The sequence below is a fragment of the Carassius carassius genome, chromosome 9, assembly GCF_963082965.1.
Source record: "Carassius carassius chromosome 9, fCarCar2.1, whole genome shotgun sequence".
Lineage (NCBI taxonomy): Eukaryota > Metazoa > Chordata > Actinopteri > Cypriniformes > Cyprinidae > Carassius > Carassius carassius.
Genome location: NC_081763.1, coordinates 16,936,457 through 17,224,814, shown reverse-complemented (window position 1 = coordinate 17,224,814; position 288,358 = coordinate 16,936,457). Strand labels below are relative to the sequence as shown.

The 288,358-nt window shown below is 38.2% G+C and overlaps 6 protein-coding genes and 1 long non-coding RNA gene across 10 annotated transcripts; 2 read left to right on the top strand and 5 right to left on the bottom strand.

The window, feature by feature from the left end:
• Window positions 1-34,483: 34,483 nt before the first annotated feature.
• On the bottom strand, window positions 34,484-50,728 carry LOC132148586 (somatostatin receptor type 5-like). Of its 2 annotated transcripts, XM_059557285.1 has the most exons (3): window positions 50,286-50,728; window positions 36,406-36,519; window positions 34,484-36,129 (listed from the first exon to the last, which is right to left on the bottom strand). In XM_059557285.1, the coding sequence occupies exon 3, from the start codon at window positions 36,084-36,086 to the stop codon at window positions 34,647-34,649; it is 1,440 nt and encodes a 479-aa protein (XP_059413268.1). In that variant the 5' UTR covers window positions 36,087-36,129; window positions 36,406-36,519; window positions 50,286-50,728; the 3' UTR covers window positions 34,484-34,646. The 2 variants fall into 2 exon arrangements, with proteins under 2 accessions (XP_059413268.1, XP_059413269.1); XM_059557286.1 differs by lacking the exon at window positions 36,406-36,519.
• Window positions 50,729-56,736: 6,008 nt separating this feature from the next.
• On the top strand, window positions 56,737-57,174 carry LOC132149102 (uncharacterized). The gene is made up of 2 exons (XR_009434998.1): window positions 56,737-56,879; window positions 56,957-57,174. It is a non-coding gene; the product is annotated as an uncharacterized LOC132149102 (long non-coding RNA).
• On the bottom strand, window positions 56,982-78,033 carry LOC132149101 (ras-related C3 botulinum toxin substrate 2). Its single transcript, XM_059558044.1, has 7 exons — window positions 77,875-78,033; window positions 72,760-72,831; window positions 72,534-72,651; window positions 71,846-71,908; window positions 60,128-60,287; window positions 57,891-58,030; window positions 56,982-57,413 (listed from the first exon to the last, which is right to left on the bottom strand). The coding sequence occupies exons 1-6, from the start codon at window positions 77,907-77,909 to the stop codon at window positions 57,900-57,902; spliced, it is 579 nt and encodes a 192-aa protein (XP_059414027.1). The 5' UTR covers window positions 77,910-78,033; the 3' UTR covers window positions 56,982-57,413; window positions 57,891-57,899.
• A 636-nt stretch (window positions 78,034-78,669) lies between these two features.
• On the top strand, window positions 78,670-86,164 carry LOC132149100 (cytohesin-3-like). The gene is made up of 14 exons (XM_059558043.1): window positions 78,670-78,808; window positions 79,270-79,330; window positions 79,900-79,973; window positions 80,136-80,200; window positions 80,965-81,031; window positions 81,504-81,622; window positions 81,711-81,791; window positions 81,880-81,992; window positions 82,301-82,449; window positions 82,900-83,011; window positions 83,894-83,970; window positions 84,101-84,172; window positions 84,487-84,641; window positions 85,471-86,164. Exons 1-14 carry the CDS (start codon window positions 78,803-78,805, stop codon window positions 85,553-85,555), a joined length of 1,236 nt encoding a protein of 411 aa, XP_059414026.1. The 5' UTR covers window positions 78,670-78,802; the 3' UTR covers window positions 85,556-86,164.
• A 3,231-nt stretch (window positions 86,165-89,395) lies between these two features.
• LOC132149097 (protein FAM83F-like) lies at window positions 89,396-98,071 on the bottom strand. The gene is made up of 5 exons (XM_059558040.1): window positions 97,263-98,071; window positions 94,132-94,299; window positions 91,918-92,039; window positions 90,930-91,810; window positions 89,396-90,244 (listed from the first exon to the last, which is right to left on the bottom strand). The coding sequence occupies exons 1-5, from the start codon at window positions 97,722-97,724 to the stop codon at window positions 90,195-90,197; spliced, it is 1,683 nt and encodes a 560-aa protein (XP_059414023.1). The 5' UTR covers window positions 97,725-98,071; the 3' UTR covers window positions 89,396-90,194.
• Window positions 98,072-98,219: 148 nt separating this feature from the next.
• Window positions 98,220-108,106, bottom strand: LOC132149099 (GRB2-related adapter protein-like). 2 transcript variants are annotated; one of them, XM_059558041.1, is made up of 9 exons: window positions 107,932-108,106; window positions 103,148-103,222; window positions 102,647-102,763; window positions 101,945-102,036; window positions 101,651-101,770; window positions 100,581-100,764; window positions 100,133-100,237; window positions 99,679-99,777; window positions 98,220-99,005 (listed from the first exon to the last, which is right to left on the bottom strand). In XM_059558041.1, exons 3-9 carry the CDS (start codon window positions 102,722-102,724, stop codon window positions 98,829-98,831), a joined length of 855 nt encoding a protein of 284 aa, XP_059414024.1. In that variant the 5' UTR covers window positions 102,725-102,763; window positions 103,148-103,222; window positions 107,932-108,106; the 3' UTR covers window positions 98,220-98,828. The 2 variants fall into 2 exon arrangements, with proteins under 2 accessions (XP_059414024.1, XP_059414025.1); XM_059558042.1 differs by having other exon boundaries at window positions 108,031-108,092.
• A 34,193-nt stretch (window positions 108,107-142,299) lies between these two features.
• LOC132149096 (voltage-dependent T-type calcium channel subunit alpha-1I-like) lies at window positions 142,300-261,680 on the bottom strand. Of its 2 annotated transcripts, none has more exons than XM_059558039.1 (35): window positions 261,551-261,680; window positions 254,661-254,794; window positions 240,746-240,843; window positions 227,332-227,491; window positions 219,691-220,033; window positions 218,891-218,983; window positions 210,945-211,293; window positions 209,984-210,384; window positions 206,399-206,550; window positions 205,512-205,697; window positions 201,564-201,681; window positions 200,527-200,682; window positions 199,653-199,740; window positions 197,647-197,807; window positions 196,126-196,602; window positions 192,135-192,235; window positions 189,160-189,283; window positions 188,900-188,968; window positions 185,179-185,357; window positions 184,948-185,074; window positions 183,983-184,108; window positions 183,596-183,685; window positions 181,592-181,784; window positions 180,581-180,732; window positions 179,890-179,999; window positions 178,799-178,932; window positions 177,111-177,181; window positions 173,020-173,098; window positions 172,670-172,791; window positions 164,868-165,242; window positions 148,782-148,928; window positions 147,716-147,853; window positions 146,941-147,109; window positions 146,371-146,600; window positions 142,300-146,288 (listed from the first exon to the last, which is right to left on the bottom strand). In XM_059558039.1, the coding sequence occupies exons 1-35, from the start codon at window positions 261,638-261,640 to the stop codon at window positions 145,707-145,709; spliced, it is 6,324 nt and encodes a 2,107-aa protein (XP_059414022.1). In that variant the 5' UTR covers window positions 261,641-261,680; the 3' UTR covers window positions 142,300-145,706. The 2 variants fall into 2 exon arrangements, with proteins under 2 accessions (XP_059414022.1, XP_059414021.1); XM_059558038.1 differs by having other exon boundaries at window positions 147,716-147,850; window positions 261,551-261,657.
• Window positions 261,681-288,358: the final 26,678 nt, after the last annotated feature.

Here is a 288,358-nt window from a genome sequence, read left to right as displayed (position 1 = left end):
CGATTCGAGCAGTGCACGTACCGGGCAGTTTGAATTGCGGCGCCGACATGCTGTCCAGGGACGGCATTGTACACGGAGAATGGAGGCTCCATCCGTAAACGATAAATATGATCTGGAATCTGTTTGGCAAAGCGGAGATCGACCTCTTTGCGTCGCAAGAGAACGCCCACTGCCCTCTGTACTTCTTGCTGACAGCATCCCCCCTGGGGGGAGACGCGCTGTCGAGCTGCTGGCCCAAGGGACGGAAGTATGGTTTTCCCCCAGTCAAGTTAATGCCGCTGGTGCTGCAAAAGATCAGGGAGGAGAGATGTGCGTTGATCCTGGTAGCACCCAAATGGCCCAACCAGCCGTGGTTCCCGGAACTGGTGAACATGTCGCGGCTTCCCCCGTGGCGGATCCCGCCGAGAAGGGACCTCTTGTCCCAGGCGAGGGGCACCATATGGCACCCCAACCCAGAGCTTTGGGACCTGCATGTGTGGCAGATCAGCGTGGAGTATATCAGCGAGTGCTGCAGACAATAGCAGAGGCTAGAGCCCCTTCCACGAGTCGTTTATACACTCTGAAGTGGAAAGTATTTGCTAACTGGTGTGTAACTGGGACAGTAATTCAGTGTCTCAGAAGTGCGCTTTGTGCCCCGTGCGTGCCCTACGTGCTTATGTGAACAGAACTAGCCAGTTTCGAACTTCAGACCAGCTTTTCGTCTGCTACGCGGGTGCCAAGAAGGGCAGCGCGCTGTCGAAGCAGAGGCTATCACACTGGATAGTGGAGGCTGTGCGACTAGCTTATGCTTCCCGGGGAACCGCCTGCCCAATCGGAGTGCACGCCCACTCCACAAGGAGTTTGGCGTCGTCATGGAGTTGGGCGAAAGGCATGTCTATTCAGGACATTTGTTTCGCAGCGGGCTGGTCGTCTCGCAACACGTTTGCGAGATTCTATAAATTGGACATTCCCTCGTTCGCATCACATGTGCTGTCAGTGCAGGAGGAGGGAGTTGAGCAGTCATTGGACTAGGTTATGGCACGCCTTGCCTGGCGCGTGCACTAGCCATGGCTTCGACCAGGTCATATAGACAGCATCAGTTGTTTTTAGCAATAGCTGCGGTTAAGGTATTCATTCACTATTTAGTGTGGCACCTTTATTATGCCCGCATTATAAGCCGGCAGTGTATTCCCAAGCACCAACATATTGCTGCATTTTCCCCATATCACACCAGTGTTGCTTATCTGGGTGCACTGGGTTACGATGGTGTAAGAGCTGATTTGGCTCTGTGCCAAAAGGGGTTTCAACCAGATCCGGTACCCGATCTAGAGCTAATGCGCTGTAAGAACTAGTGTATGCTCTTCTGTGGCTCGATGTGAGCTGGGCCGGACAGTATTTCCCACGTGGCGGGGGTTTTATTGTTCCCCATACGTAATGTCGAGAGACCGACTCGATAAGGGAACATCTCCGGTTACTCATGTAACCTTAGTTCCCTGAGAGGAGGGAACGAGACATTATGTAACCTGCCGTGTGGAAAACCTTCCAGCCTCATAACTCTCGTTCAGTCGAAGATTCTGTGGTTTTTGGCGTCCGTCGTCACCTATATTGATGGCTGTCAGCCAATCAGGTGAGGGCGAGGGTGCCATTGGCTATTTGCAAGCAAAAGAGTTATTCAATCCGACTTCATAATTTCGAGGAAATGGATTTCCCCCCATACGTAATGTCTCGTTCCCTCCTCTCAGGGAACTAAGGTTACGTGAGTAACCGGAGACGTTTTCACAGCATAAATTCATGTTTTTACAAGTTGGTCCCATGGACTTTTATTGTATTTTTCGATAGCTTCCAAGTGCCTGACAACTGTGAGGGGGGTGATTTTTTTTTCTAACTCGTTAGTTTAGATCGCATTTAGATATAAAATATATGACAATAAGGGTGTGGTTAACTTTGAGTGACAGCTTGATTGACAGCTGACAAGGCAGCGCCACGGAGAATGACAACAAGAAGCGCCATTTTTTAATACAGTTGACATATAATACTACTGTTTCTGTATCATGAAATGTAGTTTTAAGAGGTTTTCAGGCGAGAATGTAGTTGTTTAAAGCTCAAATCTGTGGTTTATTTAAAGATTTATGAAAATTTTATCCAGTTGATCCAGTGATGACCGGGCGCTCGGTGTTCATGTACCCCGCCTGAAGCAGTCTTTCCTCGGCTAGACCTTCTAAAGTTTGCCGCCAATGCCGCGGACTCTGGCGTCTCTGTAGTGGTTAAACATGAGATATAATTCATCTTGTGTATATCTAATGGACGATTTTGGGTCTCGTAAATCTATAATTTTTTCCCTGGGCAATCGTTTTGGCTGAGGGGAAGTTTCATAACTTTATAAGCTATTTAACTTTACCGATGTATGGTTAGACTAGAGCGCTGACTTTGTATGTTTAACTGAATTGTTTGCTTTATTTGTATAGCTTCTTATACCTTTTACTTATACTTTTATAATGGCTAATATTGATAAAACTGAAATTTAACAAAAAGAGACTGGGTTGAGTTTTGTCATTTTAAATTTTAATACAACGAAGATGATCTGTAATGTTGTTTACTGCAAAATCTGTTGGTTAGTACAAATGCACATATTGCCTGGACCATAAAATGTTTAATATTTTTATATTATATTTAAAATGAAAAGAGGCAGGTTTGTGTTTTATATTTTGTTTTTTCATAAATAGGCAAACGTTATGTGTAGTTGAATATAATCAATATGCGTTGCCTGAACCACATTTGTGTGGCTATAATGTTTAAGATTTCTTTTAATGAAAACGAAAATAGTTAGTATGGTGTTTTATAACATATTTCGTTGCCTAAAATATACACAGAGATAACCGAATTTGCAGAGCGAGCTGAGTGAAGCGCGCTGCGTCAGAAGGTGGGCGGGGTTAGGATTTTCCAAGATGGCGCAGCCCATATCCCCCATAAACGGCTTCAAACCCGTTCTTCAGAAAGTCTATGGGTGACGTCACAGAGGCTTTGTCCATATTTTTTACAGTCTATGGTTAGACCCGAACCCATACGGGTCCTGGGTCGATGGGTCTCGGGTGCACTGTGAAGACCTCTACTCTCAGTCCCTCCATTGAAACTGTGTGCACGGTATACTGTCCAGAAAGGTAAGAAAAACATCATCAAAGTAGTCCATGTGACATCAGAGGGTCAGTTAGAATTTTTTGAAGCATCGAAAATACATTTTGGTCCAAAAATAGCAAAAACTACGACTTTTTTCATCATTGTCTTCTCTTCCGGGTCTGTTCTGAGCGAGTTCAAAACACTTATTGATATCCGGTATGTGAACGAATCACTCGATGTAACCGGATCTTCTTGAACCAGTTCACCAAATCGAACTGAATCATTTTAAACGGTTCGCATCTCCAATACGCATTAATCCACAAATGACTTAAGCTGTTAACTTTTTTAATGTGGCTGACACTACCTCTGAGTTAAAACAAACCAATATCCCGGAGTAATACATTTACTCAAACAGTACACTGACTGAACTGCTGTGAAGAGAGAACTGAAGATGAACACCGAGCCGAGCCAGATAACGAACGAAAGATAGACTCGTTCAGTTTATCACTAAACTGCAGTGTTTTGAACTCTCTGACAACAGACACTGAAGAGAAGACAACTATTTTTGGACCAAAATGTATTTGCGATGCTTCAAAATATTCTAACTGACCCTCTGATGTCACATGGACTACTTTGATGATGTTTTTCTTACCTTTCTGGATATGGACAGTATACCGTACATACAGTTTCAATGGAGGGACTGAAAGCTCTCTGACTAAATCTAAAATATCTTAAACTGTGTCCTGAAGATGAACGGAGGTTTTACGGGTTTGGAACGACATGAGGGTGAGTTATTAATGACATAATTTTGATTTTTGTGTGAACCTTTAATCCCAGTGTGTCCTTGTGTTTTTTTCTTGCCAAAACATGAATATCAGTAAATTTGCAAATCTTGGTGTTTTTGTAGTGTGTGAAAATAATAAAGTAAGTACCGTAAATACAGTACGATTTTCTTGTCACATTAACTTATTCAGCCTCTACAGTGTGACTGCTTTTCAACTCTGACCTGCTTTTCCAGTATTTTTTTTTATAGTTGATTAACTGTTTTTTGTTCTTAGGTAATTAATACTTTAGGTAGAAAGTGATTGCTCTGGAGAGCATCAAAACCCACTCAACTCCATTCATGTGCATGTCAACAAGGCATGTGTTAAGTTGAGTTAAACGCAGTGTAGGCGGCACAGTTTGAGGATATGTTTGGGCCAAGTTCCCGGCCTCCTGGAGATAAACACTATCACACACACACAAAAAAAAGTCCCAAAAGAAGGCATCATGCAAAATAATAAATAAGTGTTTGTTGAAAATACTTCAATGCCATCTATTAATTTGCATTGTGTTTGCACTTGTATATATCTTTTTTGTTATCCCTCACTATTCCAAAAACCTCCACTGGATTAAGGCTATTCATTTTTTTAAGTATGTAAATTGTAAATGTGTTATCTTCACTACTAGACCCATTGAAATATTTTCCTTCAGTCTATACTACACACACAGTGATAAAAGGCTAAATACCAGGCTGAGTTTATGCATTTCAGATCTCAGACTCTGCCGAGAGCCCTTGTAGTGTGAAAAGCTTCATGCATTTATTCATGGGGAAGATGCTATGATCCAAGATGATGTATAAAAAAGCGATGCTGAGCACTCATTTGAGTGCACTACTCAGCAAATGGGGCTAGAATCAGCGTAGTCTGACACAAACACACAAAGGTCCTATGGGACACACTGGCATTTCAGTAAAAATTGCGCTGTCTTTCTGTTCATTCAACGTGAAACTAATGAAGGCATTCATGTACAGACCCTGTCAAAGTTATAGACTGATGGCATTGTGTAACTTGACAGCTTTGATGGGATACTTGCTGAGACATTCAGTGTAAATTCTACTGAAGAAACTGCAGATTTGGACTGATATAACAATCCCGAGAATGATATACTGTATGCCTTGAGGCACTGAAAAGGTTTCTCTTTCCTGGAAATACTGCTTCTTCACTGGGTTTAGTTTGATTTGGGCCTCACAAATCCAATTGCTTCCCTAAATATCCCAGATCAACTGGTGGCGTGGTTCTGGGGCTCCCTGATGTTGTTTCCACTACAGCTTCCTGTACACATCTTAGAGAGTATGTGTGCTGTCTCTCATGTCATCAAACTATTTTAGGGATTCTCTCTACTGGTATTTTTCATCTCTTCCGTTTTATCTTTGGCTCAATAGAGATGAAACAGTTCACGTCTGTCAATTAGGTAAGAGACCATGTTCTACACTTTCAATTATCTGGCAAAGTGGCAATATTTTCGGGGTAATATTGCAACAAATCAGACATGACATGGCAAAATAAATATCAGTTCACAAGCTCAAATAGTTAAATTGTACCAATATAAATGTCTAAAATAACTCATTAGAAGGTTTTTGACCTCTGTGGATGTTTAATATTATGTCCATTTTCATTGGACACACAAGCCATATTGCATACTTAGTCTATACCAACAGTAGTTCAGAGGGTAGCACTTTATTTTACAGTCCTGTTCCTCATGTACATACTATGTACTTATTATAGTAATTACCTGTAGATCCCATAATCTTACCTAATACCTAAATTAAACAACTATTTATAAGCAGCAAATTATGAATTAATGAAGTCTGAAGTCAAAGTTAATAGTGAGAATGGGTCCCCAATCTAAAGTGTGACCATACTAAACCTGCTGGCATGTGGAATCTTCACATTTTATAGCGATAAATCAAAGCTGGCGGCTGGTGAAGTGTAAGATCAGAGCTCTGACCCATGAGGTCATCACTGTGCACAGTTGGTTGCAGGGAGATAATAGGTGCAGAGAACCAATCAGACATCAACTGATTATGAGTAATGGAAGTGTCTTGAGCTGAAATAGTGAGGAAAGGTCAATGGATAATACAAACACACAAACCAGAATTAAATGCAATTGTTTCCTCCTCAAGGTGTATGTATTACAAAACATTTTTATTTCAAATAAATACCACTCTTTTGAGCATTCTATTTATCAAAGCATTTTTTTTAAATGAATGAATCATTTTAGTAATCAGTTGCTCAAAACCAGTATAAACATTTCTAATGTTACAAAAGATTTATATTTCAAAGAAATCCTGTTTTTGTTGTATTCATCAAATAACCCTATATACAGTGGTGTGAAAAAGTGTTTTGCATGTTTTTCACACTTTAATGTTTCAGATTATCATACATATTTAAATATTAGTCAAAGATAACCAAAGATAACACAAGTAAATTGGATTTTGTTTTCCCTTGACAATAAAAACCTTAATTTAAAAACGGCATGTTGTGTACACACACACACACACACACACACACACACACACACACATATATATATATTCATATGACACTGAAGATGAAAATATTACTTTTACAATTGATTATATTTATAATTTATAGAAAAATTTACATATCAAAATATTTAAAAAGAAAACAGTTATTTTAAATTGCCTTGGTTGGCATAAGAGGCATCTTTCAAACACTATAATAATAATAATTAATAATAAAAAAAAATTATCATGTCATTTTAAGGTTTTAATGGTGCCACTGTCAACTAATTATTACTTTAGTGTAGGTGAACAGTGTAAAGTAAAAACAAGGTATGCAAAACTGATATCCTATTAATTTAATAACATTATCACTTGTTATTATTGATATTACATTACATAACTTCACTTTCTTTTCTTCTTCCAGTTTCTCAACTACTTTGTTTCTCCAACCACCTACTTACCTGCCACTCTATCTAATATCACCACATGAAACTTTCTTTCTTTGCTATTGTCTTCAGCCTGTTGGTCTCTTAGCAACGTGAATCATTTCCTCTGAGGCTAGAGTGAAGTTACGAAATGTATGTGAATTACAGTTCGGATTTCTCTCTTTCAGCTTCCATTTCATTGCACATGTAAAAGTTGTTATTTTTGTTTCTGTTTATTCAGGGCGTTAAACTGAAACAAAACTTTTCAGAACAGCCTTTGCAGACAAGGAATGACTTTGTATTTTTTTTCTTTTATTATGTGTTTTTTGTTCAGTTGCTGTCATTCTGTTGCACTGCTGAGCTTCTGTCACGAAAACAAATTCCTCGTATGTGTAAACATACTTGGCAATAAAGCTTATTCTGATTCTGATTCTGACTTTGGAGTTAAAATGAACATATAAGGGTGCACGTGAGAACTAAAAGTAATCAGAATCTCTGGGACGGCAGAAGAGATCCTCACTTTTCTCAGAGACTTCAGCACACTGCAATACAACAACAGTCTTTCCATAAAAGCCACTAGCCTCTGGGGTTCTCAAGAAGGAGAAATCAATCAATCCTCGCTGCGCAAAGGTTGCTGCACTCTGCAAATACTCGAGTCGCTGAGAGACAAGATACCTCGAGTGTTCTCTCAGTATGTGATACTAAGAGGCAGCAAATTAGAGGTGGTGACATTTCATTTGGCTCCTTTGGTGAAGCATTCTCCAGCACTCATGAAGGATTGCAATTAGGGCAGATGAGCTGTTTTACATCTTGGCCTGTCATTCATTTCCAGGTCATCCACCAGCTGCACAGCAGTATGCTGTACCTCACTGCAGAGCCTGTTATTACCATCCCTGACAGGATGAGGATTAAAAAAAAATCACATTAAAAATGTATAACTATGTAATGAGAATGATATTTAGAGCGAGAGGTAAACATATTTTTGCCTTTGAATACATGTTTGCTTCTGCACCTGTTTCACCAAAAGCAAATCAATAACAAAACAAAAATATTGTGTGCAGAAATGCAGCATAATGGCAGAATTTGGCTTGCAAGGAAAGATGTCTTGCATGCACCTGCAAAGGTAGATGGAAATTTTTTATTAATGAAGCCTCAGTTTTCAAAGTGTTTTTGAGGAGCTGCTGCCTCAGAGAGAAACCCAAATAGCCTTTAAAATAATTGTGAAGAAAAAAACGAAGGATCTGAGATTTACACTTTGACGTAATGTCCTCTCAGGGCTCTCCATCCTGCAACTATTAGAGTACATCTGCTTTAGCATAAATGTAAGAATTTATACTCAATTGGAAAGATAACTGAGTTGTTGGCATCTCTCCAGTGTTCAGGGAGTGAAATGATCAACAGCTGCTATGTATTAAAGGCCTCCATGAAACATTTCTTCCTGTAGCATACCTGCTCCTTCTTCATTGAGTGTTATGCTGCAGTCATACACCTATAGAACAGGACCACTAAAGGACATTTGTTTTTGTGCATTGTTTTGCAGAAGCGAGGAAGCATGACAATCTGGCATCCATTCATTTCTGATACCAATTTATCCTCTCCCAGTGTCACGATCATTAGCTGTACTGCCCATGAACTTAATAGAGGGCACTCCACCCAGGACCATTCCACCCATCAACCACCAGATGTTACCATATCATTTGGACACTAGCACCTCTCATACTGTTGCACCACACCCGAACTACATCTCCCATCAGTCACTGCATCACTATCACCTTGCCACACCTGCACCTCATTCATCAGCTAATCTCCTTGCCACCCCTGCACCTCATTTACACACACATATAAGCAGCACTCACACACAGACACTTTGCGAAGTCTTGCTTAGTTCTGTCTGACATTTCTGAGCGGTTATCCCTGTGTCTGTTCCTTCCATGTCTGACCTCTGGATTGTTTATCCCGACTCTGATTCTCTGCTGCCTGCCCTGATCTCTGCTTGTTACTGTTTATGATTCTGGATATCCCTGACATACCTGACGCCGTTCCTGATTTCTGCTTGTCTGACCATCCTTATAATAAAGCTTTGCATATGGATCCGAAAGTCTCTGGCTCATCGTTACACCCAGCATCTCAGGCCACCCTGAACAGATGGCCAGTCCATCATAGGGTTCACACACACCTCCAGGCACTATATAGTGTCCACTTCACCTATGCTGCATGTCTTTGGATTGACCCTTTTCACAAGACTGGGATGAAGCATTTCAAGTGTCACCAGCATAGTAAATTGTCACTCTCAATTTTTTTCTTTTTCAAAGTCATGAAAACACTATCATGGAATTTTTCTTTTGCTATTTGAGCAAATGGGAATGCAAAAATATATATATTTGTGGTAGTCTCCCATTCACTGCTATAGAAGTTTGATGACTTCTGCTGCTGAGAACCTGGAAATGTGAAAAAGGTAAATTGTGAGGGAAACCAGAGCGGCATGTAGATATGTGGAGAACATGTAAACACCACACAGAAAGACACCCAGGTTAAGCCAGGACATGAACCAGGGACAGTAGGAAGCCACTGTGCTCTTCAGCAAGAAAAACAAATACTAGAAGCTGTTAATAATGTAAATGTATATATAAAAATACATTTGACATGATTAGTCAGTCTCTAAGTGAAATTATACAGCTTTATTCAGTTAAGATGCAGAACCACTGGACAAAAATAGCCCTTGTCTATATTGTCAACAGTGTGTTGTATAAAGCAAACCAAACAGCTTTCTGTTGGTCAGTGAAGGGAATTCGCACGACCCACTTAAATTGGTGTCAAAATCTGCATGGGAAATATTTCACCCTTAACCAAAATTCCCCACTGGTTGGATTTCTATTAAAATGACTGGATTTTACCAGCAAAATCTGGCAGAACAACAGTAAATGTGGCAGCACCTTTAAAGCAGATTTCAATGTATTTAGATTGCTTGCTACAGCTCAATATCCTGTCTTTAACTACAAAGATTGAATAGTGATGAAAAATAATAAAACTGAAATAAAAATAAAAATATTAAATGTTACATAATTAATATTATTTGTTTTATTATCAGAGATCGTTTTGTTGATGGAGCACGTTAAGTGTATACAATTTGATTAATGTTTTGGTAGCAGTGACCCTGCCGAGAGATGCAGATGTGAACCGTCAAGCTTGTATTTAAACCCATTCAGATCCACATAATACACTTCTGAGCTTACAGTACAGGTGCTTGACCTCCAGCTCTGCTGTTTTCCTCTTTACTCCTCCGCTTTCTGTCTTTGTCAATCTTTCATGTCATAATACCGCTTCAGGAAGTTTGTGTACACTTGGTTTCCATGAATCCTACAACATACTTTTTTATTTTCTTTTCATCTGTGATGCCTGTGTCCCAAACACCAGCATAATGAACACCATTACACGAGAGTGGAAATTAAAGAGAAGAGGTTCAGGGAGTTTGTGAGCATTTAATTGAAAGAGAAATTACTAGACCTTTCCTTCTGGCTGATGAAGCAGCCCACATTTTCTATTTTAACAACATCCTAACTATAATTGGCCAGTGAGTCACTCCACTGAAAAATGGCTAGATAGATACATTAATGACAGACATGTCATTAGGAACAATGATCAACCCTAATAGAGTATTGACAACAGAAACTTTTTCAAAATAATCTCCTTGGGACCTCAAAATAATACCATGAGACTGGATGTGGAATTGTAGATGTGTGTGTGTGTGTTGTTGTTTATTTTTTTTTGGTCTGACACACTACATTCAGCTTATAAGTTCATTTAGAGCACTAATGTCCTTAAATGGCTGTATCAAATAAGGAAGGCTTCCAAAATGGGCTTCCATCACTCAGACATTGCTGAAAGCAGCCTGACCGTATCACTAAGCCATATTCACCATCAACAACTTGTCAAGATGTCAAGGACAATAGTTTGGTTGAGGTGCTGCAACACTTTGGCATATTTATTATTGGGTTTAAAAGAAAACAGCAATACATCAGCAGTTATTGACTGCTTTTGTAGTCTTAAGCCTATGATGGGAAGCACTATTGATCTCACTTTCCTCTGACATCATCACTTCAGCCTTAAGGACTGAATTTTCTTCAAAACAGTCCTTGGTTTGCGTTGTTGTGCAATCACTGGCTTGCTCATGCTCAACCATCAAAAAAAAAAAAAAAAAACGGAAACAAGTGCAAGGCAACATAATGTTCCACTCTGGTTGTAGGGATGCAGATGGAATTTAGAAGTCTGTTTCTGACGCGTGCTTTGCCTTAAATAAATCAAGTCATTGTCCAAAAATAAAGTCGGATATGCCAATCCATTTATTGTCCATCTGGCATTGCAAATAACAAAATAAAACAAAGGAAAAATATAACTTAAACGTAACTTCGTTTCTACATTAATAAACAAATATTTCATTTAAACAAACTGTTAAGAGGTACGACCATAATTTCCTCTACCTTCATCACAGCACGCACAGCTCGGTCAAAAAAGTTTGTTTGACCTTCCATTGCACACCTGTAACTCATCAGCGGTTGGCTTAAATGTACTCAAAAATACTGATATGCCCTCTAGTGTCACAAACACAAATTACAGTGAGATGGCTCAAACATACTGACCCCTAATTGTTAATGATGTAGGGCATAAACAATTCAATCCATATATTTACATAAGGAGCCAATCAACAGTTCATTTTACATAAGTGAATTACCTTTTTTCTTTCCTTTTTTAAGAGCAAACCTTTTGCACGTGAACCTTTTTTCACATTTCCAATAAAAGGCAAAGCTTTGTTACTGGTCTAACTATTGTGTTAGTTTTGGTTTGAATTCGTACTGATCTTACCAAACCCCTTTTGTCTGGGAAAATCTCTAGTACTCTTCCAAGAATTGCGTGGGGCTGTAGAATCTGCAATGAGTACAATATCACCAGGCATAAGATTACATCTCTCTTTATTCCATTTTTGCCTTTCTTGTAACAAAGATAAGTACTCTTTTATCCATCTTTTCCAAAAAAGATCTGCAAGGTATTGAGCTTGTTTCCACCTTCTTCGTACATACTGATCTGATTTTTCAAAAAGACCAGGAGGATAGACTGGTTTTCTCTTCATTGTAAGAAGATGATTGAGGGTAAGTGCCTCAAGGTCATTTGGATCTTCAGACATACTGGTGATGGGTCGGTCATTGAGAATTGCCTCCGCTTCACACAAAACAGTGTGCAATCCTTCCTCATCTAGTGTTTGTTGATTCAGAACAGAGGACAACACTTTTTTGACCATTCTGATGATGCGCTCCTATGCACCACCATGATGTGAAGCTGCAGGTGGATTAAAGGTCCATTTAATTCCTTTGTGAGCCAAAACCTTTGTGATTTTATTTTGATTCAACTCTGCAAGTGCTCTTTTTAATTCTTTCTCTGTGCTAGTAAAATTTGTTCCATTGTCGGACCTCAAATGACATACTTGTCCTCTTCTGCATATGAATCGTCGCAAAGCATTTATGCAAGAATCAGTGTCCAATGAGTATGCCATCTCTAAATGAACTGCCCTACTGGCCATGCATGTAAAGATTACGCCATAGCGTTTCACACAAGTGCGACCTCTTTTTACATCAATTGGGCCAAAATAATCTACTCCTCCATTAGAAAATGGAGGTAGATCTGCAGTTACTCTTTCTGCGGGCAAGTCAGACATTTTTTGCTCCCCCAGCTTACCTTTGTGTCGTTTGCAGAAGGTACAGCTTGAAATAATTTTTCTGGCTGTTGCATTGGCGTGGGTAATCCTACATTTTTCTCTTAATTTAGAGAGCACGTAGTTTCTCCCACTATGGCCACTTTGCACACGAATATGCCTAAGAATCCGTTTGGAAATATGCTGATCTTTAGATAAAATAACAAGATGTTTCCTTTCTTCAGGCATAGCAGTTTTGCATAACCTCCCACCGATTCTCAGAAATCCATCTTGTAGAATTGGACCTAACTTGTGAATAGAACGGTCTTTTCTGACTCCAGATCGTCCAAATTTCAGTGATGAAATCTCCATGCTAAACTTTTCCCATTGACAGAACTGAATAATAGCATTTTCTGCCTCAGAAAGGTCATCTGAAAACAAGCACTGTCCAACAAACAAAGCTTTGGTTTGTTGCAACCTTTGTTCCAAGTCATTGGAATCATTTAAAGTGATCAATTGTTTTCTTTGGCGACTTACTTCAAGTAGAACTTTCTTTACTTTCAAGATCCATTCTACTGCTGTCTTGAGTCTTTTCCAATCAGAAAAGTAATTGATCAGCTTATGGGTTGCATTGTTGGTGTCCTCAACACTCAGAACATTTGTTGAGAGCTCTTTCTTGAGTTCTGGATCATCATCAACAATGTATGATTCAATGTTTTCATTTGACCACTTAAGAACAGGTTCTCTTAAAAACTCCATTTAACCATCTCTTGTTGGTTTTGAGCTGTTGTACAGTCATTCCCCTGGATGCATCATCTGCAGGGTTTTGTGAAGTATGAATATACCTCCACTGTGTCACATCTGAAGCTTCTCTGATCGCAGAGATCCTTTTCGCTACAAAGGTACGGAATCTCTTGTTTTCATTCCTTATGTACTTCAGGACAGAGGTGCTATCAGTCCAAAAACAAGAATTTTCCAGTTGAAGCTGAAGTTGTTCTCTGAGCATTTTGTCAATGCGAATTGCTAGGACTGCAGTCATCAACTCTAAACGAGGAATGGTAACTGGTTTTAGAGGTGCCACTTTGGCTTTGCCAAGCAGAAAGGAAATGTGAACAACATTTTTACAATTCTGTAGCCTCAAGTAGGTCACAGATCCATATCCACTTCCACTGGCATCTGAAAAATGGTGTAGTTGGGAACTAACGGGTTGTCCAAAATCCCCTGGCTTCAGACATCTTTCAATATTAAAAGTACTTAACTGATCCAAGTCAGCAATCCACTTAACCCACCTTTGTTCAAGAACTTTGGGAATCTCATCATCCCAGTTATGGTTTGTTCTGCACAACTCCTGGAGGATAAGTTTGACTGGAAGTGTCAGTGGTGCAAGATATCCTAAAGGATCACTGAACTAATCACTGACAATATGCCACGTCTAGTTGGAATTCTTTCTTTGCAAACATTTTTGAAATGAAGGTGTCAGTCTGAACACACCATTGAAGTCCTGAGGCCCTTTCCACTAGTAGTTGGTCTCGATCCAAGTTGAGTTCATTAAGGTTCTTGGATCTGTCTTGTTCTGCAATGGACTGCAAGACCTCACGGCTGTTACTGACCCACTGAGTTAGTTGGAAGCCTCCTTTGTGACAAAGAATGGTCAGGTCTTTGACCATCTGAATTGCCTCATACTCTGTAGGTAAGCTTTTTAGGCAATAATCCATGTAGAAGTTTGAATGCACAGTTTCAATTACGTCTTCATTAAAGCAGTGCTGATTGTCTTTTGCAGTTCTCCTCAGAGCGAAACATGCACAACTTGGGGATGAAACTGCTCCAAATAAATGAACAGTCATTCTGAAGACAACAACATCTTGTGTTACATCTCCGCCTGGCCACCATAGGAAACGAAGAAAGTCTTTGTCTTCCTCTGCCACTCTGACCTAGTAAAACATTGCTCTGATGTCAGTCATGAAAGCCACACGTTCTTGTCTGAACCTCAGAAGAACACCAATTAAAGAGCTTGTCAGGTTTGGGCCCTGTAGAAGTTGACTGTTTAATGATGTGCCTTGGCATTCTGCTCCACAATCAAATACTACTCATAATTTTCCTTTACGAGGGTGGTACACACCATGATGTGGAATGTACCAAACCTTACCGTCACATCGATCCAATTGATGTTCTGGCACTTTCTCAGCATAGCCTTGGATAATCATAGAGAAAGTCTGCATATTCTCGTTGAGATTTTAAATTCCTTTCAAACTTTCTCTTTATCCCAACAAGACGCTGTTTGGCAATGTTAAGATTGTTGGACACAAACAATATCTTTGTTTTTGAAAGGCAGCTTTACACTGTAATGTCCATCTTTAAAGCTCACAGATTTCTCCATGATTTCCATGAACTTTGCATCCTCTCTGGACATTTCCTCTTTGTCCTCTGACATCTTCTCATTGAAATCATGCTGGTATTGCTTTTCCAATAACAACTCCAAGGTTTCAACAGAGATCCTATTTACTCTAGCAATATGTTCATTTTGATAACTGCCTAGAGAACCATTAACGACCCACCCCAATAGGGTTCGTATGGCATAGGGACCATATCCTGACTATTTACTACTTCCCACGGCTCAAGTAATTTGGAGGCATTGGTACCTATCAACAACTCTACTTCAGCTTGAATCTGTGGAATGTGTATACCATCAAGATATGGCCATTTAGCTAGGTTTTCTTGATTGACCATGTTAGCTTGGTTTACAGGCATTTGCTTCTGTGTGTAAACTTCTGGTAACCCATAAAAATCTTTTCCAGAAAGACTTGAAATCTCCAAGTTGTTTACCACATAGCTTGAGACCGTTGTTTTGGGACTCATTGTAAGCAAGCAAATTTTTGTCTTTCTTCCATTCAGGTGAAGCTTCTTCATCAAACTTTCAGAACAGAAAGTAGAGGTACTGCCTGTGTCCAAAAATGCATAGGTCTGAACAATTTTGTTGCCCATTGCAGACTTTACTTGGATTGGAAGGATAGGTAATATACCACTGCTACCCCCGGCCTCTATATGACCACATGTTTGGGCAGATACAAGCGTGTTGTTGATAGTTGGTCCTACATACTGCTCATTGGTTGTGTTGACAGCTTTATCAACTTTGAACTCTTTAAAATAAATGTGAAGAACACTGGGATGTTTTTGGTTGCACACTTTGCAAGTCAAGCGCCTTTTACACTCTTTGCTCAGGTGTCCTACATGTAAGCAACCAAAACAGACAGCTTTTTCCTTTATAAAGTTGACCTTTTCCCTATGTTTCTTCTCTTCAAACGCTTTACATTGCTCCAAAGAATGATTTTGTGAACAGAACAAGCAGGTGGTGGAGATAGACTTGAACCGGCTGATTGACTGTTCAGCATTTGCCTTTTTGATTTCACCAACAAGGGTTTTGTCAATGTTGGTGACACTGGTAGCAAAACTGTCCCCTTTCAACTTAGGCTTTGACTGGGATTGTGATTTCCATTTGTAGACATCTTTGGGTTTACCAATTGTTCTCATCTCTACATTTTGAATGGACCCAAATATTGGATCTGAAATGATTTTAACTTGATATTCAATGAAGTTGACAACATCACTAAATTTGGCTCTTCGTTTCTGTCTTTCCATTATATCACAAGCAGTTGTTCTCCATTTTTCTCTGAGTTTAAATGGAAGCTTTAAAATTACTGCTCTCATATTTGTTGGCATGTCTAGTTCTTGCATGCACTGTAGATCTGCCATTGCATTGCAACAACCACGTAAAAAGAGTGCATAATCTTGAAGAGCTGTAATATCTTCGTACCTGATCATAGGCCATCCAAGCACCTTTTCCATATATGCAGCAGAAACAAAATAATCCTCCCCAAACTGCTGTTTAAGCATAGCTTTAGCTGTATCATAACCTCTTTCAGGTGCCATATTCATACAGCTTCGAACAATTTCTCTTGGGTGCCCTCTTGTATACCTTTCAAGAAAGTACAAGCAGTCACCCTTGTTATTAGTTTTTTTCCTCCACACAATTTTTAAAAGCTTTGGTAAACAAACTGAATTGCAATGGATCCCCTTCAAACACTGGAATCTCACGTGGTGCTGTATAAGCAGTTCTGTTATTTCTTGATGTTTTTGAAGCATATTCTGTGTGAAACCAAACCTTCCACCATCTACTGAAGCAGTTGATCTAGGTCTTGAAGATGCATGTTGCTGTACATGATGAGATGAAGCAGGTTGTGAGGTTACATCTCTGCTGCTTTGAATTGTAGTCCTTGGCTTTGTCTCAGCTTCTGGATGAAGAGATGCAGTTGCTGATCTTGCTTGTCTGCTGACATAGGATTCCATTCCATCCACTGTGATGCTGTCTGCTCGCTGCTCAAAAGTCTTAAGCACAGATAGCTTTGCATTGGAGGCTGCTATTTTTGCATCGATATCCATTTGTTCCTTACGTTTCTTTAACATTTCCAACTGTTGCTCAATATCATACTTCGCTTTTAAAGACTTTGCTTGAGTGACAAGAGCAGCCTTTTCTGCTTCAAGCTGAATGCGTGCAAGTTGCACAGAGGCATTGGATTTGCTGGAGCGAGAACTGTGGTGGCTACTTTTGTGGTTTGAAGTGCGACTGCTGACCCTTGTTTCTACATTTGAAACGCTATCATTGGGTTCAATTTCACTGGCAGCATGATCACATTCCTCCTGTAGTTTATCCAACCATTTATTTACCACAGTCCTGAATTCCGCAACCCATGACATTTTTGCTTTAAACCAGGTTTCATGCCTGTCTTTCTTTTCATCAGGCAATAAAAAAATCAGAGACTCGTGTGCTTCTTTTGCTTCTTTGCATTATGTTGTAAACTTTTCAAACATACTTTTGACCTCATTTTCATTTTCTCTGTTACCCATAAACCCTTGTATAGTCTTTTTCAATTGGGATGCTTTGTCAAATTTGGACTTTCTTTGTTTTTGTAACATATCTAGTTTTGCCATTAACCCCTTTGCAGTAAGCTTAACCTCTCTTTTTCTTATGGATGATTCAACATTTTCACACACTGCATTCTGAGTTTGAGCCTCTTTTCCTTTGGATGATTCAACATTATCCCCCTCTGCATTCTGGGTTTGAGCCTCATCATGCTCGATTTCAGAACTATGAAACTCCTTTTCATCTGCCATTTTTAAACCTTTAAATACTCACTGCATATATATATATATATTTGACATTAAACATCACCTCAGACATAAACATGGGTAAATAATTATTTCAAGAAACAGTTTATGGTTTCACCAACACCCTTTTTCAACACACCAATGCATTGGATTTTGTTTGTTTGTTTTGTGTGCACACTTTTTTTATGGCTATTTAAATGAAGTTCAAGTACAAGCGCTTTTCATACCTCAGTTCCCGAAATGCTGAAGGCTGCAAACTTTGGCGTTCGTGTGCGCTGAATCCTCTTTGTTTACGTGTGCGGGTTTGTAGTCCTTTGAAGTCCGCGGAAAATCAAAACAATAATCCACAGCAGGGGCGGATCTAGAAAAATATTGATGCGATGGCGAGAAGGGGGCAGGAATTTTTGAGGGGTGGCAACATATGGCAGAGGTATATATACTGAATTTAGTCACAGTTACCACAGTTTGGTGATAAATAGTATATGTGCACACTACAAAAGGGCACAGGGTATCATTTACAAACTTAATCTCGTGCAATCAATGTCTTGCATTTGAAACAGTTCATATAAGGAATAAGTGACCATACCCCATAAGCACCACCACACTCACTAATGCATACAGTATGAATCGACATGTAATTAAGAGCATTATAAAAAGGTTCAGTGTTATCAATATGTCAATTTATTATAAGAAACACAAGACTTTAATAGCCAAAGACATTTACAGATGGGGAGACTCAACTGATTTTTTACTGTTTAGTGTTAATCACCATCTAACTCAACCAGTCAAGAGCTACATTTAGCCTTAGATGTTATATAAATATGGTCCCTGAGGCATAGGTTTTATTAGCTGAAAATAATAAGAAATAAATAAACATTATAGGCACAAATACAAATGTACTTTTAGAAATTGTTTTTGAAAAATTTGGTGTTATTGTTTTGGCAAGTTTAAATTAAAACTCTATCTATGAAAACTTGTGTAATATTCCTTTAAAATAAAGTTTTAGTTTATCTTTTTTCTTAAGTATATTTTACTGTGCAATTTCTTACATAATTTCTTTAAATTAGACCAAACTTTTATTTTGGTGAGTTGTAGACAGAGTTTCTGTGTTTTTTTAATAAACTATTATGATTAGCTAATAGGCCTACTTGACGTATAGCATACTCTACTGTGCAATAGTACTATATTTCTGTTCAAATTTCTTCAAAGTTATACCGAAATTTTATTTTGACAGGTTGTCATAAAGACATTTTTGTTTTTGTCAGTCTGTGTATATGATACGAATGAATGACGATAGTTTTATCAAATGAAATAGTGAAATCCTCTCATAGCGCGCTGGAGTGCACATGTGTAGCCTACATCATGTGTCAATATAGTGAAGAGCTGAAAACACTTCAGTGTGTGTGTGTGTGTAGTAGAGCACACATTCCCAGAGATGTGCATAACAACACCTTCAGGGCTGCTGCTGGCCAAATGGGTGCCCTAAGCAGGACTGTATTGTTGTACCCACCTTCCTCAAATATGATGAAAAAAAAACACCTACTATAGGGGTGAAAAAAGAACTTTAATCAAATAAAAAACTAAATGAATAAATTGTATTATTTACAAATTACAATTTACCTATGGCTATAACTTTATTATGACTCTAATTAATGTTATAGTCTCAAGCATAAAAAAATCATGCAAAAGGAAATTAAGCAGTTTTACTATGATAAAAAACCATGGTTTATTTTTGTAAGGGTTGTGATATGCACATTTTTTGTTGAAGAAATTATAAAGGCTGTGTCATCTATAGTAACAAGGTGGCCAAAAATGAAAGATTAAGTGAATATTTGAATTAAATGTTTGGTCAGTAGCCTAAACAAGGATTAAGTGTAAGTGTAACAGCAGCAATTACATGGCATTTTGCTCCTTTTGCAGGCATTTGTAATAACGTACATAAATTGATTATTTTCTATTTGCCTACATTATGTATTTTAACAGTGTTATTATTAACCAATAATTATTGCCTCATTGTTTTTTATATAATGCATTTTAAGTCATTTTGATGACCAAGGCCTGCTTTTATAGCAACAACAACATCAAAAAAATATTTAAGGATGATTTGTGTTGTTATTGTTAAAACCATGGGTAATTTTCGTAAGGGAACCTGAAAAAAAAAAAAAAAAACCTTTCACAGGAATGTGTCTGAAAGTGATAAACGGACCTTGTTTTTACCTAAATGATTTATAATTCATTTTAATATATATTAAAAATGTATAAAATGTGCATTATAGCTGACACCTAAATGAACACATTACAATTGTTTTATGACTGCAAGTATTTCTCCTCAAATGCTATTGAGCTTCAAATTTGCGTTTGAGCCCATGTGAAAAAGTAGCATAATTTACATATGATTTACAGTTTATTTTTATAAATATCAAGCATTCAATTCAATTGTGCATTATATCTGACACCTAAATGAACAATTACAGTTGTTTTTATGACTGTAAGTCATTCTCCTCAAATGCTACTGACATTAGAAAAGTGTATACCAATATCGCATGTAACTAGATGTTCATCCATCAATTATGAACATTCAGCCGAAAACATGAGGTGCGAGCGGTCGCGAGCGCGGATGGGAGAATGGCGGAAGGTTTTTTTTTTTTTTGAGCAACTGGGATGGTGACCATAGACAGTAGATGTTGCCCCCTCTGGGAGTTGGTGCCCTACGCAGACTGCATACTCTGCGTGTAGGGAGCGACGGTACTGAACACCTTTAATATTCACAGACATTAGTCCATATCGAGATTTGATTAAATGTACGTACAGTTCTACTTTTGATTTATTCATTCAAAAATGGCAGAATTCTGTGACGTTCTGCTTTATAAAGCAAGTTCCATTTGTGACTGAATTCCGCGATTCAATCCGCTTTGCAAACACAGACGGGATGAATTTATGAATGAAAGTGTGAAAGTTCCATAGACAGTAAAAGAAATGGACACAGCGACCCCATTGGAACTCAATTAAGGCAAGTGAAGCCCATTATTAGCATTTTTTAACCCTTCTGTTTCTGACGCGCAGACTCAAACTAAGCTTGATGACGTCAGCAACCTGTCTGACAGATTTAAATCTTCTAGTAGCTGTTCGTGCAAACTGCCATCGTTAATCTTGCAGAGACGGCAGCTTGAGCAGGGAGTTCTTTGGCGTGAGTGAGCAGGAGTAAGTATTCTGATTAATTATTTTGTATAGTATTTTAAAATGTAACGCCAGGGCTTGTATCTATGGGCTTCTCTCTTGACGTCTCCCTGATTGCCTGCGAGCTTCTCCTCCTGTCTGTACTGTAATTTCTCTACTGTGCGACAGAGAGTCGAGTGGTTATGACGCAATCGTTAGCCTATTTTTACAAAAACTGTTTCTATGGGGCCATAATGTAACATAGAAGGTAATGGAGCCCTTTATACATTGTCGTGTATCTTTAGAAATAAATAATGGACAAATGGATTCTTTAAACGCCTCAGATGTAAAGTTATTCCCTGTCAAAGTGACGCCAAAATTAATGGGAGTCAATGGGATCCTAACGCAAGTGAAGTTCTGCTACAAGATGGCGGCACACGGCCGACTTCAACTTCCGGTCGACTTCCTTCCTGCCTGGAAAGTTCTGACACAAAACAAAGTTGTTACTTATCCTCACGCAAGGTATCACGTAGTAGACTACACCACTGTAACGTTAGTTATTTATCATCTCAAAGTCTGTGCTTTCGTTTTCAAGCTTCATTTCTTGATAGATAGATAATCAATTTTTACCTCTTTCCTCCTGTGTCTCATTGTTCCCTCGCTTCGCGTGCACTGAGAAACTTTTTCAAACAAATCAGTCTCTTGCATACTGTCATTAGTCTCTTACTGCTCTGTCCTTTCGTGCTGCTGCATTCACTGCAGTCGGACATTGGAGATTCGCGCTCGTAAATTTTCAAATTGGCCATAACTTTTAATTCGTTGCTGCCAAGTGGGGTGGCAGCAGGTAGTGATGGCAAAATCGAGGCCTCGTGAACCAATGAAACAGTTGAACCAAATGTGCCATATTGTTTCGAGGCTTCGAATCAATCCGACACCCGTTTCAACGGTGACACCTAGTGGTCACTTGCAGGTGTTGATCTCAAACAACCTTGACGAGCCATTAAAAAAATGTGTTTTTTTATTATTATAATGTTCTAATATGTGAAGCTTGTAACCTATAGGCTCCTCACTGTGCATAATGTTATTTTGGTCATGAAAAATGAATATTAATAAAAGAAATCAAGCCACAATGTCTCACTTTTTTAGAGATTTTTATTCAAAAATATTAATTTATCTGCTGTGGAAGGACTTAGCCTACTTCTTTTTTTACAGATAATTTCTCCAGCCTTTGAAAAAATCCTCTCACAAGGGACACTTGTTGCTGGCATACAAAGATATTTTTTTGCAAGGATATACAAATGAGGAAAGATTACTGCTCTCTCTTTCCAGTAAGTTAGTGGATCATGAGTTCTGGGCAAATACGCATCGTTGATGTATTTTTTCACTTCCACTGTGGCATCAGCTGTAGCATTGTGTATCATCTTGGTTTGATGGATGCGAGTATCAAAAAGTTCCCATAAACTGTCCTGTGTTTCTACTGGTGTTGATGTTGATGGTGATGATGATGATGATGGGTGTGATGTTGACATTTCTGGGTCTGAATAAAAATGAAAACAGCAATTAGTAACAAATCCTAAACTGACGGCATATATGAAGGATATATTATATTACATGATTCAGATTACATAACATAACACAGACTGAAACTGCTCACCAGGATTTGTGTTTGAACGCATCAGTGAAGCACACTCCAGTGTGATATGCTTTTCAGCTTCCTGGGCTTTGGCAGCATTTCCAAATGCCACATTTTTGAACCTTGGGTCCAGCAGTGTAGCCAGTGCCAAGGCTCTAAAACTCTCATAACCTCCACATCTGGAGTGCAGACCTTCTTGCAGATGTGAGCCTATGAGCCAAAACAGGAGAAACACATATTTATAATAATGACAATAATATGACAGTTATGGCCAATCACATGGGTAGTATGGTCATTGTGGCCTACCTAATTGAACAGTTGATTCCTGCGTTGCATTTCCTTTTTTCTGTGCAAGCTTGTGCTGCAACATCCTGTACAGTGGTATAAGCTTTGAGGCAGACACTCTCTTTTCCTCTGACATCTCTGTTGTTGCGAGTTTGAATGGTTGCAGTATTGACAATGATTGTTCAATAATGTCATAATCAATACTTGTCAGGGGAGCAGTATCATTGTTTAAGTTGGAAAGTGCAGCAGCCACTGGTTCACGTTGGTCATACAAGCGCTGTAGCATGTCAAATGTGCTGTTCCATCTCGTATCAACCTCCTGTATCAGTTTCAGAGTTGGTCTTCCCATCAAGCTCTGCATCTCCACAAGCTTGTCCTTTGCTTTGCAGCTGGATCTGAACAACCCCACTATCTTTCTGGCCTTCTGGCGTATTTCATTGATGACTGGGGTTTGATCTAGTGCCTTTTTCACAATCAAATTTAAAGTATGAGCAAAACATGGGACATGGCGAAGGTGGAGTAGCTGGGCACTTAGGATCATGTTAGATGCATTGTCAGTCACCATGCACTGAACTTTGGAGGTTATTCCCCACTCAGCCATTAGCAAGGCTTTAGCCTCCATGAGATGCTGGGCTGTGTGGGTTTGGTAAAACCTCCTTACACCCAGTACAACAGTTGCCACTTTTTGCCTCTGGTGTTATGTAATGGCAAGTCACGCCAAGATATCCATCCATATTAATGGAGGACCACATGTCAGCTGTAAGGCTAACAAATTCGGCCTTTTGTAGGTCCTCCATTGTCTTCTCCTTGGCTTTGTTGTACTTTTCGCTGACCATTATTTTAAGCACCTTCTGGGATGGGAGGACATAGCTTGGATCAAGCTTGTTCACAAATGCCCTGAATCCCTCATCGTCCACGATGGTGAAGGGCTGCAGATCCTTCACCACCATGTTTATAAGAGCCTCATCCAATTCCCTCTGTCTGACTTTTAAAAGAGAAGACAAAACATACTTTCTTTTTTGAGTACAAATGCAAACAACCAAAATATCCAGCTGCTATGATTAAAATGGGAAAAAAGAAAGAAAAATCATATTAAATAGTCTATCTGGGCCTTTAGTCCAAAATATAATTCTAGTTTGAAGAAATTAAATAATAATAATAATAATAATAACAACATGAAACACAATCACAGAGACAAAATATTTATTTATATATAAATCTCGAATTTGGTAAATTTCAGACTACATACACAGTGGTTTTTTTATATGAAAGGACAAAATGCACCCTTCATCATTAGCAAAGCTTTTTAAAGAGAACATTTAAGCTAATATGCAAGTACGTGAATGCAGACAAGAGCAAAATTATTTTGAGGTAAGGATGTATATATATATATATATATATATATATATATATAGTATATGTATATATATATATTTTATATATATTATATATATATATTTTTTTTTTTTTACAAAACTATATTTTGTATAGTACTTAAACTATTGCTGATAAAACTGTTTTACTTACAGGTGCATCTCAAAAAATAATAATAATTTTTTTTTCTTATATTCTAATACTTTCTTATATTCTAGATTCATAATACACACAAACTTAAATATTTCAAGTATATAACATTTCTTTGTTTTAATTCTGATGGTTACGACTTACAGCTTAGGGAAATTAAGAATTCAGTATGTCAAAAAAATAGAATATTCCAGTTTTAGCTTGATTAGTTTGATTAATTTTGAGTATAAATACTGGGTACCTCTTGGGCTAGTTTAGAAGACTGACTTGACAGTTGTCCAGAAGACAATCATTAACACCATCCACAAAGAGGATAAGCCACAGAAGGTCATTTCTGAAGAGCTTCACAAAAAGTGGACTGAAACTTGAGTCAGCACATCAAGAGTCACTACACTCAGACGTCTTCAAAAGGGCTACAGCTGTCACATTCCTAGAACCAAGCCACTCCTGAACCAGAAAAAAAATGTCAGAAGCATCTCAACTGGGGTAAGGAGAAAAAGAACTGGACTGTTGCTCAGGTTAATTTATAATTTTATTTGGAAATCAAGGTCTGGAGTCTGCAAGTGGTTTGCTGACAATGATATTACTGTGCTTGATTGGCCAGCCAAACTCACCTGACCTGATCCTGACAGAGAATCTATGGGGTATTCTATGGGGAGAATATATGGGGTATGAAGAGGAAGATAAGTAACATCTGACAGGCAATACAAAAGAGCTGAAGGCCACTATCAAAGCAACCTGGGCTTCAATAGCACCTCAACAGTGACACAAGCTGATTGCCTCCATGCCACGGTGCACTGAAGCAGTAATTCATGCAAAAGGAGCACCAACCAAGTATTGAGTATATTAAACCTGCTTTGGAGATCTTGAACATTTCTGTTTTGTAAATCTTTTTTTGATTGATCTTTGAGAAAATATAATTATTATTAATAATATTTTTATTAATATTGTTAATTTTCATAAGATGTAAGTCATAACCATCAGAATTAAAACAAAAAACTCTTGAAATATTTCAGTTTGTGTGCAATGAATCTAGAATATAAGAATGTTTGCTTTTTTATTAAATAACAAAAAATAAAGAACTTTTCCATAATATTCAAATTTCATGAGATGCACCTATAGATTATATTAAATTGTCATTTTTTTAGGCAAAATGTGATCCATTTTTCACCTGCTAATTTCAAATCATTATGCTAAAAAGGCTAGCTAAACAATGACTGAGGGGTGGGGTGGGTTGGGTTGTATAACACATCTTTAAAAAGTGTTACAACCATCCCCTTATATGAAACTAAGATTTTTTTCTTTTTTGTAATTTTACAGAATGCCTAGAAAGTGAAATAAAAAGACAGAGCGAGGTGTGCCTCCCAGTGTTTAAAAAAAGTGTCTGATGAGGTCACAAAGAATGGAAGGTCAGCTAGATCAGTTGCAAAGGAACATGGGATCTGCCATGTAACACTGAACAGATATGGCAAAAGACTGCAGAAGCTGAGAGACTAGGGCTCCAGTGATCTTCCCAGAGTAAGTTTTCTCTGAGGAGCAGGAGAAAGTGTTAGCTGATTATTTGAGTCAGGCGGCAGACCTTTATTATGGATTGACTCCACGTGAGGTGATCATATGACAGGTTAGTCACTAAAGACCAATGTAATGACATCCGATGAGAGAGTTGTGCTTGTGTCGGTAGCATGTACTGTGCAAGCATTGGGAAATGCGACAACCCCCCCCCCCCTCCCATATTCATATTCCCTTGTAAGCGTTACAAAGAATACTTTATTCAGAATGGTCCAATAGGGAGAGCCAGAAATTGTAAAGCCTCAGGATAAATGCAAGAGGACGCTTTCCTCTTATTCCTTGATCATTTTGCGAAACACACAAGGGTCAGCCCAAAGAAGGTTTTGCTTTTGCTAGACAACCACCACTCACATTTATCTGGGAAAGCTATTTAATTTTGCAAAGAAAAGGGAATTGTGCTGCTTACTTTCCCTCCCCACTGCAGCCATAAACTTAAGCCATTGGCTAAAAAGTAAAAAAAAAAGGTAAACACTGCAAGTGATGACAACCTCCTCTCCTCCAGCTCACCAATCCATGGCCTACTCTCCTCCAGCTCACCAGTCGACAACCTCCTCTCCTCCAGCTCACCAATCCATGGCCTCCTCTCCTCCAGCTCCTTAGTCAATAACCTCCTCTCCTCCAGCTTACCAGTCCATGGCCTACTCTACTTCAGCTCACCAGTCGACAACCTCCTCTCCTCCAGCTCACCAGTCCATGGTCTTCTCTCCTCCAGCTCAACAGTCCATGGTCTTCTCTCCTCCAGCTCACCAGTCCATGGCCTACTCTCCTTCAGCTCACCAGTCGAAAACCTCCTCTCCTCCAGCTCACCAGTCCATGGCCTACTCTCCTCCAGCTCACCAGTCGACAACCTCCTCTCCTCCAGCTCACCAATCCATGGCCTCCTCTCCTCCAGCTCCTTAGTCAAGGACCTCCTCTCCTCCAGCTCACCAGTCCATGGCCTCCTCTCCTCCAGCTCAACAGTCGACAACCTCCTCTCCTCCAGCTCACCAGTCCATGGCCTCCTATCCTCCAGCTCCTTAGTCAATAACCTCCTATCCTCCAGCTCACCAATCCATGGCCTACTCTCCTTCAGCTCACCAGTCGAAAACCTCCTCTCCTCCAGCTCACCAATCCATGGCCTACTCTACTTCAGCTCACCAGTCGACAACCTCCTCTCCTCCAGCTCACCAGTCCATGGTCTTCTCTCCTCCAGCTCAACAGTCCATGGTCTTTTCTCCTCCAGCTCACCAGTCCATGGCCTACTCTCCTTCAGCTCACCAGTCGACAAACTCCTCTCCTCCAGCTCACCAGTCCATGGCCTACTCTCCTCCAGCTCACCAGTCGACAACCTCCTCTCCTCCAGCTCACCAATCCATGGCCTCCTCTCCTCCAGCTCCTTAGTCAAGGACCTCCTCTCCTCCAGCTCACCAGACCATGGCCTCCTCTCCTCCAGCTCACCAGTCGACAACCTCCTCTCCTCCAGCTCACCAATCCATGGCCTCCTCTCCTCCAGCTCCTTAGTCAAGGACCTCCTCTCCTCCAGCTCACCAGACCATGGCCTCCTCTCCTCCAGCTCACCAGTCGACAACCTCCTCTCCTCCAGCTCACCAATCCATGGCCTACTCTCCTCCTGCTCACCAGTCGAAAACCTCCTCTCCTCCAGCTCACCAATCCATGGCCTACTCTCCTTCAGCTCACCAGTCGACAACCTCTTCTCCTCCAGCTCACCAGTCCATGGTCTTCTCTCCTCCAGCTCAACAGTCCATGGTATTCTCTCCTTCAGCTCACCAGTTCATGGTATTCTCTCCTTCAGCTCACCAGTCCATGGTCTTCTCTCCTTCAGCTCACAAGTCGACAACCTCCTCTCCTCCAGCTCACCAGTCGACAACCTCCTCTCCTCCAGCTCACCAGTCCATGGCCTACTTTCCTCCAGCTCACCAATCCATGGCCTCCTCTCCTCCAGCTCCTTAGTCAAGGACCTCCTCTCCTCCAGCTCACCAGACCATGGCCTCCTCTCCTCCAGCTCACCAGTCCATGGCCTCCTCTCCTCCAGCTCACCAGTCGACAACCTCCTCTCCTCCAGCTCACCAGTCCATGGCCTCCTATCCTCCAGCTCCTTAATCAATAACCTCCTCTCCTCCAGCTCACCAATCCATGGCCTACTCTCCTCCTGCTCACCAGTCGAAAACCTCCTCTCCTCCAGCTCACCAATCCATGGCCTACTCTCCTTCAGCTCACCAGTCGACAACCTCTTCTCCTCCAGCTCACCAGTCCATGGTCTTCTCTCCTCCAGCTCAACAGTCCATGGTATTCTCTCCTTCAGCTCACCAGTTCATGGTATTCTCTCCTTCAGCTCACCAGTCCATGGTCTTCTCTCCTCCAGCTCACCAGTCCATGGTCTTCTCTCCTCCAGCTCACCAGTCCATGGTCTTCTCTCCTCCAGCTCACCAGCCCATGGCCTACTCTCCTTCAGCTCACCAGTCCATGGTCTTCTCTCCATCAGCTCACCAGTCCATGGTCTTCTCTCCTCCAGCTCACCAGTCCATGGCCTACTCTCCTCCAGCTCACCAGTCGACAACCTCCTCTCCTCCAGCTCACCAGTCCATGGCCTCCTCTCCTCCAACCTACTTTACTACTTCTGGCTTCACTGCAGTTCATTCTGTCACCATGTCTGGTGCTGCTGATGAGCTAGGCACTTCTGGGTTGTCTCCAGGTCAGTGCCTAAGTCCTTTAGCTATCCAGCCATTTCCAAAAGCAGGGCCAAGAAAAACAACTGTCCAGATCAAGAAAAAGAGGCAGTCTGAATTACTCACTGATACACCAGTGAAGCAAGCATTGATGCAAGATGAACAGAGACGAGGAACCAAATATGTAAGGAACAGTATTTTAGGAAAGAACAAAGGCAAGCAAAAGAAAAAGCAGAGAAAACATGGAAAGAAATAGTTGGAAGCCAAAGTTGGGGATTCTGAGACCTCTGACGACAAAAACATTTGTGTTGTCTGTATGGAGCCATTTTCTAACTCAAAGTCAAAGAAAGTGTGGGTAAAATGTTCTCTGTGCAGTCTCTGGGCCCACCAAGCCTGCACTCCAGGATTAACAACATTCATTCGTCACCATTGACTCTGATTGAGAATTCAGACATAGATATACAAACATGCAAACATTGATGTTTTGTTTTTTTGTTAGACTTACATGTTTAGTTACATGAGTGTTAATTTAAAATAAATGCAGTTAAGCAAGTTTGTTCTAGTAGAGCAATTTACACACACATGCTCACATTTGTGGAGCTGAGTTATGGTCATGTATTGGTTTCTTCTTTTTGGAATTTTTCAGTAAACCTGTTTTGTAGCATATTGCATGGTGTGGCTTGTTTTTTTTTTTTTTTTTTTTTTTTTTACTAATTGTGACAATATACCCCAGTATGTGTTACATCCAGTAGTGGGGTAGATTGTAACAAAGGCCCTTCATGTATTTGACATCAACTTATAAGGGGTGTGATTTTCTTGAAGAGGTTTCAATGGATGCATTTTGTAGTACACAATTGTGGGTACTTTGTATAAAAGTTTGATTACTTTAGCATGAAAACTCTGTGAGCTACAGATGCTTAAAAAAAGTGTTACAACCATAACCAGTCTCCATACCCATAACCTACTGGTCCTAGCAGAAATTGGCTTGGTTTTAAAGTGACTTCTGTGCTTCTTATGTCACTACACTAATTGGCAATAGACAACTGATAGATTTGTTTTGCCCACAAAATTTAGCTGACTTTAACAATTGACCTAAAAATGAAAAATGACCTCAAAAGAAAACATTGCAACTAAACTAATGGTGCGTTCAAGTTGTATTTACAAGTTAAACATCACCACAAAGCTACATTTACAAGTGGGAAATTCTGAAGTATTCGAAAGTCATGTCAAGTCAAAAATGCCACAGTATTGTACAATTCCGTTCTTTATATAGCACATTCTTTATTCATCATTTTGCAAATGTAGAGTTAAAAAATCATCTTCTGACCAAAGTTATTTGAACCCACGTGACGCCGTAATGATGTAAATACAAACTTCTCAACAGGACTTGTATGCACCATTCCTGCTATTGCACCTTTTGCTGCAACACTGAGAATGCAACATTTACTGAGCTATAGCAAGCTACATCTGCGTTCACGTACTAACATTGTTCAAACATTTACACAACTTAAAATTAATAACCCTTCAGCCTAGAATTCATGTTTTATACAATTTAAGCAGCAGCAACTAACTAAAGATTATATACATTTGTTGTTAAAGAAAAAAAAACTCTCTTCACTTATAAAAATTCCAAAGTAAGGACACATGGGCAGCTATGTAATTCTTAACCTTGAGCTAAAGGCTTTGTTTGCACAAGAACTCTATAAAAGTCTGTGCCAAGAAATGAATAATATTGGAGCGTTCACACTCTTTGTGCATCCATAGTGTATGTGGGTGGGCCCTGGTGGGTGTCAAGCGTCCAGTGAATCACAGAGATTCATTTAGATACGGAGAGCTGTCCTATCATAAGGTCACAGGATGGGTGCCTCTCTTCCCACAGCCACAAATGGCAGCTTCTCTGAGTGGGTCGATAGTAAACACAGTGTGCACATAGTCACATACCTATACCACAACAAATAAAAATAACCCTAGTAAATGGCTGAATAACATTTTCGCATAGCTTTTTACACATTCTTTTTTAATATTTAAACAATCATTTATGAACGAAAGCTGTGAAATCCACAGTCATTATGGAAATGGTCTCTCTCTCTCTCTATAATGCGTCTGCGATGACTTTCTATACGCCTCCAAACCTATCTGAGTGAGCCTGTGTGTAGGAGGAGATGGCATGGGGCAGTGGGGAGTGTATTTGATATGATAAAGCTTGCTATGATCTCAGTAGTTAACGTTTATTTATAAAACTCAGAAAAAGGTTCCTGAATGTCACATAAGCATAATACAGTTCTGGGAAGGGACACTGTGGAATTTGGATGCATGTGTAGCTTATAGTGTCTGTCTGTGGAATTAGAGCATAAATGACATTATTGGAGGCACTTAAACCTATTTAGCTGGTGTCAGATAAACCCAGTGGTCCTAAGGTCAGACTCAAAGTCCTTGCTCTTAATTATGTGAAATAATGCCCCCCCCCCCCTCTCATTATGCATTCACCCTCATGTTGTTTTTTATATTTTATTTTGTTTTTATATTACCATATTCGTAAGGAGTAATGGCTCTTTTCTATGCAAAGTTTCAACAATGTCTAAATACACACACAAAAAAAAAATGTTAAAAACAAGTCTATATGACATGCTCTGTATTTCATGCCAAAGCAAAGTCATATGATAACTTTGTGTGAAGAGCATTTATCAATAATTATTAATAAAATTTTGGTCTATCCCTCAACTTGTTGAATGGATTCAGATACTTGTACTTGTACTCTAGCCTTGTGGGGCCTGTACCATAATGGTAGCTGAACAAATTCAGAGTTACAGGATTAGTTTTGAGTTGACAAAACCAAACCTCTCCAATCCGGCTTTGTTGGTACCATGATGCTGATCATCAACTTTCTTTGTCAATTCAGGCTTTGATCCAGAGATTGTGGAGCATCTGCACAAATGTGTGACATCACTGGTGAACAGCCAATCATGAGCCTTGCAAAACAAAGCAAGTTTAATTTACTTCTCACGAGAGACCCAGCAAGATTCAAAACGGTTAAAGTTTTTGCTAAAGGTTAAGAGATTGAAGAATATGGCAAATTTAAACGTCATATGAAAAAATAATAATATCCTTGCTCTATCAGTGCAGTGACAAGTGATACTTGTTAACTTAGTTTATACATTTGAAAATATATAGTGATAGAGACTCGAACATGTAAGGTCAGATTTTTTATGTTTTAAATAGTGCAATCCTACAGCTTTTTTATATAACATGATCTGTATACATTAATTTATTTAAAATAAACGATTTATAATAACTGTTAATCTAAAATTGATTGTGTGTAATAGATAAATAATAATAATAATAATAATGTGAATCATAATTATATTTATCATACAACCCGAATTCCGGAAAAGTTGGGACGTTTTTTTAAATTTTAATAAAATGAAAACTAAAAGACTTTCAAATTACATGAGCCAATATTTTATTCACAATAGAACATAGATAACATAGCAAATGTTTAAACTGAGAAAGTTTACAATTTTATGCACAAAATGAGCTCATTTCAATTTTGATTTCTGCTACAGGTCTCAAAATAGTTGGGACGGGGCATGTTTACCATGGTGTAGCATCTCCTTTTCTTTTCAAAACAGTTTGAAGACGTCTGGGCATTGAGGCTATGAGTTGCTGGAGTTTTGCTGTTGGAATTTGGTCCCATTCTTGCCTTATATAGATTTCCAGCTGCTGAAGAGTTCGTGGTCGTCTTTGACGTATTTTTCGTTTAATGATGCGCCAAATGTTCTCTATAGGTGAAAAATCTGGACTGCAGGCAGGCCAGGTTAGCACCCGGACTCTTCTACGACGAAGCCATGCTGTTGTTATAGCTGCAGTATGTGGTTTTGCATTGTCCTGCTGAAATAAACAAGGCCTTCCCTGAAATAGACGTTGTTTGGAGGGAAGCATATGTTGCTCTAAAACCTTTATATACCTTTCAGCATTCACAGAGCCTTCCAAAACATGCAAGCTGCCCATACCGTATGCACTTATGCACCCCCATACCATCAGAGATGCTGGCTTTTGAACTGAACGCTGATAACATGCTGGAAGGTCTCCCTCCTCTTTAGCTCGGAGGACACGCCGTCCGTGATTTCCAACAAGAATGTCAAATTTGGACTCGTCTGACCATAAAACACTATTCCACTTTGAAATAGTCCATTTTAAATGAGCCTTGACCCACAGGACACGACGGCGCTTCTGGACCATGTTCACATATGGCTTCCTTTTTGCATGATAGAGCTTTAGTTGGCATCTGCTGATGGCACGGCGGATTGTGTTTACCGACAGTGGTTTCTGAAAGTATTCCTGGGCCTATTTAGTAATGTCATTGACACAATCATGCCGATGAGTGATGCAGTGTCGTCTGAGAGCCCGAAGACCACGGGCATCCAATAAAGGTCTCCGGCCTTGTCCCTTACGCACAGAGATTTCTCCAGTTTCTCTGAATCTTTTGATGATGTTATGCACTGTAGACGATGAGATTTGCAAAGCCTTTGCAATTTGATGTTGAGGAACATTGTTTTTAAAGTTTTCCACAATTTTTTTACGCAGTCTTTCACAAATTGGATAGCCTCTGCCCATCTTTACTTCTAAGAGACTCTGCTTCTCTAAGACAAAGCTTTTATAGCTAATCATGTTACAGACCTGATATCAATTAACTTAATTAATCACTAGATGTTCTCCCAGCTGAATCTTTTCAAAACTGCTTGCTTTTTTAGCCATTTGTTGCCCCCGTGCCAACTTTTTTGAGACCTGTAGCAGGCATTAAATTTTAAATGAGCTAATTAAGTGGATAAAAGTGTAAAATTTCTCCGTTTTAACATTTGCTACGTTATCTATGTTCTATTGTGAATAAAATATTGGCTCATGTGATTTGAAATTCCTTTAGTTTTCATTTTATTAAAATTTAAAAAACGTCCCAACTTTTCCGGAATTCGGGTTGTAAAATGACTCAGTAATTACCATTAAAGCCAGTGTTTTTTTTTTTTTTTTTTTAGCATTAGTGACCTTTAATTTGGCGCAAGATGCAATGGGGGAGTGACTTTGTGTCAGACGTGTGTCACTTATCTCACATCTGATTGGTCCACCTTCAGTTTGAGATCTCTAACCCAGAACATAACCTGCCCTGAAGCAGGTTAGCCTTGGAGTGTAAGTTACTATGGCAGTGAATGCCAGGATTGGTGCAAAATCACCTGAAACCTTCCTGGCTAGCCGGCTAATCCAACTTCATGGTACAGGCCTGTGGACATAGTCACTATAAATTGTTATTGTATACATGAGGGCTACATGAAGAGTCTATAAAATTCATCTTTTGTGTTCCTCAGAAAAAAAGAAAGCCATACATATTTTGTAATGATATAAGAGTGAATAAATAATGACAAGTCAATTTTGTGTATGTAGAGTGTGAAGACCTGTTAGTAACAGACACAATTAGTGTACAATACTTTTACAAACAAAGTAAGGCAAAAAGCACATATAAATATATTTAGAGAAAGCTACAAGCTGAAAACTACAAGGACACCTGTTCACTTATACAAAATATTGTCCAATTATTATTATTATTTTTTTTAGCCATGGATTCATTGCATTACTTAAATCTCCTAAACAAATTTAGAAAAAGGCACATAGATGCTTCACATATTGTGATGCTGGTCCCATATAGGTACTGATACCATTGAATGCTGTGGATGACCCTTGTTTTGATTTGCCAAGTCCTATAAGTAAGGCAAAATTCATTGTGACTTTTCAAACTGTTTCCAGAGTGTATACTACCATACTAAACAAATCGAATCACTAGGAGGAAATTTCATTAGGGGTGCACGATAAATATCGGCCGATAATTAATGTGCATCTCGTCAGTAAAGCCGGTTCTCTCATCAGTGGTAAATTCCATCAGGTGCGTGATTTCACATAGAGCAGCTGTTACTACACAGAGCTGTTATTAACTGACAAGCTGCGCAAATCCACGTTCATTATAAGCTATATTTACCGTGCACCCCTAAATTTCATAGTAAATTCAGACATGAGGACGAGTTTATAAATTTCAGGAGAGGCAGTAACTACAAAACGCATAGAGTTCAAGGAGGCATGTACAATAATACAGATTTTCCAGCTGACACAAATCACAAGTTTACAAGTAGCTGATCTCCAGTGAGGCGTTCTTTTCCACCGGTTCCTCTGGCAGAGTTTTCACATTCCCATTTTTAGCCCCATTCAGCAGGGTTGCAGCAGGTCCAAAGCTTGGTCCTTTACCAAGAACATCCACCTCCATGCCTCTCCTGTCTGGGGAACATGTCTCAGAAACCCCTGTACAAGAGGGTCTCTCTAAGAAAAGCGCTCGTGTACTTTCAGGTTGGCCGTTTCCATTTGCATTCTGAGTAATCCTGCAGATTTCTGTCATCTCCGTCACTTCCTCCCTGCACTCTTCCTCTTCCTCATCCTCCTCATCTCTCACTGTTCTTCTAAGGCTTTCCCTGGGCATCAGCACTCTTCTTCCTTCCTCTTGATTCTGCTGCTCGGTGGGTTCGTGGTTCTCGACCCTTCGCGTTGAACGGCACAGAGCCTTTCGAAATCCCCGTTTGAAGTTGTCCGAAAGGAAGCCATACACAATAGGGTTAGCGCAGCTGTTAGCGTAAGACAATACCACCACAAAAAGATGCAGACCTTGGGGCTCATCACGCAGCGATTCCACCAGGTTTATGATGTTGAGGGCGTAAAACGGCATCCAGCAGAAAACAAACACAGCCACTACTATCACCACCATTCGCGTGACTTTGCGCTCCGATTTGCGCCGTTTGGTTGAAGTGGCATGAACCTTTTTTCCTGAGCTGCGAATTTTGATCACAATAAGGAGATAGCACATGCAGATGACTAGCAAGGGAAAGAAAAAGCCAACTGTGGAGGTGTAGATTATAAATGCTGCTCCCCAGATGTTGGCTGGCTCTGGCCATATGATGTTGCAGATGCCTCCTTCCCTTTGCACATTTGCAAAAATCACCACAGGCAAGACTACCAAAAAGGAGACCGCCCAGATTGTTCCATTCACTGCCTTGGCCACCTGTGGCCGCCTCCATTTAGAGGACCGAATAGGATGAACCACGGCCAGGTAGCGATCAATGCTCATCACAGTGAGGCAGAAAATGCTGGTGAACTGGTTAATGCCGTCAACGGTCATGACTAATCTGCACGTGAATGAGCCGAAGGGCCAGGAGTGCATGGCGTTCTGCACAGCGAGGAACGGCAGGCCCAGCATGAAAAGTTCATCAGCTATAGCCAGATTCAGGATGTAGATGTTGGTCACTGACTCTGTCTTGGAGTAGTGCAGGACTATGTGAATGACCAGTGAGTTTCCTCCCAGGCCAACGATGCAGACAATGATGTAAATAAGAGGAATGAGGATTCCTGCCATGCTTGTTCCTGCTCGGTTCGCTGCATCTCTCCCATTAGTGCAGTTTGAAGTATTGAGGAAGCAAGTGTCATTGAGAATGCTCTCATTAAGGAGGAAACCAGGTATGGAGCCACTGCCCCATATGCCCAGCACAGCAGAGGCGTCTACTGAGGTCAGCTCCATCTCAGTCTCTTTCCGTCACTGCCTTCAGCTGGGGACCATTGTCCTGCACAGAAAACAACAACAAACTATCATTGCTCTCTCAATGCACTCTCACATTCAATAAACACATAATCTACAGACAAAAGCACCATTGTTAGGAAGTTTGTTTTACAATGTTTTTGCAAATCTGAATCTAGCTTACCAAGTGAAAACATACAATAGACTAGACCAGTGGTCTACCTTTCTGACTCCAACAGACAAGACAATAAAAACATTAATTAAAGTAAAATTAAAAACAATAAAGTACATACAAGTACACACAGTATTGCTGAAACAATACCTAAAAAAATAGAATTCACTGTGAGCAGGGAGCCTGTGTACTGCGCCGCAGGACGGGGCAGGTGTTGAATGAAACTTGGAGTAGTGGAAAAATTGGTCCCCAAAGACCTCTGTGCTGCAGTGGAAAATGATTGAGAGCTCAGTGCATGGTGCATTTTCATCAGAAAGAGAAATATGTTCAGATCTTGTTTTTTTACATTAAATTAAAGCAGACATTTTAATTACAAAATAATATATATATATATTTTTTTAAATATATATATTTTTTTATTTTCATTTTTCTATTTGCCACCTTTGAAATTTATTTTCCAGAGGTACCCTGGTTGGGAACCACTTATAAAATGACATAAAATGAGATAGCAGAGAGCAGTTCAACGTAAAAACACTCACATGGCTCACAGAGTTTTGGATGGTGTTATTTTTGTTCCTTAGACAATCAGGCATGCAAATTATCCTGCATATTTGAGATGCTCACTAAAGAAAACTCTGCATCAGCAGTACTTTGCTAAACTATTAGAATGGCAGCGTTTCAAAACATTAGCACTGCATATATTTGAAATATGCCAATTAAAATCATAATAGAACAGAAGAGAGGCTTGCTATACTGGGAATAGCAATATAAAATACATACTAACATAATTAATGGTCCATATGTCTTTGTTGAAATGGAAAAGATTTGTATGTAAGATATTCACACCTGCCTCTCTCTATTTCTCTTTCTCAATCTTTCTGTCTCCTTCCCAATTACATCCAGACGCAGAGAATATGGAAAATAAAATAACTCTAGAGCACTGTGGAAGTCAAACCAAGAGGCAGGTGAAAACATGCGGAGAGGAACTGCCATCATCATGTTCTATTTAGGTTTAATGAAATCTAGGCTCAGATATGACCATAAATGAATTAAGTTTAATTAAAGTTGTGGATAAAATGGAAGACATTGCACACCAGCAATTTTTTTAATTAAAAAATGTCATTGACTTTTACTCTAATTCATTATTTAAAGCTCGCTGCTGTTGAACAGAGAAGACAATGTTTGGAAACATTTAAGAATGGAGGCAGCTAATGAGGTTACATGAAGGAAAGCCAATTCATTAAATATATATATATATATATATATATATATATAGAGAGAGAGAGAGAGAGAGAGTTACAATGATTTGTCCCCTAAAAACAGATGAAAGTAGTATTCATTGTCAGTGCAATGTTGAAATGGGGGAAAAATTTATGCAGAATAGAATAAAAGTTTAAGTCGAACAAAGAGAACAATAAGTGAAAAGAGATAAAAGCAAGAGAAGAAAGGCTGTGATCTTTTAAATCTATGACATTCATATGGCCCCACACTCCACACTCGTAACCTTCATGATTAAATAGCCATCCAAACCATCAAAAACATTTTTCTGGCTCCAGTTTTGCCTCAAAAAAATTATCAGATGATCAAATGATTGAATTCGCTATGACTAAGTGTGCAACCAATGCTTTTTGCAGTATTTTAAAGTTAATTGGTTCTTTTAAAGGAACATAAATCAGAGGAGAAAACCTCTGTCTTTTTAAGCTTAAATTTCACTACATGCTGATTTTGTAGTATAATACAGACACTATTACTAGTAGATAGTGCTAACAGTATATTTTGAAGCTTTAATGCCCACCATTTACATGATCTCTGTATTATGAGTTTGACAGCCCATTATGCCATACATGGTGTGATTTTTGCTGTTCTATGCACACACAAGCAGATTTTTTTCTCCGTTACGAGAAATCTCATGTCAAGCATTGATGCTTGTATGATCGCGGCTCACAACATGAGGGGAATTACAAGCCAAACCAAGTACACACTGGTTTCCATGTTTTATGGGGACGTAATGATTAACTTTGTACAAACTGTATTTTCTATTCCCTTACCCTTACCCTTACTAAACCTTAAATCCTTGTGGGGACATTTGGTCCCAATAATGTAGGGAATACTAGGTACACACACAAAATCAAATAGACAAATTTTGTTCTCCGGTCTTCACCAAATCATTTCCACAGTTGAGTTTTTCTTTTCTTTTTCCATCTAAAGTAATAGGAGCATCATTGAAAACTCTGACCTTTAGTGCAAAATCTCACACAATTGCCACCTTGCAGTACAAATTGCTTTGACACAATTATCAGGTTAATGTGTGCAAGGGCTCACAACCTCCCGATAATCTGAACTCGAACAGTGTACGCCTGGCTTTAGACTCAGAAGTCATTTTAAAATCACTTAACATGAGCTTAATATATAAATAGATATTTTTTTCAAAACTGAGAAAGATACTTTAAAAAAATATATATTTGGACAATGGTGAGAGCAATGGATAATTCATCATTCTACACTGGACCCATCTCCCTGTACTTTTCTTCTCTCCTTCCAACTAATTACTTTGTAGACAGAGGCTGGTGGAGGTCAGTATTGTTTGAGCGGATGCTCACTTTAATCTGTCTTCTCTCACCCACCGACCTATGGGAGCCATTCATGCATTGAGTGGTTCATCTGATTATATGGTATTGTTCCTGGGAATCAGTGCTAGATAAGAACAATGATGTCTGTATACTACAGCCAACAAAACCATCAATTAATGAAAGACACAATTTGATTTAATATATCGGTTTTGAGAGATGCTTGACTCAATGCACTAGGGCTGGACAATTAATATAATTTTCACAATTAGCTAATTGCTAAAAATGTCAATTACAGCATTCCATTTATATCTATTCTCATCATTCCAAAATGTTAACAGCATGTTTATATACAGTGCTAACCAATCACAGACATCTTTGTTGTATAAGGATGAATGCGATGGCCCATCAAAAGGCTTTTAAATGAGTCTTTAAGCCTGTCAATAATGACAACCGGTCCTAATGAATGTGTCTTAAGCAGTCTGATCCATAGAAGCATGTTTAATGTTTTAAGATATTTCCTTTTTATAAATTTAGAGATGAACATTATCAGAGAAGCCCCAAAAATATTCTAGTTCCTTCACTGATTAGAGTAGGAGAATACGTCATATAACAAACTTAAAAATAACTTTAATGACTGTTAAAGCATTGATTTGGAGTGAAATTGTCATGATCACATAAAGGACAGGAAGCAAGTTGCAAGTAAATGATCCTTTATTAGAGAAGTATGGCCAGGCTGGGTTGATGGTGGGTGACGCAGGGACCTCGATGGCAGCACAGACTGGTGAGAAGGTGATTGAGTGCGCAGGTGGGTGATGATGAGGGATCCGTGAGATGACTGGTAATCCAACAACGACCGAACAGGAACAAGACACAAGGAGTAGCTGAGCAGATGGGACACAAACAAGAATCACGGAGGACCTCAAACAACGATCTGACAAACAAGAGACGAAGTCAGGGCATTAAGTAGGCTGGTGGAATGAGCTGCAGCTGCACATGAAACAATCAACATGACGTAACAAGAGACGAGCAGGAAACAGTGCATTCATGATCCGTGACAGAAATGACCTCAGACAGTTTGCTGCATCTGCTGTTTTTAGCAAAGGTGAAGAGAGATTATCTAATAGCAAATTTCAAGGGTACTGAAGTTAATTGCAAATTTTTATAGGGGCTGAGATGAAAGACAAGGGGTCCAGCAATGCCATTGCCTGACACTTTTGGACCAAAGTGAAAAGCATTGGCAGTAATCTGATTTGATACATGTTGTACCGCTCGCTTTTAAAGTAGATGACGTAACACCATTCAAACTACAAGTGTTCCTGAGACTGCAGAATGTGGTACATGTACTGTCATCTCAAATGGTCACATGCAGCTTTACTGATTTAATCAAAGCGGGCATATTGGTCCTCTAAAGGTAGTACCTAAATGTTACATATAAGTGCCTCTTAAGGGTTCCACCCCAGTGAGAGCTTTTGTTTTTAAGAGAGTGTAACTCTTAAAAACAAAAGCTCTCACTGGGGTGGTACCCTTAAAAGGCACTTACAGGTCTTTCTCAAAAAATTTGCATATTGTGATAAAGTTCATTATTTTCCATAATGTAATGATAAAAATTTAACTTTCATATATTTTAGATTCATTGCACACCAACTGAAATATTTCAGGTCTTTTATTGTTTTAATACTGATGATTTTGGCATACAGCTCATGAAAACCCAAAATTCCTATCTCAAAAAATTAGCATATCATGAAAAGGTTCTCTAAACGAGCTATTAACCTAATCATCTGACTCAACTAATTAACTTTAAACACCTGCAAAAGATTCCTGAGGCTTTTAAAAACTCCCAGCCTGGTTCATTACTCAAAACCGCAATCATGGGTAAGACTGCCGACCTGACTGCTGTCCAGAAGGCCATCATTGACACCCTCAAGCGAGAGGGTAAGACACAAAGAAATTTCTGAACGAATAGGCTGTTCCCAGAGTGCTGTATCAAGGCACCTCAGTGGGAAGTCTGTGGGAAGGAAAAAGTATGGCAAAAAACGCTGCACAACGAGAAGAGGTGACCGGACCCTGAGGAAAATTGTGGAGAAGGACCGATTCCAGACCTTAGGGAACTGCGGAAGCAGTGGACTGAGTCTGGAGTAGAAACATCCAGAGCCACCCTGCACAGGCGTGTGCAGGAAATGGGCTACAGAGAAGCAGCACTGGACTGTTGCTCAGTGGCCCAAAGTACTTTTTTCGGATGAAAGCAAATTTTGCATGTCATTCAGAAATCAAGGTGCCAGAGTCTGGAGGAAGACTGGGGAGAAGGAAATGCCAAATTGCCTGAAGTCCAGTGTCAAGTACCCACAGTCAGTGATGGTCTGGGGTGCCATGTCAGCTGCTGGTGTTGGTCCACTGTGTTTTATCAAGGGCAGGGTCAATGCAGTTAGCTATCAGGAGATTTGGGAGCACTTCAGCACGACCTGGCACCTGCTCACAGTGCCAAAACCACTGGTAAATGGTTTACTGACCATGGTATTACTGTGCTCAATTGGCCTGCCAACTCTCCTGACCTGAACCCCATAGAGAATCTGTGGGATATTGTGAAGAGAAAGTTGAGAGACGCAAGACCCAACACTCTGGATGAGCTTAAGGCTGCTATCGAAGCATCCTGGGCCTCCATAACACCTCAGCAGTGCCACAGGCTGATTGCCTCCATGCCACGCCGCATTGAAGCAGTCACTTCTGCAAAAGGATTCCCGACCAAGTATTGAGTGCATAACTGAATATAATTATTTGAAGGTTGACTTTTTTTGTATTAAAAACACTTTTCTTTTATTGGTCGGATGAAATATGCTAATTTTTTGAGATAGGAATTTTGGGTTTTCATGAGCTGTATGCCAAAATCATCAGTATTAAAACAATAAAAGACCTGAAATATTTCAGTTGGTGTGCAATGAACTTTTTATCACAATATGCTAATTTTTTGAGAAGGACCTGTATATGTAACATTTATGTAATACCTTTAGAGGACCAATATGCCCGCTTTAGTAGTAAATAAGGTACAAAAGTGCATATTTTAAAGGGATAATATTTATGTAATCATGCAGCTTCCATGTTCTTAATGATTTATGATCTTCATTAGCCTGACGGACTTCAAATGGACACTCTCTATATGCTCTAATTGTATTTGATAACAGCATGCTCCTCATCAGGATAGAAATCCAATCACCACTTTTTTGCCACCAGATTCTGTGAGGGCTAGCATGAGTTGCTCTTAGCCTCTTTGATATGTCAGAGTTTTTCCTGTATTTGCTCTGAAAGATTAATCATCTAAGTTATGCTGTGGTCCTTTTTTTGCTAAATAAAGTCACCATGCACAGTATGACTTTGTATTTTGCATCAATCATTAATTCAGACTCATCTTGGATAGATGACTAAATATCTAGAATAGAAGAATAGAATAGAAGTGCAAAAGAGAAACATTAAATCACATTTATTACAGTGTGAATGAAGGTGAAAGCAATAACTTCTGTTGTGAACTTTTCTGTTGCCATTTTCAGGTCAGACATAATCACTTCTATGATTAAATATGCTCTAAGCAACTTAACGCAAATATGCAAGACACACAATTACAGTCAACGTAACTTAGTATAAAAAAGAATGCTGTTGAATTACCTAACCTCTGTATTACAAATGATCATTTTTATAGTTCATTGCACTCCATTTGTGAGGATTTGATTGCTTTACCCGAATAAATGGAGATTAATTCACCTATAGACCTAGAACAACAGATACAGTGTGACTCATTTATGTGGGTCTGAATTTATCACAGATGAATAAGCAGGTATTTATCAGTTGAAAAGCAGAACAAAAACAAAATAACTACTTGGACATTAAGTTTCATTTTGTTAAGTACATACATTTGCACATCTGCAGTGATTATAACTGTCTGTTAAAATACTGAATATGAAATTTAGTTGATGTTAGTTTATGACAATCATTACTGTCTAGTAATACTTTAACTAGACTCACTTCTTCAGCATTAAAGGGGTCAAATGATACGATTAAAATTTTTCCTTTCTCTCTGGAGTGTTACAAGCTCTTGGTGTATAAAGAAGATCTGTAAAGTTGAAAAGACTAAAGTCTCAAATCCAAAGAGATATTCTTTATCAAAGTAAAGACTTTGCCACACCCTCCTAAACCAGCTTTTTCAAACACGCCCCCAAATATCTACATCACTATGTGGAAATATTTGAATAATGCCGCCCAAATGTTCAAGCAAAAGACAGAAGGCGTGGTTTCAGTAACCGCAGTTAGTGTTGAAGCAGCCATGTCAGGGAGATGCTGTGTGTATCTAGGTGAAAGCAAAAGGTCACCAAAATGTCGGTCAGAAAAGGACTGCAAGGGATGCTTTTGGGATGGAGCCAATATGTTTTTCTTCTTGTAAAGAAGTGACACTGTCAAATAGCAGAACATACTACTGATCTGAGAATGGAAACTTTGACATGGAAACATGCTGCATCAGTGTAAAAATGATTAGTTCACACTGACGTATTTCCTAATTGCGCATGTATGCACAACGTGACATCATTACAATATTTACAAAAAATTCTGTTTGCATGTTTTCCTAGAAGCAAAAGCCCTGCTTGATATTGCCTCATTAATAAAGAACATTTCAGTTCCCGAACAGATACACAAGCATTATACAGACAATGACAGACCAACACATCTTGTGATTAGTTTTTGAAAATCACTTATTTGTCACTTGATTATCACTTTGATAAGTGTTCATCACTTATCACTTGGTGTCATTATTCATAAATATTATAAAATTGCACTAATCAACATTTAAATGAGCCAAATTATAGCACACAGGGGTTTTTTTATAGTTGCCATTTTATTTAAATATGGTTGGAGCCTATGTGTTATGCAACACCAACTGAAGAAAGAAATAATGACTAAAATGTTAATGTAATAATTAATTTAATTTAAAATGGTTCATTTAAAATACCCATGACTTCAGTTAGATGAATGAGATCTGACTTCTAGAGATTAAAATTAATTTGATGGCAACAACAGCAACAAAAAATAATTACATGAAAAGAATGGTAATGGGAAACGGACACAGTTACAGACAGGCAATTTCTCTACTCTGCAAAAACAAAACTGCTCAGAAACATCAGATGAATATTACTCAAGCTCGCCTATGAATGTTTTATAAACACCTGCTATGTGGTGTCACCTTTGCATTCTGTTTTAAATATTCTTCTCCATGTCCAAATCAGCTAATCAGATCATTGGCCCTTGCTGCTCATATTAGCAGTAAATCTGCTCTCTGGTGAGTTTTGCCAGATTCAGTCATATTCAGGCACATGCACAGGTAGGGCTCAACCTGTGTGGAGCACATGCCCTTTTTGTCCTTATGCTCCGAAGTGCCCCTTTTTTTGATTGTGGTGTTTTTTTATGTTAATGAGCTCTGTTTGCCCCACCCCTCTCTTTGAGCCACTCTCTGAGAGACGGTAAACTTTAGCCACATTCATCGTAAAACTCTCAAATTAGCACATTAGGGAAGGTGATTTACGAAGACTTCTTCTGGAGGTGAAGGTGGATCAAGAATGATTTGGCACACATAGACACATTTAAGTAGATCGGGGGTGCAATCCCTTCAGAAACAAAAGTCTTCAGTGGCTCAGATGTCAGGAGTAAATGACGACTGCTGTGTTCAATATTAAATCCAACACCAAAACAACTCAATCGCTTAGGAGTCATTCTTGTCTACTTCAGCTCACTCAGGGCGGGTCTAAGGTAAGACACCAGTCCAGTTTGTGCTGAAACGCTACGGTCAATCAAATAATCATGGGAGGGGCCTGTCTGTGTGACGACACAAAGACGGGCATCTGAGATCAGCTTGATTTGAGAGAGTGTTAATCTATGCAGTGTCTTCGTTGACAAGAATAGATGGGACTATAATGTTATTTGAGGACTACCGGAAATTCTAAATACATCCTATAGGCTACTGTCTTGTCCTTCAAAATGTGTGTCCCTGTCATTGGATTTGCAATCAGATAAGGGGCTTTCGCATATCTAGTTCATAGATTGTGATCTAGTCTCAGTATGGCAGCCAAAGTGGATGGATAGACTACCAAAATGCGAACTAGCGATCTGAAACCATGGCCTTAAGCACCCGAAGGGGAAGGGATGAGGTGACCAGACGTACTGTTTTTCCAAGGTGTCACAATTCATTGTCGATTAACTTAAAGTTAGTGAAGGTGGGATAGGCAGAATCCTGCTGATAGAAGTGCTCTCTCTCGCACACGCTCTACTTCTTCAGTTCTCATGTACAGTCGTGGCCAAAAGTTTTGAGAATTACATAAATATTGGAAATTGGGAAAGTTGCTGCTTAAGTTTTTATAATAGCAATTTGCATATACTCCAGAATGTTATGAAGAGTGATCAGATGAATTGCATAGTCCTTCTTTGCCTTTTTTTCCCTTTCCAAACCTTTCCACTGCATTTCATTGCTGTCATTAAAGGACCTGCTGAGATCATTTCAGTAATCGTCTTGTTAACTCAGGTGAGAATGCTGATGAGCACAAGGCTGGAGATCATTATGTCAGGCTGATTGGGTTAGAATGGCAGACTTGACATGTTAAAAGGAGGGTGATGCTTGAAATCATTGTTCTTCCATTGTTAACCATGGTGACCTGCAAAGAAACGCGTGCAGCCATCATTGCGTTGCATAAAAATGGCTTCACAGGCAAGGATATTGTGGCTACTAAGATTGCACCTAAATCAACAATTTATAGTATCATCAAGTACTTTGGGGCATATGGAAAAAGGCTTGTCCGGAGAAGAAAGGTGAGCGCTACCATCAGTCCTGTGTCATGCCAACAGTAAAGCATCCTGACACCATTCATGTGTGGGGTTGCTTCTCATCCAAGGGAGTGGGCTCACTCACAATTCTGCCCAAAAACACAGCCATGAATAAAGAATGGTACCAAAACACCCTCCAACAGCAACTTCTTCCAACAATCCAACAACAGTTTGGTGAAGAACAATGCATTTTCCAGCAGGATGGAGCACCGTGCCATAAGGCAAAAGTGATAACTACGTGGCTCGGGGACCAGAATGTTGAAATTTTGGGTCCATGGCCTGGAAACTCCCCAGATCTTAATCCCAATGAGAACTTGTGGTCAATCCTCAAGAGGCGGGTGGACAAACAAAACCCCACTAATTCTGACAAACTCCAAGAAGTGATTATGAAAGAATGGGTTGCTATCAGTCAGGATTTGGCCCAGAAGTTGATTGAGAGCATGCCCAGTCGAATTGCAGAGGTCCTGAAAAAGAAGGGCCAACACTGCAAATACTGACTCTTGCATAAATGTCATGTTATTGTTGATAAAAGCCTTTGAAACGTATGAAGTGCTTGTAATTATATTTCAGTACATCACAGAAACAACTGAAACAAAGATCTAAAAGCAGTTTAGCAGCAAACTTTTTGAAAACTAATATTTATGTAATTCTCAAAACTTTTGGCCACGACTGTACAGTGTGCAATCAGTTCTCAGCGCTCAAATACACACACAGCAGTCCAAATGTCTATCGAATATCTCACTTAAATACAGTTATGGATTAAAGGAACGTGAACAGGTGGGTGAAAACTGAACATGTGTCAGGTTCCATTGACACTCCTAACTGCGATTGTAGATAGAGTGTCAATGGTCCAATGGAGATAGGTGGCAGTAATGCACTTATAAGTCTGCAATCCACCATAATGCAAGAAGAAGTTTTAACAGTTCAGACATTGTGTGAATCAGAGGTAAAAAAAAAAAAAAAACCTATATAAATACTATTCAGTTTCTACCACAGACTAATCATTTTGTGTCTTTACATAGCAGTGTATTGTCACGAGCCGCAGGGTTTAATTTGGATTTGTCTGTGCATGTTTTTTTTTTAACTCTCATAGATTCTCTTACCATTTGCCATGAATTGTACGATTGAGAGACTGCAATGACTGAAGCTAAAAATCATAATTTGTGTTCTACTGAAGAAACAAAGTCACCTACATCTTGGATGGTCTGGGGGTAAGCAGATAAACATCAAATTAATTATTTAACGTAAACCATTAATGTAAATCAACAAAAGATGTTAAATATTTTAAGTAAACCTATTGTATATGAAAAATTAGTTTAATTTGTATATCTTTCGTATTTGTCTTATTCTGCTTCTTTATTCATGATCTGTTAAAATAATCAGTGTTACTGGGTACTGGCATTGTTATTGCACAGATGCAAGTAAATCTACAATCTGTGTCACTGCCACAGGCATGAATACATTCATATTAAAGTAGATCACATAACACGTGTTAAAGGTTTGCGCATTTACAGCTAAAATCTATGTTTGTGCTGATGAGCAGCAAGGACATTCCATCTGGGAACTATCCCATCATCCTTTGCAACTCTAACCAAACAGATGGCCCTGAATTGCTCAAATCCATGATTCCTTAAAGGAATAGTTTACTCAAAGATAAAAATTCTGTCATTATTTACTCACCTTCATGTAATTCCAAGCCTTAATTTCTTTCTGGGACTGTTGAAAAAGCTTGTGTGACCAAACAGTTCAAACTTTAGGCTGTTATTCACTGATATATATATATATATATATATATATATATATATATATATATATATATATATATATAATGTATGGTGTATGTTGCCCACAATTCTTGTTAGTGCTCAGAGAACCTTGTTTAAAATGGTTTTTTGAGAAGCACTGTTATAATTATTATTTTTTTAATTACTAACCCAAAGCTGTGGTTACCGATTTTTACCAGTCCTGAGAGAGATTATGTCACTCTCCGCAAGCTGGTTCAGAATCAGCTATTGTGAAACGAGTTAGGTCTTATGGGCCACACATTTGCCGTTTATGCCTGCCAGACAGTTTCTAAACAGAGGGGCTTCTGATCTCTCAAAAATTTGCAATCTTCACTCAGAGCTTAGTAGCACCAACAACACCCTTATCACCCCTGAAATGCTGCAGACTTAAAACACAAACTTAAAGACCGCAGAAGTCACACAGCAGGAGACCTTCTCAAACAAAAATCCCTCCATATCACCAGATAAAACTCACCTGCTTTCTTTGCCACCCTAAGCTGATCTACTTAGTTCCTACCCTGATAACATCAAATATCTCAGACCTGTCTGAAACAATTCCAGCCTACATTCAAGCTTTACCTTGAAGACATAGACAGACATTCAATCACCTGGGCACAGTTATGCTCTTTCAACGTCAAGAGCTGATTACCTTGCCATTATTTCTCCCTCTCTGAGAATAAGCAAGTCTTTAAATAGCAGCTCTGCATTTAACTCACTGAGACTGAGGCTGCAGCAATTTGATCTATGCATCACTACTGCATTGATCTGAATGTGCATTATTTTACTATGGAGTTGCCCATCATCATTTTTTTAACTGAATCATATATTAAAATATCATATATATCATACATAAAATGTGTGATTCATCAAGTTTATATTACTGAACAATAATATATAATATTTTTCTTACATATTACTTTTAAATATAATTATATATAAATATAATTTCAATATAATTGATTAAACTACATCAATGCTATCATGTTAAATTGAAAGCCCTACTCTTCACATTTTGGAAGCAACTTAAAAAAAAAAAATCTCTACCACAGAAAAATGTGTTTATTGTGCTAACTTCCTATATGATGGACGGTAAAGTGTGTGCTGCATGTGGGTGGAACAGTTGGGATGGAGAGAGGCATGTGATGAGACAACGCAGCCCCACTGTTACTCACACAGTCACACTCTCACTGAGAAAAGTCGAAAGGCTACTGACAGGGGTGCTGACATGTTCTGTGGGTAAAAATAAAACATAATAAACTAAAACACTCGATGCACCCAGGCATGTTTGTGAGAGTCTTGCAAACACAGCAGGTGTGATGTGTATTGCATTGCATTATCAGACCAAATGCAACATACAACGTGAAAATCTCATGATACAAAACATTAATACAAAACATTGTGCTCCACAGACTTGTGGAATGAAGAGGCATATCTGGAGACCATTTGGGTTTGGTTTGAAGAGACAGGTTGTCAGGACTGTCAGCTAAGATGGAACAGGACTAGTGAGGAGCTGTTAATTAGACAGTGGATGGGGGCACATATTTATCAATCTTGCCCTTCCACTCTCATTCGGTCTCTCTCTACCCCTATATTCCTTTTCAGTCGGTCTCTCTCGGTTTAATTCGTTGTAGAAGACCGACTATGGATACCTGCTAGTCAGGCTAAACCATAACTTTGCTCCATAATTAACTACTTAACACAGAAAGACTATACAAACGGCACATTAAAATTAAACAGCAACAAATATTTCCAATGCTAAGGGTTTGAAGGTGTAGTCAAATGGCTCAATAGCAGAGCCAGTTCTCCAGTTACACTATGTATCCTGTCAAAACTGACACATCTTGCTTGAGAGTTGAACAGACTGGGACTTTTGGCTCAATGTATGCCTGCATTCTTGGCCGGCTGCTTCTTCTCTTTGAACAGCACTGGCTCTCATAGTCATGAGATCAATTTTCTCCAAGAGCTACGTGAGATCTCTGCTCACACACAGGGGGTTTTGAGTCAGGGCTTCTGTTACTTTATTAGTAGTTTTGCAGTTCAATGCAAGTCTATAACCTCATTTTCTACAGCATGGAGTGAGGAAAGAAAATTAAATGATATTATTTATATTTCTTTTTACTTGAATAGCAAATACAACTATCCATAACTACAGACCAAATGTTGGTCATAAACCAGCTACAGCTGAATGACAGCTTATTATTATTATTTTTTTTAATTGCATGGCTGTTTCTCTCGCTCTCTGTCTCTCTTTTTTAAATTATTAAACCTTATTTTGTATGATATTCTTGGAAAAGGTACAATTAATCTACAAACATGTTTCTAAACCCACTACTAACAACTAAATTGTAAGTCTGGATAAGTAAACTGGATTGAGAATTACCATGTTGTTCACACCATTTAGGACCAATGATAAACCAGTAAGAATATTTAAAAACATTAAGTAGCTATATTTACATAGTCTCTTTGAAACCACCTTTGTCTACAAGCCGGTTGCTACAATATAGAATGAAGACTTTACTAGGATGTTACCAAGTAACAACTACGTTCTAATAACACGAAGTAATAAGTGAAAATAGCACCTGCGGTTCACCCGTTTACATGAGAAGCAGTGGTGTTTACTGCAGTCACGAATGAGCCCGGAATAGCCTTGAATCTGACATCACAAACAGCACTTATCTACATAAATCTTATCCTGTTATTTATTATTAGATATTGTTCGGACAGTTTAAACACAATGAATATCCATAACTGTTTATACAGTGGCCGAAGACTAATCTGCTGCGGACAGAGCCCCCCAAAAATTGCGCTTTGCAAAGTTTCCTACCTTACACCAATATTTGTCGACCAACTTGCTTCTGCTAACTGGGAATATGCCAAACTGGAGACTGTCCGTGGTGATATTTGTAACTTAAGAGGTTAATCAGCTTTTCCTGGACGAGCTGTTTGTCGCGCGCTCCGGAGATGCTGCTGGCTTTGACTCGGTGAGCGCGAGAGAAACTCTCATATCTGTGGAGTCCTGAAGATTGCATTACTCAGTGCTCCATCACTCCCCTGTAACCAGGTAACGGCTCTTCCGCAATCACACGCTAAAGGAAGGTAGGCGTGATATAAATCAATTCGGTACCCGTCAGCCTGTGTGTGTGTGCGTGCTTGAGCGTGGAGGTTTGTTGTCGATTAAAAAGGGTTAGTTTACCCAAAAATGAAAATTAGCCCATAAATGACTCACCCTAGTCAACCTAGGTCAGGGGTTGGCAAGTTCGGTCATAAAGAGCCACGGTCCTTCAGAGATCAGCTTCAACCTTAATCGAACACACCTGAACAAGTTCATCGATGTATGTCTTCAGGATTACTAAGGCTAAAGGCATGTGAGGGGTTTTTTTCAGTGGTGGAGCTGAACCCTGAAGGACTGCGGCTCTCTAGGACCGAACTTGACCTAGGTGTATATGACTTTCTTCTTTCAGACGAATCCAGTCGAGTTATATAAAGAATTGTCTTTGCAGTGCTTTTTTTTTTTTTTTTTTTGCAGTGCATCAGTTCAAAATAAGTGAAATAAAAAGCGCCTATCTTTAATAAAAAGCATTTCAGGCCATATCCACATGTCCATGGGTAATTTTATAAACAGAGTTTTTCCTTTTTCCATTTAAAAAAAATCTACATCCACATGAGAAAGCAAACGCCTATGATGCACTGTCAAGAGCATGCCAAGCCAACAGGTGGCCATATAATCTCAAACATAAAGCCATGTTGGCCAATCAGAAGCCTGAAAAAGTTTCCAGTAGTTGTAGATAACAGCTCACAATCACAACATCACAAGCCTAAAAACGCTGGTTTCACGGTCTACACGATAACACTGCAACCAGAGTTTTTGAAAATCTTCACCTGGCAGGTGTTTTCAAAAATGTTCAGTTTCAGTGACCTGGCACTGCATTTGTGTGTGGATGACAGGCCAAACCGCATAGAAAAAGCTGCGGTTTTAAAAATAACCACGTTTGTGTGGACGGCCTCAGATAGCTCCAGGTGGTGAACAAAGTCCTTCTGTAGTGAATTGATGCATTTTTGTAAGAAAAATAACCATATTCAAAATGTAATAATCACGTTAATGTAGTTTGCACTCACTGTTGTACATGGAAGCAGCTCCGGGCGGATGACATATGAGGTCGGTGTTGCGAATGCTTCTTTACAAATCCTCGTTTTGTACTTCTAATTAGTGACCTTTGTTTTGTTTTGATCTCTCCCCTGAGCTTCAGCATAAGTCGCTTCTGAGCGGCGCATGCACAAAGCCAAACTTAGGTGTCCTGCTGAGTGGCATGAAACAGCTTGAAAGATCAAAGACAATTTTTTATATTACTCTGAATGGAATCGTCTGAAAGAAGAAAGTCATATACACCTAGGATGACTTGAGGGCGAGTAATGTATGGGCTAATTTTTGGGTGAACTAATCCTTTAAAGATTCAGAAGTTTTGTTTAGCAACCCAAGTGAATGCATGAGAAGACTACTTCTTTTCCTGTTGATGACTAAACAGCAAATCCCAGAGGTATTCTCTGAGAATCCATCAAACCCTGGGCAACTATAAACAACCATCCATGCCAATTTAACCATACTCTCTCTGCCATAAAAAATGAGATCCATTAGTGGCTTGTCCAAGTGTTAGTTCAGAGGTAGACTGACCATCTTTTGTATCTGAACGGCTGAGTTTGTGGGTCCATTCTCACAGTGTGCTAAAGGTCATTTCTTAGGTGCACTGGCTGCTTCTGTGCCTGCATCATTAATCCAGCATGGGGCTTGTAAATGTCAACAAGTGTAAATCCCCAAGTGCTCTGCCATGCTTCAGAACATCATCATATGTGTTAAACCGACCCTACTGTAATCACAGAGTTGGTTTGCTGGCTTGCAAACATTGAAGATGGGCTGATTTCCAATTAAACCAGGACTGATAATTAATTTGTATAACTGGTTGTCCAAAATCAAAAATTAAATTGATTGGTCAAGATGATAAAAAAAATTTTTTTTTAGGAGAAATACTCTTAAGGTTACTGTTTGTTAGTGTAACTTACGTCTCCATTATATCAGATCTTTCAGCCTGCATTAAGGCTATGTGATGATTTCTGACACAATTACAGCAGATATGACTGTTGAATGCCTCCTAAGTAAGTTGATTGTCAATGGGGTCACAGTCTAAACTGCCCACAGCAACATTCTAATGTATATGGTGTGGAAAGTACTTATTGCTTTTGGCCAGAAATAGTAATTTTCAGTTATTTTTTATGGTGTTATAGAGGCTGCAGTGTGGCTATTGAATTGTTCTAGCTACACATGGCTGTTGGGTTCATGCCCACATTGTGAAATTCCTTTTGGCTTAAGTATGGATAATTTATTAAACCTTATTTGGATTTATGACTTGCTCTGAATGCAGAATAAAAGTTTATTCAGAATAAACCTTTAGAAACAAGTATGCCTTAAAATGTGTTAAGATAAATCCATAATATTGCATAAAACAAATGTGCTTTCATGTTATAAATGTCTTTGGTGATTAGTAATTTCCCTTTTTCCTCACACATTACACACACACAAACACAGAGAGAGAGAGAAAAAAGAAAGTGGTCATGGAAATAATCAGATTTCAAAGAGAATGTTTTCCTCTTCACTTGTTTGATCAGCCCATATAACACAATTGACTGAGAAAGAGAGTCTGAGAAAATGTAGTTCAAAGAACTTCCAAATAACACATACACTCTTAAAAATAATGGTGCCTTAAGATGCCATGGAACAGTAATCCTCAAATCTTGCTCACGAGATCCACTTTCTTTTAGAGTTTAGCTCTAACCCTAATCAAACAAACCTATCTGTGATTTTCTAATGATCCTGAAGACATTGATTAGCAAACTCAGGTGTGTTTGATTAGGGTTAGAGCTAAACTCTGCAGTAAAGTGGATCTCGCAAGCCAGATTTGAGGATCACTGACAACCTTTTTGACTCACAAAAGACACCTTTCTGTTACACAAAAGGTTCTTTGTGGTGAAAGAAGGTTCTTCAGATTATAAAAAAGGTAATAAAGAGATGGTTCTATAAATAACCTTTGACTGAATGGTTCTTCTGTGGCATCGCTTGAAGAACCTTTTGAATGGCCATTCGTGCCATTTTCCCAGGACACATCCTGGCCAGGATTTCTATATTGCCTAAAATATCCAGGTTTTGGCTTTGGTTTCCTGTTTACATACTTAATGATGGTAATGATCATTTGACCAATAACCTGCAGACTTTGTACGTAAATCGACCAATCGTGGTGTGTGAGAAGGTGGGATCTACAGAGAACGGTCAAAGCGATGCAAATACGTGTACATTTTAGTGTCGGACTGGAAAGCAGCATTGAGCTGACTGATCGATGTATGACATCAAAGTAATGTGAGAGCGATTCAAAAGCACAAGAAGCCATTGGTCTGTGCAGCACAAACAAAGGCAAAACGTGGATATTTTAGGCAATATAGAAATCCTGGCCAGGACGTGTTTTGCGAAAATGGCACGAATGGCCACCCTAACCAGGTTCATATACACAAACGCAATGGATTGATCTCACCAGTGTTGTTTATGTCCTGAGTGATACATAATCCATTTCCCACATAGACTCTCTTGAGGACTGGACTCTTCAGATGGAGTGTGTTGGAGACATGCTCACTGCATATACAAACCTCTTGTTTACATTGTAGTTTGGTTGTGGGCTGAAAATGTCACATGGCAGGAAGTCCCCTTGTCATGTGACAGGAAGTATTAGTACATATATAGATGTATAAAATATATATTTGGTGTCATTGGCAGCCTGCTGGTTGATTGCAGGTAGAGTGAAATTCTCATTTTAGAAAGCATTTGATTGTGTTGTATAATATTAGTCATCAATAGTTTTCCACAGAAGAGAAAAATGTGACATTTTCATCACTGTCTGCTAAAAGATCAGTCAGAATCAGCATAAACACTTAAAAAACATAAGCCAAAAACCTCAAACTTTTATGTCATGGGGTCTTCTCTGTGCAACTGTCAAGGCTTATGTATTATATAATATTATATGCATCTACTGTGTATCTGAATACACAATGTTTGATCAGTGTTTGATCAAATAGTCCATACAAAATATATTGTCATTATACACAACCTTTCAGAAATGTATCTAAATGTTTTTGAGGCTGCATTTACTTGATCAAAAACACAGTCAAAATATTTGACAATTTATTTAGAAATATTATTACGATTTAAAATAACTGTTTTCTATTTGAATATATTTATATATATATAACCCCCACATAATTAGGTACAGTGCACATGAGCTGATTAAGACAGTATTGTATTGGATAGAATGTGTTGGTGTGGACCATGATGGTTAAAAATAAAAAAGGCGGCAGTGATTGTATTGAAAGCAGTGAGCAAACAGACACATCTGACCTCACTACCTCAACAGCAGGTTCTCAACACTTTTTCCAACGCATTCAATTAAGATTTTCACGATGAACAAATCCATGGACAGAGTAGCAGGCATTCTGACCCTTTGATATTTATGAATACATTCTTTAGAAGTCTACTTTTAAATTAAACAGTAAAAATTACATTTTAACAACACTTCATTCAAGCACTGACATGCAATTTGATGCTGATGGATTGCCCTTGTATCAAAACTGATTCTTTCGTTCACTGCAGTAAAAAACGAGAGTGGGAGCAAGAAATGAGAGATGAGTCACACATCATCAGACTCCGTCGATTTATGTAGCCTATGTATCCATCTAACTTTCTGCCCAGAAGCTCTCTCATTTGTTCCTTTCTGTGCAAGACAATCACACAGATTGATATTCCGGTGGCTTCTTCCTGGGATTGCTCTCTCGTCTTGTCTTATTGTGAATGACCGGGAGGTTTCTGAAGATCATGTGATACCTCACGAGAGATCTCAGAGTGCAGCTCGGCCTCTGAAGCCTGTTTACGTCCACACACGTCGGCACATAATTTATAAGCCCTTGGTAGCTGAACACTCTTGACTCCACTTGATTGGGTTTATGTTTCTCTCTTTCTTTCTCATCTCAACTCTGTATTTATTTATTTTGCATCTGATTCGATTCCTTGCACTGACCCCAGCGCTGCCTCTTGGAGAGCTTTATTTGTAAGTCACTGTGATATGTGAGTCATACAGATTTCTTTGTGAGTCACTGAAATAAATACCTTGCCGCATGAGGAAAAACAGAAAAATATAATACTTTCCACTTCATGGTGTCCTGGCTTATCCCTCTTATTACCAGAACTTTCTGTCATGGTAATCGATCTTGAGTTACTATCAGTTGGTTTATCGGGAGACTGGTTCATTAACAAAATTTGAAAACACCATAAGGCTAGTTTCACACTGCATGCATGAACAGTGCATTTTATGTGTTCACACTGCTGTGGCTGTGTGCAGAAAATACAGTTATTTCTGGATCACTAAATTTAGTATTTCTTTTAATAAGCCATAAATTGTAAAATGGCTACCAGGATTGGGCCATTGATAAATGTAACAAACTTGACCATGGGGAAATCTAATTTACATAAGACGGGGCCACATTTATGCATCTGTACATGGAACCCCAAAATGTTGCTTTAAATTACTTAATCACCTGGGTTCAGTCAGATTTACTGAATGGTTAAAAAAAGGTTCAAGGGAGTGGAAGAGGGTCATTGTGATATAAATTAAATAAGTAATGTAGTTACACTGCGAGATATAAAATTGGGCACAATACAGGCACAATTGCAGAAATGGTTTTTATCGCCAAATAAAGTCAAAATGAAGTCATAGTCACAACTGTAGATTATAAAGTCACACCGCAAGATCTGTAGATTATAAAGTCACACCGCAAGATCTGTAGATTATAAAGTCCCTTTGTGTCATAAAAAAACTTGAGAAACGAAAAAAATATGAGAAACTATATATCTTATGATTATGTAAGAGGAGGCATGTGCGTTTTTTAACTTGTACATGGATTCTGTTATTCTTGTTTGCTTGATGGAAAGTAGAAACTGATAAGTAAACTTAAGTAAAATGGTAATTGTAACCATATTATTTGAATTTACTATCGTAATCATAAGCATAATGGTTTTTTAGCGTGAATATTTTTTCCACTTAGTTATTTTCTATTTATTTACCTATTATGACTCATGAATTGGATGTCTTGCACATTCACTGGAAATAGCTTACTTCAGCGAAGAAATATGTTGAATAAAGTCACAATTTGAGATGATTGCATCTGCTTTTTACTCATTTTAGCAAATTCTTGCGCTGACTTTAGCATGCCACACATGGCAAAAACAGACTCAGAACCTAAACTCTGCAGTTTGAAAAAGACCTGACACTGCTTTACTTCTTAACTTCTTAACCTACGAGATCTAGAGGGTGCCACATCAAGACTTGCTGTAAATGGCAAAACTTTGATGTGAGCTCACGACAGTCCGACAGAAGTCAATGTTTGACGTGTTGTTTTGTCACAAAGTCAAAAAACAAAACAAAAAAACAACTGTCTGGAAACAAGTTTATTTTTGCCATTGTTGCCTAAAATAGCTATATAAGTATTCCGTGGATGTGATTCATAGGTCAAAAAAATCCCTCTGAGTTCAACTCTGAGTAGCAAGTACTTGTGCTTTTTTTGATTTTGGGCCCAGAAATGAAGATCACTTGTATTATACTGTCTTAAGAAGACAATGCACAACAGCGTACCAAACAAAAATACTCCAACTCAACCAGTCACAATATAACACAATACATCAGTTAAAACATGATTAAATATTTTCTCAACAACAATATTATTTCATTGTCATCAGTTGTGACATATTCAAGAATTATATTCAGTTAAAAAGAGAAGAAAGGCTTTCTTAATGTAAATGCATCCCTTGTTGGTTTGTGGGAGAAAACCAGTGGGTTTCTCTGGTACCTGGTGTACAGTGAAGAATCTGGAAACAGAAAGAACAAAAGGTCAGTGGATGTTCTACTTTTTGCATCTCCTCACATCCTCTTTTTAAAGAATAGCCTTTGACATGAATCAGAATTACTGTCTTTAACATCCACCTGGAGCGTTTTTGTAAGTCGCAACTACTGCAAAGCAGCAATAGAAAAAAAGCTGTTCGCTGTAATTGATTGGCATCTCAAATCTTACATTTACATTTATTCATTTAGCTGACGCTTTTATCCAAAGCCACTTACAATTGCTATAAATGTCAGAGGTCGCATGCCTCTGGAGCAACTAGGGATTAAGTGTCTTGCTCAGGGACACACTGGTGTCTTACAGTGGATTCGAACCCGGGTCTCTCACACCAAAGGCATGTGCCTTATCCACTGCGCCAACACCACCCTGACAATCTTATGCATGCACTTCTCCCTCTCTGACTTACGTCTTGACAGAAAAAAAACAACACACATATAAAATGTACCATGTATCCTTAGAGCAGTACACAGCCCTTCTTCTTGACCTTGGTGGGCTGTGGGCAGAGAACAGCACGAATGGCCTCATCGAACACTGTCTTTAGACCTCTCTGTGTCAGAGCAGAGCACTCCAGGTATTTTACTGCATCTGTACACACACACACAGATCAGGTTTGTTAATAACACCTCCTTTCTCTCTATATATATATTATAAACATAGTTTGTATGCATACTGAAGCATCTCTGATCCACTCTGAGTGGGATACTTGCAATGCAAGTGGATGGGAATCATGGCTAAAACATACATAAAAAAAAAAAAATTAAATCCTGTGGCTTGTGATGATACATTGATGTATGACACAAAACGATCAGTCTGTGCAAGAAACTGAACAGAATTTATATAGTTTTTAACCTCTGATGCACTGCAATGCCTGAACTGTATGAGCGCCTACTCAAAACTCTAGGTGTTTCTCAATGTCAAGGATACTTGCTTGGCAGGACTGGTCCTTCCAAGTCACTTCCTTCAGAGGCTAGGCGAGACTCCTCTTTAGCATTCGGAGAACAAGTAAATGGAACAGGCTATCAAGTGCACATAATTGCATCAGTGAAAAGGTCCGTTTGAATAACACTGTGAATGGTATCGTTAAATTATTATGGACAACTTAATTAGTTATTTATAAAAGAAATGCCGATGACGCAACCAGGCTAACAATTGTTAAATGACAGGTCCGGTTCAGTTAGCCATTTGTATTTGTATAATTTACAGCATCAATATGGTAGTAATTTGTACTGCATTTAAACGTTAAACTTTACTTATGTTTACTACAGTTATAACAAATGTTTGGTAACGTAAATAAAAACCGTTAATGCGCCGACTCCGATAACGTTCGACATTTTTGAATTTTTGAACAAGATAGCAAAGCTGCGCACATAGGATTGTGGGTGATTTGAGAGCGCGAAGGATACACATATGCATCCTTTCCTGTGTATGGGATATTTTTCGAATGAAGGACCCAGTCCTTGGTTGAAATTCCGAGGATCCTCAACATTGGAACAGTCCTTCAACGGATGTCGATGACGTAGCATCTTCGAAATTCTGGCTTCCGAGGATCCTTCCTTGACATTGAGAAAGCCTACAGCCTGCACATAAGGCTTCTTCTTCTTGATTTACACTGGATCACATACTCATAAGTGCATTACTGCCACCTATCTGTTCAGTTTCTTGCACAGACCGATCGTTTTGTGTCTTTACACATCCATGTATCATCATGAGCCGTAGGGTTTAATAAGGTTTTGTATGTGTATGTTTTTTTTTGTTTAGTTTTTTTTAATATGTTTTAGCCATGATTCCCATTCACATCCATTATAAGACTGACAGACTTCAACGGTCTGAGTTAAAAATCTCTGTTTGTGGTCTACTGAAGAAACAAAGTAACCTACATCTTGGATGCTCTGGGGGTAAGCAGATAAACATCAAATTTTCATTTTTGGGTGAACTATCCCTTTAAGCCTTATTCTTTCTTTCTATGAACAGATTTCCAACACAAATGTTGCAGCTAGTTAAAAAAGTGGAAAACAAATAATTTTTGGTTGTTGTTGGCTTATTTCAGAAATATATAACTCAAGTACAGAACTGTTCAAAACTGAAAGGTTAGTATTGTTGAATGCTATTGGAAATCTCTTATGCTCATGAAGGCTGTATTTATTTGATCAAAAATACAGTAAAAACAGTAATACTGTTAAAAATAATTACAATTTGAAATAACTTATCTATTTTAATATATTTTAAAAACAGTATTTTCAGCAAACATTACTCTCTTTAGTCTTTAGTGTCACATGATTCACATTTTAATATGCTGATTTGGGGCTCAATAAATATTTCTTATTATTATTAATTATCAATGTTGAAAATGCTGCTTAATATTTTTGTGGAGATAATTTTTCATGATTCTTTGATGAATAGAAAGTTCAGAAGAACATGTATTAAAAAAAAAAAAAAAAAAAAAAAAAAAAAAAATATATATATATATATATATATATATATATACATATATATATATATATATATATATATATAATATAAACATTACAAATGTGTTTACTGTCACTATGATACATTTAATGCATCCTTGGTGAATGAAAGTATTAATTTCTAAAAAACAACAAAAAAATCTTGATGCCAAACTTTTGAACTGTACTGTCATCCACTGATCTAAAATGGACAAATCCACCTCTGCCACCTTACCTATTTCTTTGGCCAATGCGAGACCCTGTGGGTAAGTGATTGGTGCCAGTTTTTTCTCCTTCAGCTTCTCAATGGTCTCCTTCTCATCTCTCAAATCGAGCTTGGTGCCAACCAGAATAATTGGAGTGGAAGGGCAGTGGTGCCTCACCTCTGGGTACCACTAGAGGGAGCAGAGGAGCATGTCAAAACAGTTACAGGGCTAGTTGACACATTAACAGTAGTAGTTACTAGGGGTTGCAGGAGTACTGATTTCTACTAGTCGATTTTTTAATTAAAAAAATACTCGAGTTACTCGACTTCTCGTGGTTCATGCTACTGTAAATGAAAAGACATTTAATAGATTTTTTTTATTCTCAATAAACGCTTATTAATTCATAGCCTTATGCAACAATTACATATATAAATTGTCAAAACTATTATGACATTACATATTTACATTTTCATGTAACAGCCAGTATTTGTATTTGTGTCTGTAACAATCACAACATTTTTTTGTGTATCTACATTCAGATACAACGTCATGCAGTACTTGATAAGCCCATATTTTTTTCATAGTTATCACTGAACAAGTATGCCATGTTAAACTAAAATAATGATTAATTTCTAAAATAATATTTATCATGCAAGCAGAGAGATGTTATGACAAATGTTTAGTGATCATTTGAACATGACTGAATCAATTCAATGCACACATTTTCATTACATTAACTCTTTAAGCAAGTTTTAATGTTTAGTGAACTTCACTAAACAAATGTGTGTGTGCCGCGCAAACCAGCAAAAGATAAAGATGCAAACATGTAGGACAAGTAGAAAATTTATCTGTATTTAAGTTGATTATTAGCCTGTTAGAGAACTGTTTTTTAAGAGACTGACGCACAGCGCGGCTGTTTAATTTGTGAGCGTGCTGTGCTTAATCCATTCATTTGTATCATATCGTAGCCTAAGCTTTAAAGCATTGCCTTTTAAATATATACAATACAACGTGTATGATGTATTATTATAGGTGATTATCTGATTTCTGAGAGATGCACGGAGAGACAACAGCAAAGTTGTGTTTGATTTGCGCTCTTTTCACTCATAAAGTTTACATTGATTTACTTCACACTCATGACTTTAGAGGTGTGTTGTATAATATTGCGCTGATCCCCTGGCTCACCTGTTACTAGCAAACACCGGACTGTGCCAGCTTCAGCCGAGTATTCAGGCAGAATTATTCCTTGTCTGTTATTCATTTTTGAAGCCATTATCCGTGCCATTCGGAATAAGATATTCGTCTTCAGACACACCCCTATTTACATATTTTAATTTTACATGCAACATAGATAAGGTCATAGAAAGTAACAGCTACACGCAATATTGTAATCCTAAAATTCACGTCGTACTTGCAAACTCTTTGTACGCATTATTTTTAATGCATGCTCGAGTAGTCGATTGTTTCCAACAGCGCCAACTAGTGGTTGAAGTAGTCGATCACTCGACTACTCGACTATTCTATAAAAGCCCTTGTAGTTACTGTAATTTAAGTTACTGTAACAAACTTAGTTACTATAATAATATTATTTTTACAGTAACTAACCGTGTAAATAATTTAAGTTTCATTTTATTAAAGTTTAATTAAGTATTAAATTTAATAACTTTACCGATGTCCCTGCTATGTTTCTGGACCTTGATCGTGGTAGTAACCTTGCTGTCTATGGGAGGGTCAGAGAGAACTGTCAAATTCCATCAAAAATATCTTCATTTGTGTTCCGAAGATGAACTGGAGGTCTTACGGGTTTGGAACAACATGAGGGTGAGTAATTAATGACAGAATTTTCATTATCAGTCCATCTCTAGATTCTGTGGTATTTTTCTTTGTCTGTCTATTGTCAAATACATGGGCTACAAAGTTGTTCATCTGCATAAAGTTGAGCTTTCACTCCTTGCTACTTTCCACTACCAATCTCTACGCAAGTCTGTTCTTCAGTTCCAATGCACATTACAATACACTCTAAATCAGGGGTCACCAATCTCGGTCCTGGAGGACCGCTGTCCTTCAGAGTTTAGCTCCAACACCAATTAAACACACCTGAACCAGATAATCAAGATCTCACTAGGCATACTGACTTTCAAACAGGGGTGTTGGAGCTGGTTGGAGCTAAACTCTGCAGGACATCTGCCCTCCAGGACCGAGATTGGTGACCACTGCTCTAAATGGACATGTTCAGTTTGATCCACTTTTTGCCTGTCATTTTGTGCCAAGGCCTTTTTATTGAAAAGATTGTCTTCAGAAAATCACTGACTGAATCATTGGTTAATGCTCAGTACATAAGCAATGTCAGTGGTATCTCAGAAAGTGTGCAGACTATGTGAAAAATGCAGCAAAAACCATTTCTAACTTGGTCACTGCAAAGCAGATGAAAAGGCTTTATGAACATTGATGATGCACTTCTCAAGGCCTGGCCTCTGAATGTTGTCTTTTAATCTGACATGCACAACACCATAGATTTCTTGCACAAAACAACCCATGCAGTCATGTTGAGCAGACCTTGAGTGGTCAGTAGGTGTTCTTGTCATGCCAACAGACACACGTTTTAAATCGGCGAACACAGTCTAAAATACCAAAGCAGTTATCCATTTATAAGTTAATATTGTAGATGCTGTTACTCCCATGTTTTGATCTCTGAAGTCAAAGAAATCTGAACCAATTTAGCACTATGTAGCAGATGATAACAAAAAAAAAAACTGACTCTGCACTGCAAGCTAAACTGCAAACAATTTCACTTAAAAAAGAGCAGTAAACAAACATTTCCTTCTATGACTCAGATTCTAAATTGAGCACTAACCTACATCCATTTCCTTTTCAGATCCTCAGAGGCTCGATTATTAGGGCTTTTCTATGCAACTTAAAGGTGTCTTGGTTTCTTCTCTTCAAGCTTTTTAATAAGAGACTTCAAATGGGTTTAAAAACACAAAACGGTGGCCTTCGTTATAAATCGGCACATCTGCAGTGGCATTTATGATTGGCAGGTGGGTGGGTAGCTACTCAGCTTTCTAAGCCCCACTTTCTAATCCAGTCAAAGCGAACGATTATTGCAGCAATACATTTTCAAGTACTATCAGCTCACATCAGTAATGAGAAATGATCTCTTCACACTTAACATCTACAGTACATGACAGGTGATTGCTGCCGAATAGATGTGAAAGAACAGGCCATGTGAAGTCTTACGACCCCCAGTGCATCTACTGTATGCGCTTTCCTCCAAACTTTAAATAGATTTTAATTTGTCTCCTCAACCTTGCACAATCTATCAAGACTACATTTGCATATGGCCAGTGTTACCATGGTTACTACTCAGGAATATACTGTAGAAATAATAAAGGGAACGACCGGGAGGCTAGAAAAAGAAAAGCCTGGAAGAAGCTTCTGAAGGTCTTTGATTGGGAGTGAAAGCAAAAAGCATTAAGGAACCGGCAAGATGAGATTGCCATTGTTTGAACTTAATAAGAATTCAAAGGGCTTTTTGCGTGCTTGTTTATGCAAACGCAGATTTTAAGCAATGTAAATTGGACCAGATTAAGCCTCGAGTGGTTCTGGAATTATTGATATCACAAACAATTTGCTTTCCGTTCCATCTCAGGCACCTTAGACATGCTGCAGAGGCCTTGATAAGGTCTGGCATATGAACAACAACAACTCAGCAGAAAATAATCTTTCTTCCTCTTTGCTCGTTCATTTAAACTTTATTAATGAAAAGAAATCTAGAACAGTACAATATTACAAACCTATCTTTCTATTTGATCATCATGATTCCTTTTATCCAAGTCAATCTCTTTTAGGTTTTTGTCAATTCTCTTTGTACGTTCGCTTCTGCAGTGCTGTTCTAGTGCTCTCACTAATGCTATATTTATTTATTTATTTTTTTACCAAGCTCGATTCAGCCAATATTCACAATACAAAGATCACCCAGTATAGGTAACACTTTGAACAATGGATGTTAAAACTGTAGTAAAAACTGGTTAGTTAATGCAAAAGCCAAAGAACAACAATGAACAACACTCTTACAGCATTTCTTCGTCAATTTCTATAGACGGTTTCATCGGACGCACGCGCCTGGACCTAAGTTAACTTCCGGTCTGTGTTGTGTATATCGGTCTGGCTGCAGTGCCTTCTACAAACGCAGTTAAAGTCAAGGTGATGAGTAGAATGAAGTTGGGGTCAGGTGGTTGTGCTGCGGGATGTGTTTCCCATACATTTATTTATTTTTGGAGACTCGCCACAATTTTAAAACTGATCGATTTTCAAAAAGGCTTCGTTGAATAAGCATGAGTAACGTTACGTAATGCACGTTTAATAATAATTCCATACATTTATATGTTTAAATATCAAAACGAGGCACAGGTGTTTTTATATCACTGTATTTCTGAAGGAAGACTTGCATGTGCCTGATAAAGCAGCGTGTGAGCATACCAGCTCTGCTTTGTTTACAGCTGTTACTGGGGAAACCTCTATTTCTCCCGCTTTATGTCTATGCTTTAAAACATCTCCTGCTGGCAAAGAATGAATCTGCATTTTCATTAAGTCCGCCTGACCCACGCGGCAAACATATTTTGTTTGTTATCAAAAAATATCTACTCTAGAGGTACTTGGCTGTTGTTATTGATTCTATTTGGAAGTCTACCGGAAGTTAAGTTAGGCCCACAAAAGCGCACATGCGCAGTAACGTTTGTTTATGTTGTTACCGTTGAAACCGTCTATATACTAATACATTTTTTACATTTAAGTTTTATAAAATAATATGTTAATCTATTTTGTTTTATATATTAAAAAAACACAATTTAACAATGAACAATAATGTATTTATAAATTAGCATTAATATACATTAAAAATGCTGAAAAATTGTTTGTTAATTCATTATAATGCATTAACTAATGTTAACTTATTGTAAAGTTTTATATTTTAAATAAGCATGCATATTAATACGTGTGCAAATCTTTACAACTTTTACCCCCTGCAGAACACAAAGGGACATATTTTTAACAATGAACAACACACGACCCTACAACCTTTCATTTAATTGAAAAAATATAGAAACCATATTTGTTTTCAAAATGTTCTTTTATCTTTTACAGAACAAAGTCATAAACGTTTGGAACGTCATGCTGGTGTGAAATTCATGACAGAACTTTTTACTATGCCTTTAAGTTTAAGATAATTTTCTTCAGTCAAACTACACTTTGAAGTAAACACAGATCCTGCGATCAATAAACCTTTCCAACAGAGAATGATGTCTATGTTTATCGCAACAATACTCTGATTGAATGGAGAGAACAGGATGTTTAAAAAAAACAAAAAACTTTTAGCTTTCTAAAGAGAACATGTCCCTGACATTAAATACTTTGTCAGGGACATGTTCTCTTTAGAAACAATTATATATATATATATATATATATATATATATATATATATATATATATATATATATATATATATATATATATATATATATATATATATATACACTTATATAAGCCACTGCTGATCCACAGCATGCCAGTGTCCCAGGCAAGACTTTCTTGGTTAATCAATGCCATCAAAGCTGATTAAACAGGTAAGAAATGTGTTGTTTATTCTGGTTTAGCAGCTAGACTTTTTTCAGCAGGATAATCTACATTGCTTTGTTAGAATCCTTATGGCTTAAGGGAGTAAAGAGCAAGTACAGTAGTAATACAAGATATCATCCCAGAATCACAATCCAGTGTCAAAGTTGACCTAACCATCCTTCCTGAGCCTTTCTACATCACCTGAACCCTTGACGACAATACAATCACTTTTTGCCCCTAGGACACTGGATCTCTACACACTTAGCAGTGAACCATCATTTTGATTTATAAAACAGTTTTCCCTTTTGGGATCACTCTTGAAAACGCTCTCTGTCAGGCTGAAATAGAGGCAGGTAAACACGCTAACTGTAGCAGGACACTAAGTGGTGTGTATCTGTCAGACATCTACAGTTACATTATTGGAGAACACATCAAGGACAGCCGAGCTGCTAGCACTGTTATTATACTCCCTTCGCTTGGGTTTGTGAGTGTGAGGTAGATAAATAACTTACTAAATAGAGTCTCTAGTGAATTAACCTTTTGGCTGGCTTAAAAACATACAGGTAAAGATGATGCTGTGTGTGATAAATGCATCCTGAGCACCAACCACTTTCTTTTTCAAAACAGCTGAATACCACTGATGGAACTAAGCGTCTCAGGTTACGAATGTAACCATGGTTCCCTGAGAGGGAACGAGACACTGCGTCCTCTGAGGGGACACTATGGGGAACACCTCGTCGTGACCCGTGTCTGAAGCATACTTTGAAAAACGCCAACGTGTTGGCCGGCGACAGCCTCTGACGTCACTACCAGCGCGACTATAAATACGCGCCCGTAGGACCCGTCAATATCTTCTTCGTGAAGCTTGCGTCCGAAGCATGGCAGGGAGCTAGAGGACGCAGTGTCTCGTTCCCTCTCAGGGAACCATGGTTACATTCGTAACCTGAGACGTTCCCTTTCAAGGGAACTTCGAACTGCGTCCTCTGAGGGGACACTATGGGGAACAGTATACCCACGCCGCGATGCTGAGGGGAGTGCAGACCAGAATCATGGCAAACACTAAGTACCAACTCTACCGCTTTTCTCTTCACCGGGAGTCGCCCCTGGGACGGTCTGACGGCTGCCTTATGACATTATCCCTTACGGCCAAAGGCCTAAGCTACATACCCAACTTATCCTGTAGGGCCCTGGCCCGGGGTAGAGCTAAAGGCATGGAATCACAGAGATTCCTTTAAAGGGATACGGCTAAAAGCCTGGCACTTTCCTCTACCAAGTCTTTGCCTGTCACACAGGGGGCTACTGCTAGCTTTCGCAAAAACCTGCCGAAAGGGCTGTCCCCACAGCACTCTAGTAGCGGCGCCCTGTTCTAGATAGGTATCCGAGGATACCTAGGTGGAGTGGTGCCCAAGATGAACGGGGCTTAAACCAACTCAAGAAAGGGCACGAAGCAGCAGCGCGAAGCCCTTACCATCTAGGGATTTTAGAAAGAACGCAGAGACTAGCGTGCGAACTTACCACAATGTGGATTTTAGAAAGTGCGCAAAGACTCCCGTGCACACTTACCATAACATGGATTTAAAATACTGTTCTAAGGAGGGGTTCTCGTGGGACTCTGTCAGAGCAGCTCGTAGAAGAATGGCCCGGGAGCAGAGCAATTGGAGGCCTCAGCCCCTGCCTCAGCAGGATGCCTGCTCTCACAGAGCGTCTCAAACAGTATGTGGTACTGGAGCGCTCTGAAGAACCGGGAATCAGTCTCCCAAGAGAGGAAGACTCCGAGCTCCGAGCAGCATGCTCATAGGTGACCCTTTCAGAAAAGGGGAGCGCTGCTGAACTACCCGAGAATTGCCCACACAGCCCCCCCAAGTTCAGGGGGCTTGGGGTGTACAATAAGTACACACCGGTTGGATGAAGCCCAAGGAACACCGGGGCGAATCATCCCGAGAAAGGGAACGAAGCGGAGCGCGTAACCCTTACCATACAGGATTTTAGAAAGTGCGCAGAGTCTTGCGTGCACACTTACCACTTTACGTGAATTTTAGACAGTGCGCAAAGTGTTAACGTGCACACTGACCACCATGTGGATTTGAGAAAGTACACAGGCAAGCGTGTGTACTGAAAGGTTACCTGACAACCACAGTATGTGGGAGCTCACATTCAGAGAGGCCTGTGAAGCCTGCTACCTGATAACCACAAAATGTGGGAGTTCACCTACAGAGAGGCCTAGAGAGGCCTACTATCTGTTACCAGATAACCACCTCAGTGGAAACTGAAAGCAATATGGAACTCGACTCCAGGGAGGCCTGGTGAGGCCTACTACCTGACAACCACAAATCGCGGGAGCTCGCTTTTTAGGAAACGCACAGTATGTGGGAGCTAAATCTCCAGGGAGGCCTGGTGAGGCCTACTACCTGGCAACCACAGTATGTGGGAGCTCACCATCAGGGAGGCCTGATGAAGCCTACCACCTGACAACCACAATATGTGGGAGTCCACCCAGCCCCTCATGTTAAGGGAAGCGATGCTTGAGGTGTATAACAAATACACACTGGTTGGATGAAGCCTAAGGAACACCGGGGCGAATCATCCCAAGAAAGGGAACGAAGCGGAGCGCGTAACCCTTACCATACAGGATTTTAGAAAGTGCGCAGAGTCTTGCGTGCACACTTACCACTTTACGTGGATTTCAGAAAGTGCGCAGAGTCTTGCGTGCACACTTACCACTTTACGTGGATTTCAGACAGTGCACAAAGCGTTAACGTGCACACTGACCACCATGTGGATTTGAGAAAGTACACAGGCAAGCGTGTGTACTGAAAGGTTACCTGACAACCACAGTATGTGGGAGCTCACATTCAGAGAGGCCTGTGAAGCCTGCTACCTGATAACCACAATATGTGGGAGTTCACCTACAGAGAGGCCTAGAGAGGCCTACTATCTGTTACCAGATAACCACCTCAGTGGAAACTGAAAGCAATATGGAACTCAACTCCAGGGAGGCCTGGTGAGGCCTACTATCTGAAAACCACAATATGCTATTTAGTGGAGACGCACCGTATGTGGGAGCCAAATCTCCAGGGAGGCCTGGTGAGGCCTACTACCTGGCAACCACAGTATGTGGGAGCTCACCATCAGGGAGGCCTGATGAAGCATACCACCTGATAACCACAATATGTGGGAGTCCACCCAGCCCCTCATGTTAAGGGAAGCGATGCTTGAGGTGTATAACAAATACACACTGGTTGAATGAAGCCCATGGAACCCCGGGCTAATCATCACAAGAAAGGGAACGAAGCGAAGCGCGTAACCCCTACCATACAGGATTTTAGAAAGTGCGCAAAGTCATGCGTGCACACTTACCACTTTATGTGGATTTCAGAAAGTGCGCAGAGTCTTGCGTGCACACTTACCACTTTACGTGGATTTCAGACAGTGCGCAAAGCGTTAACGTGCACACTGACCACTATGTGGCTTTGAGAAAGTACACAGGCAAGCGTGTGTACAGAGAGGTTCCCAAGCATCGCAGAGGCGCTGGATCGCACGGGAGCGGTGAGCTCCAACCCTCTTTTCTAGGCGAGGGGAGCATCACCTGAGGCAGTAAATACAGAGCTTCTTGCCGTAACCACCACCTCCCCGGATGCGCCAGGCGGCCCCTCAGGGTGACCTGGCCGGACATCTATGGAATTCCCTGCAGTGCTGTGCCAATTCTTTGGCCACCTAGCTACTGTAAAGGAAACTCACAGAGATTGTTAGTAGACATATAACCACCAGCAACATAACGTCCATAAACAGGTAGAGCAAGGGTTACCTACTCACCCACCCTCCTGTACTGGAGTCCCGCTGCGGGGCGCCCCCTTCTGGTCCGGACCGTCAGTAAGGCGGTTGCTATGAACATAGAACCAACCAAAACATCATAGGTCCAGAAAGGAGACTGTTATGTGAGAGACCGTCCACCTAACCTCGATCAGGTGGAAAGCTGGTGGCTACAGGGGAATTAGGCAGGGGAGGACAAAAAACAGAGGTTAAAAACATCCGGAGCTACTAGGTCATCCTACCGCTCTGACCCGGGCGAGGACGCTGCCTCGTCCGAATCACGTCCCTCAGACCCTGCTTACCGCTCCGTGACCCGCGGTTCCTCTTGCCCCTGCCCTTAGGCGGGGGAGGAGCGCGAGCCGCAACACTAGCCTTCTGCGCCCTTCTACGACCCTCAGATCGAGATGGGCCAGGACCCCTGAGTTGCTCGGGCTCGGACCTGGACCTTCGTGGAATGAAGGATTTAAAGGCCGCTGAGCGCGCCCTTGCCTCCCTGAACTTCCCGACCACCATCTCGACGGAGGTACCAAAAAGCTCAGAAGGCGAGACCGGAGCATCGAGAAGAAACCCCCTTTCTTCCTTCCCGATGTCAGCCAGGTTCACCCACAGATGTCTCTCCGTCACCACCATGGCCGCCATAGACCTGCCCATGGCGGAGGCGGCCTGCTGGGTAGCTCGGAGAGAGAGGTCTGTGGTGCGGCGCAGCTCGGCTACCTGGTCAGGTGAAAGGCCCTCACCTGTATCCAGGTCCTTCAGCAGGTCAGCCTGGTAGGCCTGGAGCACCGCCATCGTGTGCAGTGAAGCCACAGCCTGACCGGCTGCCGCGTATGACCTGCCATTTAAGCGGGATGTATCTTGGAGGGGCTTAGATGGCAAAGCGGGAGATTTAAGAGAGGATGTTTGCCCCACAGAGAGATAGCAAGCCAGCGTCTCTTCTACAGGGGGCATCCTCTCATAGCCGTTCTCATGCAAGCCCTCGATATTAGCATAGCTCGTATGCTGAAACCGGTGGATGCGAGAGGAAAACGGCCTCTTCCATTCCTTTTCGACTTCTGCATGTAAGTCAGGCAAGAATGGAAGGCTCACCTGGGCTGGAGGGCTATGGTCAGACAAGTACCGCTCAGCGAGGCGACCTCGTGGCGCCACCTTGCTGGCACGCTTCCATGGCAAATCTAATTTTGCCGTGGCGCGATCCATAACCTCTAACAGCTCCTCATACGCGGGACAGGAGGATTGAGAAGGCTCAGCCTCAGCTTCTTCACCACTCTCAGACATCTCCTGCTCTTCCTGGGTAGAACCCAGCAGAGCACTAACTTCAGTGTCAGAATGGGTTAATGATACCACATCTGCCTCCCGAAGTTCGCTCTCGTTCGCCGCCGGAGAGTGTGAAAAGGAAGGTCCCTCTCTACACCCCTCAGCGAGATCCATTTGTGATCCCCACGAGCTCATTCTCCTCCGTGCCTTGGCAACGGCGGGACCTGAGCCGCGGGATCCAGATGGCTGTCCCTCTTTCCTCGAAAAGAGAGACAAACGAGAGTGGAGCTTTCTCAGAGAGAAACGCTCGCAGTGCACGCAGACCGCCCCCTCAAGTACATCGCACGCGTGCTCTTCGCCCAAACAAGAGACGCAAAGAGTGTACGTGTCATCGGGTGTCAGATAACGCTGACACGGATGCACACACTGTCTAAACGCCTTGCTAGTGGAAGCCATGATGAAAACAGTAATAGATCGCTCTTACCGTTTTGGTCGTTTCTCAGATGCACGCTTCAAACAAAACAGTCAACTGAAGACGAAGAAGATCTTGACGGGTCCTACGGGCGCGTATTTATAGTCGCGCTGGTAGTGACGTCAGAGGCTGTCGCCGGCCAACACGTTGGCGTTTTTCAAAGTATGCTTCAGACACGGGTCACGACGAGGTGTTCCCCATAGTGTCCCCTCAGAGGACGCAGTTCGAAGTTCCCTTGAAAGGGAACCTTCATTTGTGAATGTCTGAATGTTTTTTTTTTATAGCAGCTGACGTCGACATCACTTTATCTCCATATGAATATGGTTGTTGCACCCAATGAAGGTTTGTAATTAATGTCAGCAAATGCATAGCGGATTAATGCATCTAGTGGCATCTAGTGTCCAGTCCAATGCAGAGCATGTGTTTATGGGCATGGAGGTATGTGCATGTGGGAATGTTATTATTAAGCATGCAAAGAATGGCAGCGGGTGACTGTGCATGTGGATGTTATTGATTGCTGCTAATTATTAATTGCATGCTGGTGTGACTGTGCTTGTATTCCGTTAAGACCCAGACTAAACCACCCGTAAGGACTCACCTTGGCTCTGACGTTTTCAAATGATGCTGGGCTCACCAGAGAGAAACAGATGAGAAACACATCCTGCAAAATACCATCAGAGGACATGACATTAGATGAATGAACTGAAGAAATATTACTGTTTAAAAGTTTGTGGTCAGATATATACATATATATTTAAGAAATTAATACTTTTTTGAGCAAGGAAGCATTTAAATTGACTACAAGTGACAGTTAAGACATTTACAATGCTACAAAATATTTCAAATAAATGCTGTTCTTTTGAACTTTCTATTCATTGATGTATCATGGTTGCCATGGTTCTTGAGCAGCAAATCAGCATATTGAAATGATTTCAGAAGGATCATGCGACACTGAAGACTGGAGTAATGATGCTGATAATTCAGTTTTACCACCACAGAAATAAATTACATTTTGAAAATATATTAAAATGGAAAAGTATAAATTGTATATATATATATATATATATATATATATATATAATTTTTTTTTTTTTTTTTTTTTTTACTATTTTCCTTTAATTTTGATGAAAAAATTTACTCTTGGTTAGCATAAGAGAGTTCTTTTAAAAATGTTTTACATTTTTACTGTACACAAAGTTTAAAATCTGTCACTGAAAAAAAAAGCAAAAACAGTGATGGATCACGGTTTGGGATGTGTCCCACTAAAAGTTTATGGTGGAGTGTACCGTCTGAGGGTAGGACAGTGGCCGCAGTCTGTCATAGTCTTCCTGTCCAGCTGTATCCCAAAGGCCCAGATTGACTGGTTTGCTATCCACCATAACATTTGCTGAGTAGTTATCAAACCTGAGGGAAAGTAGGAAAGTACCCAACCCACACAATCTCTCAATATTTGGACATGAATGTAAAGTTCAACATAAAAATACAAACGTTTCAAATTGTTGTGGTACTCACACTGTGGGAATGTACTCCCCAGGGAAAGCATTGGTAGTGTAGCTGATGAGAAGACAGGTCTTTCCCACAGCACTGAAAAATAAAAGAACAAAGAAGAAAAAAGACATTAAGTTATCCTTCAGATTGCTAAAAAACAAACAACATAATGTACTCTCGGTAAAACCCATGCTGCTAAAATTACTTCAAAGAATGCTAGGTATCTGTAACCATCTTCCAATGAGAAGAACAGGTGTAGGTTACTGTACTTCTATGGTGAATTCACACATTTGTTCTCGAACACAAAGCATATTATATATGGTCATATTTCAAGAACAAGGTATTGAATGTTTAAATCCTAACCACATACAGCAATAACCATATATGAAAGGTGAACTCAAAGCCGAGGCTCGGGTTCAAGCAGATGGCAACGTTGTCAAAACAATCCCCATTCACGTGGATCTGCAAAAAGGCTTGCTGTATTATGCATGCCAGATCCATAGTTTGGGATGTCACAGGTTTCACAAATTCACGTTTTCGTAGTTTACAGAGGAATGATAACAGTATCATTTCACAAAACTTGTGCTTTGAAACCTGTTTTCAAAAGTTAGCATTTTCAGTCCCATGCGTTTTGCAGTCCTGACGTAGAATAAGGGCGGCATAACAGGTTGAAAGTCTATTGTCTAGAGCTGCAATATAAGTGTGAAATACGTTTTTACTGTAAATGACATCTGTGATGACAATCGCAAAAAAAAAACAGCAAGCTAAAGACTTTCAAAGTTTTGTAGCATAAGGGCGGCATTAGCTATTGCCCAGATGATAATTATTTAATTTATGCATTTTTATCTTTTAGTAGCCTTCATTTCTGTTGCTCAACTATTTTTGTTATTTTTATTTCATTGTCTCATAAAATTCCTTGGTTTGCTTTTTACCATTCCTCAGCTCTCCTGATTTTAAACGGCCTCTTACTGATATATTTCACTCCTGTAATTCACTGTTTGTGCATCCCTTTTTACGGGTCATATTGTATTACCAACGGAACAGTGGAATTGTATATACTCAGAAATTCGTTTTACTCGAAAAAATTAAACAAAAAAACTGCTGTCACAATCAGATCCAGTGATAGTTACAACACATCCAGTGCTGAGACAGCAGACTGGAGAGCAACACAAACTACCTCAAAACAGTTGTGCATGCTTACATTTACTCAAAAAGAGATGACATTCAGTATGAAAACAGGTCACCCGAAGCAACAAATAGATAGATGGGCTGAAAGAAGAATGTATGAGTGTACACATTTCAGTAGAGCGCATGTTGATGCTTGCAGGCAGCGAGAGAGAGGAATGCTGGTATTCAGGAGCCTGTGGCTACGTTTCTCTCACATCAAGAAACACTGGAGCTACTCAAGGGCAAGGCCAAAATCACACACCTCATGCTACACCCGTTCAGTCACATCTGAAATATGTGCTTTCTTTATTACACTCACTGCTTGATTTCTCTCTCTTGCTCTCATTCGAATAAAAAAAAAATACACATTGAAAACATACATAGACACACTGTAATAACCACATGTCGTTTGAGTTATCCAAACTTGTGTGCACTTGAGTGAAAGGCTGGGCTCTGATGTATTGTGCACTATAAGCCATGATTCAACCGCAAAAACAGAAAAAGTCCACATGAAATCTCTGTAATCCACTTTGACAAGCCATGACGAAATAATGCAATATTAACAGAACCGAGTCTGTGAGTAGACCCACTGTGAAAAAAAAAGAAAATGCCTTCAGCACTAAGCATACACTGGAGGCAGTGTGCTGTAAACATAATTAGAAAACAGTGGGAGATCACTGTTAAGAGGTGCGCTCTGAAGCTCTTTGAAGTTTTGAATCAGATATAGATAGATACAGGGACAGAGATAGATTCAGAAAGAAAAAGGGCAAGAGAAAACTCAGTATGGGGCCTGGCATTGTCATGACAGGATGACAGGAAGTTGGGCGGTGTCAGCCAGGAAGAGAGACAGCAAGACTCTTTTTGAACTGTCTTTGAAAATGTGCCCTTGGCCGCTTCAACTTCTTCATGCTCTTTTTCTCTCTTTCATTAAACATGAGCAAAAAACAATGTGATAGCTATTCGTATGTAAATATTTTATTCTTGAGCTGATCGTATAAAACTGCAGGGCCTCGTGTTTTAGCAGTGCTGGTTTCTGCAGAAAGCAAGAGTTCATACAGAAACTGATACTCAGAAGATATTCATTTGTGTCAGGAACAGTATAAAATGTCCACCTGGAAGTCATGACAGTTCAGAGAACTCAGTGTGTAATAGCATCAGGGTTAAAAACGAAACAAAAAAGGAAGAAATAAATCAAAGCGCTACAGGATTAGTGTTGACACATGCATGAACAAATATGAACAAAAAAAAAAATACAATTGGGGGTCACATTTCACTGAATGGGAAAATTAATTGTTGAAGTACTGCCCTGACATACTGTGATTTGTTCACTCAGTTATCTGAAACTGATTTACAGTTGTAAAGTTCTAAACACATGATGCACCATTATGTGAATATTTTATATAACAGGACTGATTCTAAGACACACTGGATTTCCACTGTGCATGCAATATTTATTTAGAAACTGTGGGTTGTGATATGATGTCACACTATGACATCCTTCTCAAAGACGTACAATCATCATATAACAAATAATATTAAATACAAAATGTTAAAAATACAATCTACTCCACATTACTGCAGCTTTTACATTTAAGTACTTGTAATTCAGCTAAGGGGTCACACCGTGGTCCGTGACACATCGATCTTCTATCAGTCACACATCTTCACGTGACAGTTCACAGATCAGCATTCACCAAAATCTGGTACGCAGCAAATTCACACAAACTGCATTTCCAAAAGCTGCATTTGCATGCATATGAATGGAAGTCAGTGGATTCAAAAGTATGGTGTGACCATTTATGATGTACATAACCATTTAGTAAGTTTGAGTTCTAGAGGTTTTAATATTTATCAGTAGTTGAGCATGACTAGTAAAGAAGTGGAACACACACAAAATAGTGTAAGAATCTTCGCATAAATCCTTTCCATACAATGACAGCTCACAGTGACCACGGGCTGTCTATTAAAGCATTACTGTATATTACATTATACATTATAGATGTAAAGCATTCAGAAGGCATACCATAGATTTGTGTGAGGAATAAGTCAGATTGTAGTTGTTGTCTCTGATAATATTCACCTTTGTTCTCCAGTGTCATAACCAATGACAGCAAACCTAGCGTACTATTTATGTGGACTAAATTATTGTGGTTTTAAATTATGCTTTTTTTAGTCCTTGCTGCAGCTGGATAGGTTGTGGTCACGTTGTGAACTATTTAAAATTAAAAAAATATATTTTTAAATTTAATTAGTGGGTGAATGAGTAAATGATAAGAGAATTTATTTATTTATTGGTCAATTTGTTCTATCAATGTGTAAAGGGAGGTATATTCACCCCATTAATATTTGAGCAATATAAGGAACTTAAGAAGCTGGGTCACGGCATCAAATGCAAGAGGAAGTTAGCAGCTTCAAAATGGAGAAGTGTGCACAGGGTTTTAACAGGATATCCTCAAAGCGAAAGCATCTCTCCCCAGCTGCCAGTCGCCATGTTAGATGTTGCACTTAACTTTGCCAAAAAATAATGCATAAACAATGCATTTTGATACATGTCAATCATGAATTACATCATGTCACCACTTTAAACCTTCAGCCTTTGTCCCCTCTGCTTCCAGATCTGTAGTTTATCAGAATCACTTTTTCCAGTTCTGTCTCACTGCATTAAATAAAGCAGATGAGATAAAGTGATGTTGCAAATCAAAACCTTATATGCTCCTATCCAAATTTCCCCTCCCCTTCTGAAAAGCAGATTCAGACTCACATGTTTCAGAGCCATCGCATCCTCCATCTTGAATCATCACTGTCTGCAGGTCAGCATAGACTCTAGAAACACCTCAAAAGTTTGCTTGTGTTTATGGTTACAAACTTTAACAGAAAGCAAGCTAGTCTTGATATATTTGGGTCTAAAGCAATAAAGGACTAAATAATAAACCAGACTAAAAGATGCCATTTTGACTGCATGACTAGACTCTGTATGGCCGTACTGTCACAATGAAAGATACTTCTTGCACCGCTGTGATGCATCAATCATGGGAAACACGCTTTGTTCACTAGTAACAGGCAAAATTTTTACACCCTAATGAAGTGCCCAGTTGTCTAAGCCAATGTTTCCAAACTAATTTTTGACTTCTGTACCACAACAGGCCCATCAGTAAAGTTTAAATAACGGCTTCATCAACATCAGACCCAGAAATGAGTCTAAATACTAAATTATATATATATATATATATATATACAAATACTATTTATCTACTAAACAAGTGATTATTTTAATATATTAACAAAGCCAATACTAAATCCTTTCCTGGAAGTATATATTAATATCTGGTTTCACAACATACTCATCACGATTTTGTTGCTCACAGAATAAAACTACCTTCATAAGAATGTGACCCATGTGCAACTACTGTTTCCTTTTTTGATGAAAATCAGTTGACATGTATTATGTGTGGCACACTTCCTGCACACTGTCAGAGGAATTGTAAAAGCCAAGAGATGCTCTTCCTTCTGTGTATTAACTTGCTCATGAAAGTCTCTGTGACCCCCAATCTGTCAACTCAACACTGCACATCTCTTCTAGCCAAACACATCTGTAGTAGAAGTTAAATCACCTAACCTGTAGGTAGGGTATGTTATGTCCCAAAAGAGAAAGATATATGAAGAGAAATTGTATTCAGGCATGGCATTTTAGATATAGCAACCAACCTGCCCCTTAGGCTATAAAAACTAAAATACAAAGTATCTCACGTGACAAAGAGGAAATTAAAACTAACCAACAGACGAAGTAGATACAATTAAGCGCTTTTAAGAAATTAGCAGTGCGTTTGAAAACTGTATAACTGCTATAAATCCAGTTTCAAATGAATATTTAAAAATACACGAAAATATAACCCAATGTGTTACAAACACCTCTAACTGGAGAAAAAAAAACCTGATAAATAAATCAGTCTAAAGATTAAACTCTTCACTCACCCATCTCCGACCACCACACACTTTATTGCTTGCATTTTCTAATACTTTTGACAAACTTTGCCGGCTGCAGCTATAAAACAACTGTTAACGAACCAAGTTGTAATACAGGAAACAGATTTGCTTCTTCAGTCTCTCTCTCTCTCTCGCTCTCTCTAATCTCGCTCATGTGGTTGTGACAGTTTTAGACGTGTCTGTGTAGTGTCGATCTATATGAGGAAGTATTTACTTTTAAGTTGAAGACACGAACAGCGCGTTACATGCATTACAGTCCACAAGAGGGCAATGTCGAATCATCAGTGAGAGTGCACTTTTAAAGTAACCCTCAAAGAAAAAAAGTTTTGGCACTAAAGAACTCACTATGCTTTTGTCAAACTAATGTGCACTAACATGTAATGAAGTTTCCAGTCATATCAGTAACCGAATGTAAACCATTTAACATATCGTATTCGTTTTTCTTTTCTGTAATGGAATTGTTAACTGAAAACCTGCTTTGTGTAATTCATGCTTAAACTGCTAAGGCTATAGAATGACTACGAAACGTGAAACATACAGATAAAACAAAGAAAGATTGGAACTTTGTAATTTATTAATTAGAATTTATCATAATTGACTATTTATCAGCCTACCAAACTATGTTGTAGTTTTTTTTTTTTTTTACTGTGGGCAGGAAGATTCTCTTGTTCAGTGCATTTTCTGAATTGAAATGTGATTTAAAAAAAAAAAACTAATTGACATTTGTGAAAGAATAAAATCGTGAAATGGAGAGGAAACGCTAAGGACAGCAGTTCTGAAAGCTCAGCTGTCTATCAAGCCGTGACGTCACCACCCTCCTCGCGCAAGAACACAGCGCGTCTTCATCAATCAAAGCGCAGTTCACGTTTACATTCGTACTGTACGACTCCGAGTACCTGCTCACTGAGTTACACATATGAAGGTATGCGTTTCCACCACTTTCCATTGCTTTGAAAAAACTTTTTTGCCTGCATTTGTATCGTTTCTTATTGTAAGAAATAAGTTTTACACCTACAACCTCTCACCAGTCAAAGTAATCGCTTTTAAGATGTTTATTATGTTACTTATGTCTTATTTTCCGTCAGTTAGGTTGATGCAGGGATTACTATTATTTTTTTAGCACATTAAAAATTATTTAAGAATATAAGCCTATATATATATATATATATATATATATATATATATATATATATATATATATATATATATATATATATATATATATATACCTGTATGCTGAAAAACGGACTTCATCAAGACATTGTCATAATATTTTAATAATTTTAATACAGTCTGTTATATGATATGAACACTTTTCTTGGTATATGCACTGATCTGTGTCTGTGCACTGACTCTGAGGCTGATCTTCCTGTTTTAATGCAGTCTCCCTGCAGCACAACCAGCATGGGAACCCAAAGAAAGGACAGCTTCCTCTGGGGGAAAGGTATGTTCTTCCTTAATCAGTTTCTTAAGGTCTGTGTCTGCTGTAGTACTTCTGGCTCTGAGCTCAACAGTGAATAAGGGATTTTTAAAGCAAAACATCCTATTGCTCCTGTAGTGGGACTCCTGTGATATAACCTTTAACCAAACTTCCTCGCTGGACTTTTTTGTAAAGGCTTATGTGTGATATTAAATCAACAAAAATTAGTAGAAAATAAATAATAATAATAATAATAATAATGCAAGATTTGGATAGCTTTTAAACTGTAAATGCTAACTGAGACTTAATGATAGTTTACAATATAATCATATGCTCTTACCTAGCATCCAGAGAAATTTCAGTGTTGAGTAAATGCAACAACCAATAGACCAAAATACATCTTATGTGGGGCGGTTCTCCAAAACTGAAGTAGCAGAGATATATTTAGCTGAGAAATATGGACTGTGTTTGCACTTTAGTTTTTCCTTCTTCTCTATTTTGCTTTTCCCTGTTCTGCATGGGTGTGAGATTACGGATCTGATGTGAGACTGTTGCTAACTGCTGATCTATTTGTGCTCCCATGTCATCCCCAGCACCTTTAGCTTTCAATTCAAATGACAAGAGGCAGACTGACGTCCATAAGCATGTGATTCTAGATGATATTCAGGTATATGGTTTTATAGTATCATTCTGCATATAGTATAGAAAAAGGGTTTTAATCAAATAAATAACATTTTCTGCCTGAAAAATGTCTTGCAAAACGTTTTGTAAACTATATGTCATCAAGTTAAGAAAGAGCTTTGGCTGATCAATGTCTTCACTCTTGCAGAAACTCAGGCTGGAGATCGAAAACATGATGACAGAAATTCAAACGATGGAGGCCGATGATGAGAAGTGAGTATTCACCGATATCACGAGTCACCTCTGAATTACCATAGCAACTAGAAAAAGGATCGATAAACCCAGCATTTGGACATTTCCTACATATTAATTTCACTGTGTAGTTTCTTTCTGTATTGCACTGCTTTTAATGGCAGCGTTTAATAATTGTGGTCATTTTCATATCCACTTTCATAATGTTCACATATGTTATAGTATATGTTGTTTAGATTAAGGTTAGTATGTCTAAAAATATAAAATAACCTCTTTCTCATAGCAATCTGAATCCATGTTTCAGCGAAACAGAACACACAAAATGTGAATTCCTAGAGCCAAGCATGTAACAGTAGATTAGGATTTCAAACTTAATGCGCATTCCATAATCACTAGTCAGAAAAAGGTGCTAATTTAATTTAGTATTTTATTTAACATTACATGCCTGTGTGTACATACATAATACTTTCATGTGCATTAGAAGCTGCAGTATCTTCCTTGAAACGAATTCTGCCACAAATGCACGGTTCACATTCACAGGTTTATTTGCACCTTTAAGCATGGGCTTGTATCTGTTTCCTGTTTCTTGGTATCGGTTTTTACGAGAAGAGCTTCAACTCTTCATGTGACATCGCTAATTTTGTATGTGGACATGCTCGCCACAGAAAATAATGAGATCACATCATGATTTAGCTGAATCAACACTATATTGTCATGGCATGCGGGAAATGTTTTCTGAAGCATTTCATTCCTGTCATAATGTAAATTTTGTACTTTTCCTCTAGTAAAAATGTTATGAAGAACAAGAGAATCCAGTGTGGAAAAAAGAAGTTTAACATGGACCCAAAAAAGGTATGAACCATGAATCATTTGAGTTGCATGCAACATAACAACGTAATGCATGTTGGGCAACAGCTTTACAGCTATAAGGAGATTCAGCTAAACTAGGTTAGAGGAAGAGGGGGTGGAAGGAGACAGAGAAAGATAGAACCACATCCTGTGTTTTCTGTAGAACAAGTAAGCAGAAGCTGCACTGCATTTTCCGAGTAGCTCGGTATAAATGGTCAGTAAAAAAACAACTGCTTTACTAGTCCAGTTTTGAACTAGTAAAAAACTTCCCCATGACTGATATGAAATCTGTATATAAAAGATAATGTTTGCGCATTTCACTGATAAAAATTGCAATTGATGTAGCTGTTAAACCAACAGCAAATCATGCGTCATGATCTGTATCTTATTTCCTGTTTGGTAATTTATTTTTGCTTACAGTGCTGCCAATGGTCTGTGGTGATTTCATTCAGTAATTGTGGGCATTTATTTCCAGGGTATCCAGTACCTTGTGGATAATGAGCTTTTGGAGTGGAAACCAGAGGCTGTGGCCGAGTTCCTCTATAAAGAGGAAGGCCTCAATAAAACGGCTATTGGCAACTTTTTAGGAGAAAGGTATGATGATGAGGATGTTTGTGGCGCATACTGCTTATGGCTTTGATATAGAAAAAAAAGATTTCATAGGGATTTTTTGTATCCATAGGGAGGAGATCCACCTTCAGACCCTGCAGGCTTTTGTTCACCTTCATGAGTTCTCAAATCTTAATCTGGTTCAGGCTTTGAGGTGAATAGAGAGTCTCTTCTTCCTGTTTCACTCCCATACATAATCCCATATACATATTCAGATAATAACCAATTTTGGGGGAACATAGGCAGTTCCTGTGGAGTTTCCGTCTACCTGGTGAGGCTCAGAAGATCGACCGCATGATGGAGGCCTTTGCTTTGCGCTACTGCACCTGTAACGCTGGGGTTTTTCAGTCCACAGGTAGATTGCCATTATATTTGGAAGATAGGATTTGTATTTGACTGCCAAAAGAAAGAAAACATCCAAATTCAAGAGACATTTTAGAAACCAAATTGGTTATGTTTCCCTATCCAGCCTATGTCTTGTTAATAATTGTTGGGCCTAAAATGTTGTCGGGCCTTTTTGTAATTCTTGCAAATATCACTACATTTCAGTGTTTGACTTTAAAGGCATTAATATCTAGTTCCTGAAGTAAATCTAATTGAGAACCATTGTTATAGATTACTTACATGTAGACATTTGGAAACATGTGAATTTGTGTGTTGCAGACACCTGTTACATCCTTTCCTTCGCTATCATCATGCTCAACACGAGCTTACACAACCCCAATGTGAAAGACAAGACTACACTAGAACGTTTCATCAGCATGAACAGAGGAATCAACCATGGAGAAGATCTTCCTGATGAACTACTCGAGGTGAGAGAGGTTTTCAACGCAAGTTTACCAGACCAAACACTCACATATAGAGTATATGTGATAATATGAAAGGTTTTTTTCATTCATATACATTATTGTTCAAAAGTTTGAGTTTGAATGCTTTTATTCAGCAAGGTTTACATAAAAATATTAAGCAGCACAACTTATTTTGACATGAATAATAACAAGAAATGTTACTTGAGCAGCATATCAGCATATTAGAATGATTTAAGAAGAATCATAAGACACTGAAGACTGGAGTAATGACTGCTTAAAATTCAGCTTTGTCATACAGGGATAAATTACATTTTGAACAGTCATGTACATTTCCAAGGAAAAAATAATTGTATTTTTATTTTTAGTTATTTTATAGCACTTTTTTTCCCAATCAGTTTTGTCTTATACAATGATAAAGTGTTAATAGTTTCTCTTTATTGAAACATCCTGTAGAAACTTTATGAGAGCATTAAGAATGAACCCTTTAAGATCCCAGAAGATGACGGCAATGATCTGACTCACACCTTCTTTAATCCTGACCGAGAGGGCTGGCTTCTAAAAGAAGGTTTGTTACACTTGTGCACTGTTCATACTCACGAATTGTTGTATGTATTTATAATAGCATAGGAACCATTACCCAGATTAAAAACATATTCTTGGAACATTTTTTCCTAGCATTTCCATTAAGTCATGAAAACATTCTCTTAACATTCACATCTTTCTTAAAATGTTTTATTTATTTTTTATAATTTTGAAAAGATTAGTATCATTATAAATGTCTCAGGGAAAAAAAAGTTCCATGACAGATGCACAAATAGTGTTTTTAAGAACTTTATTAGAGACCAGATAACTTTAAATGAGCGTTCTATTAACATGAAAAACATTTGTTCATGACCTCGGAGTGAAGCTTGTGGCAGCTTCATCGCTATTATAAACTACTCCCAAGGCCTGTTCACACCAAGGACCTTAACTAGAAAGACAACCATAAAGACATAGTTCTAAAAATCGTTCTCAATAATTATAAAATAGCAGAGCCCACACAACAGCAATAACGTTAACTGTAAGTGCTCAGAGAAATGTTATCGTTGGAATCACTTTCAGAGCGATTTTTTTCCAGTTGATGAATGGTAAAACATTGAGAGCCAATCAGAATCAACCCTGCTATAATGAGCTTGAGAATGTAAAGCAGCAGAGCAGTGTGCGCTTGGAATAAACGGAAGATATCGTCCGCTGGTGTGGAGGCTAATATAGCTATCTTTATAGTTTTCGTTCTTAGTGCCTTTAATATGCATTTTAAATAAGCATTTTACATCAGTTCTGTTGGTATAATTTGATTGGTCCAGCTCAGGCAATCAGGTTAGAGGACTGGAACTAATTGTTATGTGACTGTTCTTTTCTGCCATCTTTGTTTTTCTAAATGTTACTAATAATTCTGGTTAATCCATAGGTGGCAGAATAAAGACCTGGAAGCGGAGGTGGTTCATTTTGACTGACAGCTGTCTCTACTATTTCCAATATACCACTGTTAGTATACCTTTACAAAAATGTCAAGTTCGCTTAGACAAAACAAATCCATTTAAAATGACTGTTTATCCAACTGTTTACAATAATATTAAAAATGAAATCATTCAAAGGCAATCTTTCCCCTCTCTAGGACAAAGAACCAAAAGGAATCATTCCGCTAGAGAACTTAAGTATTAGAGAAGTGGAGGATACAAACAAACAGGTATTTTCCCCATGTTTTTTTCCCCCATTCCACCTCATATGTTATCACAGATCCATATAGATAGTGTTTCTCTAGACTCTATTACACCTGCTGCTTTATGCTTCTTTTAGTCAGCTCTGAGTGATAACTGTACCTCTGCGAGCACATTCTAGATTTGCTCAGATCTTGATTTCTGTTTTTCTTTCATAGTCAGCATCTTGTAATACCGAGTGACATTTACATTTTTGTGATATGACATGGTATTATATCCACGGAACTTAACCTTTTGAAAATGACAGCATATGCATTTTGTCTTGTAAAATGTGTGCGTTCAGTTCTGTTTGGAGTTGTTCAGCCCTCATCGTAAAGGAGAGACGATAAAGGCATGTAAAACAGAAACAGACGGGAGAGTTGTGATGGGCAAACATCACTCCTACAGACTCCGTGCTGCTTTTGAAGAGGAGCGTGCTGACTGGATCCAGGCCATCAGGTACTAGACAACACTTCATTCAGCTGAACAAATTAGAAATAAACAGGCTTGATTTGGATATCATTTGCAATCTTTGAATGGCACACAACTCTAGTTTGAACCCCCCAAAAAACATGACATCCAGTGTTTACAGATTCAAACCACATCGATAATAAAGTATTAATAAAAAATTATATTACTAAAAGTTCATACACAGTGGTGAATTAAAAGCACTTTACACATAAATGATTTAAACCTTGTTCTGTGCTTTTTACCTAATTTTGGTGTCAAAAATGACCAGCCTTTTAACAATTTATTGTAAATCTCTCTTTATGCTATATTATCACTATTACTATTATCACTTTAGGAAGTGATAGTTTGTAGACCTCATTAATCTGAAAAAATAAAAAAAAAATATTGGGAAGTTGTTATATCATGTGTGATCAAAGTCAGTAAGTTTTAGTCTAATATCTAATTTGTAGTCGAATTTAGTCTAATTAACTTGTATTTATTTTTAGGAATAAGAATCCTCTCTGGGTCCTTTTGAATTCTCTCAAAATGACCAGAACACAACATGACGATTAAAAAAAAAAGAAAGAAAATAAAATCAAGAAAATATTACAGACAAATATGATGCAGACGCTAAGATGTAACAATTGACTTTTCATGAGTTTAGCCATGTGTTTTTGTAGGTCATGTGAAAGAGGATGTCAAGTATGTTAGAAATGTGCACACATTTAGTCAAACAATACAATTACAATTCTACAGTATATATATGTTAGTATTGACAGGGGAACTGAGAATAAAAAACTGGGCATCTGAGTCTAACCGTTTCCTCTTTTGTTATTAGAGCTTGTATCACAAAAGACCCTTTCTATGACCTGGCATCTGCACGCAAGAAGAAGATCATCAGCCACACTGAACAACATGACTGAAGCTGATCGATGATCTTTCTAAACTGTTGCACACAGACTGAAGTACCAACAGTAGCCAAAGGGACGTTGAGGGTTACAGTGGACTGAATGAGCTGGAAATGATGAATGAGGTTCTCAGGGTGCTAATTCTCAGCCCTCCCTCTCACCACTCGGAGGTCACCTACACAGGTCTGTGTGTGCAGCCTCAGGGTTCGCTTACACGCGGGTGTTGTGGTCCGGCGTTCTGTAAAAAAAGGTTTTCCTATTTATTTAACGCTTACGAGAAATGTTGCAGTAAAAAGCCTGGCAAAGATTTTACCTGTATATCTAAACATGAAACAGTTTGTATTGTGTTCTTGGTAACTGTAGGATTTTTCTGCTCCTGTTTAAGTGAGAGTTCCATTTTATTTTCAATGAAAAACATTTCAAGTAAGCTACATTTCAAAGCATTTTTTCTTTTTGTATCATTCCATTTGACTAACACACATTTGTCATCTTTGGAACTGTAGGATTTAAAAAATATATAATTAATATGTATATCTTGTAAATATTGTGATGCCAGTTAGCATTAAGATTTATCAGGTTGAAGTTGTCCATGTTATGTACATAATAAATTACTTATTTAATGAATGTACCATTATTTGATATTAAGCTATTGTCATTTCAGATTTGTCCCGAACGTGTTATTAAAATGTATATGTTCTTCAGCCTCGTTTTCACTAAGTAATGGGCACATTTTCCCAGCAGAGGGCACCGATGGTCAAGCTTCATAATATCCGCCATGTACAAATGTACGTGAGTGTACATACACTGCAGGGATTATGAAGATTGACTATAATATCAATTATATAAGGTGAAATTGGGATATTTTAGCCCTATTATACCCTTTCCCCCATCATTTAAATGGAAGAAAGTATGCCTAGTTTACTTGAATACGTTATATTTGGACAAGCTTTTTCAAGCCTGACTGTTTCAAAAACATTTGAAATTATGCTCTAGTCTATTGAAAAAAAAAAAAAAAGACATTTGAACTCTGAAGGACTTTACACTTGCTTCCTTTGCAATATCTGTACTGCACTTGTGGTCTACAAAAGCACACTCCCTTCTTCCTGTGTATCATTTCCTTTATCTCTGCCAATTCATCCATCACCATCTCTTCAACTCTTTCTGTCATTTCTCTTGCAAGACTGAAAACTCCCTCTTCCAAAATGTCAAAAGAACTGTATTTACATTGAGTGCAAACTCTGCAGTTGTGCACTATTTGGTGATCAATTGTCTGGCACAAGGTCATGTAGGTCACTGGTTTAACATACATGCTTTAGCAACACATTGTAATACTCTTAACAAACAAGGGAAGGCAAATGTCACACCCATGTTAGCCTAAGATATCTGGTGACGCATCTCTGATGATGTCAGCATGGTCAGGTACTGTGGATGTTATCTTAAGAACAGCTTAGTTTTGGCTGTTTTATATTGTCTTGTATTGCTACAATTCAACAGTAAATACAAACCACTGTACAGGTACATCTCAATAAGTTAGAATGTCGTGGAAAAGTTCATTTATTTCTGTAATTCAACTCAAATTGTGAAACTTGTGTATTAAATGTAATGCACACAGACTGAAGTAGTTTTAAGACTTTAATTCTTTTCATTGTGATGATTTTGGTTCACATTTAACAACAACAAAAAAAAAACACTAATTCAAAACAAATCTCAACAAATTAGAACACTTCATAAGACCCCCCCCCCCAAAAAAAAAACATTTGTGAATTGTTGGCCTTCTGGAAAGTATGTTTACTGTATATGTATCCAATATTTGATAGGGGCTCATTTTGCTTTAATTACGGCCTCAATTTGGTGTGGCATAGAGGTGATCAGTTTGTGGGCACTGCTGAGGTGGTATGGAAGCCCAGGTCATTTTTTTTAGAGTCTCTGAGGTTCAGGTCTGGTGAGTTTGCTGGCCAGTCAAGCACACCAACACCAAGGTCATTTAACCAACTTTTGGTGCTTTTTGCAGTGTGGGCAGGTGCCAAATCCTGCTGGAAAATGAAATCACAAATCAGCATCTTCAAAAAGCTGGTCAGCAGAAGGAAGCATTAAATGCTCCAAAATTTCTTGGTAAATGGGTGCAGTGACTTTGGTTTTCAAAAAACACAATGGACCAACACCAGCAGATGACATTGCACCCCAAATCATTACAGACTCTAAGACCTTGATTTCCAAATGAAATACAAAACTTGCTCTCATCTGAAAAGAGGACTTTGGACCACTGGGTAACAGTCCAGTTCTTCTTCTCCTTAGCCCACAGGTAAGACATCTGTGACATTGTCTGTGGTTAAGGAGTTGCTTAACAAGAGGAATATGACAACTGTAGACAAATTCCTTGACACATCTGAATGCCTTAACCTCAGCCTCAGTCCATTCCTTGTGAAGTTCACTCACATTCTTTAATCAATTTTGCTTGACAATCCTCTCGGTTGGTTGTGCATCTTTTTCTTCCACACTTTTTCCTTCCACTCAACTTTCTGTTAACATGCTTGGATACAGCACTCCGTGAACAGCCAGCTTCTCTGACAATGAATGTATGTAGTTTACCCACCGTGTGAAGGGTGTCGATGGTTGTCTTCTGGACAACTGTCAGATCAGCAGTCTTCGCCATGATTATGTAGCCTAGTGAACAAAATTGAGAGACCATTCTGAAGGCTCAGGAAACCTTTGCAGGTGTTTTGAGTTGATTAGCTGATTGGCATGTCACCATATTATAATTTTGTTAGTGAATTGGTGGGTTTTTGTTAAATGTGAGCCAAAATCATCACAATTAAAAGAACCAAAGACTTAAACTAATTCAGTCTGTGTGCACTGAATTGATTCAATACACGAGTTTCACAATTTGAGTTGAATTACTGAAATAAATGAAATTTTCCATCATATTCTAATTTATTGAGATGCACCTGTATAAACTGAACATTCAGTCGATCCATGAATCACCTGAGAGGTGTTCAGATAATGCCAGTAGTGTTTTCAGTAGTCTGACCGGTCTTTTGAACTGAATAGAGAGAGAAGAAAAAAAAAAAAAAATTATATATATATATATATATATATTTAAATAATAATCCCCTAACAGCAGGGTGAATTAAGGTAATCTGGGCCACTTAAGATAGAATTTATGTAACTTGGGCAACACTGAGATGACTGTCAAAAGGTGGCCCAATTTACCAGAATAACTCTAAACTAAGTGTTCATCATTTTTCAAAGGACTAACCCAAAATTTTGTCTGGGGGAAAAATGCCAGCAGTATACCCACAAATGTTCAGTACATTAACTAGCAGATATTTTTTCCTATATTTCATGTTCTAGTGCCTAAGAAGTTGCTGCATTAATCAAAAAATGAGATATTACTAATAATTAATGAGATACTAGTTTTTCAATAGTTGTCATTTTCGAAGCATACGAACCCCATATATTTATTTATTGATCTAAAAAACAAAACAAAACAAACATTGCATTACATCTATCGTTTCACATAGAACACATTTCTTTGCCTTCTACTGTGCTGCGTTGTAATTGTTTTTTGTTCAGTTCAGTTCAGTTACATTTTATTAATATAACATTTAAAAACAACCATGGTTAACCAAAGTGCTTAACAATTTCTGGAAAAAAAAGTAAACATGCAAAACAGATGTCTGCTTTTTTATTAAAAAAAAAAACCCTTATCAAGACGTTCTTAAACATTCCGCTGTGTTCTTTTTGAATCTTTAAAGTCAAGAATGTGTTGTGTGTGAATTCTTAGGGGAACAGTACAGAAATTTATACTGATAAAATAAGTGTACAAATCATTCCATGCAAACATAAAGCCACACGTTTTACATTGCTGGACTGTATTTTTATTTATATTTTGTACAAACTGATATAATTAAGATGACATCACAGTAACAACATTTCAGCAAAATCTCAAGGGCAAAAAAGTTTCTAATTCACTTTCAAACACCAATGCAGCGATTTCAGGTGAACTAATTAAACCTGCATGGGGAACCTTTTCACCCTCAAGCAAAACTCCCAATCTTACAGATTCCTATTGAAATGGCTGAATTTCACCTGCAAAATTTTGCTGACCCATGGTAAAAGAGACTGCACCTTTAATGGTAACTGATCAGTCATGTTTTTATTTGTAATCGCTCAGCTTTGCTGTGGAGCTTTTCCCAGACTTGAGGATTGGGTGAGTGCAACTGATTAGGACTGGGTAAATATGCAGGGCAGAGATCTGCTAAACAGGAAATATGTGTAACATGCTACATTTTCAGAGTCTTACATTCATACAGTAGATCTCTGCAGTCCACCTATGAGCTCTGTAACTGGCAGGAGGTCACATGATCATTGTATGCTCACTTTAGTTCAGTCTTTTTTTTTTCCTGACACAAGCTCCTCGCAGTGTCAGCAGCACTTCCATTTAAACACACAGCACTAATACTTAGTTTTTCAGCTGACAGCTGAATCAATATTATTGTAGGGAGAATCACTACCTACATCTTGTCCAAACAAAATTTTCTCTCTTTGTTTTTTAACAGTATATACAGTTAATATTCTCATTGAAACCTGTCCTAGTATCCAAAGTCCTGATCTATAAGCACATGTTCTTGTTGATTCCTCTGGCAGAAATGCCTCAGGACTGAATACAGGCCTTCTTCTGGTTCCGCCTCCGCCCTCTCGGGCCTGAAAAGAAACAAAAGATGTCAAACAAATCTTAAATATTTAATTATGGCTGTATGAATAATCTAAATAGAACTGATATGCCTTAAATCATAAAGGCTGCAATTGAAATAATTAAATAGATGCATGTTTCAGAGTGAAGCGTGGCACTGCGTTCTTATACTTTGCCGCATCTCAGTGTCGCTTCAGTTGAGCACTTTAATGTTCATTTGGGAACACGACATCATCTTCTCATACTTTTATGGTAAAAATGTTGAAAAATTAAGAAATTATATTATTTAGTAGATATTAGATTTGTGATTTTATAGTTTATAATTACATTATAGTAATGTAATAAAATTTAATATTTTATATATTATTTCTCAAATACTTTTCCTCAAATAATACTACAAGAGTAATATATATATATATTTTTTTTTTTTTAAAGTAATAATAGATAAATAGCAATAAATGATTGTTATTGTTATTATTAAAGATATTGATGTATTATCACACAATCTGGGCCAAATTGTGTAACCTTACAAACAAGCAAACCTAGAATGTTTTTAAATCCCATTTTAAATTGCAATCGCAATTTTTATCCAAAAACCAGCATACAATTTTTTATTTTCTCCAAAATGTGCAGCCCTAAAATTAAAACATCGCACTTCTTGAAAATGCTGTACATGAGTATAGTCAGGATACATACCGTCCTCGCCATCTGTGGCAATAGTCTGAAGAGAAACACTCCTTGGACCCATTTTGTTCTTCTTGAGTTTAAACTTCACCTGTGGTGGATTCTCTATGAACTCAAATGTGTCTTCAACTTCACCAGTGCTGTCAGTCTCGGAGATCTTGCGAGGAGCAGGAGTAACATGTTTGGATGTGTCTTCTTGCTCATTAACATGATTGGCCAACCAAGATGCTTCCTTGGAGTTGCTGGTAACCTTAACATCTGTATGACTGATCTGTTTTGCACCTGTGATGGGTTGTTTTGTGCTTTGATGGGTTGTTTTAGAGAGAGGGTCTGGACTCTGGTTGTTTGCTCTGCCTTTCAAGAAATGCCGAAAGGAAGAGCGCTGCTTTTTAGAACCAAACTGCAAAAGCTTCTTCCCATCGCCCTTATTATCCTCTGTCCCATCTGGGGATGTAGGGGACTGTGGACGTACATGATCCCCATTGGTGTAGATTAATTTTTCCATGTTATTCACAGGGGCATGGTCAACATAGTCTCTCAGCTTAGTAAGATCCTGCAGGGAGCCAGTCACACCTAGACTGTTTCCAACGACTAAAGAGTACTTCGGATTATGGTATTTATGTGCAGGCACCTTTAGGTTGGCCTCTTTGGAGTCCTCTACAGAGATCTGGAAGCGTGACATGGATACAGGAACTGTGAGTTTGTTGGGTTCCACTGGCGTTTTCAGCACAGGAACTGACAGGGCCGGCTTACAGATGTGAAACTCACGATACAGGTCCACCTTATCAGACACAGCATACAGCTCTCTGAAGTCATTGTCGAAGAAGTCAACAACTTGTCCTGACATCACAGTGATTGTGTTGCGGTTCATCCTAGAGGAACTCCACGTAAAACTATAATGATGGGAATAATACAGAAAATGTAATGACAAAAAGAGTGAACAAACGTACAACAATGATGGACAAAACTGCAAGACTTAGTGTTTGCTCTATATACGAACCTGTATGATCCAAACATCACTTTCTCGCCATCAACCAACATGTACTTTGAGCACAGTGATCCTGGCAGACGACCAAAGGACAGTGGCATGCCTGAGCCCCTCACGGTTCGCACACGCAGGTTCTGAAAGAGCAGAAAGAGAGAAAATATGTACACACTGCATCATTTTTGGTCTCACACAATTGTGTTCAATAAAATCATGTTCAATTACCAAAAGATTGCTCTAAAAGAATAAAGAAAGATCTGTTTTATCCAGCCACAACTGACTCCAGAGTTTTTAATCGAAATATATTGCCAACATTAGCACAAAGCTTGCTTTGTGTAGAATTTCAATTATGTGTGTAAATGAGGATGTCGGAATAGACACGAACCCGTTAAAACACTCAGTCATTTGTGACCAAAGTCTTAGCTAAGATCAATATTATACTGTCTGACTTACAGCAAAAGAGACACAGTATGATTTGATTTTTATCCAAGATCTTATTGGATGAAAAAAGGTTGTTAAAAGGTAATTAATGATCATAACTATATCTTTGACTAATGTTTTTAATAATTGTTCTAGCGTCCAAAAGTCAGCTCTAACAATAACATTCAGGTGGACCTTTTCCAGCTGATGAATGCTAAAACATTGACAGCCAGTCAGAATCTACCTTTAAACTTTAAAGACTTTAAAGAGCTTTCACATTAAAAGCAGCAGAAAACAAAACCACAATGCTTATAATAAATGCAATGTTATCATCTGTTGTTGTGGTTGATATAGATACGGTTATTTTTATAGTTATTCTTGGTGTGAGCAGATTCTTGGTATAAGGAAATGAGGAATGAGGCGTCAGAGCAACACACCTGACATGGGCAAATATCCAAGGTGAAGTCGATAGCGACAGGTTAATAAAAAGAAATCCTTGCACACAGAGGTGTAGCGATTTCATTTGCACACTGAGGACTCGAAAGAAAGGAATACTGTAGCGACAAAGGGACTTTAAGTACAAGGCTGGCATGGATGAGGAAAAAGCAGAAGCGTGAGAGATGAGAGCACTCTACAACTCTCCTAAATGAGATCAAGTTGCCTTTTCCTTAGTTCTGTTCAAATCTGCAGATCCTCTTTCAGGAAATAACAATGCTGAATTATCCAACTCTATTGCTCAGTGTAAAGCGTTAGCTAAAAGCCCTAGTGTCCCATCTAAAACAATCCACATAGATAAGGCTTGTTGGCAGTATTTGGGGCAGAAAGTGCTGGGTTTCATTCGACAGCGCTGTTATGTGTGTGCACAGCAGACCAGGAAGTCTGTTGAAACCTGTGGCAACAGCTCCAGAATCTTCCTGAGTTTCAAGTTGACACAGATCCTTTAAAGGTCAGCTGACAATCTGTTAATGTGCGTCTGGGTGAGATATGGTAAGTCACGTGTTCAAAGTTTGACGACTTTTCCAGCAAAGCTTGATAAGGCACGTCTGACACTCTGAATATTGCTAACATACACACATTATGATGTTTTGATAACACGTGTCTTCCCTCTAACTGGCATTGTGTAATCAAATAAAAGGGCAACAGGGATCATGTTGGTTTACTGATGGCTAATGTTAAGAAATAAAAATCGAATGGGGTCGAAGAACAGACACTGTTTTTTATACTGTAATAGTTAAAAGTTTACATAGTCTTGTTAAAGATTTCAAATGTTTATCTTTAAACTCCATGGACTTAACAGTCACATTTATTTTATTATTAAAAAATAATAATAAAATTGCACCTATAAAATGTGTTAAATAAATAAATAAGATTATATAATACAATAAAACATTTCAAAACCTTTTTAAATATAGAATTTGATTATTTTGGAATTTGGTGTAAAATATGATCCTGACATTATTGTCAGATTCAGTGGTATATTATCTACATCATTAAAATTACATTTCAGTTTCAATTGAAATCAAAATGAAGTAATTGTTCCCAAAATATTTTGTATTGTGACATTATTTAAGGGGAACTCCAATGTGCATCATCACAATGCATCCCGATGTTTCACTTTTACTATTCACATTATTATTATTCACATTATATTTTTCATTAAGGTAGTAAGAATAGAAGACTGTTTTTTTTTGTGATTAATTTTATTAATAATTTGTGCTTAACTATCAAACATAATGCCACAAAATAATTGCCCTAAAATTGGCTTCATTTTTGTTTAATGCAGATAGAACTTCAATTGTTATCCCTCACCCTCAGGTGCTGCGCAGAAATCTGCAGTCTGCTGCTCATGTCCAGGAAGTGCGGCAAGCCGTTCTCCTCCAGCAGCAAGTACACAGCCACCCCTCTCTTACTCGCGGCGTCTAACAGATCCTGCAGGATCAGCAGGTCCGTCAACAGGTCCATGACCACTGCAACCAACTGAAAACCAAGTGAAACCAGACAGTGGTTAGAGCTTAGCTTATACAATTAGTTTATCATTACATCTGCTTTGAGGCAAGTACAAGCCACATTGGGCATTTCTGATGATGACTCTTTCTGCAGACAATCTGTTTGAAAATTAGTTTGAATGAACATGTGAAATCTCATACAGATGGAGGGATAACGCTGAGCAGACACTCTCCAGCATACAAAGTTCAAACACAATATGAATTACAAGCTATTTATGAAAAAAGCACCACACACCACAGTGTTTTAACAAATAAAATGCAAACTAGGTCAGCATAAAACTCATCATGACTTGGAAAAACAAGTTTAAATTTATTGAGTCAATTCAAAGCCCATTTAAAGCTCTAAATGTTTAAAGGTTAGGCCTCATTTTTTTCTTTATTCTCACCGACTTGCAGAGCAAATGTATGTAAATAAGAACGAAACAATTTGCATTAAAGAGAAAACACAGATAACAGCTGAACAGGAGCGTCGGTTGAGTCACATTACAAGGAAATGTTATTTTTAAGATTTTCAGTCAAGCATGTTTCTATCGGTTTCTCAAGAGGACACCGTCTGCTTCACATGACTTCACATGACTTCAGAAATATGTCTTTTGAGAGCGTCAGGATCGACCTGAATAATGTGTAAATACAATGTCCTGTGGACACAGTCTAAGGCTAACATTGACACCTGATTTCCTGAAACTAAAATGAAACTAGTCAGCAATCGGCTGTAAACTTTTTAAAACACATCTAAATATCACCCAGTTAAAGATTACTGGACAGTAACTCAATAAATATACCCAGAATGTGAACATTATACAATACGATTCTTCCGTTTTTCTAATAGATGAATAGTAAAGTAACAATTTAACACAGTTTAGTTACACAAAAAATATATACCGTCTGAGTTGCTGTATAAAAGGTGTAACTACAAAACAACAAAACAAGGGCAGCACTCGTCAGAACATCATTAACTCGATTTGACAAGTGCATTTGAATATGTTTCATCGCAACCCACCAACAAAAAAGTATCTACAATAAAATTAACCAGCTATATTTCTTACTGTATTCATTTTACTGCTACAAACAGAGATGGCCTATTAAAATCAGGTCCAAAAATCGTAAGGATCTAAGCATTATCTCAGGATGTATGACAGATTGATGATTATGAGAGGAAACAGAACTAAATTAGGAGTTGCAATGAAATGTAGTTGCTCTTGAGTTAACATTTTTCATGAACATTTATTACAGCTTTTGTATTAATTGAGGAATAGAGTACAGTGCATGGAGGTGAACTGAAGGCAGCTGAAATGCTTTGTATCTGAGGTGTGTCATTATAACTTAGCACTATTTAAGGAAGTCACAGTGTGTGTGTAAATGACTTTTGACTTGAGGCCTCTGGCAGTGTGATTGACAAGGCACTCAAGGCTACACGAGGGTGATTTCCTGACTGATTATTACTTCACTCTTATGACTGAAACTCATTCACAATGGCACACATCATACTGCTCAAAAGGTTAGAGATATTTCTATACATACTACCTGATCTAACTAATGGCAAGATACCTCTGTCCTCTGTTTTTTGGGGAAACTGGTCTTTCTGAGAACAGATTTTATTTCAATAGTTACTTATGTATTATTCTAATAACGATTCCATCATTAGAATTAATAAATACTTTATATCAACATTTGTTTACATCAAATTAAATGAATGTATTTGCTAATTCTCAGTTTTGCAACATACAATATGTATGTACTGTATACTTTTTAGATTTCATTTAAAGTTCAAATTAACGTTTCTGTTTCATATTGATTTGTAGGACTAAAGGCCAATGTTTATTCAGGCTGATTTCCAAATAAGATCTCAGAGCTATATCGCAATTAAACGGCACTCCAGCGAAATACCCACCGCCCCGGGGGCCAGGCCTCAGCAGTTTCTGAAGAAATGTGCCTTCTTCAGAAAAAAAACTTCTGCTGAACTGAATTCTTAAGATTTGTACTTAACTTTATCTGATTATTCCGTATTCCCACAACTTTAGTTGTTTTAAAACAGTCAGGTCAGAGTTAAATGTTCATTATTTTATTGAAAGATGATCTTATGCTCAGTGAAAGGAACACGACCACATGACTGACAATTAACTTCAGAATATGTCATAATGACAGCCCCGTATAAACTTACAGTAAAGCTGTAAGTCAAATCATGCGAATCATACAATTAAAACAAATAAATCTATAAAACATCTTAAATATGACTTCGCATAAGCAGGACACATAACTTATTTCCTTAAAATGAACTATTTAGGTTACTACTTTATTTGTTAGTATTTATCCTGTACTCCAATAGTGAATAGTACAGTATATATTTTTTTAATTTCACTAACTATTTGATTTCAGAGTGAGGATCTATGGTTCAAATATCAACTATTCACTTCCAACTAGTAACCAGTTTTACTATTAAGGTTTCTGTAACTTCTAGTAACTATTCCAAAAGATACTAGCATCCATTTCAATACACATACATTTTTATTGGATACAGCACTACAGCACGTATAAAGCACTATAAATAAAGGTGACTTGACTAGTAACTAAGTACTTACAGTATACCTCAAGAATAGTTACTAGTAAATAGCTACAAGCAACACACAAGTTAGAAATATTGTAATTTTTTGACCCACAAGTTAGAAATATTGTAATTTTTTGACCCGTGCAAATAGCAACCAGTAACAATGGGATAATTACTTGAGGATACTACTGTACTAGTATAATGCATACGTATGATGACTAATTGAACAGATATAGGTCACTAAGTAGTCTACTAATGACTAATGAATAGCTATTAATCACTTAATTAGGCTATTATTGGAATAGTTTGTTCCACTAGTAATAAAAAAATATATTTAAAAAATACAATTTTGTAGTAGGAATAATTGGTAGACGGCTATGGTCGCTTACCTTCGTGGATTCTTGAATGAGTCTGCGGACCACCTCTTTAATATGCGGATTGTTGTTTTTGGATGGGTGGGTGTAAACCGACACCCGAGTTACCCCTTTGTAATGACCGTTGCTAGGCCAACCGATGTCTAGCGGAGGGATCTCCGTATCTGACATGGTCGGCCAGTAGGTTGAGTGAACACCTGAGTCTTCACTTGTATCGTGGGGCGACCGTGAGCAGCAGATGTCCGAGTCACTGTCATATTCCTGGAAGGTGTCCCGCATCCATTTGATTTCCCTTGCAGAGAGAAAGTCTTTAATATTATCCTCTTTGAGGCGCATCTTGAACGCGCCATCCCCGTCCTTCAAGAGCTGCTCGAGCGCGGCCCGCTGCTCCTCGCTATAGTAAAACTCCGGCTTGGACTCCGGTATTTTCACGTTGACATGTTCGTCGTCCAAGCATACTAGCTGAGACTCAGCCATGGCAGCTGTACTCCCGGAAACAACGGTTCACCTGCGTGACTCCAGGCGGAACGCTCAGCACACCTTTACCTGTTTGAGTGGTTGGCTGAGGTGTTTCTCAACGAGATTGAAAAGAACGGTTGGGCGGAGCTTCGGTAGAGCGGTAGGCGGGGCTTGTGAGTTGACATGATGATGACACTTGTTTAACTTCAAATAAGTACGGATGAAACGGTCACGTTAGTTTCCTTGACTGACGCCAACTTTTGTGTTTCTTTACCAAAAAAGTAAATAAAGGAATACAACTACAACCAAGAAAACAAACAAACAAATAACAATAATAAATAACAATTAAAAGTTTATTTTTAATGTTCTGTTATAGTTTAGCTGTAACTTTATTTCCTCCGTGGAACACGGAAAATACAAATTAAGTCCTTCAGGTTGGAAACAACATGACAGTGATTAAATTATGACACAATGAGGTTGAACTATCCCTTTGAAAATATCACTTGACTTAGGTTTGAAAGCAGAACGATTTATTCAAGCTATTTACCGCTGTTATTATCATATTTGGCATCCGTATTTTCCATCTTGTATAACAAAACAATAATCATACCTCTTCTGCCTGTGCCATGGGTCTATTTTGACAACTGACACTTGTTAAAAACGTCTCTTTTTAATACAAAAATTGGTACAATAACAAAATCTTTGCTTACTGTAACACTGTGACTTAGTGTGTCCTACTGAAGATCTTAACATATAAACATGAAACGAAAGGTCACTGTATGAGCTATACACTATATAATTCAGTAGATCATATAAGAGACATGTCTAGTCATTATGAGAATCTGACACATAAGGGAAATGGTTTGGTTTACTCTTCGTACCATATTTGTGAAACTGAAAAAAAAAATGGTTATGTATATGAAAAAGAGAAGCAAAAAGAGAAGCAACAAAGAGCTTCAGGAGTCTTTTTCTCACTTCTCCTCAACAGTTCTGCAGCCAGTTTTATAAAAAGTAATTTGAAAATAATCATCCAGTCCATGCATTACTGAAAGGATTTGGTAAGAGAATGATGGATTTGACCCTTAACATACTGATTCCACACCTCTGAGCAGTCAGAAGACTTCAGATCGGTTCTGTGTAGTTGGCAGGGAAAAGACCAGTCCTGCCGCGCAATCGACCTTTCCACCACGATGCATCAGAACGTTCCAGTACGTCTATGACGTCACCTGCATTGAAGCCCAACTCGTCATCTTCCTCTGCTGTGAAGTCATACAGTGCTATCACCTGTATGGTTGACCTCTACAACACACACACACACACACAATAAATGGTCAGTATAATAAAAAATAAAAAGTACCAATATCCTTCTGAATTTAGTTCCTTAATGTCCCTAAATGGCTGGTTCCTATATTATTCTTTTTTTAATACTTGGGACATGAAAATAAAATCTAATAAAAAATAACCATGTATAGCCATTTAAAGGTGCAGTGTGTAATTTCTGTACATCATGAAAAAAAAAAAAAAAAAAAAACCTTTCTGAACACCCTCACATTCTATAGGCTGTACAAACCGTTAGTTCAGCCTCCATACTCATGCCATTGGTTAGTTGTCTCACCATATAAATGGTGTGTTCAAGTCCTCTTGGGAAGTTCATATTTATGAGTTTTATTTAGTTATATTTTCTGTTTTTATACATGCAACTTAAATTCAGAAAATTCAGGTTCCCTTTCGGAATTCTGACTTTGTGGGGGCACTCATGTGTGAGCAACTTGTAAATACGATCTTTCCCGACTTGACTTGAATGCACCATAACATAGGATAGTAGAAGTAGAAGTATTTTAAACTTGCAAAATATTACGCACATTGCCTTTTATAAAAAACAAAACAAAAAGAAGACGTTCACACAAGACCTAAATAGAGTTTTGTGTGATGATACTCTTGACAGCTCATGAGAGAGTTTCTGGTGTCATACCGGAGCAGGCAAAGTTTCAGAGGTTCGCCGAGGGGCTGGGCTGTTCCTCCCTTGGTGTCCCAGAGTGTTAGCTTTTTCCTCAACACTTCCTCTCTTACTCTGAGAAAAGAACACAGTTGTATTTATCAATAAGTCCCTTTTTCTTGCCATACAATTACAATAATTACAATTACGATATTTGCAATTTTCTTATATATATATATATATATATAATTAAATGCAATACATATTTTTTCATATTTTACACAATATTTTATATTTAAAATAATAAGATTTAATGCGTTTTCATAATCCGTTTTTGCAAGACTGTAGGAACAGCTGGTTAGTTGAATGGAATAAAGACTACGGTACTTCAATATGAATGACAGCTTTTCAATAATTCAGCAAGGTTTTCCAGTTTTAAATGCATGCACAGATGGGCTTGAATATGACTGTTGACATGCTTGTACTGTACCTTCTGGTTGTGAGTCTGATCTGTTGTGTTGCGGTTTTGTGATAAGGTTGGGGGACCGCCATAACCACCAGCTGGAGAAGGCCGAACTTCGGGTGGACTCCTTAACTGAAAATGAGGACCATTTATAGATTTTATGAATATTATTGATCTCCTGTACAACATACTCTCAGCTTCATTCACATTTAAAAGCCATGTTTGGCAGAATTGGCTCATATTGCATTGAACAAATCTTAAATTTGAAATAAACATTTTCACAACAGAGCCTTTCTGTTTTCATTTCATCAGCTGTCTCTTGAAAAACAAGTGAAATCAGCAGATAAATGCGTTCAGAGACAGCAAAAAGAAAGTTTAATGATTAGGTATGTCTTCACGGAGTTCAGTTTAAACAGTAGACTAGAAGATTAAGAGCAAACTGTATTTATGGATTTCAAATCTAGATATTATTTACAGGAGGTGCTGCTCGTGGCTCATTTCCACTTCCGTCCCTAAGGAAGATCTCCCTCTGCTTGGATATGGAGGTGGTCTTGTAGAACTCCACAAGCTTGTTTAGAGAGGTAAACTTCTCCGTCCACAGGTAGTACTGGCACGATTTATCCTTCATAACTTTGAAATGCTGTACATCACACTCGTGTCTGTGAGCCGTGAAAAAAAACAAAGCGAGATAAATGAATGTGAGAAAAACGAAACCTAACCGTTCACACTTATTTCAGTGTCATATGGCAGGCTCATATATAAAAAATACTTTCACTTACAAAAAGCTATGCAATCATTTAACAGAAGCTTCTAACTTATTCAAGTTTGATTACCAGCCCTCAGGACATATTATGGTCCATGAATTTTCATAAACAGAAGCTTGCACAACCCACTTTCTGCACTAGAGGGAACCCTCGCTCATTCTCTCTCTCTTTCTCTCTCAGTCTTACATGGAGCATTCAGTTTGGACCCACTGTATAGGTGATTTATGAGAGTATGGCTGAAACAAATAGACTGTCTGACTGCTGTAATAAGATGGATGTTATTGATGCATTATTGATGGAGTGTTTCCATAGGGCAGACTCAGTGTGTGTGTGTGTGTGTGTGTGTGTGGTCTATGAGGATCTTTCAGCCTCATGGCTTAAAGAGACCGACATGACAATTTGTGGGATTACAGATTCACAGCATTTTAAGGGTGACCTTCATGGGACAGCTGAAATACTAACACTAGCCTAACAAGACTGTGACCTTATCTCATTTTGTGTTTTTAGATTTTTTCTTCTGCAGAAAACAAAAGAAGATATGTTGTAAAATATAGATAACCAAGCATTTTTGGTTACCATTGACTTCAATTATATTGACAAACAATGTTGTACAGAACTAAGAAAGTCATACAGGTTTGGAAGGACACAATGATGGTGTGTAAATAATGACAGAATTTTCAATTTTGGGTGAACTATGCCTTTAAGCAGTCACAAAGGCAAAATCAAAACCTGCAATCCTAATATAAATCCACTCATTCCATTCTCTCCTCATTTTTGTTACCTGACTGAGATGGAGAAGTCTCCAGGGGAACTCTGGCTGCCACGGATCAGGAAAGCGCCCACTTCTCGGGACTTGAGAATCTCCTCAGCCGAGCCACGACTGGCGTTCTCTTTGTACCAGCTGTAGAACATTTGGAATCCAAATACAGTTGTGTGCTTATTAAGTCCTTTAACTCTCTCTTGCTCTGTCTTTATCTACTTACAATAGCCCAAATTTTAACTACTACATGCTCAAGAGTTTTTTGCATGTGATAAAAAAAACATACAAACATAAATATCACAAGCATGAGCTCACCTCGGCGTTTGCATGTCAACATAGTTTTTAGGTATGAAGCCCTCATGACCATGTAGCTCTGCTTTGAACCATTCGTCTTGAGTTCCCAGGATCTGTTTAAAGTAATATTTGTTAAAAAGAAAATAATCCCAAAGAATAAAATCCCATTTCTTAAACCCTCATAAAAAGGTAAATTATAATTATGAGATTAGAAGTCATAATTGTGACATAAACACATAATTATGACATAAAAATTTAAATTTTGATGCAAGTGAAAATGATTAGATAAAACTTAAATGACTTAAAAAACTGAAATTATAAAATGAGACATAAATCATAATTATGAAAATGTAAAACAATCACGATACATTATCTTTGCCCAATGCACTGACAGTAGCTATAGTGTAACCCCACTGACTTGATAGCTTTGCACCTTCATTTGTGTTTAAAAATCTCTCAAACGTGTCAAAATCTCAAATGCCTAATTTTCTTATCAGTCATGGAGCTTCCCAAGAAATGTATAAACCCATATTCAGCAAACACATTTTTTTCTTTCTGCGATATTTCCAAGAAATATAGCTGAAGTCGTCTTATAAGCACAAATACTTGTTTTCACTGTTTCCTCTGTATACTTAATTTTTTTTAGCTAGCATCTGTAGCATTTTTCATTTGGTGGTCAATTCAAAACTAAGTGGTTGTGCATTCGAGTATTCCATCACTCACCTTCAGAATGTCTCCTTTGCGGAAGCTGAGCTCATCTTCTGCTGTGCCATTGAAGTCATACTTTCCTCTGGCCTCCATGGTGAAATACGGAGAGGTTGAACGAAGGGAAGTGTCAAGCTGCCATAAATGGGAAGAGATAGAAAAAGGTTTGAGAAACCAGGGTGAGAAAATGAAGAAAATAAAGAGTAAACGTGTAAACCTCAGGCTTGTGAGAAACCAGTGAGGTCAAAACCCTGCTAATGTTCTAGTGAAGCAAAAACAGGCAGCTGTGGTTAGCTTGCTAGTGACAATTGTATGCATTGCAAATGTGAGCTTTTACTAAAGTGGAGCAAGTTGGTTCAAAAAAAGCTACTCAGTACTTTTAAGTACTGTCAAGTTTTGACCACTCACAAAAAAAAGAAAGAATAAAAGGTTTTAATAGGGAAGAAATATAGAAATAAATGAAGCAGGCAATTAATGTATTATTAACCCATAATTGGGAAAGAAGAGGTCACATCTTACTATAATACACTGTCTGTGATCTGAGGATGTTGAGACACTTGTTTAATTCGTTTCAAGAGTCCATCACACCTCCACCTAAAGAAAACACATAAACAGGCCAAAATTAACAAACTGAAATGAATGGAAGACCATAGATGTAGTCCACATGAATGTGTCCTAGGTCTTGTGTTCCAGGTCTTGTGAAGTCGGATGATTCCTTTTGAGTGGGAAACAGATATATTTTAAGTCATTATTTACTGATTTTTATTTAAGCTTTTTAATCTTTTCTTGGCGAGAACCCCATCCCCCCGTTATCTTTGCACAGAAGTTGTTCTAAGAGAACGTTTTCAACCAAGTTGGTTGATGATCATTTTAACCAGATTGGTTGAGAAGTTTAAAGGTCCTCTCTGTTCTCCTTTGAATTGGGCTTTTCAGAGTGAAGAGGAAAGAAAGGGATGCTGGTAATCAGGATCATTTCCATTAGGATCGGGGGAAAGAGAGCTGCACAAACAGCAGAGGAGGAAATGCAGATTAAATTATATTTAATTACTACAGTATGATGCATGTCCTTGCCCATCCTCCATTTGAGATGGTGACTGTACAAGGAGAAAACACATGCGTAAACAACAAATGTGGCTTTGGCTCGCTATAAGAGGAACTTTGCAGAAGTAAACAACCTTTTAACCCTTCATTAATGCATATTATTTAACAAAGGGGTAACCTCTGTAAACAGCAGTCAAGGGGACATATAACACTTGTATTTTTTCCCTCTGAAGTCTTGTAAGTAAATAACTGAAATTTGACTGTTTTTGTTTTTACTGTCACTGGCCAGTACCCTAACATACAAAATCTGAAAGGGACTTGATTTGTACCCTATTTGCCCCTAAATTAGTACCAGGAGACAGTTTTGTACCTTTTTTTCTAGGAGTGTAGCATTTCACTGCCTTTTATTTTTCAATATGATTTGATCTCTTTCATAAAGAAAATGTTTTGCTTCATTGTCATTCAGTACGTCAGGCTCAAGCTCTTTGATTCCTCATAATACATAGGTTATTTTCTTACAGAACTGCTAATGATAATGATCTGCAGCTAGGGTTGGGTGCTATACTGGTATGAAAGTGACTACCGGTATTATTTTGTATGCTGCTTGTAACTACTTTCACCGTGAGTTTCATTAAAAATAATCGCACGCCTCAGAACTTTCGTCAGCCAATCAGATTCGCTCGGCCCGTAGTATAAATAATTTAGACGTCATATTGCTTTCTGGAATATTCCAGAACATTGTGGGACTAAGTCATAAAAGATAAAATGCATGAGTAATAAAAGATTAGCTTGTATAAACTGTCAACTAGGGCTGGGACAACGCGTCGAGGTCATCGATGACGTCGACGCAAAAAATACGTCGACGCAAAATATGTGCATCGATTCGTCGACCTGTTTTTATTTCTCTAAAAAACGTTTGCAAAACGTTTACCTTATGTGCGCTGAATATACGCGATGGCCGGATCAACATTCTGTCCAACGTTATATAACCAATCCAGGGGTTTTTCTGCATTGATCTTTTTTGTTGGCGGCTGTCAAAGCCTTATTTGATCGGTGAGTGACAGTGACAGGGCACGTACGAGAGAGAGCCCCGGCTGCACGCGCACTCACAGTCTTCAAACAACACGAGCGATTCTTGCTCTCTCCCTCCCTTGTGCATATTAATCAAAATCATTAAACACGATAGAAAAAGGGCGCAACACCAAAGTTTCACGCGCGCTCGCGCACTCACAGTCTTCAAACTACACGAGCGCTTCTTGCTCTCTCCCTCCCTTGTGCATATTAACCAAAATATTAGACACGATAGAAAAAGGGCGGAACGCCAAAGTTTCACGTGTAGCATGCAGAGATTTTTTTTTCTACATGACAGGCTGCTGGCTCCCACTGTTAATTTTTTTTTTTTTTTTTTGTAAAAGCACTCTCTGTATTAACTTAAAGCCCTCAAGTTTACATTTACATACTGTATTCTTTCAATTGCTCTAAACAAGTATTTTGGGTGAACTTTTTTATTGAATACTAGACATCAAGTTGTTGTTATTTTCATCTGAAAGAACTTCTTTTTTTCAGTAAGCTAGGCCCTATGTGTTCAGTAAGCTTGTTTCAGTAAGCTATGTGTTTTCAAGGTTTCAAGGTTTTATTGAATGCTGTCTCTATACAAGTAATGCATTCTTAGTCAGTCTTTTATTTTGTAATTTTAAGAGCAATAAACATATTGCAATGTTAAGGAATTGATGTTTTTTCCATTCAGATATGTAAATCAACATGTATAAATTGTTAGTAGTCAATTAATGGGGAGATAATCGAAATCAAATCGGTCTGAAAAATTAATCGCTAGATTAATCGTTTAAAAAATAATCGTTGATCCCAGCCCTACTGTCAACATATTTTTTATTTTTCAGCACTGTTAATGATATGTGAGTTTCGTATTAGGTATGTCAAACTCCATAATGAAACATTAAAAATAGAAGCAGAACTAAACTTTTATGAATATTTGTTTAAACAGCGTAATTCTGTCAGTTAAATCTCCTGTGATGTTTTTGGCCTTATATTGAAGATGGTGTGCTGGTTTTCAATGTCCTACTCCGACATAGTTTTCGATGTCACCTATTTTCAATTTGTCAAGATTACACTGAGACACACTGACATGGATTTGAAGTCGTTCGTCCCTCCCTCCCTCTCCCCTCTGGCCTTGTGAAAAACCATTTCTCAGATGAGCAGCGATTAGATGTGAGAGCTGATCTGTCAGTCATGATAATGTGCTCTGTCACTTCCACAGTGCTCAGTTATCTTTGCCTAAACTGAGCTCTTGTCGTACTGCAGACGGGGACAGAGGAGACCCGATGATGCATGTTCTAAAAGCAACAAATTAACATGAAATAAAGTGCAAATTGGGCCACATATGCTAATTGGAAACATAATTTATTCCCTGACTGTAAGTGTTACAGAAACACTGTCTGTTCTCTTTTTTTAATATGATGTATAATTAGTGAAGTTTGTGAAGAGGAGAGCTGTTTTGTTTTGGTTTTGTGGATTAAACAGACTTAATTTGACTATGAAAGAGAAAGAGATTGAATATAATGAGTGAGACAAAGAGACACAGAATACATTAGAGCAAATTAGATCCGTTCTTTGCATAGAGATACTTCAATTTAAGAGAGCTAATATTTTTAAAGTTTATCAGAAAGCAAAAACTTTTTATATTCAGGGTCTAAAGGTTCACACTGAAAATAAGATATCCAAAATCCAATTCAAACTTACAAAACAAAAACGTTATTATTTAAAATGAGGTATGACATATTCCAGGCTCTACTAGGTCATTAATCAAAAAAGTAGATTTGTGACACTGATCATGTGAGTCTGTACACATGGTCAGAGGTTTTCCCTTCAATCCAAGCTCAGGATTGTCTTTGGATTGGTCTCAAATCATTTTGGAGAACATGATCATCAGTTTTATTTAATTCATGCTGCTGTCATTAAAGCAAAAGAGGAACAAACCAAACACTAAGAAATTATGAAATTCATTGGCATTAATAGTGAAATTCAAATTTGCAGTTTTTTTTCTGATAGGAATTGTTATGATTATGATTCTGATAGCAACGATTAAATAATCCTTTACACACTCAGTACTGTTGAACACGTCACATTTCATCTGCCCTCCACTCCCTATCATACTCTGTCAAACAGCTTCTGTGATATCAAGATAACAAGGCTAAACCCACGTGAAGAAATAAACCTATATGCAAATGAAAACACAGCATTTTGCAAATATTTGTTGGAAACCGATTTTCCTGTTTTTCCCCTAACCTTGAAGCACAGACCTCAGGGTTCATGCAAACATGGCGAGATCAGAACAGGCATTACCAGGAAGGAAGGCAAAAAAAAAAACAAATAGCAATTTAAAGACTGAAAGCTGATTTGTCTGTTGTGACAGAGGGTAGTTGTTTTATGGATAAACACTGAGCTTTAGTCTCATTCCCACGATAGATGGTCTCTTTGTGTTAGTGCTGCTATGCCGTGGCCCAGTGCTTTTATACTTTACGAATATACTGTATGGTCACAGAGTATGTACAAGTAAAACAAAATGAAACAATTTGCACAATTTAGTATGCAAATTAAGAGTTGATCATAAGATACATTTTTACTTTTAGAAATAGGGAAATTAGACCAGCTTCTGTTGTAGGCTATATATTCCAAATGAGTTCTACATTCCCTTGTTTGGATGATAGCCTATGTGTGTGTGTGTGTGTGTGTTTGGACAACAACCACTTCTTTAATATTACTGATTTACAGTAGTCAATACTACTCAAAACTACAGTATAAAACCACATACTTGGAATTATGGGGATTACGTAACGACCAAACGTCTTGTAAACCTTGAATTCTACATAATATATTTTAGCTATTTTTAAAAGGTATTGGAGTTTCCAATTCTTCCAGTGTTGGACATTGTCTGCTCTTCTTTCATTATCCTGGCCAACATTAATATTTAAAGTTAATTTCATACAGTATCTACGTACGCACACTTGCCTACAAAACTAATTTGGCGCATTTATGACGTCATTAAATCAACAGTTTTTCACGTCTTTAAAAAAACACGTTAGTATCAATTGAAACATAAATGCGCCAACCTTTAAGACCAGTAGTGAACAGTTTAAACGAGCATATTGTGTCAGCGCGCCCGCAGAGTGCTGCAACTGTCAAACTTCACACATCTGGTAACTGCAACTTTGAAATAAAACTAGAGGCAAACCAAATTACTTTACCGTAGTCTCGCTGTTTCACTGTCCGACAACGAGGAAAAGACGAACCACCTGGAGCGGAATTGTCACCAAAACGTCTCAAATCACCAGTGGCTACTTAACTGTTAATCCGCTACCTGCACGCGCATACCCGTGTGGCCGCGTCTCGAGGCTCTGCTTGGAACACCACGCACTCACGAGAACGAGCGGAACCGTTGTCTCCGCCCCCTTGAAAAAGGCAATGTAACAGAACTCTGAACTCTAACCGGGCGAAATATTCACTTTCACTTGGGTTGAACGTTTTTTTTTTTTTTTTTTTAATAAAATACTGTCACTCATTTTTATTTTATTTTTTTGGAGATCGTCTTGCACAACCCGATATTGTATTTTTGGTAGCCTACCACCTTAGCTAAATGACTATCTAAAAGACGTTTTAAACAATAAATTAAGTTTTTGTATCATATATTTCTAAATATACGAATATCTTTTAATGTAGATTTGGTGGTTATTTTTAAAACGTATAACTCAATGTAAAGGGAACACCCAAAGCTATTTATTTTGATATATAACTTTTTAAAACATCTGACTGGTGTGTTTATATAGTTAGCCTGATGCGCAAATTCCTATTTTTTTTTTTTTTTAATTTCTGGTAAAATGTTAAATAACTGTGTCTTCATGAGTAACATCTGCACTTAGAGAGAAGGATCACACAAATTCTGCACTTTTGCTAGAGTGGCAAAGCATGCGGCAGGAAACCCAGCTGAGATCAACTTGCTGGAAATGTGTGGTTTCTCTCGCTCTCTTTCTCTCTCTAACACACCATATAAGAATGCTCGTTTCTATCTAAGCAGTTTGCAGACATTTTTATCAAGCACATACAATTTGATTGAGCTGGTTCCTGCTCAAGTTCATGGATGTTCAAGCTTTGATAATAAGGTCCAGGTTAGGAAGAAATGTGCTCAGAGCATATGTGCTTATGGTAGTTCGGTGGGGTTCCCCCTGCGCAAACCTTTTATGCACCTGCAGGAATCAGGTCAACACCTCAAGCCATATAAAATGCGTCTGCATGACACAAAAAAACAGGTTTAGTTTGAACAAAATGGCAAAAAAGTACAGAGAGGTAGACAAGAAAAATGTGACCCCTTTTCCAAGAGCCCTCTGAAATGGCTGTTGTTTAATGTCCAGGTGGATCTTAGCTGTGGTAACTCTGGGCTAACTCCTATTCTAACTCTCTTTCTGACAAATATCCTTCCTTGTCTGTCAATTATTAAGTTACGCTTCCTGACAGAACACAGAACATGACCTCAGACAGGTCAGAATGCAGAAGTAAATGGAATTCCACTGCTGTATCCGGACCGTTTGTTATATAATGATTGTCCAGTACTGTCGCATGCCATTATGTGTTGGTCACTCAGCTGGTCATGCTTGGCTTGATGTAAAGTAAATGTCCTAAAAGGTATCAATTTAGCAAGGTTAAGATAGAGAGTCAGATAAGATAGAAATATCTCCTATAAATTTTACAGTACTTTTTTTACAGTGTGCATGTGCTGGAGAATTAAATACCAAAGATGCATATAGTACACTCCTGTGAAATGGAGTTTGTAGGTTTGAGTATGAAGTTAAGAACTTTTATCAGCACATGATGTGCTTCTTGACTGTAAGATTGCTCTGATAAAACTAGTCAGAACATGTTTTTTTTCTTTCTGCACATAATGAGGCGAAGATGGTGGGGAACTGTTAACATTCTCTTCTGGGGGGGGGGGTCTTTTTGTTTAGTTTCAGCAATAAATTGAGTTACAGAAATGGCATTTATAGTGAGGTGATTTTATAATTGCGTTTCATTAGTTGGCGAATAATTCTACGTTCCTTCAGGAATAAAATGAGCACTCGTGCTATTGATATTCACAAATTTAAACAGCAGGTCTGAAAGCAATTTCAACACCACATAAATGACCTTGCTTTGAAAGAAAGGTGATTATTTCCATTTTATGCATATTGAAATGAATGCTTCACTATACAATCAGCAGTGTATGAGAAAAGACTAAGAAGTAGTTTTGAGTCCTGGTTGAGATGTTATCTCATTAACACATCTAATATATCTGGCAGAAGGCATCTACAACAGCATCCTGCTTCCTTTCTTCAGTGGGAACCACAAGATACAAGTTCACACCTGGGAGAGAACACACATCTGTATCAGTAATACTGTAGTTATAGTTGAGGACTAAGAGTTTGTGCAAGGGACGATGATTACGGTGATTTTGTGCCATTTCTGTGCATTTTTGAGCCACACCACAGACAAATATCCCCACACATACACAGTCACAAATTGTTATCAAGTGTGCTCATACATGAGAATAATCTCAGTTTTGCTCAGTTTTGTTTTTTGTTGGACGTTTGATGTCATTTCAGAACTTTCAGTTTTTCAAAGAACAACTGAACACACAATTAAAGCAAGAGACCATCTTAAAATGTAACAGCATTACGTTTCATTATAAGTAGATGATTTATTGACTAGATGTCTTTTGACTACAGTACATACGTAATGACTGTTACAGAAATCACTATTTTATCCCAAATGAATGAATTAAATCACATAACTTAATCAGTGTATATGTAGTCTGTTTGCACTTCAGAGTATATTTCTGTTTGCAATCCTTCGTGCTCTAAGACACACATGGACAAGTTATCTGACACGTTATGTGCATCTAAATGCTTTCCAAAAGACTGACCTGGTAAGAGGTAAGATAAAAATTTGATTGAATTAACAAATCAATATTTATTTATTTTCCACTATAAGAACATTCCGCGTACACATACACAGCAATTTAAAAGTTTGTGGTCATTAGTCTTTTTTTTATTATTTATTTTTCATTCAGCAGTGATTAAGTAAATGCATCAAAAGTGAAAATAAAGACTTTTACATTGTACATAAAAAAGTGTTATTTTTGAACTTTCTATTAATAAAAAAATCCTGATTCCCGATGGTCTTATTAAGCAGCATACCTGCTGTCAACACTGATAAAAATAATAATTATTACTTGAAGACCAAATCCTTTTATTAGAATGATTTCTGAAGCATCATGGGAGACTGGAGTAATGACTGCTTGAAATTCAGCTTTGCCATCACAAAAAAGAAAGTACTTTATATTTGAATATATTGGAAAAAAATTCAATAATATTTCACAATATTACAATTTTTACTGTATTTTTGTTAAAATAAATGCAGCCATGGAGGACACATGAGACTTCTTGTCAAAAAAAAAATCTTACTGACACAATATCTATGCGTTCTTAGACGGAAGGTATTAGGTAATTTCCTGGTTATATATGCAATACAGTTCCTGGTGTGAAATGTTTTATGGCAAGTGAGTGAGACACGTCTTTTTCTCTGTTTGAAATCATGTCTGCTTTCTCCTGTTGGCACTTTTTATTCTTGAGCTCTGTAAAATGACATTTCCTCTTCTTCCTCTCAGCAAGGAAGAGCATATTCTCTGGAGTCACACTACATGAAACGTGTGTTAAATCCAGCTGAGGCTTCTCTCTTACTGAGATACAATCACTCACATTATCCGTATGTGTGTGAGTTGTTCTGGAATAACTTTATTGCTGACAATGGTGTTTTGTTTCCATGGCAACTGCTCGGACCCATTCCATTTGCCACTGAGGAGATGAGGTATCCCACATGCACCCCGCATGCAGCAGATGGTCAGGAAGAGGAAACTGATAAAGAGCCAAGAATACTGACCAGAGAGAGAGAGAGAGAGAGAGAGAGAGAGAGAGAGAGAGAGAGAGAGAGAGAGAGAGAGAGAGAGAGAGAGAGAGAGCAATTATCAATGGATGAAAATTATGTGCTGATCCCATGAATGAGTGAGAGAAGTGTAGTTGTCTTCAAAAAGAAAGTGGGCCAAACAATCTTAGACCACTGAAGAAGATATGAGGGTGATATGTCCTCCACAGTATTCAGAGTAGTGGTCAACTGGTATAGGTTTGTCATTGGTCGATTTCTAACACTCTGTTGTGTTTTTTCATTGAGGTTATGTTTAAAGGTGCACAAGGCAAGATTTTTGGTGGGTAAAAATGAACAAAACATAAATGACACAAAAATTCCTGAAATAATTATGAAAATGTAATTTATTTTTATGTCATGACCATAAACAGAAAAAGAAGGTCCGGCTATCTATTCACACAAACAAGCTTTCGTATTTCACTGCACTCCTTCACAAAACGTATTTCACAAAACTCTTCTTGAGGCATAATAACTTAACAAGTAACCCTGGGTATCAATAAGCTGATATTTCACACTGTTCCTAACCCCTGGGTTACTCTTCTTATTTGCACATTTTTGGTGTCAGTGTCATTGATTGAACAAATGTACTGTAGCAAGCTATCTATTTACATAGACCTTCTAGCACTGCACATCCATACATTGCTTTGTAGCTACTGTGAGGTTCGAGGACTTTTCAGTAGACTATGAAGGTAAAAATAAAACGAGCTGAAATGACTGTTTAATGACCACGCTTTGCATTTTTAAACATAAAAAAACATGGTTGTGGCTAGAAGGAATACAGCAAAAACCACAAGCTAACAATAAATTACATTTTCCACCTATTAGATTGTGTTTTATTAATGTCTACACCTACCCCTTACATTAATGCAAAAATAGTAATTATTGTTGTACAGTGTGAGAAAAATTACACTATATTGATGTGTGCATGCCCAGTAGTTTTTGTTGTAGGCCATCTAGCCTTAACCATAAAACTGTCCTTTGTGAATCGGTGACAGAAAAGCTACTTCCGTTCTCAGACAACATTTTCACCACAGATGTTGATAGAGAGGACAAAGATCCTTAGTACATTTGGAATATCTCATTTAAAAGTATTCAGAGTGGATGGTTAAAGCATGCCATGAATTTGAAATGATATTTCTAAGATGTCGAAATCCTGAATACTGTATGTTGTTATATCCTTGCTGAAAGGATTTGCAGTGTATAAGTGACCATGACACTATTACCCCATCTGTGTCTTAAGAAAGAGGGTGCAATAGAGAGAAAAGCAAGATGAAGAGGGAACTTAATGGTTATAGCTACTCTGGCTGAATGCCACCTCATATCATGTGAAATCATTTCTGTGTCTTTGTGGCGACCTCACCAACCCTCATTCAGGCCGCCACAGAGCATGCTCAGTCAGAACTCATCACTCGAGGTGTAATTAATAGCCTCCGGGTCAATGTACAGACTGTGTTTAAGGAAGCTCCTTGGGGCTTTCCTGCTCTATATGGCTGGCTCTGGTCAAGCCAGGTCAAATACAGAAACACATAGACAGTCAAATGCTTGAAAAGAGCAGGAGAGATACATTACAGTCTGGGTCTTTCTGCTCTTTATCATCACTTAAGGATCCACTAAAGGAATGTGAGACGGAATGCAGGGAACATATAATGGAATTCAATTGTTTCATTATTCTACATGTTCTATTCTTCTGTCCTCCAAGCTAAAACTGATTTCAATATCATCATATTTTGCTACAAGCTCTTAGGGTAAACAAGTGAACACAATAAAATGAAATTTATTTCAACAACGTTCGGGAGGAATAGCTTAGAAAATTCAACCATTCGACAAAGGAAACCCATATATAACCTTCTCTTACCTCCCGTCTCTCCCTTGAAACCACCATTGCTTTGAATAAAAATGCCTGCAAAATGCATAAATGTATGTGACATGAATAGATGAAGCTCCTCTTTTAGATTGTGCCAAATATAAACCTGTTCCTGCTTTAATGCAAGGTGTAGGTGGGGGGAGTTCAGACTGACCGCAGCTGTCATGTGACACTCGGCTCATCTCCATCCTCCTCTCTGACCCCATGAGTACACGTCTGTCTCCATGGAGAGGTGAGGGCTCCCACCGGAATCTACTCTCTTTCTCTGAAAGAATTGATTACTAGATCGACACTCTGCAAAAATAGGAACAGTCTTTATGTTGCTAGTTTAGAGACTCAACGGTACCTCACATCTGGGGTGAGGATTTGAGAGACATTTATAAATAGCTTGATGGCAGAAGGTGTTATTTATACTTGTAGGGTCTGATAAATGCAAGACGTTTCCTGCTTCCACCCACACTAACTTCTCCTTTTTGGGCTTGATGTGTTAGATCATTAGCTCTCTAAAGCAGTTACTACTCACTATTTCTGCCATACTGTATGGTAGTGTGCTAGTTCCAGTTTACACTATTTCAATCTCCAATCTCTATCTCTAATTTGCAATGTCCAATTTCAATCTCTGTTGTTTCTAGTAGTTTAACTGGTGGAGCACAACACTAGCAACAGCAAGGTTATATGTTTGATTCCCATGAAATGAGCATACCCTTGAAACTGATAACTTGAATAAACTTTAAGTCATATACTTTTTTTTTTTAAAGGTAAATGTATATTTGTTTTGCATGCCTGTTGACAGCATGTAAAACAACAACAACAACAACAACCTCTTAAACGTCAACAGGGGGCAGTGTTTAGCTTTTATATAAAAAAAAAGAAACTGTTTCTATGTGTGCACGTGAATAAAATATTAAATGAAAGAATAGGACAGCAAATGGCCATTACAATTATTATTATTATTATTATTGTTATTATTATTATTATTTATTTTTAATGCAGACAAACTCATAAAAAATATGAGACCCTGTTAAAAGAGATTTTATTTTTATTTTTATTTTTATTTTAAAGTAACCACATTTAACTGCATCCAAAGCTCAGTCCATCCTATATTTCTCTGTCGTTGAGCAGATGGCCCATCCATAGGGTTGTGGCCCTCATGCTGACATCTCTGTATCCCCTCTCTGACTCCCACCAGTCACTCTACTCATCTTTTTTCTGGATTTATTCATATTTGTTGTTACTCTCTCCACTCTCTGCTTCCATTTTAATACCTTTAAGCATTAGACTGCTTTGTGCTGTGCTTGCATTATTAGGTCTTGCCCCTGTCGCTCTCCCTGGAAGTGGATGGAGATATGAATGCAGTACAGACAGTGAGTGCTCACTGCTCTGCATTTCTGGTCAAATCACTGGTAATGTGATTCACAATCTATTTGACTTCAGCAGAGCAGAGGCAAGCAGGTGAGCTAAACCAAAGGAGACGTGAAATTACTCACTCCCCTCTCCATGGCAACGCTTCAAACCAGACCTCCTATAATCTGCATTGTAATAACCACTGGATAAAAAAATAAAAATAAATAAAAAATAGTCAAAGCACAATTGCACTCACTCACAGACAAAATAAGTGGTTTGAAATCCCCTGAAATACTCCTCATTTCAATCTCTTTATCTGTTAGTGACCTTTAGAAGACAGGCCATGATGGATTGTGACCAGACACCGTGTTTGATCATGGTGTAGAATGACTTTTCTATGCAGTGCTAACATTTTATATGCCACATCTGGTTCAAAACAGTTTTCAATACACATAACATCTATCTAAAAAGCACAATAACATAATTATTAACAACACTCCAAAGATTCAAAAGGGTGTTTCTAGCAATCCATCTTAGGTTCCTCCAAGAACCTTTTAGTAAACAGTTCTTAAAAGAATAATTTATATTAGTGTGAAGAACACTTTTTCCACTATCAAGAACCTTTGGTAGCACTTTATTTTACAGTCCTGTTTCTCATGTACATACTATGTATTTATTATAGTAATTACAATAACTATGTATTTACTAGGTACTAACCCTGAACCTACCCCTAAACCTAACCCTATCCCATGTAGTTACCTTGTATTACCAGAACTTTCTTAGATAAATTCACTGTAAGTACACTATAAGTACATGTAAGTACACATACTGTAAAATAAAGTGCAACCGAACCTTTTGTGGAATGAAAATGTTTCATGAAAATTGAAAGTTTTTCATGGAATCATCGATGCTATTAATATATATATATATATATATATATATATATATATATCAATGACAACAAATTTGTATTTATTTATTAACTGATTTAATCTGTGTGTCTCTCTGTGTGTGCAAGCATGTTCCTGTTAGTAATGGCAATTGAAGTTGAACACTTGACATTGTTTGTGAGCATGTTTGTTACTGTAAGTTATAATTCAAAATGCTGAGAGACATCATCAGTTCGTCTTTCTCTTGCAAGACCTGAGGAATAAGGACCAAATTAGGCATGAGTGAAGTGAATCAGGTAATTAGTAACTAGTCCCTGATTGAAAAAATTGTAAGTGTTACAACTGATCTGTGTAACAACCATACCCGGTCTCCTAAGTGCATCGCATTATGTTTTCATCAATTACAGGTACTGGGAGCTTAGATTTTCTTCTTGTTTAATATATTTAGCCAAATCCTCATGATATAAAAGATGAACTGCTATGCACGGGATATAAACATACAAAAGTATATTGGCTACAACTAGACGGCAAATGTTAACTCTTCTCTGCTCTTCATACACATAAGTGATTTAAGTTAAGTGAGTTAAGGCATCGTCTGACCAATAAGATAAAAATAAACATTTTGAAGCCATAAACCAATTTGTACACTATAAAGAAAAATAGAAATCAAGCCCAATTCTCATTTTCTTTTTTCTTTTTTTTTATAGTGGGGATATTTTAAATCTTGATTATTGTGACTGACAAATTATGTAAATTTGGCAATTTTTCTGAAAATAAGCAGTTTAATTTGCACATTGCAAAACAAAAGTGGTATCAAACAAGAACATTTAATATCCATTAAATATTTCCATTGCACAAAACAATAAAATAAAAAAGTTCTTTATAGTGGAAAAAGGGTTTGTTGGATTATTAAAATGTTCATCACAGTTCTTTTTAGCACTGTTCATAAAATATATTTTCACATTTTGAAGATCAGATCTGAAAATCTGACCAGTGGTTAACTGAGTCAAATGTCACATAAATTAAGCTTTTTTAATTATTAGTTTTCATTTTCAGGTAATGAGAATCCAATGGCTGTTCAAAAATGCAATGTTGTGCAGTTTCAGAACACAAGTTTCATCAGACCAGAGTTACTCAAGATTATGTGCTTTGTCTCCAGCCAGGAGAAAACAGACGGTTTATCATCTGACTCACTGCACACGCTCAACACATGCATTACTGAACATGATAATTATTTTGACCATCATAATGATTGCAGGCTGCTCATCACTCGCAACACACAACCATACGCACAAATCCAAGTCAGATGTAAGAGAGGCGACAAAGCAGAGAAGCACTGGCAAAGAACAGCAAGGGGAAAGAATAGCAACAGGAAATAGGAGGAGATGCGTAATGAGAATGTAGAATATGACAGGGGGAGATTCATGGGATTTTTGCACAGGCTTCTGCATGGAGCAACAGATTTTTCCTGCACCCACACAGTGACTGATGACTTTTACAGTAACACAGTCTGCTGTGTCACCACGGCTAGCCTCTAACAAGACCCCCTGGGTGGAGAGGATAAGAGCTTTCACTCTGTGTCGATGTGTCTGCGTATATGTGTCTCCTTCACACACACACACCTGCTTTACCAGCATTAACCTTGGTATCTGTATCTCTGTGGAAACCAGAGGAAAGGGCCTCAATAAATCATCCTGCATGACAATAGATAGATAGATAGGAATATCCTACCAGGGTTAAAAGGCACATTTTTAAAGCTTCTCTGTGTATCTCTTTATGGCATTTCATTTTCACGAGGCTTCTTTAGAGGAGAAATATGCCACAGGCTCCATTTGTACAATAAAGCCCAAAGTCCAGCATGTGATGTATAGCACATTCTGGCATGTTATTGTTTCGCCTAACAAAATCCACAGAGGGGCTGGAAATGACTGCATTGCGATAAACAGTGTAGCTGTAACGACCCTGGTTTGTAGTCTTCTGTTCGATCGCCACCAGAGTTTGCCTTTGCTTTGCATTGACTCTTGCACCACACAGACTGTCACCGATCACACTGGACTACAGTTCCCACAATGCATCTCACTGATTACATGCACATCTGAGGCCAATACACATGCTCTACAAAAGGCTCTCTCTCTTGCTCATCTGGGCCGAGTGTTGTTAGCATTTAGCGCTTGAGAACGTTAGCTACTTTGCAGAGCCATTTACTTTTCTGAGTTTCATTCTGTTTCCTAGCTTTAGTTCTATCATTCTAGATCCTGACTTAGTTCTTAGTTCCTATTCTTAGTTCTACTATTCTAGTTATCTCTTGTCTAAGCTTTAGTTTAATCATTCCAGTTTCATCCCGTGCCTCGACCTTCTGCCTGTCTTAGTTTTACCTCCTTAGTTTTGACCCTATTAGAGATTGTCTGCCCCTTGATTGATCATCACCCATGGATGGCCCCATTGGACTACCCAATTGGATATTGTTCGCAGATTGCAGATCCACGCCTTCCTATGCATCACTCTTCGTCTTGTATCCTCTGTTCCTGTTTTCCAGTGACTGATCTTAGCTTGTATTACCATGTGGTCTAATAAAGCGTTGCATTTGGATCCGCACGTTTCCTGTTCTGTTGGCGCCGTAACAGTAGCACTCCGGAGCACAGAAGCTTAGATAGACCTAATGCCTAGTAATGCAGTATTGTTTCTTGAACTGAAACATATTAAAGGCAATATTTTCCTTTTTGTGTCCACACACCTGCTGAAGCCCTTTCTACAGTTATCAGAGTGTGACACTCCTGCAAGATACAAGCTAAAAACAACACTGTCTCCATCCACATAGTGAGAGCTATATGTTTATGTTTATATATACAGTTTTTTTGTGTGCTGCATGTTTTCACACCATATGAGTTAAGATGACACAATAGAAACCTTCCACGAAACAGCCCATTTAGGTTTTTAACAAATAAAACAAAACAAATATCATGTAATTTAAGATTAAACAAAACAGAGTGCAAAATTATCAAACATATTTTGATCAAATATTGTAATTGAAAAGCGGAATGTGTTTTAAATATTTATGTTATATGTTTGTTATACATGCATGTTATAAATTTACTGGCCCTGACCTATAACATTTATTGGAAATACCAGTTATTACCATTTATTGAAAATAGACAGTTACTATATATATAGTAATACACTTAAACCACAACTCTAACCCCCAGTTTCACAGACGAGGCTTAAGCCTAGTCCCAGACTAAAGTGTAAATCTGAGCTGTTTTACTGAAAGAATCCTGCACTGACTGATCTTGAAATATATCAGTGCCTTTGTTTTGTCTTAAGATGCACACAAGTACTGTTTTTTTCTAAGGCATATTAATGAAAATTACTTTAATGTCCTTATTGAAATATGGCTTAATCCTGGCTTAGTCTAAGCCCTGTTTGTGAAACCGGGCCTAAGTCTTTTAAATCACTCAAAGTGGATGGTGAAATCTTCTAAAGTAATAGGGCATAGGGTCGATAAATCTGAATAGAACACAGCCCAAGTGCAAACTTGCCAACACAGCAAACTAACAGTGAACTATGCCTCTAACCACAGGTGGAGCTGTCGTTCCAACGACACAAGTTTTAGAATGTTCGTTTGAACTATGGTTTTGGGAAACACCGAATCGTTGAACTACGTTGGTAACGACAGAACTTGCAACCATAGTTGCCTATGACTCATCATCATCTTTGATCCGACCTACCATCGTGGTGTCATCTGCGAATTTGATTATGGTGTTTGTCAAATGTTTTGTTTAACTGTGCGCTTTCCCACACTTGAAGAAGATAGGTCTCACTATTTAAAGAATTAAACTGGATCCCACTCAATGATTAGGCCTTGTGAATTTCTTTCATCCATTTAATTGTTATAGCATTAGGCTATGTAGGTGTCACGGCTTACGCTGCTGGAAGGAACACGGAGCCGAGGGATAAACGAAACAAGGATTTATTAAATTATACATAGGCAAGGTAAGTAACAAATAACAGGTGGCAAGTGGCAAGTAACAAGTGGACAAGTGGACAGGTTGACAAGTAGACACGACAAAACAGAACTGAAAGGACAAGGCTTTTATAGAAGGGATAATTGGGGAAACACAGGTGGATGGCATGACTAAATTAACAGGGACATGGAACACATGGGGAAATGACTAGACACACCTGGGAACTAATCAAAACCACACACGGAAGACAGAAACTGGGTCACAGGGGAAAAAACACACAAAATAAGTCCAGGTGTGTGACAGTACTCCCCCCTCCCGGTAGGTGCGTCCTCGCACCGTAGAAACAACAAAGGGAGGCGTGGGTGGGAACTTGGGAGGAGGTTCCGGTGGAGGACAGCCTCCCAGGAGGGGGCCAGCAGACAGGGACCACAGAGGAAGAAGCCAGGGAGGAGATGACGGAGGGAGGAGCCAGGAAGGATCTGAAGCAGGAGGTACCCAGCAGCAGGACCCAGGCCACAGCCATAACGGCCCAAGGTGGGGCCGACGGAGGAAGGAGCCATGGAGGAGGAATGGTCACCGACTCCAGGGACTCGACCCACGGCAACGGAGCAAGTGGAGGAGGAGCCCGAGGCGGAGACGGAGAGCCGAAGAGCCAGGGTGACGGGGAGGAGCCGGAGGTCCTAGGCGGAACTGATGGCTCTGGTGACTGACGCGGCGATGTGGATCCGGAAGGCCGCGGTGAGGCCAGAGTGACCGAGGACTGAGGTGTAGCCGAGGGGATTAAGGAGCCTGACGGAGCCGGAGGGACGGAGGGATGAGGCGAAGCCGGAGGAGTGGAGTCCCGAGGCATAGGATGGACGACGCCAGACCAAGGCGGAGCCGGAGGGACGAGGGAGCCAGGCAGAGCCTGCGGACTGCCGGGCCACGGCGGAGGGGAAGGAGCTAGGAGCCATGGTGGAGCCGACGGGTCAACGGGCCGAGGCGGAGTCCAGGCCTCAGAGGCTGGAGGCGGAGGTGAGGGAGACGCCGACCAAGGCGTCGCTGGAGGATGGCGGTCCCGCTGAGCTCGCACCACAATGATGGTAGGCTGAGGGCGAGCAGAGGGGCAGCCAGACGACAGCGGAGGAGGAGGCAGGAGTGGGTGGGAGGGTGGGAATTTTGGAGGAGCAGGCATAGGAGTAAGCTCTGGGGCTGGAACCCTTCCTGGGCTTAACGGAGGATCAGGAGCCCGTCCTGGGCTTAACGGAGGATCAGGAGCCCGTCCTGGGCTTAACGGGGGTTCAGGAGCCCGTCCTGGGCTTAACGGGGGTTCAGGAGCCCGTCCTGGGCTTAACGGGGGTTCAGGAGCCCGTCCTGGGCTTAACGGGGGTTCAGGAGCCCGTCCTGGGCTTAACGGGGAATCAGGAGCCCGTCCTGGGCTTAACAGAGGATCAGGAGCCCGTCCTGGGCTTAACGGAAGATCAGGAGCCCGTCCTGGGCTTAACGGAAGATCAGGAGCCCGTCCTGGGCTTAACAGAGGATCAGGAGCCCGTCCTGGGCTTAACGGGGAATCAGGAGCCCGTCCTGGGCTTAACGGGGAATCAGGAGCCCGTCCTGGGCTTAAAGGAGGATCAGGAGCCCGTCCTGGGCTTAAAGGAGGATCAGGAGCCTGTCCTGGGCTTACAGGAGGATCAGGAGCCCTTCCTGGGCTTAACGGAAGATCAGGAGCCCTTCCTGGGCTTAACGGAAGATCAGGAGCCCTTCCTGGGCTTAACGGAAGATCAGGAGCCCGTCCTGGGCTTACAGGAGGATCAGGAGCCCGTCCTGGGCTTAAAGGAGGATCAGGAGCCCGTCCTGGGCTTACAGGAGGATCAGGAGCCCGTCCTGGGCTTACAGGAGGATCAGGAGCCCGTCCTGGGCTTAACGGAAGATCAGGAGCCCTTCCTGGGCTTAACAGAGGATCAGGAGCCCGTCCTGGGCTTAACGGAAGATCAGGAGCCCGTCCTGGGCTTAACTGAGAAACTGACATAGGTGAATAGGAAACCCCCTCATTTTGACCCATTTGGCGCTCCACATTATGCTCCCTCGTGGTGGGCAGTGTCGCCGGCTCTCGCACCTGGTCTGACGGGTTGCTCTCTGGCTCTCCGTCATCGGTGGGCTCGGGCTTATGCCTCGTACCGTGGGGATATTGTAGGCTGGGCTCTGGGTCCAGAGTGGACCTGGCGAGATCCTCCATTGGGCCGACCGTGAGAGGTGACCCATTTCTCACCAGATTCCACTCTATAAATGCGGCGAAATCCTCCCGAGGACCATCTTCGGGCGACAACGCTCTGCACCTGGAGTTCAGGCTGGCGTGATAAAAGGTGCAGAGCGCGTGGTCCGGGTAGCTGGTGGCATTAGCTATCCAGAGAAACCGTCTGGTATGGTCCTCGAGAGACAGTCCCTCCTGCTCCAGCAGGAGGAGGAGGTATTCGGGGCGATAGAGGGGATCCATGACACACTGCGGAAAGAAAAAGACTGAAAAAACGGAAAACAAAACGGAGGGAAAACACACAGTTTTTAACTTTTTAGGTCGGGTCTTCTGTCACGGCTTACGCTGCTGGAAGGAACACGGAGCCGAGGGATAAACGAAACAAGGATTTATTAAATTATACATAGGCAAGGTAAGTAACAAATAACAGGTGGCAAGTGGCAAGTAACAAGTGGACAAGTGGACAAGTAGACGAGTAACGAGTTGACGAGTAGACCCGACAAAATAGAACTGAAAGGACAAGGCTTTTATAGAAGGGATAATTGGGGAAACACAGGTGGATGGCATGACTAAATTAACAGGGACATGGAACACATGGGGAAATGACTAGACACACCTGGGAACTAATCAAAACCACACACGGAAGACAGAAACTGGGTCACAGGGGAAAAAACACACAAAATAAGTCCAGGTGTGTGACAGTAGGTGAAAAACCAGTAGCTTAAGTTATCAAACCATTTAAAACATGAATATTTTACCAGGCCTACTATATTGCACATAGAAGTTGTTAAATATCTAAATTATCTATATTATAGAATAAATAAATTTTAATAACTTTAACACATTTGTATAGTTTAATTTACTAGATTCTAACTACAAAAACTATAAAATAACCTGTGCTTTTAACCATATTTACCAATTAATTGGCATTTAATATTCAAACAATTTATATGTAATCATAGTCAGATTATTTAAGTCTTTAATATACACATCAGATAATTTAAGCAATATTTTATAGTATTTAAAGTATTTAAACTATCCAAATCATGAATAACCAAATTAAACCAGGCAAAATCAAATTTAGATAAATAATTATCAAACCCTAATTGTTAAACAAAATATGAACATATACCAAGACATATTAACTCACTATACGAATTGAAGATATGCTACTCAAACCAATAGCACGATCTACAGAGCACCACTGAATGCTGCATTCATTCACTCTGGTATCTATTATAGCACACATAAAAAACAGGCTGGCTGTCACTTCAGAGTTATTTGGTGAGTACCCGCTCCCGCACAGTGTTTGATATCAAGCTCTAATACGAATTTTTCTTTGAGTGAGCATTGCTCTTTGCCATAGCATCAATTCCCGGTGCATACCAATAATTTCAACAGTGCGCTGCCTTATCCAGCCCAGGCATGCTCAAAGGATTACAGATTTGTTTCACCTGGTACTAATGAGGGAAGGCGGGGTAACGGCGGTTTGCCGCAACAGTGTTGGAGCCATAAACAGGAACACAGTCATGGGTGAATAAGGAGAGAAGAGGGCTCAGTACGCAGCCTTGTGGAACACCAGTGTTCAGGGTGATGGTGGAGGAGGAGAGGTTATCTAACTTAACAGACTGAGGTCTGTTAGTCAGAAAATCTAGAATCAATTTGCAAATGGATGTGCTGATTCCAGGCTGGCTGAGCTTGGAGATCAGCTTGGAGGGGATAACCAGATTAAATGAACAGCATTCTCATGTGTAGTTTGACTGTCCAGGTGGGTGAGGGCAGAGTGAAGTGCCTTGGAGATGGCATGACTTTTATATATGTAAAATAATTAAAGACTTTATGGAGATATGAAGGATACAGTACTCCTTTATAGGTACTCAAGATTAAATTGATTTTGGGTGAAACTGTGTGTATTATGCCCCCTTTAAGGTAAAGATTCTCAAAATAATAAACTAAACTGCTAGTAGGTGGTGGTAAATGTCTTGATGTTTAAATCATCGATTCATTTATTCACTCATTTGATTAATTCAAATGGCTGATTCATTCAGGAGTGAAATAAATTGTTCTTTATGAATAGTTCAATGAATCATTAGGCTTGTTTGACTTGAAGCAGATCATCACCATCAGACTGATTAGTGTGTCACATCAAAGTACCGCGATTACTTTGTACTTTGATGTCACACACCGATCGATCTGTACAGCGCCACTTCAAATCCAACGCTCCTATGGCCAATGGTTCAATGCGCAAAATGGTTCACCCAATTCGTTCAAAACATGTGATATTGCAATTATTGCTTGTGATATTGCTAACTACTCTGATGTAAATAAATATGAGACAAAAACTCAAATGGCCATTTTTGCCCCATCTTGAATTTTAGGGACATTCGAACTATGTTCTCTAGACTCCATCACACAGTTAGTTGTTGCCCTGCCTCATATTTGTCATCAATAAGCTGTATGAAATGTCAGAAGACTTGGGTCTGGGGTGGGGCAAATGCTTTAATAATTTGACCGTTATTTTTCACTGTAATTAATTAAATTAATGTGTTAAATTACCAGCCCTAATATATATATATATATATATATATACAGTACAGACCAAGAGTTTGGACACACCTTCTCATTCAAAGAGTTTTCTTTATTTTCATGACTATGAAAATTGTAGAGTCACACTGAAGGCATCGAGGGCTATTTGACCAAGAAGGAGAGTGATGGGGTGCTGCGCCAGATGACCTGGCCTCCACAGTCACCGGACCTGAACCCAATCGAGATGGTTTAGGGGTGAGCTGGACTGCAGGGTGAATGCAAAAGGGCCAAGAAGTGCTAAGCATCTCTCGGGGAACTCCTTCAAGACTGTTGGAAGACCATTTCAGGTGACTACCTCTTGAAGCTCATCAAGAGAATGCCAAGAGTGTGCAAAGCAGTAATCAAAGCAAAAGGTGGCTACTTTGAAGAACCTAGAATATGACATATTTTCAGTTGTTTCACACTTTTTTGTTATGTATATAATTCCATATATAATTCCACATGTGTTAATTCATAGTTTTGATGCCTTCAGTGTGAATCTACAATTTTCATAGTCATGAAAATAAAGAAAACTCTTTGAATGAGAAGGTGTGTCCAAACTTTTGGTCTGTACTGTATATATATATATATATACACACACACACACACAAAATTAATTTTGTAAGTTAAATTTTACTTATTTTACACTTATAATGGTAATACAAATGTGCAATTGTTCTTGTGCCAAATCAGCACACTAAACTAAAGCTACGAGAGAGAAGCAGAGCAGCATCGGTATGGCACATGGAGTGGAAGATTGTTTTGGACAAAAAGCACAGTGGAGGAGGGGAGGGATGAAATAACAGTGAAAGAGGTATAACAGAAAGATGGTGGAGTGTGAGGTGAGGTCACAGCCCTCTGTCGTGAGGAGGTGGGTATGTGTGCTGATTGCACTTCAGGCTGCTATCTCGGGCCTGCAAGGTCACACACAATAGGTTACTGTCAGACACGTGGAAGTAATGAGCATGGATGTGTATGTGTACTTGTGAGAGAGAAATAGAAATTTTCACAGAGAAGCCTGTGAAAATGTAATAATGTAAGATGCTCATCGGGGTAGTGGATTAGGGAGGTGAGGGGGTGAGAGTCTAATATTCAGAGTCTGTCTGAATCAACATCTCAAACTCAGCCATTAATTATAATACTGACAGACACAGCAACTGCGAGAGCAAAAGAAGAAAAAAAAGGAAAGAAAAATAAATAAGAGCTGATTTTTTTTAAATGCCACATTCAGCCACTGACAAAGCAAATTTACTCTGCTAAATAATTTGACACTTTTGTAGGAGGTGTTAATTGGGAAATAATCTGGGAAATAAGATCAGTTATGGTTTGCAGTGTGAAAGTGTCACTGTCCTTCTAACTGCTTGGTATACGACTGCTTCACAAACTCAATCAATGGCACCATCCATGAGTGGGTTAAAGGTCAGTCTGCACAGGTACAGTAGACTCTAAATTCATCACCTCTTGCTGTCATAGAGCCAGTGCCACAATGTAAAGAGCATAGATGTAACATGCAATAAAGATATTCATAGACAATTCCTACGCAAAGGCAATGCTGACTATAGCTGGTCTAAGATGTTCCCTCACCTCAAAAAGTTAATAATAAACCTTAAACTAGCTCACAGAGAAAATCAAAATTTATATCAGGCAACTTTATCTTACATTGTTTGGGGGCATGCACAGAGTAAAATAATTTAACATGTTAAAACACTATGTAATGTTGTTAAGAATAAGTAATGTGGCATGTAACTTGTAGATTACTGTAGAACATGTCTATTATATGTGGGGTTTGAAAGACCTTGGAAATAAAAACTAGGGGTGTCTAGCAAGATGTGCTATTAAAAGTAAGATGTAATAAAACTGGGATGCTTATGCTGTAGAAAGGCCTTTTTTAAATCAATGCTACATATCTAGAGAAATCTCAGAAAGGTTTCCTTTAGCTAAAAGGTAGGGAAACTTTAACACCCATAATGCACTGAACTCAATCTGACTGTCCATCAGCGGGGATTTAAAATGTGGAAGTACAAATAGTTTTCACAAAAGCTTTGGACAAATAAACAGGGATATCTGGTTTCAGGTAAGGTGGTGAAAGAGTATACATTGTTCATTTACAGTACATATATTACATTGTAACAGTAAAAAGCTGGTTGAAAATCTGAAGTATAGGTTTAAAGAATTATGACTTTTTTTCTGTTATAATCTCATGAAAAATGATTCATAAATACATGGGTTCTCAGACACCTCAGATATAAAACATGAATAAATGCAATAAATTTACATACTGTATGCTGATATTCTCAGACTGGTGTATTATTATGTTTCAATTGTTTTCTTTGGGAACCCAAAACAAAACACAGGAAAGTCAATCTAATCAGGACATAAGTTCATTTGTCTTATGTACTGTATGAAAGATGTTTCTGAATCTAAAATATGCACATTCAAATCAATATGTGAGCAGCCTCTCAATAAAACTCAAGACTAACATGAACCTTCAGAAGAGGGAAACAAAAGGGTTGGAGGAAATAAAACAGAAGGGGGAGGAAGGTAATGAATGAAAGAAAGTGAGGTGTGGGTGTGCAGTCCATCACAAGTCTCTAAGATCTGACCTAGGGTCAGCGCATTAACTGTCTTGAGGGACAGAAGTCATCATTGTGACCTTTGAGAAGATGTGATAATTGAGATGCCAGGAAGACTAATGGACCCTGCTGCTTCCATCAGGTTCTCCTCCATTCTCTTTTAAACTCACTGAGTTCTCTATATGGAATAGAATCACCTGGTTTTCACATAATATCACTATAGAACAACATAAATTTATTGGAGAGATGGTCTCTTGTAAAAAGTCTAGGGTTAAGTGTCATGCTCAAGGGCAAGATAGTGATGGCTCATGTCTTCCTCCTTATGAGGGTCAAACCAGCAATCTTCTGGTTACCACATACACCATACACTGATGCAGGGTTTAAAAGCCTGATTGAAAACCTGGAAATAAATAGGACATATTTAAGATCCTGCACATTTCATTTGCTTTTATTTGTACTGTTATTCATTTACTTTTATTTACTTATTTTACACTGCTTGAGCAATACAATTGTACAATTTTTGTTGGGAAAATGAAGCACTAATTTGAAATTGTGAAAGGGGGACATACCAACTATTAATACATTTTGAAATTTTTGTTAATTATTAAATCCAACATTTACTCAAATATATTCAGACCATATGGTTTGTAATAAAATAAATGCACAACAGAAGCATTTTTATTCTGGTCCCAGATTTTAGGACCCCGATGTGTCATCATATACAAGTATTTTATGTTATGTCTTTTTCAGATTTGGGAAAATGTGTTACAAATTAAATGAATACACGCTACTGTTTTATAATTGCTTTATGCAATAACACAGTAGTGTATTGCATTACAATTTAAATGCAAACTGATTACCTTTATAACACTACTAGCGTTATAAATTTATTATTAGGAAAATAATATTAAATCAAATGCATTTTTAAAATCATGTTCTGAATAACTGTGTCAGTTAATGAGCTTTGAGCATGTTCTTTAATAAATCACTGAAGAGAAGGCACACTAAAATCGATGCAGAAGAGTGTGGTGGTTGTTTCTCCAAATGGAAAAACAGACATTATTTTGATTTTATTGTGCATAAATTCAGGGCCGGTTTTAGACATTTGGAGGCCTATATGCAAAATATATGTTGGAAGCCCCCCTGCCACAACCTCCTCCCCTCCACCTTTTAGAATTCACGAGTTCACACTTACACATCAAATTAAATAGAGTTAAGATTATGCGTATTTGGTGAGCTGTCCGGGGGAGGGCTCCGGGGCTCTGAATTTTGGCCCGAACCAAGTATTAAATCCTGTTCGTGATAGAAATAATCTAGAACTAGACTGCATTGTATTTTGGATTGTGTTGTTTACATCCAATAAGAGATTATTAAAATCAAAGTGAGGAGATGAAGTGGTGGAGGGATACTGATAAACTGGCAGTGAGCAGAGGTAAGTCTGCAGTATATACCTCTCATCTCGTTGATTGGGTTGATTAACTGAATGTGCTCCACTCGCATTTAATAAGGTTTAATTATCTGAACATGCTCCTCCCGAACTTTGTTAATAAAACATCATTAAATAAAAAGCACTTGAAACAAATATGATTCCTAACAGTTTTATTTATACAAAACCTGTTATAAGTATTTTTATATTTTTACTTAAATATGCATATTAATAACTTTAAGTTAAACACACCAAAAAAAAAAAAAAAAAAAATCTGGAAAGTAATCTGGACCAGATGTTTTTTTTTCATTGCTTAATGTTCATTTAATGACAGTTTTTCTTTTATTATTCAGGATTATTTTAAATTTTTTCAGTAATATGTTCAGTAATTTCTTTATAGTAACACACTAACCCCTTATTTGGGGTAATGAACAGTTTTGTTTTTGATAGACTAAATATGTCATATTATGTTTTGTAGAGAAATACATTTAATATGAATATACACAAATCAGCTGCTAGTGGAAGTGATAGAAATAAACTAATAAATAAAAAGTCTACTTCGTTTCTTCAACTGTAATCGGGTGTGCTTGTTCATATGCTTAAAATTATTTTCAATAAATATGGCAACAGTATTTATGATTAGAAAACGAAACAAATGAAGTAGGTGTATTATGATCGAGCAGTAAATGTAGGCTAAACATCTGTGTTTAAGAAGACATACAGACAGTTGAGGTAGATGTTTTGAAACATAATAAAAAATTCTCTAGTATAGTGTGCTTGCTCTTTGACTGACAAACTTTAACTTAGTATTTTGACAGTCAGCGCCTGAATAGGGCTGGAAATTCCTTGATTCAGAGGCGTAAGGAATCAAGATTTGATTCCACAGGTTGTAATCGATTCCATCGAGGAGAACCGACTCCTTTGTAAGATTCAGATCAACAGTTCGTCATGAATTCGCCTCAGTGAAACAGTGACTGGAATTACGATTCATTTCCGAGAACAGATTCTTTCGGACGGTTCGTAATGTATCCATTTTTGAACAAAAATCTGCATTGTACGCTCAGATTCAAAGTGTCAGAAGCAAATAGTCCATCAACGGTGATCGTGCTCTTTTGAACTCAGAATAACCGTCAAATGATCTATCCCAAAACGACACTGATCGTCGGGCTCAGTTTATTTATATTTTTACAATACATTATAATCACTCCAAAATAGAGCAGGCCGGTGCCGAAAGTAAAAATTCAATACAATTTCTGCATTGACAGTTGGGGTATAAGCCATAAAAACGTAACCATACATGGTAGACTTAAAACCAGCTATGGCTGTACTAAGCGATAGTATATGCTCATATAAACGCCAAAGGTTCAAGGGGCACTAACCTTGTTTTGAAATAAATGCCTTTTATTCGCGATGTCTTGGATAAGTACTTCATTACCCACAATCCTGAACAATCCCAGAATCCCACAGTGATGCATCTGATTGGTGGAGCTCGTGTAACCGTCTGGTTAAACCCCGCGAAGGTCCTTGAAGACTGAAGATCATTAATAAAAACATAAAATAAAATGAAAACCTGTGTTGCGTTTTTGCACGGTAGACTTATCAGTGCAATCATGATCTCCTTGGCTGCCATGATGCCTTTTTTTTTCAAGGAAGAAAACAAAAGTGTTCAAAGGGGTGAAAACCACTTCAGATAGGGTCATGTAACGTTAGTTGAGTGTAGCGTGTCCGAGGATCAGCATGAGGGACAAGACCTACAAAGTTTTGGTGAGTTTTGCAGGGAGATTGATAATGTTAGTTAGCATTATCGTCCACTTTAGCTAGGCTACTGTAGCCTTCATATGGTATGAGTCATATCAAGCATTTTATAATGCCACTGTCAAAACAATATTTAGCCTAGGCATACCTTTTTGTGCATTTACTGAACATTTGTGTAATGGCAACGACATGTGTTGATGACTGATTGGTGAATGCAGTCAGGTACAAAGCACTGCACCATGTTGCTGACGTTATCGTTAACCGCTTTCACACACGCACACAATATATAAAATACACGATGATAAATATAAAAATCAATACACAATACCTATATAAAACACTATTTATTTACACGATTAATACTGAAAGAACTGCTATTACTGCACATTCACTATATAAAATAAAATTCACTGGAGGAAAAAGTTTGTGCGGCCGTCATCAGATTTGGAAGTCGCTCAAAAGGCTCGTTCTCCTCCTTGAGGCGCGGTGGTTTATGGGATGAGTAGTTCCTTTGCTCGAAATGAAAATATGTACACAGTCTTGTACCTTTGACTTTTTTTGGATTTTCTCTTAATTTTTTCACTCGAAATGATATGTTATATGCTTATGAGTTCAGCCGTAGCTGGTTATCCTAACACATGCTCTAAAACTCTTTAGATACGGATTTTTCCAAACGTCAATGGGAGAAATGAATGGGAAATTTACTTCCGGCTCCAAAGCTCTCTCGGGCTGTGGGCAGGACTGTGATGCTCTATAGGTAGCGCCGGCCCTGCATAAAATTAAAAATACTATAAAAACTGTGCAAACTTAACTTGACCTTCCAAACCACTTCAACACAAAACATTCTACAACAAAATTCATTGCACAGTATAGAGACTGGTTCAACCTTACCAGCTAGATAGGAGTTTTGTTCAGGATTGAGAGTGAAGGTAATTTAAGAACAGATGAAAAGAGTTGAAGCAGTATATGGAGGACATGCTGTGTCAGGGTTGGTAAACCGTGATCTCTGGGTTTTGCACTTTGTGGGTGAAATCTGTGTGTTACGCGTCAGCACTGATTAGTTTGTGGGCGCCTCCGTTAATTGTCATCAGCAACAGCTGTCACTCATTACTTATCCCTATATATTGGCTTGTCTAGCGTCTTGTGTTCGTGAGAGCGTTGTTTCATGTTTGTGACCTATGCTTTGCTTTCTTGTGTGTTTCTGCGTTGGATGTCCGTGTCTCCCCGGAACCCCGTCCACTCTACGCAACCCACCATCAAGCAACACCACTTACCTTCGGCTCGCTTCCCCGCAGTTCCTGTGTCACCCTCTCCTGCTGCCAACTCACCTCTGCCTTCCGGATTCGTCACTCAACACCACCATCTTGGACTGTGCATTCCTCCCTATTTGTGTCTCAGTATTGTCTTGTATCATTGTCTTCATTAAATATCATTAATCTCGCACTTACTTCCTGCCACTCCTTAACCCAGTCGTTACAGAACACTCTCACCAAGCATGGAAGCAGCGAGCAACACTTCACTGTCTGAATTCATTCATCACAGCGTCAACCGCATGGATCAGCAGCAGAGCATCGTAAACACCGGACGCGCGATCCAAGCACTGGTGACACAGGTGTCCGAGCTCACCCAGCAGATTCATCAACTCTCCCACTGCGCCCACCGCACCGCCTGTGCCGCCCGTCCCCCGGTAGACCTCCCAGGACCACTTCCGGCCTGAGCCGCGACTTCCGGCGCCAGGGAGTTACTCCGGTGAGCCAAACTTTTGCAAGACTTTCCTTAACAAATGTTCCAATGCTTTTTGCTCTGCAGCCCCGCACCTTCGCGACAGAGGATTCCAAGGTTGCGTTTGCTCTTACCCTACTCTCAACATTACCTCTACTCTACATTTTCAAGTACGCTATCCAGTCTGTGATATTTTATGTCTTTCCTGGTTTCTTGGCTATGGTTGAACGTTGTGCTGGTGAGGAGTAAACTAGAGAGAGATAAACGGATACATATGGATTATGGCCTGTGGAGTAAAACGGAAGGAAGAAACATAGTTGGACATCTAAATATGTAGGATAGAGAATGTGTGCACTTGTGTGTCTGCTTGTCTCTAAGCAAGCAGCTTTAATGACACTCGTCTCGCTACACAACACCAATCAGACTTCAATTTAATGGAGATCCTCCAATCAACACACATTACCTAAGGGGGCCGAGAATCATGAGAAGCAGGAGTCAAGCAGATGACAATGGCTTGGGGAGAAAACACAAGTCAGAAAACTAATGGTGCACAGTCAAGCATACATGTGCAGATCTCAAATTTAAATTAAAACAAATGAGGTTCCAGCTGGAAAGAATCTGATGCACACTGACAGATGATCTGGCTGCAGGTCCATGCGCTGTTCCAGCAGAAAGAGGGATCAGATGTTCCTGTTTGGGACTAAATGGAGCACTGCTGTGCTGACTCACACTGATCAGGGATTATGGATTTAACACTGTGACATTGCACAGGAATCACACACCTGTAGCCCAGACAATACTGATATCACAGACATAGTGCACTTGAAGGTGTACATTTGCCAGTGCGAAGAAAGAGGTTTTGCCCAGAAGTTATTACGTTCATTCCCATTCCAGGATGAGACTGCAAATAATGAACCCTTCTCATCACTTTAAGCAAATAATATTTGAATCAACTAAAGCAGTGGTTCTCGGCATTACTAAAGCAATTAATAAAATGCAGCTAACCATGCACCCATGTATAACAAGGACAGGAAATTAAATAAGATTAACTATATTGTGCATCCAAACAAAAATCTATTCAATTTGTGCAAATTGTGACAAGGAAATACAGCTAATACAATATTTGGCCTAGTGCAAATTTTAAATGTTTGGTAGATTAATCATATATCCGTGGTTGTTTATACATTTACATAAGCGTGAATTCTCCTATTAAACATGTCATGTTAATAATTTTATATAATGGGTAAATAATAGTACATTGAAATTAATTTAACATTAAAATGTTCAAAACAGTAAAATATTTAAACTATAATATAAATATATAGCAATATTTGTATTAAAATGTTAAGTTTTTCTAATACACACACACACACACACATATATATATATATATATATATATATATTTGTTGACATGCTGTATGGTATGAGTCAACTATTTGGTCGCCACCTGAAGCAGAGCCATATGAGAACCTCTGAATGAAAGCTTTTTCTGGCGTCCACAACAAAAGGAAAAAAAAACTGAAGATAAAATAAACTATAAATAACTTATTTCTTCCTGGTGAGAGACTTACAAGGGAGCTACAGCTCTGACAAACATGTAAGAGGCATTTCAGATGGAAAACAACAATGGTAAGAAATGGTAAAGGACCAGGAAAATGCCAGCTACACAAGCCTGCAGCACCTCTCCTCAAACTATAATGCCTGATGGCTTTTTAAAGTCTTGTTTCACACCAATGCAGCTGAAAGTAATTTGCAGTATCAATTGCAAAGGAGCTCATATTGGAGAATGAGGCAAGGGTGTGCTTCAGGCAACTATAGTATTATCAGTTCCTTAATTAGTCTTCCAAAAATACTCTTCTTTTGGATGAGCAGAACTTCTATACTCTGTTTATTGGCAATCCTCTCTTGCACAGCTTTGACATGTTGTCCACCACCACACATACTCTAAATATATAGAGACATTCAGTTATGAAATCTCACATGGCTTGTAAAATATCCTTGTTGTCATCCTGACGTTCCTCATCCTTGTGGTTGTATGGTGTACATTTACATAAACCTCCATGAAATCTTTGAAGCATTTGCCCTCAGGGGACAATCATTAGCTGTTAAAATGAGGCAGAGATATGAAACATGATGTGGGTAGAATATGCAAGTTACCGTTTGTATTTATTTGCTCATCTGCCTGATTCTGGATGCTAAAATGTGCATATTACACAATTACATGGTAGAGATGGCATTTGAAGCCTTGTTTACATAATTTTAGCTCCAGTGGATAAAACAGATTTATTAATTCATACATTTAGCAGATGCTTTTATCCAAAGTGACTTGAAATGCATTCAGGGTATAAACTTGGGAGTTGAACTTTGTTTTTGGTGTTGCTAGTAGTGCCGCTGCTTATTGCTGTGACATTTCATTGTGAGTGTACTGATGCTGACTGATGTAAAGGTGCAAAGCAATTGACTTTTACTTACTGTTTGCCTGGAAAAGTCCTGTGGTGCATTGGAGTGTTAAGAATGTACGCGTGTTTCTGCCTCTTTACATCAGTGTGAAATGCAAAAGTTCACAATGTCATATGCATGTTTCTACAAACCTATAAAAATACCATATGCACATATAAAAAGCGAATCAGTTACCCTAACAGAGTCTTAAAAAATACTTTTGTTAAATATTTACATATTTTTGGCTGAAACCAGCACATTGATTTCTGACAAAATATTTATTTACAGTAAACACATGCTCATATTTCCGCATATTTTCTCATATTAATATAATTAATGCCCAATTATTTTGTATTTCAAAGCCATTAAGACCAAAATTAGGCTTGAAGCACAAGCAATATCATCTTTGTTAACATTTAAAGATAAAAGTCTTATTTAGAAAGCAGAATACTCTCTGTTGCTTTGACCCTTGAAATTTGACATCAGATTTACAGTGACATTCCTAAAATTTTATTATTAAAAGACATTGGGAAGTCGAGCGTGTCTGAGATATTATTTTACTCCTGAGACTAAAACTCAATAGCATGATGGGTAAAAGGGGTGTTCAACAATTTAGCTTTGGGCAAATATTGTAGGAGTTGATCTGGCATGTACACAAACGAACAGAAAATTTATTAAAAGTGATGCCATCTCATCATAAACACCCCCTACTCACAAAGAAAGAAAAAAGTCTCATTGTGCATTAATAAGGCCTTCAGATTCTATTAGATAAAGGAAATTAACTATTGCATGTCAACAAGAGACCTAAAAACATCATTACAAACAGAGCAACATCAAATGCATAAAAATATTTTTTTTTTCAAATAATAATAATAATAATACATGACCCAATGTTTTTCATAAAGTCTCAATATCTTAAATTTTATTTAATACAATACATTTTACAATGAAATCTTAAGCAGGACCGGCGGCGAATGTACAAAGGTGAGAGACGACACCCCAGTCTCCATTCTCAGTCAAATCTTTTTGGAAGTCACACCTCTTTATTGCCACCAGGCTGAATATATACACTAAATTACAAGGTATATTTTTTCTTCATTGTTCATTATTGCACAACTTTTTGTTTGGTTTTTATATGAACAGAATCAACAAAATAAAGCAATCAATCCATTTTGACAATATAGTACAAAGAAAGCAAAAATAAAGTGTTATGTATACATATATTAATATATATTTATATATATTCATAGTCTTTCATATAAACAGCCTCTCAACATGATAAAATCAGTCAAACTGCAGCAGAAAGCCAGAGAAGTCGTGGTGAGAAATGCCCCGCCCCAAGTGATTTCGAGTGCCAGCTCTGCTGATTGGGCTTGTTCATAGGAAGTGCCTCCCACTCATGAAAGCTTGATCATTTGTGAAGTTTAAGCTCCCTTAAATATCATAACACCCTTGTCCTCAAATTATTTTGCACAAATTTACGTCTTCCATTATATTCTGTGCTCTCAATCCAAACACTATGCTTTACAAACACAAGACACCTTCTAGATTTTCTATTCCACAGACCCATAAGACATGGCACACATCACATGACCATAATAAGCTTAAAATATTTCCCCCATTGCCCCTCTCCTTTCCACTGAAGACCTCTTTTCATCTGAGGCATCGGTTTCTGTGATGCTCAAACCAATCTACCATAGTCCTGTTTCTCACTCTCATCCAGCTCACACCATCTGAAATCTGTTAGACTTGCCACTCCATCGGCAGCTGTGTAAACACACTGTGAAGAATCTAATGGTCTTTATGTGCTACCAAGTCCAGATAGAGTATGATGGCCCCTCTTTCTTATATTCCCCAGAGGATGTCATATGAGTCAATCACTGCATCGGACTGCTGGGATAAAGTTGTATGATAACAAATGTGGAATCATGACAGAATGCTGTGCTACTGTTCAAACAACTGATAATGAGACCATTCATCTCTCTCTGCTGCTGCTCCTCAAATAAACGAAATGGCCTTAAATACTAAGTCATTTCAACACCACACACATTTAAGAATTAATTCATCCCAAAATGAAAAATCATTTACTAATGACTGACCTTATTCCGTAGAGCACAAAAAGGGAAATTCTGAATGTACTGGTCATGTTTTTCTTCATGCAATTAAACTAAATGGGGACTAGAGCTTTATGCTTTGAAGCAAAAGTACCATAAAAAGCACCATCAAAGTGGTCCATTTAGCTCATGTGCAATGCAGTATGACTGATTTGGGTGAGAAACAGACTGAAAATGTAGGTTGTCAAAGAACCGCTGCCACTGAATCAGTGAGTGAACACATCATTTAGACTAGTTTGTGGACCAGATAAAGAATAGTAAAAAGTGGGGTGTCACATACTTTTGGCCATGTGTACAGTACATGCATTTTTACCTAGACATTTAGTAATAATCTGATCTTTTTAAGATAATCTTGGTGGATCATTATATAAAACAAAACATGCAACAGACATGCCCAAAAGAGCTTTTTCCCACTTCCACTTTCTATGCCATGATTAATTTCAAAAACAATGCAACATAAAACCCATGCAAAGACAAATGTGAAAATCCCAGATGATCCATTTTCCTCTCTCTTCCTTCAGCATTGGCTTTCATCCTGCTCTCTCATCCTCTGCCATCTCTTTCTCCTTTCCCCCTTCTTTCTGTCCATCCTTCCAAACATCAAAGTGTGGGAGACATCAGAGGACTGATGTGAGAAGATGCTAATGCAGCTATCCATTCATTCATGCAATGCTGGGACCATTCGACTGTGAGTGTGGAACAGGAGCCCAGAATCTACCCATCCGCCCACCCTTTGGGCCTCCAAACAAGTCCCACATCTCCTCCTATATAGCATTCAGCAATTTGTAGCTGATTGCTATATCAGAACAGGAGCTTTTCAGCTTTGCAGAACACATCCTCTTATTTCTCTCTCGGCGAGCAGCTATTTTCTATGAAAGCAGAGTGGTACAGTGAAAGGGAGTGGCAGAGCCCTTGTTGGGGCCGTATAGTGCCGAGATGGAGGCTGTAATGGAGAGTTTGAGCATCTCTCGTGTACACACAAAAGCCACAGCCATTGATAATCGCCTTTGAGAACGAGCAGCGAGCACAGACTGCATCAGGGGCATTTTCGTTTTAATGGCTCTTAGTGCACAAGACTCCTAAATGAAATGATAAATATGTAATACAGTCCCAAGGAACGTTGCCTAGGGTGAACTTATAGTTGCTTGCCATGCACACACCGAATCTTCTAAATTCATGGCGAAGCACATGCAGCTCAACGTTTACAAGGTTGTGAGAAAGAGAAAAAAAAAGATAAGGAGAGCAAAGGGTGAGAGAGCATTTTGTTGTGACAGATCAGTAGTTGTGCTCGGGGTTGATGGAAAACGGCAAATGCTATCTTTGCAACTCCTTTATTCTTCACAAAATAGGCCGGCATCATAATTGCTATAGAGAACATGCCACATCAGGAATAAATTGCTGGTGATTTTTTGTCTCTCAGCACCTGTCTGCAACACTGCTGCCGCTGTATTAATGTCAACCCGGGCAAAACAGTCTTTGAGTAATCTCTTTCCAATATAAGCACTTCACATTCTAATAGAAAAACGGATGAGGTTTTTATATAGTTAATATACTGCATTAACGCAAACAAATAGCAACTTAAATGAAGTGGAATGAAGACGGAGAGGGACAACAGTGGCTTTACCTGCTTTGCACATACCATGCTTCATATTAAACTGACATAACATTCAACTAGACAAAAGAATGGCCTTTCAGTCCGTCGCGATGAACTGAAAATCAAATCTAATCATGAATGCAGCCTCGCGTGGCAATACTGATGCGTTTGCGTCATGCCATTAGGACACAATTAGCAGTGAACACTTCCATTTTGGGACTGTATAACCACCAGTGTTGGGGAGGAGCAACACTAAAAGCAGCGACGCAACTCATTTAAATGCATTTTTTTATTTTAATAGTGGCCCGAAACAACAGCTGTTTCAAATTAGTTTTTGCTCTCCAGCAAACTAACTACTTATAAACTACCAAACGCCACATCACGGTTTTTAATGTATGAGTTGGGGAATAAAGAAATGTAATTACATCCTTTCCTTTCTATATGTTACATATATGTTCATATGGAGAGTCTGATTAATTCGAATGAATCAATTCATTCAGATGTAAAACAAATAAATAAAGCTGATTTGCTCTATACTATTGTTTTTGATTCGCTTATGTAAATCTGTGTGCTTTTGTTGTATTTTATTTACCTGTTCAAGACTGATAATGCCACCCTAACTGAGATATTAATTAAAAACTCCTCATTTGTGCCAGCAACAATATGGAAATGTGTGTGTGTGTGTCTTACAGAGTAGTTTTTTCCCCCTCCAAAATAGTAACTTGACTACTTTAGTTTAAACTACTTAAAATAATGATTAGCTTGCAGCTTGGCAAGCGATGATTTTTCAAGGTAGCTTCCTCAAGGTAGCCAATGGCCAAGCGTCTTCTAAGACCTTGGCATGAAAAAAAGATCTTGTAACATTGAAGTGGAAAGGTTTTACCTTGTTCCTAGCAGAAAGCATAAGTTAAGAATTCATGCCTCAGCAAATTCACTGAGTCCTGTATATATAATATATTGTTCCCTATAATGTTAAAGCATATTTGGATTTCCACAGAGCACTTGATGCAGTCATTTAGCATGAACGACTTGGACTGTAGTTGTTTTTTTTTTAATCAGAGCAACATGCTCCATCTGCAGGTTCTTGAAATAAAGCCCTGAGCTTACAGTCAGAATTCAACATGTTTTGCTTGATAAAAACAAGATCATGTTTGTAAATATAAATAGCAAAATGCTTGAATAGTGACGTCTTTGAAATGTACAAATTACATTGTAGGCATTAAATAATCAATTGCATGAAAATGATCCAAATGTACCTGGAGGATACAGACACTACTTGCTTAATTAAAGTCAATGCAGCATAAATAAACAGGAATAACATGTTTGTGCAAAACACTCAGCAGACATCTGTGAACTAATGAAAACCTTTTAATTTATAAATGAATACTCTGAAATATATTGTTTACATTGCTCTGTTCAGTCTGGAAAAACACTTTGTAGTATCAAGCAACTATTCCTTTCAAATGTTTTTCTGATCTTTGAAGCCCATTCAAAATATTTTTTTAGCAAAGATTTACATGGCAGCATAAGAACAAAAACAAAAACAGCAGTGTTACCTAGTTAAATCTTCACTGCATTAGGCATTTGAAAGATTTTTTTCATTTCAATTGCTGAAATGAACATTGAAACAATAAACTGCATATTTTAGTAGTCCCCTAATTTAGATGCCTACTATTGGGCCATAATTCAATCATAGGCAAGGTGAGCCTGGGCAAACTTAATAACAAAGATTTGACACTTCATAAGCCTGTCGTAGTGCTCGCAGACAAGCCCAGACAGTAGCAGGCCTGCCTCACCCAAACAAGAAATTATGACACCGTCATTGCAAATAAGAATCATCATCAGTTTCAAGCCCCCCAAAACGATCTCTCTTGTTTCCAAGTAGGGTTCTGGGGCAAGGATTTCAACCCAAACACCTGCTGTCTCAATTCAGGATATGAAATTCATTTTACAATTCCAAAACTTTTTACTCTTATTTTTCTAGCAGTTTGCGTTTTTAAATCAGGATCAAAATGGGATTCATAATCGCAAAATTATCATTGCCATCAGCTGTCTATTAAACATGCATAAACTTATACATAATAGTCGAAATCAACCAGTGAATGAAGCTAAACTCACATTAGCAAAGTACTCAGAAACATGAATATTAATGGACATTCCAACTATTTTTTTTATTACATGAATGATTCACGACTTGAAAGAACATTCATGTTGTATGCAAAATCCTGCATAATAATATAACCTCTACAGGGAAACACAGCTTCATTGTTATGTAGTTTCAACACTTCCTCTGCCTGATGGGAATAAAACAAAGCAAAAAGCTCCAGATTCATCAGTAACTAATATAAACTGACCCATACCATATCTGCAGACACATAACAGAATAAGACCAGTAGACTATCTTCTCTAAGTTAATTTCTTTATGCTTTCAGAACAGTCTAATAAAGACTCCATTAAATCAAAACATAATTTTGCGGCTTTTAGTCCTTTTCTATTAGCTCTGTGGTCATCTGTATGGTGCGCTCCTAAGCATTGACAAAGTTTACTTTTTGCAGATATACAGTACACATCTAAAATTCGGTCTTTCTCTCTTGGAAATATTAATGACTAATCCTGCACTCTCTGATTTTGGCCAATCAGATGATCTCTAGAATGAGAATGTACCACCTCCTAATATATATATATATATATATATATATATATATATATATATATATATAGGCACTGCTGTAGAGTGCAGGTATCAGCATTGCTTCTAATAGAGCAGATTGACAGGGACATCAGATAACTCTCACCCTTTGTTCCTGTTGACACAGGATGTTTATGGTGTTTTTGTCTTTTATATCTTTTGCTCCTCATTTTTTTCTTATCGGCACAAAATGCAGTGGAGCTTAAGTAACCAAATCCGAGCAGTATGCCAGGAGGGATTTACTATGTGTCACCTTGATGGAACTGTTGTTTGTGTGTATAGGCCATCATATTTCAGGTGTGTGAAGTGCTCTGCTCTGTGATGATGGAGAGCCAGTGTCTTGATTTAGTGATTGGCAAACAAACCAAATGAGAGAGGGGGAAAAGACAGAGAATCAAACATACCTACTCAGAGCTACACTTGTGATTTCACAACAAGCTGCAGTTTAGTTTGAATTAACAACACCTAGAAGTAACTTTAACCATTTTTTTTTTATGGAAAGGTACAGATAATGACACATTTAAGGCTATGCAATGCACTACAAGGGTATCCATCTCATTGTCCTTTTAGAGGTGCCCTGGTCATTACTGAAGATCATTTTTGTCATTAAGTGGGAGGTCCACCTTTATTTTCCCGTATGATTTCTGTAGCGATTAGCGCTTGCTTTATTCCACTCAGACGGGGAGAGTAATTACTCAAGCTCTAGATAAAACACTGATGTCAGAGGTTCTCCATACATCCAACCGACACTCTCCAAAGCTGTAATGATTAGATAAGAGCGCATATGAGTCAAATATAAAGCATACGACCTCCAGAACTTCCCAGGCACTAACTTCAACTACAGAAACGCTACCCTTTCAAAGAGCAATTTAGTGCTCAGCCAAAAATCATCCCTTCATTTCACATGATAAAATGAAATATGTGGACTTCACATATTAAAATAAAATATTTTGACTTGATTTGTGCAGTGGTGTGACAGCCTGCATCCCAAGATTCCCAAGGCTGGTGACACCACAGCCCTGCAAGCGTGCAGAAAGGACTCGAAACAGCAGAGCAGCTGACATTTAAAGGACAGATAGCTGGAGGGAAGAGATGGTTTAGGTGTTGAGAAACATTTCTCCCATGAGTTGCTGTTTCAGAGCTTTCTTGACCGACCACACAAGCATGCCAAAGCACTAGAAGCATGTCTACTGTCAGAATGTCTCCTCTCAGAACCTTCATTTTCTCAAGGATTATGCTACATAAGGAGTTTATTGCTTCTTTTAGAAGGCCAAACCAATTAATTTTACGAAGATCCAAATGAAGCAATATCATATAAGCATAAGCATGCTGCACTGAATATCAGCGCAAGAAATTAATGGCATAGTTGACCAAAAAAAAAAGAAGAAAACAAAAATGTTTACCTATGAGGTATGAGGTAAATCACAACATGACAACTTTATTTTGAAGCAAAAAAGTATCAGAAAATCAAACAAAAACACAAAGGTTTTGAGGACTTTAGTCATTTTTGGGTGAACTATCCCTTTAAAAATCAAGGACTTGACTTTTAATATATATATATATATAAATACTTCTAAAAAAGCCCAGTCACCAAGCATTGTGTGTTGCAAACAAACATACAACAGAAGAGAGGATGTGAGTAGAATGAAGTGACCGTGAAGAGCACACTGTAATCAAGCCAGGCTTTTAAGCTCCACTTAAGGTTGTTTTTTTTTTTTTTTTTTTTTTGCATTTCTCACTCCCTGCTCACACAAAACAAAACAATTCCACTTCCACTCCACACCGCTCACATACTCTGGTCTAGAACACCACAAACACGGACAATCTGAGTCATTAAAATGTAGTCCTATAGGTGATATATCAGCATTAATTGAACGCTGCACAGCCAATCAGATACAGTGCAATAAGGGATCTAAGCTAGTACTGAGGACAGTTCAATCTCACGTGACCACAGCTGTCTCATGGGAAATATAATCTCATCAATAAACCGAAAGGAAATTAAGTTTACATTAATACAGTTTCAGGAAAACCTCAGGGTGAGGGTGGACAATAATGAAACCTAAGCCTTAACCATTCTAAAATGCATGTATCATTGTCATTGGTCATAGCACACATCCAATTTGATTTTATAAAAGGATATGTACATATGTTCAACCCAGTGACTAGACACATCGAGTTTTGTATGAAATCTTACCCATCACTCTAGACCAGAGGTGTCCTGCAGAGTTTAGCTCCAACCTTAATTAAACACACCTGAAGCAGCTAATCAAAGTCTTACTAGGCATACTAGAAACTTCCTGGCAGGTGTTTTAAGGCAAGTTGCAGCTAAGCTCTGTAAGGGACCGGCCCTCTAGGTTTGGGCACCCTGCTCTAGACCATTTAACACAAAATATATATGCATCTGTCCTTAAATGCATTGTCAGAATTTTCTTTAAGCTACAAATACTTTCAAACTATACAACAATTGCTTTTAACTGGAATTCGCTTTCAGTTTACATGTTACTTTGATTGGCATCCACTCATATTCTGCTATAATGCACTGACACAAGCTTATCAGAGCATTAAATGTAAAGTCAAATCAAATGAACATTAACATTTAACATACAGCCCTCCTTTTTCCTGCCATCTGTCTCCCTGAGGAAACAAGAGCGTTCAGTGGTGGTTTTTACCAAGGCCCTGAGTTCAAAATGACTTCATTTGTTCATCTGAACCATTGGCAGCCCATCTATTAGCCCATCTGATCAGCCCTCAAGTGGTGAAGGTATTGTTACTTAGTAAACAAGGGCAAATAATCTACTTGAATAAAAAAAATAAAAATAAAAAGACATTACGAAATCATGTATATTTGGGGCACACAAAGCTACTCTTTATTGCTGTAGTGTCAGACTAACCTTTGAAGTCTTGCACACTATTAGCAAAAATTGTCTTGTGAGATCCAAGAACACCTTGGAAACCAAGTAAGCCCTTTGTTATTGTGTTTTGCTGAATAAACTTTAATACTTCAGTGTTTCTCAATTCAAAACGGTGGCTCCATGAATGAAATAGGCAAGAATAAAATGACAATCACGCACTTAGGTCCAGACTAAACCACAACGCAACTGATGTAATGTATAGAGACCCCGATGTCACGGATGGACAGTCACCACCAAACAAAGGACAATGAGTTAATCAACAGGTCAAGTCTACATGTGATATTCACCTGAATATTCTAAAAGAAAAAAACAAAAACATCAAGGGTGCTAAACACTATAGCAAACTACACTAAGATATGTGGAGATATTTGCAGTGCCATACCTAGAGTTGCTCCATTTGCACATGAATACAGTAAGTAAGTCTAAGCTAATTGAAATAAAGAGCAAACGAGTGCATTTTTTTTTCAAAGAGGAGGATTAATAAATCAGGTGTGTCCTACTGCAGTCCAGGAACCATGCTTAAGAAAATTAATGTATAAATTATTGATTCAGTTGCAAATCCAATCAACCTAGTTATGTCAAAATGAAAGCTAAATATCACCGTCTTGTGATTTCCACATCTGACATGCCATCCGAGGACCAAAATAAAGCAGAGGCTCCAGGGTTCTTGAAAAAACATTTAAATCCAATGGCCTGTTTATCATCCTTTGTCTCGGGCTGTATTCTATATCCACGTAATCCACAGTCTAAAATCCGTAGGATGGTAAAAGAGCCTTTTCTCTTCCTTTTGTGTGTGTGTGTGTGTGTGTGTTTGTTTCTTTTTACCCCAGAATACAAAAAATCCCCCACCTAACTAAAATTATAAAAATGGAAGCCACTTGCAGGGAGTAAAGTCACATAGAGAAATGTTTTTGGGTTGTGGGGAAGAGAAAAGTGACCACAACAGTGTGCGTCATCTATTCCTCGATCCAGAGCATATCAATACAAAAATATCTGAGTAAAAACCTCACTGCTTTCTTCCAGCATTGACATCTTCAGTAGTTGTTATGTTGTAAAGAGACTCCATCATGCAGAGGACTATTTGTCCTTGTGTCCATATTTTCTTCATCTCCTAATGCAAAAGGTAGGAGATTACATATTTCTACATTTGCCCTTTAATTAAATATATAAAAACAATAATTTAAATAAACCTGAATAAATAAATAAATAAATAAATAAATAACTCAGAATTAATAAATAAATAAAATTAGATAAGATGGATGGATGGACAGATGGATGTCTGACTTCTCATTAAGTTTGGTTACTCTCTAAATGAATGCTTTGCTTCAGGTTGAATGAGGAACACTGTTCTCTGTCCTCAGTGATATAGAAACACACAAATACAAACAAAATGACAAGCGAATGAAAAAAACTGTAAAAAAGCATGTGTACTGTATATTGAAAGAGTTAAAATCCTAAACATGTCCTTGTATTGTAACACAACATGCCCTCTTTTAGAGAAGAAATCTCTTTTACTTAATTTTTTTCTGCATCTCTTTATCTTTTCATTTTTCTCTATATATACTTTTGGGTTTTTCTTTCTTTCTTTTTTTCCTTTTAACTAACATTTGAGAAAACTCCCAGCATGCCAGCATATGGAAAGCTTTGCCTGTACTGTATGTATGTCGTCTCCTGACCTGGTTGTTCAGGCAGCTGTCTGAACAGTCCCCTTCTGTCTAGTCTTGCTCTCTCCAGCTTCTCTACAGTCCTGATGTAAGTTTACCACAAGCAAATACAAAATGGTAACAGGTCACAAATGAAAACAGTGATATAGAGAGAAAGACTTTAAGATGGAATGCCACATGTTAAACTGCTCCCTGAAAAAAAGAAAAGAAAAAACAAAACAGAGATTGCGTATTGGGCCTTAGATATAACTAACACTAGGTAAAGTTTCATCTATTTCTTCTGGAGCCCACAATTGTTATTTGGCTTGTATAATCCCCATCTCTTCCTTGTGCTGCCTCCGACTGACTCTCTCTTCTTCCTTCTTTCCAGGGGCTGGTGATTTTACCCTGTGGCTCTTTTATGAACACATTTTCTTGGGTTGTGAGAGTCCCCTGGTCTAAGCTACCTGTGCTGTTGCACTTTTTCACAGACAGGGGTGCTAGAGAGCTCGGCAGAAACAGCGATGTGAGCGACAGGCTGCTTGGTGTCTCTGAGAGCTGCTGGCTGTCGCAAGTCTGGTTAGAACCGCACCGTACTATCCCTACATCCTCATCGAAGTCTTGCAGAGTTCTCCCTGCATTAATGTCTCTTTCACAACTGTTCTTGCTGCGCTGGTGCCCCCTCATAGTTTGGAGGTTCTGGGCGGCTGGAGGGCTGGGTCTCAGGGTCTCTGTGGAGATGCTGGAGCGATTGTCAAGGAGTGTGTCCAGTAGTGGCTGGGTGGTGAAACTGAGCCCTTCTTCCATGGTGGTTGGTAGGCTGCTCTCTGAGCTGCACGTAGCCAGGGAGGAGTCACTGTGAGATGGATACTGAGGGCAGAGAGGTTGAGTTTTTAGCAATTCATTGATAATGACATACAATTCATAAGTTGTAATAGCATGTAAATCAAACCCGTGTGGTGAGCAGTCTGGTGTTTGCTCCAGGAGAGCGTAGAGATGCCCATGAGGCTGGGGAAGTTAGCCGGAGCACTCTTGGTTTGTGTCCCGGTCGGCCTCTCGGGGGTGCGGGGAGGGCTGCAGCAACTGGGTGGAAGAATTCAGCAGGGAGACGGATGGGAATGGTAGAGCGGCTCGAAGCTCCAGAAACCCCTGGGTACTCCTGATTACTGCTGGGAACTCCACCTGCACACAAACTCAGTTCATTTTTTGACGTTTGAGTTTACCTCTATAGTTTTGAGAGTCCCATGTCATGTCAATATAATGATAAAAGAACAAGGTTTGTACCTCACTGCATCTTAGACAATCTTTTCATAGTTTTCAGTTGTTAGTTAAGTTAACTTAAATTTAATGTAATCCCTTTTTTTAAGTTAGGTCAACTGTTTTTCTAGTGTTCAATTCAAAATCTTATTTGGAAAGGGACATAGTTTTTCAATTCTGAACTTGGTGCATCTAATGCGCATAACAGTTTTCTTGCTTTGTTCTCCGGTATCATTCCTGTAGCACTATGGAAATGCCACATTACCTATGCTGTGACGAGCTGGTGTGTTGTGATGTGGACTTTGAGAACTGCATCCATCCATTGCCACCCCCTCTTCTGTCCCAGAGCTGTGAACCCGAGAGGGTCGCCGTAACCTGCTGTGACCTCTCCCTCCAGGGTCTTCAGAGTTTAGGCACTCATCACAGCCCCTTTCCTGAGCAGAAACATTAGCATGCGCTTTCAAGATCCTGGAGAGAATTTCTGGTCTCTTAAACACTAACATCTTACTCTCATGGTAAACTCATTTAGGTTCGCTGCATTCAGGGCTTCCCTCTATAAGAGTAAAAGAGATTAAGGAACGATTAAGCTCTACTAGATCATCTGAGCCATCTGCCTCACATACTGTCCATCATGGAGTTTCTCTAACAAATAGCTTGAGATGTTTAAAGTCTGTTGAAGTATTACACTGGTTGAGCAGCAGAGCTACCCATGATGCCCCATGAGACTGCAAGATTTAGACTAACAGCTTATAGTTATTTGATTTCTTAAGTCTAATTAGTGCGAGTCTGTAATTATTTAAAGGATCATCGTTTGGGATGCAAGGGATTACAGCAGTTTATATATCAGATAGAGGTAGATCATTCCACTGGACATAGTTTATATCCGTTACTGTTAGTGATAGTTATTGCAATTATCAATAATCATCGATAATAAATACAGATATCAGCATGAATCCTGAGGAGTGCATACCTTTCACTAAGATAATTGTGGAGGTGAAAAATTCAAAACGACAAAATAATTTCTCTGAGAGAAAGTTCACCTTGCCCTCTTTGGCAGCCATCTGGTACATGCTCTGCTCGTCCAGGCTGAGGTCATCAGGCAGCGCTGGTGAAGATGACTTATCTGAGAGCTGCTCTGACCTCAGAGACGCCTGCTCCAGTTCAGCCATGTGGATCTGCTGTGGGCAAGAATTTATAGCAGTAAGAACTGAGAGGGCTTTTAATCATTGAAATCCTTCCCCAGTATTTGAATAGCTGCAGACTTTTACTATATTCCAGTTTAATGGCTTTGTGGAGTTTGCACAGTGTTGAACTTCGTTTGAGTGATAAAACTTTCAAAAGAGACTTGAATTGTTATGGGCAGCATGGTTTATGTCTGACAACGTGATGATGACTTTCCAAAAGAAGAAATTTGGGTAATCCAGGAAGAGAGACGTTTAGAGTCAAACAGAGTGAGCTGGAGAGAAAAGCTTGCAAATCAGAGATGTATGGAGAGCAGAGACAGGGGAGTGGAAACAGACTGATGGACTGACATTGTTGGCTGCATGGCAGAATGGCGAGGATGACATGTATGGAGGTTACGGCTTGAATTACTTCTTTCCTGAACTACCCCTGTCTTGTCCGTCACTGTGATGGAACACAAGCATTGAGAGATTTTGTGTGTGTATATTAAATGTTGTGGTATCGTAAAATAACATCTGTCTATTATTGTTATATATTTTAAAATGTAATTTATTCCTCTAATGCAAAGTTGAAATTTCAGTAGTCATTACTCCTTTCACATGATCCTTCAGAAATCAGTCATATACTGTATATATATATAACCACAGAATTCAGCTATCATCTATTTACAGTACCTATCTATCTGTAAGGCTTATAAACATTCAAATTTAAATGCTTTTTAAACTGCTTTCAAGATATTTTTTATTTCAATTCATTTTAATTGTATATCTTTCAATTCAAACTGCATCATGTGTGCCAAGTTAAAACTGAATTTAAAAGCCATGCCCTATTCAATTGTGAAGATTTGGATGTAGGTTAGTTTTTAAGATTTGGGTTCTTAAACTCAAGAGTGCATTTGCAAAGACTGACACAGCTCCAGTGTACCTCTTGCGGACGAGTCCTGCAGTCCTTGCAGACGGGTGGGGAGGAGTAATGATGGAAAACAGAGCCAGAGAGGTTGTCAATCATCAGCATCTCCCCTTCAAATGAATCTTTGATGAGCAGAGATACACTGTCCAGCCACAAGTTCTCCTGGCATACAAACACATATCACCAGAGTTAATAACTCAGTTATTAACAATAACTCACTGAAGTAAGTGCAGGGCCATCGACTGGGATTTGGGAACACTTTTCCAAAATTTCTGATGAGGGAGCAAACTAAGTCTGAGCAGTTCAGATCTGTAATTCTATTACATTTGGATGTATTAAAGTGTATCTAATAGGGACGCACAATATGATGCAATAAGCTGATAACATTATGGTTGATGAATGGCAAATAATAAAATTTGATCCACCTTATTTTTTTATATATATAAATATTGTAATATTGGCTGATAACCATTCTGGTGCCTATTTACTGTGCATCCATGATAGTACACTTTGAGATGGTCTTTACACTAGAAAATAGAACGTCCTACCCACACACACACAAACACACACACACACAAACTAACTAATGAGAGGCTAGGGTCAGAGAAAGTGTTTCCTTTACTGCAACTGGACTGGTCTTGATGACGACGGTTGAGAGGAGCCTTACAGCAGCAAAGCTTCAAAGAGCAGCTGTGCAGAGGGTTAAACCTGCACACACACACACACACACACACGTTTCACAGTCACATGCTCCACACACACAGTACCACTCAGCAAAATTTGTTGTGGAAAAAATTTAACACATTACAAGCTGGAAACCACGTCTAAGGCACCTTAAACATTTTTGAAATTTGTCTCAACTTGAGGCCTCTGTACACGTAAACAAAAACCATCAATCAACGTCTAATTTAGCTTCCCTCATAAATGCCACATCACTCAATGCTAATATCAAGATAAAGTAAATGTTGTGCAAGTACAATACGTTTCTGGGAAAGGGAATAAAGATCTGACCATTCAATATTCAATTTACCCAACAGAGCAGTTTAGGAAGCAGTCAACTGAAGGATCAATCTAACACAATTATAATGTAGCGTTATCTAATAACAATCATTTATTTCTCGAGTTAATTGAGCTCCTTGTGTCACCGCCAGCTTGCTGGAGCCAAACACTTTTGATTTCCTACATGAATAATTAAAATGTAATGACTAATCTGAGAATGAAAATTGATCAGGCTGGCCTGCGTGCTAATTTGAAGAGCACTTGGTTATTAGCAAGCAACCTCTTATGTACAGCCAACAGGACTAACAAAAGCCTTTACATTAAGAGCTTTTGCAAACACTGGCAAACCTCAGCAATCCTAATGAGTTTGACTGCAATACTTCACACTTAAAGCCTGATACCAGCTCACAGGCTGCTATTATCCCCTGCAGATTAACACCTAGCAGTGCCCAGTGTTACAGGATCACATACACCTCTCTGTAGTCCAGAGGTTTAAGTAACCAATTTATGGTTCCAGCCATGACCCACAGAGATAATGGCCCACTTGGGTCTGGTTGTGGCCAATGCACAGGGCAATACGGTTAAGGCCTTCAGTGCAAGAACAATAATTTTCAGTATGGCTCACATTTATGGGTGTTATAGTCTCACCTGTGCCGGCGTGGGTCATAATTCATATCAGCCGGATGGAGCGGGGAAATATTGCATAATTGGCAGGGATGTACTGTAGTTTTAATGACATTTCAATATATGGGAGTATCAATGTCTCAGAATATGGCTACCTCAGCGATTCTCAAATTGCAGGTCTCCATAAATCGAAGCGCAAGAGTGTGTACACCTCCAAACCATCTCATTAAATGAGCTTTCTGGCGGCTTCCTGGTGGCAAATCACTCAGCACATGGTGCGAACAGGTGTGAATTCAAGGAAAAGCGTCATCTGCTGTTTTTGCACGTTTCTAAAGGTTGTGTTTTACAGGTAGATGAATCTACCAGAGATGGTTGTGAACTCGATACAAGGTGATACAAGGCATAGTCTGACTCTAGTCTCTCATTTGCTGACTATAACTGTGGTTTTGCACAATGCTGATCATGTGTTACTGAAAATGGTGTGTTACTGGGGACCTAATCAGTACATGCTGTTTTGTCCCAGACTGGCACATTAACTCACACTGAGTTCAGTTCGGTAGCTGTGTGTAAAAACTGTGTAGAACGTTCTATTCATCCATCAATACATCCATAATTTTTATGTTTTTGAAAGCGGTCTATGTAATTTATTCCTGTGGTGACAAACCATGATACCTTTATTTGTCAAGGAATCTTTGATAAAGAAAGTGCAAAAGAACAGCATTTATTAGATAGATATTTATTAGATTAGCTTTTTATTTATCTATTGCCTTTCATAATTTTCTTTTCAAAGTTTTGGTCAAGTCATTCAAAGTGTATCTTGAAAAACTTCAGTTTGAGTTTTCTTTTAAGTCAATTAATTTTAAAAGGGTCATGAACTTCTTTTTTTATTATTTTGTACTGTTCTGTGGGGTCCACTCATAATGTTATCAAAATTTTTACTGTGTTGAATTGTGCCTTGTTTGTAAACAAATCCACGGTGAAATGAAGTGAACAAAGGACCAAGTTCTTACTGACGAGGCCTAGAGCTACATTAAAAATAAACTTCATCCACTCTTTTTAAATGTTGGGATAAGAAGGAAGGCAATGCAAAGACTGTGTTTTTGCACAACTTGCCACTTTACAGCGTCTTGTTTTCTTTGGAGTCATCTTTATTGTTTGGTTTCTGCGTAGACCTGTGTTTGCCTCTCGTTATTTACACTGCATGTGTGAATCAGTGGGCGGGGCTTAACAGGAAGTGATGTAGTAGCAGGCGTTCTTCTTCTGTTTTTAGCCATACTATTACGTCATAATTATCTGGCACATTTCACAATCTAATTTTGGCAGATTGGCTTCAACATAGGCTAACTTTAGACAAATTAGAAAGTTTTGAGTTCAGAAATATACAGGTTTATAGCACAATGACCTCTTATGTCAAAAGATCAAAGCAATTTTGAATTCTCTTTAATTCTGTGTCTTTACATTTAAATAAAAAAATTGCAATTATCCATCCTGTTTGCTGCCTCAATTTTATTCTGAATGATACACAACCCTGAAACTAACCACAAGAAATAACAAAGGCATAATGCAACTCAAACACACATACACAAAAATAACAAGGCATAATAACATAAAAAAGAGCATCCTATACAGAGTTGCACAAACTCTGTTACCAATTTCAATCAAATACGCATACTTGACAGCACCATGTGACTCAGAAAATTCTTGGCCATGGCATACAGTATGACCAGAAAAGCTGAAGTGCTTTGAGGATGAGAAGTGCTGTTCAGCAGAAATTCTGCAGTCAGTGTGTCAGTGAGCAAGGCACAATTCAGAAGAGATGTCTAGAGTAGGAGGTGACTTCCCACTGCATTTCTATTATAAATACACACTGAACTGTGCTTGAACTCAGGAACATAAACCTCTCTTTCACAATCTACTGCTCAGTTTTAGCAAGCTTTACCAATGTAGTAAATAACAGTATGTTTGAACTTGCTAAATCAGTTGCCAAAGCAGTTCATCTTTGGAAGAACAGTAAAAATAAGGAACAGTGCAAAGCAAATAAAAAATACAAAGATTATTCAATATATATATATATATATATATATATATATATATATATAACTCATTAGGAAAAAAATATTATTAGAGTTATAGTAAACAAAATAAAATTACAAGAAAATGCTACAAGTGTAGTAAAACGGATTTTGTAGGTATCCATCCAATATAAAAACAGAAGAATTCATTTTTTGAACTCTCTTGCTGGCCATCTGTGAATACAAAGCTCATTAAGGACATATTTGCATTCCTTTCGTCTCTAACCTTCTTCCGTTCTGCTCTCTCTCTGAGGAGATGAAATGTTTTCAATCTGCTGACGTGGCTTCTGCTTGAAGTCAAACTAGTTTTTCCAATTCCTGTTTTGCTGACTGTCATGCATATTTCTTCCCTCTCTCCGTGTCTCTCTTTGTCTCCCCCTTTCCATCTTTCAACCACAAGCCTGCAGGTAGTGATAAAGCTGTCTAGTTTATGGTGTTTGTGTGCACCTTTGCAATTGTGTGGTTGTCACTATCGAGGCGAACCCCAAAACAGGTATGGGACATCACTTCCTCCAGTCAGTGATGTGTCTCTTTGGATCTTTGTATTCAAATAAACTAACACTGCGACAGCTGAAGACATGAGACATCAGGGTTATCAAAAAGTCTTTTGAGAGTTCTGGAGACTTATTTAGCTCCATTCACTAGACTAAATTTCTATGGAGAAAAAGTGGAAGAATTAGCTTGAGAGATTACCAACAGCTTCAAAGCAACAGCTATCTGGACTGATATGGCACTTTTTTCATAAACAGTATTGGACACCATATGGGTGTAACATACCCATATGGTGTCCAATTCTGTTTTTCATCAAGCATCAAGCACTCAACCCCCATTTCTCTGAGAATCAGTAGACATGTTAGACATGACAAGCAGCTAGTTTGTTTCTATCCTCTACTGATATTGAATTAATTGTAATAAAAATTTTCAAATGAACTAATTTTCTTTACCAAATACATACATATTTAGCCAGTTTCCCCATTTTAAATGTTATTATATGATCTCCTCCCACAACAAAAAAAAGTTACATTTCCTCAAACTGTCTAGAAATAAAATGTCAGTTAAAAAATAGTACGAAATGGTGGTAAGGCAAGTAAATAATTTGATTCAAATTTCTCAGTTTTTACAAATTACGTTGATGGTCAACAGATCATCCTTCAAAACTGTGAAAAAAACAAACAAATAAATAAATAAATAATAATAATAAATAATAATAAAACAAGTGAAAGTAATAAACTTTTCATAAATTAAAAGCAAAAATTTCCTTGAATAATATAACGTAGCTAGCTAGTCTCTGTATGAAAAAATAAATATATATTTTAATGTTTGTATACAAAGTGACATGTCTGTCTGTATATTTGTCTGCTTAATTATTTAATTTCATTAAACTAAATATGGCAAACATAAAAATGTATAGAAAATATAACATCTCATATAATTACAGTTAAGGTTTTCTGCAGGTTATGCACTTCTTTTCGCTTACCATTTAAAAAAAAGTGTTTCTGACTAATAAAAATACTGCAACAACAACAACAACCGGAAATCTTTTCTTCCGAGTGTAAATTTCAATGTTATGATATGTAAAGGCAATATACACCTGAATGCTTGAGCATGCCCAAACGCTGACAGTTACATAAACAAACCCAGGTTCACTACCGAATCCTTGTACTTAACACTGCAATGAATTCAACCCTTCAATTAGCATTCTATTCCTTTCTCTCTGTGTTCCATTCCTCCTCTCTTTTCCTCTTCTCTCGGCAGTTACATAATCTGCTGCAGAAGCTAAAAATGGATAGGTAAAGACAATTATAGCTCCACAATAACTGCCTTACAGTGAGTCATCACAGTGTGTGTTTGTGTGTCTGTGCGAGTGCACCACAACATTTGTCAGTATTCTGTTTTTAGCAGTTCAGTCATGCATATGCTGAACTTTTCTTTCCCGCTGGATTTGTTTCAACAGTTAATCATTTGATCCTGAACTTAATTACAAAAGGTGATTAATGGTAGTTTGGTCTTTACATGTCTAAGAGAGCATTGCAGACTGACACAATGTGTTGCCATGGTGACAGGACCCAAACTGAGGCGCGTCCTGAGGCTCTATAATGAAAACGTCTCATTCTGTGGCTTCTCCTTCCCCCTCATGCCGCTTTTGACCTTTTTAGCAGACCAAAATCATACTCTAACTTCACAAGCAAAGGACACTAACATTTTCCATGCATGAAGACAAATGATTGCTACAAAACACTACAGACACTACACACACTCATACAAAACATTCAAAAATCATCCATCAATTCATCCATCTATATAGGGCTAGGTAAATATAGGAATAGGTATACATATAGTACCCTTATATATGATTGTATCTACATGATGGTAGAAATGTGACAATTGCTAGAGATTCTGCTATAAAGGAGAATATGGTAGATGTGTCTGTGGTTAAGCAGTGTCACTCCATTAATCTAAAGTACCATAAATAATGTAAAATGTTAGTTATTTGACTGTATATATAGAAAGAGTCCATCATATACAGTTGACTGCAATTGAGAAATGGAAATGTATGGTGGCCGAGAGAGCTCAACACGCTGCAACTTAAGAAAACGAATGCAAATTGAAAAACACCAGCAAATGAAGAAAACATCTTCATCAGTTTAACAACACAAGTGTTGCAAATCATCACAACACATGCATATAACGAAACGCGCTGCAAATCATCACAAAACATGCATTAACGAAACGCGCTGCAAATCATCACAACACATGCATATAACAAAACGCACTGCAAATCCTCACAACACATGCATATAACGAAACATGTTGCAAATCCTCACAACACATGCATATAATGAAACGCGCTGCAAATCATCACAACACATGCATATAACGAAACACGCTGCAAATCATCACAACACATGCATATAATGAAACATGTTGCAAATCCTCACAACACATGCATATAGCGAAATGCGCTGCAAATCATCACAACACATGCATATAACGAAACGCCCTGCAAATCATCACAACACATGCATATAACGAAATGCGCTGCAAATCATCACAACACATGCATATAATGAAACGCGCTGCAAATCATCACAACACATGCATATAACGAAACGGGCTGCAAATCATCACAACCCATGCATATAACGAAATGCGCTGCAAATCATCACAACACATGCATATCACGAATGTAACGGATATTTACATTTACATTTATTCATTTAGCTGACGCTTTTATCCAAAGCAACTTACAATTGCTATATGTGTCAGAGGTCGCACGCCTCTGGAGCAACTAGGGGTTAAGTGTCTTGCTCAGGGACACATCGGTGTCTCACAGTGGATTCGAACCCGGGTCTCTCACACCAAAGGCATGTGTCTTATCCACTGCGCCAACACCACCCATGTATGCAGTTCATCGATTCATTGGTTCTGAACTAATGAATCACGGTTCGTTGAATCTAAAACAATGCAAACCCAAAGCTTGTAGATTTTGAATTCAGGCATATAAACCCAACTCTCTCTAAACTAAATGCCTGGCCTGGCGGCAGCCTGGCTGGATTTAAATTATTTACAACACTCTGGATGAGAAATTCCACAGTCACGTGAGCAGCCTCAAAGGAAAAACGAAACACATTCCACAACACACACACACATAAGCACACACACACATACAAACCTTTCTTAACGTTCTTTACCTTCGTCATTTTATTACTAATATGTATTTTGATAGGGGTGTGTGTTGCATAAAGTGGTTAATCCTATTATGCGAGGATTATAAATTGCTGACTTGTAAATTGGAAATGTTTTGGGAATGAATATTCTCACAAAGAGTCGTATGGGACCTATGGGAAACAGGACAGGAAAGAGAAAGAGAATAGTAACCTTTCATTTTCTCAAAGTATTCTAAATGTATTGAGTATTGCCTTTTTGTGCAGTAGATGTTTCCCCATATAAATTGGAGTATCTGCAGTTTTATCGTGTGTTAATCAAACTTTAAATGTGTGTAATTCTGCATATGAATGTAACGTCATGTTTCTATCAGTTATATATGTTATTTTTGGTATCTGTTTAATCGTCATGCTTTGACGGACTCACTTATATAAAGGAAATTAATGAAAAATGTATTAATCTGGAATTAGGCCATCCTTAAAAATATTATTGTTTGCCGTAACCCGACCGACCCTGTCAATTTAGCACCGACTCAATTTTTATTTTTTTTGCTTTTAGTCCGACCGACTTGCCGATTGTAAATTTGCGTTAAGACCGACAAATTATTTTTTTACTCTTCAAACAACTAATACAAACGCAATAAAATTCTATTAATTATATTTAAGTAAGTATTGTAAATATATAAATTGCCTTGGCTTACATACAAATGAAGACTATCTTCTTTAATAAAAAAAAAAAACCCTTGACGTCATCTGTGTTTACACGGATGATACACTGTGGCCTGTGCGTTCGCTTCGTCTCATACTCTCACTCACTGTTAGAGTCAACGGTTCATGCTTGGTAATGATGGCTGCGGGCTGCAGTAAACTAAATGTTCGTGTTCACTGTTCACTGTTCAAAGTCATACGGGTTCGGGCACCATAATACATCTAAAACAATTCATTAAAACAGCTCGACACCGCTTTAACTTGGCACGAAGTTCTGGAAAAAATGTCCCCAGATCTTTTCCCATCCCTTCTCCTCTCTAGTCTAAAACCGTGACCGTGAAAAAAAAAAAAAAAAACGTGACCGTGACACGAATCAAGCACGAATCAACCAACACAAGTTTCGAAAATGAAAATAAGAAAATTATTTTAACGACCTTTTCTCGGAGCGCGTCCAGGTTTTTTTTTTTTTTTTTTTAACAGGCGTCACACAGCAACTGCAGTTTCGGACAAACACGCATAACAGCAAATAATACTTCTACACAATGTTTCTCTTTTTTACAACAGAAATGTGAATTCAGCCGGTATTCAGTCTCATACAGTTTCGGGCTTGAATCGCCTAGGGCTGTCAAAATAGCTGAAAAAACTAAATTCGAATTTTTTACTTAAATATGATCAAAATTCGAATTGTATTCGAATTTTAAATGCATAATTTCAGTTAGGGTGAAGAAAAGCTTTTTGCTTCTCTTCTGAGGCTCAAGATAGCGCATCGAGCAAAATATTACTGCATGTTTATTCAAAGCATTACATACATGACTGTGAAAAAAACATAATATTTAAAATAATGTTTATGAACCAATTATTATTAATTAAGTTGCTTAAAGAACTATAAACAAAACAGCATCATGTATGCATGCATTGTTAAATAAATAAAAAGGGCGGAAAACCAGTCACACAGGATAGATTTTTTCAGTTAAAAACATGAGATGCGCAAAATATGCGTTCTGTGTGAATGGCTTGGTTTCAGTTTTGATGTAAACAAGATCTTCTCCACATTATTATTATTTTTTTTTTAAGTGGCTTCAACTGGATAGGCTAACATAACCTTATAATGCAATGACACATATATTGTCATCGCATCTCGTGTGCATACACGAGGTGAAAGATGATACAGCAGATACTGCGTGTCGAGCTCGTCTGCCTTTGAAAGTTGTGTAGACACAGCTGTGCGCGTGGCGAGATGGAATGGAACAGGTACCGGGGCTCATAAGGCAGCTTCCTTAATGCACACCTAAAATTCATATGCGCATTCGAATGTGGATTTTTATTTTAAATTCGACGAATATTCGCAAATTTTTTTTTTTGATAGCCTAAGAAAATCACCTATGCGATTTTTGTTGTTGTTGTTGAAATTTAAACACAGCCATGTTGAAGCCTGCAGTAAATGTTTTGCATTATGGCAGTCCACTCTGCTTATTGTTTTTCGAAAATGTTGCACTCCTGTTTGTCATTTTGCACGTAACTTCACACCAATAAATCTTCAGAAATATTGGTCTTTACCAATATATTGAATCTTTACATTCCTCCTGCCTTTTGTCCTTGGATTTACCTATATTTGGTGTTATTTGCCGTATTAAACTTTAGACATGCAAAATCGATTTTACAATCGATTCAATGAACACTCATCACTCAAATCAAACAGGATTTTTTTCACAAAAGTGACAACCCAAGAAAGCAAAGTAAACGGTCTCTCATTTGTAGGTTGCATTGATACGTAGCGATGGATGCAAGTAAAACAGTGCAATAAACATGTTTTTGACAAAGATTTAAATTTGTTTGTGGTCTATATAGCCTGCATCAAAATGAGGTTTGCAATGATGTGCCCGAAGGCACGGGTTGAAGTACCAGTCAGTGACGTCACGATATGCTAATTTGTTTAAATTCTTACCGACGTCATCACCATCACAAAAATTTACTTGTTTTTTTTACATTGAAACTTGAAAAAAAAAATATAGACCGACCTACCGACCCTTTTTAAAAAAAAATTAGTTACTGCAAACCAAAATATTTTTAAGGATGGCCTTACGAACTTGCTAGAATATCACTGCTGAAATCTGATAAGCCATAACTTATTAGAGTGGGTGGTTCCCCAGAGACAAAGGATCGTTTTTCCCGCTTCAGATCGCGGACGTTCATTGGTTGTTCATGCAAACAGAGGCGTGAACCAGTCAAGCCATAAGAACTGACCCAGGAAGTTCCTCCTGCTTTTGTCCCTCTGGCTTCTCGGTCCTCTTCTATCTCCATTGATCTCAGCACGGCGGCTGAGAGAACAGCCTGTTCTCATGGCTCCTTCGGGAGCTTTCATCTCCGTAGCTTTCATCTCCGTTGTTTTCATTTCTTTTACTTACTAAGTTCCTCTCTACACGAGGAAGACGAATTCTGAATCATTGCGTTTGTTGAACCTTTCAAATATCGCGCGATTCCGCAGCAGCCCCGGAAGACACGAGAGAACACGCCCAATCACAAAGAGATCATTCTCTATGGAAATTTAAATGCTGCTTAAAGTGTGTCTATTACCTTTTCAAGGTGATTTGATTCGTTGTTGTCTTTCAAGGGTTACTGTCTGTGAGTTTGCATAACTGAGCGCGTAATTCTGTGATCGCGCCTAATTCTCTCACCTCTCTCTCATCCTCTCTCATTCATTCTCTCTCTCTCTCCCTCATTTAAATTCCGTTATGTCTTGTACAAAGTTTACTTTCTGTATTGTCGTATGCGTATTTACTCTGTGTGATTTGAAGTTTGATGTATTATTAGTTCAATTATTAAAAACCAATATATATTCATGATTGCCTCTGTCTAAAATGCTCACATCACGAGTCAATGAAATGTCTGATTTGTAGCTACAAGCTCTTTACTTTTTAGTAACCGAAATTTCATAAGAAGTGATAACTTTATTGAAAGTTGATAAGTTAATCTTACGGCCGTTTGCTGGACAAACCACGGTTTGATTTGCGGTAATTTACAGTAAGAGATATCACTATAATTGATATGAAGAATGGAATACTGACATATTAATGAGTAAATTACAGTGTCTTGTAATGAGTTATTGATATATACAATTGACCTATTTTTCATCTTCAATAATTTTAATGTAACTGTCATATGAGATATATATATATATATATTAATCATATTCCTGATTAATTATAAAAATTCCCTATATATCATTTGAGTTAATTATAATGTACAACCCAGTGCGGCTACACGAAACACACTGCAAATCCTTCACAACCCATGCATATAACGAAATGCGCTGCAAATCATCACAACACATTCATATAACAAAACACGCTGCAAATCCTTCACAACACATGCAAATTAAGAAACGCTGCAAATCCTCACAACACATACATATAACAAAACACGCTGCAAATCCTTCACAACACATGCAAATTAAGAAACGCTGCAAATCCTCACAACACATACATATAACGAATCGCGCTGCAAATCCTTCACAACACATGCAAATTAGGGCTGTGTAAAAAATCAAATGCGATTTTCATGCACATCTCATCAGTAAAGATGCTCTTGTAATTAGAAGTATAGCTCCAGCAAGTGCGTTCAGATCAGGGTTGCCAGGTTTTCACAACAAATCCTGCCCAGTTGCTTCTCAAAACTAGTCCAAAACTAGCCCAATCGCGTTTGCAGGAGGTTCCACAAAGAATTGCTTCCCGGGGTTAAAATATATGTTTTTTGGCAGGGTTGCCTTGATAAAATTTGCATTTTAGGGGCTAAATATCACGTTATTGGTATTGGGGTTGCTTCAAACCGCGGACATGAAAAACAACCGCAGACTTGGCAACACTGGTTCAGGTGTAGCGGCAGTTACTACACAGAGCCGTAGTCTACCGACAACTAACACAAAATCGCTTTCAAAATCGACAAAGAATCGCCTGCGATTTTAAAATCGATTTTGTGTAGATTGTCAGTGAATTACGGCTCTGTGTAGTTAATGCCAACCAGTGTTGCCAAATCTGCAGTTGTTTTTCATGTTCAACCCTGCCAAAAAAATTATATTTTAACCCCGGGAAGCAATTTTTTGGGGAACCTCCTGGAAGCGCGATTAGTTCTGGACTAGTTTTGAGAAGCAACTGGGCAGGATTTGTTGTGAAAACCTGGCAACCCTGATCTGAACGCACGTGCTGGAGATGTACTTCTAATTACAGGAGCGTCTTTACTGATGAGATTCACATGAAAATCGCATTTGATTTTTTGCACAACCCTAATGCAAATTAAGAAACGCTGCAAATCCTCACAACACATGCATATAACGAAACGCTCTGCAAATCCTCACAGCACATGCACATTAAGAAACAATTAATGAAGCATTAATCATTAACCTTGAAATTATATTTAGCTGAGGATAATAAAGTTAGCCATCTTAACATTTTACATTTAATAATGTAATTATTCAGCTTATTTAGGCTAATAATATACAAAAGATAAAGGAATCATGCAATCAGGGTGTAAAAAAAAACGAAAAAAAAAACCTCACCTTTCAGTTCACCAACATCTCCACTGACCAGTAGCCACTGCACAATAAGCCAATCCCAACCAAGGATTTGCAGCGTGTTTTGTTATATGCATGTGTTGTGAGGATTTGCAGCATTTCTTAATGTGCACGTGTTGTGAAGGATTTGAAGCGTGATTCGTTATATGCATGTGTTTCGAGGATTTGCCGCGATCTTAATGTGCATGTGTTGTGAGGATTTGCAGCGTTTCTTAATGTGCACGTGTTGTGAAGGATTTGCAGCACGTTTCGTTATATGCATGTGTTGTGATGATTTGCAGCGTTTTTCTTAATGTGCATGTGTTGTGAAGGATTTGCAAACTGATGATGTTTTTTTTATTTGCTGGTATTTTTTCAATTTGCATGTGTTTTCTTAAATTGCAGCGCGTTGACCTCTCTCGACCACCGTACAAATGGGAAAAGTGAAAATGCATTTTTGCATGTCAAAGAGATTTTTTTATATAAAATTGTATAATTATATATTAAATATAAATAAAATTTAGGCCTATTGACATTGTGAACTTAAATTTTGGGATTTAATTTCCAGTATAAGTATAACAATATTGTGATACTGTATATACAATAAATGTGATTTTAAATCACTCCTTGTGACAACCTTTCATGCATGTATACATCCAACCAAATATATACATGTTCACCAATTTATTCCTCCATTAACAATCAGTCAATCTACCTATCCCATTATCTGTCAGGGTTTGGGTAGAGGGATGAGGCGAGGACTCGATGCAGAGAGAAGGGTTCTTTAATAGTTGTAATAATAAAATAAACCAACAAAAACTACCCCGTAGGGGAAAACAGACTAAACTTGACTGGCAAGGCAAGGCAAGACACGACACGATGTACACAGACAAATGTTTGACGACGAACTAGCAACCAGACTGCAAACACAAGGACAATAAATGGGGAGCTAATGAGGAGGATAACGAGGGAACACATGTGGGGAAACTTACATCAATAATCAGGTAACAAGATGGGTGGGGTCAAGACAATTGACGAGAGCACATGGCACATAGGAACTAAGACAAAAGCCATGTGCTCACACAAAACAAAAAAAAAACACAAGCACATGGCCAGCAAACCAATCACTAGCCATGTGCTTAAATAGACACAAACACGCAGCTAATGAGCAAGCTCATAAACCGCGTGTTCACACGAGACGGCACGCAGCCAGTAAAAACTAAGCCGCGCACTCACATGAAAACAATGACATGAGGAGAGTATCAGGGCTCTGTCACAAAACCATGAATAACACTAGACTGGAGTGACAGAACCCTGACACTAGCCCCCCTCAAAAGGGACGCCACCTGGCGTCCCTAACGAGGAACACCCAAAAACAAAACAGGAACATGACAGCACAGGCATGGCAACACAAGCACGTTACAAAACAGAACACAAGACATGGAAATCAAAAAACAGACAAAATAGGGGAGGGAGGGAGGGAAGGGAGCCCAGTCATCTAGCAGGAAAACCCAACCAGCTGTTAGAAGGGACCATGGAGGGGCGGGATGGTAGAGCAAAGGAGGCTCAGGCAGTCCAGGAGTCCCAGCAGTGGGCCAGGGTGGAGCCGGAGGGATGAGCCAGTGAGGATCTGGCCTAACAGGAACCCCGACGGACCACCAGGGCGGTGCCGGAGGGACAGACCAGTGAGGCTCCGGCCTAACAGGAACCCCAGCAGACCACCAGGGCGGAGCCATAGGGACGAACCAGCGAGGATCCAGCCTAACAGGAACCCCGGCAGATAGGAAGGGCAAACCCGGCAAGGCACTCATCAAGGGCAGAGCCGGCATCAGGGCGAGGCGCTTGGGCGGCGCCGGCAGGGCGAGGTGCTTGGGCGGCGCCGGCAGGGCGAGGCGCTTGGGCGGCGCCGGCAGGACAAGGGGCTTGGGCATGACTGGATTGGCCTCCAGGCCAGCAGTGGGCTCCTGAATGGCCACCGGGCCATGAGGGATGGAGGAAGCCTTTCTCCTCCTCCGTCTCCGAGACTGGGGCAGTGCAATGTCGTCGGCCACTACTGGGGGCGCTGCAGCCTCATCCGGCACCTCTGGGGGCGCTGCAGCCTCATCTGGCACCTCTGGGGGCGCTGCAGCCTCATCCGGCACCTCTGGGGGCGCTGCAGCCTCATCCGGCACCTCTGGCATTGGCGGGGCAGAGCCATTCCTCTTCTTTCCCCTCTTCCGCCTACGAGAGTGAGGTGCTGCGGTCTCTCCGGCCACCTCTAGGGGTTCTGCAATGTCACAAGTCACCTCTGGGGGTACTGCAGCTTCTTTATCCACCATAGGGGGAACGGCAGCTTTGAAGGGCACCACAGGCAGTACTGCAGCCTCCTTAGCTGGGGAACGTGCCACGAACTCCACAAATTCCCCAAACGACAGGTGGTCCAGCCCCCTCATTCTCCACCAGCTGAGAGGCTCATCAAGGGCATCATTGAAGAGGTCCTTGAGGGCCGCATCATTAAACTCCAATCCCTCTGCAGTACCACTGAACTCCAGGGCAAAATCCCTCACACCAGTCCCTTGTTGATGGAGAGAGATCAAGGTCTTAAACTGGAGCATGCGCTGGTAGTGGGGGCTGGAGAGAGTGGAGGCTGGTGGACGGTGCAAACCCTTCTTCCGCTGAGTCCTCATACTGGCTAGTTCGTACTGTCAGGGTTTGGGTAGAGGGATGAGGCGAGGACTCAATGATGCAGAGAGAAGGGTTCTTTAATAGTTGTAATAATAAAATAAACCAACAAAAACTACCCCGTAGGGGAAAACAGACTAAACTTGACTGGCAAGGCAAGGCAAGGCAAGGCAAGACACGACACGATGTACACAGACAAATGTTTGACGACGAACTAGCAACCAGACTGCAAACACAAGGACAATAAATGGGGAGCTAATGAGGAGGATAACGAGGGAACACATGTGGGGAAACTTACATCAATAATCAGGTAACAAGATGGGTGGGGTCAAGACAATTGACGAGAGCACATGGCACATAGGAACTAAGACAAAAGCCATGTGCTCACACAAAACAAAAAAACACAAGCACATGGCCAGCAAACCAATCACTAGCCATGTGCTTAAATAGACACAAACACGCAGCTAATGAGCAAGCTCATAAGGCTCATACCCATCAGTCAAATCACTAAATTCCTCAGTCTATAATCTATCAGTACATATCTACAATGCATCCATCATCCATTAGTCATCAATTTATCATCACAGTGATGATCTATCCTTTCTTTCTCTCTTTCTTTCTCTCTTTCTTTCTCTCTTTCTTTCTTTCTTTCTTACAAATCATTAATTCATCAATCCATTGCTCAATAACCCAATCTCTTATCTATTTATCCAACCATCTAACCGAATCATAATATTCATGAATGCATTCCTCCTTCAATAATCTGTTTATCAGTCCATCCATCCATTCCCTGCCATCACTGTGTGTGTGTGTGTGTGTGTTGTACCTGGGCTGGTGAGTAGAGTTTCCTGGTGCTGTTGAGCTCGTTGGCACCTGGGTGTGTGTTCGGGGAGTGAGGTAGAATAGCAGAGCTGGGTCCAGCCCCCTGAAGCCCCCCACTGCTTCTCTCTGCTCCAGACACGCCTCCTCCGATGCAGCAGAGCGTTCCCTGGGCCAGCTCCAGTTCAATCTCTGCATCCATCTCTGCCTCCTCCTGGGCTTCTTTGTTGGAGTCGTCTAGGTGTTTCATCAGCACTGCCACGACCACATTGATGAGAACAAACTGGGCCGTGAGCACAAAGCTCACAAAGTACAGTGGAGAGATGAATTGTAGGCTGGGATTACAGGTGTATTCGCCCTGTGGGCATTCTCGAAGAGTGTCCTACAGGAGTGAAGAGAGAGTTAAAATAAATATATTTGAACTTCTACAACAGTTAGTTATGTCCAATTCAGTTGACTGGACTAATCAGGTATACAGAATTACAATACTTGATCACACTTCTTTTAGAACCATTTTCATTGATGGAGTAAAATATGTGGACCGCAGTTATCAGTATTTCTTAATTAGATTTTTTGTCTTGTTTTCAAGTAAAAATATCTGAACATCCATAAAATACTATTTTAAGATTATTTTAATGGAAACAAATATTATATTTCATACTGGGAAAAAAAGACAAAAACACTTTTTGAATATTTCTTTCTACAAATAATTAAAAAATGTTTTACTTTGTGTCTGAAAGATCAATAATATATATATATATATATATACATATATATATATTTTTTTTTTTTCTTTTTTCGTGTGGTGAAAACTTGGTTCCTTTTCAGGAACTCGAGCTGCGTCGAAACGCTTTTGGGGAACGTCCCTGACGAGACCGACTCTGAATATCGTGTGCAATCAGTCCATCGGAAAGGCGTGACGTCACAGGCGGGGTGACGTAGCGACCAGGAAGCTATAAAAGCACGTGCCGTGCAGCTGGCTCCAGCTTCGAATCTGTCAGCAAGTGCTCTGTGTGTGCATGTCAAAGTCTGTCCTGTTGGTCCTATTTATTGTTGTCTGTCCCTTAGCCATTAAAAGATCGCTAAAACAGCTCAATATGCCAAAACAAAAGCAAAAGACCTAACATATGAAGGGCGATTCCAAGCCACGTTATAGATTGTGTGTTCCTCCCTGCCCTCGCTACATTACGAGTGGGGATACACACAGTTTGTGCGTGGCTTGCCTGGGATCGAAGCATGCTGAGTCGGCTCTCGAGGGGGCCGACTGCCCGCATTGTGAACGAATGCCAATGCGGACGCTTCGATCCTGCAGGGCTCTCTTCGAGAAGTGAGCCTTCGCAAGCGTTCATCGCGATGCCGGTTCCGCTTTCGCCGAGGCGAAGCCGCGCCGGCATTCGTTGGGTTCGCAGATCGATCTGCTGGAAGGTATGGAGACGGGCACGTCCTTATCTCCTACCGTTCCCACCAGATCTGCCTGATTCCGGGGTTTGGAAGCCCGAGCTTCGGCTCTTCCCCCCGAGCGTCGGGCTTGACGCTCTGCCTTTCTTTCTCCGAGGAGATTGACACGGAGGGCGTCCGCGAGCTTGTAGTTGCACAAACAAAGTTGCATAAGCACAGTATAAAACAAACAGTGTCATTACGGGCAGCGTTAGTGAGCAGCTATTTAATCTCCGACGGGATTAATATTGTTTGTGTGACTAAGCTATTCGCGCGCTGTCGAGGCAACGCGTGTATTACATCATTTTCAGTTTTGATGTGAATTTTTCCATACCCGACCGCGTGTCTGGTTATTTTAACTCCATTTAATAAGCAGGAGTTGGTTCTATCACTTCAATGTGTACTTTATCACAATCTAGACCGTGTTTACTTGTCTGATTGTTTGATTATTTTTAAATTCTGAGGAATATGACTCTGAGAAGTCAATATATCACTATATGTGTACTTTATCACAATCTAGACCGTGTTTACTTGTCTGATTGTTTGATTTCACTAAATTCTGAGGAATTTGGATTGCATTAGATTCTGAGGAATCTAATGACTGTTATCTAACTTCGAGAAGTTCAATATATCACTTCAATGTGTATTGTATCACAATCCAGACCGTATTTACTTGTCTGATTGTTTGATTTCATTCAATTCTGAGGAATATAATGACAGATATTTGACTCATGAAGTTAGATGTACTGGAGGGACTGCTGGGCGGGGGCAGCCCCCTCCGCGTACAAACAGTCACGACTACAGAGGGCAGCCCCTACTGGGGTAGAGCGGTGTCCACCTCATTACACGGTGCCCGTCTCACCTCAGTGCCCTCGGGAGGTGGGTCTGCCAACCCTGCCGGAGTTTCAGGGTGCAGCGGCCTCCAGCGAGCACTACTCAGTTATTTCCGCCCGTGAGCGTAGCGGAGCTGGGATGCTCGCCTCCCCTTCGGGGGCCTCTTATTTCAGAGATCAGTCTCGAGAGACTGATTCCCGTAGTACATTAGCTAGCAGCGTGGAAACTACTGCCAATGTATCTCAATGGGTCCTGCGCACAGTGGAAAGACAATAGTCGGCCTCCTGCAGGCTCTGGTTATGAAACAAGAAGTGATTACCCTATTAAGGAAGGAGGCCATCGAGGTGGTCCCTCCTCTAGACAGGGAATCCGGATTTTACAGCCGGTATTTCATAGTTCCAAAGAAGGATGGGGGGTTGCGTCCGATCTTAGACTTGCGTCTCCTGAACCGCTCAGTTATGTCACTGAAGTTCAAGATGCTCACTGTCAAACAGATTGTAGCTCAAATCAGATCCGAGGACTGGTTTGTCACAATAGATCTCAAGACGCATACTTCCATATCCATCCTTCCACAACACAGGAAGTTTCTGAGGTTCGCTTTTGGGGGCAAAGCCTACCAATACTGAGTACTTCCCTTTGGCCTCGCACTCTCACCCCGCACGTTCACGAAATGTGTAGATGCGGCTCTGGTATCCCTCCGTATGCAGGGCATCCGCATTCTGAACTATATCGACGATTGGTTGATTCTAGCTCAATCAGAGCAGATGGCGGTTCGACATCGAGATGTCGTCCTCGCACACATGGGGGAGCTGGGTTTGAGACTAAACGCCAAGAAGAGTGTACTTTCTCCAGTTCAGAGAACCACCTATCTAGGCGTAGTGTGGAATTCGACCACGATGCAGGCACGCTTGTCTCCTGCTCGGATCGAGTCGATCCTCACATCAGTCGAGAGAGTCAAAGAAGGCCAGTCACTCACTGTCAAACAATTTCAGAGATTGTTAGGGCTGATGGCAGCTGCGTCCAACGTGATACCTTTTGGCCTGCTGCACATGAGACCCCTACAGTGGTGGCTCAAGTCCAAGGGCTTTTCCCCGAGGGGAAATCCACTTCGAGTTATCAAGGTCACGCGGCGGTGCCTTCGTGCCTTAGACATGTGGAGGAAACCTTGGTTCTTGAATCAGGGCCCGGTGCTGGGAGTTCCTTGTCGCCATGTAACGCTAGCGACAGATGCGTCCCTCACCGGTCGGGGTGCGGTCATGAGTGGCCACCCTGCCCGCGGTCTGTGGAGTGGTCGCCATCTAACATGGCACATCAATTGCCTAGAGATACTAGTGGTCTATCGAGAATTGAAATATTTCCTCCCAGACCTGAGAGGTCACCATGTGTTGGTGCACACCGACAACACATCAGTGGTCTCTTATATCAATCACCAGGGGGGTCTGTGTTCGCGCCCCTTGTACAAGCTGGCACACCAGATCCTTCTGTGGTCCCAGGGCAAACTCCTCTCGATCAGAGCAGTGTATATTCCTGGGAGATTGAATGTGGGAGCAGACATACTGTCGAGACAGGGGCCGAGGCCCGGGGAATGGATGCTTCACCCCGAGGTGGTGAAGCAGATATGGAGAGTATTTGGCACAGCCCAGGTGGACCTCTTTGCGACTCAGGAGACATCGCAATGTCCCCTCTGGTTCTCTCTAGTTCATCCAGCTCCTCTGGGACTGGACGCTATGGCACAGACCTGGCCGAGGCTTCGTCTGTACGCTTTTCCCCCTATCGCTCTGCTCCCGGGAGTTCTGGCGAGAGTACGCCAGGACGGGGCCCGTCTACTACTAGTAGCCCCGTTCTGGCCGGGCCGAGTATGGTTCTCAGATCTAGTCTCGCTCCTCGACGGCTCTCCGTGGGAGATACCGATCAGGACAGACCTACTCTCACAGGCGCAGGGCACGATAATTCACCCTCGCCCGGAGTTGTGGAAGCTGTGGGTGTGGCCCCTGAGGGGGCACAGCTGTTAGCAGCTGGTCTCTCAACCGAGGTTGTTGAGACCCTACTCCAATCCAGAGCTCCCTCTACGAGGAAACTGTACACCCTGAAGTGGAAGCTCTTCACTTCATGGTGCAGAGACCGCCAGCTTGACCCAGCAGACTGCCCAGTTGGTACAGTTCTGGAGTTTTTACAAGCCAGGCTCTCTGCGGGGTTATCCCACTCCACCTTAAAGGTTTACGTGGCGGCCATAGCTGCTTTCCACGTCCCTTTCAATGGTCAGTCAGTGGGTAGACACCCCCTAGTTACACGTTTCCTCCGCGGTGCGCTGAGGCTGAGACCTCCAGTACGATCCCGTGTTCCCCCCTGGGATTTGGTTGTGGTTCTAGAGGCTCTTTGTAAAGCTCCATTCGAGCCAATACAAGATATCTCAGATAGACATCTGACACTTAAAACTGCCCTGTTACTGGCAATCACCTCACTAAAGAGAGTTGGAGATCTTCAGGCCCTTTCGGTGGCCCCTACCTACTTAGACTTTGCCCCTGGTATGGCCAAAGCATTCTTATACCCTCGAGCGGGTTACGTTCCGAAGGTTCCCTCTGTTACACCACAACCTATCGTACTGCAGGCCTTCTGTCCTCCTCCCTTTCGGGAGCCAGACCAAGAGAAGCTAAACTGTATGTGTCCAGTGCGAGCACTGGACGCATACGTCCACAGAGCTGCCCTGTGGAGAAAATCAGACCAATTGCTTGTTTGCTATGGTCCTTCTAACAAGGGTTCTCCTGCCACCAAGCAGACCCCTTAGTCGTTGGATAGTCGAGGCTATCAACGTCTCCTATGAGTCCTCTGGTCTTCCCCCTCCTTTGGGGGCCAAGGCTCACTCTACTCGGAGTATGGCGGCCTCCAAGGCCTTCTCAGCAGGTGTGTCCCTCTTGGACATCTGCAACGCTGCGGGGTGGTCCACGCCCTCCACATTTGTCCGATTTTACGATCTTGACATGCGAGCCACGCCGGGCTCTTCTGTTGTCTCGTCTTAGCTGTGCTCTTTTGACTACACACTAGGCAGGGATTTGGAAGTCTGGCAGCGTGGGCACATCGTTCCCCAAAAGCGTTTCGACGCAGCTTGAGTTCCTGAAAAGGAACGTCTCAAGGTTACGTATGTAACCCTAGTTCCTTGAAGGAACGAGACGCTGCGTCGCAGAGCCATACTCCCGGCACCCCTGCCGGCGCTTGCTTCCCTACTCGAAGCTGAAGCCAGCTGCACGTGCTTTTATAGCTTCCTGGTCGCTACGTCACCCCGCCCGTGACGTCACGCCTTTCCGATGGACTGATTGCACACGATATTCAGAGTCGGTCTCGTCAGGGACGTTCCCCAAAAGCGTTTCGACGCAGCGTCTCGTTCCTTCAAGGAACTAGGGTTACATACGTAACCTTGAGACGTTCCTTATTATGAGACATTACACTAGATTAGCTACACTGTAATAAGTAATAAATTAATAAATGAATTTAACAAATTTAGCTTCCAGTAATTTTGAAACCTTTACATTTTGTCTGAAATGTCAAACTCAAAATGTACTTGTTCAAAAAACTTGTTGTTCATTAGCTATTTGGTTGTGTGCTGAGCACATGACACCCATTTCTGAAAAAAAAAAAAAAAATTACATCAATCAAACACTAGCCGTTAAATGATAAAACCATTTTCCATGCCCTCGACATCCTAGAGGCAGTAGATAACAGGTGCTTAGTGTGACACCTGTCTTCCCCTTACTCTTCTTATTTGATTAGCATGGTATATAGGAACAACAAATCCCAGAATGCCAATTTCATTCTAGTTTATTTTGATATAAGCTGTTGAGACTGAGAGGCAGATGGGTGCAGGCTCTGGCAGGTACGTAAGAACTCAGGTTGTCATTTACAGCTCTGATTATTGTGCTTTAGCTGCCAGGAAACCACTGCAAGCCTCCGTTATCCTTAAAACTTACTGTGCGCGCACCTAATGGGGTGAGCCTGTCACCTTCCATCAAACACACTCTCTGGTGTGTGTGGGGTGTTATGCATCGATATCGCACCAAAATGTTATCATTTATTCAGGTGCGCTTTACTACTACTGAATATGCTGAACTGGTAGCTCCTCCATTTTATACCTATAATACAAACGCCAGGTTGGAGAAGAGATGAAACGTGGAAGGTTGTCTTTACACAGGCCGAGAAGAAGTCATTGCTCAAAGACAAGTGTATTAGAGACAAGATAGATACAGGAAGGATGAGAGAAACAATACTGAAAGAGGCTATGATGAAATACCATATAAAGCAAAAGGAGGGATCAAGAAGATTGCAGAAAGATGCTGAGAAGAGACTGTAACATCGTAGGTTTACAAGCTGCTACCTCAAAGAACTCTTCATAGCAACCTATCCTGGCTACTGCGGTGAACCATTAGAAATCATAAGCATATTGCTTGTGAATGTTTCTGAGGTGTCAGCATTATATCTAATACATAAGTAGTTGTTTTCACTTCATTCGGTTTTGTTTTGTGTGCTATAATGAATGCAGATCCAGCATCAAAATTTGTTATTTTTTACATTTTGCTGAGCAGTCGCTTCAGTTCTATTCAGTCCCATAAATTGACAACAGCAATGTTCTCTTGTCTTTTTATTTATTCATTCTTTCATTTTATTTTATTTTTATTTATGTTTTATGGTGGAATAATAAAACAAAATGCAAAGAAATGTATTACTGATGTTGGTACACTATAAGCCTAATGCAATTATGGCTCTGTTTTTTATGGTCTTTTTATGATCTCTCAAATCTAAATCATATTTGGTTTTGAACTGCTGATCCATGCATTTGTACACTAATCTAAATAATCCCAGCAACAACAGAGGCAGATGTAGGGATGAAGATATCAAATTAAATATGTCATCTCATTTGGGTTCTTGAATCGGGCAGGAAGAATGCCTATGATGGTCAAAAATTAGCCACTGAATACACAGAATAATTGATATTCATTAGCTAAGTATTTTACATCTCAGGTCATCTGTGTACCTAAAATAGTGTTAAAAAGTTACAAAAGGTCAGTTATAATTCTATAATTTATTTAAAATAAATGTATACTTTCATTAAGCAACGATTCATTACATTGATTCAAAGTGACAGGAAATACATCTATAAAGTAACAATTTTGTTTATTTTAAATAAATGCTGCTCTTTTGAATTTTCAATTCCTCAAACTATTCAGAAAAAAAATATGTACCACGGTTTCAACAAAAATATTAAGCAGCACAACATTAATATTAATAACAAATGTTTCTTGATCAGAAAATCTAAATATTAGAATGATTTCTGAAGGATCATGTGACACTGAAGACTGGAGTAATGATGCTGAAAATTCAGCTTTGCTATCACAGGAATAAATTACATTTTAAAATATATTAAAATAGCAAACATTTATTTTAAATTGTAATTATATTTCACATTATTATTCATATAAATGCAGCTTTGGTGAGCATAAGATTTCTTTTAAAATCCTTCAAACTAAATAAATACAAGTTCTGCTGTACCTTCATTATGCCGTTCCAGTTGTCACCAGTAGAGACCTGAAAGAGGGTGAGGAACGCCATGCCGAAGTTCTCAAAGGTAGCGTGCCGACTCATGCCCTCACATGGGTAGTCCTCGTTGCACACTGCAGGGAACAGAGAGAGGCATCGAGAATTACAGTAGCATTGTTGAAAACTATGTTTTGTGAATGTTTACCACCTAAAAGTTTTGTCTCAGTGTTACGCAGTCATGCCAAATTCAGCTTTGAATTTAGAAGAATTGAACAGACAGAAAACCAGTGAGGTAGAGAGAGAAAGGGCTTGGAATGAAAATAAGCATCAAAAGGAGTAAAAGATGAGTAGTTTGTGTTTACCCAGCTCTCCAAACAATTCCACCCCCAGTGCAGCATAAATGAAGAACAGCAGCATGAAGAGGAGGCCAAGGTTCCCCACCTGAAAGACACCAATCAAGACTGAAACCAGCACACACGCACTCATCCTTGACACAAAATACAGGCAAGCATGCTGTGATACATTTACACTGAATTATTTAGCAGACACTTTTATCCAAAGCAAATAACAATTAAAAGGCAATTGCAGCACCACAAACTGGATTGAGCTAAAGGTAGTGCCCTAAATTTTGTAGTTTTGGACTAAATCTCTCTAATCTTAAATCTGTAAATGGGGCTGCCCTGTATTCAGTGCAAAATCCATTTTATTTTCTGTTCTATAGTTTACAGAAGATGGATCACAATAAATTACAAGAAAAAATGTTTTCTTCACATTAACCTCACAATGACTTAATAAAAAATAAATTTTCCCAATTTTTTATGTTTAAACCTTACTAAATGGTGTTTTATTTATGCTTAAAACCAGAACTAAATATTTCCCAAAGGTGTAAAAAACAAAAAAACAAAACCTTAATTCAAGATATATTCTGTCATTATTTTAAGGAATTTTGCTACTCATGTATATATCAAGGACGGTTAACACATGGTCCTACCGGGCACATACCCAGGGCACTAGACCACGGTCTTCCCATAACGCGATTTCAATATTGCCCCTTCAGATATTTGAGGCATGTGGATTTCGAATTCAGCTTCCAAAAGACAAAAAAATAGCCAAATGATATTTTAAAAATATATTTAATGTGATAACATCTGTGTAATTCAAATTTTCAGTGCGGCACATCATCAGCTGTTAAATTCAAGCCTGTGTTTACGCTTTGGCTGGCGCTGAACCAGAGACAGGCGTGTTTTACATTGCTGCTCATTATAACCAATTAAACACGATTCTGTTGAGTCTATGAATGCAATAGCCAATCATAGTATTTAGATGAGTAATCGCTGAAACACCAGTGTTCTGTTCAGTGCGTGCTGGCTGACTGATGCTACATTTATACCACATGTCGTAATTACTGTGATTTCGAGATGATAACACATGATGTTCTACTTGGAGCTTTTCACACCCTTGCACTGTCAATACCTAAACATAGCACCTAATGAATCTGAGCTGGTCAGGTGGTACAAGTTGTGGCTTTCAGAAAACTCCCAGTTCTGTCACGAGTTCTATGATGACGTGAATGCTTTTTCCAAGTTGGAATCTCGTGATTACGGGAATTACGAAGTGGTGTGAATGCACCTTGAAAAGTGCAGATGTACATATGAATGTAAGATATTAATTTTACAGTGTAAACAGCTTCAGGGATTATAATCTAGATAGGTAGACTGGAGTCAGTTATAGTTCTCTTTGATAATGCAAATATTCTTTGCTCTCGTTCTGTACAATGAAAGTGTTATAATTAGTAACTTCCAAAGTTTTTATTACATTTGCATTAAATAAAAAGTCTAATTTTATTGTCATTTTAATGTCTCTGCCCCTGTAATCTCAGGATCTCTGTAGACGCAATCTAAGCGACTGCTGTACCTGTTCCCCTGAGGCAAACTGAAGCAGAACAAATCTGTGATTTAACAAAAGGCTCATAAATGATGGATGGAACCAGTGGTCCTGTCAGATGTGCAGCTCTGGGAACAGAATTAACCCTCTTAAGGAAATGACCTATGTCTTAATGTGTCCAAAGCATGTGGAGCATGCACGCTTGCAAGGCACACCAGGCTAATGCTGACACACTAGCCTGTGAATAACATAAGTTTGGGAATTTAGGGTGTGTCCACCACAGCATAGGCATCTCAAAACAAAACAAAGAACTGAGATAAAACCGAAGGCGACAAAGATTATGGCACAGGAGCTAACAGCTAGTCTAAAGTGCTGGTAATTAAGAAAACAGTGTGAGAGAGCTATAAACATGTAAATCAGCTTAGATCGTATTAATGTAATTGTATAGTTACATGATGCAGTTGGTTGTGTCGTTTTATGTGGCATGGCAGCAGGTTTGATAAAACAACAGCTGAGCTTTATTGCCATTTAATGCTAAGCAAAGGCTTATCAAACCTACAAACCAACGATACAAAACGACAAAGACATTTTGGCCCAAAGACGTTAGGGGAAACATTATATCTTAACAGACACAGGATGTGCGTATGCAAGCTGCAAAATTGCTTCATTCTTTTTGCTCAGCTTATGATGGTCAAAATGCAGTCTAGGAAGTTTTCACAAGCCTATGATGCAAAAAAGAATGGTTAGGCATCTTACAAAGTACCATGTCACAGTGACGGTCTCAGATGTGAAATAGACATTTGATTTATGATTATTGGTAATTACTATGTTAATGTACCATAGGTCATCCAAGGCCCTCTAAAGAATACTATGGTACTACAGCATGTTATAAAAAAATAACAGTTTCATTCTATTATTTTCATTATTAATACTTTTGATCAACAGCGATGCATGAATTGATCAAAAGTGACAGTAGAGGCTTTTGTTAAATACTTTCAAATAAACACTGTTTTACATTTTCTATTTAAAGAATACAAACAACAACAACAAAACAACAAAATTATATTGATATTTAGAAATGTTTCTTGAGCACCAAATCAGCATATTGGATTGATTTCTGAAGGACCATGTGACACTGAAGACTTAAGTAATGGCTGCTGAAAATTCAGCTCACAGGAATACATTACATTTTAAAATATATTTAATTAGAAAAGCATTATTTTAAATTATAATAATATTACCCATGTTACTGTTTTACTGTGTTTTCAAGCAAATAAATGCAGTCTTGGTGAGCATTAGAGATCTCTTCAAATAAAATAACAAATCTCAAAGACTTTAACATTAGTGGACATCTCTGCTTTGAGGTAAATCTCCTGCAAAATGTATTTATTATATTATTTATTAATCTATCTATTTATTTATCTATTGTTTTTTAACACCATTTATGTGGCAAGGCTATCTTCATGTCGAGAATTAAGCAAATAACAAAAATCAAACAATTAACAAAAAACTATTTAAAACATTTGAGACTAATACAATACATACAGGTGATCCTTTTTTAGATACATCAGTTAAACCTATCTCTGTAAAAATACTGTCTATTTATATTAAGAACTGTGCAGTTTTGTAAAATATCTTTAAGCAAAGCTAAATCTATACAAGGACCACATGAATGTTAAATGACAGGCTAAACTATAAAAGCTGAAGCCTATGGGGAATGAGTAGTATCTCTAAGAGGATTGTAAAGGAAATGCACAGGAATTTATGGAAGGATGTATTAAATAAGAACTGTGTGTGTGGTGGAACTGAGTGCCTGAGTGGCTCTTTAATCAGCTGCAGTGTTAATTACCTCACAGATGCCATGGGGATAAGACACTGGGCCCAGCAATAATGAACAAGGGATCAATATGCACAGAGGAGTGACGCTTTATTCCACCCCGGAGGTGTCTAGCCAGCAGTTCTCTCCTGAAGCATTCACCACTCTGTGACCACTTAGACGGCAACAACGCTCTGCATGTCTGAATATGAAAGAGTTTTGGATTGTTTTATGGAGTGTGTGTGTGTGTGAACCACCTTCTTTTTTACATAACCTGTCATCTTTCTTAAAACTTTTGTCCTATAACTATGCCTCAAACTTATATGGGCGATCAAAATTATGGATCTTGGTACACTGGAGTTCCAAATTTTTCTTTAGTAGAGCTTTTATTTGACTCAATACTTTTTTAGATGTCTTTTTTATTAGATTTTATGCTGTGCTTTAAAGCTACCTTTAAAGGTGTGATATAAAATAAAGTTTATTATTAATGTGTCCCAGTTGAAAAAGCAATGAACAAGGTGAATGGGTGTGTGTGTGTGCAAAAGCAAGTACTTTATTCTTGCTTTGGGGTAATTATCTGTACTGAGCGAGTTTGTGGTTCTATGAATCACCAAATTTCATGGGCAAATGAGCAGCCTGTTCTCATTGTCGACACTGCTTGGATGACTTCATCTTCTCGAGCCAAAATATGACTAAAAGGGGGTGGGGTGACAATGCAATGCTTCATCATGGGGTTTGTAGTGGTATTATCACCTGTGGAAGGGCTTGAACTACCGTATCCAGCAGCGCTCTCATTCCCGTGGCCATCTTCAACAGCTTTAGCACTATCAGAGAGAGCGAGAAAGAGAGAGAGAGTTACATAGAATTCAACAAGAAAGTTCAGTGTGTGTGCATATCTACGAGGTGCTGATCATTCCAGAAGAAGAAAACAAAGAGGCTGATAACAGACAAGGAATCTACCCCCCCCCACCTTGGTGTAATTCCAGCCTAAACAGCTAATGAGGAGAGAAGGAAAAGGTCAGGGCTAAAATTAAACCCTCACTCTGCCGCCCTCTCGCCGTACAGATGTAGAGTGATGGCACACTGACTCAGTGATGGCAGTGGACAACAGCAGGATTAAATACCAGATTAAACTCTAGACATACAGATCAATCCTCAGTAATACAGCATCACTGACCGGTGCAAAATACCATTTTGGTATGATGCAGCCAATATCTCTAAGGCTCATGATGGGTAATGAGGCAAACATAAGACTCATTGGCTCTTAGGGGCTTATCAGGTGATCAGGTGTTAAAGGCAAATGGGGAGGAGAAAATGAGAGATTTGGAGAGACAAACAGAATTTGGTGCTGTAGATGAGTATTAAAACAACTTTTCATAACAATATTCCGTATATGAAGGCAGGTCATTTGTATTTCAGGTTGTCTGGTTGATTAAAAGATTAAAAAGCACACTGAGAAATGCAGGAAATAAAGAGGTTTGATCAAACCTGGAGTACACTGCAGACAAAATAAATAGATTTTTGTCATTTACTAACATCTGAGCTCAAACAAAGTGATTGGTAGATATGATAACACATCTGGCTGTGGTGCTCATATGGGGGGTAAAGTTCAAATCTGGCTCGCAAAATTTCCCAGGCTCATTCCATTTCTCACTCCCCATCATTTACTGTTGCCTTGCCACTTGCCACTCAATAACAGTGATAAAGGACTAAAAATAAATAAAAGAAAGATAAAAGTCAGGAAAGTAATGGCTGTGGTGTGACAATAAGCACATGATTAAGCCAGAATGGATGTGTGCTAATGTGGGTTAGAAAAATATTTATTGCTTCAAGAGCAAGAAGTTCTGAGTTTAAACTTGCTTCAGTGATATTTGAATAAACCAATCATATTGCATGTATTATATATATACTGCTAGAAGTTTTCACTGACTATAGTAAAGGACTACTTTTTTGCATATATATATATATATATATATATATATATATATATATATATATATATATATATATATATATATAGATAGATAGATAGATAGATAGGTAAATAGAGAGAGAGAGAGAGAGAGAGAGAGAGAGAGTATATAAAATAAACAGACTAAAATAATATAACTATATATATATATATATATATATATATATATATATATATATATATATATATATATATATATATATATATATATATATATATAGCTAATAATCTAGATAAAGTAGTTGGCTTTGCTAATCAAAAAGTCAGTTGCTGGATTGTCGACCCTCACAACCCGGTAAGGGAATGCAGAGTCAAAAAATACCCTCAGGTAGCTTACTGGAGTCTCAGGAAAGATTATATAATTACATATTTTAAAGGCTCTGACAGTTTAATTATGTATTTAGGGGCATTCATCGAGCAGCAGCTATGATCAGTGCCAGTGGTGAGTGACTGTGCTTGTGTAACTAACCACGTGCGATGCGTAGGACCCTCATGATACGTATGATGGTGGGGTTGATGGGCAGAGCTGCACTGATCTCGATCTCCTCCAATGTGATGCCCATGATTGACAGCAGCACTATAGCCAAATCCAGCTGGTTCCACCTGCACACATCCACAAGGGACAGATTTGCTCACTTATGCAAAAATTCAGCTTTCATGCACTCTGAATCCAACCTTCCCCTCTAGTTTCATTCCAATCTGGTCATTTACTCCTCCAAAGAGGTGGCTTAAAACAAATGAATATTTGAAACTTGGTCTGGTCAAACAGGCGGCTTGGGACCTGAATTGTTGCCGGGGACCACTTAGTAACACCCAATTAAGGAGAATTAAGGACCTACTCCAGCAAAGGTGACCTCATTCACTAATGCAGGACGATGGACGGCTCGTTTTTACACTACAGCACAAATAACAGTCGCCCACATCTGCGGCGCTGGAACCAGCCACAGCACACCTGTCTGTGCACACACCTCTGCCATCCAGCTCGTAATTATGACCCAGTTAAGAGGCACAGAGAGCTATGACAAAAAATAATAGCTTGTTGAAAGCTTTCTGGTGTCAGACATGAATATGTGTGAATAAAAAAGACAAAGTGCATTGCGGTCAAAGCCTGTTTTTTTTTGTACTCTTTTAAATGGGTCAATACCATATATTCTAATAAAGCAACAAATGTGCTTGCTCAATGCAGCTTGATACATGCCAGTATTAGTTTATGACAAGCAGGAGGAGCCGCTCTTGTAGTCAGCCTAATGATAAGTAAGAGTTAAATTAGGGAAACAAACACATGACAGAGATTTCACTAAACCCTTGAGACAAATACCCACGTTTACTCTCGCTCTTCACTGTGGTCTGGTGCGCTTTGTTGTATTTACATCTCGCAGTGCTAATTTCATTTCTGTCTATGCCATGAATGCAACAGCAGATGCAACATTTTGCCTATAACAAAAATGACTTCAAACTAAGAGGATTCGTCGATATCTAATGAATTCATTAAATCAATTAGCGATCGGTGGAGAGAAAATGTGAGGAAGTGAAAGGTGAGAAGGGGAATGAACTGAATACCTGTCTTTGAAGAAACGTCGGACACCAAACGCGGTGAGCTTCAGGACAGCCTCTAGCACAAAGGTGCTGGTGAAGAAATAATTACAGTACTTGAGTGTGATCTCCAGAGACTGGAGGGGAAGGAAACATACAGACAGAGAGGAAGCCAGAGAAACAGGAAGAGAACAAGAGAGGTGTGAATGATTAAAAAACTTTCGCCTCTGGTTCATAAAGTCAACCAAACCAGTCAGTTTTACATTAGTAATATTACAATATCAAGTATCCTATGAATGTTCAGGTAATGCTTAATATACAGTATGAAGACAAGTTGCATGCGTTTATGAGACTGTATGTGTTTGCAGGGTTTCTCAAATCTATGGACCCCTAGAGGGTCAAATCACCAGTGGCACTGTTGACAATTTCTGAATTGTGAAAAAAATGAAACACTGAAAATAATATAACATAATAATGTTTCTATGTTTCTTCACGCAAACGTTTGAACGGTAGTATATATATGTGTGTGTGTGTGTGCTTGTGTGGGACTGAAGAAATTACTCGATTAGATGGAAACTACAACATTACAGTTTCCATAGTAACATTCTTAAAAACGTTAAACAGAGGTCAAACCGATTTATCATAGACAGTTTGAACCTTGGTTCAAAAAAGTTTGAGAAATCCTGATTTAGAGAATGAAGTCTGCATTTTATCTTACATGAGGCTGGCTGTAGTGCTCCAGTGACATAGTCACAACGTTTACACAGATGATGACGGTGATGAAGATGTCCAGGTAGTGACTGGTGCACAAGGTGTGGATCATCAGTCGCACATGACTGTAACTGGCATAGTAAGGTAACTTCTGGGCCTCTGAAAGAAACGAATGGATCAGTTTAGAATGAGCACCTTATGACAACAAATATATAAAGCTGAAGTGTGTGAATTCATGAAACAGGTTTCAATAACACTACTGCAACTGGCCGGTCAAACACATAGTCCCACCCCCAAAATCAAGCCATTGGTTCAGTCAATGATGCCATGCTGTGACGCTGAAGCAAAAAAGAGAGCCTGAGTGTTTACACTTTTCTGAAAATCAGCCCACTACTGGATTACTTCAAATTATTTCTGCACATTAGATTGGGACAGGAGAATACTTTACCGTCAAAATTATCTACAGTTTATATATGTGATGAAAAGGCCACTCTCTGGTCCATAAACTAGATTTGTTTTCTGTAGAGAAAAGATGGATGTGCGGTCTCTCCATCTGGCTAATGTTATTACGAGATGTCTGGAGAATTAAACTGGCTGTTCAGCATATCATGTGCAAATCAAATCATCTCTTTTCATTTACAGTCACTGCGCTCCATCCGTCCTCCTCCTTCCTTCTCTCCCTTATGGATTTAATTCTCCTCACAGCTATGAACAGGTATGGCCAGAAGAGTCAGTGAGGTTGTTTATTATTATTATTATTATTATTATTTTATTTATGTATTTATTTTAACACTTTTTCTATGTTTTAAATGTATTTTGCCCAATTGATTCTGTCATCCTGAATTATTGCAGGTAAAATAAATATCTAAGTTAATTCAGTCTAATAATACCCCCCCCCCCAAACTAAAGACAATATTAAATTGAAAAAAAGGCGGTTTTATCCATTGCTATTACTCTTTTATTGGCCAGACCCATTAGAAACAGATCCCACAGCATGTGATCTCTTTTTCTCTCTTACTCCGTCTCTTTTTCTCCATGCGTCTCAATCTCTTCTCCTCCCTCCTCTTGGCCTCCTCCACCTCCTGGTGCTGTCGGCACTTGTGGAAGTTCTCCACCACCACTCCAACAAACATGTTCAGCACGAAGAAACTGACGATCAGGAGAAAGGAGATGAAGTACAGCAGCATCCAGGGGTTGTTATTGGTTATGGGCTGATAAATGAAGAGACAGAAAGAACGGAGGATGAAAGAGTTAGGAACAAAAAAGACATTAACTTGATTTTCGGAAAGAAAATGTGAATGGTGACAGGCTATAGGAATTTGCTATGGCGTTCTGGGCGCTCACAAGGGTGCTGCTAGCTGTTTGCTAGGGCTTTTGTGACTTCTAAGGTGTTGTAGGTGTTGATATGGATGTTCACCTGTCTTCTGCCAAGGGAAAAACTGAAAAGCCACTTTTTGTAAGGAAAGTAAGCATTTCTTTACAAATTAAGGAATCATTAATTTCCTTAACACAAACAATGTAGGCAAGATGGATTTTACCTCAAGGTTTGAATAGAACAGTTAGGGATGATAATAATTATGCTTTTTTCACAAGTACTACCAAAAAAAAAGACACAATAAACTGGTCAGAACAGGGAGCTGACTAAAATTCAACAAGATCATCAACACAGCCTTGTGTAATGCAGACACTCATAAGCTTGAGGTAAACTGGTCAAATTATGGTAAAGTGAACTTAGGTGCAGATTTTACTTTGTTGCTTAGCAGCAGTGTGGAGCGAAACAAAAACACCAAAGTCTAAATTAGCTCATTGTAAAACATACTCTGCACATTTCCATCTGCTTCCACACATAGATTATATCCTGCAGTGGACTCTGGTGTGACAGTGATGATGCAGTGAGGAAATTACAGATGCCAATTAAATCCATGAGTATTTTTCCACCCTGTGTTTGACTCCCTAGAGATGTTGGGGTCTTCCCGTGTGAGAGGGTCTGGCTGCAGGCCTAATGTGCTGGTCCTTAACCGACGCAAGCTCACTGCTTTTTGAATCGAGGACTCTTGAAAGTCATTGTTTTTAGTTTCAGAGCCAAAAGCCTGTTAGTATTCATGAAGCTGATTGTGTGTATTCAGGATTAAATATTCACTGCTGAGTGCTTATTCCTTAAAGCTCTTTATTTTTGTTAAAAAAGAATGAGACTTTTGTTTGGCACAGAGAGTTTTAACATTTAATAAGTATGAAAATAACTAGTTCAGAAAATAAATTGCATTTTAAACAAAGTTGTTAAAGCTTACTTGTAGTATCTTGGTTATAGGATATAGTTTTTAATAGAAGTGCACTGAGGGTGCATCAAGCCACTGAAAAAAAATAAATAAAAAAAATACAGAAATTGCTTTTATTTCTATATTTCCATTTATTCATTTAGCAGACACTTTTATTCAAAGCTACTTACAAATGAGGAATACAAGTGATTCATCATAAAGATTTCAGTTCAGTTTTTCATATTTCATGATTTGAGTTTTCATTTTCATTATTTTTTTCTTTTTAGATTTAAATTTGTGTCCAGTTTCACTAAATTCTAATATTCATTACATCTTTTTTTAAGTTTTCATCTAATATTTATTTCAGCTTTATTTAAATTCTTAAAACCCAAGACTTATTATTATTATTATTATATATTATACAGTATATAAACAGCTGTGGTCAAAATTTTACATACACTTTGCAGTATCTACAATATGTGAATTATTTTACCAAAATAAGAGAGATCATACAAAATGCATGCTATGTTTTATTTAGCACTGACCCGAAAAAGATATTTCGCATAAGACATTTGCATATAGCCCACAAGAGAAAATAATAATTGAATATACATATCACTGACTGTGATGGTTCACTGTGATACTAATGTGCAAATATATTACAACATCCATATGACATGAAAATGCACCATTTATATTCACCAGGTGAGTATTATCAAGAGGGCAGGATGGGAACAGCAGCGAACATGTTACATGAAGAGCATTACCTGCTGGTCCACTGCCACTGCATCCAGACCATGATACATGATGTTGACCCAGCCGTCCTTCGATGCAAGCACAAACAGGGACATCAGTGCCTGTAAAACATAAACACACATTCATACAAGCAGATAATGTACAAGGACACACAGAAGTATGAAGATGGGTGAAAAGAGAAGCGGCACAAACAAAGACGGTTGGTAGTTGTACAGAAAATAAGGTGCAAGGACAGATAGACAACCACATGTGAAGTAAAGAACCATGAGAGGTAATTATGTTATAGATGCACACAAATAAAGGTACATCAAACAAATGAACAAACTGAGTTGCTCAATATTAGGAATCTTGTGCATCTGTCATGTGATTTGATAAGCCCAGTCAGAGAACAAACTAACCTGCCCCAAGTTGTCAAAATTGTACTTGTGATGGACCCACTTATAATTGGCTAAGAGGCAGTCAGACTTGTTGGTGATGTTTTTGACATCCAGGCCCAAGCAGTGGTAGAACTTGCCTTTAAAAAGCTGTTGAGGCAAAAAAAATGGCACACACTTCATGTCACTCAACGCCACACTACTCAAGCATCTCTTTAATAAAACTGTCGGACCAGAGGATATTTGAAATGAAAAAGGGTGTTATGAAAGAAGACAAGGAAAGAAAAAGAAAACATTCTCTATGAAAAAGAAAAAAGAACAAGATGGGACACTATAAAGGGATAAGAACTAATAATGAACACAAAATTAAAAGAAACTGAATGTGAAAGCATGTGGTGATAAAGAGAGAAAGGGTATGATAGTGAGATCAAGCAGAAAATCTGGTGAGAAAAAAAAGACAAAAGGCATCAGGACCCCCAGGGTGATCTTTTTTTTTCATTAATATTATTATTATTATTATTATTTTTATTTTTTTGAGGGGGCACCAGTGGCAGAAAAAACAACCTTCAAAACCCAAATTATCTGAATATTTTTTTTTAAATAGAAACACTAAGATATAAACACTACCATGCAAATATTTATCATTTTTAAAATGTTTTTGCAGAACTCTCTTTTGCTTACGAAAGATACATTTATTTGATCAAAAATCTAAATACAGTAAGAATAGTAATGTGAAATATTATTTAAATTTAAAAGACAATTTTCTATTTTATTATATTTTAAAATTTTATTTATTCCTGTAATGGCAAAGCTGAATATTGGGCAGCCATCACTCCTGTCTTCAGTGCCACATGGTTTTAGTGTTTGTACATTTTGCCAATAATCCTAATAACTCAATTTCCAAAGTTACAAAGATTTCTTTCATAATCCTTCTGAAATCTTCTGAGACATCTGATTTAGCCCCAGTTTGAATGGACAAGATGTTTTACCTGGACTCCCAGGATGCCAAAGATGATGAAAAAGGCACAGCAGATGAGAACTATGTTTCCTATAGGCTTCAGAGAGGTGATCAAAGTCTCTACAACCAGTTTGAGGCCAGGAGCTCGACTGATAACCCTGTCAGATGGGAAAAAAGCATTCACCACTTAGTATCTACAAGTTATAAACCAAGCATTTGTTGGGCAATGCCACATGAATGCTTGCAATTGTTTTGGCTGTACCTGAGGGGGCGCAGTGTGCGCAGGAGCCTGAGAACCCGGAGCACCCCCAGAATCTTAGCCCCGCCCGCCATCGACACAACAATGTCAATCAAAGAGACAAACACCAGGAAACCATCCAAAATGTTCCAACTGCTGCGCAAGTATGCCTGCTCTCCAAGATACAAACCCATAGACACCACCTACAATAAACAAAATACAATGTCTCAAATGGACAGCATAAAAAGTTAAAGTAGTTGTGTAATGTATATCGTTGTTGTTCTGGTGTAATACTGTATGGAGTTTTGTGGAACAGTGAGCTCTGGTCTTCTAATCTGATTCTGAAATTCATTGTGATTCATACTAGTGTGATTGTGCTTACAGTACATATCTTTGCTGGAGTCGATCGAAGCATTTACTGAAGTGGAGAAACAGACATCAAAGTCATAGTTTATGATCTCCAGGCAAGCCAAGCCAAGAGTTCTAATTTAAGCCCTAATATAGTGCTTCCTGTAGAACTGATTTTACAGCTCAACTGAGGTCTACATCCAGCTCTAAATCCAACATTTTATCAGCAGTGAGATGCAGATGTACTTTAGTTCACCCATAAATGAAAATTGGGCTGCGTTTTACTCACCCCCAAGGCATCCTAGGTGTATATGACTTTCTTCTTTCAAATGAATCCAGTCAGTTATATTAAAAATTGCCTTTGTTCTTTCAAGCTCTATTGTTGCAGTCAGCGGGTGTTGCATTGATTCGGTCCAAAAGATGTGAAATAAAAAGCTTATTCTCCCTGTTGTAAAATGGAAGCAGTTCGGGGGGAATGAAGCATGGGGTCAGCTTTGCGTTTTACGTTTTACAACAGTGAGCACAAGCTAGATTCAAGTGATTATTACATTTTGAATATGGATATTTTCTTACAAAAACGCATTGATTCAATTTTTTTCACGTCTTTAGGACTGAGGCAATGCAACACCCGCTGACTGCAACAATAGAGCTTGAAAGATCAAAGACAATTTTTAATATAACTCTGGATTCGTCTGAAAGAAGAAAGTCTTATACACCTATAGAATACCTTGGGGGTGAGTAAAAGGCAGCTGACTATTTTTGGGTGAACTAACCCTTTAAGGGACTTGCTGATGGTTGTGAGATATGACTTGGAGATAAAAAAAAAAATAAAAAATAAAAAAAAAACAGCAAAAAATATTAAACTAAAATGCAGAAAAAGTGACGAAAATATAAAATCCATTGAAGCACCTAAGTGACCTTAGACTTTGGCTTCCCAAGCAGGTTCTTGTGACACTAACAAGACGAGTGACAGAAAAGAAACACAGTATGCACACACACACACACACACACACACACACACACACATGATCGCGCTAGCTAAGGTCTAAAGTGAGAAGAGCAAAGAGAGCAAGAAAACAGAGATAGACAGAGAGAATTATGCACTTTTATGAAATGAGATGCCGTACTGCGACACACATCTGCTCTTTCTTGGGATCAATTTTGGCTGTATTAGTCTGACAGTTTCTTTACAATACTGCCAAAGAAAGCCAATAATAAATCAGTGATGTATACCAGTACAGTAATGTGACACTCACACTAGCAATTTAAGGAGGTGCTTTTTGAGTGAGAGCAGATCTCCTTGCAGAACTCCTATTAGTGGAGTGTAGGTGGGCTGGGGACAGTAAAATCAGCCGCTGCCCCTCAGGCAATGTTATACCAGTATATTTTTGCCGTAGCTTGCAGAACCTGCCTCCCCAAGGATGAACTGTAATTGTTGACTTTTTGGTCCTCGAGAGAAAGCTGGAATCATTGTTTGACTTCTGTCTCCCACTGCACCAATGCTTTTAAAAATGCTGACAGTAAAAGATATGCTCTGCATCATCGTATATTAACTGTGTATTGGTGGTTGACGTGACATTTCAAATGATGACAAATGTATGAAATGTCATCTAAAACATCTAAATACAATCATATTTGTGTACTATTTTTATAAGACAAAATGTAAAATATATATTATTATAACATTAATAATAATAATAATATAACAGAACATACAAGATCCTACGAAGAACAAGCAGTTTGGAAAATGGTTATATGAAAGAAGAAAACAAAAATACTTGCAACTCTACATAGGACAAGCAGTTTGTAAAATGAATGGATGGATGGTAAATAATAAAATATAAAATAAATATATAAAAGAAAATATATTCATACAAATTCACTTACACACAACGGTCTGGTATGGTCTTGCTATGTCATGGATTGTTGATTTTGACAGGGTATCTCTTGTTTGTTCCATTTCCCAATAATTAATTAAGTTACATAACTGATGACCTACAAGTGCCAAGCATTTGCCGCTGAATAGATGGGCTAGTCTATGAGATTGACTGTGTCTGAAAGGGGAAACTGGCTCTAATTAATATCATTGCTTAATTGCTTGCCATGAGAGAGCCAGCAAACGTAATACCCCTCTCTCAAGAGCTCCAGAGGAGAAAGTGTGTGTGAAATTGAGTGAGAAAGAGTGAAAGGAAGAGTGATTAGAGATACACACACACACACTCGGTTTCATCTACTGGAAAATATTCAGCTAATTGCCCATTCAAACAACCTTTCGAGTCTTTAACAATGTCTTTAACAAATGTGTGTGCGTGTAATTTTGTTCAATATCCATCAACATATAATATAATGATGTATTATGTAATATTCGTTCATACCCAGAATAATAATAAAAAAAAACGGTAATATTTTGCACTATTTCTAGGTCACTGATCAAATAAGAAAATTTGACAATGATCATGTGACTGACAGACAGTAAGTTGTTGTAGTTTCCCTTGAAGCACAATAAGTATTTTGGAACATCTCAAAAAGGAGGACATGAAGTGAAGTGTGACCAAGTATCAAGTAAAGTTGAGCTTTATTGTCATTCCACTACATGTGGGCACATAAAGTGGTGCTACATAAAAATGCTGTATGGTATCCCATACTCAGAATTTGTGCTCTGCATTTAACCCATCCAAGTGCGCACACACAGCAGTGAACACACACCCAGAGCAGTGGGCAGCCATATTACTGTGGCATCCAGAGAGCAGTTGGGGGTTCAGTGTCTTGCTAAAAGGTCTCACCTCAGTCATGGTATTGAGGGTGGAAGAGAGTGCTGGTTATTCACTACCACCACCAACAATTCCTGCCACACTTGAGACTCGAACCTGCGACCTTCAGGTTACAAGTCTGACGCTCTAACCATTAAGTCACAACATGACCATTAGGTTAAAAAAAAGCGCAGCTTTAGCTATAGTTTCAGGAAAATCACAATTCACGGTTTTATCACGATACATGTTGGTTTTACTATTTTACAAATTGTCTGAGCAGAACAGCCAAACTAATTTCCTTATTTTAAAAACAAAGGCTTACTAGGTAACAATCAAAAATCGTGATATCTCACACCCCTATATGTAATGGAAAAATTGCATTAAATTAGAAAGAATGCATAACCAAATAGATTATGTTGTACTCAAACCAAAAAAAAAAAAAAAGGATGAAGCCCATAATTATTAGCATAACAAAAAAGGTATAGTCACAGTATCTGCAGCTGTGAAATCAATTACCATATTAAGAATTTTCTCTTGATTCACCAACGCAGATCAGAGGTATGGAAGCACATTCAGGAAGAAGAAAAAATCTATACACGGGAGTCCTGAAATCAGCACAATATCATGCTATGAATGTAAATATTTACCTTAAGTGTCATCTCCCCCACAAATATGGCTGTGAAAATGTAATTGGACACGGTGAGGAAAAGTCTCTCCTGCAGAAAGAGAAGTAGGGAAAAGGGAAAATAGAGAGAAAAAAGAGCAAAATTATGGAAAGAGTAGAAAGGAAAAAGCTGGAATTTTGTCAATGCCGTCAGAATATCTGCTCGTGGGCAAAATGGAAATCATTAATAACTAACAACAGATTAAACAACCAAATCAAAGATCCATTGGTCTGAAGTCTTACCAGGCTACCCTGGAGGATCTTGGGTCTCTCCAGAGCCACAGTGATGCAGTTTGAAAAGATGAAGACCAGCACCACATAGTCAAACAGCTTATGGGCTATAATGGACTGGCACAACAACCTGAATCTGAAGAGGAAGGGGGAGGTCAAGAAAAGAGATATACAGAGACAAACTGAAAGAAAAAGACTGGGAAAGTAGAAATAAATATCTTTGTTCCAAAACCAGTGAGCAATTCAGAACATTCTACTGTGCGTTCTACAACTGTCAGCATCATTACTCTAGTCTTCAGTTTCACACAACCCTTTAAATCATTCGAATATGCTAAACTGCTGCTAAAGAAACATTTCTTATTATCACAGTTGAAAATAGTTGAAAATGGTAATAAATTGTGGAATCTGCGATACAACATTTTTCTCTTGATTCTTTGATGAACAGAAAGTTTGAAAAAGAGACTTTATTTGAAATGGCAATCTTTTGTAAAATAATTAATGATCAAATGAATGCCTCGCTGAAATAAAGTATTGACTTCTTTTATTAAATAACTATTTGAACAATAGTATATGAATCTCACTTCATCTGCCATCTTGGATTTATGTTTTCATGGAGATTGTCACAATGCATTCTGACAGCTCACTAGTTTTTGAAACAGCCAAATATCTTAAATTTTCCACTGCAGCCCAAACTCTAGCTGGATATTCAAAGACTAGAAACACAGACTGACAGGCAGAGGGTGGGAGTAATCGGCTCCTATCTCGCTGACACAGATCAATACCCTAATCAAGCCACCCTCTAAACAGCTGGCAGCCCATCAGTGCTATTGATCAGGCAGGGATAGCAAAATAACTGCTGGCCGAGTTACCATCAGGAGAGAAGAGGAGGTGTGCAGGCATCCGTGTTATTCAGAGATCAAATCAGTGGCACTATAGGAAACAACCTGTGACACAAGCTTGCCTTTATCTGCTTAATTTCAACCTGCTCTTGGGTGTGGAGCAACTACTAATCTGTTTTGTGCTATAACGAGGTCCATGAAAAACAACTTTCAGCTGCACTCTCGAATTTTGCAGATTTGACTCTTACCTGACAAAACCCATCAGTAATTTTTAACTGTAAAGAGGCATGAAGGTGAATGATTGCCAGCAGGTTTTGCTTGTGATGAGGCCATGTGGGACACAGCAGCACAGGTGCAAAAGCATTACTTTAGACCAGGTATTCCCAAACGTTTGACACACAAAAAGCCCTATGACCTAAAACAGTATTTACTTGAAGTACCCACTGAGATTTTAAGTTATTTCAATAATTTAACAACAAATTAGCATGTTCACGGTTCTGTGAAGTCAGTTAATGCTCATATTACAGTACATGGAGGTAAAAAGTGTTCATTTTGTATCATTGAGATACTACTATAGTTTTTGTTTCAGCTACTTAAAATAACCCTTAAACAAATACATTTTATTTTATTTTTTTATAAGTATTTCTCTATTTTAATGTTTATTCATTTGTATCATTTGATTATTTATAAGGCTTTTCATCAACACACAAACCCCATTTTCGAAAAACTTGCTATATGTGATTACTGTATATACTGTACTCTGTTTCATGTAAGTGATAGCTAATAAAACTATCAAAGCAAACAAAATAAAACAGCATTTACAAAATGGCATTTATTTATTATTAGTGATTATTATTATTATTAGTTTTGCTCTTTGACCATATAAAAGTTAAATAACATTTGATTGGCTGTGAACATAACCACCTGATAGGTCAATCACACATGACAGCTAAGAAACAAAACTATGCATCTGTTCATCTGATTTTTTTTTTAATTGAAAATGAACTGAGAACTCACAGTTAGCATATAAATTTAATTTAATATATATATATATATAAAGGTGTGGTCAAAACTTGACATATGCTTTGCTGTATCTGCAAAATGTTAATTATTTTACCAAAATATGATCGATCATATCAAATGCATGCTATCTTTTTTATTTAATACCGACCTGAATAAGATGTTTCACTGAGGACGACTGAGGGACTCATGCAGAATTTACCCTGATATTCAAATAAAAAAAAAAAATTACCCCAAGGCTCTTAACCATAGCTGTATAAAAACATGGAATCGAAATCAAAAATAGGCAAAAAGGCGGGAGCTGGTTGCTGAAACCACGCCCACCTAGCGCGACGGAGGTGACAGCAGCGGCAATTCACCTGTCACTCTAGTGACCACGCCCTTAATTATGCAGAACTTTAAGGCTTAATATAATTTAAACCGATGAGTTTTAAAAAAATTCTAAAATTTTAAAAAATTTTGTCACTTCCTTATTGGCTTCACAAGAGAGAGCGGGAGGTTGTCGCTCGCTCTTAATGCATTGTGTTTCCATGAGCGTTTGAGCTTTTTGTAATAGTTGCGTATGTGTCCCTCAGTTGTCCTCAGTGTGAAAAGATGGATCTCAAAATTGTACATTCATTGTTGGAAAGGGTTAAAATATGCAAAAGATACCGGAAAGGAAAACCAAAGAATTTGAGGGACCTGAAGTATTTTTTTCTGAACAACAGCGGTTTAAATGTTTAGGACAACAAAGAGATTCATGAACAACTATCACCAAAAAACAACAACAACAAAACAACAAAAACTGTGGATCATCCACGTAACAACACAGTATTAAGAATCACATGCATGTAAACTTTTGAACGGGGTCATTTTATATATTTAACTATTACATTTATCTTGTGGACTACATATAAACGTCAGTACTAAATAAAAAAACAACATGCATATTGTATGATCCCTCTTATTTTGGTCAAATAACTCTTTTTTTTTTGCAGATTCTGCAAAGGGTATGCACAGTTTTGACCACAAATATATACTGTATTGTGTGTAAGCAAGGTGAAAAGATGAAACAGCTTCCGTTAGGTCTTATAAAGTATGTTCATGACCGTTATATACTGACATAGAGGAGACAGGAAAAAGACTAACTTATTTTGGGGAGAGAAGAGGAAGACGGACCAGTCTTCCCTGGTCTCACACCAGTCTGGTCTGTACACCTCTATCATCTTCTGCATCCGGAAACATAGACTCTGCCGACAGAAAAAGATGTATTTAGCTGAATATCTGTTGGAAAAAATGAGGACTAAGATTAATTCTGCAGTATCCAGGGTGGGAGAACTTTCTTGGAAACATGTTTGATAGTTGAAGCAGTTATTTCCAGTGTTTCAGGTCCCCTTGGAGATGCCATGTTACTCTTAATTGCTTACAAAACAAGACAGTCTGGCTGTAAATTAACTGAAAACCTACTGCCATCTGTTAGTGTTCCTTCTCAGCAGATAATAATTGGGCAAATTTCATTGTGTAGTTGATTATATGTGCAATTGGCTCTGCTTCAAAAAGATTTACATTGTGTGCAGACTGTTTTGCAGGGGCCAATCTAACTTAAAATAATCCACACAATTATCTATTTTATCAAAACAAATTTGGTTCCAACATTTGAATCCCTTTCTTCCATGGAACACTAATATCTAGAGCCATACATTACTGTTAAAAGGTTTGGGGTTGGGTAACAATTTTAAAAATATTTTTGAAATAAGTCTCTTATGCTAACCAAGGCTTAATTTATTTGGTCAAATACACAGTAAAACAGATTTATTGCATCCTGGCTGAATTATTTCCTCTGCCACAGCATTTAAAGGGGGACATCAGATGCCCATTTTCCACAAGTTTGTATGATTCTTTAGGGTCTTCATGAAACGTTTATAACATTACATTTTACATTTATTCATTTAGCAGACGCTTTTATCCAAAGCGACTTACAGATGAGGACAGTGGAAGCAATCAATAACAACAAAAAGAGCAATGATATATAAGTGCTATAACAAGTCTCAGTTAGGTTAACACAGTACACCTAGCATGGGATTTTAAATAATATAATGTAAAGAAAACAGATAGAATAAAAAAAGAATAGAGCAAGCTAGTGTTAGAGGTCTTTACACATACACACATACAATTGCATAATTAATGAAAAGAAAATGGAATATAAAAAGATTAGAAAGGTAGTTAGATTTTTTTAAAGAATAGAATTAGAATAGTGAGTGTTAAAGTTAGAGGGTCAAATAAAGATGGAAGAGATGTGTTTTAAGACGATTCTTGAAGATGGCTAAGGACTCAGCTGCTCGGAAATGTGTTGGGGAGGTCATTCCACCAAGAGGGAACATTTAATTTAAAAGTCCGTAAAAGTGACTTTGTGCTTCTTTGGGATGGCACAATCAAGCGACGTTCACTTGCAGAACGCAAGCTTCTAGAGGGCACATAAGTCTGAAATAACAAATTTAGGTAAATGGGTGCAGAGCCAGTGGTAGTTTTGTAGGCAAACATCAATGCCTTGAATTTTATATGAGCAGCTATTGGAAGCCAGTGCATATTGATAAACAGAGGTGTGACATGTATTCTTTTTGGCTCATTAAAAATTAATCTTGCTGCCACGTTCTGAATTAATTGTAAAGGTTTGATAGAATTGGCTGGAAGACCTGCCAAGAGGGCATTGCAATAGTCCAGCCTGGACAGAACAAGAGCTTGAACAAGGAGTTGTGCAGCATGTTCCGAAAGAAAGGGCTTGATGTTCTTGATGTTGAATAAAGCAAATCTGCAGGATCGGACAGTTTTAGCAATGTGGTCTGAGAAAGTTAGCTGATCATCAATTATAACTCCAAGGCTTCTAGCTGTTTTTGAAGGAGTTATGGTTGATGTGCCTAACTTGATGGTGAAATTGTGATGAAACGATGGGTTTGCTGGAAACACAAGCAGTTCTGTCTTGGCAAGGTTGAGTTGAAGGTGATGGTCCATCATCCAGGAAGTAATATCTGTTAGACAAGCTGGGATGCGAATAGCTACCGTCGGATCATCAGGATGGAATGAGAGGTAGAGTTGAGTGTCATCAGCATAGCAGTGGTATGAAAAGCCATGTTTCTGAATGACAGAACCTAATGATGCCATGTAGACAGAGAGGAGAAGTGGTCCAAGAACTGAGCCCTGAGGCACCCCAGTAGTTAGATGTTGTGACTTGGACACCTCACCTCTCCAAGATACTTTAAAGAACCTATCTGACAGGTAAGACTCAAACCATTGAAATGTGGTTCCTGAGATGCCTTTTGCCGGTAGGGTTGATAGGAGGATCTGGTGGTTAACCGAGGATCTGGTCATAACATACTTTGGTAAAAATTCCTCAATGGTCATGTAAAAGAACACCATTTTTACCTTATCAAAACCAGCTCTGTTCACAGTGACCCATTTTGGTGCATGTCTCTTTAAATGATAAAGAGGCTACTGCTCACTCAACCCTTCTCTTCTGTTTTTTTTTGTGTATCTGGTGGTGTATTACCATCAGACATAAAAAAAAATCCACTGCATCCTCAGTTGCTCTGATGTCAGGGGGAAAATGAAGACTCTTTTGAAGACGTTTCACACCCCAAACTTGAGCTTCGCTTGCAGACTCGCGAGTGTATTCACACTGGAAGCATATGTACACTGTACAGTGTCCAACGTTTCATATATCTTAACAAAGACAACTAATGTTATAAATTTGTTTATAGAAGTTTATCAGTTAGAAACTTGAAAGATTCAGTCTATTTTTACTGTGCCACTCATGCTCAATTAAAGTGATAGCACACTTTTGATGGTCTAAGTAAATATGATTTCACACATAAAGTGCTATTAAATGCACATAATAAGCATGTCTAGTGTCTTTTAACAAGAACTGGAGTATGTCAAAAAAGAAAATGAAGAATTTTCCCATTTTAACTCATTTGTAATTATTCAGTTTGAGTTAAAGTATGGTGTATTATATATATATATATATATACATGCGAATCCATGTGTTAACAGACTTTCAAGACTTTAAAACTTCGATGTTCATAACTGACCAGCTTCTAACAACAAATTTATAGCTGTCTTTGTAAAGAAATATGTAGATATGGAGCCTTTGCTGTGACGCTGTACAAATGCTGTAAATCTAGCAGGACTGTAGCGTGTTCTCATTGGTTTACTGGCCTGCTGCTGATTTCATGCGTGAGGTAAGCTGTCCGCTAAGGGCTCGCCCAAGCAGAACAATACGCTCGCTGATGCTGCCAGATCTCTATTGCTGAAAGTTACATTGTAACTCAACTAAATATGAAAAAAAAAAAAAAATTTGAAAGTCCACTAAAAACATATCTGGTCATAGACAATGTTGAAGACATTATTGTCAACAAGCCTAAGTGGCAAATAACTAAAAAAAGGTTTATAAAAATGTATAAAGAAAAATATAATAACGAACATCAATACATTTGTTTTCTGTATACTTGTGTCACTTACTCTTAAAGTCCTTCTCTGATATTATTGTTGTTTGCGACGTTACATGGCAATATTTTAAAGATATTATTTATTTATTTATTTATTTATTTTGCATGGTCTATTTTTGAAGTTGTGTCACCCGGGTGAAAAATATGTGAATAAATAAATAGCCTACATAAATTTTTTTTATAAATCATTTAGTCGATGCTGAGACATATAGAGCGGGGGAATCCCCCATCTCCCCACCTTATGAATATTACGTATCATAACAAAACTACGTGTAAACATTATTTGCCAGCTTTTACTTGAAAAAGAAGCTGGACGATCAGCGAATACAGACTTACATATTTCAGTCTGTTACTCACCCAAAGCAACTGTATGGATTCAGAAGAATTGGAATATGACATAAACTCATTTGAACAGCTTTTACTGTGCATTCCTTTTATGAAATAATTTTTTTATCATTTTAAAATTTTTGCAGCTCTGCAGCCTCTGTCCCCATCACTGTATGGATAAGAGCACCCAGGATATTTGGCTAAATGTCTATTTTTGTGTTCCACAGCAGTCAGTCAGTCATATAAGTTTGAAATATAATAATTACAGAATATGTGAACTATCCCTTTAAAATAATTTAATGGACACTTACATAGTCCAGCTCATCATCCAGATCCTCCCTGTCCTTGCGTGCATTGACCTGAGGGTAGACTTCATTGATAATGTGTTGTCGGACTGATGGTGTCTTCCCATTACAGTCCTGGTGCTCTCCAACACTTCCCAGACCCCCAGAGAAGCTCTTCTTGCGTTGTCGTGCATGCAGAGGAGGCAGGGCTGGTCCAGGCACCTGCAGCAGCTCAGGAAGCTCCAAAGAGAGAGCTCGCCGTTCTCTGCGCGGGACGAAGTGTCTAGAGAGCAGAGGTGGGTGCAGAGGAGGGGGTGGAGGAGACAGCAGGGACTCCTGCTCAGCGAGGCGAGAGTGAGGGCTGCGGACCCTTAAACTGCCTCCGACCCCCATCCCCAGGCATCTAGAGGATCGACTTAAGCTGTTCCAGCTTGACCTGCGACTCCATATTCCTGGTTGTGCGGGCCGTCCCCAGTTGTGGTACAAAGAGCCTTGTCCTGGACACTGCAACACATAGAATGCAAGTTGTTATCAGACAGTTCTGGAATCTGACAGACCTGTTAACAGGTGTGCAGACTGTTCTGAAAGGGTGAGAAAAATCTAAAAATATTAAAGATAAATAGATTAAATAATAGATTCAGTCAGGTTCAGGTGATTGGATTACAGTGGTGGCAAAAAGCACTAAGATAGCTTGCAAAAATTGCATAATAGAATAAATAAATTAATAAACAAAATATATATATTTTTTATTATTATTTTATATATTCAAAAGTATTATATATATCACAAACTATTCTGAATTCATAATGTTTAAAAAAAATAATAATTAATTTTGTCTATTAATCACAAAACTCAAAAAAGCCTAATTATTTTTGTGCTACTACTGTCCACAGGAATGTGGTGGTACAATGTTGTTTAGTGGAATGAACACTGTATTTTAAAGAGACGGGTTCAGATCCAGGTGTTTGGATTGCAGTGGTGGGACGATGTTGTGGCGTAAAGTTTATCTGATTGTGTTAGTCTGCTGTGACTCCACAATCTAAAACCCACCATCCCACACGATGCACTAAAGTTTTGGGTGTTACCTGATTTGCTGTACATAATTCCTAGTGAATCTGACAAAAAAAAAAAAAAACACCGGTGCATGCTAATAAACCATGCTTTCAACTCATTCTTTGCAAATTCCTCCCTCACTGTTAAGAACTCCCATAAAAAGCCAACCTCCTCACAAGGGCTGTAATTATTTAAACCATTGTAAAAAATAATCATGTAGTTTATAAGTTGCTCTCAGCTCTTCGAGTGCCCTCTTAATGACCCTCTGTGTGTATGCTAATATAGTGCAAGCTAGATGAGTAGAGACGGCTCTCTAAGTGCTGAGTAAGTGTCTTATTAATGGTTCGTATAATGCTAATACATGCAGAGTTGATGGATAATTATTGTGTTCTTTGTGCTTTGTGCTGGAGTGGTATGATATAGCTTCTGTGCCCTCTCGTTGAGTAAAACCCTGTAATGAATGGCAGGTTGACTGCAGCATGTACAATAGCTCACCAGCACCGTCTGCTCCAGGCTAGCTCTGCCCAGGGAGCTCACGCTGCTCTTGCGGGATCTCAGGGCAAAGCTCAGCCTTTCAGATGGGTACAGGCCCCTGGTGTTGGGTGCAGGTGCCAAATCCAGATGCCCATTAGGGGTCAAAGTGGAAATCTTGGGATCTGCACAAATACACATGCCAAGACTGATTAGATCACAAACACATCCAAAGGACTCTAGCCATGAGAAATGCTAGCTGGCAATAAGTCAATTTTTTTTGTGTGTGTTTATGGCACGAAATTAAGAAGTATTCCACCAAGCCTATCAAAGTTTCAAGCTTTCTGGTATTTCTAAAGCCTCCTCTCATGCCAGTCAACACTGGTGGGAGTTTGTAAGATTGTCTTCTGTCTCTAGATAGCATCAGTGTGTGCATGCATTATTCATTGCATCATATCCTCAGATCTCACAGCACCATTTTTTTTGACCAGATATTATTGAGATATTTCAATGCATTGCTCATTTTTGAAACTGTTTAGGATATTGCATTTTGGCTAGCATGTTGTCTATTGTTAATTTCTTGAATGAAAACTATAATGAAATATGTTCGTTGACAAGCTTTTTTCCCATGACTAAAACTAGACAATGACGAGATGACAATAAAGTCAATAAACTATAACTGTGACTATATGCAATATCTTTGATCACAAAAGTCAAGACAAAATTGTATTTAAAAGACAAGACAAAAAAAAAAAAAAAAATATATATATATATATATATATATATATTTTTTTTTTTTTTTTTTTTTTTAATGACTAAAACTAGACTTAAATGCTCAGACATCTAGTCGACTAAAACTTAACTAAACAAAAACAGGACAAGGTCGACAAAATATAATAATAGCAAAAACTTTGACAAAGGACTAAGATTACGATTAATATAGAAGACTAACGCTGCATCCAATATTGCATACTTCCCTACTAAAAAGTAGGTGAAAAACAGTAGGTGAGGCAGGTAGTATGTCTAAATTCATAGTATTCGAAAAACAGTATGTGAAAAGTTTCCTGATTCTGAAGTGTGCATTCGATGGACACTTTACTATCCCATGAGGCAATGGGAAAGGATTTATGAATGCCAGTGAAATGACACAACTGACGCTGGTAGGTCATGTGACAGTAACAACATGGTTGATGTAGTACGTCCGAATTTCATTCATAATACCCATATTCATACTAGAACAAAGTTTTTAACGGTCATGAAGTAAATTCAAATTCAAATGTAGTAAATTGATGTTTTTTCATTGTAATATAATTTAAAATGTATTTTATTCCTGCAATGACAAAGCTGAATTTTCAGTAGCCATTACTCCAATGTCACACGATCCTTCAGAAATCATTATAATATGCTGATTTGGTGCTTAAGTAACATTTCATATTATTAGCCATTTTGAAAACAGTCATACTGCTTATAATTTTGGGGAAATTGTGATTTGTATTTTTTGATGAAAAAGAACAGCATTTATTTGTAATAGAAAACTTCTGCAAAATTATAAATGTATTAACTGTCACTTTTGATCAACTTAAGACCTTGCAGATTACTTTAGAAAATAGTTTCCTTTAAAAAAATCTTAATGACTCAAAAACCCCAAACTTGACACCGAAATGACTTGCTTTAACGAGTTCAAATTATCGCCGTATATCGTGATATAACACAACATTTACATTCTGACTCTTTATCATTGACAAAACCTTCACCAACAAAAATAAAATAAATAAATAAATAGATAAAAAGGTCATAACACAGAAAGTATAAAACGTGTAAAAATATAAATATATTAACATGTTGCTTACAATAGCACAGTGTACTGTCATTGTAAAAGACTGTTATTAGTTTGTTTGTTTTTTGTTCAGATAATCTGAAAAGGAGCTTTTGGGAGTTTCTACTTAGAATGAACCAAAATTTAAAAAACGAACTACAGTACTGCACATAAGTTTAGGAAACACAAGGAAAAACAGTCCACAGCTCAGTACCGGACAGCTGGAGTGAGTCCTTTTTCTCAGTTTCTTCGAAGTTACAAGATGATCTGTCGTCATCAGAGTAGGAACGGTTAGCATCACCCTGTGGCAGACAATAAAAAACAAAACAGAAAAATCAACAGGGACACAACGTCAAAATGACACAAGTTAGCTTGAGTTACTGTACGTTCACATGGCACAGAGATTCCACTTTTAAAGTCAGTTTGGTTATAGATTGTGGCTTTGACTCGTTATGACCGAAGTCTGTGACTGTAATCAAATTTAACTACAGGTTTAACAATGTTATTCAAGCACTGTGTGAGCCATAGACAAATAGACGACAAAAGTTAGGGACAGAATTTCTTTTGTAAAATAACTAAACAGCCCTGAGCAGTTTTAATAGATATGTCAATCTAACTGCCCTCCCTCTGAAAGTCAGTCACATTTGCTCTAGTTCCCCACTCACCCTCACATAGTGCCTCAGATCTAGACCATAACCTAAAGGCCCACTTCTACATGCTCCCTGGAGAGACAACCTACTCCTGCAGTCTGCATACCTGCCCGTGAAGTGCTATTTATACAAGCATGCACATTGAAAATATATTCACCAGCAAGAACAACATAAGACTGTGGAAAAAATGCCCCAGGACAGCTGTAAGTTATTACAGCCATGTTCTAGCTGTCATTTTATTGCTAAACACCAGCATAAATTTGACCCCTTTACAGAAGGCACCACAACCAACAGTTGCTTTTCACAATAATGTATTCAAATTAACCCAGTGAGCGTGAAAAATTCATATTCAGCAGCTAAACCCCGGTATGTTGGAGATTGCTTTGTGCATCAACCAAAACTTTGAATTTCTCAAATGCCTTAAGGGGGGTACCTTACCTCTGCCTGAAATCCTTCGACTAAGATAGCCACAAGCAGATTGAACAGAACGTAGTTCCCAAAAGTCATGAGCGCAACAAAATACAGAGCTGCCAAAGGGGAGGTAGAGGCCATGCCGTTATACAAAACCATGTTCCAGTCCTCTTGAGTTAGGATCTGCATACAAACACAAAAAATATATAACTTAGACAGACAGACAGATAGAATACAAAACTCAAAATGGCTGACGTCCAAAAAGGCTGACATAGGAAAACTAGGTATGGTTCTATTGTTTATATAGATATAAACAACAAAAAGCTAAAAGCAAAGAGCTTTTAACAAAAAGCTTTTAACAACATTTTGCCAGAATACTCTGAAGATAATCTTAGCTAAATTTGCTGAAAATAGGACAAACCATCTAGGACGAGTTCGAAAAAGTAGATTTTTTTGGAAAATTCTAAATTGCAAAAAATAATAATAAATAAACATCTTTACCCATAAAAATGTTTTATATTTGTATACATTCAATTTTGTATTAGAATCAGAGGCATTTTTATTTATCTATTTATTCTTATAATTTGCTTTTAAAGGCTTGGCTATTAGCAGAAACATAAGTTCAAATTTGGCCTGTTGGTGGTGCTAGAGAGTTTGAGTTAGAAACACCAAATTTGCTGTGGTTAATGATGAGACAGTCCTCTATCTGTTTTCCAAATTTCATAAATTTCCCCTAAGAGGTTCTACAAGATTCATAAGATGCGTAACAATACATTATAAGGTGTTTGTAAAATACATCATTTTACTACAAAAATTTAAATAGTCCATGCTCAAAGATATTATATATATATATATATATATATATATATATATATATATATATATATATATATATATATATATACTATGTAGTAGTCTTAACTTTCCAGCTTCACGGAGGATAAACAGGTGTGTGTGTGTGTGTGATTAAAAAGTGTTTTCACCCAGTTCCCAGTTGGCCTGTGTTTCCCATCACCTGCAGCAGTGCTTTCATAAGTGAGAGGAATTTTGAGAGCGCTACACACCTGAAACACTGTGACAATGGCCCAAAGCAGGGAGTCAAAGTTTTTCCTGTCAGGTACTGTGTCCCCAGCCTCTGTCTTCAGGCTGAACTTGCAGCCAAAAATGTGCATTCCCAGAATACTGCAGAAACAAACAGACAAACAAGCTCTAAATGTTACTCTCATGTTTAGATATTCTGATACCGTATGCAAGGTCGCCTTAATGCATGGGCTTACCTGGGCTGAAGCCCAGGGGCCTCGCAAGTTTAGGGGCCTCCGATGGTCTGTTTATATTTTTTTATTTTTTTTCCGTGTTCAAGGCTCTAAAGCTATTATATGTCTAGTTGCTTAATGTTTAGTCAGACTGACAGCTCCCCCGTGACAGGTGAAGTGACAGCCCACCACCAGGGGTGGTCTCCCTTCCTGCGCTACTGGGTGTGTCTGTGTCATTCATTTAGTCGGAAGTTTGAGAGCGGTGATCAGAAAAGAAAAAATGAGTCGGAAGTTTGAGAGCGGTGCCCAGAAAAGAAAAAACCTTATTAAGAAGGAGTTGCGCGAAAAATGTCTGCTAAAGAGCATCCCAAAGCTCACCGGATTTTTTAAACCAGCTTCTAGTGCTACTGAAGATGCATCCAGCACCGGAGAAACATCGCTTCACACACCGGAGGCGGAGGGAGCGGAGGAGGTGCAGGCCGCGACCGCCGCGCCCGCGCTGCCCGCGCAGGTGGACGAGGAACAGCAGGGGACTGCCAGCAGCAGCATCAATAGAGGGGAGGAGGAGGAGGAGCGGGGTGCAGGTGAGTATCAGAGAGAGGACCAGGCCGCTAAACAGTCAGATGATGACCCATATAACAGTGACCCGGGCCGCTGGGGAAATAATATTGACCCACAAGTGCGGGCTTATTGGGCGAAAATGGGACCGAAGGTCTGTCAAAATAAAAATGCGGACGTGTCAGCATCGGAACGCAAATATAAACAGCAGAGAAGATTTTTCTCAAAAATGCATTTCAAACGAAAACTCAGTAATGGAGAGTTTGTGCCCAGAGAATGGCTCTGTTATTCACCATCAGCAGGTAGTGTGTTTTGTTTTGCATGCAAACTATTTGGCCAGAACACGGAGAAATCAGCATTTGTGAGTGGGGGTTATTTTGACTGGAAACATGCAAATGATCGCATAGCAGAACATGAAAGCTGCGACATTCACAGAAAAGCCATGATCACTTACATCAGTCAGGCAGCTGACAGGGGAACAGTGGATTCAGGACTAAAAAAAACAGTTCAATAAGGAGTGTGAGTACTGGACACAGGTTCTACAGAGAGTTGTTGCTGTTGTGAAGTTTTTGTCTGAACGGGGACTTGCTTTCAGGGGTGACAGCCACAGGTTTGGAGACTCAGATAATGGCAATTATTTGGGGTGCATGGAGCTGATTAGCCAGTTTGATCCTTTTTTAAAGGCTCATATTGAAAAATATGGAAACACTGGCAGAGGAACCCCATCCTACCTCTCCCTGAATGTGTGTGAGGAATTCATACAGCTGATGGGACAGAAAGTGCTCGAGGAAGTAATTAGCAGAGTGAAGCTTGCAAAGTATTTTGCTATCAGTGTGGACTCCACGCCAGATATCACCCACATTGACCAGCTGACTTTCATCTTGCGTTACGAGGAGCGATTTGTAAAATTCCTCCCTATTGAAAACCACACCGGAGAAGCACTGTTCAACTCTGTTATTAGTGTTTTAGAGGAGATGGGCATTGACATTATTAACTGTAGAGGACAATGTTATGACAATGCTAATAATATGTCAGGAGCCTGTGGTTTGGCCGTGTTGGTGTTGCTATCCACGGTGCTGAAATGAGTGTGTTTGTGTCTGTGCAGGTGCATGTCATGTGATTGGTTCAAAAGGCCTGCTGAGGTCAGAGAAGAGGCTCCTACATTTATCTGTTGCTGTTCTTGCTGTTATCAGTTATATCAGTTCAGACAGGTTGAGTATGTTTGTGCAGACAGGTGATGGTTGGTGATGATGTTTTTCATAATAGTGTTTAAAATCACACATTTTGGTTTTCGTCAACGTAAGTTGCTTTGTTGATAAATAAAGTGTCTTGTGTTTATGCTCAAGAGGGCTCAGTGATATTTTAATAACAATATTATGGTGTTTTCTGTCTCAAAGAAGGAAAACTCACTGTTGTTGCCAGGTCTTGAAAGAAACTAATGCATTTTATGATGTAGATTTACACCATTTTAAAACGAGACTAAATTGAGTGGATGGCGGGGAGATTTGGGGGGCCTACAAAACCTCTCAGCCCCGGGGCCTCCCATTAGGTTAAGGCGGCTCTGACCGTATGTGTCTGGTCGACCTCAAAGGGATGTGAGATGAATGAGTCTGTCAGATATGAGGGGCCTATACAAATGATATCAGTGCTGTGTGAGGAGACATATGTCCTGGTTTGACAGCAGCCAGAGATGAGACCAGTCACGCTGAAGAGACAGATCAAAGAATGCAGAATGCAACACATACCAAGAGATAAATGAGACAGGGGTAATACTACAGACATACAGTACAAACAGTGTTGGCAGTAACATGTTACTAATGACAGCTTTTATGTAATCAGACCGTAAACATGTTATTTGTTACATTTAAACCAAAATACGTGTGTTACAACTGAACAATATTAGCATGTGGTGTGAAGGCTTTGTAGGAGTTGCTGTAAGTGCGAGAATGATGGGTATTGTAGGTCTAGAGAGTGTGTATCATGCTTAGCAGCAAATTACAGAGCACTGTAATGATTTCTTGCAGCCTTATGCCAGATTTACTATTTAAAAACTGCAAACCAATGCTGATAAGAAAAAATTAAAATTAATAGTGGACAAAATAACAGAATCTGGGGACTGCATCAGAGCAGAGGTGTGTGCAATTGAAGACAGTAAGAAAGTCTATATGAAATATATACTGCTTGTAGAAACTATGCCAACATAAAATCCATAGAAATGTTCACAGAAGGCTGATGGTCCGGTTACCATGGTGTTTGTCTGATTCATATGTTTTATCATTATATATGTTTATACTTTTCAGGGAAAAAAATCACTAGGAAAGTACTGTGATCTCAACTTAAAATAACAAAAAAATAATATTATAAACAAATGAATAAATTAAGTAAAACAGTTTTGTACTACACTGCTTTTAACAGCAACATCCCATAAAGCTCCATACAAGCCGCCCAGTGAAAGACAAATGTGTTTCTTTCCTCATTTGTCTTCAACAGTTCTCTATGCAGCAGAGTGATGATGAATCGGATTAATAATTGGCACAAATATAGCTTCCAGTCTGTAATGCTGATTCATTCTCTCCATTCCCATCATCGATACGTCATTCTAGGCATCTGCTAACAGTTACGAAAGCCTGTTGACTGTACCCACAGGCTGGGGACAACTCTATCCATTTAAGAGACATAAATCAGGGCATTGTTTTCAGATGAGGGGTTATAAATTGAGATGGTTGGTGAGGGGGGGAAGGGGATACACTGAAAGCAAAACGTGAGAGAGAAAGACGGATTGGTGGGATTGGTTTATGCTCTCAATCCTGCAGCAGCCTCCATCTGTCTCGGTGAACTCTGCTGGAATTGCAGCGCTGCAGGGGGAAGGCAGGTGAGTCAGTGGGCACCAGGGGCCTGAGTGTTATTATTCTGCCCTCCATCAATCTCACTCTGGTCCTTATGGGCCTGTCACTCGCAGCTGAAGCTGAGGTGTACTCGGTGCAGCTGAGACGCTCAGCCATTCAGAGTCTGGTGTGATCCAGCTGCTGGGATTTTATAAACCTTGGCAACTTTGTGTGATAAAGTGTGTACCATTTATTACAAAGAAGTATGCGTCCGTGTACGGCTAGAGACTATGAGAAAGCACATGGATGTCAACACACATTGAGATTCATTCACCTATAACTGGTCAAGAGACTGCAATAACGAAGACCAACCCACCTGAATATGAAGATAAAGAGCATTAGTAACATGCAGAAGGTGGCCACATTGTCCATGGTCTTCATCAGGACCACCAGCTGTCTGCGCAGAGCTGGCATGAACCGAACCAGCTTTATGACCCTCAACAATCTGAACGTCCTCAGGACAGACAGACCCCCGTCAGACTGCCCAATGATCTCACATACACTATACACAAACACACAAAAAACGTGTTGATTATAATGTAGAAATATAAGGGTGTTTCAATTCTGCACTTTTGTGTCCAAGGGGTACACAATAGCCTATAACAGAATAACATTTACTTGAACCCAGCATTAACTGACATCTTATCTTGCCTATATCATTCATTTTTGCTTTTGCGTCATTCATTCTTGCTACATCGATGCCTTTTACATGTATTTTAAAGGCTTTACGGTGTGGAAATTTCATCAAGTTTTTACGTCCAAAAAATTTACAGTTTAAAAGTCAACTTTACTGTTGTCCTAGGCCTAGAAAATAAATCTTAAGCTACAAAATTATTGTTTTGAATGTTTAGCTTAAAACTCTAAAAACTATTTGTATATTTATTGTGCGGAAATTATTGCTTACATGTTTTGACTGCGTCTTTTGTGGTGTCGCTTGTCATTTCTCTATACCAAAATATTTTACAGCTAAAAAATGGTTTTGCTAAAGTGAAGTTGGTTATCAAGGAAACAATCATGTCAATACAAAGCATACTGTACTTGAGATTAAATGGGATGTTCACAAACACAAGGGAATATCACTATTTTTGTTGAGTTATTTCTAGTTAAGTTATTATTTTGTCAAAATATTATTCAAAAAGTGTGTCTAACACCCACAATGATTTTAAAAGACATTCTACAAACTATAAAAGAGAATGCACTTACCTGATGATCACAATAATGCCATCAAAGATGTTGTAGGGGTTTCTAAGATATTCAAAGAAGCCAAAGGCAGTAAGCTTGAGGATCATCTCCAGTGTGAACATACTGGTGAACACTATGTTACAAATCTCCAGGACATTTGTCAGTTCATCAGGCTGTAGACAGAGAGAGAGAGAGACATTGAGGACAAGCGAGAGTTTGGGAAGGATAAAAGAAATGTGGAGAGGTCATTTCAGGTCACTGCATTGCTGTTCAAGAGGTTGTGTGCATTGTTGCATGGATAAGACCAGCTCTTGACAGCAAGCATGAGTTCCTCAGTTTGGTCAAAGGTCAGAGAAAACTGAGTTTAAACTTGAACAATTCCTTGTGGAATGTCAGTTAGAAAAAGTTCAGGGGTGATGAGAGTAGACTGATACTTTGTGTGAATTGTAAGCACTGCATGTCTTCAGCTTATTCTGGCCAAGAACTGCCTACTTAGACTGGAAGAAACCATCTGATTGACCTGTAAAGTGACCAGTCATGGGTCGTTTTGTTTTTATGTATTGTTTAGGGGCAGTTTATTTGAAATGGATTATACAACAACATGAAAACATGAAGTCGTTGTGAAAGTTTGGAAAACACTGTAAAAATAGCTTTTAGTCCAAAAATAAGTACTATTACAAAACAAACAAATTCAAAAAACAAAGCTGATTCTCCTTGTGGATATCTTTAGTTGTCTACAATAGTTACTTATGTGGCTATTTTACCTTAATCAAAATGCTGATGCCCATTGCACATTTAAGTAACATACAAATATGATATATGAAGTAACTATATGCATACTAGTGTTTAAAATGTTGGGGTTCAGTTTGATTTTTTTTAAGTTTTTGAAATTAAGTCTCCTATGCTCACCAAGTCTGCTTTTATTTGATCAAAATGCAGTAATAGACAGTTATATTCTGAACTATTATTACTATTTAAAATAACTGTTTTTGATTTTAATATATTTTAATATTAATATTTGCCCGTTATGGCAAACCTGAGTTTTCTCCAGCTTTTCTCCAAAATCTAATCATTCTAATATGCTGATTCGATGCCCAAGAACCATTTCTAATCATTATCAACACAAATCAGTTGCACTGCTTAATGAATTTGTGCAAACCACAATTCTTTTTTCAGGATTCTTTGATTTATATAAAATAAATATATTTAAATTGCACATTGAAATATTCTGTAACATTATGAAAGCCGGAAAAGAGAAAATTCTAACTGACCTCAAACTCTAGAATGGTAGGATAGCATTAATACTACAGTAAAATACAAACTAACCTTGGTACCACATCTTGCTTCCAGACTGTGTGGTCATGTACATAGTATAAAGCCAGCTATTCAGCTTATAGCCAGTGATTTAAGCCAGTGCTTGCCATTTTTGTGTGCACTAAGCATCAGTGAACAGACTGTGGGTGGTCCGTCGAAGGCTGAGACTAGTGTAAGATCTACAGTGCTTAGAAAAGGATCAACAGACCACCATGATCTGCTTCAGTCCACGCTGTGTAATCTGACATCACATAAATCCATTATACCTTATCTCAGCTGATAACACTATATGTTCACGTGCACAATTGAGAAGGTGGCCGAATTCCAGGGGAGAGAAAGCGAAATCTGATTCGAGAAAACTGCCTTCGTTGTCCCATTTGTACCTGCTCTCTACATCCATTTATTGATCAATATCTTGCCATTGACCAGTTAAGGCTGGGAAAACAACTGAAGGACGAATGAAAGCTACACCACAGGCAGCTCCAGGAAGATGCCATTTAGAGAAATAGAATACTGACACAGCAATCAGGAGACATAACGATAAAACAATGTGGTATATCGTCTCTCCCGTTTCCATATTTATCACTCATTTTTTCTTGGTTCTCCAACAGGCTGTATACTGTAAACTGGTCTTAAATCAATCTATTATCAAACCTATTTGTACAGAGCTTAAAAATGTTGAGGGGCAATTTTTTCTTAAACCATAAACAATAACTTAAATTATCGCTACAACAAAAAAAATCACTGAAATATGTCTTGAAAAATCACACCTATTTTTCAGCCAACCTGATGACTTTTAGGCGCTTGTTGCCTGTCGATCATTTTGTTTGTTCGTCAACATGGGGAATGTTCAGACAGGGGGCTAGTTTAATGTCAAGCACTACCTCTGCATATAAATTTGGGAACTTCCATTTTATACAGTAGATTAAGGTACATCAATTGAGTGAATCTGAATACGCAATATTCATAAACAGCAGGAAAAAATTATAATACCCAGATGACCCACAAGTTCCACCAGGATACCTCACCTATGCATGTTTTACAGAATGCACTTTATTAACAGATGTGCAAGGTGTTAAATGCAGTATGCATTCTGAAAGATTTCAGGAAGAGACAACAAAAGTAGAAGTTCACCCAATAATTACAATTCTGTCACCATTTACTCACCCTCATATTGTTCCAACTTACTTTCTTCTGTGGAATATAAAAGCAGATATTTTTATGAAAGTCAAAAGTAACCAAAACCTAAATATCTTCTTTAGTATTCCAGAGAAGAAAGAAGACATTCACGTAATTATTTTATCAATTTTTTGGGGGGTTGAACCATACCTTCATTTGCCTATTTAATCCACTTTAATTTGTTATCCAATCCACATGTTGAATATGCAAAACTGCATTTTAAATATGAATAATATACAGTAATATGCAACATTTAACAGACTTAATCTGCATTTTTCAGCTTGCATAAATTTGAGTACTTTGCAAATATTTTATGCTCTTTCTGCTTGATCAGACAATCCCACAATCCCTGTACAATCCTGGTGCTCGGCTCCCATACAGAATGATTTAAAATGCTTGTTTTCAGTTTATACAATTACTGGGAATCAAACCCTTGACCCTGCCATTGCTAGTGCCACGCTCTACATAAACACACACACTACCCATCACACATCTAAATATCGTGATCTGCTCGAGGCTGGTTGAAAGTCAGGTTAAAACACAGCAGAGTCACAGCAGATGATGTCATCACACATGATCCTATTGAACAGATACTGTGTGTTTATATGTGAGCTTGTACACAGGGGCTCCTCTGTTTGCTTGCGTAGGCCGTATTTAAATGATGTCTCACATGCTAAAAATGCTGTGTAATAGAAGCCATTGGTGACTATCTCTTTTTCTCCCTCTCTATATCTGTCTCTCTCTGCTTGTTGATATTTTTAGAGCCGACAGAGATGAGAAAAATGGCCCTAATGCAGCGAGGCAATGAAGACATGAGGGGGCGGAAGGGGAGAGAGATAGAGAAAGAGCAAGATAGAGAGATTATGCATGAGTATTAGTAGCTTTCTACATCTTCCAAAGATAATTAACTGCACTTTCATGGCAAGAAGAAATCCAACAAGACTCCAAAGGCCGTTCCACACACTCTCATTACTTTGAATGGCAGGCCCTATGAAGACTCTATCAGCACTGCAGAAAGAGCCGGCTATTACAGTAATATGTGACATGATGAGGTTGAACACTTTTTCAGACTGGGTTTATTATGTGAACTGACTGCACTGCAGATGAAATTACCTGGCTATGGTGCTCGATGCCCATGCTGATTGTATTGATGAGGATGGCGATCATGATCCCTCTGTTGAAGTACTTGCTTTCAACTATACCCCAAAGCTTCACTCTCATTTCATCCCAAATATCTTTACATTTCCCTAAACAGGTGCGTTTCATCTTTGGCAAGTCCTCGGAGTCATTGTCCACCTTCTCATCCAAGCGGTTCCCATCTCTGTCCGTCTCCTCCAGCGCAGCCTCCTCTTCCTCCCCATTGGCCGAGTGCCTCGTCAATCCCGCCCCTTCCTTGAGTGACAGGGCTGCACACTGTGGACACTCCTCTGTGCTTGGGGTAATGGAGAGGGAGATGGCATTCTCCAGAGTTTGGGAGCTGTGCTCCAACTTGGTATCATGAATACAGTGACGCGCTGCAAGACAGACATTTCTGTTTGACATTTTTATATAATACAATATAATTTTTGCCTGTCAGGTTCTTGGACAACTGCCACACTGCTGCTTGGGATTGAAATGTCATTAGAACATAAAAACATACACATGGATGGATACACATTTTCATTTACATTAATTAAAAAAAAAAATCACTGTTTTTAATATACATATAGTCAGAGGAAATTAGGGTAGTTTAGGATGAATCAATTCACCTGAATGAAACAAAATGGTTGATTCCAAATTCAAGTGATATATGAGAGTTCAAGACCAACTATATCACTTGAATGAATCAGATTGTCAAACATTCTTTTACTCATGTTGAGTTGGAAAGCATGATCCCAGTAAAACACTTTCTAGCAAAGCATATAAGTGAAACAGTTTAGGACAAACTGACTTACTAGAATTTATCAGGCTTTCCAACATTAAATACAATAGGAGTGGAAAGGGTCATGTAGGATCACTGAATCACTAGAAAACATTTAGTTTTTAGACACAGCTTTTCTATGACCCAATATCATTCAACTCTCTCCTTACTTACTCTGAGTAGAATGGCAGTGGTGTCTTTCGCTGCCATTCACATTGGCCCCTCCCCCTGCCGATCCTGCCCCTCCTTTGCCACGCCCCCTCCCTCCCCCAGGGGGAGGGGCTTTGCCACGGAGCATGTAGTACAGGGCGGCTGAGCGGCGGCGGGCCTTGCGCAGGATGTGACAGACCAGCTGGAAGAGCTCCTCGTAACAGTCTCCGGGCTCAGCGAGCGAAGCCAGCGTGCTGGAGGACAGGCAGCGAGCACGTTGCTCTTGCATCAGCTGGTGCTCTCGCTGTTTGGTCTCCGAAAACTGAGTGGCAATGACCACGAGGCACAGATTAATCATGAAGAAAGATCCAATCTGGAACAGCAATAAGAAGAGGGAGAGTCAAAATCATCATTTACTCCCGTTGCTCTAAACCCCATGACTGATTTTCTTCTCTTGATAAAAGAGACTGGAGAAATATTGGAGCTAATTTCTGGCGAACAGACAACAATTTAAATAATTATTCATTGACAATCTCAACTTTAAATTGGACAGATTCAGATGTTCAGTTTAATTTACTGACTTAATAGTCACAGCAATAACAATGTCAATGAGCTGAACTTGCGAACAAATCCATCAGACTTATTGCGTTATCTGGATCCAGCAATTCAACCAATCTTAACAAAAGAAACAGAAAATCCACCAGATTCATTTACGAATCATACCTTAGTGCTTCTTTCATAAATATTCTATGGATTGCTAGTGGAATTTTCACTGGATAGCAACATTTTGGCCTTTTTGTCATACAAGAGTATTGTAGGACTTCTACACTTCCATACAATATAACACACAATGCTGCTATATATATACTTGCAATGTTTTTAAAGCTTGAATGCTCCAGTTAACATTGTGAAAAATGACTTGGTTTGAAATGACACGTTGAGTATATGAATTAATAAACAAATATTCCTTTTTGGGTGAACCACACCTTTGAAAACATATATTTGAGTTTATTTATTTGAGCAATTTGTACATTAAAGATCATTTTTAAGCTCAATTCTGTTACCATAACCCTTGCACTACGTGTGAATTCTCAGGTGCTTGAAATATCCAGATCTACATGACACCAAAAACCCCTCTAAGCTCTCTAAAGCAGCCTGCGCTGCAGTGTTTGGCATAAGCAGCGGCCATAGCTGTCTAGATGAGCTGCTATAAACGGACCCTATGTTTGAAAAAGTCAGCAGACGCCCAAAGAAGAGCTGGATTTGATATGCTATAATTATCAGGCTCTTTCATAGGAGCAAAACATCTAAATATCTTCTAGTCCTCGCAGAGAAGGGCTAGATCCCTCTGCCAGAGTGAAACAGATTAGAATTGTGAGCCAATCATTTTAAAGACTCAAAGCGAACCAGTTCCAGATTCAACAGAGCAGAAAGCCTGCTCTTATATAATTCGTCATTCATATCACTGACATTTGTCAACACAGGAACACACACCGAGCTTGCTCTTAGCTCTTAATGAAAGTACAGATTGTTTTCTGCATATGTGAAGTAGGGATCATAGAGGACAGATGAGTCGTGAGGACAGAGGAGGTGGAGAAATGCACAGAAGTGTGTGTGCGGGCAGCTGTGCAGGTGTGTCCTGCCTCCACATCTGCTGTCCTGATTTGGGAGTCTGATGTGTGACTGGACTGCTCCTAATCAGGAGTTGGACCTCGGTTTTATGCAGATAGACAACTTCTTTCCTTGCAGTCACCTTTCCTCTCATCAATTCCTCTGCAAACTTTAACACACACACACACGTTTACTTAGCTATCTAAATGGGAACATTCCATAGGTGTAATGGTTTTTATACTGTAAAGACCGTACATCGCCCTACACCAGGGTTATTCAAATCTTGCCCTGGAGGGCCAATGCGCTGCAGAGTTTAGCTCCAACCTTGATCAAACTCACCTACCTGTGATTTTCTAATGATCCTGAAGACATTGATTAGCATGCTCAGGTGTGTTAGATTAGGGTTAGAGCTAAACTCTGCAGGAAAGTGGATTTCAGGATCCCTGCCCTACACCAACCCTACATCTAACCCTATCCCTTACAGGAAACCTTCTGCATTTTTACAATAAAAAACAAAACAAAACTTTGTTTACTTTATTTTTAAACCAGTTTTTCCAAATGAGGACATCCCCAAAAGGAAGTTTTGGAGATATTGTCAGGTTTACCTCACCTTTGAGTACAAATTTGTCCCCAAAATATGGTTAAGTAGGTACACACACACACACACACACACACACACACACACACACACAATGCTTTATATACAGTATATTTGATATTTTAAAGTGATAATTCACTGAAAATGACAATTCTGTCATTATTTACTCACCCTCGTACCTTAACAATATCACTGACTTTCTTCTGTGGAACGCAAGTGTGAACTTTTGAGAAAATTCAGGGCATTCTTGAATATTATGAAAGAGGACCTCAAAATGACAAAATAAGCACCATAAAAGTGGTAATGATAGCTTTGTGTGAAGAATATATTATGAGTTACATCATTACTTGCTAAAAATCTAGACGTTGACTCTAGTTCTCTTAAAAAAATAATAAATAAATAAATATAAAAATCATTGGCACTTTCTGAGAGATCATGATGTAAATAAATTAATAAATAAAATCTTTGAAACTATTCACTTTCATGAATAGCTGGTCTAAATGATTAATTCATGTATCAATTTAAACTGGTTATTAATGTGGTTAATCTCAATCACTCAATGACTGATACTTAGCCCACAAAATGAGAAGATTAGCCATGAAGAACTTATTCGAATTCATGTACTACTTTAAATCCAAAATGGTTACTCTACTAAAGTTAAGAAATGTCAGCACCATTATTACAGATTATAAAAAAAGCTCATTAAAACAGATTGAAAAAAAAGAAAAAGAAAAAGAAAAAAAAGAAATATCAGACATACAGATGGAACAAGGCAGGAATAGAAAGGGAGAGGTCAAAAGGGTGTTAGTTAGGGAGTATACTTCAGTTCTGTTACAGTTGGATGAAATGTGACAAGGTGATTTATATTCTCATTTAATACTGCTCTTACAATGGAAGGGTCTGGCTGCAGGCAGGTTGACCTTAAGACTGCCTGTCCAAAAAAAAAAAACGTAGGCAGAACCGGTCATTAAATTATTGTGCCATCAATGTGCAAAGGCAGGGGTATCTTTGCAGTTATATAACTATATTATATAAAAATATAATATAAAATTAAATTAAAATTTCTTCCCATGCCATCAGTTCATAAATCACATCCTTCGGTGAAACCCATAAGCAGCATGTCAAAAATATAACAAGATTTGTTATTATTTTATTGCTTGTAATCAGAGACAATGTTTTTAATCTAAGTTTTTGTGATCACTCACAAGGCGAGCCTGAATTAATTTCTTTGATGTTCAACAGAAGTGAAAGGAAGTGAATAGAGCTGCATCGGCAGGGTGTGGGTTGTGTCAGAACACTATGGCCCTCTCTCTACAGGTAGCGATGGCTGACTGTGTGGTTGCCAAGTTACAGACAGAGCAGGGCGTCAAAGAAGTAAATAAAAGTGCAGAGGGACACACTCGCATAAACCTGCACACACATATACAGTGAAAATACACAACTTACTCCCCTCAAACACTTCAGATCACGTGGGGATTTAGCTGTTGTTTCCAGCTGTATAACCACATACGACTAACAGGTACATAATGCTAAGTCACATTTGATTTACTTTGGAACAATACTTCTGTTTATTTAAAAAAAAGAGGGTATCCAGAAGCGCAGAAATTGCATTTTCCTTTCAAAATATTTAATAAATACAAATTTAAAAATCAAGAGGATACTTAATAATAATAATAATAATAATAATAATAATAATAATAATAATATATGTATATTTTTTAGGAAAACTATTTCTAATTTAAAGCTTATGGCACGCTTAGTTTTTTGCACCTGCTGTCACATATTTCACAGTTATTTTATCTTTTTTTTTCTATAACAAAACAAACAAAAAAATACCCTCTAGTATATATAGTTAATGCACACATGGTGATGACAAGCACAGACAAAAACTGGGGATGCATGAAGACATAAACCAGCATATTTTGGCTTAATTCTGTGATAAAGTGCCATAGGGATGACATATTTTTGTAGATCAGCCTAAAAGTAAGCATTTCCCTGGATCCCTTGACAAAAAGTTAATATCTTTGATTTGTTCATCTATATGATCTTCATAAATGAACACACATTAATAAAAATCACCAAAGGTAAAATGCTAAAGGTAGGCTATAAACTACATCAACCTCAATGCTGATGTCAACACTTGTTGTCAACAGTTAACACTGTTTAAAATTAAATAAATAAAAACCAATCCATGCAATATCAAACCAATCAGCTAATAATCTCAAAACGCTTGCAAAGGTTTCCTGAGCCTTCAAAATGGTCTCTCAGTTTGGTTCACTAGGCTACACAATCATGGGGAAGACTGCTGATCTGACAGTTGTCCAGAAGACAATCTTAGACACCCTTCACAAGGAGGGTAACCACAAACATTCATTGTCAGAGAAGCTGGCTGTTCACGGAGTGCTGTATCCAAGCATGTTAACAGTAAGTTGAGTGGACGGAAAAAGTGTGGAAGAAAAAGATGCACAACCATCCGAGAGAACAGCAGCCTTATGAGGATTGTCAAGCAAAATCAATTCAAGAATTTGAGTGAACTTCACAAGGAATGGACTGAGGATGAGGTTAAGGCATACAGACGTGTCAAGGAATTTGGCTACAGTTGTCGTATTCCTCTTGTTAAGCCACTCCTGAACCACGGACAACATCAGGGGCGTCTTACCTGGGCTAAGAAAAAGAAGAACTGTACTGTTACCCAGTGGTCCAAAGTCTTCTTTTCAGATGAGAGCAAGTTTTGTATTTCATTTGGAAACCAAGGTCCTAGAGTCTGGGGGAAGGGTGGAGAAGTTCTTAGAGTCCAGTGATAAGTGTCCACAGTCTGTAATGATTTGGGGTGCAATGTCATCTGCAGCTGTTGGTCCATTGTGTTTTTTGAAAACCAAAGTCACTGCACCCGTTCACCAAGAAATTTTGGAGCACTTTATGTTTCCTTCTGCTGACCAGCTTTTTGAAGATGCTGATTTCATTTTCCAGCAGGATTTGGCACCTGCCCACACTGCAAAAAGCACCAAAAGTTGGTTAAATGACCATGGTGTTGGTGTGCTTGACTGGCCAGCAAACTCACCAGACCTGAACCCCAGAGAGAATCTATGGGGTATTATCAAGAGGAAAATGAGAAACAAGAGAGCAAAAAATCCAGATGAGCTGAAGGCCACTGTCAAAGAAACCTGGGCTTCATACCTCCTCAGCAATGCCGCAAACTGATCACCTCCATGCCACGCCGAATTGAGGCAGTAATTAAAGCAAAAGGAGCCCCTATCAAGTATTGAGTACATGTACAGTAAATTAACATACTTTCCAGAATGCCAAATATTCACTAAAAATGTTTTTTTTTCTATTGGTCTTATGAAGTATTCTAATTTGTTGAGATAGTGAATTAGTGGGTTTTTGTTTAATGTGAACCACAAGCATCACAATTTAAAGAACCAAAGACTTAAACTACTTCAGAAACATTGAATTCAGTGACTTTGAGACTATGAAACTTTATTAACATTATAAAATTGGAAATTGCCTTGTTAAATGCGGTTCAGTGGGCTAATGTTTATATATATATGCCTTGTGCAATTGGAATACTTCAGGAATTCAACAACATGTAGGATTTAAAAAAAATTGAAGTTAAACTTTAAATACTTTAAATAGCTAAAACAAAAACGGTGGTAAACAAAAACTTTGGTACATCATGAGGGCGAGTAGAAAGCAGAATCAATTGCACTGCACCTATTGATTCACTTCCTGTTTATTTAGCAACACAATACTGCTAATGACTAATCTAAATGATGTCTCAGACCTGAGTCTCTTTATACTTCACTCATTGTCAAATTCCATCAGTCAGCGTTCTGCTGGTGCATGCTGGGCAAAATCACATGACAGCTTCGCAGGGTGCATGTGTCGGGGTGGCAGGGTCTCTGTCAGGAAGGGGGAGACTGCAGAGATGGCGGTAGGGGTCCACCAGTCTGATGGGCTCCAATTAACTGCTATTGCTTTCATTCCGCTGACCTACACAGGATTAGGCCCTGCATTAGCTACACACACACACCCACATCTCCCTATACTTGCCATTTGATGGGCTAAAATGGATCTTGTTGTCTCCAGGAGAGATGTCTAACATGTGTCTGAACACAGGAAACAAGAAAGGTAAAGAAAAGCACAAATAGCCACAACAAATCTGAGCAGACCTCTCCACTATCAGGCCTCCACATCTTATTCCTAAATCCATTCCCTTCCTCTTTTATTCCTTTAGTCTCCTGCTGTCTTTCAGTCTCAGATCCTTTTCCTCCTTATCCTCAGGGCATTTCTTTTCCGCTCTCTCTCTCCTTTAATCTTGGGAGGAGATGTTATCCGAAGCACATCTCACTGCAGGGCTGTTTCTTTCGCTGCTGTTCCTAACATTCAATGAAGATGGCCGGCGCGGTACAAGAACTGGCTCCATCACAGCATCGTTAAACATGCAGCCCAAGCAAAGATAAATGCATCTTATAGTGTCCAGCTATTGATTCTTCACTATGTTGTTCATTGCCTAATTGATCCCTGAGGCTCTGTAGACTACTAAATGTGCTGTTTAGCTAATATCTGCATCTTTGACACCTTCAGGCCATCAACAGGAGTCCTGTAGATTCAGTTAAGTTCAGTCTGTCAATAAAAGCTGGGTCCAGACGCATCTCTGAGGAATAACAGTAGTGTTTTTTTTTTCAAGATTTTAAACTTCACTTGCAATGCACCATATGGCAGGACTAATCAAGCTGATAAATGTCTATTAGACGTTACATGGCCTTGCATTAAAACTACTGTATTAAGTTTGAGCTTACAGATGGCACTCTAAACATTAAATACAAGTCTAATTTTTTTTACAAGATGATTGTTTTAGAACAGAAAAAGTAAACAATTAGTAGTAGCAATGCACAATATATTAGATGCAAAATAGTGGTTATCAGTTGATATTGGTGATTTCTTTAACCTCAAAATGTACATCTGTTTTTTAGATGTTGTGATGCCTAATGCCTAACTTTAAATTTACATTTAAAATAATTTAATTTTAGATTTCTTTAATTTTTATTTAGACAAAACAGTAGACATATATTAATATCAGCCATTTATTAGCTAACAGCTATAACATGAAAATAATTATGGTCTTATCAGGGATATTTATATCACAACATCCCTAATAGTAGGCTTTGTGTTAAAAGATTCTTTGTTGCGATGTGTTAAGCTGTGTTTTTGTGTCCAGGCGAAAGACATGACCTTTTTGTTCTTACCAGTGAGACCAAACATATACCATATTTTCCGGACTATAAGTCGCACTTTTTTTTCATAGTTTGGCTGGTCCTGCGACTTATAGTCAGGTGCGACTTATTTATCAAAATTAATTTGACATGAACCAAGAAAAAAAGGAATCAAGTTAAAACATTACCGTCTCCAGCCACGAGAGGGCGCTCTATGCTGCTCAGTACTCCTGTAGTCTACACTGAAAACATAGAGCACCCTCTCGCGGCTGGAGACGGTAATGTTAAATGCGACTTATAGTCCAGTCCGACTTATATGTTTTTTTCCTTGTCATGACGTATTTTTGGACTGATGCGACTTATATTTAGGTGCGACTTATAGTCCGAAAAATATGGTAGTTCACCCTCTGGCCCTGTTAAAGGTCACCAAACTTCAGGTCCTCCCAGACTACATATGCCATATAAAACCACAAACTACAAGTTCTCAATAATTAGGGCACATGCTTCATCTCTGAACACATGCACAGCAAGGTCTAAAAACTTACGATAATGAGGAATATGAAGTAGATGAAGTTGTAGAAGGAATGAGCATCCATGACGTAGTACATGATCTCCACCCAACCCTCCAGAGTGATCACCTGCACAGACCAGATCAGATCACATTCAAGCTCTTTATACACCTGGGAAAGATCCGTCTCAGATGATCCATCACAAATGCTGTTTATGTAACGTGTCTACTATTTGTGATTGGATTTTGAAGGTAGAGTATCTGATTTTGTGTCTATATACAAAATGTATGTTATTATAAGATTTAGAAGCATTAAGACAACAACAACACTCATTACAACCTCACTTTTGTTAGATTCTTCATCAGTTCAGCAAGGTAATCTAGCTCATACTTAAACTTGGCATTGTGCACTGCAAATAATGTGAAGTTGCTTTGGATAAACACTTTGCTAAATAAATAAATGCAAATTCTTAAAACTATTTGTCAATGGGTAAGTAAAATCCCAATGACTTCAAAATGAAAAGAAGCTGATTTTTCTTACCTCATTTGTAAAAAAAAATATCTTTAAACCTTTGTTTTACCACAACTGATGATTGATAGGTGTGTAGGTGACCCTACACTGTTGTCCAAGACGCATTAGGACGGATTAGCATTTGCAATACACTACACATGCAATGCTGTCACATGCATTTTCAACTTCCTCTGAATGTGGTTTGAGTGATTGGGTAACAAAATACTTTAGATCACATTTACACCATGTAGCAAGTGCTGTCGATTAATGATAGGTTCACCTAAAACGTGTAATTTCGACAAATGCCACTTGACTCAATCGCATACCTGAAATATGACGATCCATGCGTAACCTATGTTGTCAAAATTGATCGCTCCTTTATGTGGGTTGGTGTGTCCTGTGTGACAGCGGGTGTAATAGTGGTTCCAGTTCACACAGAGCCCCATGGCGGAGGCACTGCCATTGACCAGCGGTTCTGCGCTCAGGCCCAGGGCCTGACGGTGCAGCGCATCCTCTTTATTAAGACAGCACTCCCGTCCACCTTCTCTCCGAGCGGGTACATCCCTGCAGGACATGATGCCGTTATCCTGAGCCAGAGAGCAGATGAAGGGCCGCTCGTCATCCTCCTCAGGCTGATAATATGGGGCGGGGAGGGTGATGCCAGATGTGCTGAGGACAAGACAAAAGGAAAAGTCAAGGATTTTGAAAACTCACTGTTAAAAAAACTCTATCTATCCATCCACCCACAATCTCTGCCAGCTGTCAAATTTCTACTATTTCTACTTCTATATATATTTTTTTGAAGTATATATTATATATTAGACATATACATTACACACACACACACACATATATATATGTCACACACTCCCAGATTTAAGTAATTTTTTCTTATACTACTGGTGTTTTTTTTCTAGTAAAACATTAACGAAATGTTGAGAGGTCTGTGCTTATAAGAAGAAAAAAACAACTATAAAAATATATAAATCTAAGAAAAAAACTATTAAAATTCATACTCAGATATTGTATTTTCAATGGCAGAACTTGAATCATTTTGCATCTATGTATCTCAACAGACGTGTTGCCATAATTAAAGTGTGTTCTTGCAGTATAGCTGAAATATCTATCTCTAAGCAGACCTAAAGAGATCTGAGCAGCAACCAGTGTGGATTAATTCTACAACAAACCAACTGAGAGTGTGTAGTGTGTGTGTACATGTGTGTGAAGCCCATGTCTCTGGGAGTGACCCATTGAGGGCAGCCTGCCCCTTAATCACAGTGGTTTACTGCCCAGAAATAGCTGTTTCCATCAGCCACTCACTCTCGCATACACATAACAGGGTCACGATGACTACTTACACTCCCTTTCCCCCAATCTCTCTCCCTTTTTCTCTCTTTTCCCATTTCTCTCACACATCCATGTATATGCACCAACGTGCAATGCAATTTGTCCACCAATCACAAACAAGCATAGCTCATGCAAGCCACACTGACCAATCAATGTTACTATTGCTTTGCGGTCTAGACAGTTAAATCTAAATGCGCGCACACACGCACACGCAAACACACACAAAGTTCCCATGACAGCCATGTTGGAGGTATCGGCGCCAAGTAGACTTGTGCGGTATTCGGTAATGCGATATATTGCGGTGATTATTATGCATATTGTTATCGTGGGCACTTCTAAATACCGTGAATAAATATACATTACAAATTATTTAGAATTTGGAATGCATTTTAAGAATATTATTCCCATCAGCTGCTTAAAATGCACAACATCGCTGTATGCTGCTTGAAAGAGCGCATGCGCTCTGATGCAAACAAGCACGCATGAGAAGCACATGGAGGAACACGTGAGAGACGCGCTGAATGAAAGCACATTCAGTCTCTGACAGCAGATGGTGCTAAATGCAGCCCTTACTCTGTAAACAAAAAAATTATCTTAAATAACCATTCAGATTTGTGTTTTCCCTATGGTGTTTATTACAGAGCCAACTACTGAAATATTTAGACTAAATAGGCTATTTATCTTCAAACATTATTTTATTTTTATTTTTTTTATCTGGACTACAAATGCCCTAGATATTGTTTGAAAGTGTTTTGATCTTTTATTGTTCATTCACACTTTATATTAAGGCTTCATTAGTTAACATAAACTGCCAATGAAAAAATTATTCTGAACATTCATTTATCTTAGGTATTCCAATATTTAATAACACATTGTTAAAATTGAAAGTTGCAACTGTGTTATTTAATGAACTAACATGAACTAAGACTTGTATTTTTTAACAAAGATTAATAACATCTATAGCAAATGTAGCTATTGCTCATTGTTTAGCTGTGCATTTATTGAATGAGCACTATGCGATGTCCGAACTGATTACACTATATTTTATGTATTGCACTGTATTTTATGTAAAATCATTTTCTATTTTTAAACTGTCTTAAATTCATTTTAAGTCAATTTTTAAATCATTTTCATTTTCAAGTTCTTAAATTGCTTTTTATTTTTGTGATTATTTTTCTTCATTACTTTTTTTTAACTTTCTTTTTTGAAATACCATTGTGTACGAAATGTGCTATAAATAAACTTGCCTTGCCTTGAATGTTAATGCATTAACTAAGGTTAACTAATGAGGTCTTACTGTAAAGTGATACCTATTGGTCTTTATAGTTCTTTTGCACTCTAATGTGTAAAACATTTAACTTTTATATATTTTTCTGTATTGCTTTGTTTTAAATGTTTAGTTATTTTTGTTATAAGAAAAAACATTATTTAACCTGTTATACTGTATTATGACCACTTTTTTAAAACAAAATTTCAACACCCTGATAATACCGTATACCGTGATAAAAGCATTATCAATTAACCGCAATGGGAAAATTTGATACCGGCATATCCCTAGCGCCAAGAAAGCATTGGTTCATCATCCCCAGGGTGTAATTCTCCCCATTTGGACGGAGCACTCCTCGATAAAGGCCAAGAATGTTTCCGTCATGGAGAACGTTTTTCCTTTGCCCTTCAACAACACGGCAGCCAAAAGATCTGAACCATTCGATAGCAGTAATGAGCAATGGTATATCAGGATACACCAGTAAAAGCAATTTGTCTAGGTAGACCACTATGGTGACACTCGTACGAGGATATGCGTGTGCATATTTCCAACGCACAAAACTAATCAATGCCTGTGATATGGCAAATTGAGCCAATGCGTCAAAGCATCGTAGATTCCCCTGTGGGCTTTGTGCGCAACACACTGAGATCTCTCCTATAAAAGTCAGTCCACACTTTTAGCACGACAGTCCAGCTGTACCACGTGGCACTGATTTTCTTTAAGAGCTCAGCGGTATGGTGACAACTGGGGGGGTTGGGAGAGAAAGACAGAGAGAGAGGGAATCAGTAGGTCTGTCAGGGCTCTGCAAGGAGTGCTGGAGTGTGAATGATGTTTGTGCCAGTGCCAGGGCTCGGGCACAGCAAGGCAGCACACTGAGAAGCACAGCCCAGTGTGGCACACTGCTAACACCCCACTGTTGCACAAAAATGACATTCCAATGGCAATAAGACTGCCCTCGCACATGGAGATAATTGACCAATGACTGACAAACTGTTTATGGGTCATCGCAGGTGTGTGAATGTTAAGGAATGCAGCATAGAAACAAGCCCCGAGGAGAAGTCGACTTTTTAAATGAATTTTCTTTCACTTCAGATGCTGTGAAAATGAAATAAAATAAATTGTCTTTATGGTGCCTGTAGAATAGTTAACATTAACAGTCTTAAAACATGTTGAAAATTTAAGCGACAACTCGCAAAGTTATTGATCTGATTGCAAACAATTTTTATATTTGTTTGCCTCAATATTGGCTTCAATATTTATTTGCTTATTCTCCACCCCTGCAATGAACTGAAGCTCTCATTTATTTTTGAATGCAATGTCCACATCTTTAAAATAATAACCAATGAATAGTAACACATTTTGCTCAGATGTACGTCAAAATACAGATCTGTAAATCAGTCCCTACTTTCATCACTACTTTAAAGGTACTATCAGAATGTTTCATCAGCTATGTTTTCATCAAAGCGAATTTAATTTGTGAAAAATCAGGTTATTGCACAAACAGCGTTTGTATGTCTAAGAGAACAAAAGTGTCACTTTTGAGGGGAAATAGGAGCAAAGCAGAAACTGAAATGCAATAAATGTAATAAATTAAGATACAGACCGTGCAGACAAAGCGTTGTTACAAACTTCATGTTTCTGGATTCTTGCAACTGTTTTGTGGGAGCAACAGCACACAGTATTCATCTAAGCAAATCATTTAGTCACATGACTTTTTAAAAAAATTAAAAAGACATCTCAGATTCTGATGCACACCTCAAAATTTAATTGGTAAATTTGTCTATATTTTGGTTTATACTGTATGTGTGTCTTCTTACCGAATAAATGACATCCCCGCTGAAAAAAATAAAATAAATCCCCCGCAAATGCTGGTTAGGTATGTTTTGAGGCTGCTGGTCATGAACTGGCCTTAATTAGCACATGAGCAGCTTAAGTCGTGGCCTAATGGTTAGAGAGTCGGACTCCCAATCGAAAGGTTGTGAGTTCGAGTCCCGGGCCGGCAGGAATTGTGGGTGGGGGGAGTGCATGTACAGTTCTCTCTCCACCTTCAATACCATGACTTAGGTGCCCTTGAGCAAGGCATCGAACCCCCCACTGCTCTCCGGGCGCCGCAGCATAAATGGCTGCCCACTGCTCTGGGTGTGTGTGTGTGTTCACTGCTCTGTGTGTGTGCATTTCGGATGGGTTAAATGCAGAGCACAAATTCTGAGTATGGGTCACCATACTTTGCTGAATGTCACTTCACTTCACTTCACTTTAAACCAGCTCATGATTGGCTAAGGACCAGCTTAAACCAGCTCAAACCAGCAGCCATGTTTCAAAACATACATAACCATCATATGATGCTCTTTTTCAGCAGGGATATCCAGCTCAAGTGAGCATACACATGTAGATTCACATTTTGGTCTTTCAATCTATAATTGTTTATGTAATATTCAATCAGAAGCCAATCAGAAACTACTTGTGAATCACTTCAAGTTTGCTAAAATGGTGTATGGTTAGCAAATGGCTTTAGTTAGCAAAATGGCTAAAGTTAGCTAAATGGTTAAATTGCTTATAGCATCTTTAACATTTTTTCTTTGATATACTTGTAAAACTTTGAAGCAAATTATGACAGTACTAAAGTTTCGACGTTCAGAGAGTGCTAGAGCAGCTAACTGTTGCTATGGTTACATTGTTTTGGTTAAGCAATGTTTGAAGCCGGTAAAAATATGTGTTCTGGCCACTGATCTATAATATAGAACTGGATTGCTCATGATGTCATTAAAGTAAAGCCGCCGTGCCGCCATATTGGTAATCCCTAGTGTGCATAAACGTTCTATCAGTGTTGCCAGATGAACGATAATTATCGTATTTGTACGATAATTTTTACCTCTGTACGATGTACGATCAATAATGAAAAAAATCCCGTAATGTACGATAATTTCAGCATTCTATGAAAGTTTAAATGAGGGTAGTTGCAGTCAGGCCTTCTTTTCTCATACACGAAATCGGCTCATTACAGACACTCCAAATGCGTTCGTGTGCACCTCAGAGTGTGTTAAGAATGCAGGAGAGTGCCCTGCTTTAAAGCCAACGAGCATTAGTTGCAGTCCATGACAGCAAGAACCCCTTCGACATCTGGCAACACGCAGGATTCCGATGACAGCGGCTCAGATGTGGAGTTAACTGCACCACGCAGCAACAACTAAATTCCTTCTTCACTGGACGCGACACAGCAAGTGTTAAAAATAATTTTAATATGTTTTAATATGCACCGCGACGCAGACAGACACTGAAAATAATGGGACAGTATTTTGTCTCACTGCTTCCGTCCAACAATACGCCTTGTTATCTATTGTGGTAATTTGCAGGTCGTGTCAAAATGTTGTTGGTTTAGAATGGATAAATAACTCTTTTGACTCGTGTACGATAATTTTCTTAAAGATACGATAATTTTTAACTTCTGGTATGATACTTGGATATTTCCAATCTGGCAACACTGCGTTCCATTGAATTAATAGGAAATTGTATGATATTAATTAGAAAACATCACCTAACAAGTCAGCGTTTATAAATCTGAAGTATTTCTGTACATTATTACAATGCAAGCACCCTAGGCATGTAACGTAAACGGTTATTTTTTTAAGGTCGCGAATTTCCCCTAACGTTACTTATTAAAAAGCTACGTTCATTACAGTAGCGAACATCAACACGATAACCATCAGACGGACACGACCTCAACATATATAACAAACTACAAACTGCTAACTCTGAAATTTGAATTTATTCAGAGAAATAAATGACTATATACAGTACGGATTTAAATACATAAAGCTTTATTTCCCAGATACTAAGTTAAGCTTTTCATTTATAGAGCAATATTAACAACATAATTGTATTATCCATTGCAATATATTAAAATCCATTTCCGATACTAATACGTTCATGTTTAACACTTCCTGAAAAATTATGTTCATAAAGAAATAGGCTATATTTTGAGTGGGATCAGTTACCTGTGTTGTCAGTGCGCAGCAGACACACCCACCTAAACGATTTGAATATATCTCTTATTCTGCCCCAAAAGACCGTAAACACTGCTAACATCTGAAGTAAAGATGAATTTACATACACAACATAAAAACGAATCCGATTTGATTGATTTGCTTCAAATCGATTATTTTAGGACAGCGGTTTGAATGTAACTCAATGGTGCTCTCTGCTGGTAGGGATAAGATGGCGGATCGAACACTTCGGGTGGCTTGACTATCTGTTGGCTGTTTAGAACGCGATGAGCGATCCAGTTATTATATAGATCAGTGGTTCTGACTTACTTGTGATCTAAATTTTGCACAGTTACTTAAATATCTGCAAATTCAAAATACATTTTTCATATAAGGGATGCCTTATATAATGCGCTACACTAAAACTGTGTAGTATTTGTTCTTTCATAACCCCATAAAAACATTTTGTTTTAAGTAATCCACCCCCAACCAAAGAGGAAAGTGAGTGTACATTTTAAAAAGACTTAAAGAGAATGTACAAAGCAGAAGAAAACCAGGCGCTCTCTCAAGAGACTCTGTGATAGACTCTTCTTTCAAAACACTTCATCATCCTTTGACTACAGCCTGTAAATAAACTCGCTGCTAGACAATAAATGACAATCAGACCTCAGCTGATGTTTAAACTCAGACATGCGCTTTTTTATCCCCCACACACGCATACATACAAACGCACGGGGTGTCTAGCACACTGCCTTGCACTGTGAGTCCTTTCAAATCCAATCACACAGCAAAGAGAGGCAGGCAGACCAAGGTTGGCACGGTAACCTCAGGCAGACACCCACTCATGAATATGGATGCCAATCTGAGTTTTAATCAACTGGAGCCATCGAATGGGTGGTACCACATTTGCATTTTTAGTGGCAGGTAGACATTAAAAACAAAAAGATGAGAGGAGAGATTTAACAGAAGGATACATGTAAGAAGATGACTGAAAGTAAGTAAGAGAGAATATACGACAAAGATAACATGGAACTGAATAAATAATTTGTTCATTAGCCCCCAAAGACAATGTGATCCCAAAACATCAATTGAACACATCAAGTATCCCTTCTTCGAGAGGAAGGACATTTGAAATACAAGTCCAATCCAATGATGGAGTGCTCAGGCTCTCCAAAAACCATCTTCAAGAAGATCCGGCCTCCTAAATTCAATCTTTTTATCCTTGTAAACCTAAACCGTCATCCAAATAAACCCACAATTTGGATTTAGTGCTCTCCTCAATAACATCACAGTTGAAAACATTCCGTATATTCAGTCTTTTCTCTCTCTCACTCCCTTAAGCCCACCGGCCGTCCTCTTTTGGTACTCACAGGGTGAAGTTCTCCTCTGGGTAACAGCGATTTCTTAATAGTCCAGCCCATAGCTGCACGCCAATTATGCCAAAAATGAAGAAGACAAAGAAACAGAGCAGAAGCACATTTCCTAGCATGGGCAGAGTGTCCAGCAGCAGGTTCACCAGGATACGCATACCTACACGAACACAAGAACATCGAAAAATGATTATTATTATAGCAAAGAATGACATGCACTGAGATAATCATTACTTTTTAATACCTTTCATAAAATGTAATAATTTTTTTCCACCTCTGACCCAACTGAACACTTTTATTAAGCAAAACTTATCTTCATTTAAATCTCGGAGCATAAAATCAATGTAATGCTCACTGATCAGTCATAAACTGTCACATGTTACTTAAGTTAGACATTGCCATGCTTATGTTATTTTAGGACATCCAGTCATTTATCCTTCATTTTATTTGTACATAACAATTTGTGTCACTGTCACCCCGGTAGCAACTCTTGAGAGCCTGTCATTATAAAACTTGTGTGTTTACTTCCACACCAGTAGGACTGTTTGTGAGTGAGAGTGAAAGTGTTTGTGTTTGCGAAGCACTGCTGGGTTTGAATGAATGTCTGTTCTATATATATATATATATATATATAATGATTACACATTATTTGCACAATGGTAATAAGTCGTTCACAACTCATTGATTCTCCTAAATTTCCTTTTTTTAACGTTCATATTTTTTCCTAATAAACCTGCCGTTTATATACGTTCTTGATTCTTCGAGTTTTTCCGGCGAAGAGGGGGAGGGGGGTCAGAATCGCGCTCAGAAGAAATCAGCAACAAGATAATGGACGACCTTTAATCACTGGATGTACAGACATCATTTAATTTTTAAAGAAACACACGGGAAAAATTTCACTATTCAGTGTAAGCTCTGCCTACCATTGATTAATTTGCTGTCCATGGAAATCTTTGACCTAGCAAAGTTATTGGTGGGAATGTTCTTTAATACATTTTTGTAATGTTGATTTTTCTTCATTGTTAGCTACTACCTTGTGCACTTTAAGTGTTTTGAGATGAAATATTTGACCTGGAAATTGTCTTTATATTTTAGCCAGGGCTCGATATTAGGGGAGAACCGGGGCGAAAGTAACGTGGGACGAAAGTAACAAAGCGATTTTCTCAGAGCCTATTACTGCATTTGCATTCCCAGCTATGACGGTATATTCAGCATTCAATCCTTGATGGAGCTGAGAAATATCACGTGTACGGTGTACATTTTAGGACATCCTCAGACCTCAGTCATTAAATGAAAAGGCGTCATGCCTCAGACTAAAAGGCTTCAGTCATCGGACAAAACGGCATCGCGCCTCTGACTAAAAAGCTTCAGGTCTCAGGAAAAACGACGTCAGGTGTCAGGTCTCATACAATAAACGTTAGGTATCAGACGAAACGGACTCAGAAAAAAAGTCATCAGACGAAACGGACTCAGGCAAAAAGTCATCAGACTAAACGGACTCGGACAAAAAGTCATCAGACGAAACGGACTCAGGCAAAAAGTCATCAGACAAAACGGCCTTGGACAAAAAGTCATCAGACGAAACGGACTCAGGTGGAATATAGCGTTGCCCCGCCCCATGTGACGTCACACGCACGCCGTTCACAGGAAGTGGTATATCATGGTTGATAGATGGCAAAAGGAGGTAAGCAGCGTTTGATATTTTATATTTTAACAGTTTTATTCAAATGTTACACTTATTAAGTTATATAGGGAAGATAACATGCTTTTCGAGAGTCTTGTGTGCACGTTTAGAAAGTTAGTTAGCCATATTGCAACTAGCGAGCTTTTATTTTGGACAAGTAGTAAAATTACCCTTACGAAAAATAACCAAGGTTTTACTATCAAAAAACAAAACAAAACAAAAAAACAAATGGTCGATATAGTAACCATAGTTTAACCATGGTGTTTGTTGTAAAACGGTGGTTATACAAATGGTACGTTAATCATTACACTAAAAAAACATGTTACTACACTTTTACTATAATAAAACCATGGCCACTTTACGTCTGGGTAAAGCGAATTCTTTCAAGCTATTAGATTGAAATCTTGGTCTAATTATAACATACCTGTATGAGTCTAACACTAGTTGTTGAATTAAATGATTTTGTAAAAACAATGGTTCTACCTTATAATTAAATATATATTTGTTGTTTCAGTCAATCAAGTTATCGCTGACATTTTCTGGGTAAGCGTGACCATGCTGAGCAGGACCATTGCCTGGATCCAGTACCCATTTAGATGTCCATGCAACAAATAAGCTCCTCCATGCCAGAGAATTACTGTTTGTTCAATCCAAACCTGCATGTCATCCTGGACTGTACAGAAATCTGCTGTGAAAGCCCTACATCACTGAAACTCCACTCTGAAGTTATAAGTGCACTACCACATTCAAAGGTCTGGTAGGCGTAGCTCTGTGTGGTGCAGTGGAGATGTGGTTATGGCAGACAAGGGGTTCACTATTGAAGATATGCTCTCCAGTGTTGGTGCTAGACAGATCATTCCATCTTTCAAATGTGCCAAGCAGTTCAGCAAACAGGAGTGTGAAAAAACACAGGCCACTGCACGCCTCAGACTTCTGGTGGAAAGGGTGATTAGAAGGGTCAAGGAAATACACATCTGGGATTCTGTTGTGCCACTCACCTTGTCAGGAACTATTAATCAGATCTGGCATAATTGCTGTTTTATGGTTTATTATCAGGGACCAATGTTTCTTGAGCAGTGAATGTATATTAGTATATTAGATTTTTAAGAATGACTGTGATTATTACAATAGTAGTGTTACAGTGTTAACATTTTATAGTAGTTTTTTATTTAATTTTTTTTTTTACCTTTTCAGTTAGTTGCAGTGCATACCTTTAATACCTACCATCATTAAATGTTTTTACTTTTTTTTTATTGTAATGTAAAATTTTATATTTTGTATAATGAAATTATTTAAATAAAATGTCCCTGAAAATAATTTGACAGACAATGAAATTAAAAGTATTTTTATATTAACTCATGAAAAAATCTTATTTGTTATATCATACAATGTATCAAATGTTAATATACACAACTAGTAAAAGAATATGCATATCATATACATTACAGAAGATTTAATACAAAACAAAGTATTCACCTCGGTATGTACATATTTCTGATTAATAGCAAGTACAATATATATTTATTGTTATAATTTGTTATGTATCTAATATGTTACAAAAGATCTACTACAAAATATGCTACATACTACTCAACTACATAAAGTATATATTTACTATGAATGTAAAAAATAAATCTTAGGTTCATACTATAATATGAACAGAATTTGTCCATTCATACCACTGATACACATCCAGGTAAACGTTATAATAGTACTTTCATTGATGCTATGAAGGCATCATCTCGCCAGATCATCTGTATTATGAAATCTGATTTTGTCTCAGTCACAAAGTCACACCAGAGTAGACCAGTGTCTGCAGTCTGACCTTGTACCTGCCAGTACTACTTATGGGTCGCTTTAAGTTTGGCTAGTCCTCTTTGAATTTTCATAAATGGAGCCTGAGCAATGTTTTCAGCAGAGGTGCTTTTTACCTCCACTAGTCCAAACTGGAATGTTTCAGATGGATCATGCACTCGTCCGTCTGGACTATTTTAAAATGACAGCCAAACTGAAAACCAAGCACATGTAGTGGGGGAAAATTAACATCAGGAACACCTGCAGCTATAGGGGGACATTGGTATGAAAGTGGACTGCCAAGAGGTACAACTCTACTTTTGACATGCCCTCAAGTATGTGTGGCAGCAAAGGCTTGGGATTAATCTGAATTAGTTTTGCACCAGAAGCCAAGACATCAGCATCTGGAAGGGGACCTAAAGAAATGAACACAAATGATGAGTCGTGAAGACATTAAGATATAGCTGTGTGCACACAGACAAACAAACAGAGTTGTGAATTACCCGTGTAAGCCTTTTATGGGGTAGAATTGATTCCATTCTTCCCAACTGATTCTGGTTTCAGGACACACAGTTCACTCACTGCCTCTGGATGAACTCCCTTAATATAAAACGACAAAGTAATAGTTAAAGATCGTTTACTGATCTTGGGTGGTTTTCATTTATATATTTGTTACTTAATCTGCACTCTTGTTCATTATTAGTCTATGATGTTTAAATGCTTACATATACTTTCTTTGAGTTAATAGTGTTCTTACCAATGCAGAAAGGAAAAATACATGCCTGTGCTCTTGGATGATGCCATCTCTGTGGCTAACTTGATTTTATTCATCTTCTTAGATGCGTTTCACTGCAAGATAAAAGCATTAGATGCTGTTAACATTTTTTTTTTTCATTTGTACAAGGATATTGTATAACATCAGTGAAGAAGTACATTATCGATTAAACTTAACGGTAACACTTCCTATGAAGCCCGTATTTAAAACTCATTATAATGCCATAAGAATACTCTTATAATTTATGAATAATGTATTAGAAAAAAAACTTTGTAATATGTCATATCATCTCATGAGTAATCATAACAGTTTTAATGTGTTATAATGTAAGTATAATTTACTTATTTGTGATTATAGCAATTAAGATTATGATTTATAATACGCAATGAATATAATGCATCCACTTAACTTACAACAGAATGTTTCCCTTATATATAATACAAGTCTCATATCTTGGCATTGTTGTTTTGTTACTTTACTCAAAGCAGGCAAATTCCATTATAAATAAATACAACAATAATAATGAAAATAAAAATATTATTTTTCATTAAACAGCCATCATATCAAAAATCTGATCAGATGAATGTGTAATATGTAATACTTTTGATTTTAACTATATTTATTGTAATATCAATAAGATAGTAAGATACTGTATATATTTTAAATAAATAATGTCAAGATATAAGACTTATAAACCATTATAAATCATGTGGATTTAGCATGGTGTATATTGCGTGTTATACATAATCATACTCATAAAAGTTACATCCACAAATAAGTAAGTTTTATACGTACAATTGTTATGATTATTTATGAGATGAAACAACAAAGTTTTTCTATATATAATGCATTGTGGTTTTATTATAATAAATGTGTAGTAACTTTTTTTAGTGTAATGATTAACGTACCATTTGTATAACCACAGTTTTACTACAAACACCATGGTTAAACTATGGTTAGTAGCTAAATCATGTTAATCTGTGGATACCATGATTTAACTATATCGACCATTTGTTTTTTGTTTCGTTTACTACTTGGCCAAAATAAAGCTCGCTAGTTGCAATATGGCTAACTAACTTTCTAAACGTGCACACAAGACTCTCGAAAAGCATGTTCTCTTCCCTATATAACTTAATTAGTGTAACATTTGAATAAAACTGTTAAAATATGAAATATCAAACGCTGCTTACCTCCTTTTGCCATCTATCAACCATGATATACCACTTCCTGTGAACGGCGTGCGTGTGACGTCACATGGGGCGGGGCAACGCTATATTCCACCTGAGTCCGTTTCGTCTGATGACTTTTTTTCTGAGTCCATTTTGTCTGATGACTTTTTGCCTGAGTCCGTTTTTTCTGATGACTTTTTTTCTGAGTCCGTTTTTTCTGATGACTTTTTTTCTGAGTCCGTTTAGTCTGATACCTAATGTTTATTGTATGAGACCTGACACCTGACGTCGTTTTTCCTGAGACCTGAAGCTTTTCAGTCAGAGGCGCGATGCCGTTTTGTCCGATGACTGAAGCCTTTTAGTCTGAGGCATGACGCCTTTTCATTTGATGACTGAGGTCTGAGGATGTCCTAAAATGTACACCGTACACGTGATTTCCTCATCATTTCCTGCAGTTAGGTCGGTAAAACTGTTTTCGAGTACAAAAAGTAAATTATTGAAGCGGTAATTTTTTTTCATTAGTTGTGTTGTTTTTTTTGTTTCATGTGTCACAGTAATGATCAATCTACAGGTTATTTAGTGCTTTAACACATCCTAAAGTTTGTATTATCAAAGTTTTTTAGTATAAAAGTAAATCAGGTTTAAATGCCAGGAGTTTCTGTCGGGACGAAAGTAACAGTTGTTACTTTTGTCCCGCTACAGTGACAAGAAGTATTTATTTTGTTCCGGCACATGCTATTCTGTGAATTTCTGTCTCTTGCATCATTTATTAAAATGTTTATGTCATATTATACCTAAAGAATATGTCTGAGTGAGGGTCAGAAAGACAAACAGTGGTCTGGTTTTATCCAGATGTTTATGAGAGAGCGTTTCTGGACATAGAGGAACATCTGGGCAGCTCCTACCTCGCATTTACCTTAGTTATATTTAGGTTTTAGCCATACTTTAGCTTTTACACCTCCAGCTATGCATTTGCAGTGTTTCCAGATGTTTTAATGCACATTTTTAATTTATGCATAAAAACAGCTGGATGGAAACATGAATAGGCCTACTGTTAGATTATGTTTAGAATGTATATAATGCCAATGTAATTTAATTATTATATTGTTCATTCTGTTGAAAAAATGTTTTATAAAAATACACTGAAATAAAAAAATAAAAATAAAAAAATAAAGTTTGTACAGTCGGGTTTTGAGACATTTGATGAAACTTAAATTTAAAATAAAAATATAAATATGTAATTTAATAATTTTTTTTTACAAAAATAAAAGACAGAATATGTTTGCAGTTACATATTAACAAGTTCATAGTCAGGTATACTTAATAAAAATAAGAGTAACAGAAAATAAATCTAGCTTATATTGTTGTGTTACTTTTAACCCACCTGTGTGTTACTTTCGTCCCAACCAATGGGGTCAAAAGTAACAATGTGCAACTTATGTTCAAATTGAAATTATACTGAAGCCTTTCTACATTTCTACAAAATACCACCTGGTATTGATAGACCACACTTATGAGTTACTGACCACAGCAGAAATATATCTCTGTCTACAACATTATCTTTTAAAATGATGTTTTTCTGAAAAATGGTACTTTCGCCCCTGCTCTCCACTAATGCTTGTCCGGGACAAGTGGATTTTGTGAAGGGGCAAGTAAAAGAGAATTTTACTTGCCATACAGGACAAGTAACCTGATAAAAAATTTAATAACAAACAATAACTAGGGCAGCACAATTTGGCGAGAATGATTCTGATTTCAGTGTACATGGTGACTAATAACGGACAGTAGCCTATCAAGATGCCGTCAGTTGTGGCTCGTGCAGCCTCGTGGAGAAATCAACACAACAGCACACACAAAGAAACAAACATATGCGGTAGAAAAAATATAAATATTCTGTATAACGTTAATATGTGCAACCAGGAGTGATGTTTTCCCGACTTTCAGCTTGATTGCAAATGTGATATTGATTTTATACATATTCAGTTAAATAAACAAGTATGTTAACTGACTTACATTTTATACACATTACGGATAATTTTTGCTTCATTTTAAACAAAAATAGTTCTAAGCAAAGTCACAGCAGAACAGTCGCGCATCTCCGAGCAGATCACAACAGTGTTTCATTACTAAATGATTCATTTTTAAACGAGTCAATGATTCAGTGAGCCATTTATAAAAACGGTTACTTGCTTCATTTGTTGAATGAATCAGCCGTTTGAACGAATCGGTTGAATCAGTGATTCACTCATTAAGACAGTGACTTGTCACCACCTCCTGGTGATTTAATTTCATATTTAAAAGTATCATTGCATTTTTCCAACATTTCATATTTTGTATGTCAAAAAAGTAAAACGTTAATCTAATAACATTATTTATGCATTTGGACTGATGGAGTTTGTTGATACTGATTTCATTTTAATAATATCAACCATAATGTCTTATTATTCTAATTTAATGCATTGATCACATGTAAGAATTCAACGTAAATGTAGACATCTACATTTAATCAGTTTAGGAAAATATTTCCTTTATAAAGTTAAAAAGTGTAACAGCAATCAATTTAAGGCAAATATAAAAAATATACTGATTAAAGTAATATCTGATAGAGCACTGATGAGACTGCTTCAGAAGAAATTACATCTGTGCCAAAGAAAAAAGTAACTTTTTTACTCGGACAAATGAATGATTAATTTACTTGTCCGAAGGACAAGCTCATGTAAAAGCTTAATGTCGAGCCCTGTATTAGCAATGTTATTGTTGTGAGTTTCATCCTCTTTAATATTCATTTTTGTAATGTTGTTATTGTTTGTCTTTTTCTAATTGTTACTATGCACTTAAAATGGTTTGAGATGGATAGAAATGTCATCGCTGTGTGAGTTTAGTCTTTTTCAAAATTCATGTTTGCAATGTAGCTATTGTTTGATGTTTTTCATTGATACAGTCAAATACACTGCTAGTGTTTTTTTTTTTTGATTAAATATTCTACCTAGTAGTGATATTGCTGTGAATTTCATGTTTTTCGATATTGTTTTTTTTAATTTACTTTATTATAAATAAATATGATTTAAAATCATAAGATGTGATGTTTTTTTCAGTGTTACTAGCAAACACTAACAGTGCATTAGTGTTAGTATTTTGTAAGTATTAACTGTCCATACATTGCACTTGAAAAAGAAGCTATTGTGGCTCTTTTTGGTGAATTAAATGTATATATTTTTAAATATATTTTCAAAAAAGTACAAGATTAGGCTAACTGAATATATGGGATATCAAATAAGGGTTAGCAAAAATGTAATCTAAATGTAATCCAAAAGTAATCAGATTACGTTACCAAAAATGTGTAATCTAAGAGATTATATTACTGACTACAAATCTTTTTCATGATAGAGCACTGATGAGACTGCTTCAGAAGAAATTACATCTGTGCCAAAGAAAAAAGTAACTTTTTTACTCGGACAAATGAATGATTAATTTACTTGTCCGAAGGACAAGCTCATGTAAAAGCTTAATGTCGAGCCCTGTATTAGCAATGTTATTGTTGTGAGTTTCATCCTCTTTAATATTCATTTTTGTAATGTTGTTATTGTTTGTCTTTTTCTAATTGTTACTATGCACTTAAAATGGTTTGAGATGGATAGAAATGTCATCGCTGTGTGAGTTTAGTCTTTTTCAAAATTCATGTTTGCAATGTAGCTATTGTTTGATGTTTTTCATTGATACAGTCAAATACACTGCTAGTGTTTTTTTTTTTGATTAAATATTCTACCTAGTAGTGATATTGCTGTGAATTTCATGTTTTTCGATATTGTTTTTTTAAATTTACTTTATTATAAATAAATATGATTTAAAATCATAAGATGTGATGTTTTTTTCAGTGTTACTAGCAAACACTAACAGTGCATTAGTGTTAGTATTTTGTAAGTATTAACTGTCCATACATTGCACTTGAAAAAGAAGCTATTGTGGCTCTTTTTGGTGAATTAAATGTATATATTTTTAAATATATTTTCAAAAAAGTACAAGATTAGGCTAACTGAATATATGGGATATCAAATAAGGGTTAGCAAAAATGTAATCTAAATGTAATCCAAAAGTAATCAGATTACGTTACCAAAAATGTGTAATCTAAGAGATTATATTACTGACTACAAATCTTTTCATGTAATCTGTAATCAGTAACTGATTACAATTCATAAGTAATCTACCCAGCTCTGTATATATATATATATATATATATATATATATATATATATATATATATATATATATATATATTAGTGGTGGGCCGTTATCGCTGTTAACGTGCTGCTTTAACGGGAGACTCTTATCGGGCGATAAAAAAAATATCGCCGTTAATCTATCCATAAAGTTGGGTTGGGAGCTGGGTCTATACTAAGCAAGCTATGATGACTTTCACCTTGTAAGATTTTACTGACAAAACAGACTGATACAAGAGGGTAGTGAAGTGAACAATAGATACCACAACAGGAAAACAGTAAACAGGAACAGCTAGGGGAGGCCACTGGGAAAGCTTCAGGAAACAACTGGCAGAATACTTGGCAACAGAGGGGGCAGCAAAACCAGGCTGATAGAGAAGACCACACAAGGCACCATAGAGCAGAGCTCAGACACTTATTGACCACTGACTCTGAAACAGACCAGTGCCAGGTGAGCACAATAAGACTAACAAGGCTAACAAGAGGGTGTGGTAAAAAGGAAACAAGGAGGAGGGGCTAAAGGAGCACATGGCCGAGAAAACAATTAACAAGGCCATGTGCTGACACTAGGCACAAGAAACAAAACATAAAACAAAGTGACAGTGCAAAACCCTGACAACCTACCCACAGTGCCAAAACCACTTCCAAGTGATTTGCTGACCATGATATTACTGTGCTTGATTGGCGAGCAAACTCACCTGACCTGAACCTCACAGAGAATCTATGGGGTATTGTGAAGAAGAATATAAGTAACATCTGAAAAACAATACAGAAGAGCTGAAGGCCCCATCAAAGCCACCTGAAGTGCCACAGACAGTAATTTCAAAAGGAACCCCAACCAAGTATCGAGTGCATAATTAAACCTACTTTGGAGATCTTGAACATTTCTGTTTTGTAAATCTTTTTTTGATTGATCTTTGAGAAAATATTCAAATTTTTTGAGATACTGAATCTGCAAGTCGTAACTATCAGAACTCAAACACAAAGCAAAAAACGCAGTTTGTGTGCAATGAATCTAGAATATAAAAAAGTTTGCTTTTTTAAATTAAATTACAAAAAAATAAAGAACTTTTCCATGATATTCTTTTTTTTTTTTTTACATGTACATGTAATTAAGGGAAATTGTACATATTTTTCCCATAAATATGCTTGTAATCAACTGCTTAAATATATAATTGGACTTGTAATCACTTATCTATCATGCAAATATGCTAATTAGAATATTACATGGCCAAAACATGTATCAGGTACCAATATTTCTGGTCTAGGAGGAATACAAAGGCATAATGGTCATTTTAAGGACCTGGCGGCTGCCATTTTGAAAACGGGGCCTTTCTTGGAGTCAAACTTTTAGTATGTTTTTAAGTACATTTGATACTACTGTAAACCACTGAGAAATGTTTTTTTAGAATTTTTTTTGGGGTCAAGACATATTTGCATCTGACTATTGATATTTTAGCGCGGATGTATACCTGGCTGAATTGCACTGTAGGGGGTGAGAATGAGTCTTCGCACCTGTGTGTATGCCTACTTTGAAATTACCATATCAAACGTGACGTGCTAACATGGATGCAGCTGAAGCCGCCGGGTTTGCTTCAGGGATTCTTTTTTTTAAAAGAAGCTTCCCAATGGAAACCTCAACAAGACTCACGCCTGTTTCACACATAATCCATCTGCAGTGTGTATGCAGTCTGTGTGCGTTACGTATGTGGTGCAGCACGGACTCGATGTGCTTTCACACAGGACGCGTTTGAAGTCCGCTACTTGGTACGTAAACGGTCGCTAATATATATATATATATATATATATATATATATATATATATATATATATATACAGACCAAAAGTTTGGACACACCTTCTCTTTCAAAGAGTTTTCTTTATTTTCATGACTATGAAAATTGTAGATTCACACTGAAGGCATCAAAACTATGAATTAACACATGTGGAATTATATATGGAATTATATACGTAACAAAAAAGAGGTAGTCAGCTGAAATGGTCTTCCAACAGTCTTGAAGGAGTTCCCCGAGAGATGCTTAGCACTTGTTGGCCCTTTTGCCTTCTGTCTGCGGTCCAGCTCACCCCTAAACCATCTAGATTGGGTTTAGGTCCGGTGACTGTGGAGGCCAGGTCATCTGGCGCAGCACCCCATCACTCTCCTTCTTGGTCAAATAGCCCTTGATGCCTTCAGTGTGACTCTACAATTTTCATAGTCATGAAAATAAAGAAAACTCTTTGAATGAGAAGATGTGTCCAAACTTTTGGTCTGTACTATATATATATATATATATAAATGTCATGTGGACAGGTGAAGTGACTGGTGCTGTGAATATCTGGACCTCTGGAATGAAAGCAGAATTGTGTCTTGGGACATTTACAGAGAAATTAAAGGAATGTCAAGAGAATGATTTAAAATATCTGACACAAAGGTCAAATGAGAACTTATCTTCAAAGTGGGATGTTATTTTATTCTAGATCTCACAGCATAATTTTCCATGTCTTTATCAAGATGGAAACCTCTCTTTCCTTCTCTCTCTCTCTGTCTCTTTATCATCTTTATCAGTTTTACACAATTCTCCAAATGTGACAATTCTGCCATAATTTACCTATTAATTTTATTACAATTTCAACAGATTTTTTTTTATTATTATTACTTTTTTTGTTATGGACAGTCCTTTAGTGAGGTCATTTATCAATGTAACCACATGTTTTGATCAACAAATTTAATGATTACTTGATAAATATTTTGAGGGTGCTTGAGACTGAACTCTCAAAGAACAATTTCTTGGCAATTAAATATTTTCATATTATTTTGACAATATTTTCAGAAATACAAAAAGGCACATTGCTGTTCAAATGTTTGGGCTCAGTATTTATTTATTTATTTTAAAAGGCCACATTTATTTGATAAAAAATACAGTAAAGCAGTAATATCATGACATACTTAATTTCAAATAAATGTTCTTTTGTTAATATGATCAGTGTTGAAAACATGTGCTGCTAAATATTTCTGTCAGTTTTTGTTCAGTTTTTGTGAACTATCCCTTTAATAAAATCTTGCATAAAACCTTGCTACAATTTGACATGCTACATACATGTTAATTTGATACTGTTTGCCTAAATGCATGAGGGAGAGAGTGTAACAGTGTGTATGCATTGGGTTTTTGTTTCCAAAATTAGTTTTTTTCCCCATATGCAAATGACATAAAGACCTACATTCTAGAAACATTTCCTGAAACCTTCTGCTTGAAATCTCTTGATCAAGACTTCAAGCTGCAAAATCAAATGCAAGCTAATTCACTTAGCATTCATATTTCATGCGCTACACCATTGCCACGGGCACTGAAAAATTGATTAATCCTGGGCTTCTTATAGAAGCTTGAAGAAAGGCCACAATGTTTGGGAGGGGTATGAACGTGAGACAGAGGAATATGAATTATGGCGTTTGTTCAAGGACAACTGTTTTTCTACCCAATTACAGGAGGGATTAATCTGGATTTGCTAATGGTGGTGGCAGAAAAGTAATGGCTCTGAAATCCTCTTTGATTCATTCCAGCTTTGCTGTTCTGAAAGAACTGCACACCAAATACAAAGCTACACATGTACTCTACCATGGGTTTGATAGGGCAGGGCTTGGAGCCGACACACGAGGGTGCTTTTGAGGCTTAGCATTAACACAACCAGAAAAATCCTCTCACAATGAATCAGCTTAACACCTGAGGTTTGATCACAGCTTTTTTGGGGGGAAATGTGTGTGTGTGTGTTTACTCACTGGGTACTCTGTTGATGGCTTTGAGAGGTCTGAGTACACGCACTGTTCTGATGGCGGAGAAGTTGATGTTCTGGAGATCAAGGGAGTATTCAACTATCCTGAGAAGAAGAAACAAACAGACAATTAGTGTCACAGTCACTGGGTATAGACAAACTCTGAGTGCTGTTCCTGTACTTGAGACCTGCTCATTAAAGCAGTGTAAAGACGGAGACCAGAAGATGGTAGAGTTCGAGTCAAGACTGAGTTCACATATTCTTGAGTCCATTAGACCATACCCATTATATGTAATCTTGGACTCGGACTCTGAACTCGACTCAAACGTGACCCTCTTCTGAACTTGGTCTTGACTCTGCCTTAAATGAGCAGATCTCGACAACAACACTGATTTCTGCCACTTATTTCATTACTTACAATGGAACAAAATCTTATCTAAAAAATAGTTTTCTCACATTTTTAGATTGCATTTTACATTTTTGGACATACATTTTTTGGTGAAACAAGTACTTTTATTCAACAAGGATGCATTAAATTAATCAAAAGTGACAGTAACATTTGTAACATTTAGAACAGGGGTCTCCAGGTGTCCTACAGAGCTCAGCTCCAACCCTAATCAAACACACCTGATCCAGCTGATCATGGTTTTGCTAGGCATATTAGATAAACTTCCATGCAGGTGTTTTGAGGTAAGTTGGAGCTAAACTCTGCAGGACACCGACCCTCCAGGATCGAGTTTGGAGACCCCTGATTTATAATGTTATTTGTATTTTGCATTCATTTTTTGATAATTAAAAAAATGCTGTTCTTTATAACTTTCTATTCAAATAATCTCTAAAAAATGTATCATGGTTTCCACAACAAAATATAAAGTACCACAACAGTTTTTTAACATTAATAATAATAAGAAATGTTTCTTAAGAAACAAATCAGCATATTAGAATGATTTCTGAAGGATCATGTGACTGATAAAATAAGATTGGAGTAATGATGCTGAAAATTAATAATGAATAAATTGCATTTTAAAATATATTCAAACAAAAAACAGTTACAACAGAGAACTGCAACATTGGTGAGCATAAGAGACTTATCTCAAAAACAATATATATATATATATATATATATATATATATATATATTGTATGTCATGTCAACTCATTCAATATCTTTTTTTTTATTTTGTCCTGTGACTTATTATTAATCTAAAAGATTAATTTGGTCTTGCTTCTATCCTCAGCGCCAGGTAACATCCATTGTAGGTGAACAGAAGTATAAAACAGACCATCCCTACACACCACAAACACAAACCTTCATTTTTCACCCTGACACACACACACACACACACAGGAAGAGAAAAGGACATTCTAATGCAACCCAGCTCAAAGCACAATGCTGTTCACCTTGATCTGACCATGTGTACTATGTCAGGAACTGAAGCGGTGGGGGTTCATCTCGCTCATCTGTGTGAGAGCAGCACTGTTTGGGATACTATCCGACTGCTCTGGCCTGTGGGACTGTGTGTTTGAAAACAGAGGCCAGAGGGTTTCTTTTCCCGGACAGAACCAGACATTATCTGCTGTTGATCTCCCCTTTAATCTGCACGGTTCATCACAGCGGTCAAATCTAGATGCTTTTGTACTACCACAAGCAGATACACACACCTACACACACAGTCACTTTATTCTTGCCACCTGAGCGAGGGCCATCTTAAAACAGACACACCTCCTGTGATGTCAACAGTCTCGTCAGCCATCCTTTGACCTCCGTCTCCATGAGATGTTTTTCAATGGGAGACATCTGCGATGAGAGCTGAGTCACAGAACGAGACGAATGAGTCACAACGGCCACTGAGAATACAATGACAGCGTCTCATAGCAGCAACACAGGGTGTCACACATTCAACATGTCTACATAACCACATAGCGATAAGTACTCCACAGCTCTCCAGAGCCACTCCACTGCCAAAACCCTTCCCACATACTGTACATGCAATTAAACCATTTAGTAGCATTTACTTTAACGAGAATGATCAGTAGGCCCATATGGATTCTGCAACACTGTTTCTGTGCTGATTTAAATAGGTGGTCATGTGATTGGACAGTTTAAACTAAGATGCCTTTCTTTGTTTGGATGAGGAAATACTGCTAATACCATTAATTACAAAATTACTGATAAAAATGTTTGTTAAAGAGGTTTTTTTATTACAATGACATAAATACTGCTGAAAAAAACTAAACAAAAATTACACCGCATGACATTAACAATTAACCTGTTTTTAAAGAGTAAAAAAATAATATCAATATGAATATAATTGTTTCAAACAGTCCAATTATGTCAGGAACTCATTGAGAACATTGAGAGTATTGTCTACATGAACAACAAATTACTAGCATAAAGTTTCACAGGATTAGCCTACATTATTAGGAGCTCGGGTTCATACAACAAGGTTTTTTTTTTTTTTTTTTTTTTTTGAAAGACTGAATATTGGGTTTAATTATTGAACATGAAATGACAAAATATTGACTATATTTAAAGGACCAAAACAAAAACAACTGTAAAAATTAACACTGAAGTGAAATTAAGACTTTTTTTGTATCCAATGTGCAACCCACCGGCGAGTAGAAACAAAGAGCTAATTAAAATATTCAGTGGAGACTAAACATCTGGTTGCAAGCAGTGCATTTCGACAGGCAGGTGCGGACATGCTTTGCCTTGATTAGATAAGTAACCAATCATTATGACTGTACCGATGAGACTGGATGTTAATAAAAGTTTTATAAAGGGCTTATGGGATATCCGTCACCCCCAGTGGTGTGGGTTTATCTAACTAAACTTTAGGCTTTAGGGAAAATAAAGTAAATAAAGTAATTCTGAGCTGGAAACGGGCCAGAAAGCAAGAGTGAGAGTGAAAGAGGACGAGAGCATGGACTGTGTTCCTTCGTAGTACTACCACACAAGAATGACCGACTGCAGTGTTTTTGTAGAGCTTGACAATCCCATTATGTCAATTACTGTCTGAATGACAGTGGTGTCAGCACTCGAAAAGTAGTGGGACGCTTCCACACAAGCACCGCAGCAGCTGTGTGTGTGGCTCAAGCATGTGTGTGGCTCAGGCAGTGAGAGACAAACTCGCTAACAATAAAAAAATTCCAGGGCATGATGTTTCATAATACATGCAAATCCTCATAAAAACAGGCAGAAGTTTTCTCTTAACAAATGTAACATGAACTCCATGTCATAGCCATGCACTACAAAACAAGGTTCCGATGACAAGCAATGGTTTTTGACTACAGTAAACTAAAAATGCTGCGTGATGCAAGAAAATCACAGCCAATCAGCATCATTTGAATTTATTGGTATTCCCAATACAGTGCAGCTGTAGAAAAAATACCTTGTATTTTCATGACTTCCATGATGCTTCAGCAGATGGGATCCTTTAAAAAAAAATTATTGTGGAACTAGAGGAATTTGTCATCTAATGTCCTGTGCTGATTGTGGAAGAAATTCTGTGCAATTGATTGAAATGTGGAAGTATAAAAATGCTTACTGGTAACTGATTGCATTACTAAAATAATCCAATATTTAACATACAAATATGCATGTGGAGGGGGATGTTAAGAACATTGTACCAATGTCCAACATTGTTGGAATGATGCATGATTTCAGTATGAAAACTTTTCAATTTCACATTCAGTGATGTGGTAATGCTGTGTGACATGATTGGCCTTGACTTGAAATGTTATTCTGTTTTTATCCTCTGCATGCAAAGAGTGTGGTACACTTTAGTTATTCTTAGCTTACACTTTTTATATGCAATGATCTATAGTACAGCTACTAGCATCTGCAAGCCTGGCAAAACCTAAGTTTAAGTGCCTTGCTCTGGGCTACCCTGCAGATTGCCCCATGAACTTGAGATTTTTGGGTCATCAGTCCTTAATTACTATACTACCCATCACTATTCTCCTTTAAAACATGCTAACAAGAAAAAACCCTCACAATAAAAATCTTAAGTGTGAACTCTTCAAAACTGAAAGCAACTGCTTTACTGCCCAGCCAGTCCATGACTAAACAGACAGAACTAACATGAAGACCTTCTAAGACACCATAACCTAAGTCACTTCCAATCATCTACTGAAAAACACATTTGAGTGGGCTTTAGAGATAAAAAAGTTAATATTTAAAGATGGCAATGGTCCTTTCTCCATAAAACTGAATTCTAATTGGATATTTCTGCATATATAAACTCCTTTACTGCTTTTAACAATTGCATCCAATGCTGTTTTCTCTTTCTACAAACCACTGGACAACATACAAAGGAATGTGGGATATCATAGGCAGCAAAGAATAGATCTATGCCACCTTTATCTCAGTAGATGTGGATGTTATCCCAACATTGCATTCGGAGAGGCCTTGATGCTTTCCTACCTCCATGTACCGCCTGAAAAGCATTTCTGGACAGAGCCTGTGTCTATGTTAAGATACACATAGCTCACACTGATTTTTCTCCCACTTTTTCTCTCTCCCTAGATTTCTTTTCCTTCCTGCATGTCCATCATGAATTATTTAAAAGCTTTAGACCAGCATATAGCTTCAGGAAAACTCCTGGGTTTTACTCGTCACGACTCTTTCTCCCTCTTCCTTTTACTCAACCTCTTTCATTCTCTTTTGTCCCTCTAGTATCTCCCTTTCTCTCTAAACACACACCAATTCTCTCTTCATTACTGTCCAAAGTTTATGTTAATGTCTTACAGTATGATACCAATTAAATCAGTGCTTCTCAATTGATGGAATTTACTGTTTATTAAACATTGTTATTTATTAATGTTTTGAATTAGTGTTTAATGTGATGTTGTAAAAGTTTTTTTTGTCCTATTTAGAGTTAGTTTTACTAACTTACTCAATTATTTTACTCAGTTATTTAAGTTAGTACATTGTATTTCAATTGCAAAAAAGACAGTTAAAAGTTTTAGTTTTAGTCAACAATAACAATGATGAAGACCAAAAATGTTTGGAAAAAAAATGCTAAAAGTCATATGGCCAATCAAACTGCAATATTGTGGTGCAAATTAAGCTGTTGCTTGGTAAAAAAAAATCATTTAGTCCATTAATTCAGTCAGATTTAGAACACCTGGAATATAATATACAACTCTTATGGAGAACTTGTATGATGTATTTAAAACATTTAGGCCTCACTGGCATTAGGTATGTGAAAAAGTATAATCAGGATTGAAGTTAAACAGAAAAAAAAGTAATTAGAAGTCACATGGTTGCTTCTCAGAGAACACATGTTGATAAAAATGTATACTTTGAATGCACAGTAAGTTGCTTTGGATAAAACATCTACCAAATGCATAAAATATAATGCTACGCTAAATACAGTACCACCATTCAAAAATTTGTTTCACTGGCATCATTTGTAGCAATGTTGCCATAACAGCGATGTCCCTGACTGCATCAACTCATTCTGATCATCTAATTCAATTTCAATCTTGTAGAATAATATATTTTTTTCTACTTTCATTTTGAATTTCCTCGACATGTTTACTTATTCACACCCGGGCCTGCCGAAGGAGGCAGAGCCTGCAGCACTCCATCCATCACTTAATAAACACCTGTTAATCACATATAGAAGCTGGCCTTCTCATTAGCATGTATACATTAGTCCCCAGAGAGGGGATTGGACAGCTAAGTCAAGAACACTACATGTTGAGTTATTTCGTTTCAGAGTAAAGCCAATGAGACGGGTGTATAATCGGACAACATTATAGCACTTTAAGTAGAGTTATTCACAGTGTTCCTGATTACGAACAAAATAAATGACTCCATTCAGATGAATAAATGCAAGCTTTGGGTGAACAAGCACACACGTCCTCTGAGGCACAATTACACACTTATAGTCAAGGCAAATATTCTGGCAGAAGTCAGACTGACCAGGTTGGATGATCCAAAAATATCAGCAGAGCTTTTTTCCTTTTTAATCTTTTTTTTATTTTTTTTTATTTTTTTTTAGAATCGGTGGAAATGTCAGACTGGCGATTGAAATGTCATATAAAGTGAGAATACCTAAGAGAGTGTACTCTGCAAACACAATGACATTAACACGATTTACACAAACATGCTTTAAAAGCAAAAGAGTCTGACCCTCAAAGGCATCATGATGCCTACATGATGTCTTTAACCAGAGGGACACAAGAAGACATGCACAACTGAACTAGCCACATTTAGACCAATTCACCATCATAGACACACATGCAATTTCACACAAATACATAAACCACAGAGAGAGATGAGCTTATCAATTTCATTTAAACCTGCAGAAGGTCTTTCTACATCAAACATTCTTACAGAAGCAGCCCCTCCTGTACAGATAGACTTATAACTTAAGTCCAGTCTTTTGTATAGTTTGCATTACATGAAACCCATAGCACTGTACAAAACCAATAAATGCTAATTGAAAATTAGAGATGACACAGACAAACAGAACCACAGATAGATAGAACTATACAGTATATAAGGACAGATACAATTATAAATATAATGACAGAATGATTTATAAATAGAGATTACGACAGATAGAATGATAAAAAGAAATAAAGAAATACATACATAAAGGAATGGACAGATGAATGAATAGACGGGTGCATAGATAAATAGACAGGTAGATGGAGATAGAATAGTTTATACTTTTGTAATGAATCTAGTCATTACTATATCTCCAGGCACCCAGGTGAGTCTAGTATAACTTCAACAGTATAATTGAATTACAAATCAACCAAGCTGTGCCAAGCAGCAAGGGAACATGCCAGTGTGATAGAGGGAGGGAAATAGAAAATAAAGACAAAAAGAAAAGAGAAAAAGAAAGAAAAAAAATCACAGCATATGTGAGGTATTGTGGGGAGAGACATAAATAAACAGAGGCAAATCCTGAATAGAGGCTCAGATGGAGGACGAGAGAGAGAGGGAGATATCTCGGCTGTTTCAGCACATCAATCAGAGTGTGTGTCTGTGAGAGTAATTAGCTGCCTGCCGATGGGCGGCCTCTCTCTAATTGTTCACTGCTTTGCTGCAGTCTCTTTCTCCTGCTCTTCCTTCATCTCCCTCACTTTCATGTACCATCAGTCTTCTAGACTGTTCATGTGTGGGGTGTATATGTGTGCTGTTGTGTGCATCTTTTGAAACGAGACTGCAAAAATTATGACTCTTCTGGGGGTGAGGAGACGGAAGAGGTTAACTCACAGGTTCACTCTTATTCAACTCGTCAATCCTTAGATCTTCATCTTCCAAAGTTTCATACGTGCAGAGGTCAATTTACTTTATCTTTTAATTTATCAGATTTAGGGGTACCAAATTATGGAACAGTTTTTCCCACTTAGCTATAAACTCCTCCTCATTAAAATGTTATAAAATATATTTAAAAGCCCATTTAACTGCTGTTCTAAATTTTAATATAGATATTATTCCATTTTTATGTTATGATCATATTTTTTGTAAAAACTTTTCATCATTGTAATCGTCATTCAAATTTGTTGATGTTATGTGTATGTATACATGTATGTGCATGTGTGTTTTGTGTGTGTGTTATGGATATATGTATCTCACTAGTTTGTTGTTATTTTTATGTAGTAAAATGTTTTTATTTTCTATGTTTTTTGTTTTGATTTTATTGTAATTATGTCTATAGGTGGAGGCGTTAAATAAGCCCAGTTGGGGTTTTTTGCCTCTTCCTGCACATCATTAAATTGATAATATTTGTCTTATTTTTTTTTTGTTCATATATTTTATGTTTTGTTATTATTATTTTTGTCATTTTGTATTTTAAGGTGCAAATATAAATAAATAAAAGATAAATAAATAAAGAGGAAAAGACACACACAGAGAGATGGTGACTAAAAAAGGCAGTGAGGCAATCTAAGCTTGTGAGAAACACTGAGGCTGTGTGTGTGTGTGTGTGTGTGTGTGTGTGTGTGTGTGTGTGTGTGTGTGTGTGTGTGTGTGTGTGTGTTGGGGAGGCATGCAATTTAGGTGTGCATTTAGAGATAGCCTCACTGACTTCACCCACAATAGAAGGATTAGTCAAGAGTCAGCTAGAAAATATTACACATAGACACAGACATCCCACCTCAAAGAAAACACACACAGGAGAGGACTTGATGTAACAGGGCTTCTAATCCAGTGTTTACCAACCAGGTGTGCGTGTACCCCAGGGGGTACTTAGAAACATTTGGATTTTACTTTGTTAAACATTTCTTCGTTGCCTGGAAGTTACAGGTTCTCATTAAAATGTGCTCTAATGGCGATGTAGTAGCTCGTAGGTGATATTTCATACTTGTTTAGCTCCGGAGGTTTTTAAATTCCACCATTCAAAGAGTGCAAATGACTTTACATTTGTTAAACATCCCATCTGGATTTCATTTTCAAATGAATTTTCTGTTAGGACTTGCTCTGAGAATATTTCTGTATGATTGCCCCCAGAAGTGTCACAACTGTGAAAGACAAACAAGCGCAGGTGTCTTATTAAAGAGTGATGAAGTAGTTTAGTTAGTTGTCTTTTCACATTGTCTTGATTGTTGTAAGTTAAGTAAATGATTGGTCGACAATTTTTATACTATAAAGACTGATAATTCTACATGATATGTAGTACAATATAAATTTAAATCAATACAATTCAAAAAAAAATATTCTGCATAACACAAAAATAAAAAGGTTTTTTTTCCTGAAAAAGTTGGAATATTACTGTAACAGCATATTCTATTGTGGGAATACTCAATATGCTCAAGCTTTCCATTTATTTAAATCAATTTATAATTCAGTAATTTGATGCAGTCATTAAGTCTCAATCTCTCAGTGATGAATTACAAAGTAAGATATTTGTTTGAAAGAAACAATAACTTTTATTCAGCAAGGATACATTAAATTGCTCAAGAGTGGCATTAAGGGAATGTCGTGGCCTAGTGGTTAGAGAATATGACTCCTAACCCTAGGGTTGTGGGTCCAAGTCTTGGGCTGGCAATACCATGACTGAGGTGCCCTTGAGCAAGGCAATGAACCCCCAACTGCTCCCCGGGCACTGAATGGCTGCCCACTGCTCCGGGTGTGTGTTCACAATGTGTGTGTACACTTTGGATGGGTTAAATGCAGAGCACGAATTCTGAGTATGGGTCACCATACTTGGCTGAATGTCACGTCACATCACATTACATCACATTAATGTACGGAGCCCCGCACATGACATGCAAGAAAAAATAGTAAGCTAAATCGTGTGCACGATTTACTAATTCATTCCCTCAATTTACTAAAACATGCACACGATTACTATTGTGTTCCCTTGATTTACTATTTTGTTCACTCGATTTATAAATTGTGTGCACAATTTACTAATTCATTCCCCCGATTTGGTAAATCGTGCGCACGATTTCGAAAATCAAGTGAACGCAATAGTAATTGTGTTCACATTTTAGTACATTGAGGGAATGAGTTAGTAAATCATGCACACAATTTATTTATTTTTTCTTGCATGTCATGTGCGGGGCTCCGTACTAATGACTTTTACACTGTTACAAAATATTTCAAATGGATCCAGTTTTGATGGAAAAAAAGGCCTATACTGTAGTAGTTATTCTGACACTGACAAACCATAATGTTGGTTTAATAATTTTATGGTTTTATAAGTTTAACATCTTTACATGCAGAGCTGGGTAGATTACTTGAAAATTGTAATCCGTAACAGATTCCAAATTAAATGACAAAAAAAAAGAAGAAGAAGAAGAAGTTTGTAAGGTAATTTATTACATTACAAATTTCAGGCAACCCTCCACACTGTGAGTTAATTACTCGCATATGTGACTAAATTTTACTCTGGGCAACTAAATTATGTCTATCGTTAGCCATTGGCTAATAAATTCTTAGATTTTACTCACCAGTTTGTGTGCTAGAGGCTATTAATGGAGTTTTGCTCTCCATCAGGCGATCTGTACTTTTTAATTTATTTCAATGGACGCACACCGCACCTGTATTTGCCGAACTGACTCGCCGTCACTTTCCTGATAGAGGTGTTTCTCACACATGCAAAGAGAGCGAGCGCTACATGTAAACTCTTTTCTTTGTTGTATTTTCCTGTCAAAATGGAGTTAATTTAGAATTATTCAGCTTTTTAGAACAAACAGAAGATTTGCCGGTTTCTCCGGTAGTGGGCGGATCTAATGTGCAAATGCCAATTTTAATTGGCTGGTGCTCATCTATTACCGTCCCTGTTTTGATTCAAGCAAATCAGTTAGACCGAACTCAGACAATGTGATTACCAGTAGGTGGGGCTAAAGAGGCAGTGATGTAGAAGCAGGTGTTGATCTTCTCCTGCTGAGGTTAGAGCTGAAGATCTTTGCCCGAACCCAACGGGACCCGACGGGTTCGGTCGGGTTCGGGCTTAATTTATATAATTTTACACAGGCTCGGGCCGGGCTCGGGCTCGGGCTTTTGCTCCGGATTGCGGGGGTAAATGAGCAGTCATGTGATGTGTTTCGATTAGTGCCAGAACGATGCGAAAATGGATGCTGAGGAGGTGAAACGGGGGCATGCATCTGGCGATTATGTTTTGGTTGCACCAGCAACCAAAGCCAAGTCTGAGGTGTGGAAAAGTTTTTACCATGTGCATAATGCGAATAATGAGCCAGTGGGTTATGTGAAATGCAAAAAATGCGACATTCTGTTAAAGTACGACAGTAAAACAACAGGGAATTCATCGCTGACAAGGCATGTTGATCGGAGCTGCTACTGCCCAGAATCAACCTACAATCAAATCGTTTGTTACAGCACCAAAACTCATTCCTGCAAAGGTGAAACAAACGATGACGGAGAAGTGTGTCAGCTTTTGCTGTAAAGACATTAGGCCTTTTAATATCGTAAATGGTGAGGGGTTTGAAGAGCTGGCGCATGAACTAATTAATGTCGGTGCTGTGTATGGGAATGTTCCCGTAAACTCTGTCATTCCCTGCCAGGTGACAATTGCAAAGAGGTGCACTGACATGGCAGAAGAAAAGAGGAAAGCTTTAGTTCAGAAACCTAAGACTTTGTTGAAGGATGGCACAGTCGCAATGACCACAGACATGTGGACAGAGGATTATCGGAAAATTTGTTATTTGACAATCACATGCCATTTCATGAGTGAGGATATGGAACTGGTGAATAAAACCCTGACAACTACAATGTTCCCTTTGGAAGAGGCAAAGACAGGAGAAAATATCAGGCGGGAGATATTGAAACTACTGGTGACAAAGTTTGGCCTTGATGCTTCCTCTCTCAGCAAAATTGTATGGGTGACTGATGAGGGGGCAAACATTAAATTAGCTCTGCGGCCATACCAGAGATTGGACTGCATTGACCATGTCATTAATACGGTACTGCGCCATGGACTCGACATCGCTGAGTTATCCAAAGCCGACATAGGAGATAACATTTCTGCTGCTAAATCATTAGTGAGGTACGTTAAACGGTCGGGGTTGGCTGCGCAGCGGTCAACAACATTGCTGCAAATGGGAGACACTCGGTTCAGTATGGTGTACCTCACACAAACTTCTATACAAGGAATTTATCATGAGCTCCATGAAAAGCTGGAGGCACGAGGGGAGAGCGCGTGCATTGAAAAAATATCTCCGGACACCCTGAGCTTTTTGATAGACTTTCTGAAGCCGTTCTATGAAGCACAGCAGGAGCTTGAGGGAGACAAGTATCCAACACTTAATCTTGTGTGTCTCTGGTATGAGAAACTGAAACGCCACTGTCAGCCCAATGCCCTAGACTCCCCTCAGCAAGCTGTCATGCGTAAACGGCACGAAGACTGGCTCGCGCGTAAAGTGATAATACAGGACCTCCACAAGATCGCAACATTCCTTTGGCATAAATTTAACCAGCTGAGAATGTTGTCACACTCAGACAGGACTGCCGTACATGCTCATGCCCGCACTCTTCTCCAATCCATGGCTGCAGGTGCACTAGATGTGGATATACGAGACCCAGAGCTCTCAGCAGTCGAACCCAGTCCTCCTCCGTCAAAAAGAACGAATTTTGCGGAGTGGGAAAATGTACAGCAAGCTGACCGGGAAGATGATGAGGTCACTCGCTATATAGAAACGGCTGTCATGGAAAATGAAATGGATGTTCTTGGCTGGTGGAAGATCAACAAAAAATCCTACCCAAAACTTGCTAAATTAGCCAGATCAGTTCTTTGCCTCCCGGCCAGTAGCAGCAGCAGTAAAAGGGTGTTCAGTGCTGCTGGACGCATCATCAGTGAGCACAGGACCGCGCTGAAACCATCTACAGTGGATTCAATAATTTTCCTCCACAAAAACATGTAGGCCTAATCTTGGTGAGTAAAGGTTTTTCAAATTATAACTAAATATTAATTGAGTCTTAAATGCATAATTTAGGCAGAGTATATAGGCTAATGTTGGCATTATTCTTTTATTATTTCAGATACTATTCAACGTGGCGTTGAGGCCGAATTGTGGAGAGAAGTGCGAAGCAAATCCCGCGGAGCCTTTATTTTAATTTCGTTATAGGCAATATTAATTTAGAATTTATCTTAATTTAATTTGTTAGGAAAGACTAATTTTATTGGTGCGTTGGCCTATTTATAGGCTAAGTGTTTTACTACTTGTTTTATTTCTTTGTTCCAACTTCTAAGTGGCCTATAGCCTACGTTAGTCATTAATAAATGATGTTAAAACATGTATAAATGACTCATTCTTGACAAAAGGCAAAAGAGTAATGAATTATGAAGGGGCACAAACGGGTTCGGTCTTTTAAAAAGCTGTCAATCAAAATGTACTTGTTGGGCTCAGGCCGAATTCTGTTAGTCCCTGTCGGGCCTAACTTTTAAGGCCCGATTACAGCTCTAGCTGAGGTGGTGCTTGGCCACACTATTATATCATAAAGTAGGACATTCCAAAGCGAGTCATTTACTGACCTTGATTTCAGGATGTTTTTATAGTAAATTGACCTTTTATATGTCAAAAGATCAAGAGAACTTTGATTTCTAAGTTTATGGCCCCTTTTTTCAATGGTTTTCTTTCTTAGTAACATTTCATTTGTGAATTGTAATAAATTCAGTGTTTCTCTCAGTGCTTTCCTTCATCAATACCTTCCCTCAATTTTGTAATTAGCTGTCCATCTTGAGTTAAGAAGGTAAATAGTTGGAAGCCGGAAAAACTGGGTGCCCTGAACCACACTGAAAAAAAATAATAATAATAATAATAATTGAAAGTTTTAGCACATTATAGCTGGTCTTCCAGCTTTGCTAAGGCTGGTGTTAAGATGGTTTAACTGATCAACCATGTGGTCTCCCAACCCGACCAGCTAACAAGCCCTCAAAGTCCTTCTAAAATCCTCAGAAAAGATTGGTATATAACTAGTTTGGCCAGGCTGGGTGCCAAGAAAACCACCTTAAGCTGCTTTAACTGACAAAATTACAAAAATGTCAACAATATGTGTGAATGACAAAGTTGTTTTATACAAGGACAAGTATGGGAGAGACTAATGTCTGTCATTTCACAAGGCCACATTAATGCCCATTATGTTATAATGAGTCTAATCTTTCACTCAGCAAATCCTGTCGGACCTAAAAAGAACTTGGGATTGGGCTGCTCACTTTTACAAACCCTGTACAACCCTACAGTACTTGATTAGACATTTGGATGTCTAATTAAATTAGCATACAAAGGTAGAGAGAAAAGATTAGTGTTCTATAAAGAAAATGAAAAATTAAACATGTAGACACATTCTACACAAGACAATTTCCCAGAACATCTCATAGAATGCAGTTGTCACTACCGAGAAAAAAGATAAACCCACTCAGGGTCGCCCCAGATTCACCTGCAGCTAGAATGAATGGTGTGAGGAAAGTTAAAAAGGGAAACAGAAGTGCCCTTACCCTGCCATGACAATGAAAAAGTCCAGTCTGTTCCAAGTATCGCCAAGATAACAGCGACGGCCAAAGATCCCCAGAGCCACCATCTTCACCACCATCTCCAGTGCAAAGAAAATATAGATAAATGCATCGAATGCCTAAAAGATAGAGATGAGAGATCAACAAAGTTGCATGTATATCACATTGTATGGTTTAAAACACATGATAAATTAAAATCTAGAGTTTTACTTAGTCTATCACTCTAATGTGCACCAAAAACCTGACAATGTCCTTTCCCCCAAATACCACCAATTCTCAATATTCTTCTTCAAGTTGTAAAGCCAAGTTCAAGTTGTTCAAGTTTAAATAAATTCTTAACAATAATGATAAAAAAAATAATTAATAATTTGAATAAAAATAAGAAATAATAACCTTTTTTTAGGGATGCACCAAATGTTCGGCAACTGAAATTATTTGACCAAAAATAGCAAAAAAGCTAGTTGTTCGGATGAATAAGTGAAAAGACAGAATAAATTGTACCGAACAATGACGTTATGCGATCAAATGGCAACCAGCAGAGTGAGAGGCGAAAGAGAAAGATGCAAGAATCTTTGTCAGAGAAAGACGTAAGAATCATTTCAAGCACTGACAGCGAGAGACTGTTTAGTACTGCATCACATGTCTTCGATGAGAAGAGGAAGGGGTAATTGTTGCTGGTTACAGTATGATGATTGAAATCACAAAATGGCCTCAAACAATTAGTAAATAAACTGCAGAACGTAGTTTTTTCCAATACATGCACAAATTGCAATGAACTCGCAATAGATCTGCTTGTTAACCAGTGTTCAAAGTCCAAAGCGCAAGGAAAATCTGTGCTGAAGTTTTATGATTTTTACAAGGCATTTGACAATGCGATACATGTGATGTATTCATAATGAGAATCATTTATAAATCTGCTGTTGTCAACAAAAAGAAGCAGTTAGGTCTTCTTATGAGTTTCCCCCAAAACAAAGGTTGAGAAAAAGCAAGAACTCCATCAACATTAATAAATGTTAGCATTGTAAATTTACTGTTGTTCTGAAAAAAAAAAAAAACTGTAATGATGATAATAATTACAATATCTCTGTTACTGTAATACATTTATTATAACATTCCCATAGTTTTCAAATTGGGATCTGTAATATTTTCTAATGTTTTAAAAGAAGTCTCTTCTGCTCAACAAGGCTGCATTTATTTGTACAGTACTGTAAAACAACAATAATAATAATAATAATAATACATGTCTGATTCAAGAAGGGGGTCTGATGGCCAAAAAAAAATTTTTTTTTTTACTAATTTATTAAAGTAATTTTAAATTAAATTCTGCCTTGTTGGTATAATCTCTGCTAAAATGTAAAAAAAAATGTTCAGTACTAAATATTTTTTAATTGTTATTTTAATTTTTTTTATTTTTTTATTTGTTGAAAAGCAAGACAAAACTGGAAAGCACATTTTGGCTACTTGCAAAATACCAGTGTTTCATTTTGTTCAGTTTTGACTTCGGCCAAGAATTTTCTTTTCGGGGCATCCCCAACTTTTTGGGAAAACAAATCCAGTATTATATTAAGTCTTTCACTTGCTGGCTAATTGCAAAGGCTGATTCTTTTGAGGATAAAGGATGTTCAAAAAAGTCACTGATTGACATGGACATGGAACGATAGATAGAGCGACAGAACAACAGATAGATAAACAATTACAAAACAACAGAGACAGAGATGCAATAATTATTTTAATTTACAGTATTTTAATTTACATAACTGTATGTTCTGATAATTTTTTAGCCTTCCAATTTGCTCTGGGAAGGACTAAGTAACCAAAATACTTACAATGTCCTGCACGGCATCGTTTTTTCCCCAATGTTCAGTATCTGACTGCCAATGAGAGCTAATGAGATCTTGACAGAAGTCAAAAGCTGAATGAGCCTGAAATGAATGGGCTTTCAAGAACCCTTGCATAAGTGAACAATTGATTAAGAAGTCCAGTCAGCACCCAGCCTGTTCACCCTTACTTCACCTTACCCTGGATGCCCCACCCTGGATCTCATTTCCCAACCGTTGCTGAGATGACTGATGTTCAGAGCAGATGATCCATTTGACAGAAAGCATTTCTTTCATAAACAATTGAGTCATGCGAGTACACAGACTTAAAGAGGGCTGTTAATTAGCTCCTTACAAACACCCCGACGAGTGATTGTCACTGTCAAATCCCTGCTGCGTTTTCATTACGATGCCACAGATATAGCTGGGATTTCGAGCGACTGATTACACAGACCATTCAAGCTGCGATTGCCCTCATCAATGGCTTTGTTTCTGCTCTCATGTTGGTCACTCGTTCAGTTTTTAAGTTCAACCCTGTAGGGATAATTATAATGATGTGAGAGGTGTAATTTTCTTGCACACGCATGCAGAAAATAGAACGTCTGTTATGTTGTGCCCCTTAGTCTTAGTCACTTTGCATGTTCCCAGTTGCCAAGCAGAATTGATACAGATTTCAGCATGTTTATGTGTAATACAGGGAGTAGGGCAGTTGGGCAGCGATGCCTATTTGGATGGCTGCCCACCTGAACAATGGAGAGTTTGAAACCAGCCGGTGCGGGCTAGAAGAACAGCACTGGTTTAAGATCCCCTGTGGGACCAGAGGATGCAAACCTCCTGGCGCCAAGAGGACACTTCCTCTAAAGCTACCTTCTTCCACGTGCCATACCTGACATATGGCTCTCTATACGAGTCCGTACACACACAGCAAGCAGGAGAGAGACAGACTTTCGTTCCTGCCCACACAGTTTCAATTTCAACCCCTTCTTTTTGTTTTGCAGTCAATCCAAAAACCTAATGTGAGAAATATTGCAATGCAGACCTTAATTTGCATTTCTCTCTTCAAACTCTATTTACACAATGAGAGTACAGCTGTGAACAGCGAGAGCTCACTGAGGGAATACTGTCAGCCATCTTGATTGATAAAATATTGAGTCATGGCTCTCGCTGTATTTCAGCTGTACCTATGAAAAGGTAAAGCTGACGTCTGATGGCTCTGGCCCACTGTAACATAAGCCACTTTCACAGGTAAGCCTGAGATATGAGGTAAGCTCACAGTCAGCATTATTTGTTAACTGGGATATGCACTGTGGAAAGTGATTGGGAATTGCTATAAAACTCATTCAATTTGGTGGAGGCCTAGTCATTAGGAGAAGATCTCAATAACATATCTCTTGGACTAAAAGCCTTTAAGATGACTTACAATCATGCATACATTGGTGAAAATTATGAAAAAAGTAGGGGAAAATACTGCTACTATTTCAACTGATATCTGAATGTGAAAGTCATCATTTGCTTTTTTACATTTATTTAGTTTCATGTTGTTCCAAACCCATTGTAACGATATCAACCTTCATATTCATCCGGAAGAAGGAGGCGGGAACCGGCGGACAATCAAAAACATTTTAATAACAAAATAAACACAAAACAGCGCACCAGCCCCTCACGGACGACTGGTGCGCATAAAATAAAAACCAAAACACAACTAAAAGCCCAGGCCTGGTCCTCTCTCGTCCTTCACTGTCGTCGCTCCAGTTTTATATCCTTCCATCTCCTCCATGGGCCTCGAGACCGGTGGGACGAACAGGTGTAGTTCATCTCCAATCACTCCCCCGGCCTCGCTCCCATGTCCCTCGGCCCCGCCCCACTCGTCACATACCCCCATCGCCCCTCGCAGGCCGGGGGGTACTCCCGAGACTGCGCTCTACTCCCCCCCCCCCCCCTCCCTCCGGGGGGGCCGCTCCCGGGGACCTGCGGGAACCTGGGGGTAGGACAGGCGAGGCGAGAGAAAAGGAGATGGAAGGAGGAGCGACAGAGACGAGAGAGGGGAGAGAGGGGAAAAAAAAAAAAAAAAATTCCGGTTCCCAGACGCACCGCTGCTCGGCCCTCCACCAGCTGGGTGATCTCCTCCGCGGTGCCTGGCGGTGGCACTGGACGGCCCTCGGCGGACGGCACGACACTCCTCCGCCGCCCGGTGGACGGCGACGGCTCCTCCGGTTTTGGGCAGCCGGCAGGAGTCCCCCGTTCCCTGCTCCTCCCCGTTCCGGCGGAGGCAGCAGGCTCCGGCCACCTGGCGAACGGCGCCGACTCCTCCGCTCCCTCACGGACGGCAGCCGTCTCTCCACATCGTGGGCGGCCGGTAGCGAGCTCGCCCGTCCCCGGCAACTCGCTCCAGTCCACCGCCTCGAGCGTCCATGGCGGCACACTCCTCGCCAGCTCGATGGCACCGCGGATTCACCACAGCGGCGAGGGATCTTCAGCAGCGCGTCCCTCCTTCTCCCGGGCTTCGGCACCACTGTAACGATATCAACCTTCATATTCATCCGGAAGAAGGAGGCGGGAACCGGCGGACAATCAAAAACATTTTAATAACAAAATAAACACAAAACAGCGCACCAGCCCCTCACGGACGACTGGTGCGCATAAAATAAAAACCAAAACACAACTAAAAGCCCAGGCCTGGTCCTCTCTCGTCCTTCACTGTCGTCGCTCCAGTTTTATATCCTTCCATCTCCTCCATGGGCCTCGAGACCGGTGGGACGAACAGGTGTAGTTCATCTCCAATCACTCCCCCGGCCTCGCTCCCATGTCCCTCGGCCCCGCCCCACTCGTCACACCCATATGTATGACTTTCTTCCAAGTTCAACAGAACACAAAAGAAAATATTTTGAAGAATTGTACTGCTTGCTCTTTCCCCTCCAATTACAATAAATGGTTTTAAAAATCTGAGAAAATCATAAAATTTGTTTATACAACATGTGTTTTATTTTTCAAGTCCTCTTAAGCCAAATTTGAACTACAAAAATGATTCTGACATTGCCGTCATGAACTTGCAAATGCAAGTTACGGTACTGTAGATTTAAAGGTTTTCACTTAATAACTTAAATTTAGATCTGTTCGTGCTTAAACCTAAGACTTCAGCCGAAGATAAGGAATATAGTGTCATAATATAGTGTCATAATATAGCTGTTATATCGACCCCCTTTTATCATACTTTTATGGTGTTTTGTGTCCTTTTTAAAGCATAAAACGCTTAAGCTGCATCCCAAATGACAGACTATACACAAATAGTCTGATAGCCTCTCCCTCTTTGCTAATGTGTGTCAAACATTCCACACTTCAATTTTTGGGTTATTTAAGTGCATCATCCAGTCATTTAAAGTGCGCTTTATCTTTTTGGCCTTTTTTTTTGTGTGAATGCACTACTCGCACTATAAACACTAAAAAAATTTCATAGAATAGTGCATAAGTTCACGATTTGGGACCTTTTGTCTACCTTCAGTGTACCAACTGCATCATTCCAAATATTTCCTTTTGTACTCCACAAAAGTAAGAAAGTCATTCAGGTGGAAGAACATAAGTGAGTAAATGAGTTTTTAAGGTGAGCTTATCCCTCATGTTCATGTTTAACCTGTGCCATGAAAGCCGAACTGGAGCAGAGCTGTTGGCAATGATTTTTCTAACACACAACAATCATATACGTTTTTATGTGAGGTCTCTGAACAGACTCCCTGGACCCAGCCGTTGCATCCAGGCAAGCTAATGAACACAGCAGGGCTCTTGGGACAATGAATGCATGGAGAGTTTAGAGGACACATAAAAACATCCCCAAAGCTCCTAAAAGATGACATAAGCAATTAAAGGCCATGCTCTGTCAACACAACCCCCCCCACCCCCCAAGTTCTGTCTGCTTCGTCAACCTCTCAGAGTCAGAGAGAGAGCCTCATTAACCACAGAGTCCAAAAGGGATGATTATAATAAATGGAGGGAAAGAAAGGAGGAAGACTGTGTCTTGAGACAAGATGGGCCGGCAATCTGTGTATGATCCTTAAATTCTCAGTAACTGACACACAATAAATTGCGTCTTGACAAGGCACATTAACAACATACAGGGATGTTCTGTTGTATCAGGGTTGATTTTATATATCTGAAAAGAGACAAATACAGATTTTCTGCTCCAAAACCTACTGAGCTTTCTATGAAGACAACATTTTAAGGCATCTTAGGTTTGCTCCTGCTGTGATGGCTATTCAAAAAAATAACTTTTAATTTATGCTTCAAATATGTCAGTTGTGGCAAAATTTGTATGCTTTGCAGGGAATAAACTTAAAATGGACAACTGTGTACCTTATAATCTCCTAAAAGGTGTATAATTTTACCTTAGGGCAGTAATATGCACCCTCTGTCAGGGTTATGGACCTGTCTCTGTGTGTTTTTGCTCCCTTTAGCCCAGTCTCTGTCTCCTGTTGATTTTGTTAATTTGATCCAAGGTGAGTCTAGTTCTTCCCCAATTATCCTGTAAAAAATGATCCTTTAAAAGCCCTAGTTTTTTTAGTCAGTGTTTGTTGGTTCTAAACGTCCTTCCACGAGTTCTTGTGACTCCTATGTTTCCATGTGGGATTGGATTATTAAAGACTGTGGTTTTGAAGAACTCCTCGTTCCTTGCTCCCTGAGTGAATTGTGATAGCCTTAGGGATAGTTCACCCCAAAAAAGACAATTCTGTCATGATTTACTCACATGTAAGTTAAGACTTTCGGTTAATTAAATTAAGATAATTGTAATCCCTTAGAGGTTTCCATACTCTGAAAGTCTAGTTAATCAAACATTAGAAGATCCACAAAGGTTATAAAGGCACCATAAAATGAGACCACATCAAATACTTGTTTAATCAAAGACTTGTGAAGAGATATTGAGAAACAGATTTAATTTAGTCTTATGTTTTGGGTGTGTAATGACAGACCATTTGCTCTATGACTTTTAGGATGCCTTACTAGCCTTACTAGGTTGCTCAGTATGTTTTGGAACAGAGCTAGTTTCTTTGTATATGTGTCCACACTGACCTGTAGAATCTGACAGCGCTCCGAGGTGCAGTCGATGTTCTCGCAGGGCTGGTACATCCCCAGAGTGACACAGTTCAGCAGGATCACCATGATGCTGATGCGCTCGAACCACGTGAGGAAGCATATGTCAAGGCTAATATTTATCAGCAGACAAGTGAATACAATAATACACAAAATTATACTTTTTTTTTATTAGGTGTTTACCTGTGGGAAAATTACTAAAACAATGCTAGGACATACACTACAGGGTCAGAAAGGTTTTTATTTTGATGGAAATTATTCAGCAAGAGCAATTAAGACATTTCTATAGTTACAAAATATAATTCAAATCATTTGTTTTACTGAACATTCTATTCATTAAAGAATTCTAAGAAAAAATAATGTGACACTTAAGAAAATATTATATATTATTATAATATTATTATAAAACAAATATTATATAATTATATTATATATTATAAAATATACTAAAATATATTTTAATCATACAAAACAAGATTAGCTTTTCAGATTTATCTTATATTATTAGCTGTGTTTGGGGTAGATTTTTCACACAATTTTTTGCTAAATCTAAAAATAAATAAATAAATAAAAGTTCCCGAATTTGCTTTATAAGCATAACAAGCATAATAAGCATAAACATAACAACTTGTTTATTATATATATATATATATATATATATATATATATATATATATATATATATATATATATATATTACTATATTTTATATTACTATATATATATATATATATATATATTATATTTTATATCTTCAATGTAAATCTCAATTATAAATGAAAGCTGCAAGCAGCGATGAAAGGGCCCTCGCACCCGGGCTTACCACCACCCGGTGCTCATAGGAGGAACAGAGAATGTTGGGCAATATGCTTATAAAATAGTAAATATTTGTGCTACATTTCCTGCTGCCAACAGGTGGCGCTATGATTATAACTGAATATCGGCATGTAAATGTCTTCAGGCCAGGACTCTTACCAAACATGCAAAGTTTCAGGCAGATCTGACATCTCATGTTTAAGTTAGTATTAAATAAGTAATTTCCTGTTGCCAGCAGGTGGCGCTATACTTATAATTGAATATTGGCCTTTAGTTGTGTTCAGGCCAGGACTCTTATAAAACTTGTGAAGTTTGGGTCAGATTGGGAATTGTATGCATGAGTTACAACAACTTCCTGTTTCATAGTATTAATAGCATCCTTTAGCACATATTAAGTGTTGCTAGAATGTTTGAAAATATTTCGAGCATGATTAGCACACAATGGCAAATTTTACTGTGTTGCAAATAATGCATAAAAGTGTTAAACATGACACTTCCTGTTGCCAGCAGGTGGCGCTATGACTATAACCGTATCTGGGCATGTTGATGTATTCAGGACAGGACCCTTGTCAAACGTGTGAAGTTTGGGGCAGATCGGACATTGCTTGCCTGAGTTACAGCAACTTCCTTTTTCACTGCATTAGTAGCATGCTTTAGCACTTAGCTAAGTGTTGCTAGCATGTTTTAGTATGCTTCTAGAATGTTGACAGCCTATTTAACACTTGTTGATTCTTTTTTATTATTTTGCAAGTAGTCCATAACCATGTTAAACATGCCACTTCCTGTTTCCATTAGGTGGCACTATGACTATAATCAAATACAGTCATGTTGATGTGCTCAGGTCAGGACTCTTATCAAACTTGTTCAATTTGGTGCAGATTGGACACTGTATGCCTGAATTACAGTAACTTCCTGATTCACTGCCGTAATATGATGCTTTAGCATTCAGCTAATTGTTGCTAACAAGTTTTACTATGTTTCTAGCATGTTGCCAGAGTATTTAGCACTTGTTGATGGTTTTAAATATGCTGCTAGGAGTCCATAACAGTGTTACATATGACACTTCCTGTTGCCAGTAGATGACACTATGGCTATAACCGAATACGGGCATGTTGATGTGTTCAGGACAGGTGTCTTGTCAAATTAGTAAAGTTTGGGGCAGATCGGACATTGCTTGCCTTAGTTACAGCAACTTCCTTATTCAGTGCAATAGTTGCATGCTTTAACACTTAGCTAAGTGTTGCTAGCATGTTTTATTATGCTTCTAGAATTCTGCCAGCCTATTTAACACTGAATGATGCTTTTCATTATTTTGCAAGGAGTCCATAACAGTTTTAAATATGCCACTTCCTGTTGCCAGTAGGTGGCACTATCATTGAATATGGGCATGTTGATGTGTTCAGGAGAGGAGTCTTATTAAATTTGTTCAATTTGAGGCAGATTGGACACTATATGCCTGAATTACAGTAACTTCCTGTTTCACTGCATTAATATAATGCTTTAGCATTTAGCTAAGTGCTGCTAGCATGTTTTATTATGTTTCTAGCATGTTGACAGTACATTTAGCACTTGCTGACGCTTTTTAATAGGTTGCTAGGAGTGCATAATAGTGTTACACTTGACACTTCCCGTTGCCAGTAGATGGCGCCATGGCTATAACCAAATACGGGCATGTTGATGTGTGTAGGACAGGACTCTTGTCAAACATATGACGTTTGGGGCAAATCGGACATTGCTTGCCTTAGTTACAGCAACTTCCTTTTTCACTGCCATAGTAGCATGCTTTAACACTTAGATAAGTGTTGCTAGCATGTTTTATTATGTTTCTAGCATGTTGCTAGCCTATTTAACACTTTTTGACACTTTTTAATTTGTTCCTAGGAGTCCATAACAGTGTTAACCTTGTCACTTCCTGTTACCAGCAGGTGGCGCTATGACTATAACTGAATTTGGTCATGGGTGTTTGTTCGGAACAGAACACCTATCACACGTGTGAAGTTTGGGGAAGATCGGACATTGCTTGCCTGAGTTACAGCTACTTCCTTTTTCACTACATTAGTAGCATGTTTTAGCACTTAGCTAAGTGTTGCTAGCATGTATTAGTATGTATCTAGTATGTTGCCAGCCTATTTAACACTTGTTTACACTTTTTAATATGTTCCTAGGAGTCCTTAACAGTGTTAACCATGTCACTTCCTGTTACCAGCAGGTGGCGCTATGTCTATAACTGAATTTGGTCATGGGTGTTTGTTTGGAACAGAACACCTATCACACAGGTGAAGTTTGGGGAAGATTGGACATTGCCTGCCTGAGTTCCAGCAACTTCCTTTTTCACTACATTAGTACCATGCTTTAGCACTTCGCTAAGTGTTGCTAGCATGTATTAGTATGTATCTAGTATGTTGCCAGCCTATTTAACACTTGTTTACACTTTTTAATATGTTCCTAGGAGTCCTTAACAGTGTTAACCATGTCACTTCCTGTTACCAGCAGGTGGCGCTATGACTATAAATGAATTTGGTCATGCAGCTTTGTGTATATGTGTATAGGTGGCGTTATAGAGCCATTTTGCCACACCCGATGGACTATTGGCCTTTAGATGTGTTCAGGCCAGGACTCTTATCAAACATGTGAAGTTTGGTACACCTTCACCACAACAACAGAGCAGATACAATAGGGTCCTCACACCATCGGTGCTCGGGCCCTAATAATAAACGGAACAGAAACAAGAGGGTCCTCACACCATCGGTGCTTGGGCCCTAATAAACGGAGCAATTCCAAGAGGGTTCTCGCACCATCAGTGCTCGGGCCCTAATAAACGGAGCAATTCCAAGAGGGTTCTCGCACCATCAGTGCTCGGGCCCTAATAAACGGAGCAATTCCAAGAGGGTTCTCGCACCATCAGTGCTCGGGCCCTAATAAACGGAGCAATTCCAATAGGGTCCTCGCACTGCAGTGCTCGGGCCCTAATTACTTAACAAACACTGAATTGGACCAATCCACAGAAATCTCCACTCAATGAATGCAATCTTCACAGCAAAAGCACATCTTAAAGAAACACAAAATACACTGACAAGACATTTTTCTCCCCCTCCTCCCTCAGGCCTGTTAGCTGGAGTGAAATCTTCAGGCCTCTTCACTAAATCTCTACAAGCCTCATCTCTTCACCTTTATGGACCATTCCTCTTGCTTCTCATCTCTAATGCATGTCTTTTATTTCATTTTCATGAAACCTCTTCCAGTGTTTGTTTCCAGTTAATTAGGAACTACCAAAAATGTACTGTACCGAAAAGAGACTTCTGGCATTCAGTATAAAGTGATTTTGGTGCAATTTTTCTTTTTCTTTTTTTTTTTTTTTTTTAAACCACATCTAAACTTTCAATGGGAAAAAAAGTACATTTCAGTATCCATGTGTTGTTAGACTAAGGGATTTGCCACAGTATTGGACACATTCTGAACCTGCGTGTGTAATATTGTAAAAAGCCTTGCAGGCTTGTGTTCCTGCTTTAATCATTAGAATGGAGACCACAACTCCCATAGGGCTTCAAGCAAGCACCCGCATCATGCTGCAAAGTGTTCACTATGGTTACTGCAGGAAATTGCTCCTTTCTTTTTTATATTATTGTGGATACATCATCAGGTTCTAAGGCAAGCTTTTGGCAGAGGGAAAATAGTGCCCACATAATCACTTAAATGACATTAAAGGGACAGGAGCACAGAATCAATCTCACAGTACACTGTATGGGGGGTGGGGGGTGAAGAGATAGAAAAAGAAAGAGAACGAGTCAAGGCCAATAGATTGACAGAAACATGGCCAGTTTATTTAAAGATAGATGGGAGGAAGTCTGACTGGGTGTGAAATGAGACAATCAGATGCACACAGTGAAACATTTCACTCAAAGAAGTTATTGGAGAAAAAATTTAGATAGTTACAGTAGGATCAGTGAGGATGGGGATTTGCAGCCGATTTTGCTTGAGGACCTGATCTCACTTTGGATATCTAGTGGCAACCAAACACAGTACCAGCAATGTTTATCATACAAAGGTGAATAAAAATGTCCTTAAAAATCTAACTCTGTAATTCATTAAAAGGGCCATGTAATGAAGAATCTAAATGTTCTGGATATTTATACACATGGGAGGTCATTTTTGTATTGTTAAATTATATACGAAATTATTTACCTGTACTCTCTCCCCATGTTACCGGAACACAAATAAATAAATATATATATATATATATATATATTTTTGTCTGTAAAAGTAATCTCTAGAGTCATGTAAAATGCATAATTTGGCTGTCAAATAAACAGGATCTAAGTGCAGGTTTATTAATGATGAATAAACAGAGATATCTCAGAAAGGTAACCTAGAAAGCACAAACATTTTAGGTTTACATATATTATCAACACTGTAACAATAAAAAGCTGGTTGTCTGCAATGTTGCATTTTAAATAAAATTAAATACGTAAAATAGTTAAAAAAAGAGATACAAAATCTATCTCATATTTTAATTAGGTTTTTATTTTACTCTATGTAGCCATATCACAAGTACATAAATATTTATTTTAATAAAAAAATAAAATAAAATAAAAATGTTTATGGGCAGCAGGGTTGAAACAATTAGTCGACATTATAATATATTTTTGTCAAATAGTTGTTTGATCTCATGTCGACTAATGCAAGGGCCTGCAAAAACGCATTTTGACCAGTGTAGCGCTGCAGCACAAGAACAATCGTTCTAATAATCATTACATTAATTATCAAAATATTAATTTGTTGCAGCTCTAATGGACAATACATTTTCCCAATGTCCTCGCCATTGGCCAATATGACAATGGTTCTGCACACCTTTGACAAGTATGCAAAATGGCTTTATGATAAGATCATGCATGATGTATTAGAAAGCTCTAGAAAGCAGGTAAAGAGGAGTATGGAGATAATACAGTAGCAAAACTCGAGAGCTTGTTGATCTGGATGTGAAAACTTATTTACTTAAATATTCATATTAAATATACTATAAATATTAAATATACATTCATATTTGTAAGTTGAAATTTTCACTCAAGCTGTATCTTTAAATTTGCACACACAGACAATGATCAAAACACCCGTGTTTGATTAATAGTTACAAATGTGTAGAATGACATTCACACAAAGAAAATGACATACACAAATGTTTACGACATATTTACTTTTGCACTTTACTTCAGTTTTGCTGCACAATGTCAAGTCGACACTTACAACCTCTCAGATCTGGAAGTACAAGTTCAAATCCTAGCGCTTTGACTTTTGCTACTCCTTTTGCGGTATTCCTGTTGCAAAACTAACTTGTGCACTTGTATATGCAGATGTGAGAGAGCAGAGCCGGGGGTGGGGCTTTGGTGCGAATGAAGACATTTAATTGGTCGATGTCCGACCAATGAACAACGCCAGCCAATGTGACTTGCCAAGAAAGAAATCTGTGTTTTATGCATATGTATCAGTTATTTGTAATACACTGCAAAGAATTTTCACTGAATATCCTTAGCTTTTACAGGATTTAAAGACACTGCATTCATTTTGTCATTCAGGTATTATCTGGTAGACAAATAATGCAACATCTTTCATATGTATATCCTATTGCATATTGCAGAGTAAACTCTGCAAAAAAGCAGCTGAGAAACAGTTGTGACATGCTTTGATCTCACCGCCATGCGGTCATGCGGTTCATGGAGCTATCAATAGTACTAAACATCTCAAGCTTAGCTTGTGCTTAGCTGAGCAGTGAGTGTAAATTTCAACTTACATTCATATTTTCAACCTCTCAAGTTAAGCTACTGATTTACCTCCATAATGGTGGTTCAGAGTATCAACAGCCAATCACAAACACTTACAATCAGGCCTCCTGAGGCCCATCAGGAAAATGACACAGCACCAATGCCCATACATATGCCATCAGAGCCAAAGTGATTAAGCGTGGTACTGACAGAGAGAGAAAGATGAACAAGAGAGAGGAGGAGGAGCAGATGGATGATAAGCGTGATTAGTGAAGAAACAAGTTCAATTCGAGAGCAGCTAGCTGATTAAGACAGGCATGGCTTACACTACCAGTCAAAAGTTTTTTTTTTATATATAATTTTCTTCTGCTCACCAATCCTGCATTTATTTAATCCAAAATACAGCAAAATTTGAAACATTTTTACTATTTAAAATAACTGCTTTCTATTTAAATATATTTAAGGCCAAATGGGTTCAAATGGGTGCCCTAAGCAGAATAGTATTGTTGTGCCCCCTCCTTAAAAAAAAAAAAAAAAAAAAAAAAACTACTTTAAGGGCTCCAGATAGATTTAGAATAAAATATAAAATAAATACATTTTAATTAAATTGTATTATTTATACATTACCACCATAACTTTAGACAATTACCTATGGCTGTGATTTTATTAATACAGTTGTCTGATTGATTTTATAGTCTCAAGCATTCAGAAATCCCACAAAATAAAATTAAGCAGTTTTACTAGTTTTACTTGTAAAGCCATGGTTAATTTTGGTAAGGGTTGTTATGTCCACATGTTTTTGTTGAAGAATTTAAAGAGCCTGTAGCATTTCTATTGCAAGAAGGTGGCAAAATATTAAAAATTAAGTGGATATTTGAATTAAATGTTTGGTCAATATTAAACAAGGATTTGATCATCCTGTAAGTGTAACAACAGCAATTACAAGGCCATTGGTGCACTTTGAAGGCATTTTTAAAATAATGGAAATTGTTTCTTTTGTACTACATTATATTTTAACAGTGTTATTCAATGAAACCAAATGAGTATTATTAATTATCCAATCATTATTGCATCATTGTTTTTATATAATACATTTTAAGTCATGAAAGCTAGAATATCAAATGCGTTGTTGTTGGTGGTGAATTTTTTACCGACATTAAAAAACATTACTAATGTCAACAGTCCAAAAAGTTTCACAGGATTATGAACAAAGCTACCTGAAAGTAATGCAAGGGCTTCATCTTGGGCTTTTTATTTTTCTTTTCTCTGCACTGGACTGCGTTTATGTCTTTTCCCAGATATAGCCTAATTGTCCTTTAATTATGTTGATAATTTGTATTCAGCCACAAACAGGAGTTGAGAGTGAGAGCTCTATATATGTTAATGTTTATATTTTTAGTTGGTGCCCTACTCAAACTGCGAGCTCTGCATATAGGGAGTACTGAATATATTTTAAAATGGAATTTATTGATGTGATGTCAAGGCTGAATTTTTTTTTGCCTCATTATTCCAGTCTTCAGTGTCACATGATCCTTCAGAAATCATTCTAATATTCTGATATGCTCAAAAAACATTATTATTAATATTTAAAACAGGTGAGTAAATTTAGCTTTGAAACATGTGAATAGGGCTGGGTATTGTTCAAAATCTCAGTTTCGATACCGGTTCCTAACGATACTTTTTTCGATACCATATGTTTTAAAATCCATTTCAACATCAACACAAATACATTAAACACAAAACTTTTATTTTTCACCTTAATTAAAACAAATTCTGGTAACACTTCACACTCAGGATAACATTATTAATACAACTGGTTGTGCTTTTTGGATAGGGGTACGCCATTCAGGGGCAGACTGGGACCAAAAAGTTGCCCTGGACTTTCTGGCCAACAGCAGCCCACCACATCATAACGCAAACGCCCCTGTTTTGATGTCATTTATTAATTTAATATTTAAGTAAACAGTTTGGGGATTTTAACCAATAGGGCAACTGATCCTCCGTTGAAAAAAAAAAAAAAAAGAACAGCAGCTGTTCATTTAGCGACTCCTAGTGAGCTATACATGCTCATCAAGACACAAACATTCTTCTAGAACTCACACTTTGCATTCAGTTAGCAGATCCATATGAATCATGCATGAAATAGAAGTTTATAAACTCAAATGATAGCTTTATGTGCTTTACAGATGAACTTGAAGTCTTTATTCATTCGAGATGTTCAATAATAGATAATCTTTGGCTTGGTAATACAAGTTCATGATCCGATTAGTGAACCAATGATTCTTTTGAGTCAATCTTTTAAAATAATAATTTATTTTGTTTAACGAAACCAGTGTGGAAATCAGTGTTTCACAAACTGGATAGATCTGAGCTGCAGGGCTCGCAAAATCGCTAGCCCAACGTCCCGGGGCTATTGTGTTTTCCAGTCCGATGGGCTATCGTGAATAGTGATGTAAAATTCCTAATTTGATTCACGTTGTTCACTCGCTTGAAGGGGTGAAACGGATCATAGCTGATCGTTTGCACTTGTTTCTAAATCTTACTGATTCAAGCGTTTTAAACAATTTGCGTGCGTTCGGAGCTTGCGCTCACTCATTCAAAGCACGCGCTGCGAGCAGCATTTCAGACAATGCGCGTACAGAGAATGAATTTCATCTTTCGCGTATCGTAACTTCTGAAAGAACACAAACACACACAATTATATCAAAATAATTGTCTCTGCAAGTATTCTCGTAAACACAGTCGGTTATGTTTTAAGTGAATGTATACAGTGGCCTGCTGCTTAGAGAAATTCGCTGTACCGGATAAATCTGTCTCTCTCTCTCTGATTTTTAAACGACGTGAAAGGGGGCATGTTTCAAGATACGCAATGGAGTAGACCAAACTAAACAGGGAGGGAGGGCAAAACGCTCATCCAAACAAATGCTTCATTAAATTGGTGGTATTGCCATCTTTGGTTGCAATACTCTTATCGCATATGTTGCACTTTGCTGACTCGGCATCCACTTTTATAAAGTGCAGCCACACTTTAGACCTCTTTGGCATTGTAAAGCGGAAACGTTTTGAGAAAAAACAACTACACTTGTGTTGTGTGACTGCGAGTATCTTCAGAAATCCTCCCCGTCACGTCACGTGGTGGTGGACAGCCAATTACTGCGAATTTAGGTCCTTACATGCACATATGCTACAAGCTCACACAGACACAGCCGGTTGGCAAAAAAAAAAAAAAACGGCCGCTTGGATTTTGGAACCGAAATTTGGCACCGAAAGATAAATAATTTTTCGAAACTCATAGTATCGAATTTTTTCGTTCGATACCATAAAGGCATCGAAGTTCGGTACCCAGCCCTACATGTGAAGTACACTTCCTTTGTGAAAAAGTGAAAAAGTGAAGTGAAAAGTGAAATGGTAATCCCAAAATGCACTGTGACTTAAAAAAAAGACAGAAATATGAATTGAATTGAATTGAATGAATTGAAACTTGTATTTCATTAATACTAAGATTGTAAAAATATATATATTTTTAAATATATTTTAATCAATATTTATGCTTATTTATTTTCTGCTTAGAGTATTGTGGCATTAGCTTAGCAATATGCTAACAGCAAACACCACTAAAATCAATTTCCTACATAAAATAATCGGTTATTTATGAGGTTCATAATGGTTAGGATGCTGTCTTAAAAGGGAGCCTGCTGAAAACAACAACAACAACAAAAAATCTTTAATCAGTTTTCTGGCTGGTCTCCCACCTTCAGCTGATCTAAGTTGGTCTTCCATCTTTAAATGTGTCAAAAACCTCTCTAATACCAACAAACAGTACAGGATGTGAGACCAGCAAATTTAAGCAAGACATTTTAAGCTGTTTCAAGTAAATTTTTCAGTAGGCAGTTCACAGAACTTCTTAAAGTGCACCATTATGGATTTTTGTAAATGACATTTCATGCAGTGTGTAACACAGCTTTAAGTAAATGAAAACATCCTGCAAAGTTTTAAATCTAAAAGTGCAATGTTATTGTTTTTCAAAAGAAAGACTCGACTCGTGAGTAAATTATCAGGAAATTTTTATTCTGAAAGTGAAGTAATTCTTTTAAAAACTGTTGCTGTCATGTACTCTGTACTATAGCTTGCAAAATACGTATTTAGTGTGTGTTGTGTTCGATCCCCACAGCTTGTAGGTCTACGTCTAATCAGCTAACAGCAATATCTGTTCGCTTGCAATTGTCAATGTATAATGAATGTTTGTTGTTGTAATTACTTGTAGTTCTGATAAAGAATAGAACAATACGTTGGTGTACAAATTGTAGTGCTTTATCAGTTCGTTTCTGCATTGGGCTTACACATATACCATGGCTGTTTGGGTGTTTACCACCGAGCTGTGGGCTAATTAATGGTGATGTGATGCGTTCTGTTACTGAAATGTGCTGCATGCAGTAGACCAATCACCGTGGTTTAGTGTAATGCAAAGGAAGGGTTTGAACAAATGAATCGTTAAACAAATCATTTGGGAGTCGTTGTGCAAAAAAGGAAAAAAATAAATGCATATTTTAAGACAATGAAAGTGTTTTTTTACCTTGCATGCATGTTAACCTGTTGTTGTGGACTCCCAAAACCAAAATATGAACCTTTCATTACCCATAATAGGGGTACTTTAAGAATATTTTCTGCAGCCTTGATGTGAAAAACATTTTTCTCAACAATGAATCACTAAATCATTTAATCACTTTGAATTAGTGAGTCAAAGTCTCTTGAAAGGAAAAAAAAAGGGGACAGGGTATTACAGATTCTCTCTCTAACTGTGATCACATGTCTTCTGTTGTCCTCTTTCTGATGGAGACTTCTGAGGCAAGTTTCGCCCAATTAACGCTTATGATATGCAGAACCTCTATCACTGTGGATGACCTACAGCCACACGTAGCTGTGCAAATAACTGAAGCCATTCCTCAGCTGACTGCCTCTGCGCTCATTTAGCCATTCCGCTTCAACCACGCAACTCTCAGCGGAAAAGGGAACAAATTCCAGAAGCACTCCTACCGCCCTCCGTACATTAGCATTAAGTGTGTAACGAGCTTGCAGGCAGTGTGTGTTTTGAAGGGAGAAGGTGCGACTCTTGCTGTGGTTATTGGTGTTAAGATGTATTAAGAGGAGGATTAATAATGGCAGTTAATTAAAACCTTTCACCACTATATCTCACTTTAAAAGCGTGTATGCATGTCGCTTGTATACACCACAGTTCTGAAAATTGAAACTGTATGGATCTCCCTTGTGTACAATCGACAGAGCACCTCTGAACACAACTTGCATCAGTCTTTAATTGTGTGGCTTTGTACATACAGTTGGAACTTTGCTTGCACATCTGGTATACTCTGTGTGTGTGAGTGTGTATGTGTTGCACTCGTTAGATGACCGTGTGGTGTGAAGTGTGAGTGTCCGTGTGAACTCTGTTGATGGCAATGGTGACTCACGGTTGCCTGTGGGAGCAAACTCATCTTCCAGTAAAATTAAAAACTAACTAAATCTCTCAGATCAAAGTTCAACTCTTCAAACTTAGCTAAATAATATTAACAGTAATTGGCAAAACAGGAGAAATGGATATCCGAACACTTGGGTCTTTACCGACCGAAGATTAGATAAATGGTAATGAGAAAAGCAGGTCATAAAAAATTACGTGTGGATTATTGTGATGTTTTATCAGCTGTCTGGATTCTCATTCTGATGGCACTCATTCACTGCAGAGTATGTTTAGCTGAATTTCTCCAAATCTGTTCCAATGAAGAAACAAACTCATCTACATCTTGGTTGGCCTGAGGGTGAGTACATTTTCCAGCAAATTTTCATTTTATTGTGCTCTAGCTATACTTTCACTTGAGTATAAAAACAGCACTGAATCATGAACTGAAGGCTCTAAACTATTAGTCCTATTCAGCCTTCATTTTCACAGTCCAATTAATCATTGTTTCAAACTGTTCATTCCATCATTTCTTTCTCCATATTTTTCCTCATCTCTTTATCTGCTGGATTTGTCAGCTAACTACAGCACACACACTGCTCAAGAGCACAGTGTGTTGAGGCACCAGATAAAGTAGGCACACGCTGGCTTGATGTCACTACTCAAAATGAGACATGCATACACACTTCTCTAAAAACCCTTGACCTCCTCAAGAACCTCATTGTGTTAAGAAAGACTCTCTTGTCAGTAAACTCTAATCATCTCAGCTGAACACACACACTGCAATATTCATGCACGCATACATCTCTCTCTCTCTCTCTTACTCACGCAGCTGAAAATGTATGAACCCCTTACACATCTTACACATCTCCAAACTTCAACTACTGAATCAGTGAATCAGTGGATAAGAAACAGTATGGCTAACCCTCATTCCTCATTCAGAAAGCACATATTAAAGGCATAGTTCAACCAAAAATAAAAATTCCTCCACTTGTTTCAAACTGTTTATGGTAGGCATTGATTTCCATAGTATTTTTTCCATACTATGAAAGTCAATGGCTCCCGTCAATAGTTGAGTTACCAATATTCTTATTGTGCTCAACAGAAGAAAGAATCTCATACAGGTTTGAAGCAACTTGATGATGAGTATATGACACATTTTTGGGATTAGTTTTTACATTCAATCCTATCCGTATATCACATCTGATTACATCAGTTACTGAAAATGAATGCACATCCCAAAAAGTAATGTAGCCATTACACATGGGTCATAAATTAATTTTCAATAATTCAACAGACCAAAACAAACTTTTCTTTTAAAACGTTCACACTCTTAAATAATAAATTGAACAAATAAGCTTTCTCTTAAAATATACCAGCGCATTTTAGAATTTAACCACCCACTCAGCCATACCTCCAACATGTCCTGCTATTTCATTATGGTCATCTGGTTACCATAATCACATACTGTATCAAGCAACATCAAGTATTCAAAAGTGCCATGAATTAATGACTAAAAAACAGATGCATTTGCACATTTGATATGTAAGGCTTTCCTTTATCATGAATCATGATACCTTTAACACACACAAACACACACACAACCTACAGGCAGTGGCGGCTCCAGACAATTTTGATTGAGGGGGCAATGGGGGGTCCTGGTCATTTCAAGGGGGTCTCATGAAAAACCAACAAAAAATACAGTGGGCACGGCTAATAACTGCATATTACTGCATCGAAAATACATTTTGGTCCAAAAATAGCAAAAACTATGACTTTATTCAGCATTGTCTTCTCTTCAGTGTCTGTTGTGTGAGATTTCAAAACACTGCAATTTGTGATATCCGTTCACGAATGAATCATTCAATGTAACCGGATCTTCTTGAACCAGTTCACCAAATCGAACTGAATTGTTTGAAACGGTTCACGTCTCCAATAAGCATTAATCCACAAATGACTTAAACGGTTAACTTTTTTAACGTGGCTGACACTCCCTCTGAACAGGGCCGTGGAGAGACCTTTGGAGGGGCAAGTGCTCAAAGTATAAAAGGGGCACATGGAAAAAAGGCTTTAAATGGCGCTGTTCAAAATATCAATACAGCAATATATTGTGATGCATTCCTTGCTGATTCGCGTATCGATATGGATGATTATGTATTGATATAGCAGCAAATTCTTTGATGCAGTTTTGAAAAAGAAACAATAGAGAAGAAAATTTTAAGTTTAAAATAATAATAGCTCTGGGATTAGAAACTGAAATGTCTTAAATTGTCCCAACCTGATGGCTTTTTCTTCTCTGTTCTACAGAATAATTAAGAACAGTGGTTATAGTAAAACTTATAGAAAACACTTGTGCCTCTTTCTCACCAGCCTCTGTCTCCTGGCTTGCTGTTACCTGCTCTCTTTCTGTCATTTGTGCCTCTACATTTCCCTCTTTTTCTTCCTCTTTCTCCATCTCCTCATCTGATCTATTACTTTCCACTCTCTGTCCATCTAGGAACAAGGCTCAATTTACTATTTCAGCATTAATCTATTATTTTAACCATCACTACTACTCTTGCACCTAATCAATAAGTCCACCTTAAATATTGATACTAAACATAAAAAAACTGATACCCCGGAATATAGTGATTAATATTATTATTGCTGTTGTAGTTGTCTAAAATTGAACACCTTTGTGGTGTAAACAAATGACAGGCTACATGTGTTATTCATATCCTTCACACTGCACTTTGATGTCAGGTATATTATGCATTTTTTATTGACATTGATATTTTTACATTTATTTCCAGAGGGATATTATTGAGTTTACAGGCTAAAGTGGTCTTGCTGTTGTAAACACTGTTGCTATTGTAGAAAAAAAAAAATATTTGCATCACATTTAAAATAAAATTATATTTTAATACATTTCTGAATAGTTTTTATTTTTTTAATGATAATTCAGAGAATGAGAAAATCTGAATAAGCCTTACCAGTGTTGTGATAATTATTTTTAAGGCACTCAACGTGTTAAAAAATAAATAAGTACTGTAATATAATAAAAGTTTAGTCAAATAACATAAAAAAGACCAGACCCCTCGATGCCTGTGAAACTTTTCTCTCTCAAACAGCACACTAGTATTACTTCTACACTACAGGCTACACACAGAAATATAAACGACATATCTGAATGTTCTCACATCACATCGTTCTTGTAAAATAATAATAAGTAAATAAACATCAAAATCACTTTGCTGAGAATGATGCACCACTTACCAGCTGCCATGGTGTTGAAAATATCCTCTAACAATTAAAAAATCATCCCGGTCGGATGAGGTCGTCGTCGTCAGGTCATCATGTTGGTCATTTTATTTACTATTAATAAATTATTATTAATAAATTGTACTAACATTATGATTGGGCATGGGCAGGCATTCACAAAAGGGAATGTTATTCAACAAAAAAATTCGAGGAAATTTTGCTTTGACAAAAGGGCACTTAAGGGGCAAAGGAGCAGGTGCTCAAGTGAATCGGTTCTTTCGGACAATTCGATCAAATAAACCAGTTGAAAAAAAAAACAGTTCACCGGTTCTTTTGCGCTCGATGTAATGTCATTGGTGATGACTGCCCTTCATTCAAGCCTTCGGTTTACCCGCGCTTATAACATTAGCACAGAATCAGTTCAGAATCAGTCACCACGGTGCCTACAGGCCTACCGCACTGTTCTGCAAATGAGCATCACACTTAAGACTGAATGAGTTTGGCTGGTTTTGAGGCAGTTGTTTTGTTCCATCTGCATTTTTAATAGTAGAAACTTTATTGAAATTTTATGAGAAGCCTAGAGCATTAATAAACAGCTTCTTATTCTTAACCAGAGCAAGTGTGTTTAAGTTATATTAATTTAACACTTGAAACAAAGAGGGGACATTGTGCAGAACAGTGCACTTACAGACTGCAGTGGAACTGAACACCTTGTATCTAGTGTCACACTGGGAAGTGAATACTGAATGTGATGCTTCATCCTAAGACATGGAGACAGGACACATTGGCTATGTCTCAAAACATAGTTAGCGAGAGAATTTATCTCAAAGGCAGTTTTAATTTGATGGGCTTTAGTTTTCAAGTACTTGAGTGCTCTGAAGTGATTAGGAATAATAAATGCATGCTTTTTTTTAACTATGTAATTTTAATAACATGATTGGTTAGCATTTAGACTGGGAAAACAGACTGCTAAAATCATTTTCTAAATTCATATTTTTGTTGTTAAGATAAATATCCTTTAAACATGAACATTTTATTTTGCCATAGATTTTAAGACTTGTTTTCAGAGATAATATCTTATATTTATTTTCTTTCCCCCACTGGCATTTTTTTTAACCTCACTAAATATTGTTAGATTATTATTAGATCAACAAAAACAGGAGCCAAAGGGGTAAGAAAAATGTTTAATTCAAGATATAGTCTCTGAAAAAGACACGCAAAATGCATTCTTGCATTCAAAATCATCTAGACAGTGCAACACTCATGATGGTCACAGCAATATAGTTACACACATGCACACAAACACACACATACATTTGTCGTAGGGGTGCAAGAGTGGGCGAGAATAAAGTGAAGGAGAGGAAGGGAGTCTGTCTGTTTCTCAGATGTTAAGCTGCACTGGACCCTGACAGTAGCCCAAGACAAGCCGGGCCCTGTTGCCACAGCAACAGGATCAGATGAGGTGTTTCCTCAGATACTGAGCTAAACACAGTGTTTCTCCTGTGAGGGGAAACAAAATGGGAGATGCACGTGCGTGTCGCTCATGTGTCAGAAGAACTAAAGATCACGCAGCAGATTGGAGAGATGGGCCAAGCTCCAATGAACCCCATTTCCATAGCAATGACATGACAAGGAGGATGATGATGAGATGATGTCATAAATACCAGGATGTAATGCATAAAAAAAAAGAAAAAAAAGGCATTTGGTATGCTCCCTTTCTGCTTTCATCACACGTTAACACAGCTGGGTGCTAATTGATCCTCCAGTGTCCCACAAGGCTTTGATTTATTGATCATGGCAGTGTTTTATCTGTGTATATCAGAACGCTTACTTGGTTTTGATCTTGGCCTGTTTTATGTTGGGAGAGTGTGCGTTTATGTGTGCGACCTCTCTGCTCTGTGCTCCGTGACCTCAAATGACTGCCTCTCAGCTCTCTACTTTTAAAAGTTTAGATATTAAGACAGCTACTCTTTTGAGGTACTTTTTTGCATTCTATGTAGTATAAAAAGCATATTCAGACAAAGTGAGTGTCGAACCTCTACTGCTAGCTATACACAAATTTTTGTCATTGGAAAGGTGTAAGTAAAACACTCTACCAGTACTCCTAAAATTAGCTCACCAGTGTGGACGTTTTTTTGGATTTCATTTTAAAATAAAAAAATATGATATTTAAAAATTTCATGATAGATACTGTTATCAAGATTCGTTTTTGGCTATTATAATTGTGCACACATTATCCTGACAACTCTCATTTAGACCAAAGAGGTTTATGATACCTGGAAATAACGTTTGTATTTCCATTCATCAGTTGCGATTAAAAATCTGCCATATCACTTGAGCTGTAAATGGCAAGTAAAACATGTACTATCACATATAATGTATATAAACAGCTCTGTACAATTACATCTCATAAATACTTAAATAGTGAAAGACCAAAATCAGACTCCAAAATTAATACATTCTAGTGTTATATAATATATGTGTATGTAAATTTAGGGGTGCACATTTATGAAATACATACAATACCCCTAAAGAGGCTTTCATTCCTACAGGCAACATATTGAATTTTTAGATCTCTCCCCTTAATATATTAAAGGACCGTCTACTATCTCTTGGACATCTACATGCATTTATCTGAAAACACTCCAAATGCGTGACACAATGTAAAAATTAATTGTTTGGCAGGGGATAGTCAGAAAGTGTTAGAGATGATGAAGAGTGCAAGAGGGCTTTTCTGTTTCTCCCTGTCTTCAAATATTTCCCCATGTTTCTCTCATCACTTCACTTTTGACCTTTCCTTTCACAGTATTTGCTCCTGGCACTGAGAGCGCAAGAGAACAAAGCGATGAAGGGAACTCGTGCAAATGCATAAAGAATGATCTTCCCTCAGCAAGCTTCCTGCTCACTCTATATTGGAATTAAGAGAGGATATAGAGTAATATTTTCCAGCAAGTTTATCACACCTTAGAGGTGGAATGTTGCACAATGTGCAAATGTTATTTTATTTTTTCAAACAGGATTCTCAAAGATTTAATAACACTAACCTGACTGACGTCACTCGTTGAGCCATAAGTTGGCATAGCATACTATTTAAACAAACCAAACAATGCCTTCTCTTACAATAATGTATATTATTGAGCAACAGCTAATTGACAAGCTTAATACACTCACACAAGTTAATTATCCAACATTCTAGCCCAAACAGAAAACATTTTTTTTTTTTTGCAGTTTTAGAATTAAAACAAACACTGTAGCAAAATTTGAAAGTAATTCTTGATTCTCCTACAGTTTATTTTCTAAAACTGCCTAATTTGAGAATTTGATATACTTTGGGGTAATTATAGCTCACTTTTCTTTCTCTCACTGCCTAATGTAATGAAATAACAGATCTGGACAACAGAAGAGACTGAAAATGAGATGTTAAATGATTCAGAGAGCTCTGGAGCTCTAGACCTTCATTCATATTTCACATGGATCTAATGCAGAGACATAATCCATTTTACACAGAGTGTCCAAAGGAGCCAGATCAGATGACCTGAGTGCAGCAAAGCATAACAAGCCTGGGACCGAAGACTGTCTCTCGTTTTCTCCTGCTCTCACTCGATGTGTCAGATCAGTATCTATCACTTTGATGGACTGAGATAAGCTTTTCTTCATGATCTATTTTCATCCTCCATTGTTTGCCTTTTCCAAAATTTTATATATACACATGTACCATTCCATTGCCTTATGTAGTTTTACTATTGATATACCCAATGCTAATATGTGCAAATTCTAAAATTCAGTTATACTAATCAGAGGTGGAAAGAGTACAAAAATATTCTACTCAAGTAAAAGTACCATTACATTAATGAAATTTTACTCAAATACAAGTAAAAGTACCAGTCTAAAAATCTACTCAAGTAAAAGTAAAAAGTAGCTCATTTAAAATTTACTCAGAGTAAAAATTACTTAGTTACATTTTAACAGTGGGAGGGAGTCAAAAATGGGACAGGCCAAGGGTGTCAAACTCAGTTCCTGGAGGGCCACAGTCCTGCACAGTTTAGATATAACCCTAATTAAACACACCTGATCCAGCTAATCTAATCATTTAGGTTTATTTGAAAACTACATGATATGTGTGCTGGAGCAGGGTTAGAACTAAACTCTGCAGGGCTACGGCCCTCCAGGAACTGAGTTTGACACCCCTGGGATAGGTCTATTAATCTCAAACTAGTTGTTTTTAATTAAAGGAATCAGTTATTTAGAATAATAAAACATTTGGGCTGTTACCAGGCAAATCAGTATCAACAAACTCATCTTTTAATGCAGAGGAAATGCAGAAGATTCATTGGAAGTGGCATTTAGATGTATTACACTGTTTAGTGCAGGACAAGAATGCATTTAACCTGCAGTTACAAATGCATGAATAATGTTTTGACATACAAGACATAAAATGTTGAATACTCATTTGAAATGATAAGAAATTAATTATTAAAAAAAAAATCAAAAGATACTTTAAATGTGAAATTAAAATGGCCAGTATGTGTCAGCAAGTCACTGTTAATAAGTGAGTCATTGCGATTGAACCGAATCATTTAAACGGTTGATTCATTCAGGACCGAAACACTGTCACGTTGCTCAGAGACGCAAAACTGTGCTTTGGTGGCTGTGTTTGGATTATTTTCTGTTGTAGAAATAGAGCTAAAAAAGACAATATGGTGTCTAAAACGCAAGTCTCTTAATTAACTTGTTTACTGAACTGTTATATATATGTATGTATATATTCATGATGATTTTTGGAGGAAAAGACGGCCTTCTTTGTGTGATTTTGATTTAATATATGAAATTACATAAATATGTGAATTTTCTGCCCCTATATCCTCAATTTTGTGATCATTCTAAATGCATTTTATGAGACTGAATCACACAGTAAAAGAACGCACTATAAATGCGCGCGCACATCATTAAAACAAAAAACATGATATTATCGCAGATGATATATATAGCACACTCCTCACCACTGTCTTTTCGGCTAATTTGTGCAAAACCTCTTGCTAAAATGTCAAAGCTTCATTTTAACCACCAATGCAACGATGCAATTATTTAGCTTACCTCTACATTCTTGCGAAGGGTTGATGTCTTGTCGAGATTTTATAAGCTGCTAGTTTGGTCTTCCTAGGCAAGTACAGCTTACACTGCATAATAGAGCATACATATGGCCAGGGGTTCACTTCATTTCCTTCAAGTTCAACTTCAGAATATGACGGGGTTTCGTTTTCAGCGGTGTCTGCACCACTAACGCCTGTTCTGACCGTCTGCATCTTTCTTGTGATTTTTTTTTTTTACTCAGTAATTATTGTGTTTTAAAATGTAGCGAAGTACAATACTTTAAACAAAATATACTTAAGTAAAAGTAAAATTACAGATTTAAAAAATTACTTTATAAAAAGTATTAGTACACAAAAAAGCTACTCAATTACAGTAACGCGAGTAAATGTAATTCGTTACTTTCCACCTCTGATACTAATGATGCACTGATGTTAAAATTCTGGCCAATACCAGAAGCCTGATGATTACTTTCATATGAAGGCTTATAACTGATAAATGGCTGACATTCTATAATATTTTGTCTAAAAAAAAAAAAAAATTGTAAATAAATTATCATATTTTAAAATGTATTTAGCATCACAACCTTAGAATGTTCAAAATGTAAAAAAAAGTGTATATAAAGCTTACATTTAACAGTGTTATTTGTGTTTTAAATGATCAAGTTAGTGTTTAATTATGGCAAAGTTAATTAAAATGTGAAAATTAGTATGAACAATTAAATATTCAATATTTTAAACTATACCAAAAAATAGATAAATGTTTGACCTTGTGGGGAATTTTTTTTTTTTTTTTTTGGTCATCATTAGGAAAACAGCTTACAAATCATACTAAATTAAGTTTTTTGAAAACCTAAAAATGCAGAAAGTTTTGTGTGAGGGGTATGGTTAGGGTAAGGGACTAAAAATACAGTTTGCACAGTATGGGTTAGGGTTACCTTTATGTCCCCATAAAACATGGACACTTCGTGTGTGTGTGTGTGTGTGCGTTCTGGTAAGGTCATTCTTTTTTTTCAAATAACAGATGATTATCAGTTAACAGAACTCTGCTCTCACACTCTTAAGATATGGAATATAAATGTTGGTGTAATCAGACAAAGGACAGAGTGACAAGGTGTTTGAAGATAGAGACTGGACAACAAAGAGAAAGAATCATAAAGTGCGAAGAAGGGAAATGACTACAAGGAAAAGGCAAGACTAGATCATTATTTTTAATGAAAACCACCGCAAGTGGGGTATAAATAACGCCTCTAACATGCCTCTCCGTGACTGATAATCAAACCCATGACATGAAACTCAATTCAAGCTCCAAATTTATTGACTATTCATCTGATTTTCGGCATCACCAAAAAAATACAGGCTATTTTCAACATCCATGACAGTATGTTCAGAGAGTTGCGAGTCAGTCCTGACGAATTGCGAGCGAATAGTACAGGTGTCATGGGAGAACAAACAAACAAATGTGCCGGAGGCCTCAAAGGCCACACAATAGAAGCTGGCGGGCAGGAGAAAGGGAGCTAATTGCATTATTATTAGGTAGAGTCTGGGGCATTTTGTGATGGTAATTTGCAGAGTGGAAGGCGGGGGTCTGTCACTCTTTTGGTGAATACCGGCGGTGGATGTGAAGAGCTGAATAGCTGCCGGTAATGAGTTGGCCAAACGGAAGATGCAGCTCTCGTGTGATGGCACATCAGTTTTTTTTTTGGTGTAAATTTGAAAAGTAAATCAATCCAAAATGAATGTTTAATGGCATTAGTAAATGTTGAAGATTAGTCAACAGGGTTGATTCATTAAATGATAAGCTGTTTTCCCACAAAATTTTATTCCATGTAGTGAAGTTTCCCTTTTGTTGAAACCCTTCAAAAAAAATAAAATAAATAAATAAAAATTCCGCAGCGTTAGCGTTAAATGTTTTCATTTAAATTTAAAATCTGGCTACCTCATATATCTAGGCCAGGGGTTTACAAAGTTTACATTCAAAGGTCTGAATCTGAATTCTCATCAACGTCCAAAGGTCCAACATAATTGTTATTACAAAACGTGCTTTTAATAAACATGTTTATAACTTTATATAACAATTCAACTTTATATATGCTAATGATGGTATTCATTATGTTGTATTTGCGTTTACTCTCTGAACTTGTACATAAAGTGCTGCATTTTTATACAACTAAATGCCCAATAAAGCAGTTCTCATTTACATTTTCATTTCTTAAATAATACTTCAATGTAACCTGCAGTCACTTCAACCGAATTGCTAAAATCCTGAAGTATATTACTTCATCATGCAGCACAAATGTCAGTCTGTGTAACAAACTATGTGCATATTTAGAGACGAACTACATTCATGTTCATATGCCCAGACAGTGAAAAATGATACATTTTTGGAAACGCTGTTTTATACTCATTTATTCACAAGTTTGTTGAGGTTTGGCCAGTTGAATGTGCTAACTCTTTTTTTTTTTCAAAATGTTGCTAGTTGCTCTGCGCTTTATCTTGCAAAAAAAAAAAAAAAGGTAGTAAACACTGCAGCACTGGTTTGTGTGGCCCTCTGCGTGTGCCACTGAGGTCTGAGTTATACGAGTGCACATGAAATACAAAGTGGGGCGGGTCCGGATCGAATCCCCTCCCGGTCCGGCTTCGGACTGGAATCCGGACCTTGAGAAGGGCTGATCTAGGCTTTTAAAGACAAAAGTTGACAAGGGATGAATTATAATAAGAAATGTATTTATTTGTAGTTATTTTAATTTGTCTTGTTTTAAATCAAGATCCATACTGAAGATAAAAATTCTCAGCACATTAAACTGGAAGTATTTTAATACAGAAAAATACACACTTCACCTTTAAATTTCCCTTGGGATTAATTAGATTTTCACTTGACATGTTCTACTGTACTAAGGATGTCATACTTGTGAGACAACTCTACTGTGCAGTAGACTCAAAAAAAAAAATTTTACGTTACGTTAGTCGTCAGAGAAATGATGGGAACACAACAAAATGATGTGATTATACAGCTGTGGGATCACAGTAAAAATTAATTTTAACCACTGATTCTTCACGGCCTCATCCTTTGGAAGTGAAAATAAACAGATAGTTAGATAGTTACCTATGGCTATGATTTTTTTAATACAGGTGTCTGATTGATTTTACAGTCTCAAGCATTCAGAAATCACACAAAATAAAATTAAGCAGTTTTACTATGATAACCATGGTTAATTTTGGCAAGGGTTGTGATCAATGCGATGTTTTTGTCGTAGAAATTAAAGAGGCTCTAGCATTTCTATGCAAAAAGGTGGCCAAAAATGTAAAATTAAGTGGATAGTTGAATTAAATGTTTGGTCATTATTGAACAAGGATATGATCGTCCTGTAAGTATTACAACAGCAATTATCAGGCCCAATTATTTGGTGCCCTTTGCAGGCGTTTGTAATAATGGAAATTGTTTATTTAGTATTACATGATGTATATTAACAGTGTTGTTCAATGAAACCATATGATAATTATTAATTAACCAATCACCTAGTTATTTTATTTAATACATTTAAAGTCATGGAAACTAGAATATTAAGTCAGATGTGTTGTTGTTGGTGGTGAAATTATTAACGACATTAAAACATGTTACTAACGTCAACAGTCAAAAAAGTTTCACAGGATTTTGAATGTAGCTACCTGAAAGTGATGCACGGGCTTCATCAGGGCTTTTTCTTTTCCCTCATATAGCCTAGTTGTCCATTAATTACGATTAATCGTGATCATTTGTATTCAGCCACAAACATGTTATGATAGCGAGCGTGTGAGCAGACGCAGGAATGGCATGTCACCTGTGCTTATATGGTGAGCGTGATTTTGCCAAGTAAGACATGTTCCTGGATCAACATCTTTTGCTGATCCTGGATCAACATTATTGTAAAAAAATATAGACTTAACCCAATCGCTACCCCTAAACCTAACCCTACCCATAATTTATTCTTGAAATCAGTGGGAAATGATAGCTGATTAACAAGGTTGTAGAAGCACCTAATCCTGTTTTTAAGCCTAAAACAGATATTTCCTGAAAAGTTATATCTCAATTCTGATTGGAATGTTGTTCCAGGATCAACAAGGATGTTGATCCAGGAACATGTTGTACTTGGTGAAATCACGTTCACCGTGCTTTATACTGCCTACTGCGTTCATCATAAAATGCATTTTTTATAATTCTCCCTCAGTGTTCCAAGTCCAGCTTAATGTCCCTTTAACTACCATTGTTTCTCAAGTTTAAAGGGGACATCAGGAAACCACAAGACGTGCTGTACTTATTTACTCACAGAGAAATAACACTTGCTAATGGATTTTAGAACATTATTCTCTCTAAGAAAAAAAAGAAAAACGAAACTAAAGAGCAAGACAAAAAACTTTGACAAGTATTTAAAATAATCTCATCAGTTCAATGATATTTTTATACAGTTTGGTTTGTTTTGCTGTAGTTCTTGCTTTGTAGTTCTTTGCTTTTTCTGTACTTACATATATATATATATATATATATATATATATATATATATATATATATATATATATATATATATTACGTGAAGCAATTTTACAACATCAATTTACGGATGCTGCAGTTAGCATTACTTTACATAAATATGTCTTGAAAATGAATGAAGCCTCAATTTACCATTGGTTTTATTTGAATCCTTTTTTGTCTATTTTGGAGTTCTGCTTCGCTGACTCAAACACAAACTCAAAATCAATCTATAAATGTACATCTCTCTTTCTCTTGACCTTTCTCATCTTTCCTACACCAATCCATTGCTTTCCTCTCTCTGGAAATGAATCTGTCCCTTCTATCCACTATCCTCTCACATATCCACCACATTATCCTCCTTACAATAAATATTTGTCAAGTTTATATTCCTCATGGAATTAGTTACTTTAATCCCCCATCTCCTATTTTGCCTCCATCTCTGGTACTAATTTAGCGGCTGCAAGGAGAGCTGGAAGGCAGAAAACTTACTTCACTAATGGCAGCATTCTACTAGTCACGTCAAACCCAGCTGGAGATCCAATGTTCCTGTCTTTTTTAATTACCATCTAACTGACTTTCAACAGTGTGATCCCTCAGTTATTCTTTCTCTCCCTCCTTTTATTTTGTCTCTCACACACACAATGAACTCCTCCGTTATGCTTTCAAACTCCTGTGAACTTCGTTGAGGACAATCCACATATGTGTCATCAACAGGGTCTGACAAATGGGGAGGAACACTTATAATTATAAAACATACTAGCTTGCTTATTGATATTAATGATGTTCTGTCACCCCATTAATATTCAATAGGCCCTGTAGTCTTACCTGATTTGCTTGTTGTAAATGTATGCTAGGTGCTTAAAGCAATAAGCCTAGAGAGGCCATGCATTACATTGATTTTACTGTGCTTAGGGGGAATTCTTAGGGATGAAACAAAATGAAAAGCATCACATTTCTCCTTCCATTATTTGGTATTACAGAAGGATATGAGAGGAGATGAGCGGTCTTCCATTCTGTCAGTGGGAGCAGTAAATAATCATGCATAGTAAAACACTGTGAGTCGTGATGGAGAACTCAGGATTTGTCGTGATGGAGAACACAGGATTTGTATTCTCAGAATGTTGGTCTCACTCCTTTTAACATTACATGTCCATTCAGCTCTCAGCAATCACCCCTTCTATTAACACCATTACAGCAACCCTGCAGTTATAGTCTTAATTTAATGTGCTCATTAATACTTCTAAAGCATTCACTTCCTACACCAGCGGCACAGTAGTGCAGTCAGATAGAAGAAAATTAGTTTTTTACAAAAGTGGAAAAATGGCAGTGCTCTTATAGGAAAAATGCTGTTCTTGAAACCTCAATTTTTTTAACATAATTGTAATAATTTCGTAAGGTCAATCTTATATTTTGTTTCTTGGGTGACTGCAGATAGTATTTAGCTAACTCAGTGCATCTATAATAATATTTAGTACTGTCTCCGTTGCTGTTAGCTTAGCAACATGCGAAATCAAACTTTATTAAAGTAGCGATGAAACAGAAGTGCAGACATATAATTTCTTCCACATTATGACCTACATGTAAGTGTAATGGGTTATCAAAAAAGAAAAAAATGCATAGCGATAACTTGGTTTTATCCTTAGGGTGTTGATTGGATAGAGGCAGATCTGACAGAAAGTTGGCAGACAATTGTAAAAAAGGGATATGATTTAAGCAAATGAACCAGAGAGAAGTCTGTAATTTTCCCAAAAGATCAGAGTTAATGAAATTTTTATTTATTAAAAAATGGTAAACATAAATGATATACAAGGATGAATCATTTGCCAATAAGAGCAGTAACATGCATTTACAAAAAAAAAAAGATATGATGAATTTTCATTTTCATTTCCATTGCCGATCACATGTTGAAATGCTATGCCATGTATGAGT

Coding starts and splice junctions, on each gene's coding strand:
- LOC132149099 (XM_059558041.1), bottom strand. CDS start 102,724: ATGGAGGCCAGAGGAAAGTATGACTTCAATGGCACAGCAGAAGATGAG. Junction 100,765..101,650: donor GACTTCTCCATCTCAGTCAG/GTAACAAAAATG, acceptor CACGGCTCACAG/ACACGAGTGTGATGTACAGC. Junction 99,006..99,678: donor CTGAAACTTTGCCTGCTCCG/GTATGACACCAG, acceptor TGTGTGTTGTAG/AGGTCAACCATACAGGTGAT.
- LOC132148586 (XM_059557285.1), bottom strand. CDS start 36,086: ATGGAGCTGACCTCAGTAGACGCCTCTGCTGTGCTGGGCATATGGGGC.
- LOC132149097 (XM_059558040.1), bottom strand. CDS start 97,724: ATGGCTGAGTCTCAGCTAGTATGCTTGGACGACGAACATGTCAACGTG. Junction 94,300..97,262: donor TCATTCAAGAATCCACGAAG/GTAAGCGACCAT, acceptor CTTGGTTTTCAG/TTGGTTGCAGTGGTCATGGA. Junction 91,811..91,917: donor GTGATGTTTGGATCATACAG/GTTCGTATATAG, acceptor CCATCATTATAG/TTTTACGTGGAGTTCCTCTA.
- LOC132149096 (XM_059558039.1), bottom strand. CDS start 261,640: ATGGTGATCCTGCTGAACTGTGTCACTCTGGGGATGTACCAGCCCTGC. Junction 197,808..199,652: donor GGACTCACTCCAGCTGTCCG/GTACTGAGCTGT, acceptor GTATTTGTGCAG/ATCCCAAGATTTCCACTTTG. Junction 188,969..189,159: donor AGATCCTCCAGGGTAGCCTG/GTAAGACTTCAG, acceptor CTCTTTCTGCAG/GAGAGACTTTTCCTCACCGT.
- LOC132149101 (XM_059558044.1), bottom strand. CDS start 77,909: ATGCAAGCAATAAAGTGTGTGGTGGTCGGAGATGG. Junction 72,832..77,874: donor TGTGTGGTGGTCGGAGATGG/GTGAGTGAAGAG, acceptor TTTATTTTTCAG/TGCTGTGGGAAAGACCTGTC. Junction 71,909..72,533: donor CACTGTCCTACCCTCAGACG/GTACACTCCACC, acceptor GGTATTTTGCAG/GATGTGTTTCTCATCTGTTT.
- LOC132149100 (XM_059558043.1), top strand. Junction 79,331..79,899: donor CAGCTTCCTCTGGGGGAAAG/GTATGTTCTTCC, acceptor TGTCATCCCCAG/CACCTTTAGCTTTCAATTCA. Junction 84,173..84,486: donor TGGAGGATACAAACAAACAG/GTATTTTCCCCA, acceptor GTGTGCGTTCAG/TTCTGTTTGGAGTTGTTCAG.